The sequence below is a fragment of the Condylostylus longicornis genome, unplaced genomic scaffold, assembly GCF_029603195.1.
Source record: "Condylostylus longicornis isolate FDR11 unplaced genomic scaffold, ASM2960319v2 ptg000055l, whole genome shotgun sequence".
NCBI lineage: Eukaryota > Metazoa > Arthropoda > Insecta > Diptera > Dolichopodidae > Condylostylus > Condylostylus longicornis.
The window spans coordinates 14,429,439-14,715,934 of NW_026578024.1; the positions used below are offsets into that span (position 1 = coordinate 14,429,439).

Genomic DNA, 286,496 nt, shown 5'->3' on the forward strand with positions numbered 1-286,496 from the left:
TATTGATACATTTTACTTTGTGTCGCATCTAAAATTTTTTGTAACTAATTTTTTGCATATACAATAAAACACATATTTCCAGATACGAAATGGAAACATTGAAAACTTTAAAAAATCATACCGTGACTTTAAAATTGAAGTAATACAGTACTAATACACAATTCACTGAAAATCATGAATTCTCTAGAAATAGGTAAAGTATTATCATAATTTTTAGTCATCAATAAATTGCCCAAATTTTAATAGAAGTGCCGACAGTGTGGTCACCAGTATTTTTAATTTCAGCTAAATTTAAATAGTTAACTGAATCAGTTTGCTGGAAATACTTTTATATACACAGCAGCTAATAATATAATAATTTTATATGGTATTTTTACCTGTAGTGTCTGTTTTTATTTATTTTTTAATTTTGTTATTAATTTCTTTACGGTTAATACATTTAAAACACATTGAACAAAAACTCTGCTACAATACGCCATTTGAAAAAATTTGGTAGACTAATTTAGTAGCGTACTTTCCCACTGAAATACAAAAAAGGCTACTGATTAGTTGAAGAAGTTGAAGGCAGATAATCCAAACTATTACAGAGATATGAAATTTGAAAAAAAAAACATTGAAATTTCATATTTTCCACTCACTTTTTATTAATTTGTAGTTATAAATATTTTAAACAAAATAAGTTTTGCATTTCAAAATTTTTTGTGCAATATATTAATTAAATATCTTGTTTATTTAATTTTTTTTTGTATTTGCTTCTTTTTCATAATTAAACCATTTACATATTAAAAATTATTGTAGCTATTTTTTTTATCCTTTATATTTAACATTTTTGACAAAATATAAGTGTTTTTTTTCACATACACATACATGTACTTGTAATCCATTCAACATTAAGAAGAAAATAAAAAAAAAATACATAAAAAGAAAGAATAAAATGCTCAACAAATTTTGTTTTTCTTTTCACTTTGTTTTTTTTTTTCATTTTAAAATCATATTACAAAAGTTTCATGCATAAATTATTATAAAAAAATTAAATTTATATTTTTATATTTAATTTTTTTTTTTATTAATCAGATTTCGATTAAAATATAGGTATATATAGTATTAAATAGAGGAATTTATATTCTTTTTTTTTATTTTTAATGTTCTACATAATGAAAAGTCTTATATTTTAATTATTTGGATTTAAAATTAAATTACAACTATGACTTAGAAGTTATATTATTATTGTTAAAACTTAATAAAATTTTTATTGTTATATTTATGTAATAATCGCTAAAATATAGTTTTATTTTAAAAATCTAAATGAAGTTAAAGTAATATAATTAAAAACATATTGCGAGAATAGTTTATCATTAATTTTATATTAAAATTTGCGTTATATGTACATACAATTATTTTTATACTTATATGTAGGTATGTACACAATTTATTTTTAAAGTTTAAAGTATAGTTATAAAATTAGGAACAAAAAGTTTAAATTAGTTTTGAAATGATGTCTTATATTAAAAGTTGAAGTTAAAATGGATACGAACTAAAATCAAACAATAAAAATTCTTGATAAAAGCTAAAAATAAAAAACGAAAAAAGCAAATATAGATCAATCAAATAGAAATATGATAGAAACGGAAACGGTGTTAATGCAAAATATAAATTATTTTCTAGTTTTGTGTTATTGACTGGGGACGTATAAGTATTCGAACAATTCGAAAAGAACACCCCTTTTTACAACTTTTTTGATTTAATAAAGTATTATAATTAATTTTTTTTTTATTAAACAATTCTAAATATTAATAAACTAAAAACTATTCATTGGTAGCCACTATTAATTATTTAAAATTCTAAAAGGGAATAAAGATAAAATTTTCCAAAGAAAATTTTGTATAAAATTTTTCGATTTCCAAAATAATTAAAATAGTTTACACATAAGTTATATTATTTGTTAAAATTACATTATGTACAAGCTTCAAATTAAAATACACATATATGTACAAAATGATATTTGCTTTCTATTATAGCGATCATTTAAAATTGTCAAAGAAAATTTTAAACATATTGATAAAATAAAAAAAAAAACTTTATAAAAATTACATTCTGTATGTAATTTAATTTCAACAATTTCTATAGTGTTAAACTATACTTTGATTTTAAATATTGAAAAAATTAATTTTCGAAAATTAAAAAAAAAAAATTATGTATATACAAATCAATTGTTTTAAAAAAATATTTTAATATTTAATTTAAATAAATTGTTACAAAATACGAAGATTCAAAAAAATTTTAAAAATTATATTAAAAAATTTTTGAATATCATTGAGCATAAAATCATTTACTAGGAAGCTTTCTTAGTTACCACTTATTAATTTACTAATATTTCAAAATAGTTGTGCACAGAAAATATAGTTTAAAATATCAAAAAAGTAAAAAAATATTATTCATTATGATGACAAGAAATTAAATATTAAATAATATTTTTAAAACTATTACAAATTGATTAATATTTAATCCTTTTGTTTTGGTGCTGTTCTGGCTTAAAATCCATTGGATAATTGAATTCAAACTCATTGTCTCTTAGCTACAATAAAAATTTATTAAAAAAAAAACAAGAAAAATTTTTTACTACTTTACCAATTTATTGCTCATTACGGCAATAGCTGTAGTATTTTGAGCTTTTGCAACTTTATGTTCTATTAAAAAAAACATGTATTCGTCATACAACAACCGTATTAAATGAAAACTTCCAAAACTTGAGGCTGAACGCAGTGTTAAATCTCTTATAACCATTGAACTATAAAAACTCCATTTAAGTAGAAACTGGCGAGCAGCTTTCGCGTAATTCGGTTTACCGCGATATTCTTCTAAAGCTGAATCAACAACAAGTTGAAGCCAAGATGCCCATTGTTCCAAAGTTTTTTGCTGTTGAAGAGCTGCCTTAAAATCAGTTTCAAGGCGTTTCACAATTGTTGTATCACATTGACAAACCCAGGCAGCTTGTTCCTTTAAATTTATATATACGAACATATTAATATTCGTTTATTAATTTATTTAAAAGCTATAGTTTACCTGTACATTATGAAAATCAACCCGATTTAAATCATTTAACATTTGTGCAATTTGTGACGGATTTTGTAGTACAGCTCTTGCTGCTTGAGCTAAATGGTTTAATGAGGTATATCTTCTAAGTGTTTGACAAAATGCTGATACAGCCGAAGTTTTTATTAACACTATTTTTTCAGGACATCCAGCCATTGCTTCGTTTAACCAAATTTCTAAGTTTTTAGCAAAATTTCTAATAGCTTGTGTCAAGGAATTCGGAATAGAACGAAGCACATCAGGAATTAAAACTTCAACCATATTTTGATAAAATGCATAATCCACCTTAAAAATAAAACGAAATTCACTTTAAGGCACGCAAAAAAAGAAATGGAGACATATTAATTAGCACTACCTCTTTAATAAATTTTTGAACATTTTCTCCTTGACACATTAAATACAATTTCGCTTTACTTAAATATTTTTCTTCCTCACATTCGTCTAAATTGTTATTATCAGCAGAGCGCCAAAAATCTCTCCAAAGTGATTCAATAGTACTAAATTCTAAATTAAGGACTGCTTCTAAAAAGAATTCACAATGCTCACGATACATTGAACGGAATATTTCGAGATCTTCTATAGTAATTTCATTTAAAATAGTGTCGTCGTAATCAATATTAGGTAGAATTGGTATAGCATTAGCTCCGTCACCCAGAAACTAAATAAAACGAAGGTATGTTAAGAACATTTTGTTTTTATTAAATGTGTATTTAGATAGAAATTACCTGCGCACACGCTTCATAAGTTTCAAGTTTCGAACCATTTTTTTTATTTACTTTGTTCATATTCATATTATTGGAATTTCCAGCATAGTTATTAATTGGTTTTTCTTCCATTGCATGTGTTAATGCTGATCCAGGTTTAACACGAATCCCATAATAATGATATTTTGAATTGCCTCTTGTACCCAAACGTCGTGTTCGTAATCCAGTGAATACGGAACGAATTAATTTACCAAAACTTGCTGCATTAACTGCATCCAGCTTGTTTTCCTCACAATGTTGCTTATAGTGATTATAAAGAGTTGATCTAGGTAAACTAACACCTTCAGCGGTTTCATAATTTTCCATAAGCCAAGTTGTCTAATAATTTTAAATGATATAGATGTAAATTATTTAAAATTATATTTTTTAAAAGAAAAAGTTTACCGTTTGAGGAGCAATTCTAGACGCATGATTTAAACATTGACTATTATCAGTTTCAGACATGCTAGCTGTAGTTGAAGTTGGAGTTTGTGGCGCGTTATGATTTTCTTGTATATAAACTTCCTATTATTAAAAAAAAAATTGTGTATAACAGTTTAAGATCAGTTTTAACAAATTTATTTATATTTACTGTTATATTATGTGGTGAATCACGACTAGCAGAAGAAGCTAATAATATGTTTTCATCTACAGGAACAATATAAGGCATTGAAGTATGAGATGTTGAGGTATTTGTTGCTGATGTATAATTCCCAGTAGTTGCATAATACGATTGATTACCCGATTGATAATCTCCAACTGCGCAAAATGGGTAAGATCTAAAATGTAAAAAATTTTATGTAGGAATTTCAATTTTCACAAAATAAATACATTTACATATGTATGTTTTTTTTTACTTTTTTATTTTAAATTTACTTACATTTGTGACTGATTCTGGGAATTATTTTGGTATAGTTCTTGATTCACATATTGAACCTGATATTCCGATCCACCAACGTTATCATGTGTAGAAACTGCAATAAAGTAAATATATTAATAAATAATACAAGGTATTTTGTTTTAATGTGATATTAAAAGTAGTAAATTGGTTTATTTTTGGTTTATTGTAACAATTTAGTGGCTAAAAATGGAAAATTTGTATTTTTCAATGAAATTTTCGTTTGGTTTACTTTTAGATTATTACTAGTCTTATGAAATATTTTAACAATTTTCATTTTTATTATTCTTTGTAATGATTTTACTTTTTAGTACAAACTCTACCGCATTTTAAAAATTTTTAAAACAATTGCTTTCCAAAACTGTTGCAAATACCAAAATATTATATGTACAAGTAAAATACATTTTTACAATGGTGTTACCGTAGGTATTCAAGATATAAAATTTTTTTCAGTCATTTTAGACATATCAACTAACTATATACATATTTACATTTTGATTCATAATTCAAAAGATATTAGAAAATGCCAATATAAGGCAAATAAAAGTAAATGGCAATTTAATGAATAGTTTTTCTATAAATAATTTCCAAATACAAGATTTTTTTAATTGGTCGAAAAAAAAAATTAAATATTTTAGTTGTCTTGAAATAATACAATTCTTGTATTAATTATATTAAAGGCGGTGCGTCGGCATTTACAACATGATGGGTACTTATTAAGAAAACAGATTTATTTAAATTTATACTTCCTTAGAAATAATTTAGGTTTTCAAATTTTGTAAATAATGTTAATTTTTAACTTCCATTAAAATATAAATTACGCCAGAATTTGATCATGAAAATTATCTAGACTAGTAAGATTACCATAACTAATTTTTATACAATACAAAGCCAATAAGATTAATGAAAAAAAAAATATATAAGACGAAAAAAATAAACCCGACGGAATTCAAACTATACATAGAAAGTATATTATGTTCTTTCTAATTTGACATTTTCCGTTATACTTTTGTCACATTAATGCATACTACAATATTATTTAGATTAGTCGATTTTTAGTTTTAAAGCTGCACTGATTACTTTAATCATTTTTATTAATAATTTCTACAAAATAAGATCTAATTTCAACAAGGATTTGTTTTTATTTTCTTTATTTCTTTAAATTCCATAATATCTAGTGCACAACTATTAAAGTTGAAGTAATACAATACGACCAAATAATGTTAGGGCTCCATTAATCACATAAAAAAGAATTTATTGTAGATTACGTTCGAATGCAAGAAAAAATTTCAAATTTACTGATATAAGATCTTTCAATTATTTTTAATTAATATTTTGAGCACTATACTGTAAAATTAATTGTCATAATTTCAATGTGTTATAAAGAGAATTTTTAAAAGCCGTCATCGCATATGCAATTTTAGCTTTAATAAATTCTGACAGAAGTTGAATTACACGGACTATATTCATAAACATTTAAATTTTTAACAAATTTTTATTAAATCAAATATGCCAAATTTCTGACGTTTAAATTGTATAAAGAACACAAACAGTAAATGCGAAATAGATTTATTTTAGTAGATTTTTTAATTATTGAAAACAATTGATTCGCCAATGTGTACATATAAAGATATTTCAATAAATGTATGTATATATTTCAAAATTTTGTGTACTTGTACCTTAGAACAGAAGAAACGGAAATGCAATTATTATAAATAACTTCATACTAAACTGAAGTATATTGGATAAACTGAAATAATAGCGGTGCGTTGTTCAATTAGAAAAATATGACCAATTTGAATTAAAAATTAAATTAAAATTTGATTCAATCAAAAAATTAAAATAATATTTTTTTTTTCAATTTTAACTCCTTTACAAAAGATTGTCGGATTGTAAAGCAGTTAATTGAAATGAAAAATTAAATTACCATTACAATAGGGTAAATGATTTTGCCTTCGATACATATCCAAAAAATTTAGTATTCCAAATTGTCCAAAAAATAAATTTGGTCTGCTTAAGAATTCATTTAAAATTTTTATGTTCTTATTTCTTTTTTAATTTTGTTTTCTTTTTTTTCTATTTTTTGTAATTTTAAAATTTATTATTAATTATTTTATTAATTTAATCAAATTTATTGATTTCATATATATATTAACACATTTTATAAGTTGTTTTTTAAATATTATAAATTTATGCTAAAATAATAATTTAAAAACATCAGGAAATCCAGCGGTCAAAGATTCATTTTTATACTCTGATTTATTTAATTAATTTCTTATAATTATATTTTTATTAACTTAATTCGTAAATACAACTGTAAATTATTTACAGTTTTTATTTTAATATTATCCAAATTATTATGCCTTGCTAAAATTTTAGTTTTTGTTTTAGCAATATTTCATAATTTGCTAATTATGCGTTTAGTAAACACAAATTTTTATTGAAATATTGTAAAAATCATTTAAATAAATACAATTAAAATTGTAATTGTAACAAAAAATGTTATAAATTTATGATTTACACAAAAAAAAAATTAGAAATAAATTAAAAATAATTGAAAATTGTACAATATACGTGTTTATTAAAAATGATATTTGATTTCTCTATTTTTAGGTTAAGGTATTATAAAATTTCATTTGCTGCCATTTTAAATAATCAGTAACTGCAAATTTTTGAAAAGTTAGTTTTGAAAGCATTTTTGGTTTGAAAATTTGGGGAAACCAAAAAATAGCTATAAATGAAAACTCTATTACACAAAAAATAAGTGTTATCGTATGCAACAAGAAAAATAACTAAAAACGAGTTTCATAAAAAATGTCGAATTAATGAGACGAGAATTTTGTTACTTATTTTTAAATTTTCCCAATTAATGTTGTAATTTAATTAAGAGCCTAATAAATATGATGCAAGGCTAAAATTCAAATAATTTCTGTCCATTTCTGTTAAAATTGAGATTTTAACAAATTAATTTTGCATAAATGCAATAAATAAAGTAAGAATTATTATTTTGTGTATTTAATTTATTTAATACTCAAATATTTTCAAAAGTCGAAATTTCTACATTACGACGGTATTACAATTTTGAAATTAGTTGTTAAGGGCCTAAGTTAGAAGAAAGTGAGTAACTATCATATATTTGCATAATGCAATTTTCGAGTGAGAAGAATATTATTCCGTATATTGTGTATCTCATTTCTTCTAAAATCTATACAAAATTTATTCATTTCGTTTTGTAAAGTGAGACGTTCAGTCGATAATTTGAGAAAAAATGCAAAAATCCAATTGAAAAAAATGAGTAATTCTGATTTGAAATTGAATAAAATGTGATTTAAAAAGCAAAATACACAATTAGACTGTAAATTTTTTTATTTAATTGTATGTATATAAAAATGAAATTTTTTGACGAAAAAATTTCTTGCTTATCTAAATTATTAACAAATTATTTGTTTAGATTTATAGAAAAATATTTTTAATCAAATAAAATTTAAAATACGACTGCCTTTGAAATTATATACGCATAACAAATATGACGAATAATTAACATTTGCCGAAATATTACATTGTTTTGATGAAATATTACATTGTTATTACATATAATGTAATGCGCTCGTAAAAAAAGAGGACCTCCGGAAAATGTTTATAATTTTTTAGGAACAAACTATATATAAATATATAAAAGCACTGTGGTATATACATAAATGCATTTAATTACATATTATTCTCAATAAAATCTCAGTTTCTTCATCTAAATAACTCTTTTACAAAATGATTCTCAATTATTATTTTTATACACTCAATTATATTTAGATTTAATTATAGAGTATTAAAGTTGTATTTATTATTTTTCCTTATAGAAAATTTTACTGTACCTAACCATTATAACAATTTGTGATATAAGATACTATTATATATTATTATGTGTAAGTATACTAAAATGTACTTCATATTATGTACGCACATATAAAAATTTACTAAGTACTTTTTATTATAAATATATATTAAATTAAATTTAATTTACTAGTACAATTATATACATATGTACTATATTATACTAATATATATTATTTAGAATTTTAGGATTTCATTTAGATAAATAAATTGTACAAATACAAAAAGAAACTATATTCTTTTATTTAAGTAATCAATTTGATATAACAGTTTTCAAAAAAATATAGAATATTAATTTTTTAAGGTTATGTCAAATTCATATACAAGTTTAATTTAAAAAAAATGTATAATACATTAATTCAATAATATTATTTGGCAATATGAAGAGAAAATACACTTTTTCAAAATAATTTGCATGTTCGCTTTCTAATATAACAGCAATACAACAAAATTAATTGTATTATAGCATTCAGAAACAGAAAATCTAAAGAAGAGCCTAGCTACACAACAAAATTTCAAATTGTCGATAATTATTATATATTAAATTTTTGATAATTTTAAAAATTAATTCAGATTTAAATTAAATGATTTTTATCTGTTGGTTTTTAGGTTAAATTGCATTTAGATATTTAATTTACAAATGACATTTCCGAGGACAGTCTTTTAATTACATAATATTCTTACAGTAGGTGGTCGGTTAATTTCTGTTAGTTTTTATTCAAAATTTTTCTTCCACATAAATTATTTAAATATGACTTAATATGATGCTGAATAAGAAAATTAAAATTTTTATAACAAATTTGTTCGGATCACAAATAAATAGGTTTTTAGTTGTTAAAAAAATAAAAGTTTAAGGTGCCAATAATGAAAAACATAAAATAAATTACTTGGAAAATTAACTTAATAGAATGAATAGAAATTACGAGTAAGTTGTATTAAGTATTATAATTTACCACTAATATTCTGTTAGTCGCATCACTTGATGGGTTGTTAATCAAAAATCTTCTAATTTTCTGAATAAAATAAATTCCGAAATTCTATACTAGAAAACAAAATTTTTTTCAACAATAACCAGTCATGTGAAGCAACTAACCGAATATGGGTTAGGATTTAAATATAGTATTCAAAATAATAATAATATTATATTCCTATTTCATTGTATTCTTATATCATAATGTTATAGTAGCGTATTTATTAAAATATTTTTATATTTTTATAATAATAAATAATCCTGATAATTTTTTTAATTTTCAAATTAACACTATATGCGTATAGTGCATTTTATACGTAATTTATTTTAAATAAATAAAAAAAAATATTTTTCTATATTTAAAATTATACTTTTAAAAATTTATACTTTTATTTTATTTATTATAATTATTATTATTTATGGTATTCTTATTTCACTTTCTTTGTTATCTTTTTTTAAAAAATAATAATAATAATAATAATAACTTAGCAACGAGAATACGCGAAGACGGTAGAATTACAACTGAATTTGAAAATGAAAATTATCCTAGCAATACACCTTCACATGGTATATATGTACATACATATATATGGTATATATATATTAACTTTGATGATGCTCTAAAGATGTTGGTTATTTATTATAAAATATCCTGTTGCCTTATACTCGTATAATTCTCTATATCATCTATACTTCTATGCATATATTTTGTGTACAATATCATGTAACGCGTTTATAATAAAGCGTAAACATAGAAGAAAAAAAAAATAAAAGAGAATAAAAACTTCTTGTAACGAAAAATATTTCCAAATAAGTGTATACGAACAAAATATACAAACAAACAAATATTTTTGTAACAGATTTTTTGTTTGTATGTTTTTTTTTCTCATTTATAATCGAAAAAAATCTCGTTTATTATCGTTTAGTTATAACGGTAGATATGTAGACATTAAGATAGAAAAAAAATTATAATAACGGTTTATTAAGGTTTTTCTTTTTGTTTTTATGCTCATAGAGATTTTTCCATTTTTTTTTTTTGTTTGTATTTCTCATTGTTTTTCTTTTTCCTTTGATTTTCGTAAATTTTCTCAATTTTTTTTGTTTCTATTGTGTGTACGTATACGTTATGTGTTATGTGTATATGTCATGTTGGTACAGATTGGATTTGTAAAAAAAAAGTGTTTTATTATCACAAATTTTATTTTTTGTTAAAGGATGTTCTATGATAACAGAATACAGAGATACGCATGCATACATAAGTATACATGCATGTATACGTTATTCAAATATTAAGAAAACGAGCATTGAGAATAAAAATATGAAATAATATTTTGTTTTTTTGTGTTTTTCTTTTAATTTTATATAATTACTATTTTCATTTCCTATGAAAGAATTTGTGGAATATTTTTTGTCAAAAAAAAAAAAAAAAGCAAAAATTTGTATAGAAATATTGTCAATATGAAAATTCAAAATTCATTTCATGTAATTTTAGGAAATCAGAGCATTTCCGAATTCGATTAAATTTGAGTTGTCCGAAAAAAAATCTGATGTGATCAGCAAGCACATAATCGACCGCAATGTATTTTACCTAAATTACTAAAAGTTTTCTAGAAGAAAACTTTTATGAAAATGCGCTTTAAGCACTTTATAATTTTAAGGTCATTAATAAGCTTTTAGTTAACATATACTTAGAAAAATTTGAATTTGACTCTTATAGTAGAGTTTAATTTTGTGGTGGCCGAATTATACGAAAAGTTCATCACCAACTTCTGGTAACAACCAGAACTCAAATATTAAATTTCAAGAAATTCCATCAATTCGTTTCGTATAAATGGTATATGTAAAATCGGTCCCCAAATCAATTAAATATAAAATTTCATCAAAATCGGTTCAGCCGAACTTGAGATATACATATCTGTGCACACAAAGACCGACATACCGACAGATTGCTAAAAATAGTTTATTTATACTTCCCTACCACGGAGAAGTGCATTCTCACCGAAAAATTGACATCCAAAATTTGCATGTATATACAATGCGGTCGGTAAAAAAGAGTACAAATTATAAAACAAATAATAAGCAATAATTTTTTCTTTAAAAAAGTTAATTTATAATGAATGACGTTCTATTTGATGATGGTTCTGCCATCTTTCTGGCAGCTAGCTAAGTTCGGGATTATGACGTTATGTATAGGAATTTTACTCTTTAGTGACAAATATTTGAATCGAGTTTTATTATTAGCATTAAAGTGACAAATTTAAATGTCTTATATATTGTGTAACCGCTTAGAACCCCCTCTCAAAGATTTTTTGCCTTCCAAATTACTGAAAATGCCATGTTTAACTTTTTATTTTATCGAAACCATAAACATTTTTCAAATTTTGCGGACACAGAAAAGTAGTAGCTGACTTTTTATACCGCGGTAAGCTTATGAAATATAATTAATTTTCTTAACTTACTGAATTAACCCTTGAAATCGAGCATTATGTAAACGCATCTTTAATTTTTTTTTTTGCCTCATCCTGAATGTATGCAATCTTTGAGTTGGAAAATATCAGTTTTTAATTCAAATTATCCACATTAATAATTAGATACCTTAAAAGCCATCGGCTTGATCGAAAATATTTTTTATACGGTATTAATTATAAATGTATCTCATTTCTCATAAATATTAACATTATTTCATACGAATATTAAGGAGGATTAACCCTATAAAAATTAAACGATATCAAACATTTGAAATTCGAAATGAAATCTAACAAAAAAAAATTCAATTCATTTCACTCAATTTCATTTTGCATATTGTTCATATGTATCTCCTATAAATTTATTTAAATGAAAATCTGCCAGAAAAAAAGTATGTTGTTTGATCACAAAAAATATGATGAACTTTTCATAATAGCTTTCTAACTACAGTTTTAGTGACAAACTGACATTACTACCATTGGTTTTAAATTTTTTCGTATTTATTTTTCTGATAATCATATACGATTACTATAATTCGCACCCATATAAATTTGAACGAGTAAAATTTTGGAAATTCGAAAAACAATGAGATAGTATAGAAAAATCATTTCGGAAATTATACATCCCTTATCCAAAACAATAAAAATCAATAGAATCATAATATTCTATAATATATAAAATGAGCTTGTATGGTTTTGAATATTAAATCACTTGTTGTGAGAACTCATTTATAATTATTGAATTAATTGCACAATCTATAACTAAAGCTTCTTCCTTTCATTGTTAAAAGTTCTAGGGCATTGTTGATTAAATTCCTAAATATCAATCATCTCTAAATTGCAGATTTTGTAAATATCAATTATGTCTTTTAGGTTTTAATTATTTTTTCATTATTTATAGGTGGCACAACATAAAATTCATTCAATTCTATTGTAATGCTATACGGGTAATTTTAAGATCAACAAATTATTAATAATATAGAGTTTATAATTCATATATGAAAACATGTAGATAATTTCTAGAAATAAAAATAAAAAAAAATAAAAAAAATTTAGGTATATTTATTAAGCAAGGAATTTTTCATAAGGCATTATTTTTTTTAACTTATTTGTTGCTTCTCCAAATTTTTCCCAGTTTAAATAACAAAAACAGAAAAATTATAAAAACAGAACAAATACATATATGTTTATATATATATATATATATAATTTTCTATATGCTTACATATTTAAGTACGTACATATGTATACGTAAATAAAAATTATGATTTATTATTTAATTGTTTTTTTTTAAGTTCAGGTGAAAGTGATCCACCTACGATTTATTTTTTTCATTTTTCATACATATACAAATATAAAATATTTTTATTATTATTTATTATTAAAATTACATTTATAGTGAGCACAAATCTCTCTTTAAATTAGATATATATTAAAATATATAGGGTATATCGAAAAATAAAATTATATAACAAAAATATGAAATTTTCAAATACCTTTTATTCTTACAAAAAAAAACGCACTTATATAATATTTTCATGAATCCTTATAACACACATCCTTATAACAAATTCAAATTTTGAAGATTTTCATCTCGAAAATTTGCATATATTTACTGTATAAATATCATGTATAAAATCAAAATTATTCTTATATACATATACATATTTATGTACATATAGCTATGAAGCTGTATTATGTGAGATACGTAAATAAAAGCAGAGAAAAAAAGTATACATAAATACTACACTCGTATATGGAAAAAAAATAACAGAAATAAAAAAAAAAGAAAAGAGACAGCAATATATAGAATAAATCAGAGATGAAAAAAAAAAAAATAGCAAGAAAAAAAAAACTTAAAATCATTTTGAAAATGGGGTGAAATTTAACCAATGATTATTGTTTCTGGTATATCAAAAAAGGACCTCCCATTTTTTAAGAATTTCTTATATTTACAGATACGTACATACATATAATCATTTTATGATTTTTCATATTAAAATGGTACATGATGTTGTTATATAACCATGTATACACACATAAATATCATCCTCGCGCATTAAATTTTATAAAACAACAACAAAAAAAATTGAATTAAAGTATGTATGTATGTATTGAAAATATGAAAAAAAAATTTTTTTTTTTAGATTGGAATTTTTAGGATGAAATCACGCTTAAACTTTTTAAAGTATCCCAAAAAAACAAAAAAATATGAAAATACGAAAATAAAAGGAAAAATTTAATTCGTAGAAAAATCATAAAAATATAACAGTAAAAAAAAACAAAAATTATAAATTGATGTTTCATAAATATTTTCTTTTATGCATCAATCACTTTAAATATACAAAATTCCAATGTTTTTATTGCATTTTATATATAAAATGAAAATACCTTGTGTGTATACATATATAATATCTTCAACATAATCATAATTAATAATTATTTTCTATACATATACAAAGGTATACAGGATAGACGGAAAGATAAAGGGGTGGTATGAGCAGATAAGCTTTATTTATTATATTAGTATAGGCAATTATTTAGTTCATATATTAATTAAAGTACTCCACACTATATGTTATTATACAATTGAATATAAAAACGTATATACAATTAATTGAAAAATAAATTATAGTTTGGCATTTTGTTATTCGCACTAGCTGACAACTAACCAAAAAACTCTAAAGTATACTGTTTACATATTCGAAAAAATCTAAGATTTAATCTGAGTTTGATGAACGTCATATTTAACTGGGTTTATAAGACGATTTTTACATGAATGTTTGAAATCTCATTCCCTTTGCTAACAAAACTCGTGAGCAAACGCAATATCATGTATATCAACCATTGATGCAAAAATCGTTGTGTGAACACAGGTTTTAATACCAGATTTTGTGTGACAACAAATAATAGAAATTATTCTATTCTCATTATTGTAAAATTGACAATTATTGAAAATTAATTTTTTACTAATTTACGAGAACTAATTTTAAGAATTAAATTTTCGAAAAATTTTCGTCTTTTGCTAATATGATTGTAAATTTTTGTTATCGACTCTAGGTAAAACATTGAATTTGTTCGAATATTGCATATATTTAGGAGACATAAAAGCTTTGACAATTATATACATCAAATTTATAATAATGCTGCTAGTGAAATAATTTGATTAGTAAAAAGTTAATTTACTTTAAAAATTAATAAAAAATAAAATAAGAATTAAGATTTTAAATTGGATTTTATGTACTCGTACTTTGATTATTGTTTGTACTGCTGCTTAGTTTGTACTGCTGCTGTTTGTACTGCTCCTGCTAAGTTTGTTTTAAATAGAACAATAAATTTTCCATAGAATGATGTTCTTTAAATTAATTCCCTATTTATTATTTAATCACAATGACTTCATAAATGAGGTTAACGAGAATTAACGAGGTTCTTATACAAATTTTAGCTTACTAGAACGAAACTAAACACACAATCATAATTGAATGTTGAAATTAATAATATTTTAATACTTTCTACATTCGGTAAAGAAAGTCTAATTGTACAAAAGATTAGTAAGAATTTATAAATCTATATTCTAAAACAAAATTCTTAATTTAAATTTTTTTTACTCATAATTAATTAATTTCGAACTGATATTTTTTATTGAAATTACTCTCTTGCTACTGCACACTTTACAAAAATTTAAGGGAATTTGAAACCGAAAATTGTTATTTTACAAAATTTGATATGTGATAACGTTCGAGATGAAAGAGGCACAAAGAAATTTTCTTCTATTAAAATTTGAGAGCAATCCAAACTGCCATACAGAAAAAAATAATGCGGTTAGCTTTATAATAGTAAATTCGACAAGTTGTCATTAGTTAATATACATATATAGTTTCTTATAATAGAAGTAATAAATCATTTTTCATTTACAGATATTAACAAATATAATATTTTAATTGTCTTCTGTTTGGATATCGTTTAACTTATCATACTGTACAATGTATGATAAATGTATGAATGTGCAATATAAATTAGAAGTAAATTATCCAAAATATTCAAAATTAAGTCAAATTAAGCACAAAATTTAATATATTTTAGCTTTTACACCGAACGGTGTTAGCAGTGTGACAGATCGTTGTTATGTAACAGACGGGCAAATGAACTGACAGGGCAGAACTAATAGCTAGATTTTTATAAAATTTTTTTAAGATATATGTGATAATCTTGAATCAATCGCGTATATATTGCAGAAGTGTTAAAGAACTTTTAAAATATCGGAATAAACTCATAATATGATAAATTTTTACATAATTACATAATTTATAAATATATGTAATTATGTTTACAAAAAAAAAAAACAAATTTTTAATATTGATAACTATTTTCATTTCTTTCTCTTATTTACGCACCAATTGAACATTTTCCCAGCTTTGATCTACAAAAATAAGATTCTTTTGAAAATGAAATTTTAAGAAAAAAAAAAATAAAATTTTTTTTTTCCATAAAACCTTAAACCTTATCTTTTGTTGAATTTCTTTTTTCCTATATTCATTTTATTCAATTGATCAATATATGATTAGATGTTTACATTAGATGCTTATATACATAGTAATATAGGGTAAAAAGGATCTATAAAGGATTTACAAATAAATGGAATATTAGAACCACAATTTTTAAATGCAAACATTTTTTTTTTATTTTTTGTTTTCTTCTTTTTTATCTTCATCATCATTATTATCTCTTTCATATTTTTCCAATCTTTTTTATTTATTTGTTGTTCTTCGTAATTCTTCTGGATTCTAAGGACGACAATAATTCTTATAAGGACTTTAAATAAAAACTATTGGAATAATTTTGTAAATGATTTTTATTTATTGATAGCTATATGTGAATTATTTAATGTAATTTTTATTCCTTTATTAAATAACTCTTTAGTATAAGGTTAAGTAATATAAGTATATATGCAATACATGCACATGTGTCAAGAGAATATGTGACAATAATAAATATTGGGAAGAAAACCATTATGGTGTTTTGTACAATTAATCAGTGCCTGAATTTAATAGTAATTTAGTGGTCAATAACATATTGAAATCTTCTATTACATTTAATAGCTTTAAAATTTTTTATGTCAATTTAGTGTCTAAGAGTTCAAAATTAACAAAAATTCATACATAATTAATTTTAGACTTTATTATTTTAAAATTAAATTTTTTTTGAAGAGTTTGTTGAACAGTTTGTTGTTTGCTTAACAAAAAATCATATTAGTATAATAGTTTTGCCTTATTAATTATTTTGGAGTATTTCAAATTTTAAAAATTTTAACAAATTCTATAATTTTATAAAGTATGTATGTTCTTTACAAAATTATATAAGAAAGTGACTCCAAGTTCATATCGTTGACTGCCACATTGTAATCATATTAGTTTTTGAACCACCTTTGATCACTCAACATATATTTTTAATCAATGGTGTAAATTTGCTCTGCAAACTGTAAAAAATTTTTGTGTAAAAATATTTTTAAGCATGTTTCTAAGTTACGTTAGAATTTCAGTGGCAGTCCTTTTTTGTTACTGTATATATTGCAAAAACTAGTTCGGTTTAGTTTTATAGTTTTGCCATACAGAATTTGCCCCAAAAAAAAAATTAATACTACTTTAATTTAACTATTTATTTATTTTTAATTTGACAATGTTTTGACATTTATTGCAAGTGGGTGTTTTTGTTGATAGAACTGCCTTTTTTATCGCACTGTAGTTCTAACTGCATAATAGGTGATTACTGTATGGGTAAGAGCAGCAAACATAAGTTCAATCTATATTGTGTTTATATTATTAAACGTATACATATTTCAAATTTAAATTCTTATTTTGACATTTGCATAAATGATTTAATTTTTTTTCATATACGATTAATAATTTACCTCTTAAAGCTTATAGAAAGTTTGTTGAAATTTGAGCAAAAAATATCAAAACAAATTAAAAAGACGGAATTTATGGTTGAAAAATTAAAAGTACACTTGTGAAACAAATTTGTAACACTCTACTTTTGACAATTTATTAAAAGCTTCCCGATTTAAATTTCAATTTTTGGAATCAAGATTTTATTCGAAGGCGTTTTTTTTCTGTGTGTTAGGAATTGTATAAAATATGCTTCGTCAAAATGTCTGTGACAGCAATAGAAAGCGATGATTCGCCAAAATTTATACAGTACAATTTTACAATATGGAAGTCACTCTATATTTATTATACGGAATAATTAAATAAAAAATTATAACATTCCCAAATACAAAACATAATAGAAATCATTAAATTAAAAATTTAAAGTAATAATTAATTAAGGATGCTTATACACTGATGTAGTGCCGGTTGCATAATATTTCTCCCTTATATTCTCTTACCATTTATTTTATATTAAAAGAGATGTGAAAATCTAAATGCAAACTTTTGAATAAATGAAAATAACAAAATAAATGAGTTTTCTTTTACATTTTAAAAAATTTTACTTGTTGAGCTCTCAAGTGTTGCGGATGAAATTTAATAGAGTCTATTATTATACGCTCCTTCTCAAAATATTTGCATTTCTGGTTGAAAAATATTGTGTGCGTAAAATTCATTAACCAGAAAATACTAATTTAAAATCTATATAGATAAAATATAGATATCGAATCTTAATTAGTAACTTTAATTTTATACTTGTTTCTAAAAAAAAATTTGTAATTAATTTCAATTGACTTAAAACATTTAAAATCAATTATTAAATCAATCGATTTAAAAAAGACAAAAAGTTTAACTGCATACTACTTAGTTCTGCTGATCAAGTAGTCAGATTTCCAAATTGTCCAATACTCTACTTACATCATATTAAAATAATTAAGAAGACTTAAATGCTACGCCGTTTTATATTTTTGATTTCAATTATTTTTTCACAAAAAGTTTTTTAAAAATACGAGTACAATAATCAAAAAAAATTTTTTTTTCATTTGCATATGCTCTTCCATTGTATTAAAAATGTAATACTATTGAAAAACCAAAAAGGATAAATTCTGCAGCCACCCGTTGTGTTTTTATTTTTATACCTTGTTATACATACAAAATTGATAAGTAATTTTGATAACGGAAAACAGCAATTTTTTTTTATTCATTTTAATCCGGATTTAATCACTGATGACTCTAATATTTTATTATGAACTAATTCACGTACACACCCATACACAATTTATAATACAGAAGCAAAAATATTTTTTCGTGTTGAAAGAGGAAATTTGTGTTGATTGGATTTGGTTCCGGTTTTAGTGTTATAAAAATGTGCCCATATAGTTTTTTAGATCATCTTATATGGAACCATAAAATATTAAGCATGTAATTATTAAAAAAGAACTCATGAAGTTAAATTACAAATTTAATTATTTTAGAGTATTCAAAGAGCTTTATAAATTCGGAATATTGAAATTTTATTGTTGCCATCCGGACGAACTCTTGATTTAATGGTTAGACTGCGTATACATATATACATTTATATAATATCAAATAAATTTTTATTTTGTTACATGATCTTAAATTATTGTATAATTTATTTTTTAAAGTTTTGCACCAATTTTAGTAAGTGATGTCCTTTTCAGCATATATGACGTTCAGAACAATTCTCAGGGAGTAAATAGTTGGGCGATTACTTCGCAAATAGAATATTTTTTCGTATAGAAATTCTATGTTACACAGACGTCAAAAACTATATTAGAGATACCACTTTTAATTTCTATAACACAATACGAGTATAAATGCATCCACTGCAATTTAGTGTGTAACTTAACTTGTTTCAATAACTTCTTTTTATAGGTTTGTGTAGCATGAAGTATTTCGCGTCCATTTGGATTGTTATATTCGTTTAATTGTTAACAATAATTGTAACTTGTGTTTCTTTCATGGATTCATGGATTTTCAAAAAAATATTAAGTTTAATTTTAAGTTTCAAATTTTTTAGTTAGAATTTTCAATTTTATTCATATACGATCCTGTGATACTTTCAGTTCATTTTGGCTTTTACACCGTAGTTAGTTAAATTAAATTTAAATCGAGCTAATTATTGAGATCAGAATGTAAGACCAAATCATCAGTTTGTTGTAAAAGTCATTTAAATTCGAAATTATAAAAATTTCAAACAAAAATTTTATTATATCAAAAATGTACCCAATTCCGTAAACACAAATTGACAATTATTTTGGCAAATAACCAAAATAAATACTTTCACATCTTTATAGTTGTGCTTGTCAAAACTTTTAAATTATTAAAATTTTGATTTTAATTTCATTAAAAGTTAAAACCTGAAATATAAAACTTGAAGTACCGATAAGTTGGGTTAAAAAATATTTTCAAGTAATTGACGACTTTCATATCACTTTTATTGTTCATATAATTAGGAGAAAAGCATGTGTTTCATGAATTTAAACCATAAAGGATATCTTTTTTTTTTATCTATTACCAGTAAGTATGCGACTAAGAAGAAAGCATCTTCTTTTTTTAAATTAATTGTTGTATTTTGATAAATTTTTTCTAAAAATAATCTGAACAAAAAATTTTCAATTTTGATTTGCGAAAATTGCGAGTCATGAACCCTTCATTAAAATTTTATTTTACTATTATTTTCAATATTTCAATTTTGAAACGAAAACTACAAAAGAAATACAAGAATTTTATAATCTTATTTTAATCATAATAATTGAAATAAATACTTTTAATAAAATAATGAATCTCTTGAAATGGATATAAGCAAAAAGGTGAAAAAGTGTACTTAGGGAAAAAAAGTATGTACCTATTGTAGTAAAATAGAAAATTTCCTAAAAATACAAAATATAAAGTAGCGGTAAAAATAATAACATCACCCCTCTCCTTTTGTACCTTAAATATCGTTTTATATTGTTATAAAAATGTTATATTATATATATATATATATATATATATATATTCTTTTATTAAATTAATTTATACGCTAAAGATAAATCAAGCGTAATTACAAAATTACAATTATAACAACGTGTAGAACACCTTGTTTTCCGATTTAAATTTTGTGTTTTCATCATAATATATATAGATATATAGGTAAACATGTAAGCGAGTCAAATATAAAAAGTATAAAGAAATTGTGTGTTTTTTATATATTTATACATACTTATGTCAGCACGTGTACGGATCTTTTTAAAACAGGTATTCATTTATATAGGAAACAAACAAAAATAAAAAAAAAAATAAAATTGAAAATTTTTCTCATTTTAATCCCAAGTTATTGTAACAAAATAGTTTTTCATATTTTCACATTTTTCGTATTTTTTTTTGATGAAAAATCAAAAAATTCAAAGATAAATAGCATTGACAGCGTATATAACCGTATATAAGAATTGATCCTTGGGGGGTGGTAGCGACCGATGCTCATAATAATAATAATAATAATAATAAAAACATAATATAAATATACGTATAAATATTTTATATTATTATGACATAAATTTTATTTATTTCTTGATAAATATTATTAATTAAAATTTTTTCCATTCATAATACAAAAAAAAAATTTCGATTTGCTTCGATTTGCTCCCCCATCCACCGTATTCTCCGGACCTTGCCCCAAGCGACTTTTTCCTCTTCTCGGACCTTAAGAGAATGCTCGCTGGAAAAAAATTTCACACCAATGAAGAAATCATCGCCGAAACTGAAGCCTATTTTGAGGACAAGCCGAAGGATTACTACCGGAATGGTATCGAAAAATTTGAAGACCGTTATAATCGCTGTATCGCTCTTGAAGGCAACTATGTTGAATAATAAAAGCGAAATTTGTCAAAAAAAATATTTTTTCATTGAAACGATACGGACTTTTCAGCCCACCTGTTATTGCTGTTCATTTAATATACTACGCTAATGAAAAGACCTATACAATTTGATATGATATGAGAAAGAATCGGCCGAAAGATTAATGATATAGCTGCAGAATTTGCTGCGACAAAAAGGAATATTTGACAATCAATAGTTTTCTTTATAATAGTATTTGATTTTTATTCGGAGGCGATAGAAATAATTTTTTCTGCTGATAGACTTATGAGCTTAGACAGTAGACATTAAAAATTTATTAACTTTTTACAATAAAAGGGGTAATACAATTTTAAACGGTATAAGAAGGCATTACTTCATCTTTAAGAAACATCTTATGTTTCTTATTAAGAACGAAAGATAGGCACAATGGTTAATAAATATATAGACATAATTAAAATTATTTTGGATTATTATATGATATGTTAGATTTTAGGATAAAAGAGGATTTGTAACAATTAGCCGCCCTTCAAAAATTATCCTGGTTTCAACACAATTTTGTTAAAATTGAGCAAAACTTACAAAATTCTAAGGAAGTAACATAGGTGGAAACAATTGAAGATATCAAAATTAATTTCAAAAATTAATCGAACACTTAAAACTGAAACTGGTATATGTATAACAATTTAAAATAAAATACTAGCAATTAACTTTTATAAAATTAATAGATATATTACTAATGCAATGCAATATATTAATAAAAATATTTCTAAAAATTGTTCCCATAAATTTATAGCACTTCATATCACCTTAAATCACCTTAAATTTTCTTATTAAATATCTTATGATTGAATGAACAATTTATTTGTCAATCTTTTCTCAATTAAATACTCATATCTATTGCATGTATCTATTTTGTATTTTGAAATAAAGATACATACATATATGTACAGTACATGTGTTGTATTATCATATTGATGTTTGCACTAATGGTTTTGTTTGTTGATTCCATATAAATTCATTATAAACGAACAATATTTTTCCGCTTGAAAGTTCAATTTAATAATATAAAATATACAGCACACTTAATAAAAATGAAATTTTCATATGTTTCATAGGTATTAAATTGACGTTCTGAAGACAGGTATGTATTAAAAATAAAAAATAAAAAAAAAATTTTTATTAAAAATACAATATATTTAAAATTTATATTGATATATTTTTAAATATACAAGACAAATACAGAGTGTTTTAGGAAACAGCTTGAAAATATGCTCAAATGAACGGATTAATGTACCTTATATATAATACAAAACGGATTTGTTCATTCAGTGGATTCATCAATGATTCAGTTGATAAAAAATGATTTTTAACTGAACCAATTTTGCTTTTAGATGCTTAAAGCTCTTCGTAAACTATTTAGAACGAAAAATATGAATGCGGTAATCATGTGACAGTTTTCATTTTGAGGTTTAACAAGAAGGATATGAAAAATACATACATTATCTGTCACTTCACGAGATATCATATTTACGACATAAAATTTCATGTAAACCGAATCAGCGAATATTTACATCAAAAATACTATGCTTCAATATACCAATGCGCTGCAATAAACTGAACATATGCATCATGATTATTATGTATAAAGAACTCTATTAAATATATTTCCAGTTTTTCTTGTTTCTGTGTGTATATACACCCTGTACGCACCAAGCATTCAATGATTTCATAATACACAATATTTTAAAAGGACTCTAAGGACTATTTAAATGAATGATATATACAATAAAAGATGAACAAAAAAAAAAAAATCGGAATATTAAGAGGGAATCATGAATCACTGCAAGTGTATTTGAGTATATAAAAAAGGTTCTTTTCCTTTTTTATAGTAAGTAAATAAAAATTTTCCGATATAATGGACAATTATATTTAGAGGTATTTATAGGATAATCATGTTTAATTATTATATTTTGAATTGTTAAAGAAAAATATTTGTAAAATTAAAAGTTCCATATCTAAATACACATAATTGTGAGGGAAAGTAAAATTTTTGAAAAAGAAATGTACAATTTTGTAATTAGGTATACAAATTGGATTTAATTTCTAAAAAACTATGAAATAATTATGAAAAAATTATGAAAAAATTAAATTTTTAAAACAATTTCATTTAAAAGACTTGTAGATAAAAATAGATTTCTTGATCTTAATCATTAAAAATATAAGAATTGGTTATTCTTGTTCGGTTTTAATGTAACCACAATTTATATCTTTTCAATTTTTCAATGTAAATTTACTATAATTAAGATTATAGATTCTAAATAAGTTTAAATTTAGAATGATCCTTAAAATTTTCGAAAAAATTAATAGCTTCCATTTTATAGTAAACAAAAAGTAGAATAGCCCAGGCACGCAATAATCTTTATTTCAATAAGCAAAAGCATTTAATAAAAACGTATTGTTACTGATTCTCATACAGAGTGATAAAAGCAAAATGGCACTTTTGTGCTAATTGAGGAGCAGCCAACTTACCGGTCAACGGCCATGTAAACAAAACAACATCTTTTTAAATAATAAGACTGAAAAAAAATTATTGACTTACCCGTTACTGTAATATATTGAGGACTTTCATTGCCATCAGAGTGTTGTACAACAGCTACCTGTGCACTTAGTTGTGATGCCAATGATTCATGATCTGGTGAAGTTTTTAATGTTGTAACAGTTTCTTCATTACTTGAATCGGATGCTTCAATAGGGACAACATCGATAACAGCTACACCTCCATCATCGATTTTATTTGTTTGTAAAATAATTTTTTTCTAGAAATAACAAATATATTTCATTACTGTTATTTTAATTAATGCCTATTTTAAATAATGACTATTAAAAAAAAATTTAGAATATGTTGAAACAGAGAAAGCAATACGGTTCACCATTATGGTGAAGAACTAAGAACTAAATTAATGGATAATATTTTTAATTAAAAAAAAAAAGCACGTGAATTAATTTCTCATTTGAATCAAATACGATGTACTAATATATTTTGTTAACTCCTATATGAAATTTTTAAGATTCAATGTAAGGTTTAATGTGATCTTATGGAATTTATACGAGAAAAGTTGTTTTTTATTTTAAATAATACCAGTAAAATGACTTCAAGGCGGAAAAATTTAACTGTAAGCACTATGGTAGAAAAACATATGAATTCTGAACTTTTCAATCTCAAATAATATTGAATCTTAAAACATTCATTGCTCTAAGAAGCAAGACTTTTTGTCAAATTCACAAAATTTGGTATGAATTTTCTTGAAAATTTTTAATGACACCATTAAAATTTTGTGCATATTAATTTTCTTTCCAATTTTTGGTTTCATTGTTCATCCTAAACTTATGCAAAACGGTAATAATTGTGAGAGAATAATAATTTTAGTATAACACACACCGCTTTAATCACATTTTCCAAATTTCAAACTAAATAAATTGCTATTTAGCTTTATTTCGTCTACCTTAAAGAGTAAATATAAAATGTTTTTAAAAATATTTTTATTTAAAATTACTTACTGGAGTTATCACCTCACTAATAGTAATACCATTTGCAGTTGCAACATGTTCCGCAAGTGGATCGACTGTTGCTGCAATTGCAATTGGAACAATTTGACTAGTCTCTCTATTCTCATGATTATTATTATTGTTATTATTATTATTACTGTTATTACTATTATTATTTTGATTATTGCTATTGTTGATACTGTTGTTATTTAAATTATGTGATTTTTCATTGTCTTTTTTGATAGTTCCATTTGTTATAGCTATTAAATTTCTAGCTGTAGCTATCCTTGCGGCCATTTTCTTTTAATTTTTTATTTATCATGTAAAATTATTTTTTTTTTATCCTGCGATGTTCATGTGAAAGAAAGAAAAAATAAACAATTAAAAAAATAATCAATTTAATATAAAATATTATGATTAAAATGTTTTTCAAAAAATTTTAAATACCCTAGTTAGCTTAGAAAACTTTCAAATGTCAATATTTTGTCAATTTGAAATTTTTCTAGCCATGAATGGAATTTGAAATATGAAACAATTCCAGTAAACTGGTAGACTTTTTATTTCAGTTAGAATAAAAATTAATTGCATTAGAAATCATTAATTATTAGTCATTGTCATTATATACTTTAAATGTTATTTTTGAAATTTCCGTAATAATGTGGGTCAAAAAAAAGTATCGTATTCTCTCATATGCGTTAATTATTGTATTCATATAGCGCGTAATATCAAAAGCTTAATACACAACTTAAGTACACAACTTGCATAGTTTGCAGATTTTTCTATTTAACACAATTCATTTTTTACAATTAACGTAAAAGTAAATTTATCATAATTAATTTTTTCTAATTAATATAATAATAGAAAGTATAGGTTATGAATAAAATATAGCTCAAATTAAGTACTCAATCAAAGCGTTTTATTTTGGAGAATAAGACAGGTAATAAATATACAATTGGACTACTGCATATCGGAGGCCACCCTGTGTTGTATTGACTTGCCTTACTGCAGATTTGAGATAGACAATACAGTTTTAATTCAAATTCTATTTTAGTACAGCTAAACTTCAATCTTGAAGGACAACCAAGAGCGTATACAAATATCTTTAATTTCGAAAAAAAAACTAAATTATTAATATTACATGAGCCTAATTTAACAAAATTGTTTTTCTTATGAAAAATGAAACAACGGACCAGTGATAAGCAACCTTTTTTTAAATTGGGTTAAATGAGAAAAAGCAATCGTTTTCCGGGCCGCAGTTATAGCAGATTTATTTTCTAGTTTCAGTAATAAGTAAGTTTAAGTAATATAAGTTTCAGTAATAAGTAAAAGCTATAATGTGGAGTTTGAGGGCGGCTCGGCTTGCTGAGCATTATATAAGCGTGGTTTTTTAATTTTTTAAAATTTTATCAAACTTATTTTATTATTTTTTTGTATTGATGAAAATTAACCGATTCAAACCATGCTAAAGTTAAAAGTTCGTATAAGAAATAGATATGTATGTATGTATATTGAATTAAATTTTTTAGACTGTTTTAAAACAAAACGGCGTGCAAAAGATCTGAGTACGCATTAAGCATACTGCGAAAAGCCAACATTTAACCAAAAAAAAATATTGTCTTTGGGAAATCAATAAGTAAATAAGTGAGTAAGTGAAACAAACTTAATTTTTTTTTAAGTCGCAAAAAAACATCAGTCGAATCCTGGTTGCTCATCACTGGTATAGACTTTTAAAATTACACATCATGCCATCTGGTTGGACACATTTGAAAATACCTTTGACAAGTAAATATTTACTAATCAAATCATCATTATAAATAAAATTTTCATTATTTTCCAACATCAAAATTAAAATAAAAGAAATATTTAATTAAAGAATGTGAACAAAATTTTCATCAAATTTAAAGAAAATTATTTATTTTTTTATTTACAAATTAAAATATTTTTTGTTTTAAAATAATTAAGACAGTAAATAAAATTGACAATTTTCAAGAAAATTCTTTAGTTTTCTATTGCTTCCGGAAGGATCAAATAATCAGATGAATACATGCGTGTATACTTACAAAAAATGTAAAACATCAAATAAAATTAAAAATTTTAAGAATTGATTTTGCTTATACATATACATAGAGCACTTGGGGGTATATACTTGAAATTTAGGGCACTTTTAAATCTCAACAAAATATTTTAAATAATAAGAAAATTTTTGTATTTAAAAAAAAAAAATTAAATTAAATACATTTTTGAAATGAAAATAAAGTGTACAAACATAATGTATGTATACAAATATTAAGTTCATCGCTTTGTAAATATGTATAGTACACAAATATACGTACAAATATACATGTGTATAATTTTTATTATTAAAAAAAAATTTTTTTTTTCATAATGGTTTTTGATGTTTTTTACAACTTTTGGCAAAAAAAAAAGCTCATCAAATGGTTTCATAAATTTGTATAAGGTAAAAATGTTTGTATATATATATATATATATTTTGGGGACAAAAAAACAAAAACAAAAAGTAAAATCTTATCATATACCTAGGGTGTTGCTATGAAATTAACTCTAGAATATTTGAGAGTTCCTATGGTAAAATTTAGCAAGAATATAAGAATAAAAAAAAAACAAGGACTCTCACTTTCTAATATTTATTTACTTTTATACATACATACACTTTTATACACATATTTGTAATATATTATTTTATTATTTAATTTTTTTTTCTAAAAATACATGAATATTTTTTCACTTCAATTATTCTATATAGACAGTTAAAGCAAATTGCAATTCATTTTCTGTACAATCAATGTGTAAATTAAATTTGATTTAGAATCGAGATTTTGTGCTAATCAAACAAACACCGCTATATTTGGCTTAAAGAAATTGTTGATAAAAATTTGAATATTCCAAGAAGGTTTGAAATAAGTGTCTTATAATTAAAATTAAAACATATTTTTTAATAAATTTGTCATTTAAAAATTTTTGGTTTTTTCTTATTGCTACTCACTGTTACACTAGTACATATTTAATTTATTTTGCATACTATATGCATTATTGATTGTTTGTCAAAAAAAACTAGTAGTGCCATCTATAAATATACATATGAATGCGATGACATTTAATATTGGAATTGTATTTTTCTTTTCGGAAACGATTTTCTTTTTAAGTCTTTAAGCTCAGTTTAAAATAAATATTTCAAAGACCAAAAATTTTAACTTATTTTGAGAGTTTTAAAAAAATTTTCTATTTTCTCATTTTTTAAAGTTCTTTGCATCAAACATTTATGCTGTTTTTGTTTTATTTTAATTTTTCTAATTAATTTTCTTAATTTTCTTAATTAGTCCATTTTTCTGAAATAATTTTCATTTTGTTTCATTGTGCTGTTAGGATTTATGCGCCTCTTTGAAACATTAATTTTTAAAGTAAAAAATTTTGAAAGTTTTCTTTATTTGATAAAATTGACTTTATTTATTGTCTAGAGAAATTAACCATATATATTTGAATATGTGAGGGTTTATATACAATACTGTTACGAGTATAAATATCTTAAGTCAACAAGTTTCCACTATTTTTTTTTCGAAGTTTTCTGAGAGAAAGAGTTAAATATACATATAGTTTTTATGTGAAATTGAGCTTGGTTTAATCTAAAATATTTTTCATGTACATATACTGTACTTATAAGTGTAGCATAATTTACAAATCTTCTTTGTGGAAAATTCAGTTCAAATTGTAATAGGGCCAAAATTTTTGTGCTCATGTATATTCTTTAATAAAATTAATAGCGCTTCAATAATATTATGCACACACCTACATATTAAAAATAATGTTATACATATAACAAATAAATCATAGAATGACTTTACGACAAATTATGCATTTTTTTTATAATATCACGAATTTTAACGACTTTCTTAAGGTAAGATGATTACGTAAGGAGATAAATTCCGACATTTATTTAAATTTTATTTATTATTTTATTAAAAAAAAAAAACAATTCTTTTAAGACTTTCAACAACCCTGCAGTATATGTGAACTCGAAGCTTTTTTTTTTTTATATTCCTTATGAAATTGTCACAAGTTATCCAAAGATAACTATAATCTTATCTAAATAGTGATTAACTAATTAAATATACTGATAATAAATAGTGATTGTATTAATATGTTTTTTTGTTATTAAAGATTTTTTATCAAATCACATATATATACGGCTATAGTTCCAATATATGTATAAAATTTAAATGATGTAATTTGTAAATTCATGAACTATATAATGGAAATTAAAGGATTGATCTGTTATACAGTACAGTATAACGGAACAGTATATTTTTTTATATTATTTGCGTAAAATTCGAGAAATTTGCAAAATTTGACAAATGCAAAAAAAGTTCATTTAAAAAGGTTATATACAGTGGAATCCGCTTAAAATCACATCGGATAGCATCACCCGTTTATTTTAATTTAAATGTCGTGACACAAAAATTTCTATTGTATTTGTAATAAAATAATGGAACCACTTTTAATTTCATTTAAGGTAGTAAATTGTTTCAAAACTCATTTACCAAAAATTGTATTAAATTAAAAATGAACAAAATTTATCTACTATATACTAATAGTATAAATATCGTAAGTCAGTCAACACAGAAAAATTTGTCAATAGATGGAACATAAAAAATTTCACTTATAATTTTGTTTTTCATATAATCTCAATTTTAATCTATTGTCAAATTTAATTAAGTAAATGTCAATTTATGTTGTGTGTAGTAGATTTCAAAAAGTTCATAAAGTTTAATTGTGATATTAAATTGATCTTATTTTTTATCTGACAACTCAGTTAATGTCATTAAATTCTGTGCATTTTTTGATGTGATAACAACCGGACTTTACTGTATTTTCCGTTCTAGTCACTTATTATTGATATTGTTTAATAAATATATCAATAATAAGTGAATATATTTCAAATAATTTTTGTTTCAAAAATGATTTGAAATATATCTCTATTGAACAATTTAAACTTTTTTTTTGAAATAAAGTTAAAATATATGAATTTTTTTGTAACACAAATAAATTTTTATTAAATTTGAAAAATTTTTGGAGTACAAATTTCGAAAAAAAAAATTTAAATTAATTGTATGTATGTATTATAATTATAAAAATTGTATATACATATATAATTCACTGATATGTATATATTTTTACAATATGTCCGTCTATTCATACAATAACAATATTTCAGCAAAAATTTTAATTTTTATATTGGTAACAACTTTCATGTCAATTGCATTTGATTAAAATATTTCATTCAAAATTCACTTTTTTCTATTTATCTTTCGTATATATAATCTATGTATGTATGTATATTAATGCATTATAAAAAAGTCAATAATTTAAATCAAATTTTAAATGTATGTATGTATGAATATACCGAAATATATTATGAATTTACATAATAATGCAGTATTTATTCTGTAATGAATTTTTGTTTTTTTCATTTTATGTAAGAGAATAAATTCTGGAAATTTCTTTTTGCACTTATTTACTTGGCTCACTTATTTAATTTATTTTTTAAAAAATATTTATGTATAAGAAATTTAAAAAATGAATTTCTTATTATTCAAAATTTTCAAATTTCTCTTACGTTTTCTCTTTTTTTTTTTATTAATTTATTTTAAATTCATTTTATTTAAAAAAGAACCCGAAATTTACATTTTTTTTGACAAATCTAAAATTGAATTTTTTTTCATTAATTAATTTTGGTTATAAAAACTATTTAATTTAAAATTTGAATTTTTTTTTTTAATAAATTAAAAAGCACAGATCATTTGAAATTTTTTTTCAATAATAAATAAACAAAAAGGAATTCAAACACAAATTATAAAAAGAAAAAAAAAAGAGAACAAAAAAAAAACAATTTTTTTTTAGGCATTGTTTTTTTTACGTTTTCCTTTCATTTTATTAAATGAATTTTTTGTTTTTTTTTTTTTGTACCTTGTCTATAATTTTCCAAAGATAACAACAAATTATTGATCAAATATTCGTAATAATTTTACTATAACTACATAAGAATAAATTCAAAACCATTTTACTCCCGCGCATTATTAGATAGTAACTAAAAAAAAAAAAAAAAACAAGAACAAAAACAAAAATTTACTTTAAAATAAAACAAAGAAAAAAACAAACGCTAATAACAAACAACAAAGAAAGGATAACTACTACTAAAAAAAAAACTAAAATAAAAAAAAATATTGTGCATTCAGGAAGAAAAACCAAGAACAAAAAAAAAAAAAAACAAAAAATGTTTTTGTTTTCATTGTTTTTTAGCACTTTTTCAAAAAAAAATTTAAAAAGAAGCTCTTATTAGTTTCACTTTGTCCATTCGTCACTACATCTGTCTGTTTACATATTTTACAGCCTTGAAATTTCATATAGAAATAGATGTTCAGTAGCAACTTATTTTCGCAAAACGAAATTTTTACCTATCTCCCCCTATCTAAAAATTACAAACCCTCAAAATCCTAAAAATTTCATTTTTTTTGACTATTTATACGATCAATGAAACCATAAACATTTTTTAAATTGCAAAAACGCGGAAAAGGAGAAACATGGTTCTATTCTACAACGGCAAAGCATAAATGAGCAATGAAATGACACCGTTAAAATTAACTGTTATCTAAAATCCGCTTTTTTTTCAAATTATCGTTTCTCTTCTCGAAATTTTGTAAAATTTAAATTGTTTGCACCTTAAATTTTCAAGATTGCACACTTTAGCAAATAAATTCAAAAAACTAACTGTAATAAATGCATAAATTAAATAACTTTTTTATTATCCTAAATATATGCAGTCATTTGTAATATTTTCGTATATGAATTAAAATAAATTAAATAATGTGGTTTTTTTTTTTTTTTTTTATTGGTATGAAAAGAAAACTTCCTTTTATTCGGAATAAAATACTTTTTTTTTTTTATTTTTTGCTTATATATTTCGTGCGCTACATACGCACTTTATCAAAGCTGATTTTCTTCTCTATTTTGTATTAAAAAGATGTATTTTCACTTTTTTAAGGGAAAAGTGCTACTTTACAAATCATTGGTTTGAGCCAACTCTATTTCCTATTAAAAAATTAGTTGTAATGCACATATAGTCGCATTTAAATGTTGATAATGTTATATGGTTTTTTTCTTTAAATGTGTATATGAAAAGGTGATTTTTTTTTTCTTGTAAATTTTTTCTAATTTTAAATAAACACCAGAATTTATAAGAACCGGTGTGCTAACACTATTATGTTTATACATATAAGTATACAAAATACAGGTATAAATATCCAACTTTTTTAATTTTTGATATCATTAAAATATAATAAAAAAAAAAAAGAAATAATAAATAAAAACAAGAATATTACTTTGTTTCGTTTATTCTCATTTTGCTTTTAAAGAAATGTGTATACATATAAAAGGGGTTGATTTAGTTTACACTCTTTTATACGTGCAATTAGTACAGGAAATTTATAGAAAGTAAAAAATTGTTATGGTATTATTCAAAATTGGCCTGTTACTGTTATATAAATTGCTTAAGTTATTTAAAAATTTTCTCAAATTTAAAGGGAATGACAGATAGCAGGCATTGAATTAGTAAATTGATAAATGAAAACAGAATAATTTAACAAGTTGCATAAGAGTAGCATTACATGAGATTCCGACCTTAATTTTACCAGCGCTGTGACTAAACACACCTCTGAACGCTAAGGGAAGCTGACAATTCAAAGCAAATGAAATGTATTTAAAGTTTTCAAAGGGAAAAAGGAGCATGATAATTTAAGATTTGAAAAAATTTAAACGTTTTCTTGTAAATTAGAAAATGTTATTTTCCACATCAGTAATATTCAGTAAAATTTTACATTTATTTAAAAATTGCAGTTAGATTCTCTTACTACACAACAAAAATTATAATTTTTAGATGACATCAATAGAAAACTTGAAAAAAACTTTTTATCTGTGTAAAACATATTAAAAAACATTTGCATACGGTTTTACAGTAATTAACAATTAAATGAAATATTACCCAATATGAAAATTTCCCAATATGTATTTTTTAGTTTTATTTAAGAATATATTTGTGTAGATTATTTTTGAAAACAGACCACATATTTTTTAAATGACTACGTCGCATTCAATATTATTCTTTCTTCACAGGCACAAATAAGTTTGAAATATAAACGCCAGCCGTCGGACAAGTGCGCCCCCTTTTTAACTTCAAAATGTGGTCCATCATACTACTTGCAAGAAAAAAAAAAATTTTGAGAATTCAATTATAGATAATAGATATATAGGAACATAAAATTCCAACAAATTTGTTATTTGTCAAAACAAAACAATCAGTTGAAAATTTCCTTGGAAGTATAGGTAATGGAAACTCAAGTGGCCTATACTCATACTCACATAGTATATATTTATATGGCGTATACATACATAGTGCTCCATAAATTGGATATAAGAAGTTTGTTTAAAAATCTTGTATGCTATCTTACTCAATTTAAATAATGGAATAAAAATTGAGTATTTATTTAACTATTAGACAATTGACAAAATATCTATTATTGTAAATTAATAATATTTAATAATAATTTTTATATATTCATTAATTACCAATTATAATTGTACAATTATAACACTTTTTAAAAATTTCTTTTTTTTTTAACAATATTATCGAATTTTTCAATTTTCCTGTACTATCAAATTTACTGTACTTATAATAATAACTGCGTACATATTACAATTATGTGTATATGAAAAATTTTGGATTTTTATTTAGATATGAATAAGATGTAATATAGAGGGTGCAAAAAGTAATAAAATAGTTGGTATATAAAAAATTAAATGAAATTGGTAAAATGTTAGTGGTGTAGACGATAAGTGAAATTAAAATAATCATTGACAGTTACCTTAGGGACAGGTGGTACACTATAAAAAAAATCATCGAAAAAAAAAACAAAATAAATAAATAAATATTATACACGTATATATACTACAGTGTTATATGGTATATAATTTTCAAAATGAGAAGAATATAATAAACTTTGTTTTGTTTTATTTTGTAAATACGGATAATACTTTCATATATTCTAAAACAATTAAAATTAGGGATGCATGATATTGAAATTAATTTTTCTAAACTATTTAAACTTTTTCGAATAAACTTGAATACAAGGAATACAAAATAAAGTTTTAACTATGATTTTGATTAGAGAAAAATTATATTTCATGAGTATACTATAATTAAATTCTGATGTTGAAAATTTATGTACACACACGTATATAACAAATTTATAATACATAATACTCAAGAAATAAATAATATTTTACGTAGAGCAATAATAATTCAATATTAACTTTTGGACAATATTTTTTTATTCTGTTATGAAATTTAATTTGAAGAGTTTTCTTAAATTTTTTTAATTATCAGTAAAATTTTTGAAAATTTTTTGAAAATTTTTGAATTTTTTTTTTTTGTTATTTTCTACATTTTCTACATTCTATTTAATTTGGAAGAGTGGAATAACTTTAATAAAATAATTTAATTTTTACATTTTAATTAATATTATCATAATCACCTTCTTTTACTGAAATTTGATTTCCGAAAATTCGTTGGGTACACTAATTTCATAAGAAGTGTTTTATATTAGAGTTAATTTGAATTTTACCTTATAATTGTAGTTTTCTGATATAGATATTCCGAATATTCTTAAATATTGATCACAATTAAAATACTTTAACGCTAATCTGATTTTGATATTTGGTTTATCAAGCTAAAAACTATATAATCTTTCAACAAATAACCGTATACTCTTATAAAGATTTTGTCAAAAATAACTTCTTTTACAGTTTAAGCTTCTCAGAAAAATTAAACTATTCTATATTAAACTGAATATATTGAACAGAAACAAATGTCGCTGTTGTAGCTATAATTATATTAAAATTTAATTATAAATCGACTGTTGTTTCTCATTATATGTATTTAGGGGTTTTGAGACTCCGGTGCAAGTCTCGCAGCTAGTGATTACTTTAATATTGCAATTTGTTCAAAAGTATAGCACTAACGTAGACGAGAATGAGAATCACAAAAGATTCTATGGGACGACGTGAGAAGGTTCAAAGAGCTTCAACCCCCTACATTAAAAAAATATTTATGTATATCATCATAATAGTTTGTCTTCCAAAAATTCTTAATAATTTTTCGAGTAATCGTCTCTATACTTAAAATGATTTTTTAGTGTGCAGATATGCTAATATTGTCAGATTGCAATTAATCAAATTTTATATATCTTAAGAGATGTAGATTCTCTGCAAATTTGTAAATATTTCATTATTGGCTGTCAGACGTTTTAATTTAAAAATACATTTAGAATTTAGAGAAAATATATTTTTATGGTGCTGCCAGTTAATTAGATCTTAATAAAATATAAATTTCAATATACTATATAACACAAAAGCAAATGTACATAGGTATAGAAGATTTCACATTATCAAAAATTAAATTTTAATTAAAAAATCATAATTAACATCAAAGTAAAAATTGTTTCAAATTTTTGTAATTCTTCAAATTTTTTTTTGCTATTTTTTTATGGTTTTTGACAAGATTTTTAAAATTTTTATTTCTTTTTTTTTTATCATTTTAATTTGATATCATCGTCATTAAACATCTTTATAATACTAAGCTAATTTAAGGATTATTTAAAGCGTAAAATTTTTAGTAGAAAGTTTATTAAAAGTTGGGAAAAAGAAGTAAAATAGTAAGCTGTGTGTACGCAAAAAAAAAAAAAATAAACTTATTCAAAGCAAATATCAAAACAAATTTTTTTTTATCTCCCTCTAATGAAGTCTTAATTTTTTTTTTCTTCCGCATTTATTTTCTCATTATACAAATATTAAATCCACCCCACCGAAAAAAAAGTATTAGTTCATTCAAGCATTACATAATAAAATAAGGAAATATGAACATTGCAATGGCAGCAGGTAAATTGCACCTGGTTTATAAAAAGAAAACAATATTTATTTGTATTAAGTTGAAGTAACAGTATATTCATGTACTTGATTTTTTTCTATTATATGTATTTAGAATTATAACAAAATATAAACATATTTCGAATAATTTGTTCAAATCTAGTTGCATTCTACGTTGGTTAAACATGCTATTTGGTTAAATGTAACCAATTAGAAATATCTTGGAGTAGTATTCGATGAAGACTTGAAATGGAATGCACATTTAATGGATGTCCACGCATACCCCTATACAACAAAACATCACTTTACTATAGTCTTTTTAATAGCATTGTTACAAATGGAATCGCAAAATAGGATTCTTTCAACTTATGAAAAGAATTTGAATACCATTCAAATTATAAAAAATAAAGCGATAAAATAAATTTATTCGTAATGCATAAGACAACTTCCACAAACCTAATACAAAGCAAGCTTAATATACTAAAATTGAGAGATTACAGAGAAATTATGAAAGTAGTGCATGTGCATAATATTGTAAAATTTGCAGCTAAAACTAATTTAATATTAGACAAAAATGAAGACTTCCATAACTACAATCCAAAGAACGGCCACACACATATGATCACATCCAAGTGACAATTTAAATTAACTCAAATCGACTTACAACTCCAGTACCAAATTATACAAAGGGTTACCAGTTGGCCTAAAAAACTGACCTGCAGCGAATTTTAAAAAAGAATATAGGAAATTAAAGATGGACAAATACAAAGCAATACAATATAATTAGATATATGAACGTACATATAATATTGTGTATATAATATTATATTTTTTTTTTCATTTATTTGTGTCTCTTTTTATATTCTCTTTCTTCAATGTATCACTTAAAATTTTATTCTATTTCATAAGCATAACTAATTTTTCTAACTTTCTTTTTCCTTCGCTTTCATTTCAAAAATTAGAATTATTTAATATTAGATAATAATTGTTTTAAATTCTTTGTTTGACATTAAGGATCTCACTGAAGTATTAGTTGATTGTTTTTCTTGTTTTTATATCTTTTCTTGTTAAATCTTTTGTATTAAATTTTTGTAATTTTACAAAAAAAAAAAACACGTACTTTGTAAAATTAATTGCAAATGTATTTGTACCCTTTTTGTTACACTCTACACGAGCTCATTTCAGATAATTGAAAAAAAAATTAAATAAATAAAATGAGTATTCAAATTTTAACCGATTCTTACAATATTTAAGATTGTTGTTGTAGAAGACTAATAAATTAGAAAATAAACGCTTGAATATTCTGAAGAATATTAATATTATTATTTCCAGTATTATTTTATGAAATAAATCACTAATTGTCATGGATATTACATTTTATGTTCTTTATGTAATTAGATTACTTTGGTTAGAACATCTTCTGGATTTATCTCATTTCTAAACATATATTGTTTACTAAATATGGATTTTATAATAGAAACAAAAAAAATATTAAAATATAACAAAATGGTATGATGAGTTTTTATAAAATTTATTTATTTAATTAATTAATAGTTAATAATACTACATTGAAACTGCTGGCTTTAAAATGAAATGAGTCTATGTACAAAAATTATGTGGATGCTGACAAATAATAATTAAAATCTGCTTCTTATCGGTTATTCATCATTTGCTTAATAAAATTTATGTCCTCGGTAGTATAGTGGTCAGTATCCCCGCCTGTCACGCGGGAGACCGGGGTTCGATTCCCCGCCGGGGAGGATGCTTTTTTTTCGAAATTTTTCAAATATTTGAATTTATTTTTAAAACCATTACATTTTTTCAACTTTCAAATTTCATTTTTCAATATTTTTTATGCAATATAGTAATCACCATAAATATCATACATAAAATATAAAAAATTATCAATGCGTTAACATTATTTGTAACTTTTAAAATAAAGTACAGAAAAATTGTATTTTCATTAAAAATTTACACTGTCCATTACGTAATGTAACTAAACACGTCACAAAATTAAATTACGTATTAAAAAAAAATATTAAAAGTAAATTTTGCTAAAAAAAAAAAAATTAAAAAAAACACTTTTGTGGTTCCATCCAGGATCGAACTGGAGACCTTCTGCGTGTAAAGCAGACGTGATAACCGCTACACTATGGAACCCCTTGTAAGTTCCTTTATCATTTTCTATTAAGAATAATCTACTAAAAGTTTTATATGCTTTTGTATAATTCAATATTTAACAAATATTACTACATAATTCCTTTCCTCTTCATTTCTAATATGAATTCATTAAACAAGTATCTTAATATTAAAATATAATTAAAATATGTTAAATATTAATATTATAAAAAGGAATTCGACATATTAATTTTCTTCGCATATTTAAATATACATAAATAGTACAGATGCACAGATAACCTTATAAACAAATAAAATAAAAGTTACATTATATGATTTGACTATCAATATTTAAATATTTTTAAGCTAAAAATATTATTTCTATTCTGGATATAGCCTTTTAGAGTTTTCCACCTAGGAATACATGTAAATATGTATAGTTTAAATCAATCTGAAGAAAATAATATTATAATGAAATTAGAAATTTAATAGAATACTGGAAAAATGTAGTAACATGTACGCGTTATAGGTTGAAACTAGCTCTAAAGACTATACTCGCAAGCATAAAAATAAAATAATTTATGAACCTTTTCAATGGTGCATGAACATTTCCAACTGCATTGTTAATTATGTACAAAAACATTCAGTCTTTGACATAATATTGTAAATATACAATAACATGAAAATAGTTTATCCTTTATAATTCTTAGTCTATCAACAGAAATAAATTTATCATAAATTCTTACCTATTTTGAGCCGATTTTAATATGCCGGGAACTAATTCCTTTTCATTTTTACAATTGATTTTATTTACATTTACTCTAAAAACTAAAAAAAAAATAAAATTTTTAAAACTTTATTTTGAATTCAAAATGTAAATTATTCATAATGTGCCAGTTACCAATTTTGAAAAATTGTGTTGTATTTTCGTTGTTTGGAATTTTGTTACCGAGGAAACCACCATTTCTCAAAGAAACACATGCGCAACAATAGGAAAAAAGTAAAATTTTAACAAATCATCAAAAGAAATTATAATGCAACATGCATAACAAATAACATATTTTCTGTTTTATTATAAAATAATATTATAATAAACTAAAGTTTAGAATTTCTTTAGGAAACAGTTGATAAATATATCGAGTAATATGGCAGATCGTACTATATTTACAAATTTTAACTAAAATGCTTTTACTTCTATAAAAATACTGCAATATTTATCACAGCCCATGCCAGCTGATACTGACGTTTTCGATTCTTACAAGTGACGTTCTAAATTTTTATAAGGTTGAGTACTAAAAAACTTTTTTTGACAGAACGTAATAGCAAAAACAGTTCTCAGGGTGATGCGATAGATGACACAATGCTCAAGTTTTGCCTCAGCGTCACTTTGTCGCTTATGTAAAACAATTGATTTGGTACGCCAAAGTAGAACAATTTTTTAAAAATTTAGAAAATATTACTTTATATCTATTAACAAAATATTTAAATTTGAAAGATAACGAAGCGACGCTATTATATGAACAAAAACTGCGAACATCATCAAAATCTTCAAAACTTGATTAAACAAAATAAAAGAAGTTTAACAAAGCGTTCGAAAATGATTTTTCTTTGTGTTGTTCATGAGTTTAAATTTCAATAGTTCGCTTGCATTTAGTAAATGAACTTTATTCCGAAAATTACATACATACATACATATATGTATACATATTTCAAATTACTAAGATGATATTATAATAAATTTTTTTTTGTATTTAAAAATTCATGAACGTGACGCTGTAACGCAGGTATTCTTAATTACTATTGAGTCTTTAAGTAAATATAAGTATGTATATGTATGTAAACCAAATAATAAATTATCAATTAACACCGAATTGGAAACAAAAAATCTATCCTTTAAAAAAGTAGTAATTGGTATACCTCCGAAAAACACAATATTTTACTTTTTTTCCCATTGCTTTTAAATTTTAAACCTTGAATGTATTACAAAACTCAAACCTTGTACGTTAATATTACTGTAATATTGTAAATAGATATGTACATATGTTAATGTAAATATGCTATGGTTTTTAAAATGCAGGCAGAAATTTTCACTGCAGTCCTCTTCAATTCAACCTCAGCCAATTTAAAACAAAAATTATTTTGCATCAAGTCAAAAATTCAAGTTTGTGATAAAAAAATTATAAAATATTCAATATTTTTTTAAAAATTTTATATTTCAAGTTTATTGAACAAAAATTACTGCTTTCTCTGCTTTTCCCTACGTATGTAATGATTCCCCTTAATAATTATTCATGTTATGCGTTTTAGGACATGCTGCAACGTAAATTTTTTAATGCATTTTGCTGTTGGGATATTTCATTTGTCTTTCAAATTACACAAAGCAATAGATTAACGCCATTAAAAAAAATTTATTTATGTTTGTATGAGAAATTGTTTTTGTACCATAAAGTGATTTATCAAAAAATGTACGAAATTTAGCCACCATTCAGTAACTTTATTTTTGAAATTTTCAACTCTTGCAAGTTTCCAAAAGAAAATGCATACATTATAGATTTGTTTGTATATATTTATGTATTTTTGAAAATACTTAGATTAGTTTTATTAGAAAAATAATTTTTGTTTGAAAAGAAAAAAGGGTTATATGCAGAATTCGACGCTGCATCTATAACTTGAATAGCTAAAAACTTTAGTGAATAGACAGTAATTTTGAATATGTTTAATTTATTATATTGAACACGTTTTAATTCCATAACTTCTGCAATTTTATATTGGAGATAAGCAAAAAATAATAAAAAATAATTTAATAACCTTGCGTGTTAAAGCAATAACTATTTCTGTTTTAACTTTTATTGGATATAGTCATATCTTCATATATAATTACACATATTGATTTGATGTTTTTGTACAGTCTACAAATTGTTTCTTGTTTTTTTTTTTTTTTAATTTTTTTTAAATAATTTTTAAATATCTAATAATCTTGATTTTATTTTTCATTTTCTTTATACTATATATGCACTTGTTTTATTATCTAAATTTATTACAATTTCATTTAATTTTCAGCAAATTTCTTATTTTAATTCATTAATTAATAACACATTTATTTTTAATTCAAATTGAATAATTTATGAATTTCTTTTTATACAACTTAAAATTATCAAAATTAAAATCTTTAGGACTAATAAATTTTTTCTGTATCATAAACGAAAAAAGAAGTGTCAGTTGAATGTTATTTATAAAAAGACTACAAATATTATATACGTATATAATATATATTGTAAAAAGAAAAAGAAAATTCTAGGGTCACAAATTCTGAAATAAATACATTTTAAGAGAATTAACGTATTCCAATAAAAAAATAAAAAAAATTATCTTTAGTCACTCCACAATGAAAAATTATATTTTTCATAATTAATTAAATATTTCACTTAAGTCTTAAATTTGATCCTTTTATCAGTTTAATAATTTTATTTAAATAAATAATTCATTTTGCTTTATCCGTGAAAATAATACATTGTACATATATAAATTACCGATCAAGTTGATAAATAAATTACAAACAAAATCTCCTTTTTATTGCAATAGGAAGTGCAATATTTTATCAATGCAAGCTAGTTTGCTCTACATATTATATTTTTGAATATTTTAGGAAAATTTCATAAAGATTTTAGTTTCTTTTTTCTTTAAGAATTTGCGTACTATAAAATTGCTTTTATTTTTCAATTATTTTAAAATAAAATCACACAATAAAAACTAAAATTAAAGAATTTTCTAAAACAAATAGCAATTATTGAGTTATTGACTATTGACTTATATTTAATTCATTTTACGCAATATTAAAGTGCAAATTACAAACTTTAATTCTAGTATTTTGGCTTATTTCAGAATTTATAACAAAATTAATGATTTGTTTTTTTTTTTTTTCATTTTTATATCCTATTAATTTGTTTGTCACGCACACATTTACTATTATGCTAAAAATAATAACTAAAAATAATTTTTCATATTATAAATTTTAACAAATTTTTTAATACAATTAATTCTTTTAATAAAAAAATAACTAAATACAAGACCTAGATTATAACTGAATTTGCTTGAGATTGTTGCATCTTATTATCTTGTTGGTTTTGATCTAATCGCCGATAGTTTTGGAATGTTTTCCATTCGCCAGTATTATAATCTAAACGAATTAATGATTCTACTAAACATGATGCTGATGTTCCATCATCTTGACTAACTTTTTCCTAAAATTTAAATTAAAATTTTCTAAATTATTTCAATATTGTACACTAAAACATAGGATTCTTATCATGTTAAACATTTGATAATTTTAAGCTAGTTTTGAATTCGTGATGTAAAAATAAAAAACTAACTTTGCTAACTATGTATATAATCAACTAATTTAACACCAATACGAACAACATGATAGAATGCACATTGTTTTTTACCTCTGTTTCTCCTAATTTGATAACAATAACGTTTTCTGCATTAGGTCTAGGATTATCCCTCATACCAGCCATAAAACCAAGTATAAGAGCTTTATCGGGTCTAGAAACTTTATTCGCCTTTCTAAACATTTCATGGGCTTTGGTAACGTGTTCATTCTAAGAACAATGAAAATTATTAAATCGTTATAAATTGAAAAAATTCTTATTTTACCGATAAAGCAAGGCCTCTTCGAACTGGTTGTTGTTGAACTTGAACCTGTTGTTGAACAATTTGGGTTGGTTGTTGGCGTTGAACTTGAACTTGCCTTTGCTGAGGTTGTTGTTGAGTCTGTTGTTGCGGTTGAGTAGATATAATCGTTTGCGGTCTTTGTTGAAATATAATTTGTTGGGGTCTATTAATAGCTTGCTGTGTTTGTTGAGGCTGTGTCGTTGTTATGATCCTTTGAATTTGTTGTGTTTGAGGCTGCTGTTGGTTTGTTTGCTGAACCTGAACTAATTGAGGTTGTTGTCCTGGTCTTTGAATTAAAGTAATGCCCTGCGGAAGAGTTGTGATATTACCTTGAACATTTGATAGAACAGGTCTTATAATGGTTTGTTGAGGAGGCTAAAATTATAAAAAAAAGATTATTATTAAGAATGATTTTTTAATGCCAAAAGAAACCCTACATTTCCTATTATCGTTTGAACCGTCTGTGTTTGTTGAGGCTGGGGTTGTTGTGAGGCTATTACAACCGGAACCGTACTCTGGGTTAGATTGTTTGTCGGTATTAAGGCAGGTATTTGAGTTGCTTGCTTGGCAGGTTGTTGAATGGTATTTGTCGTTTTTACAAGTCCAGGAGGGCCACCTGTATTAGTTGTCACAAGGGTGGCGCCACTTAAATTATTAAGGCCAGATACACTACTAATCGGAATATGTTGATACATATCTCCACCTATATTTCTTAATATAACACCTTTTTGAGCTAAATAAATGGTTTTCCCAGGTGAGTTGATATTTTTTGAAGACATTATGGTGAATTTAGGCTGCTGTGTAGCATTAGTATTTGAAACAACAGTATGAGTCTGAATAGGTTGTGTTTGCTGTATTTGCACTTGCTGCGCTTGTTGTTGTTGTTGCTGTTGTTGTTGGGCTTGTAATTGAGCTTGAATGTGCTGAACTTGTGCAGCTTGACTTGCTGGTTGTATAGTTACTGCTCGATTAGGTAAATTTACATTCTGAATATTTAATATAGTAGGTTGTTGTGTCGATATTAATGGTGGCGGTTGCGACTGCACATTATTTGATCTAGATGTGGAAGTCATCATAACTGTTGGTAGCGTAGGCGCAGTTTTCAACAAAATTTTGGTAGGTTGGGAGGCGCCACTTGCCTGTAAGGCTGGTGTTTGGATTATTGTATGAGAAGGACGCGCCTGCGCGAATGATGTTAACGAAGGCATCGTTGTTGTTGTGGAAGTTAATATATATTGCGTTTGCTGTTGTTGTGGAGGCTGTGCTTGACTTCCTCCTAATGTTATTTGTTGAGTTTGTAGCGGTTGATTTGAAGATACTATAATTTGTTGACCGCTTGAATTTCTTAAAATTTGTTGTGTTTGCTGTGGTTGTTGTATCTGTTGCGTCGACTGTTGCAATGTTTGTTGTTGCGGCTGCTGCTGTGTCGATGCCGGCGCCCTGGGTTTAATGATAGTTTGTGAAATTATTAAAGGAGCTCCGCCAGGCTTTGGAAGCTGAGATAGAGGAATAGTTCTTGTTTGTGGTGTAGTTTGAGTTTGAGCCGCAGTGCTTGATACTATTGTTTGCTTCCGCACTTGGGAGGGTTGTGTAACCTTAACTGAATTATTATTATTAACAGCCTTATTTGAAGGGGACTGCGTTATTTTAACAGATATATTATTAGGTATAGTAACAATGTTATTAAGAGTTCTCATAACTTGCGGTGGTGACTTTATTGCTGGCACCTCAATTTTCGGCTCAATTTTTTCAATCTTTTCTATTTTTATAATGCTATCGTTTGTCATTACTTGTTGTTCAGGTTCAGTTTTTATTATTATTTCTTCTTCCTTAAACTTCCGTTTGTTTGTATTTACAGTTACAGCTGTTGTTGTGTTCGTCGTTTGAATTTGCTGTTGTGGAGAACTATTAAGTTGAGTTGTAGATAAAATGGGAATATTATTTTGGCTGGAAACAATAATAAGTGGTTTTTTATCTATTGGTTCTTCTTTAATAATTGTTGTTGTAACAGCAGGAGTCGGAGGCTGCGCATATATCGATGTGGAAGCTAAACCTGCTGCGTAATCTGGAGTCGATGAGGTAGGAGTTGTTGGAGTTACAACAGCTGATGCTGCTGGAGATAGCTCGCTCGCTGCAGATGCAACCGCTGCAGCAGCTTGCTTTTGTTCAGCCGCTTTCTTTTGTTGTTCTTCCAATTCCAATTGACGTTTTCTTTTTTTCTGTGCAGCATAACCTAATGGTTGTTCTGTTATATCAATCACCTTGATGCCACCGTCTTTTCTTCCAGCTGGAGTTCTACTCATGTTTGGCCTGTGTTGATTTGCAGTACTTGTAGGAGAACGGAATCCAGTTGTTGGTACTCTTGATGGAATGCCTTTAAGAGGAGTTGTGTCAGTCATTTTCCTTGGCATTCCTCGTGATCTAAGTGGTATTGTAGGAGCTGAAGCCTTTTTTAAACTCGATTGAGCATCAGCAGACTTTTGTAAAAGCTCTGTTCGTAAATTTACACTTTTGGGCTTCCGCTTTAATGTGAAATGTTTAACAGGATTTTGTTGCTGACCAACCTAAAATTATGAAATATTTCGACGATATTTAAAGAAAATATTCGATGTAGCTACTTACCACCGAAATTAAGGCATTTTTATTGAGATATTGACATTCAAGTGGCAACATTCCTAAATCACTATGTTTACTAACTAATTTTCTTAATTCGTTGACCATATCTGTAAAAATAGGTCTTGTTTCTTCGTAATCCGATATCTCTGTATTTAAAGACCCCGTAGCAGCGAAAGTCTTCATAGTTTCGGATAGCATTGATACCCATAATTCAGAATCTAAACCAGCTACTTCTATAATTTCCTCTAACTCTGTTTTCCACTGTCAAAAAAGTTCGTATTTATACAAATATAAAATGTTTGTTTGGAAAAGGCGCGAGATGCTCCTCAACCTCAAGTTTATGTTCATTTGGTTTGGTTAAGTACTTGCGAGATAAAAAAAAAAATTACCCAACCACGATTTTGTTCCCCGGAGTAAATAGTAAATAAATTTGTAAACATTATTATAATTTGGAAACCACAAAACCAACACAAATACACATATTTAGAAGTTGAAGAAACAATACGAAAAATTTAACGAAAAATAAAATTTAATATACCTCTTCAACAAGACGTCGCGGGATGTGAAAAAAACTTAACAATAACTTTAATTTAACTTGGGTTTGGAGATCTGGAAAACATTCCTTTATGTTTCTTAAAACTTCCTTATTAAGTTGTGAAACAATAGACCCGCTTATCCAAGAATCATTTGAAGTTCCTAATTTATTATGAAGCCACAAAGACGTATCATGATCTCTAATCGCCATCTTGAACTTAACTAAAAACTTTTCGTCAATTCTGATTATAGTTTGTTGCAAGCACAAGCAGTTGGCGCTTTTGTCATTAAAATTATTTTTATGTGGCATAACCCAACAAGCCTAATATAGTGCTGAATTCAACATGTGACAAATTTTCTCATGCAATTAAAGCGATGGTAATTCTAAATGAAGGTAATAATTTTGGCAGTTTTTGCTTTTGTTTGATGTTTATATTTTATCATTTTCATAATTTTTTTTATATTATATAAATAACATATCTTTGAAATGAAAGATATTGCTTGGATAACAAATTTTTTAAAAGTTATATGACAACACATATAGCAGTTTCTATAGAAATATTCCTGAGATTTTTTAGTTAAAAAAAAGCAATTTACAAAACTAATTCGAATTTAACTTATCTGCTTTGATTCAATGCTACTTGTTCTAAAAATAGAATTGTATACTATTTCTTCTTTAACATACTTGAAGATTTAATGTGATTTAAGACCAGAAATCAAATCTTGCTATCCAAAGTAAAATCAATTACTATCGTAGACCTGATACTGAAGCAACACGAAACGTCAATGTCAACAAACTTTATTGATATGCAATATTATATACAATTAATAATCCAGATAGAGATAATTTTAAAAACAATTAAGATAATTGAAATAATTACAATTATTGCTTTTTAACTAGAATTATAAATGTAGTCATTCAATTTTGTCTCCTTAAATAATATTTCGCTGAACGCGTTTTCCCCTCTTTTATAATTTTAACTTAATAGGATTATGTATGAAACATATCAAAAATAAAAAAAACATGTCAAAATATTGCAATAAGAAAAAATGGACAGAAGTTCAATTAACATACCAGACGAGCCAGAGACCTATTATAAACCGAAAATAGAGCCCATCTTTCTATTTTTGTAAGAATATTTATACTTTAGAAACGAGTATGATTTTAACAATCCATTATTTTATCAATAAATATAAATCACCTACTCTTTCTTCAAGAAAATTTCAAGTAAAACCCATATTTTATTTTCAGAAAACTGTTAATTATCTAATTAACCACAAAAATATAAAATTCACCCCATTTTTCTTTCTATAAGAAAAAATTCAGCTAAAAAGAATTCTTTTGACAATCTGTATTTCACACGTCTAATAATTTGGCATGTACCATTTCATTACAAACCATTACAGTTCTGCCTCACGACGATAAAATATGAAATTTGTTTTATATGTTATACCTGTGTTTTCTAAACTATTTTAGTTAATGTCTGCCAAAATGTTTCTCCGATTCAATTGGAACGTCAGTTTCAGTTCATAATTGTGATCCTATCATACAAAGGTGAATAATTCCTACATTTTGACATTCGCAAACAAGCCTCAGAATTTTATAAAATGTCAAAATATTAGAAAATTTTTAAAAATTATCAGGTTAAATTTAGTAGTTGGAAAACATACTTTTTTTTTAAATTTTCTCTGACTTGAAATCTATAAATATGGCTTCCAATTCTGATCAAAAGAATGGAAATTTTATTTGTGGAGTGGTTGAAGGTATGTTCTAAAAAGTTCATAGTTGCAATTTGTTTTCACGGTATTGAACTTTAAAATATTTTGCAGGATTTTATGGTCGTCCTTGGACTACTGAACAAAGAAAGGATCTTTTTAGAAAGTGAGTTTAATTAAAAGAATTGTTTTTTAAAGTGTCTAAAACTGAATGAAACAAATTAATTGACGGGATTTTTTTTAAAGATTAAAAAAATGGGGAATGTGTTCCTATGTTTATGCCCCTAAAGACGATTACAAACATCGTGCCTACTGGAGAGAACTATATACAGTTGAGGAAGCGGAAAATTTGTTGGGTAAAAAAATATAATAAAAATAAATTATATATAAGTATCATTATTTAATTTAGGATTAATAACTGCGGCTAAAGAGCAGGGTATTGCATTTTATTATGCCCTTTCGCCGGGCTTAGATATGTCATATAGTTCAGCAAAAGAAGTTCAAACACTGAAAAGAAAATTGGAACAAGTTTCGCAATTTGGCTGTGAAGCATTTGCTCTATTATTTGATGATATAGAATCAGAATTATCGAAAGCGGACAAGGAAATTTTTCAGACTTTTGCAAATGCACAAGTAAATATGTTAACTGGTATTTGTGTAGTTACGTTAATAACTTTGAAATATTTTAGGTTTCTGTAACAAATGAAATTTTTTCACATTTAAATAGTCCACGCTTTTTATTTTGCCCAACCCAGTATTGTAGTTCTAGAGCAGTTCCCACAGTGGCGGACTCCGAGTATTTAAATACTATAGGTTCCAAACTTTATCCAGAAATAGATATTTTGTGGACCGGAAACAAAGTTATTTCAAAAACTTTTAGCGTTCAAGAAATTCAAGAAATTACAGAAGTACTGAGGCGCCCGCCAGTTATATGGGATAATTTACATGCAAACGATTACGATCAGAAACGAGTTTTCTTAGGTCCATATTCGGGAAGATCACCGGAACTGATTCCACTTTTACGAGGAGTTCTAACAAACCCAAATTGCGAATTTCATGCCAATACCATCGCAATTCATACCTTGGCTTCGTGGTCAAAATGTAGTGCAGATACAAAAATAAATAGTAAGCATTCTCAAAACTTAAAAATAAGTGTATTTCCTATTTAATATAAAAATGTTAGATTCTATCTCTGCAGACATTAAACTTGAAACTGAAAACGATGACGGAGTAAATAATGGAGACATACCCAGTTGCTTATCGGAGAATATTTATCATCCAAGAGTTGCGTTAAAGTAAATTTTCATTTTAATCCATTCTTATACTTTCATGTCAAAGAATTTGTTTATTTTAGAAATGCAATTCTAGAATGGTTACCAGAATTTTCAGTTCAAAAAGATGCTTGGGGACCTATTACAAAGCCCCAGCCACCAGTGACAAGTAATCTTGATTCTCTATTTATTCAATAATTTTATTTTACAAAAAAATATAATATTTTTTAGTGGTTATGCCGATTTTACCCATAATACCATCTATAAATACCTGTATGAGTTTAACTACAACTACAACAACTACTGCGACTTCTAATTCATCTAAAGTCCCGGAAGTTAATACAACACAATTGCAAGCTTTGGCAGATGTGTGCTGTAATACTGCAACTGTAACAAATGTGCCCTCAATATCAAATACAGTAATGAATTCATTAGTTTCTGCGACAAAAATAGTAACGAATGATGATATTCCAAACCATATTGCTGCGTCAACTGTTACTCATATGGAAATCCCAAAAAAAATGCCCATATCAAGTATTCCAGTTCCAATAATGTCTTTAAAAAATCATGATGAAAAATCAAATGATTCTACAAAGTCAGAAAATGATGTCGAATTAGAAGAAGTAGACGAGGAAAAAAAAATTAATGAAAAAAATAATGAAAATAATGCTAATGAAGAAGAAACAATAGAAAATTCTGAACTAGAAAAGTCTAACATAGAAGAAGATGTACCAATTGTGGAAATCACTAATACTATAAATCTGAAAAACGAAATTGTAGAAGAAAAATCAGATGCTGGAGAAAGACTAATACCCAAGAATGACAACAATATGGTCGACGAGAATTTGTCACCCATTAGCGTTGCAGAACCTATGGAATGTGGTTCAAGCTTAGCTTCACAAATATCTCCTAAAGATTCTGGTAAACCTGCTTCCGATGACGTGGTAATGTCCGAAACCGTTTCGGTAAGAAATTTTAATTTTTTAATCAATGTTTTTGTTATAATGATTATGATTTTAGACAAATTCAGCTGGAAGCATGCAAGTTGAAAGTACGGAATCTTTGATTTTTTCTCACACTGAAGTTTCGGATGATATCGGTTCCAAAAATATATCTATTGAAGATATCTACCTGCTCTGCGATTTATTTTACTTACCATTTGAACATGGGGGTAGAGGTCTTCAAATTTTAAATGAATTTAATTGGCTAAAAACCCATGCCCATGTTCTATTACATTCCAGTAAAAAAAATCAAGACAATTCAAAACCTGAAGTCCAAGAATGGATGGAGCGTTCTGAGAAATTTTACGATACTTCCAAAACAGTTATGGACCTGTTAAAAAAAATTGCCAAATGTCCCAACAAGGAATTATCTTACGATTTATATTCTTATGTATGGGATATGGCTTGTGTCACAACCCTTTTGAATGCTTTTATAAAATGGATAGGTACTATGAAATTTATAAAATAAAATTCAAAAATTTTAATTTTAAAATTTTTTTAAGCATTGGGCCATTTTCCAGCCAATATAAACTCATACATCACCGGAAGCTACACGTGTACGTATTCTTTAATTGAATACCGCAATATTAAAAAAGACTATATATTTTCGCCATTTTAGGGTTCAGTAAAGGCTGGAAAGAAGCTTTTATGTCTGGAGATCAGGAACCATGGGTTTTTCGAGGTGGCTTAACTGCCGATTTACAAGTATGAAGTTTAAATAGTGAAATAACGTTATTTACATCAATTATTCTTTATCGTTAATGTCTATACTTTTTAGCGTTTGATTCCAATTGATGGTGGTAATGATTTATTTATATATAAATTACCAGATGTGCCCCTCTCGACTATATATACCATACGACCATATACGCCAATGGATGAAGGTCAGATTTATGACGTTTATAAAAAGCTATCTTTTGATTCGTCTATTACACTGCCTGGTAACGTTAGCAATACTTTATATGTGCCGTTTTATATACTATAATTTTCTCATTTTAGAAAATCTTTCTGATATATTCGTTGATCGAGAAATAGGAGCATTCCTTACATTAAATCCAGAATTATGTATGGTTGTACAAAATTCTGAGAATGAAATCATAGGTTTCGCTTGTGCCACGTTAGACTCACGTATATTTTATCGTAACCAAGAGATATGTTGGATTCCAGAAATGCGGGAAAAGTATCCTTTGAATTTATTGGAAAACGAAGATTTGCACGAAAATATCAAAGATGTTATAAATTATTTTCATAATTATAAACACAATTGTCCGCAAGATGTTCTCAATTCTCATCCATCCATTTTAAGGTGTTGTTTACAACGCGATGATCTATTGATTGATCAATCAATTGCTAAACGGGTAATAACGGTATTATTAGCTGCATTACGATCAAATGGTTCATTTGGCGTCCATATTTGTTTAAATACGAGCACTCTCAATAGTATCAATCAAGCATCAACGAAATTCAACAATAGTGATAGTAATAATGATGATATTACTGACGGAAACAGTTCATGCCGTGTTGCTAATATATCTGATAATAGTACAGATACTACATCAATTAATTTAACTGGACATAACAAAATTGGATTTTATACGAGATTAGGTTTTACAGAAATCTACCGTGATACTATTAACTCATGTTTGTATTTGGGTAGAAATTTTTAGCATAAAAATAATAACATATTAGTTCTTAAGTGTAAAATCGGATAAAAGGATTATTTAAAAGTTTTTTTTTTTAATTTAAAAAAATTATTTAAAGTAGTTATCATCACTATCAATAAGTTCATAGTTCTTATTTTCTTTTATCTATAAACATATACATACTTGAGAGATTTTTCGCATAGATTTCAAATTTGCAGAATAGTTACTTACATAAAAATACAAAAAAAAAAATAAATAATTAAATAATTTACGAAGTGATTGCGTTTTGTTTATTTTTCAAACAAAACTCGAATATAACTATCTATTTCTTTTTTAATATAAGACTTTGGCAATAATTAACGAAAGATCAAAAATAATAGAATTAAATCAAACGAATTCTAATATTAACTAATTTAAATGCATGCTTTTGCACTTTTTATTTTAAATAGTCCTAAATGCTATAAGAACAGTTAAGTAAAATAAAACCATAATTTAAAAATAACTTAGTATTGAATTTTGTATTATTTTAATCTTTAAAAGTAAATTTTGCAAGTTTGGCAACACCTGATTGCTTTTCAATCGTATCATCGTTCAATTTCCTTTTGCCTACGTTTGTGAAAATATTGTTGCTTTTCTGGTTATTATTGTTTAATTTATCATTTTGTTCACCATTATTATCATTATTATTTTTACTATTAACAATATTATTATTATTGCAACTTGATTTTTTATATTCCTTCATTCCTAATTTAGTTAATTCGGCATTCGTTAATTCTGGATTTGAATTTTTCAATTTTTCCTTATTAATATTGAACCAAGTCATAAAATTTGTCTGTCCATTCTTAGATATATTTTCGTTATTTGGTGTAGGTGGAATTTCCTCAATTTCAGTATCAACACTTTGTTGAGTGGAAGTTGTTTGCTCCAATTGGCTTTTGTTCATTTCTAATCCTAATGCTTTCTCTACCAAATGACTTAAAGGATTTTCTGCACTATTACTTATTTTTTTTGATTCAAAATTAGCAGATCTTTTAAATGGGTTTCTTTTTGAACCAAGAACCATTGGTTTAGGTGATATAACTGATTTTGGTGTAATTGTTGCTTTATTTATTGATGTTAGAAGATTTGGGGTATAATTTTGTAACACGCTAAAAGCACCAGTTTCGTTATCAACTTCCTCCTTTTCTATTTGTTTTTCCTGTTCCTCAACTGTTTCTCTCATTTCAGATAATCTATCCGCCAAGTGAATACGACCAATGCTTGCCGCATATTTTATAGCCATAGGTAATATTGCGGTAGAGCCTATCATTTCTATTAGCTCTTTAGCTCGTCTTTCCAACTCTGCATGGCAAGCCAATGCGAATAATTTCAAAGCAATTTCTTTAACTAGTCTTTCAGAATTTTCAACGTTGAATGTATGAAGTCTTATTAAATTTTCTTCGAATTTTGATTTCTGGGAGTCGTCTGCGCAAAGCGGAACCTCCATTTGGAGTTCTGACACCATAGGTCTTGGAGTTGTAGGTGGATAGGTTGATCCTCTACAAAGAACTGCTTGAATTTGTTGGGTACTTTCGAGTATTTCGATTAAATAGAAATTGTTTGAAATACTCTGAGTGTGTTTCATTGTATCACATATTGGATACCAGCAACCAGTTTTAGAAGAGTACATTTGAACCAGTCCCATGGTATCACTACTAACTGGAGATCCTCTGTCAGAAAATCCAATCCAAGTGAGTTTTTTCTCTGGCGTTAAAGGAACTCTTATGTCTTTTGTTCTTAATGTGGGACCAAATACTTGAATAAATAAAGCAGAAATATGTTGGTCTTCAGTTGCTGGAGCAAAATGATAAGTTACAAAAAGTTTATTGTCCCTTCCGCATATAGATAGTACAGGACCAGGTACTGATATAACTTCTCGTTGAGTTCCCATTGCAGTAAATATTCGAAGAAATCTATTATCTGTAGCGACCGCAACTATATTATCTGTAGCTGTAATAGCTTGAATCCCTGTAAAGTTTGATATTAGCATTACATTAATATTATAAAAAATGTTTTACCTTCGCAATTCGGCAATTCTGCAGACCATTCACGACTCCCTATGCCACCAAGTAATATGCATACAAATTTACTACAATTATAGCTGCTTAGTGCTAAAACTGTTGAGCTTAGAGCAGCCATATTATGATTCCAATAATTGTTAATATGGAGAGCATGGTGAGTTGTAACATCGTGAAATTCTATGTGTATTGAATTTTCATCATCCGAATTGATGGAGCGTACAATTCCTATATTATTCCAAACCAAATAACGATCATCCAAATCATCTGGTGCCGCTCCTGGTTGAAATGGCTCTTGTTGTTTAAATTTTTTGGTGAAGATCCTATGATCTGTGTCACTTATTGATGGAATACTTTTTGTTTCAAAATCTTTATCATCGTTATCGTTAATATCAAGACCGTTAGCCTTTAAAGTATCATTTTTTAATTTTTCTAGAGAAATTCCGTCATCATTTTCTTCTGGGAACTCACCTCCAGGAAGCCCATCATCTTCAATTTCAAAATTATTCATTACATTGTCCTCTAAATTTTCTAAATATTCTTTAGCTCTTTCTTTTTTGGATAAGCTTTCAGTGCAATCAGTCGAAATAATTCCTAATTGACCTGTAGAGTCGCAATATGCAATTTCACCATTATTCTTAGGATTCCAACAAATAGATGTTATGCTTTGACATTCTGAATTTGCAGTTTCTCCTTGTACTAACTGCCTTTTTGCAAAATTCCACATAGAAATTTCACCGCCCCGGGTTCCAGCTACTATGAAATCTCCGTTGCTTGAAAATTTACAATGAGAATAATCAGAAGTGATTTTGTCATCTGACAAGGTGAACTGAATTTCAAAAGTGGCCGTATTAACAATTATTATTTCCTTTCCTTTACAAAAAGCCAATGAATCACCTTTTAATGGTTCAAATGATGGGCTTCCATAGCATTTAACTTCTTCAAGACTTCGTACTTTAGGAAACCCATCAAAAGTTTTAATTTCAATTTTTTCATTTAAATCCCATAATTTCAAAGTACCATCGCCAGAAACAGAAGCTAAAATATTTTGGATACTTAAATCTAGCGAAAGGATGGGTCCACTGTGCCCTTGAAAAATAATCTCACTGTCAGATTTATCTCTCCTTAAAACTTTAATATCAGTATCTTCTGATCCAGCTGCTATATAATCTTTATTAAGAGCAATACAATTAGCTGGAGCTGTAAAACGAAATTCTGTGCCATCTCTTGTAATATCTGGGTAGTTATAAGCTTGTACTGTATTTAAATCTGTCGATACCAATATTCTGTTTTCATAATGAAGAATACAAACAATAAATTCTCCCAAACATTTTGAACTGGGATCATCATCATCAATACCTTCCCATGTTCTCATGTCACCGTCAGATCCACAGGTGATTATCGTGCTTAATTATAAATGCAATTTCAGAAATTTGTATACATATGTACATATGTAGGTACGAATTTAATAATAAAACTTTCTTACATACCTTCCATCGTCCGTGTAAGTGCAATGAGTATGACCATTTGTATGAGCATAACGCAATGTTGAACGTTTAAAAAACATTTCTATAATTTATTTAATATTTTTATATAATTCTAATTTTTAAACACCAAAATTTCCTTATTATTATATTCTATTAACAATTATTTTTAACTTCATTTGTTTTAAATTGCGCCAATTTAAATTACATATCGCAGGCAATTGACATAAAAAAACCGGGAAACCGTGATGTAAAAACAGAGTTACCATTAATAAAATGGCTATTGTAGATATCAATCATCACTAAAAATTAATACGCCAAAAAATTAGTAGAAATTCCAACAAATTCTTAAACGAAACTGAAAATAGTTCGTGAATTCTTGAAAGTTAATTGCATTACTTTTGAAATATGTGCACGAAATGAAAAACTGGTATTTCAAGATATTTCATTGTTAGGCACTTATTAATAATAGCTACCATCAAGACCAACATGGATTTTTTTTTATTTTATGCAAATTTTAGAGAGAATTCATGAGCGTTTTGGCTCATAAATATTCAAATAAATTATCATAATAATCCTAATTAAAAGAAAACTTCCTTTTATTCGGAATAAAATATTTTTTTTCATCTTTGGAGAAGAAAATCAGCTTTGATAAAGTGCGTATGTAGCGCACGAAATATATTAGCAAATAAAAAAAAGTATTTTATTCCGAACAAAAGGAAGTTTTCTTTTCATACCAATAAAAAATAAAAAATTATAATTCTTTATTATATATTTCGGAAAAATTAACAACCATTGAAAAAAATGTTTTGAATCCTAATTAAATTTTGATTGACCTAAATGGTGTCAAACATTTCAAATTATTGATATATTTTTAATTAAAAATTTTACAATTACGTTTTATCGTAAAATGAAAAAGTATTTTTCATTTTACGATAAAATGCACCATATTAATTTCATATTGAATGTTGATGAAATTTTTTTGGAGAAGAAAAAAAATAATGTTATTAAATTAGAAAAATTAAAAAAAAAATTGGTAGAATTTCTATAAAACAACGCTGCTTGACTTAAACCTCCTATATAAATGTTACTTCACTTGAAGAAACTAATTGAAGAAGGCTTTCCTTAAGTCGAACAATTCATTTGGCTTTTTTGGCTTAAAATGTAAATAATAACTTATAATAGTTAAACATCATTGGCTCTCAATCAGTCAAGTATTCAAGCTGTCATATAAACAAAGTAAGTGTTATTTTTTAGTAAAGTATAGATTAAATTCAAACTAATATGACTTGTCAAAAACTCAAATATGCAAAAATTCTTGGATGAAAAGAAACACGCTCATAAACAAATCTTATTAGTTTTTATAAAGTTAACTAGCCTAAAATTTAATATGGTTTCGAAATTTAAATAAAATTCGAGATCAGTTTTAATATAATTTGATTAAAAAATAATTAAGAAATGAATGACGTATTTCAATTTAACCATGAAATATTTTCCATTTTACATCTTTATAAGTATTTATATTGTGAATAGTAAAGCAAGCATACCAACTTAAAAAATAATATTAAATAAACAAGTGAAACAACAATATTAAAAATAAAATTGTGAATTATGTTTGTTGAACTTTCTTGAGTTTTTTTTTTCAACAGTATTGAGTTGAAGTGTTGAACTAATCGGCGGATTGAAGTTTAAGCGGTATCGTAAAATATTGCGGTTTTCGATTCAATTGGTACATTTGTATATAAAAAAAAAAAATTTTGTATATTAGATTTCAGTAATTTATTTGAATATTTTCTTTTCAAAAAAAAAACATGTTTAAGCTAAAATAAGTAATATTAAATAAAGGATTACCAATATTTTACAAATAATTATAAATTTTTTCGAAAAAGAATTCGATAACAATTTCAGTGTTAAATTAGTGAACTGAATTTTTGAAAGTGAGAATTAAATTAGCAAAAAAAAAAAAGAAAATAATATGGGTAAGGAAAAAAGTTTCAATGTACACTCCCTTGTTCCTTTTAAAGGGCAAGGTATTCTATACTAAAAAAATACAAAAAATAAAACAAAAAAAGAATTAAGAACGTTTTAAGTGAAGGAAATATTTATAAATGGAGTCTTCTTCCTGGTCTATATTTTTTGGCATGTTCAATTTGAAAAAAAACAAAAAATAAAGATGGATGCTTTTTATTAAAAATTTTTTAAATAGATTAATATTTTTTTTTACTAAATTAGTAGGTTAAATTAAATATTTATAATTAACTTAATTGTATTATGATGACGTATCTAATAATTTTTTTTTTCTTTTTTGACACGCATAAAGTATAAAATTTTGACCTTTTCATTTATAGATTTTTCAAATAAGAATAAAAAAAGGCTACTTTTCCAATTGGAAGTTTGTTTATTTCCTATAACATGTAGATACCTTTTATCTACATAAATAGTTTATCGTCTAATTTTTTGTTAACTGCTAACAAAACTTTTTTAATTACATTTAAAAGGTGGTTGATTTTATTTTTATACTAATGGACCTACCTAGTACCTATCTAGTATGTTTAGATATTTGTACATATGTAATTGTATGTATGTACTTCTAACTAGAAATATTTAGCTTGGTTTTTTTCTTTTGACAAATTTTAGTTGCTAGTCTCAGTGATATTTTCGAAAAAAAATGTTTTTGACTTGAAAAACTTGTATATATTCTTAATATTTTGTGCCTATAGATTATAAATCTATTGAAGTAAATTAATTTTAATAAAATATTTGACACATAATGTAGGAACTTACCCGCTTAATATTAACATTAAAATTATTTTAAATTACAAAATGTGGTGTAGTAGAGAAAATACATGTATTTAGGAACCTACCTACATACATATGTATATGATAATATAAAAATTCTGATTATTATCCCCTAAAGAATTTCTCTGACTCAATTATTTTAAAAATAGAAAAGAACATTTTTATGTACACACGTTTAAATTTATATGTATAAGAAAATTTATAGGCATCAATCTATATAATACAATATTTATAATATATACATGTGTATCCATTATATATATTTTTAATACAGGTACTATATATATATATCTATCTCTATATCTTTAATAGTATGGTTATACATATGTAATATAATGTAAATAAAAAAATTAAATAGAAATTAAAATGTAAGAAAAAAACTAATTAAGCTAGAAAAACTATTGAATCAATTACATTTGGACCGAGTATAAATTGCTATTTATTTTCAGTTATATTAGTAATTATGTATATTGTTATAGATGTTTTTGCGGCTAACACATTTTAAAATTAAATTTTACATTTTAAAATTGAATCTTGAAAGTTTATTGACTTCAATTAATAATGATGATATTTTTCTAAAAACTATTTTAAAATTATTTTAAAGGTACCAATATATTTCAAATGCATACCTACGTACCTACTGTATATATTTAATAAAGTAGGTAACCTGTACAAACATACACACATTTGTTTATGGGATGAAAGCTTACGATTTTCCTCAAGTACATTTTGTTCATTATTTTTTTTTTTATAAAAATTATGAAGCTTTGCAATTTTAACATTCTAGTTTTTTCAATTTTAAAAACTTTATTTTTTAACTTAAATTGTTACAGGTAATTGGGTACATAGGTACATCAAGAATGTTCTAAATGTAAAAGTCTAATTTCTAAACCTATTTAGGATGATTTAATTAAGTTGGTCAATTGGAAAATTATTTTTAATTATTATGCAAAATTTCTTTAATAATTATACAAAAAAAATCACTATCTACCTACCCAATGTTCTGTAATAATTTTAACATATATTTGCATAACCAGTTGGTAGGAGTCAACTTGCTCACCTAACCAACAATAATTCAAATTTTATGAAATTTAATAAAGTTACGTTCTCTAGGTAGCTTAATAGGAGTAATTTCCTTTTTAGTTATATTGAAATTTTTGAATAAGAAAAAATGCGATAAACTTTAAATTAATTAAATGTTAGCTACAATTTTACCTAGATAATTTAAGTCTTAAAAAAAATATTTATAGACTGATAACAATAAATCAGTTGTACACATGTACGAATCTACCTACCTACCTATTTACATATAATTTTTAAAAACCACGACATAAATTAATGAATGAACCTACAAATTTAATATCTTTTTAAATAGGTATACTCGTACCTACATACTAATTCATGTATACTTAAATTATACATTTAAATATGTTGCTCGTGTATATTTTAAACAATCATAATTTTCTTATAAATGACCAAAATTGAACAATCAATCAGTCAGCAGCGGTCGTCATTCATACAAAATATGAATGAATGATTACTGTAAATTTTATTTTCTTTTTTTATTATTTTTCTCTTGTATTTTAAAATTGTACTAAATTTTAATATGAAATGACATAAGGTACCTATATTTTTTTATTTTAATATGTGGTATAACTATGGACACATAAATATTTTAAATTAAAAATCTCAATTCCAAAAGAGAAGAAATTAAAATAGGAATATGTATGTACGCAAATGTATGTATGCAAATGTATGTACATATGTAATAACAAAATGAAAAAATCATTCATAGCGGAACAAAACAACAACAAATTCAACCACAAAACTTGTAATTTATTTTAACAAAAAAAATAATACATGTAAATTGCTGGTTGACTATTAATAAATGTAAATATAAAAATTATTATTGTTATTATGATTATTATTATGATATCCATATAGATGTTTGGACTCCAATACCTAGATACATTTTAGATTAGGTAAATTCAAATTTATAATATAGTATTAAATGATGATTATTATGAATATCAGTGACTGTACAATATGCTTGTGATAATAATATCACAACAGTAATAGTAAAAGTAATAATAAAAATACAAAAAAATAAGTGGTCACAAGGATAGCCACTAAAATCCGGTCAATAAAAATATTTAAAATTCTACGTTATATGCCGTTTACTTTTGGGTCAGGTTTTTTTCTTTTTTTTTTTAAAATTCACACACCGTAGGTATAAAATCAAAAATGAAAACAGAAAGTATTTTAAATAATTTCTTATTTTGTAGCGACTATAGGCACATTTATTACAATATTTTGTACGTATTAATAATAAAATTTAAATAAAAAGATTTGACGAAAAAAATTTCTACTTGCAAATAAGTTTTATAAAAGAAGTGGTTTTTTACATTATAATAAATTTAAATAAATTTTAATTTTGCTAGAAATTTTGATTTAAGATAGTAAATACAAAGGAATTTTTAGTTTAAGCTCTTACATTTGAATATTTACATATATATTATCCTTCCTCCATTTGCATCCTCTTTTATCGAAATTAGGCAGTTTCTGTTAAATAAATTGATTTACTTATTTGAACTGTTTAATATTTTTGATTTATTTTTAAAATATGAAATTTTGATTACTTCTGCCCGGAAACCTTGAAGAGATGGAGCGAAATATTTATACAAAAAATTTAGGCAAAAACAAAATTTTAAAAAATAAAATTTATTAGATTAAAAAGAAATTCCAATAAAACTTACTTTTTGTTATGTGCACAGTTCAGAATTAATTTAAACAGGGTTAGAGCCTAATTTTGTACAATATATAGTTAATGAGTTATTTAGAAAATTAACAAATTGATTAATGTTCAATTTTCAGAACTAGTCGTTTCATTTTCAAATTGAAATTTCTAACTGGTAATCAAATCCAAAGTGTAATTTTTTTTTTACCAACAGAAAAAATTAATATTTTATAATTAAAATATTAATAAATTTTTAATCTAATTAAAAAAATTCAAATAAAATATTGGGTTTAATTTTGTAAACTTACTCAGAATTTCATTTACTCGTAAAACATAAAACCACCTGTCCAATTTGAATTGGAATAAAAGAAAATTTTGCAATTATCCGGATGTATAATAAAAAGAAATAATAAATAATAGAAAATATGCTAATTAAAATCAATTTTGCTTATTTAAACATTTTGTTTGTAATTATTATTAAATTTTGAAATTCAATATCCATATATCCATTTTGCTACAAAATTATAATTACATATATACATATTTATAACTACTTAATATTTGATATCATTGTATATTAGTTACACCGTTACCATATTAACTTACATAATTTTTACTGTTTTTCTTTTTTAATACGCACGTTTAAGTAAGTATGACTGTATTAGAAAAACAAGTTGAAGACATTCCGCTAATATTTTCCATATCGATTATCGATTATTTAATTATGGGTTAATGTATTTTTTATTATAAAATTTAATATGTATATAAGATAGTAAAATATATATATAAATTAAGAGACATAAACTGATCTCAGGTTCACAAAAACGTAATGAAAAATGAAATGAAATGTGAACTAAAATAAGTAAAACTACATACTGAAGTGGGATAAAATTTATGTACAAAAATAAATTGCTGTGTACATATGTTTAATGTATTTAAATACAAAAGTTTATTAAGTAATACAAGTTCAAAATAATTTATGATAATATTATTTTTTCATATATGTATATGTACATAATGTATATAAGTAGGTATTAACTATGAATTGTACATATAATATTTAATTTAACCAACGAGAATTGAATAACTGAATTAAACCGCGCACTCATCTCTTTTTCATTTTACTTTACAGTAGAACACAATTATAAAAGATCTTGTTGTGAATTTTATTGAGTGTCATATTTTATGCCAGTTTTTGCTCCATAACTTATTTAATTCATTTGATTATTAAATAAAATTTTGACAAGTAATGTCATTTAATGGACTACCAGCACTGTGTAGATATGTATTTAAAGAACGCATTTGGATTTAAATATTTATTTTAAGAATTTTTGTAAAAAAAAGGAATATTCTTGATAAACTTTATCATTATATTAAGCATTCTCGCTGCGAAACCCATTTAAATTATAGCAGTGTTGACATATTTTATTTTACACATTATAAATACTTCAGTTTAACAAAATGCATTGAAAAAAGTTTTACTACAATTCAACTACTACAATTATATTAATAATTCAACTACTACAATTATATTAATAATTCAATTACTACAGTTAAATGGTTAAATCTGGAGCAAAAGTGCTAAACAAATTTGTTTGGCCTGCCCAAATATTTTAATTGAATAATTTTAGTAACACTGTTTCCACATAATATATGTATTTAAAAAATATTCTCAATTTTCTGCGTAGTTTTAAAACCCATTTTTAGCAATTTGAACCTTGTTACATGTCATAAATTTTTTATTCTGCAATGTGGATACAGTACAGATACAATTTATTACTACATTTTGGATATCAGTGTTATATTAAGTAGTAACAATTTTCAAAACAAATATTAAAATGACTAAAATTTGTATAAAATTACCCTACTGTTTAATCTCATAAATTTTATTTATTTTCGTGTTTTCGTTTTATATAATATACATATGAAATAACATATGTAAGTAGGCATACACAAATTTCATTTTTATCTTATGTGGATAACTTATACGGCATATGACTACAAGTATTTGTATATACATATTATTGTACATATATTTTGTATCTATATGATTTAAATTGAAAGAGTTAACAATATTATGTAATCGTGTTTTACACTATGCTTATTGAGTTTATTTTTAACTTATTCTGAATCGTCATTTCTCTATAAAAAAAAATAAGAGGAAAAAATTTTTTTTTTTTTTAATTTCAGAGCTTTTCTATGGTAAAATTGGAAGTATAGACACTTAAAAACTAAATTTTTTCTGTTTTTTTTTGTGTTTTTAGAACCAATGTGAAATTGGGGATGAATGGAGGGAGAAATATAAATACATTTACATTTCAATATTAAGATGATTTATTTGCAAAAATAAAAGTCAATTTCAATTGGGATGCTAAAGTTTTTTTTAACATAGAAAAATATTAAGATATGAAAAAATTGAATTAAAAATTGGAAAATTTTTAATTGATTTAGAAATATCAATTTAATTCCACTCTTATGAATCATGAATTTAATTATGTACATATGTATGTATGAATATAAATGGGTAGTGATTCTTAGACTGTCTTTATAATTTAAACGCTACTAACTGGTATTCATGATGATGGTGTAAAATTTGATTTTGAAAAATATTTTGTTAATTAAGGAAACAGTTTTAATTTAGTGTGATACTCTGTATAATATGCTACGTGTCATACGTCAGATTGTGTTCCCACGTAACGTATGATCGTAAGTCGTGTTGATAATTCAATTTCAGTATGTTTTAATAATGCAGGTGTATCGTATTTATTGAAAAAGAAAAAAATCGTGTACGGCAACATTGTTGTTAACAAAAAGCTTTAATGTCAAATAGAAGTTGTCAAGTTTAAATTCGCATCTGAAATATAATTAAAATTTACTTAATATAAACAATGTATGTATGTGAGCATATTTAGCACTTTTAAAGTAGCACATTTTAAAACACGCAGTATTGTATTACATGTAAGTGAGCTAAATTATGCGTTCTGTGTTCTAATAGTTGTTAATAGGCATTAATAATAATAAAATTCACTGTCTTACCCTATTAAGATTTCTAATTCCTTTATAAGATTTTTATGTAAAGAGAAATCTGAATTAATTAATTTTAAAAAGTTCATGAATCTAATGACAAAATGTGTCATGCATATTTATATCAAATTTGTATGAAATGTTTTTATAATACATCGCGCATTGACATTAAAATATGCTGCTGTCTAAAAGAAGATTCTAGAAGAAGCTTACAGTTTTAGTACAAAAATATGTAATTCAAAAAAATATACATACATATAAATTATTGGAATATACACTGATATCTAAAACTATAAATGTGTAAAAATTTCAAAAATTATTACAAGTGAAATGCAATCAAACATAATTTTTTCACCCACATAAAACTTTAATGAAAAATAAGATTTTTTTTTCAAAATCTCTACTTTTTTTCTTTTAAGATTTATAACATTTTATTTTTATTTTGATTATTGGACCTCTGAACTGTTTACTGTATTAATTATAAAAAAAAACTATAAATGTTTCAAATTTCTTTCAGAAATGTGCTACTAAATCATGTCTTCTATACTCTATTAATTAAAGGGAATATGATAAAGGGATTGGCAATAAATTCAGAAAAAAAAGATAAAATTTTATTAACAAAAATTAAAAAATATTGTTTTAAATAGGAAATTTTTTGTGAATTAATGAAAAAGCAAAAAGATATCGGTAAACTTCAAAACTGAAATTATAAGAATTTCTTTTGCATAATGTACGAAACTTTTGTAATTAATTAGAATAAATTCCTTTATTTTCCCGAAAAATATTTTAATTAATGAAATTATTACAAAAATGTGACAATTTTTTTTTTCTTTTCTTTTCTGTTCTTGGAAATTTAAGGGTATAAATTTTAATTTCCCAATACTAAATTATAAATTATGTTTGTATTGTAGGCGCTGCGCTGCTATGCATTTAAATTTCCTATGAATTTACTTTATATAACATAAGTATTACGTAATATACATACATAATTATGTGAATGTATTTTCCATAAAAGTATTTGTGAAATTTAAGAAAAAAAATTTTTATTGTAGCATGGTGTATAAAGGATGGCATCAGAATATATAGGGCAACATATAAATAACCAAAAAAAATATTGTTTCTAATCCAATGATAAATGAAGAAATCACATTATGTACTTAAGCGCCAACATTGTTTTGATAATACAACCTATTCTGTTTTGATTCCCAATCACTCTTAACATTTATTTCCGCATATTCTTCACAATCAAAAATGTCAAATAGAATAATTTGTCAAATGTCATTCCGATTGTAAATTTTCTGTTACGTGAAAAGAATTCCTGAATTATGTTAATAATTTTGTTAAAGCTCGATACTTAAAGTTTGAATTTCGAAGCTTTAAAAAGTTTGGAATCGTAATTTTAAGAAGTTATGAAAAACTCCTTAAATGTATGTAATCCAGATTCAATATATGTATATACATAGGTATTTATTTATGTAAGTATATTTTATATTCAAAATGTTTTATCGTATTTGTAGCACACAAATTTATATTATTTTTACAATTTTTATTAATAAAACTTTATTCGATTTACTGAACCATTTTCTAACTGTTCTACTTCCATAAATTTAAATTTTTATTGTTCTTTAAAATATTTTTAAAATTTTTTATTTTAATTTTGTTCAGTAAACTTCTAACGAGATAAAAAAAAGAAAGTAGATAAATTTTGAAATTATTCGCTTGATCGCTTAATTAAATTCATTTAAAACAAAAACAAAAGTACTTTAAAATGTCATTGATCCCTGGTTTACACTTGGTAAAAAAACAACATTTTGATTTTGCTTATATGGGAGAGAGGGAATTTAAGGTATTCATATACGTATGTATGTAGACTATTTATGTTTGATTTTATTATTAAATTCTACATGAGTAGATTTTGTAGAATTTTAATTATTTTCAAAGTAAGAAAATGTTATAATGATTTTTTCGAATAAGAGTCAAATCGATTTAAATCGATAGTGGTTATTAATCGCAATTACAATTTCATCTAACGTATGTATATTGCTAACTTTAGAAGTCTACTACATTGTAGTGTTAGAATTTAAAATCTATTGAAATGGATTAGTGAAATCACCTTCAGTAATAATATAATTTTTTTGAATCGAATAATGAAAGGGTAAAAGCCGATTTAAATTCAGTCGATTTTCGACTAAACCTTTTTCGACCTTTAAAAATAAAATTTTGACTAAAAAAATTAGGCCTATTTGAGATGAATTTTCAAAAATATTCATAAATTTATATTATTCTCATTCTCTACTGACATTGTAAATTTTTATCAATTTTAGGTTTTCTTTCAATATTTCATTAGTATGTTTATTAACTGGTATGAATACTTAATAAAAATTTACTATGTATTTTGAAGCGAACTACAAGCATTAACTTGTTGTGACTCGTTGTTGTGTTGTGGTTCCAAGTGCATTGTATTTTTACAGTTGTGAATGACATTTTCTAGCAACATTGATTAATAACTTTGTAAATATCACGTTTACGTCAATTAATGTTACTGCAATTATAATGTAATGTAATACATAGTATTATATTTATAATGTAATACATAGTAAATACTTTGTGTATAAAATATTTTTATAATGACTGACATAATGTTAATATGGCGCTAACAATTAATTTATTTTTGTTATAACATGAAATCGTTAAAAATAAAATAATTAAAGTCGATAATTATATAATTATACAATAAAATTTTTATAGTAATTTTTAATATACTTACATAAATGTAGCTATATCTGTATTTATCTTGCATTTTATTGACTTAATACTCTATAATTTTGATGCTTTGTAAATTACGAAAATTCATTGTACATTTTATATACAATTTTTTAATGATAAGTGTATAAAAAAATTTTCTGGGTTAGATACTATTAATAAATAAGTGTGTCTTAATTAAAAGAAAATGTAAAAAATTTATAAAAAATTTTTAATAAATATTTATTAAGTGTGAAATTTTATAATTTTTTTTCAAAGGTATAAATAATTTTGTTATACAAATTACTGTATTTCATGAAACGAAAAGAGTTGCATAAGTATTATCCAAAATTAAGCATTTGAATTAGTAATTAAAATTGACGGATATTTAAATGTAAAAGTAGTATTATAGCACTGAACGACAACAGCGGATGACTTTCCTTGAAAAAGAACTTTTTAGGAAGAAATTGATTTTTGTAATTGTCAAAACTTTCGCATAAATGTTTTTTTTTTTTTAAATTGGCAATATACTTTAATTCAATATCACAACATACAGTAGAATTTCAACATAGTGTGATTTTTTGGATTTTTAAAATGCTATTCCACTTGTGTTTTCAAATTCAATATTCAAAACTAATAGACTTTTTGAACAAGTAGTCAAATAATTACACAATGCTATAAATATGATTAATAATTTGAGATCTGATGAATTTTACTTTTCAAACAAAAATTAAAAGAATGTTATTATACCCTATTTTTTTAATTTAAATGCAAGTATGTATTACAGTTTTCGAAAAAAATAAATTTTAAGGGTGAATAACCTTATTATTTTTGCTCTTAAGTTTTTGTTTCTATTTTAAGATTTTTTTTCAAAAATTTTCTTTTTTTTTTTTTAATTTAACTTAATACAACATTTTGTATTTATTGTTTATTTTAAGTTATTCACCATGTCCTTAACAATTTTCTTCTATTTTAAATGTATTTGAAAGTTTTAAAAAGAATTTATAGAAATTTGGATTTTGTCTCTACTTTGATATAGTCAATTTCATGTAATTTTTTATTTTTATTTTGGTATGTTGTCATGTCATGGTTTCTTTTATATTATAGTTTTCTTTAATAAAAAGAAAAAAACGATGTTTGTTTCTGTGGTTGGCAATTCAAAGCTAATGATAATGTCAATTTCATGCTAATTGTGTGACAAATTTTCAGTTTTTTACTATAATTTTTTTTTCTGTTTTTATTTCATGTGTTCTAGTTGTTTCAGACTTTTAATATTATGTGTTACATGATGGTAAACATGTGTGTATGTATAAAATGTTAAAAATATATTTAGTATGTATAAATATTAAAAATTTTCTGTCAATGTTTTTTTTAATGATACTAGTACCGGAGAAGTGTTGAATATGGTAGTTTCCAAGAATTTAAAATAATTTTATGCAAAAAATAAATTTATTTTGGTTTGGTTATTTTTGCAAATTTTGAAATTTCTAAATTTCATGTGGATTCCTCATGGGGTACATTTTGTATATCTACTCTTCATTTTATACTTTTCGTTTTTGGGGAAATTCTATAAGTAAGATTATTTTTTATTTATGAGTTTTGTAGGCAGAACAGAATATTTTGAAATTAAAAGAAAAACTTTACATAATAAGAAGAATGATTTAGACTGGCTTATAAAGTTCAAATTATTTGTTATTTACTTAATAAATAAAGTTAAAATTTTTACAACACGAAGATTTTTAAAAAACCAAACTAATTTATTAAGTTTTAACATTTAAATGTAAAATACAGAACTGTTATACTACTTTTATTAAGTAAGTAAAATTGCACTAAATAAGTTCATTCAAGGATTTCATGATTAAAAACTTTTTTTTTCCAACAATACTCTTGTTTCCTTATATCTCATACCAACACACGAATATAAATAGTAAGTATATATGTATGTATGTAGATTTTTTTTTTTAGTTTTCCTTCATATTTTCATGGTATTTATTATTTTGAATTAAGCAAAAAATTTGTTGTAACTTCCTTGAATGAAGTTACAAGAGTATTGAAATTGTACATATATATACTTAACTACACTTGTATATAATTATGTACATATATTTATGTGTGTACATATATTTTTATATTAATACTACTTATATATGTATATGTATGTATTTCTTATATTTCATTTACAAGTTAAAGAAAAAGCAGCAAAATGAAAAAACATTGTCTTTTCCCTATTTCCTATTTTAGCATTTCATTTATTTTTTTTTTTATTCGTGTCAGCTTAAACTATATACAATTGGTATTCAAAAATATAAAAACACAGACATAATAAATTACAAAACTTTAATATAATTTCTTCATGAAAGCTAAAAAAAAAAAACAAAAAAAAAAATCACGAAACCTAAAAATTTCAAACTATAGAAAAAGGAAAACTAAAATTGTTAAAAGTATGGCGAGGCGATATTAAATAGAACTTTTATGGAAAATAAATGAAAAAAAAAAAAAAAAATGAAATATAAAAATTTACCAAAAACGTGTCAATAACTCCGAGAAATATCGTTGTAGAATATTAACCATTCTAAATGTACATATTATGTAATGTGTGTATACCAATTTTTATACAAAGTTGTTGGGGTCCAAGAGAATGTACTTCAACTCAAACATGAAATTTTCCAAACAGTTTTTGAATGCATATTTAAATCATTGTGGAAAAACTGATAAATATTAGGTATTGCATATGACAAAACCTAAGATTAAATCTACGATAAAAGTGTGATGATTGTTTATATATTAGATTGAAATTATCTGATACAGTTCAGATTTTACGTCAAAGTTCAGCTGTTTAAAACATTCACAAAAAACTAATGGTCGTCATTTTACTTTTTAAAAAATATGTCAGTAAAATCGCATAAGAATAGGGTAATTTTTATTATTACGAGTATTTTCCATCAGACAAAGTGTAACGTCCAAGAGTGTTTACATATACAACTTTCGGCAGACTTAGATTAAATTTTAGATTTTATCGTGTATGTAAACAGTGCCTCATATTTTTGTATGCATTCTCAAAAACATAAATCATATTGTCAATTTGTTGTAAGGTCATCCAAGACTTAGAAAATATTAAGCGTTTTCGAAAATTCGAAAATTTTTCATGGCAAACCATTTTTTATTGAATAGCAATACCAAAAAAAAAAGGAAATTTTAAATATAATGTAGTGTTACTTGTGGGTACCGATACTTAATGCTTGATTACATATATGCCTATACATGAATGTACGTTACTTGTGTTTGTATGTGCTTAAAAGTTAAACAAAAAAAAATTAAATAAAATTTCTAAAAAAGTGGAGAAATGAATCAACAATAACCTTAAATTAAAGTTGTGATTTAGTAAAAATTATTGCGGTATCAAAACCAAAAATTTGGGAAAGTATACTCAAAAATTTGGTGGTATGCCAGTTTTTTTTATTTTTGTTATTCTCTTAAATTTCTCAAGGTTAATTTAATATGTTATTTTTTTAAGATTGGGTTTTTGCCGAATTTCTAATATCCATAAATAAATAAGTTCTCCTACTTTAAGTGTTTTCAATAATTTTTAAGTTAAAATTTAAATCAGATTTTTAATAATATTTGGAATAGTTTTCAATTGAAATCTTCTGACTTAAACTAAATTTTTCAATCAAAAGTTAATTAACTGGAATGGTGGAAATACCTTATACTACTTAGTCTTCATAGTATGACAGCAATAAAAGTAATCAGTTCCATTTCTCTATTTATATTTTTTGTATCGATTTTTTTTTCATCAAAATCAGAATAAAATAAAAAAAAAGTATCAATTTTACTCCTTGAATATTCAAAAATTTCAACTCCTTTATTTTATGTATACACAATTTGTTTATTGATTTTTTTGTGTTGTTTTTATGTCTCTAAAGGAGGATGAGTTGGAAGGCGACTTAATGACATTTAACTGGCTCCAGCTAGACTATTAGGTTTGCGCACGGCAATTTTTTTTATTTCGTTTTTTTTTTTTGTTTTTTTGAACATAAAGTGAAAATAGAGAACAATAAAAATCTCAAACTCTTTTATTTATTGGATTAATATTAAAGGATTTTTTAAATTTATCTTTTAAAGAATTAATATAAAATGTAAAAACAACAATTATAATAAGTACCTACATACTTTAAAATTTTTTAAAAAATAATTGAAATTTTTTAATTTTAATTCTAAAGAAATTTATTTTGAAATTTTCTTCTTTACTTATTAGTTTTAAAAGAACATAATTCATGTTAGCGTTGGAGAACTATCGGTAAAATTTACTTATTTAACAATCGATATTTTCGATATATCGCGACATTTTGATAGTTAAGTTATACCGTGCATTTCATAAGTGTCATACCATATTCAAATTAGAGCGAAATAAAATATCCAAGTACTAAAACGTAAATTGACTTTTCTGAAATTTATAGTTTTACAGGCCAAAATCAGATTAGACTTACAATTTTGAAGAGATTATTTTAGTGATTAATAGTTGACATTTAACTACAATATTAAAATACACGTGTATTGAGTTAATTTCAATTAAATTTTAATATGCAAGGACAACATTTTAATTTGCCAATTTTCAAATTTCTTTTTCAAATATATTTAAAATAAAGTGTTTAGAAGCGGAATGTAAAATCATATTAACGTAAATATGGGAACAGAAATAATAATTCAAAAATTATGTTTGCCGGCTTGACTATTTAAAAGCTTTAAATAATAATTTTTTTTTTCAAAGACGAAAATTTTTAATAATTTTATAATCTTAAATAAAACACAAAATTAGGTCAAAAGTGTAAAAAACACATTAACATTAACCAAAAATTGATTAATATTAAGACATTATCATCAAAAATTCTAACTTCAAGGTAATATTAATACAATAACATTTGAAATGTGAAAGTAACATGGTACCATCCCATATTTACTTAAAACCTCCTAAAATTCTTATTAACATTTTGAAAATTGGTAAAAAAATACCAAATGCTGCTTATTTAATTTATGTTGGGGTTATAAACACATTAATATTTTTTATAAACTTACCTAACGTACTTAGTAGAATTAAGTATTCGCAATACACATTTCTTATGTTTGAATATAACAGTTACTATGTGTATTAAGATTTTGTTATCATTTTTAAGATTATTAATACAGGGTTAAATTGAAATCATAAAAAAAATTATATTTAAAATAAAAATATTGTAAAAAATTCTTTATCACTTAGTCATTTAAGTTCAAAAGTTCTAAAATTTTAATTATAAAGCACGATCTAAATAATAAGAAAAAAAAAATGTAGAAAAATTTTTTCTTTTTTCTTAAGCCAATTTACACTAAAATAAAAATAAAAAATAATTGAATTTCAATTATTATTGGCCATCATGATTTTTAATTTATTTCTTCTTTAATAGATCAAAAAGTTGAAGCAAAAAACAAAAATCGATGTGAGATTTTTAATCGATTGTCTCATCTATAATTTTTAGCTTGTCATGATTTGGGTACAAAAATTCAATCTGATTAATTAAGATATTTTATTTGTATAAAAATTTCAATGGATTTTTTTTACCCCTTCTTCTCTCTTAAATTTTTTTTTAGATATCGATTTTTAATTTCAATTTTTGTGTTTTTTCTTTTGTGAAGCTTTATTTATTAATAAATTCAATTTTAGGCAGAGAAATGAGAGTAGGAAATTAAGTATTGTACTTAGAATTTTTATATTATAATGTTATACTCGTATAAGCTAGTTTAATACTGTATCTACTGATTCATTTCTACAATAACAAAGATTATTAATTCCCGAATTATTCGTAAGTGAAAGCACTAAATCTATTTTGATTAAACGCATGATTTATTTAGTAAAATGTTCCAAGCAGAAATTACATAAATTGCATGAGTATATGTATGTATGTATTGGTTACGTCCATCTTTCAAATAAAACATAAAACTATAGCAAAGTCAGATGATTCAAATTGCAAATCAGAAATTTTTGATAATGTCATTCATAGCGGAAATAAATTTTTTGTGTTTTGTATTTGGTTTGAATTACCAAAAAAATATATCTTCTACTAAAATAGAAGTTCAAATTAATTAAAAAATTCAAAGCATAGAACTAACTGTTCAAGTTCTATTCAAAAACAAAAGTTCAAAATTATAATCCAAAACTCAAATTGTAAGCAGTGCATTATTGTTGCTTTGTAAGTAAGTGCTTTATTTGAGGAAAATTTGCAAATTGGATATCACTCATATATTTTAAGTATTTTTTAATAACATTTATAATATAAATTATTTAAAATAAAAATTTTTAAATTTAAAGCTTAAGAACCTCAAAAATTTTCATTTACGAATTCTCCTAATTTAAATTTTGTAATGGCACCTTAGTTTTAACACTACATAACCGATGTTGCTCAAACATGTATACGAGTACTACTTAACCACCATAATCACAATATTTACACGTTCTGCATAATAATCTATTAGTATAGCAACAAATAATGAATATAAATAATGTTGCAAGTTCTATTATTATTTCGTACACAAATTAATGAAAAACTTCATCAGCGACATTAAAATGATAAAAAAAATTGTTAAATCAAAATATTTACAAATGAAATCAAGTAAAAAATAATTAAAAAAAAATAAACCGCCATAATATTTGATTTATATGAAAAATAATAGAATAAAATAAAACAAGAAAAAAAAAATTGTTGATGGCACCACCAAATTGTATGAGTTTCAGTTTCTTTAATGTTACTTAAATCCCCCCAAAATCCCAAAAAAAAAAAAGTGTTTTTTTTTTTTTTTTTATATAAGACTTAAAATCAATAGATGCAGTGATAAACAAACAAATACATATATTTAGCAATGTTCATATGTATGTATGTATGCATGTATATGAGTGCAATGGACTTAAAAATACATAATAATTATTTTTGTTTCAAAGGATTATTATTTTTTTTTTTATTTATATGTCAAAGTACCTACAAATTACATAGTATACAACATGGTAAATGAGCACATAAATAAGCGAATAAGTACATATATATGTACATATATATGTATTTATATGTTCTTTTATTCTTTTTACGTAAACATTAGAATCTATTTAAAAAATCCATGACCTTTTCTGATGTTTAAATTCATATACAACCAAATATATATATACATATGTATGTATGTATATATAGGAATGTTTATTTATGTTTTGTTTATTGTAATTTTATACTTTCTTTTTATATAACAATGTTTGCCTTTTCTACTTAATACATTTTTTAGTGTAGAATTGAATGTATGCCTGTAAGTTTATATAATAAGAAAATTATAATCAAATCACATTATTATATCAATTGAGTTTATTGGAAATGGTGGTAATGTCATACATAGAGTAAAGAAAAAAATTGAAAAATTCAATAATGTCCTAGAAAACTTTACACAATTTAATTATTCTTGTGCAATACAAAAAAAAAAAATTGTATTTTTTGAATTTCTTATACCGTTATAGAAAAACTGGTAATTATTTATTTTATGTACGCTTCTATGTATATGCGTATGTATAAGTATACACGCAATGATTTTATTACAATTCTATTTTTTTTCCTATTTTTTCTTATTACCTACATTGTTTAAACAAATAAATTGTTGAAGAAAATTTCTCAACATTTTATACTTAAATACTCATTCAATTATTTTGAATCATTTTTAATTATTTTTCCTTTTGTATTATACACAAGGAAGACTTTTTATTATATTGTATGCATTTATATGTGTATAAATGTACATATGTTCATGCATATTAATGTAATTTTTTTTTTAAATAGTATTTCTATTCCTAATATTGCATTGAGAAAGAGGAAAGAAAAAATAAAAGAGCGTGCCGCAACCAACAATACATGATTTTTGTTTTACCACTCCTGTTATGTTAAATAATAATAAAATGTTATTATATGCATGGATTATACATAAAAATCATATATACATACATATATTTAATATAAACAATAATGCATAATTCTATATTAAAGATAGTGTTGCCATTTCCCAAAAGAAAATTAAGTAAAATTTTCATTTTGTTTAGGAAAATGTTTTCGGCAGAAAACTTAAATGTACGCATGTTTGTGTTGTAAATTAGAAAATAAATTCGAGTTATGAACTACAATAGATTTGCCTTTGAGCTGATTTCTATTCGTATTCCTTAAATTAAGGGTCTAATTGTCTATCTCGCTATTTTGCTCTGTCATATATTTGTATAATGTAATTATCGAGTAATGTAGGTTGAAATTTATAGAAAATGCAGTCCTTCATATAGAAAATAGAACAACAGAAAAAAAATATCATTTGCAAGAAGAAGGATGCCTGTATCTCTTTGAATTTTCGGTATATATATCTCAGTTTGAGTCCGATTTGTGTAAAAAAATCACATCTGAATTTACTTTGTGTAAATTTACTTTTTTTGATATACATTTTGGGTACGTAAGATTAAATCCAATGGATATACGTAAATATTAAAGAAATTTATAATATTGTCAGCTATCTGCTCATCATAACTGATTTCCAAATCAAATATTTTAGTGTTTCTTCATTAGTTTGTTTTGTTTTTAATTTTTTGTAGCAATTATAAATTCTGTGGCATATTTACTCTTCTTTACAGATTAAAAATAATAATAAAATGGCAACTCTATATTTGTATGTATGAATAAAAAAAAAAAATTTAGCCATATTTAAATGAGTTTTATTATAGTGGAAATTTAATATTTTTTTTTTTATTTTTCTTTGTATAACGTTTTCATAATACAATGTAAAAGTTTTTCTCGCTTTTCGAAATAATAGCGTACCCAAACTATAATTGAAGGGTTAATAAAAGGAAAGCAAATTTTTTACAAGTTTTTTTTTCTCTCTTTTTATGTTGTTGTTTTATAAAATCGGATATGATGATGACGATGATATGATGTGTGATGATGATGTTGTGTGTTGGATGTTGCATGATGTCATTTAATTTTTATTGTTGTTGTGTTTTTTTCTATTATAATTTTTAATTTTTTTTTTATATTCTCATAAGTTTTTACCACTTGTACCAATTTTTCCTGCTGATTTGTTATTTTTATTTTTAATTTTTTTTTTTTTGTTGTTTCTTGTTACATTAAAAGTTTGAAATTATAAAAAGAAACTATTTATACTATACTTATATACATACATATGTATTTACTTACTTATTGTATGTATACTATACTCTTGTGTTTAATTAAAAGCTATGAATTTAAATGAGATAGAAATAGCTATATGATTTTCTTTGTTTTTGTTGGACAAATGTTTTTTTGTGTTTAATTTTTTTTTTTTGCATTTCCAACATTGTTATTTCAATTGGTTCAGTGAAACTCTATTCTAAACATAGTTAAATACATAGTTTATTTTGATCATAACATAAGATTTAGACTGGTCATAAATCATGACATAAATTTATTTTATAATGTCATGTAATCAGTTGAAAAAAAAAACAATAAAATAGAAAAATTAAAGAGTAAATATAAAGAACTCTTCTTCATTAAGTATACTATGAGAAGAGAATATGTGACACTTGTATGCGCGTTGTAAATTAAATTTTTTTTTTTAATCATAAAAATTACAGTTAAGTTAGTATTGTCTGTACATAAATTTTTATAATAATTATATAAAAAAATATCATATTGTGACTGAGAATATACATACATAGGTGCTTAAATATAAAATATGTAATATTATGTTTTCTACAATTAGCACAATATTTATTACATTAAAAAAAATATTTAATGCCTTTTGTTTATTTGAAATTTATCCGCTTCTGTGAGAACGTAAAATTTCTACAGTAATTAATAAAATATATACATATATACATATATACACATGTACATAATATTTATGTAATTATTTTCTTAAACATATATGCACATATATATTCATATAGATATTAAATAATTTATTTAAGTAGGTAGATGTAAATAGTATAGAATTTTTATGTTACATTTCAGCCTACATGGACAATAACTCAATATGTCAACATAATATATAATTAATATTATTGATTAATTGACATAAAGAAAGACATCCGCAGCCATTGAACTTACATACATGAATTTATAGAAATGTAAAAAATATGTGCAATACCGTAATAATTGTGTATCTTATAAAAATCACAATTAATTAAAGGAATTTTTATATGATTGGATTCGATTTTAATTGCATATACATATACGTGTATGTATTTATCAATGTACTAATTCAATAATTGTTATACACATTAATTTTGTGTGACCTATATAACCATAGTTTTTGTAGCACATTGTAAAACTATCAAATACTGTTTAAAAATTGTGCGAATTTAAAAATACTATAGAGAAAGTTTCCTTTCATCTGTAAATTATAGATTTTAAGCAAGAATTTATACAACACAAAATTTATAGTTAATCATTTTCTATTTAAAAATTTTTGATTCGAAAATAAGAATCTGTGGGATTCGGTTCTTATTTTCATCATAAGAATTAGTTATTTTCGATTCAAATTCTTAATATTTTTTCAGATTTTCTCAATATTGAATTTTTTCAATGTGGAATTCATTAATTAGTATTCAATTTTATTTGTATAATTTTCTAATAAATAAAAAAAAATATAGAGGGGAAAAAAATAGAAAATTAAAATTCACGAAATTTTGGCATAATCTCAACAGTTTGGTTCATTTTTTTTTTCCTTATGTTGAGCATTATTAATTTCGCTTTTTTAATAGCTTAAAAGAAACAACGAACATTGACCTGCAACCAATAATTCAAAATAATTTTTTTTACAAAAAAAAATTTGCATGTTAATAAATTTGTAAAAAAAAATGTGTGGATAGAAAAAATTTCTTTAAAGTAAAATTTTTTTTCAGAATTTGTGAATGTAATAGATGAGTGACCATTTTTTTCGATTTAATTAACTATTTGAGAAAGCAGAAAAATTCTCAAATTTCGCATATTTTAAAGTACATGCTTATTTATTTTTTTGGATGTCACATTTTTACATAACCATAAGTTATGAATTCATACATAGCTATGTGTCAGTAATATTATGTTCAAATGTCTAGCAGAAAAAATATTAATTTTTATCCCATGTAGAATAAACTAGCAAATTGTAAACTTATACATAAGCACATAAGTAAAATATGTAGCTCAGTTTCTGTTAAAAACAGGCATTTTCAATAAAATTTATTACATAAATTATTTTTACATTATAGCTATTATATATGTGTGTGTAGGTGCTGTGTTATTTATGCGGTTTGTTATTTAACACACAGATTCACATCAAATTTAATTAGTTTCCGTACTATTTAAATTATGTGAAATGTAGTGACATCACCACAATTTTTTTCGTTCTTGAAAGAAATTATTTTTAAAACCAAAAGCAATTTTATTATAGAATATTTAAAAATTTTAATAGTAGCTATATTTAAAATAAATGAATATTATATTATTAAGTTTAATAGACATTAAAATTAAAATTAAATTTTATTACTCTTTAGATAAGAAATTTCTAATTTATTTATATTATAATATAGAATTTGCACGAAAACTAATTTGAAATTAGTTTTCTTTTAAAAATTAATAGTTCAAAATATTTCATATGAATTACTTTATAAATAAAGTAAGTTGAAATCTTTTGTCTAAGTATAACTACTGCCATCTTTTGAAAACTTTATGGTTTAAACACTGAAATTATAGAGAATTTGCCTACCATGTTTTTGGTTGATTGCTATTATATTTTAATTTTAATAAATTAATGGCACTCTATTATTATATTTATGTACGCGTAAATGATATTCTATAAACCTACTTTAAATAAATTGTTAAAAAATGTGGAACACTTACATACATTAAATTATAGAATTATTAAACTATAAATTAAAGATAATATGAAAATTATTATTTTAACACATAATATTTTTTATTATTATTTTATGCATGTATGCCATTAAAATTTTTATATTATTAAAAGTAATAATATTTGTGGCAGTTCAGAATAACTGTCTAAGTCAGAATTGGTGGTTTCGAATTAATTGAATGAAATAATTTTGAAAAAAATTTTAAAATTTAAAAAAAAAATTGAATTTTATGGGTTATTGAATTGAATATGCTTTTAGGCAGTGTTTTACAAAATAGTAGTATTACTTTTTTCAATTTTTTTCAAATTTTTTTGCCTAATTTAGTTTGACAACAAAGGGGAATAAATTTAATTATATATGTGCTTACAGACATACATACATAAATGTGTATGACGAATTCTAATAACAAAATATTTCGATTTTGTGCTGAATTGTCCGAATTATATCAAATTCTACTAGAATATAGATTTGAATTCGAAGAATTCAAATACCCTAATATTTAAATTTTTGTACTAATTCGACTTAATCAGTTTCGACTTATTGTAACAGATATCATTTAGGATTTTCTGGGTATGCGGGGAAGTTATAAATACAGACGAATGTATTTAAAAATAAATGTGCCACAAAAATCTTATAATAATAATATGCATGTGTGTATGTACTTATGTAAAAATATTTTTATTGTCTGTTGTTTAAAAATTTCATGTTCGCAATTTTGTAAATTATAGTTTTAAAATATGCAATGTAAATATGAAAACATAATTTTTCCGACAGTTTTTTTTTATTATTGCTGTTTTTTCGATTGTTTTTACATGTTGCCTGAAAAACGCCATTATTTTAATTCTTTTTTTATATTTACAATTTTGTTTACTCTCCTGCTTACAATAAAAAAGTTTTCAATTTTTTTTTTTCTTGTTTCGCCGCGCCACAAGCATAATAAAAAAGGAATGAAAAAATATGAAACAATTACACCCCAAATTCAATACCACATCAAGAAAAAATAAAAAATTAAACCATTATTTTTAATATTTACTTACATACATACTTTTATTTTCTATTCTATATTTTGTTGTCGTTCATGCACTTTCTTTTATTGTTTTTCAATAAAAATGTGACCTATGGATTATTCTTCAATATCTTAATACATAATTACAGTGAAACACGTTTATTTATACACTTTTTTACAGAATTTTTTGTGCAAGAATCCGTGTTGTGCAGTTATCCATTTTCTATTTGCAACAATAAATTTTTATGTCAATTTTGTACATAAATAGGAATGATAATGTGTACATTTTATAGGATGTGTTATTTTATTGAACATAAATTAAAACTTCCTACATTTAGCGCCAGATGGCTCACCAGTCTTTTGTTAATAATTTTATTGGAAAAAGAACATGCTTATACCATGCAAGAGTAAGTCTTATTGTTCTTATACACAAAACAAAAATTTTTTTTTAAAAGTAAATACTCTGTATGAGACAATAATAATGTCCCTATTAAATACTGCGCTATTAAACGAGTTGCTACCCTTAGGGTTCAAATAACATGTGAACAAAATTCATATAAACGAGCTCTGCTTATATATGTGCGTGTTGAAATTAATGGTGTTCTACTGCATATTCCATTTAATGTTCTATTTTTATTTCGAAAATGTTATTAATTTTAATTCGAATTGAAATTAATAACTTTGAAGAATAATAATATTTTCTTCATTATATTTAATTTTATTTTTTGTACACCCTTTCGATAGATACAACAAAATTTCAAAATAAGCGGCAAATAGACTATCGTAATCAGATTTAATTCAATTAATAGTTAACATGCTATTTTTAAAAAGAATAGTGCGGGAAAATTACCTTTGTACTTTCAAATCTTAAATGTGTTATAGTTTAATAGGAATCATACACATTTTATATGTATATATGCATATATTACGGGTATTTTTATATTCTCTAACAATAAAAATTTCAGAAAACATTAAATTGTCATCAAAGAAAATAAATCAAATTTTAATTTCTATTGTGTGAATTTTTTTCTAATTTAAATTTTAAAATTTCTTTTGTTTATTTTTATATTTTATAGATTTTTTCATTTAATATCATATGACATGTTTAGGTTTTAACTCAGCGGTGTAACATTCTATATGTCTAACATTTAAAAAAAAAATTTTTTTTTACTTCCTATATTATAAATTTTAGTTTATTACTTTTACAAATGGTGCCTATGGGGTCTTTGTGGGTTTAAAATTAATTTTCAACTGATTTTTGTTTAATTTTAGGTCGCCAATCGTAAGGAATAAAATTTTTTAATCTAAATTCCGACACATATCGTCATTTACATTCTCAAATGGCAGGAACTAATTTTATATCGTGATACATTTAAATTGTACGTATGTATATGCATATACGTGAATGTATTAATTAATTCTTAATTGGATTAGAAATAATATTGTGTGCGGTTTCTAATAAACAAAATGAATTAATTTAATGTTTTTGGAAAAATAAATGAAAAATTGTATTTGCATATAAGTAAAGTTTGGTTTGTTACAACACTGACATTACTCATAAACAGCACATTTGAGAAAACTCAATTTTAAGGTTTTAACTTAACATACTCTTCTATTTTTAGCATTATTTTATAATCTGTTATAAGCTTCAATTTTCAAGAGAAAGAAATGATAAGACGGAAATTGGATTTTTTCAGTTACGTAACTGTTGCAGCAAATGAACGAAATTATGCATTTGAACATGAATTTCGATATTGTGGCATTGCACGTGACCATAAAATTTTCATTGTTCTATTATTGCTGTAATATTTACATAAATTTTCTAATGTTTCTTTAAATTCAACAAATAAGCATACTTTTAGGCGCTTTAATTAATTTTTAAATCAATATTATATATGTATATGTACATACATTTCTAATATAATCTAAAGTAATTGTGACTAATTATAATTAAATTATACCGAAACATTAATAAAGTTAATGATATTTTTTAATTTAAATTTTAACTTTGTAATAAAATATTTATTTCAAATATTAAGTATTCCTTTTTTGTTAATCTCACAAAACTTTTATTTATAAATCATTTCAGTTTATTTCTTTTCTCATGCTTGCTCATGCTCCCTTATTTTTCAATGTAGTATGCAATATGGCTAGTCGTCGCAACATACATAAACAAAATATAATAATATAACAACACTAGCATGAAAAATTTAAAACTATTTATGAAAAAATAAGCAAGGCTATGAATGTGAAATTATCCTGATGGAATGAGTTGGAATTTTTATTATTTAAGAATAATTAAGTATAAAAGATTTTTAACTATAAATTTAAATAAAAAAAGGAAAAGAAAAACTTAAAGAAAAAAATTATATAAATTAAATTAGTTCCGTTTATGCCATTGTTATTTAAGTATAATATTTTTTTATTATTATTATATTTGTGTCAAAAAAAAATTTATAATGATTATATTAAAGTATGTACACACATATTTGCATTTAATATATATATATATAGTACTGCTCTAGCCAGTTATACTAGCCAGGATAGTGTACATACCATAAATAATATAATATATATACGTATATGTGTATATGTACAGAAATATAAAGATGAGGGAGTAATATGAATTTATTGCATCTAAAGTTAATTTCAAATCTGCTTTTGTTTTATTTATTTATGAATTACAGTAAAGTTTCGAATAATTTTTACTTAATATTTTTTTTGCATTAGTTTGTTTTCTAAAATTATTATGAATTTTTCTAATTGAGAGCAGTTATTTTTTTTAAATGTTATTAATTTTAATAGTTAAAAAGCTTTGAAATTAAAAATATTCTATAAGTATTTTTTAACCCATGCCGGTTTAAATTAAAGCAAAATGGAAAAAAAATTTCTTTATACTTAGTATTTTATTTTTAAAAAACAACTCGAATCAAAAAATTTTATAAGGACTAAGTTTCAAAACATTTTCTATTTTATTTTATTTATTTAAGTATTTTGTTTTATTTTTTTTGAGAAAATAGGGCAAAGAACTTTAAGGATATTTTTAAAATCAAATTGTACCTGTTTAGTTATATATTTCAGTATTTTATAATTGAAGTGCCTTAGTAGACATAAAAATGAAATTTTTGTAAAAAAAATAAACTGCTAGGAATAATTCTGATCTTGTTTTTTTTTGGAATATGGCAGACATTTCTAATTCTTTAAAGAAATTATTAATTTTTTTTTACAATTTCAAGTATTTTGCAACATTGCACAAAGCAATTAAAATATTTATTTATTATAGAAAATTGTTCTCATATAATTTAGAATTTAAAAGAATAATTTAACAATAATTAACAAATATGTTAAAAATGAAAATGAATTTTGACTTAAATTATTTTAGTTAAAGAAAATAGGTACTCAAAATATTATTGAATATAATTGACAAACAAGATATTCACAAAAGTAATACTTACTGCGAAATAACAACTGCGAAACGCAATACAGCGAAAAAATGGTACGTAATGAATGTACAATAAATTTTAAACTATCCTATAAAATCAAAACATTTCATAAGATTTAACAGCGCTATTCATACTAATTTCGCTATATTTCGAAAATTTAGCGAAATATAGCGAAATCAGTATAAGAATAAAATTTTATAAATATTGAGTATGAAAATTTAAAAATATTTTGTTATATTCCGAACAAACTAAATTAGAAATATTTGTTTATGACCGCAAATATAGTGCGATTTACTGCATCTATGAAAAGACCTAATAATTTAATGTACGTACATTATATAATTATGTATTTAAATAAAGGAAAAAAAATCCGCCTGCTCTTGTGAATTCATGCCATCAGTATTAATGATAACTAGTGTCAATCTCTTTTAAGTATTCACTGTTAAAATTTATTGTTGTAAAAAAAAAAAATTTTGTATTCTTGTCGTGTATACTCATTTTTGTACATCTATTATCTCTATGCCTTAAAACTAAAATTATTACTCATTTATTATTTATTTTTTTCCCCAATTTCAATAATACTCATCTATTTAAATATACATACATACATATATGTATTGATATAACTAAATAATATATGTAAATATGTATTTAAATTATCGTACGACTGAACTTCAAATCACAATTCACAATAATATGTAAATGGTGAGAAAATTCTTGTATTTTTCGACCTCTATTTCTATATTATACCTACATAAATGTATATATACTTACATATATGCTTATAATTTATAAATATAATACATATTAAAATATAATATAAGACTAACCGTACGAAAATTAGAGAATATTTTTATTATATTAAAGCTAATAAAAATGCTGATGTAATCACTTAAGTTTTTATTCATAATATTTTAACTAAAAAAAAACAAAACGAAGAAAATAAAATATATTAGTATTTTTCGATTTTCTTCTCTGATATACATACATAAAATATAAAATAAAATTAAGTAAATAAAAACAGCACATCTTATGTATGTACATATATTTTTTTTTTGTTCTATATTGTCTTATTCAATATTATTATTATAAACACAATACAAACACGTATACCAGAATTAAACATATATATATGTATACATACGTATGCTTATATTTGTTTAATTGTATGTGCATCTACATACATATAATATGGATTTGTATATATACGAACTTACACACATATATTATCATTCACCTACTACACAAATTTTCTTATTTCATTTTCTTCGGATAAATTGAAAAAAAAAAAAATTATAGTCAGTCAATATTTGGAACAAGTGGATTTTTTATTTTTTCTTTATTAAAACGATGATGATGACTCAATAATTATTGTAGGTCAGGTCAGTTACACTGGGTGTAGTATTGGGACATTCGTGTATACCCATGTTAATTTATATGGGTATATGCACGTATATATGTCAATTAATTTGCCACTTCATTGACAATATACATATATATATATATATATATATAACACGTATATATATTCATATTTATTTAGTTTTTTTATATGTTTACCATCCCAATATACTGTTAATGTACTGTAAATGCAAAATAACTAATGTGTGTATGCAATACATAATTATATAATTATGTTTGCTGCTGCAAGTGAGTGTTCCTTAAAATTGTAAGAATAAGAAATAAACAAAAGTCCTTTCATTTCATTAAGTACTACTAAGTTGTAAACAAGGTCGAACGTATACATACTCACCTACATACATTTAAGTAAGTAAATATTTTTCTTATTGGGGATCACTTATTTTGAGGAGAATATCGTTTTAAGTAAAAGTATACAATATAGTGACCATAAGTATTTTATCTAAATAAATATTAATTAAGATATTAATTTCAAACTTTTTTTTAGATATTTACCTATTATACATGTATGTATTTAGTTATATTTTTTCTATATTTTATCACATTTCCACTAGAAAAATAAAAGTTCCTTCGAAAATATTTTTAATGATATTTTTGCATGTTTTTCACGTTAACACATTTTTTTTTCATTCATGTTAATGAAATTTACAAATAAATATTTGGGTAAATTAAATGAAGTAATAAATAAAAAATCTGGGATAAACATAAATGTGTATGTACCTATGAAAGTAAGAATATGTACAAGAAAATTATTTTGTGTGTCGGTATTTAAATTTCTAATATTATAGTATTTTTGAGACAAAATATATAACCACTAATCATGCAATACCCTATATTAATGAAATGCGGTCAAAAATACATATGTACATATATTATTTAAATAGGAAAATTAATCGAATTAATAAGTTAATTTAAAATTAATTTTGACATGTTTCGTTTTGAAAAATTTTTCATTCAGTTGAATAACTCAGGTTTTTGAAATTTTAAATTTTTTTATAAAAAATTTCTTGTTATTAAAAAAAAGTGTTATATGGGTTTGTAATCGGATAGAAGCAAATCGATTAATGTCACCAATTTCTGTGCATTTTTCAATGTTATATTAAACAGGTTCTACTGTTCCGCAATTTATAGGAATTGAGAGAAACCATATGTAATTTGTCATTTGATTTTTGAATAATAATTCAATATTTGAATAAGTTTGTCTATCAATATCAAAGAGCCGGCTGGCTAAAATTCTTATGATTCCACACAATAATTGCTATACTAATATTAAAAACAATAATTTCTAACTGAAATTAGAAAATTTAAAATTATAATATAATAATTTGCAATGAAATTAATTTAGTAATTAATTTGAAATTTTAGTGAATCCGATTACAATACAGTAGATTCCATATAAAAATATGAAATCAAGCAATCGTAAAAATTTTTGTTAACAATTTATTGAAAATTAATTTATTTTAGATATTTTCAATAGTAGATTAATTAATTAGCTTAGAAATAGACCACAATATTTGATTGATAATCCAAAATTCTAAAATGATTTTTATTATGAAAATTTTTAGTAAAAAATAAAATGTCCTTTATTTTCTGAAAGAAATACGGTTTCAATTTTATAGGATTTTTATATAAAATACAATACAATACTTCCACACTAATAAGCATACATACATACATACATTTTATATAACCTAATTATTACGTAATTAATTGGGTGATTGTTTTTCCTTTTTATAAATTGGAATACCTGCCCTTGTTCCAACAATCAAATTTTGAAAAAAAAAATTTTTTTTTTTTTGGTTATGGTTGAAACCGAAAATTATACGATTCTAAACTTCCGCGATGATATCGCTATGTGTACAAATAATGTGTGTGTGTATTTTTTTTGTTTTAATGAAGAATATTGTAATGTGATGACATAATTATTGCGTAAATATATTTGGACTTTGAAAATAATAATGTTGATAATTCCGAAGATTTTGTTTTTTTCTTTTTTTTTTTTTTGATATCTTTTTTTACTTTTAAATATATTTCATGACATAATTATTTAGAACAGGGAATAAAAGGTGGTGTGTGTCCATGTACATGTGTATGTATGCGTAAATAAGAACAATTGTAAAATTAATGGAACAAAAATTCAAGTATGCGTCATTTTCTTTTAATTTAATTAAAAATTTAAATTACCTTATTTTCAGCCTATTTTTTTATTATTTTTTATTTATTTGAATTTAAATTTTTATTTTTATTACTTAAAGTCTGGTTTGAAATCATGGCTATCTAAGGTGGGAGTCTGTTTTGTTTTTTTAAGATCTTGGTGTTAGTAATGAAATGTGTGAAAAAATTTAATTATTTTATTCTTATGAATATTGTATTTATTTAATTTAGTTTGCTATAAAAGCATAAGAATTTTTCGTTTATAATATTTGATATATTAAAAAATTTTCAAGAACAAATTTATTAGCAGAATATTCTGATCCCTTTAAAAAGTATTCCAATAATAAAAATTTCTGTTTGTTCTCTATAAGATTCTTGATTTAATTTTGTATGCACTTTGCTTTTCTAGTAGTCTATTCGAGGGCTTTAATTTAGACCTATGCCTTAATTTAGGAGTGCCAAATTCCATAATTTCTTAACATTCAACTTATTAAATTTTGCAATTGGTTTAACACTAGAAAATATGAGTAGCAAAGTATTTAATCATGTAATTAATGTCTCATATTTAGAGTACATATGTTATAAAATATACATATGTACATACATAGATATACATAAAATGAAATCAGTTTTTAAAATAAAAATTAACCAATCAATTATGCATTGAATTTGAAATAAAAAATTGTTTAACAGAATTTTTGTATAGAACAATCAAAACTGATAATGGTTGATAATGATAAAATTGATAAGATCAATGAAGTGATATTTTTTTTATTGTTATTGATGAAACCTATTTTTGAGTAAATTTAAAGAACTAAGTTCAAGATAGTATATAAAATAATTATTGTTTAAATAATAAAGAAGAAAATTTATTGCTGGAAGTTTATTATTGTTGCAATAATTTTAATTAATTAATTATTTAATTTTTTAAAGTTGTTTAATTAATTTAATCATTCGATACTATAATATTTGATATAATTTTAGTTCACTGATACATGACAATAATCTCTTCAAATACATAAAATACGAAAATTCAGTAGTTCTCTGCGCATTGTATCAGGGAATTTTCTTGTTCATTTTACTAAAAATTTTCAAAAAATAATATAATCAAATAGGAGCACTCTGTTATTGTTTATTTTTATTGCATAATATTTAGGTACACTTAAAAGAAATCTTATGGTCATACGAAATGACGCCTTTACGGTAATCAAGGCGAGTAATAATTTATGAAATTCCCATGGTATAAATATAATATGGTATAAATATAATAATACATGCAAGTATGGGAAATTTAGGAAAAATGGGACATTTTGCATTTTGAAATTGAATCGAAATGTACGTTCATTTTACTATTTTTGAAAACAGTCCAATTGTCTTATTTATTATAAATTTACCTTATACTTTACTTGACCAACGACATTTTCGATTTATTTTCAATTTTTCATTTTAATTTTCAAAAATAATAAATTAAATTTTGTTTTTTTTTTCTTGAATTGATTAACGCTTATGTGGTCGCAGTTTTTTTTTTTTTGAGCACACTATTTTTGCCTTATGGTACATACACATTTATCTCTATCATTCTCAAACATAACATGTGTATGTTTATGTACAACCATGTTTCATATCTATATTTAACAACATAATACTACCTTGAATAGTGCACATACATACATTCATATGTAGAAAATTATAAACGTGTTTTTAATGTTAATTCGAATAAAAATAAACCGGTAACCGGTTAATGTCTTACATAAGACGTAACTCACCAATTTTTTTTTATTCTTTTAGAACTAGCTAATATAAAAATACTTTGACGTGCTAAGTAGAAAAATAAATTTATTTTAATAATATTGTGAGCACAAATTGTAATGCAAATAATCTTATCATAATTAATAAAAAATAAAAAAAAAAAATAAAAAATGTTGATAAATAAAAAAAAAATAAGAAAAAAATATTTGACCCGGTTTTTATTCTGTTATTTTTTATTTTTTTTCTTTTTCTCTGTTAATTTATGTACATATGCGCGTAACGTGTTTTGTTTGTACACATAACATATTAAAATGTTATTTGTTGCATGATGTCATGCAATTTTTTATTATTCAATTAAAGAATTTTTTCACTACAAATAAAATTGTAAAGTTTAATTGCATTTGATTGTGTGTTAAAGGAAAAATGTGCACATGATGAAATCATATTGTACTAAAGATGATATGTGTATGTAATCAGAAGAAAACGAAAAATTTAAATAAGTAAACTTTAAGGCAAGGTTGTTACGTTTTCTTACAAGACGTCTAGTGTACCTGCCTAAAATTATTAATTGAAGAACGAAGTAGAAAAATTATGTTAAAAATTTGAAACAGTTGGTTCTAATTTTTATACAGTTTAATTTTAAATATGTTCATACATATAAGTATATATTATGTACATGGGTACAATGGTATTTTTATTTCATTATAAACTTTAAACAAATAAAATAATAATTAGTTATGCAAATGTTTATTAGATGCAATACCCGATTATTTAAAATGGATCACCTAGAAAGTTTGAATTAAATTTTTTAAGTTCTATTGTTTTTGGTTTTTATTGAATGAAACAATTTTCTGCATGGGCCCATTCAAAATGTATGGGCCCAACAGAAGCTTCAATAGTTAAATCAATAGTTGGAATTGAAACTTATGTAAATAAATATTCTATATAACAAATAATCACTTAAGCGAATTTTTGGTTACTTTAACTCCAAAACATCCGAAATACTTATTTATGAATTAAAATAAACTATCCGAATAATTATGAAGCAAACACTTAAGGGTTAATAGTTGATTGCTAAAGAAATCATCTGAATAATCATGTTGAATTCGATTCAAAGATATTGCTATACTTACATACTAAAAAAAAAAATACAATTTCAAAATTAGATTTTTATCTTTAGACAACTACAATTAATCATAATTTTTATTATTATTTTAGAAAAATTACTAGAAAATTACTGGTTTTGGCTTCTGTCAACATTAAAATATGAAATAAATTTATTATTTTATGAATTTCAATAAAAATCCATGTAAATAATTTGCATATAAATGTATGTACATATGTACATATATTTTAAAGTGATAAGTACACTTAACCTTCAAATTATATTTTTTACATTTATGATTATTACATTATTGTATTTTACATAAATTTACTACTAAATTTGCTTAATAATATTGATTTTTAATTAACATAAACCTAAACAAATATACCTTAAAAACTTTTTATACAAAATCAATTTGTATGTATTTATTTACTTATGTATGTATATTTGTAGTATAAGATACGATTTTTGATATTGACTTTGAAATTTAAAACTTGAATTTGATTATTCCGGTTTTTCTTATATTCTACTTTGAATTTAAAGAATTTTATTCAATTTTTATAAAAAAAAAACCATCTATCATACACCGATTTTATTTTATTTCTCTTTGTTTTTTCTTGAATTTAAATATTTTTGTAGTGTATTGTACTTATTGAGAAAAAGTGACAAGAAGAGAGAAGAAGAAAAAACAAAATCAAAGTTTTTGACCTATAAGTAACTTAAATTTAAAGTGACAAAAGCTTTTGACATTTTTTTTGTGCGTTAGTTTTTATTTGAAACTTGACAAAATTTAAATAATTTAATAAAAACCAAAATTTAATTAAAAAAAAAAGCAAAATTTAAAAATAAATTTGTTTTATGTTGTCGTTAATTTTTAATATTATTTTTTTTTATTCAATCAATTTTACTTTCAATATTGCCTTGATAATATAGGCAATGAGCATTAAGTTTTTATTGTTGAAAATTTAAAATAGTAGGAATTAAAAATAAAATTAACAAAATTTTACTCAAATTCAAATACACACTCATAAAATTTGTTAAGGGGTTTTCGCTCATTAATTTGTGCAAAGAAAAAGAACAAAAAAAGATAATTTTCTTCCCTCTGGTGAACTACCGAAGAAAATTTTTAATGAAATTGTAAAAAAATTAACAATCACATGTTTTTTATTTTTTAATTCGTAAATATTGGAATATCATTGTTTTTAAATGACATTTTTAAAAATTTGTTCGAGGAATAAATATTATACAACCACGTTTTATGGAGCACATATGTATATACACTACCGAACGAGATTTTTTTACATATGAATTGTTGTTGTAGAAAGCGCACAGTTTTCCTTTGATAGTTTGATACATCGACACATCGATTTTTTGAACTAAACAGTGAAGACACATGAGGTTGTATTTTTTAATATGCTCAAATTTTTAATTTTTAAAAAGTCAATTTCTATATGTACGAGATTAAATTGAAATCAAAAATTTATCAAAAAATATTATAATTGTTTTTTAAATTGAGATCAAAACGGGTAATAATGATGCTTATAGATTTTTATGTACAAAATCTGTTAGTTATTCTACATAAAATTTTAATTCCCAGTTGAATGCTACTGAATTAAGTGTTAGTTAGTTGTACAGTAATATAAAAAATTATCATAATAATTTTACAACTACTACATGTATACTTACGCGTTTAAACGCAATATTGAAACGTACTTTATATGTTCGTAATTTAATTTTTGTTTTTCAAGAAGTCCATAACAATTTTTGACAGAACCATACATCAATATTACTGGCCTTGAGCAAAAAAAAATGTTTTATTATAAATTTTATTGCTTTGATATTTTAACCTGTTGTTTCCACTTACTTATATAGAAAAAAGAAACCAAGAGAAGCAAAAAAAAAAAACGCTATAATAATATTTTAAAAATTTTTATTTGAAATGAGCATGTGCACATTATGGAAAAAACAAGGTTAAAAATAACTGAAAATAATAAAAAAAAATAAGTTATTAAAAAAAAATACATAAAATTTATATGTCAAAATTAACAATAAGAACAAAAATATAAAAAGAAAGAAAAAACTACTTATTCAACGTTTGCAATTTTGTTGCAAATCATTATTGCAACTTAACACACCTTACCCATCTAATAAAAAAGTCTATTAAAAAAAAATTAAAAAAAAAAATATTAGTTTGCTAAGGCACATGTTTTTCCTTAAGTGCTCAATATTGATGATTTTCTTTTTTAAATGAGAATTTGAATTCTTTTTTTTAAAAAAATTAAAAATAAAAATTAATTTTTATTATTCTCTTTAAACCCCTACATACTAACGTTTTATACAATTTTTTATATTGTGATAGATGCACAACATTCATACATACTTTTTCTACAAGTTCGATATTTTCTTTTATTAAATTTCAAAACATTTGATACGAAAATAGATTCTTGTTGTAAAGAACAGAGCAAAGCACTCCTTATTGTTTATATTGCATTTTTTTGTTTTTGTAAAAAGAAACCAATTTTTAATTAAAATGAAAGGAATGAAAATTTAAAATAAAATTAAAAAAAAAATTTTTTTTTTCTTCATTCTTCACTCTTGTTTTTATAATTTAAAAGTAAAATTCATTTTCATTTCTATTTTAGAATAGGTTAAACATTCTTTAAAACATTCTTTGATTTTTAAATGTCCTTGTACATTCTTGTTTTCTCTTTTATTAGTTTTGTATTTTGAAATTATTTTGAAAATATCAACATTTTTTTTATTTTTATTTATAAAATAATTAATTAAGATGTAATCGATAATGTCAATTGCCGGTCGACAACAAATGCATCTGACAGTGACCAACAATTGATTGATAAAAAAATTTTTGCATATCAACTTTCGCTTACAACTTTTGCATTTGCAGCCGGTTAAGCAACAACTGCTTTAGCAACAAATTATTTTTGATTTGAATATTTTTAAAACTAAATTCCATTAAATAAAATTTCTTATTCCCTTTAAAATTGTTCATTTTTGTACAAAAGAAAAAATGGTTGTAGCAAAATGTCAAAAAATATTAACAATATGATCGGTAATTGACATTTAAATGACGTGAAATTTGTTTTAGAAATCTGTTGTCAACATCGGAAGTTGCAATGCTTTTGTTAACTGCACTGCAACTAAATATGATTACTTTTTTTTATGAAGAAATATCAAGATTATTTACTTACTTATTTGTTTTTTTAATTTATAATTTTTATTCGCAATTAAAATAAGATTTAATTATGAAAAAAAGATCTTTTTTTCGAAAATAAAATAATTTTTGTTTTGTAAATTTTTAATTACTTTTCCTTTAGTGCGAGTTATTTCTTGTTAATTACCTACAATTAATTGCTTTAACCTTAATTTTAAAATTTGTTTTTAATACTGAGCAAGTGAAAGATTATAAAATGACTTAAAAATAAAAAAAAAAAATTTTTTATATGAAATTTTTATGAATTAAAACTTAACCATCCCGTTTTAAATGAAAAAAACAATGAAGAACAAGCTTAAAAATTTTTGAATTAACTGTACTTATTTAAATAAAAATCTGATCTTTGAGCTTAAACTGGTTCTTCAAATATATACATTATGATGATATAATATATACATACATAATACATAAATTGAAATAAAAGTATGAAATTTAAAGTTGAATAGCTTTTTAATGTTTTTGAACCACACAAGTTTAACACATGGCTACAAAATAGTCAGTTATTTATTATGATCTTATGATGTACTATTTTTACGTAGTTATGAAGTACATATATGTATACAAAAGATAAAATTTATGTATACCTAACCTGATTTATAACCTGGGCTTTTCGCATTTTCTTTTATTTGAAATTCACAAATTGTCAAAATGTAAAATTGTTTAAAAATTTAAAATTTTTAAATTGTCAAAATTTAATTCTTTAAATGCATCCATGTCAAAGCGAAAGTTAAATGTGTATTATGATAGCTATGTTCACAACAATATGGAATACATGAAGCTACATATTACTTGATATATTAAAATAAAAAAGGTTATGCAATTATATGCTCCTGTCAATCAAATCAAACAAAGTTCCAAATTAGGAATATAAAATAAATCCGTCAATAATTAAATTCACTGACTTATATGTACATTAAACATACAATATAAATGTACATATATAATAGTGTAATAAATATCGCAATAAATTCAGTCTAATTGTAAATTTTAAAATGAATTTTAAATTTGCTACAAAATAAATAATAATTATTTGAAATGCTAAGTCAAGATTTTGATTCTGAACGCAATTTTAAATACACCTTACATATTTACATGTACAATTATACACACTAGTCGTATATTTACAAAATAGTCAATTTTATATCTTTGTATATGTAAACTAAAGTGTAATATCTATAATTAAATTCTAAATGTTCCAGCTATCACTTGAATTTTTAACTTTTTTTTCTATTTTTGTAGATATTCAAGCATTCTCCATGTGTTTTTCACTAAATCATATCTATTTCCATATACATACGCATATATGTATATGTATATATGCTTATACGGTATGTCGGCAATAATATAAAGTGTTTTTTTTTTGAGCACCTCACTGATTTAAAAATTAACTTTATTTTAAATATAGAATGTTTATTTAATGATATTGATTCTCTGTACATAATATTAAAGTGGAATTAAATAAATAAGTCTATGATTGTATGTATGTACGTAAGTTATAAAAAAAAAAACATTATTGACACTTCAATTCATGGGTATTAAAATAGGATAGTTTATATTTATAAAAAAATATATTTTTGTTATTTGTAATAACATTATACAGTGTGACACTTCCACACATGGATAAATAGATACTATGTATACATTTAATGCTTATCATTGTCACAAAGCTATATAAAAAATAACTTTTTTTCCTATCATTTGATGGACAATTAAATGCTTTAATATTACAAAATTTTATGCCTTACAAATGTTATAGCACATGTGTGATAATGTGTGGGCAAGTCCTTGAAAATTTTGATTTTCGTGTGACAACCTGTAGATGTGCTCATGGTGGATATTTAAATGTTGTAATTTTTCACATATAATATAGTAATAAGAGTTATATTTTTTTTAATAAAAATAGTGAAAAATTAAATAAATCTGAGTTTGTTTATGTTTTATTTTTAGACGACATCTCCGCATAACTTTTAAAAGGTTCTATATTTTATTCAAATTTTTATAATAAAGCGAGAAAGCCCCGTAGTCACATGAGATATTGTTACTCTTATACCACAACATATTTCGAACTGTTAATATGAGATTTTAAATTTCTCATCATGTCAATTTCTTAACTTCAAATAAATAAAAAGAATTATGAAAAAAATTTAAATGTCAATTTATTTTCTTCTGTCAAATTTTGTGATTACGTTAATTTATCGAAAATTTTTTTTTGCCAAATACCAGGATAGTTTCGAATAAGGCTTAAAACATTAATACATACCTATATATGTATGTAAGTTATGATATATAAAAAAATACTATTATGTAATATATTTATAAATGTTAACAAATTCAAAATATAAAAAAATTTCCGGAGAAATTCCTACATGCAGACATACGAGTACACGAGTCAACAAAAGATATTAACAAATAATTTTTTATTTTTTTGTCACATAAATTTCATTCTATTATTTAACACAATATTTATAATTTATTGTGGGGTCTTTCCAATTTAAAAATAAAAATGAAAAAAATTAATTAATTTTTATAAAAATATAATTTAATTTTACACAAATTTAGTCAAACAAGTGCATACATACATACATACGTACATAATTCATTCTAAATACATACCTAATTTTTAGCACTTTGTATTCTATATAAGCACATGCAGGGTAAATAAATTAAATAATAAAAAACAACAATATTCACAAAACAAATTTTCACTTTCATCATCATAAAAATAATTTGTATTTTAAATAAAAAAAAAAGAAAAAATAAAAAAAAATTACTTAACCTAACAAAATTTACTTAACGCTCAACTAAACAAATTTAATATACACAATTATTTTGCAAGCAAATATACTCTTATATGTATATGTTTGTGTGTATAGTGTGTATATTTCATAAATACTTTTTTTTCGCAATGAAAATAACGAAAATTAAATTATTCAATGGTGACTAATTTTTTCGTTAAATATGACAGCGTATTATATTTTTTTTCTCGTTTTGTTTTAAACTTTATCACATTTTAATATGAAAATATATGATATCGAGGACAATATGGTTAACATCATCATTATCATCATAAGTTTTTATAAGCCGGAGGTCACTAATTAATGAATTGATGTGAATAGTCTTTGCTGAATTGGTTCAGTTTTTTTTTTTGCAATAACAATATTAAAAAAAAGGAAAGAGAAAGAAAATAAAAATTAAAAAAGTCGGTAAAAGAATGAACAATAAAAATAGCAACCATTAACAAAAAAAAAAAAAACTGACTGACACACAATAAAACAAGGAAAATTACAAAACTACACATTTACAATTTAATTGAAAAATTACATTATGACATAAAAGAGAACGTTTTTTATTTTGTTATACATATGAAATAAATATGCCTCTGAAATCTTAACACATTGTAAAAATGTGTGTTTGAATTTATATTATTAATTTTTTTTTATTATGTTTTATTTATTTTTTTAAATTAATGTTAAAGTATTTTTAACGATGAAATTGTTTCAAATAAAAAATTATGATTTTTTTTTGTATAACATTTAATATTGTTGCTCTTTTTGACTAGACTTCAGATTTGTGTTAATTTCCTACTAACCTATAATAGGGAAATCTTTTTTCTTATTTAGAAACAATAGGAAATTTATTATTAAAATAGAAGTAACGCGTCTATTGATTTGAATACTTACATAAAAATTTTTATATGTGTGTATGTATGTATATAATTTTCATATTTAAAATCATTTTAAATTATTATTCAGATTATGAAAAATATTAAAAAAGATATTTTATGTTTTAAATTTTTAAGAAGAACAGATGACAAAATCTACTATTGTTTATCATTTTTAATGACCGTGTGATATGTCAAAGTTGTTTGACATTAGACTTTATTTGACAGTGCAAAAGATATAGAACTTACTTCTTTCTAATCTAATTTTAAAGGCTGATTTTGAATAAATAAAATGGCGACAATTAAGTTTACTAGTACACTAGTATTGAAGAATATTTCCTATTATTTAAATATAAAATAAATCAAAAATTATAAATTTTCGTTCGATATATAATTACAATGATATGTCAATAATGTCAGATATGTTACCATCGATCTTGTTGTACATGCATACATATTTGTAATTAGCCATTTTTAATTGAATTACTTTTTTAACTTTTTAAAAAAATTACATATATTAAACGCAACCACAAAATTTGTGTCAGTGTTGGCACACTGCAAATAGATATAAATTAATTTCAAGTAATTACTTTTCCTATTGATTTGAGTTTGAAATGTACATAATTAAATATTAGTTATATCAAATAAATATTAGTTATATTCCATGTATCTGTATGTAAATGTATAACATTTATTTATTACCTTTTAGACAAATTTCTCTTAACCATACATACATATGTATGTATATTAAATAATCAATTTTTCTTTTTAACAATGGCATTGAAACTCATTCAATCGTTAAATTTTCATTGAAATTAAAATTACATATAATTAGTATGAATTGTATGTATGTACATATATGTGTAGATATACACTTATCGAAAAATTAAATTAAAAAAACTTTCATTGAATCATAATAATCACGTGTTAAAAATTATTCTACTGTCACATACATACACACACTTTAAAATTATTTTCTTATCAATTTTTGTTTTATTTTCAATTCAAATTAAATTAATTTTTATTTTATCAAGTGTGTACTTGAAAAGTTAGCGATTTTTTTTTAATGTTAATTTTTGTATTTTTTTAAATTTATTGCAATTTTCCAAATAAAAATTAACACGTTTTTGATTGTGTATTGTTTAAGTATTAGTATAGGTAGACACCTGCCATATTCAATTTTTATATTTATTCACTTTAAAAAAAAGTTGACAAACACAAAATATAAAAGAAGTAGAATTCCTTAATGTTCAAAACTTCAACCAGTAAATTAGAATGCATAATAATTGTTATTATAAGTAAATGGTTAATTGATTGTATTAAAATTTTTGTTAAATTTTATTAAATGAATTTGCAAATGTCAAATTTTCGTCTGCTTGTGGTACCTTTATTGTAATATTATGGCAATGGTCACATTGAAATAAAAAAAATCACTATATAAAAGTGTATTTGATAGGGAATGACATTCACAACAGGTTGTAAATTTATTTTATTTTCATACTTATGTACGTCATGTGTCAGAACTAACATATTAAAATAAATAGATCATTTGCGAATAATTTATAATTTTATTCCAATTATGTACATACATACATATATGTATATCTAATTTATATTAAACTAATTAATATAATTTTGTTGGCATTCATGAAAAATATTTAAAAATATTTTGTTTATACAAAGGTAATAATGTCGGAAAAATTTTTCATTTTGACAAAGTATTTAATTTTTTTCTAAAATTCCTTTCTACAAATAAAATAATACGTATACATATATATATATGTATGCGTATTTTGCCTAGATAATCAAATAAACACAATTGTGCATTCAAAACTATTATACTTTCTTAATTAAAACTTTCTAAGAATTTATTAGTCTATGATGTGATAAAAATGGAGAAAAAATATTAATTTAAGAATATTTTTCTTGCTGACTTCAATGTCCATCTGTAATTTGAAATATTAAAAGAAAAATTAGAAATTTTTGTAAGAATTTGAAAATTGTATAAAAAAAAAGCAAAAAAAATATTGAAAATAATTTAGGAATTTCTGTTGCTTGGGTCTCCGTATATTGTATAAATTAAGTTCGAAGTTCTAAAGAGGTTACAGATACTATACAGATAAAGAGAAAAAGTAAACCGCACAAGAATTTATTTACAAACAAAAATTGCTTAATTTAAAATGAAATTTAAAATAATTATTGAAGACAGAAAGAAAGAGCAATAATAAAAAAAAATTCTTTATTTTACTTTTTAAATACAACCGAATTTTTCTGAAATGACGTAAGCTGTTATTTTATTTACAAGTTAAGCTAATTTTGCTGTTACAAAAAGTAAAATAATACAATGTGCACGTACATATGGTTGTAATTTTTGGAAATAAGCAAATGACCATTTCTTAACAAATTAAATTTAGCATGGTACAAGCATTCATGATTACTTGTGTAATGAATAATGCGTTAGTGTTTATTATAATTCACATACTATCTATAGAATTAGAATTGTAATGTTAATATTTAAGTAACTTAATGTACATGTAGAATTTATTCAGAGAATTTAATGCACTATAGATATAACATGTACTTATATATAAATTTTTGTTTAAAATTTAACATTAATAAAAAGGTTTTTTAAATTGTTAAATGAGCCGATAATCATGCTGTGTTTTTTTATGTTATTCTCTTCCTAGTTGAATTCAATAATAAATGGTAAACAAATCGTGTTGAAATCTTAGTTGAATACTTTTTAATTTTAAGTTGGTTCTTAGAAAATTGCTGATACACTTATCCAAAAATACCTAAAAAATTTAAATTTAAACTAAAAATGCGGAATATTTTTTTCTTCTACATTCAATTTGATTTTGAAATTATAAATTATGTATAAGAGAAATCAAAATATTTGAAACGTTGCGCAAGTCCTATCGTCGATAATAAAGTTTTGTGTCAAAATTAAATATTAACCCTGATCAGGATCTTGATTTTTATACTCCAGAAAATTTCCTAATGTTTATAAAATTTTAATTTAATTTACACCTTTTAATATTATTCTCCTTTGTATTATTTTTGGTGAATTACATAACATAATAAGCAATATTATGATAACTTGACCTTAAAATTTAAAATGCGCATATTACATAATTCTTATAATTTATTACAATTAAATTAAAATTAGTTAAAAAAAAAATTTTTTAACTTTAATTATTCCACTATATACTCGTAAAAGCATTTGTTTTATTAATTAATAAATTTTAAAATTTTTCTCTTTTTTCGTTACGCATGATGTCACACGACTTACTAGGAAGTTTTTTTTTTTATTATCTTTTTTTTCGATTACCAGAATAACAAAACTACTTTCCACCTCGCCTTATTTCCCGGATATATTCAATATAATACACATACATTCCAATGTATGTACATATTGTAATTAACATGTGCGCTTACACATACAATCATATTATTTCTGGTGCTATCGTTTTTAACTTCATAGTGTGACAGTGATGTTCTTGAAAAGAAACACAAAAGAAAAAGAAGAAAAATAAAAAAAAAAAACAAAGACAAAAAGGAAATGAAAATTAATTTTCGGCATTATACAAAAACAATTTTCATTGATAAAAGTTCAAATTTTGACACTATTATACACCTAAATTTTATAAAACACATTTACATTTTTATTTTCATGAAATTAGGGTAAGTAAATACAAAAAACGTCAAAGTGTTTATTTCATGTATTTTTGATTGTGGTTTAATTTTGAGGTGGTAATAAAAAATTTATTTAAATTTTTAAAAAAAAAAAAAAAAAATAATAATTCCTGTTTAATTACACTTAAATTTGTAATTTTTTTTTTAATTCATGCACATTTTTAATTCGTAAAAGAAAGTGTATTGTAAAATGTTTACAGAGTATTACGTTTCGTTGTGTAAAGAATTTGACATTTAAATTTTTAAAATCGTATGTTTTTGACATTTGATTTAAATGTTTGACAATTAGTCAAATGCATTACCAAATTTTATTTTTGCCTTCTGAACATTCTACGCATTCAAAACTATTTCAAATGCTACGCCAATATTTCTGCATAAACAAAATTGAAGGCGATACTTCGATTAAATAAACACTGTTTTTACAACAGTTTTGCAATACTAAGATTCTGAAGATTCCAACAAAATAAACAGCTGCTTTATCTTGAAATTCCTACAAAAAATTTAAAAATCTCATAAATGATCTCACAGTCACCAAACACAAATATAAACAGGAGAATTTTAAAGTGATATGCAAAAAAATTATATGCAAAAAATCATCGTATAAGTAAGACGATTCTATACATAATCAAATAAAATTGACAATCAAAGTAATTCTAAGAAGAAAAGTGAATAAATTCTGCATCTTTACGGTAAACTCCCATATAATTCGTTTAATTTCCTTTTCCAGTTTTTAACTTTTTCTTTATTGATGAAAATGGGAAAAATCCCTTAATATTGCAACACTGACAGAAATCATTACATCATTCGCAACGTTTTGATTTATTTAAAGAAAAGTCTTAATAATAATTCTTACCTAATATGCATGCTGTTGCTTACGTGTAAAGCTCAAATTTATTACATGTATAGAGTTTGGTTGAAGTACATCTATGATGATTAATATTTTTTATAGCAGCTCTTATCTATGCTTATGTGTGTACATACATACATACAAAATAAATATTTATGTTACATATTGCGATATGAACTTTTATTACATTTAATTCAGGAAATATTGTAAATTTTATAAAAGTTTTTCAAAATTTTAAAAATTTTAAAGCGAAAAAAATTTTTTTTTCTCTAATCAAAATTTAGATAAAAAAATATTCTTATCGGTTACCAATTAATCTTATCAATATTATCACAATTCAAATTCTCAAGGCAATAAATTTTATGTATTTTTGAAACTGATGTCTATTTCATATTAATTTTTAATAGCTGACGTAATATTTTTTGTAATTCTTTTCTTGAAGAATTGCAAAATTAATTAAAACGTAATTTAATTACTACAAATGAACTTTTATTCAAAATATTATTACAAATTTAATTTCCTACATTCTAAAATTTCATATTAACGTTATTGAAATATTTTATATAATTAGAATAAAATAAAATTTTAATAAATAATTAATTAAAAAGTACAATTCACGTAGGAAAATTTTCATATGTTCATATTATTTCGTTTTTCTTTTAATTTTTTAGCAGCTAATATTGTGTTATGCATTAACATTGCAACAGTCATTGGTCCAACACCACCTGGTACTGGTGTTATCCAACCAGCAATTTCTTTACAATTTTCAAAATCAACATCACCAACTAATTTTGTTTTACCAGTTACTGGACATGTTATTCTTGTAATACCAACATCAATAATACATGCACCTGGTTTAATCATATCAGATTTTATTAAATTTGGTACACCAGTTGCTGTTATTATAATATCAGCTTGTTTACAATACATTTTTAAATCTTCTGGTGGTGTAAATCTATGGCATATTGTTACTGTTGCATCCATACCATCAGTATCATTACGTCCATCAACATGTAATAACATTGATATTGGCATACCAACATTTTTAGAACGACCAACAACAACAGCTTTTTTACCAAATGTTTCAATATTACTACGTTTTAATAATTCTTGTACACCTAATGGTGTACATGGTATTAATGCATTCATATCAAGACAAAGTCTACCAACATTTTTTTCATTAAATCCATCAACATCTTTATCACATGATACTGCATTACATATTGTCCTTTCATTAATATGTTCGGGTAATGGTAATTGAACTAAAATACCATCAACATTATTATCATTATTTAATTCTTCTATAAATTCTAATAATTGTTTTTCGGTTATATCTGATGGTAAATTTTTTGTTATACTATCGATACCGACATCAGCTGCTGCTCTCATTTTATTACGTACATAAACACAACTTGCTGGATCCGAACCAACTAATACTGCTGTTAATTGTGGTCGACGATTACCTTTTTCAATCCATTGATTAACTTCTTCTTTCATCTCTTTACGAATTTCTTCGGCAATTTTCTTGCCATCAATTATTTTTGCCATTTTACGAATTTTTTTCGAACAATTTTCGATTTTACAATCGGCTTCCGATCTTTCACAATCATTAATTTTTGTCATTTTTCTTATTTTATTTTTTTTTTATATATAAAATGATGTTTTTTATAAATTTTTGTTTAATATTAATTTTTTTAATTAAATAGCGTCTTCCCGAATTAAGAACAATTAGCTTGATTCGATTTTATTGTAGAATTGCAACTAAATTACATTTTAAAAGCGATACTCCTTTTTATATACAAATTATTTGAGAAAAAAAACAACAAAAAAAAAAACATTTTCGTCTTATAGAATCTAGAGGGGAAACAAATATTGAATAAAATCTTCATTGGGGGCTTCTCTGAAATTGATTGAGATTCTTATCATTAAAACAAAATAAACATGACAAAATATATTTTGTATTTTGATTTGTCGCTGAGGTAATTTATAAGTGAAATTACAAAAAAACAATGAGTGTTTACACTATAAACATTAAACTATGTAAATATATGTATACGTCAATTAAAAAAAAAACACTTCGAATAATTTAAATTCTTCAAAATAAGAACATTTTTATAAATTGATAACGGATTAACAATCATATGAAAATTTTTTTATATAAATAAATTTCAATATTATTTTTTTTATTAATTATTTCGTCATGTCTCATTAATTATCGCTCTATTTAAAAAATAAAAAACAATAATATATAAATTCATACTTAATAAAAATGAAAAATAGCTACAGTAAAGAACTGTTTTTTTTTAAGTATTGCAAATTTTGACATATACTGCATAATTTGACAAATATTGTAAAGTTTCCGTGACATAACTTTTGCAAAACTAGCAAAACTAGCAATGTCACATGATTCAAGTTCCAAACCAAAAATTTTTGCAAATATCATATGATTCAAGTTGTAAAGCTTATGTTTTGTAGGCTTCTCTAAAGTAGCTCTTCTACTAAATACTAAAATAGATGCTTTTATTTTTCATAATTATATATTTAAAATTTTCTATATAAATTATTTAAAAATTTCGAAGAATAGAATTTACAAAACCTAATGACGTCTAATAAAAGTTCAGAATGACGTGTCAAAACGCAAATATTCAGCAATGCATTATTGCCAAAATCTTTAAAAAAAAAAAAGCAAGAAAACTGTTTAATAAACATTTATTGTAAGGGCTTTATTTGCGGAACATTTGCAATTACATTTACAAAATGGATGTTGCTTAATTTTGTTTTAAACAATTCCCAATTGAACTTAATGGCATATATTTGAATGATTTCACCTATGCTTTTGAGCAACTTCATTACAACTTTTGACTGACATACATAATAAGAATGTAATTTATGTAAAAATAAAGGTGCAACTTTAGAAATGTAAGATCCCCCCTTTTTTGCCATTAATTATAATTTAAAATTTATGTTATTGAAATAAAAAAAAAGTATAGTTTTGGTCCTATATTTGTATATAAATTGCAACATTGCTATGCCATCCAAAAGTAAAAATAAAAATAACTCAATAATTATCCGCTAGATGTCATATTCGATTTTTCTGAGTAGTACTGTATATTTTTTTTCTTAAATTTTGTTTTTTATAAAGATTTTCATATTCTATTATACTTAAAATATTTGTAATTCAGAATCACAATAAAAAAATATTTTATTTTGCTAAAATAATAAATTATGAAAATGATAAGTACAAAAAAATAAAAGGAAAAAATCAAAAAGTTCAATTCAGATTTCTGACGCGTATTTATTTAAGAGAAGTCAAGGCTTTAAATCAATAAAGATTTTGTATTCATTTTCGTTATCATTACAAATTGTTATGCAAAACGAGTTAAATTGTACAATATTATGTATTAAAAAATTGAAATTAGGAAAAAAAATACGAATTAATCATAAACTCTTACAGTTTTCATATAGAATCAATTTTTAGTATACAAAAAAATATTCCCCACATGTCAAACATTTGTTGCAGGAAATTAAGAGTTGTGTACTTTTTTATATAAGGCGTTATGATTATCTCCCGTTAACCAGGTTATTGAGTTTAATTTGTTTTTTTTTTTTTTAAATCATGGCAATTCTTTTTTTGACTTATTTTTGGAATAAATGATAACCAAAATTTTGAACTTTTGATTTAAAGCAAGATTTTTCTGGTTTTCCAGACAAATAATTTTTTTTTCTTTTTTTAATTTAATAATTAAAACCATATATGATAGGTTCATCTTTAGAGTCAAAATATTCAAATTACCAGATTTTAAAACTGGCTTGAAATCTAGTTATAACAAGTTAAGTCGAGACTTGAAAATAATTAATTTAAGGAAATTAATTGCTCCTTGAACTTTCATTGCAAAAACAAAAAGAAAAAAGAGGGTGGAAATAATTATTTGTGTCAATTGAGTGGGGAGAAATAATTTACATACTAAAGTACATACTAGAAATTTTTCTTAATTCTTAAATATTAAATTCATTTTAAAATCTTTGCTGTTCATTAACTATTGTTTGTTCTTGCATATTTAATTAATGTAATTTAAAGTAAAGTTTTCTTTTTAATTTCTAAGTAATTAGCTAAGTAACATTTACCGAAAAGTGGTTAGTATTGCTGTCATTTAATGCTGTCAAATAATATTTATTAATTTTTTGAATTGTGTAATAGAAGTTGTAATAGTAAAACAATATAATTTTGCTTTAAATATTTGCATTAATAAAATTATTTAATTATTTTCTTAGATTTACCGGGAATGCATACTGTATTTAAATTTTATTTAAAGTGAAAATAGGATGAAGTATTTTGGATTTTTTGCAAAAATTTCATTAAATTTAATTAACGACGAACAAGATTGCATACAGTTTGAATACAGACTCAATTGAGCGTTTTTTGTTTCACATTTAATTTTGTGATACCTACAAAATAATTCCCGTATTGAACTCTCTGTATAAAAAGTTATAATGTTAATATTAAGTCCATTTATCAAACTTACATTCTATTTGCATTAATTTGATAAATCTTCAAATATTTTCGGTCAATTAAAAAGCATAAAATTTCAATCTAAAAATTCTTGTTTAATTGATTGCTTTTCTAAATTTCATATTAGAAATATTTAAAATGACATCTGTTGAAAGTACAAGAAAACTCAATTTAAAAAAAAATTTCCACTAAGGGAATTTTATTGAGAAAATTTTTTTCTTATTTACTTTAATTAATGATTTATTTTTCGTTTTTCTCAACTTTATTATGAAGGTTGGGCATCATGAATATTTTCGACTTATTTCTTTATTAGCATATTTTTTTATAACATAATTGATTAGTGGTTAACCTAGGAAATTTAGAGCACAATTAAAATAGAAATTTATAATAAAATTAAGTTCTACCTTTGCCGTAAGGTTGTATTAAAAATTTATTATTAATAAATTAATAAATATTTTATTTATAACATGAAAATGCACTAGATTTTTGTTATAGGCTCAGATTTCTTTAAAATTTCTATTCCCATTTAAATCTAATATGTACGTAATTTTGTACCTTATTTTCTAGAATAATTGATTGAAGATTTTTAGGTACTTATGTATATGTGTGTATGAAATATTGTGAATAAATTTAAAGTCATTAATTTTATGTATTGTATATACATATGTGTAAATACGTACATACAAACTGTATATAATAGATTTTTTTCTTATTTTTCCAAGTTCATGTGTACAGTAACATTCTATCGTCGTTATTTATTGAGATTAAATCAAAGAAGATTTTGAAAACTTTTTTTAAGTGTTGAAAAGAAATTTAAAAAAGAGAATTAAATCAAAAATAAGGTAGTACATACACACACACAATTTTAAAGAGCTTTTTTTTTCTTTTAATCTTTTTCATTTTATTGGACCTAAATAAGAAGTTAACTGTATTTCAGAATCTTAATTTTTTTAAAGATAGGGAGAAGATCGAGAGCAAGTTATACCTATTAAGGGGATTTAAAATTTTTGTTGTAATTTTTAAAAATTAAAAATTTTTGTTCTGAAAATTTATTCTCTCTCAACATAATATTCAAATACCATGATCAACTGTAATATTAATTATCTATGCATGCGTAATCTTAATGTAACTCATAAATATGGCATAATTGTACTATTATGAATAATCTCGTATGTTGGAACATTATTGTCATAATATCATACATAGTATTAAATAAGGTAAACATTCTCTCTCACTTCTCATATTTTACTGATACAATTTAAAAACATTAATAGCATTCAATAATAAGTGATGAGGTGACAATCTTATTTCGATGTTACGACAGTAAATGACAATAACATTATCAAAGCATAAAAGTATATTGAAATTTTATAATAAAAACTTAAATTTTTTGTTTTTTTTTTCTACTTATTTCATTCTCTATGTCATCTTATATAATATTTGTATATAAATCAAAATATCATGTATAGAGAAAATTCAGTTTTTGACTTTGATAAATCATTTTTTGACCTTTCTAATACCCATTAAACTCTGTACACATATTATGTATGTAAATAAATGTATGAATGTATGTATGAAAATGGTACATAAGAAATAAAAATAGTAAAATTAAAAAAATAAAATATTTTTAGGGTTTTTGTTGTTTCATTAAAGTTTAAAAGTTTTGAAGATTTTTTTGAGGTTAACAACATTTTTTATTAATGTTTTTGTTTTTTTTTTCCTTATTTTTATTTAGAAGATTAATTGAAATATAGAAGGTAATTATGTTTTTCTTTAAGAGCTTCATTTGTGGTTTATGTTATGTTTTAAGCCTTTTTTTATTGTTATGCAGACAAACTGATTTTGCTGTAAATTTTTGTTCTTTTTCAAATTAATAAATTTATTAAAATTTTCTATGGAATTTAAGGTTAAAATGAAAAATTAGATCATATTTTTTTATTTTAATCAGATTTAATACTTAAACCGTTCTCTAAAATTGTAAAAACGGAACCAAAGCGGTGAATGGCAAAGACGGACGATTCCCGTTAATAACCCAGAACAACAGCGTAACGACAAAATCAATCAAAATCAGTCAAAATAATCTTTCACCGGTAAATAGGATTTTAGACTATTTTATTGTCCTAATTTAAATTCGCAATGGTAATTTCATTTCATCCGGACATTCATATATATACATATGTGAATTTTATATGAATTTGGAGATATTGCAAAATATATAGACCGGTATAACTGGACTAAATATTCTTAAAATTGTGATGAGTAATTTTTTTTTATTTTCATTACTTATGTAATTATTTTAGCTATTTGTACATACATATACAAATACATATGTGTACATATATGCAAATTATTTATTAGCACATTTATTTTCATCTAATTAGAGGTATATACACTCATATATGTATGTATATGTAAGTATGTCCAAACACATAAAATCTTATAAACTGCAAAGATATTTTAATATAATATGTAAAATAATTCCATATTTTGTGTACAATAATTATTATTACGATAATGTTCTGAAACTTAAAATTTAAAGTATCATGCCATCGTTTGTAAGCTGCTATATTTTCAGTGTACGCACATAAAAGTATACATATGTACATATGGATATACTTGAATAACATTAATGTAATGTTATTTAGTGGAAATGTAACAACCATGACAAGACGAAATTTTAATGATCTGACCATAATTAAATATGTAAGTTTGTATCATAAATTATGTGTGTATAACACTATTAATACAATGTAATTGTTATTCTGTCTCATTTAATAAAAGTAATGAGTGATTTTTTTTTTTTGTAAAAATTATAAGTTATGAAAAAAATTTTTAAATTTTTTTGTTTTAATTTTAAAATATAGTATACGAAGAATAGGCAGCAACTTTTACAAAATTATATATGTATTTAAACATAAAATTTTTTTTTCGTTTTATAATATAAAGTCAAAATTACGCATTGAATTTGCATTGTCTGAAGAAATTTCTTAAAATCACTAATAAATTTATAGTGTATGTGTTAATATAATAAAATATTTGTAGTAATATTAACGTAATTTATTTACGATAAATACCAGAGACCATTGAATCTTATCATTTTATTAAAATACATTTATTTTTTTGTTTACAGTATAAGCCCTAAAAAATTACAATAAAGAAGCGTTGATTAATTGTATACAATGCTAATTATATAAAAAAAATCTCTAGTTTTTTATTATAAAAGTAGTGGCCTAAAATTTTTGATTAATACTGTATCTTTTTATATAATTTGAAAAAAAAAATAAAATTTATACAACTTTTTTATTACCTTATTAGAAAACACAAAAAAAAAACCAAAAAAGCTTGGAATTTTTTTTATTGTAACTGTTGTGCACATAAAACTATTAATAAAACGCGCTTTTTATTTATACATGTATGTATATATATTTAAACATAAATCTAATTATCTCATATAGAAAATTACAAGCCAAATAAATATAATTACAAAAAAAAGCATCTAAGATGAAGAAAATTTGAATTCAATCCAAGTAATTTTAGGATACAGAAACAAAAATTTTTGTAATTATAAAACATGCTCACTTTAATACATAGAAACAGTACTGTTTCGAATCAAGTGCGAATAGAGTCACATTAAAATTTTATGCACAGGAAGAGAAAAAAACTACAGACATTCTCTCTGGTAGTAGCAGTAAAATATTTCCGAGGTAGAGTAAGTAGAATAATAGAACATTACAAATGGAGTTGCAAAATTGAATAATACTCTGCGAATTCCATTTTTGTTTAGTTTATTAATGTGTACATAAATATATTCATAATGAAAAACGAGAGGAGAAAGAGAGGAGTGATATAAAAAATGTAAACTATAAAATCATTGATTCTCAAGTTCTTGTACCTACATATGTAAGTACTTAGAAAAGCAATGTCGTTATGCTTATAACAATGATAATAAAAAAATGCCCATAAAAAAGAAAAGAGTTTCAATGAAAATTAAAATCATCATAAGCATTAAAAAATTCTTTTTATTTTTTTCTTATGTATTTTCTAAGAAAAAAGTTGTAATTTATATAAGGTGCTAGAAAATAGAATATGATTTCTTAGGATGATATCTATCTATTACTGATACTTTACATATTACATTATTATGAAAATAAAGAAGATTTATAAATGCTTATTTACTGTGTGTGATTTCCCACGATCATTCAACTGGAACTACAAACTTATATTATTTTTTTTTTATATAAGCATTATACTTAATAATCGCGTACATGTACTAATAAAAGTTAATAGTACTCAAGAACTTAAATAAAGAAAAACAAGACAGGAAAAAGTAGAGTTGGTCATATGAACTTTGTGATACCAATACTAACTTGTTATCTTATATAGGCGAATAAATATGCATTAGGAGACTATGGGACAGACTACCTTTTGTGTCCGACTGTGTTCGAACATTTGCTCGGGAAGTATAAAAATATTTTGTGAAGCAGAACGGTTGCGTTTCAGCTTAAAACTTGTTTACGCAAAATTCAAAGACTGCAGCACAAGAATACTTCAGAGCAGGGTTTAATAATTTCTGAACTCATTAGGTAGCTACCATAAGTACCTGTGCAATCGGAACTGATTTTTCTAGAAATATCAATTTGTGTGAAATTTTAGCATCATATAACCTAAATAGTCTTTTTGTTAGGTTACAGTCAAATTATTTTCAACATTATAAAACAGCTAATTTAAAAAATTATACACTTTTACTTATAGGTAATTTTTACGGAAATGGTATACCGGTTACTTTTGAAGTTGTAGGACATCTTGTTAATCTACAACTTCGATTTAGTCTGTATTAAATAAGGTTCTTGTTTTTAATATCATAAACTTTTGCAAAAATATTTGTATAAATCTTAGTCCTATATCGACTTTCAAGTTATCACTATTGCCGAACGAAATTGCTTCTAAATTCGACATTGAAAAACAATATACTCGTATATTATGTACTTTTATTTTTTAACATACTAACAATAAGGCAAATTTATAATACCCTTACAAAAAACGTTCGTATTGGTATTAAAATGAAAGTATTCTTATGGTCATTTCTATTTTGAAATATTTTTTGTTCTTATAGAAATGCTTAGTAATTTTTATTTCCACGTTTGATAACTTCTTTATGTTGCAGAAGTCATCAACCGATTTTTTGTACCTTTCTTTTTTTTTTTTTCGTTGTTGTCATTTTGCTCTTATACTTCTGTTTCTTACCTTTTCTGTTATAATTTAATGCTTTTTTTATGTACATTTGTATCAAGTACACTTTTTTACAATTCAACTATGCAATTAATAATTTCAATGTTTCTATAGAAAAAACAAAACAAACATAGATAAAAATAAAAAAGAATTATGATGATCCCAAGACGTACGTGGTGGTTGTATGATAAATTCCCGGGAATTCTAGAAATAAGAATTCAGTTTTTAAAGTGTTCTCGTTTTTTTTTGTACTCTCAATGACAACGGGCTGGGGCAATGCTTAAATTAAATATTTTATTTTAGTTTTTCTATCAAGATTTTTTATTTTTATTTAACGACTTTTCAAACTTTTTTTTCATATATTTAAATTAGAATTAATATTAAATTTCAAGCAATAATTTTGAAGGAGAAGACTAGCTGTGTAAAAACATACAAATATCCAGTTTGTATATGTATGTACATATATAGTATACACTTTCAACACTCTGCATATTCTCTCCACATTCTAAAGAAAAGATATCCGATTTGATGATTATCAAATGTCAAAAACAAAATGACAAAAAATCAAAAGAGGAAGAGGAATTTTTGCAATGAAAAAAATGGCACTGAAAATTCATACTTCAATGGCAAAAAAATTTGAGTTTATTTTATTTTGAAATTTAAGCATAAATGTATATACATACATACATATTATAAAAATTATAACAAATACAAGGAAAATTCAAATCAAGAAGAAAATGAAAATTCACAATAGATATTTGAAATAGAAAATTTTTTAATTTAAAAAATATTTTCTAAAATATTAACATAAATGGAAACTTTAATATTTAAGAGAAATAAAGTTTAATTTTTTCAAAATATTCAAATAATTCAAAAGGCAATTCCGATGGGAAATATTACGGATATGGTGAATAAAAATGTTTGAGAGAAGGTGATCCAATGAGCACTAAGGAAATTTGAGAGTTACCAAAACTCTTCTCAAAGTAAAATTATTGCGACGTATTAACCAATGTGGAAATGTTGTATTCTTACAAACCTGCGCAAGACATTATTGATAAATTTATCTCTTTAAGAACAGAATTCAGAATTTAGTTTCCGCTTGATTACTTTAGATACGTAAATAGTTCCCAATTCAGTATTCAATTCACAAGCTATAGTCATATATTTTTACAAAAATTTCATGATACGCATGATTTCACATTTTTTAATTTATTTTAAAATGTCAATCAACTTCAATTTTATAAAAATAAATAAAATTTGTTATTTTTGCTCTCCATCACTCAATCTTCATACGCTATAATATGTTATTAAAGGTTTTTTTGTCAATATTCTTAAAATTTTCTTAAATTGAATATTTTATAGGACTAAATATATTTTGCGAATTCAATTAGAATAATTAGATAAAATAAAATATTTCTACATACATACATACATATTTTTTAATTTTATGACTATATTAAATTATTACAGTCATTTTTGAATCATAATTTTACCAAATTCTTGTTGAAAAGCAAAAAAAAAACACAAGAGAGAATTTAGAGCATAAAAGAATGTTAACCGTAATAATATTCTCATTTAAAATTAAATTTTGAACATAACACCACAACAAAGCAAGAAGTGGCAAAAAATAAAAGGAAATTTTATTTATTTTTTCTCTTAATACTTTTGTAATAATAAAAAAATATTGTATTACAAGTGGAATGCCAATGAACCAAAAAAATAAAATTGTGTGTATGTGTGTATGTATGTATATTCATTTCTTGTTTTTTAATAAAATCAATAAATTCTTTTTTAATATTAAATTGTAGAACATAAAATGAAATTATGTGTGTATGTTTGTGCATACTAGAACTTTTCAAATGAAGTAAAAGTACAAAGTAAGTAAGTAGCAAAAATGAAAAGCATATTTTAAATAGTAATCTTTACTTCCGACTCAAAGTAAATTGAAAGCAAAAATAACAAAAAAAAAAATAGAATGGAATGAAATCATAAATTTTAAAAACAAGAACCCTCTTAGCCCTTTTTTTTTTTAGTTGTATTCTACGGCATTAAAAAAGATTGTCTATCTACATATGTAATATTATGTATGTATGTATGTATAAACTTGCAAAATATAAGGATTGTTATCGTTATGTAGGCGATACGATAACAATCTTTATGATTGTGCATGAAGCATTTCAAAAATTTTCTACACTGCTTCCTTTCAACAGTGGGTATCAAATTTCTGGATCAGTATCATTTTCACAGGAATTTCAAAATTTTGATATGTATAAATTTACAGTTTACTTAAAGGAATGAGAATTTATTTACGTAAGTAAGTAAATATGGGTGTGTAATACATACATGTATACATATGTATGTAAGTTTTTTTGCAAACTTAGATCATATTTTTGGTTTTCATAAGGTCGTTTATTTAGATTCTATATTGATTACGTTTTATGAATTTTGTGTTATACATACATATATACATATGTATATATACCAAAGGGGATGTTTGTATTTAAAAATAAAACATGTTGTTTTAATTATAATATTTTGAATAAATATGGGTAATTTTCCTTTCCTTTTTTGACCATCTGTTTTTAAAAGCAGCGGTCAGTATTAGTACACTCTTAAAAATTAGTAACCTTAAATTTTACTTCGATATTATTTAAAATTCGGAAAAGTAATTTGAAATTTCTGATTTTCTATTTTTTATTATACCGTTATTTTAAGAGCATAACAAGTAAGAAGAGTGTTATTAAAACTGCTTTGTACAATGTTATCAAATATATTTTGAATTAGAATTAAAGAATAAAGAAAATTTATATAATTTTTGAGTTCAGGCATTGATTGGGGTGTTAAACTTAATTTTTACATTTAACATTTTCTGTACTAAAGCACCATTTATAATTTCCTTTTAAAGATCAGTCAATTTGTCTAAATAAAAAATATAGAGCATTCTGTTACACGTAGCACCAAAAAAAAAGAAGTTTAATATTTTAAATTAAATAAAAATGTAACAAATTCCATTGTAAATTTATGATTTCAAGCACGTACTCCACAGTTACACTACTCTTTTAAAATAACTGCACGAAATGTGTGTGTGTGTGTGTGCCTCTTTTCTTAGTAATTATTTCTTTTTCATATAAATTTCTTTTGAGTTAAACTATTAAAATTCTTTTAAGAGTTTAACTCAAAAGAATAAAGTACTTGAATTTTGTTAGCTATATAATACACACATATTATGTTTGTGTGAGCATGTATAGAAATTTCTTATTGGTATTGAAATTCTGAATGAACTCTGAGAGCATCATTGAATTCGAGGAATACTCGTATTATGTACTTATGAAAATAACGTGTAGTATTTAAAAACCATACTGATCGATTTAAAATTAGAAAATATTAAATATTTGCTATTTCGTTAACAATAGATAAATGATTTTAAAATTTATATATTGTAAAGAATCTACTGTTCAAAGTTGTCCTGAACATTTTCATGATCAAGAAAAATATTCGAAGGATTTGATAGTGATGATTACAAAGATATACCTTTAGACTAAAAAAAACAGGGTTGGATGGAGAGTTTAAGAGTAAGAGACATTCATATTGAATGTAAATGCTGATGATCACTGGTAAAAAGGCGGTTTTTGCAAGAAAATTAAACTATTTAATATGTAGAATGCAAAGAATTGTGCTGATATTTATTTTATTTTCTTGAAATCAAAATCAATTTTCAAAAATTTTGACATTTCATGATGTCATCAGCGTAAACTATTGGTCAATAAAGGCTAAATATAATTGTCTATTGCAGTTGGTATAAAAATATGGTAATTATTTTCATTACAGCAGCAGAAGAGATTGCACACTATCTGAAAAACAAGCTAGTTGTCATAAAGTTTTTATTAATGACATTTAAAAGATGGCGTTGCATACATGTCATGTGAATTAGTATTAAGAGTTTTTATTAATATTTATTTTATATTGCTCTGTGAATGTCAGTAACTATACAATTTTCAACTTTTTCGTAAATTTAATTTTAAATTATTAAACGTATTATACAATATATTTGCGAGTACATACATATATTTATAATATACAAACATGTATACGAGTATAACCCATGTGATAAAAAAACATTTTGTTAAATTATGAGGGTTACTATACATGTATATATATCCAATGTAGAAAGGAAAAAGGTCCAATAACATAACAGCGAAAATTACAAGGATTATTAATTAATTATTTGAAGGCAAAAGAAAATGAAGAGAGAAAAAAAAATGAGCTGATATTCGGGCGTGGATTTTTTTTAAATACAGGCTGAAATTTATTGGGTCAATTTTTTTTTTTAACTTTTCTTTCTGAATAAGTTTTTTTTTTAATGAATTTGTTTTTGTTAATTATTGTGAAAAATGAAACTAAATTTTAACCCTTTTTTCTTTCTTTTTTTTTTTGAAGAACACAAGCGCATCCCATTACTTAGTCGAATTTTAAATGTATTCAATTACAAATTTTAATTATTTTCAAAATATTGTGTTTTTTTTTAACTCTTTTTTTTTGGCAATTCATGTATAGTTGATATGCAAAATAGTAACCTTGGAAGTTGTTTAAGTAATATCAAAATTTCTTCATTTGTATCATCACTATCAGGAAAATTCATCTGTGATTAGAACATAATGAAGGTCTTTTATGCAACTTTAACCAAAACTTACTTTAATTATACTACAGTTAATTCAGTTTTAAATAAAATTTTGCGCAAAATCTAGATAATTAAGCCAATAAAATTTTGTTTTAGATTTAGTCGACGCTTACTTGAAGAAGCTTACTCTATTACAAGCATTGCATATTTTGCCCAAATATAATTTTTCTAATATTTCCTACTAAATTAACACTAATTTACCACTAGCTTAACTGCGACCAGTGTTTCATATAAACAGAACACAAGCGTTTATTTTGTTTATGAGCGCAAAGATTTTCTATTAGTAACAATTTCTTTTTAGTGAGTCATCTGGCGTGAAATATAGGAATTATTATTACTAATTTATTTTCAATATTCATTTGAATAATTGAATATTAATTAATAATGTATAACTGGGCACTACTGATCTATGCACAAAAAATTCTGTTCGAAAAAAGGTGTGCATTTTAGCCTGTTCGACTATATAATATAGCATTAAATAATACCATTAGTTCGACTTTGTATACAAGTTCGAAGAGACTTCTACAATATTTTTACCAATATATTAATGTATATCGACTTTAAATTAAATATTATTAAATGAAAACATTAATAATACAAAATTGCTTTGTTGTACATTTGTAAAACACTTTCTTCACTATTATTATCATAGTGCTCATGTTAGTTATTTAAGTTCACGTGTACTTAAAATAAATATTTTAAAAAATTTTTTGAAATTCATTTTTATAATTCAATAGCAAGATATAAGATAAAATTTTCCTTTTTGTATTGTCATAATAAATTTTCTTTTGTTTTTTTTTTTTTCTGAAATATAATTTTAAATCTTTAACTAGGTGCACGAAATATGTCCTTATGCATGCACAAATTTACAAAAAAGTACAAATTGTATGTTTGTATGTATGTAAGTTGAAGTCTACATGAAAAGAGAAAAATGGAATAAGGATAAATTTTTTTTTTAACCTTGTAAAAAAGGAAGTTAATAAATGTCTCATTCTTCTTATTAAAAATAATATTTATAAACAAATAGAAAATTTATGTGGCCATATAAAAGAATAAAAGTGTTGCCATATAAAAAAAATTTTTAAGGAATTTTATTTTGCAATTTTTTTCCCCTTTTTTCTATAGTTATGAAAGGTGGTGTAATGGATAATGCAATATGAGCGTTAAATTCTTTTCAGTCGAATTTTTATTGCTCAAATCAAATTGCTGTGGGCCGACATATGTCATTCACGATTGCATTTTAATGTTACTTGATTATTTATTTTAACAAAAAATTTTTCAAAATCAAAATAAAAATTTTTTATTACAATTTGTCAAAATGAGAATTTTCGCGCTTATACTTTTCAACTAAGGTGGTATTCATTTTAAGTTCTTGAATTTAGTTCGAAATGTTGATCGTTTTACTAAAAAATATTAAAGAATTCTTTCTCTTAAACATGAGAATAGAAAAATTAAAAAATATTTTCATTAAAACCAAAAAAAAAGGAAGAAATACAAAATTTTTAAAATGACTTCATCAAAATGTTTTTATATTTTTTTTTTATTTGAATGCCGAATTATATAGATTATTTTTTTATGTATAAAGTATATAAAGTTTAATTTACATAATTATATATATTAAGAATTATATACTGGACTAAATTCTATATACAATATTATTAGTATGTATTAAATAATATGAAAATTAAATTGCCAGAAAAAATCACTTTTTTATGATTTTTTTTGCTTACTTAATCTTTTATTGTATTTTTACCGACTGAATGGCATACTGTTTATGGGGAAGGTATTGTGATCATACCAAATTTGTATTTATAGAGTTTTAAAATGAATTAATACTTTTTTATGGCTCCCTTAAAGAGACATAAACAGATTTCTATGTTTAGTGATTTGACTATTTAATTAAGTGTTCTTTACTGTTCTTTACATGTGATTAAAATTAATCAGCTTTTGGAATATAATGACGTCTGAAGAACTTGAATGTGCGTATAGGTAAAATTAATTTATAAAAACGTTAGTGTAATGGGTAGTATATCCTATTAATATGATGTGATCCTGTGATTATGTGTTACAAAGACGATCGAATTGATCGCATGAAAACTGTACAAGGAAATCGTAACTATTACTGTAGAAAGCAATGCAGAGAACAATTTACCGATAATTTATTCATACCGCTAGTAGCTCTCAGTTGGAAGAGATTCCGCGTTAGTGCGCTGGTTCGAATTCATTGCAAGGAAAATTTTTTTTCTTAATTTTTCTGCCTTGACTCGCTCCTTTCGAATTTTAATTATTTATTTCCATAAGAACTTGAATTTTTGTACTAAAGCAATAATTATCCTATTAGGTATTATATTCTTGAAATATAATATCTCAGTCATGTTATTTGGAGTTTTTTTCGGGACAGTTAATAATCTAGAAAATATACAATGTGGAGGTTTCAGTCATGTGCTGTTCACATTTAAATAGATTATTTCTTTTTTTCAATTTTTTGTTTAAATCTGAGAGTATATAAGTATAGTATTATAAGTAGCAGATGATAACAAATACATTCAACACTATGTATATAAAAGTATATAATATCAACAATTGAATAAAAAAGCTTTTCGTACTATAATAAAAAAAATTTAGTATTTTAGTTTTGCAAAAAAAAAATTACCAAAACATAATTTGTATGCGAATTTTTTTATTTATTTCATGTACATAAATTAAAGTTATACATAAATTATTATATAGGTATATGTATATGTAAATGTATGTTTTATATATTTGTGTTATTATAAAGATTTTGCAAATTTTTTGTTACAAATTTAATGTGTTTAAACAAAATGAATCTGTATAGAAAAGAATGTAAGTGTTATATCGACTACGTACCTATGTATGTATATAAAAGGTGAAAATAATTGATTTGTAAGAAATTGCGATATAATTTTGTTGAATTTTAAGTTTATTTTTTTGTTGTGTAAAAATCTATAAATTGTATTTATTTACAAAGTCACGCTCATGAAAGTTAATAATATTTGAGTAAGATTTTGACACATCTATGACATACAATAATTAATCAAAGATTGTCAAATTGTAGTGCGAAAAACGCTCACCAAGAACAATTCTGTTTGTTTTTTTGTGAAATTTTGAAAATTTTGTGAGATTGCAAATAATGTGATTAGAAAATTGGTAGTAGGTCTCTTACCAAATTCTATATTAACTCAATTTTAGTTAGAATTTTGAAGTTTTCCCGAAAATCACCTTATAAAGCTTTAATCTTCAATTAATTGAAAGCTAATTATTCTGACTCAAGCAACTGTTTTTGAATTGGTTACAGGAATAATAAAATATTCAACATTTTTAACATTCATATTTTACATTTATTTTTAAAATATGGAATTCCACCCCTAAAAATATGCAATTTGCAAATGTGTATTATACATATTAGATAAAACCATGTTTTAAATTTCTTGTCATGATTTAAAAACAAGCAAAAAAATATACTATCTTTATACAGCCGTAATTTTATGTCTCTACACAAATACATATATAGAAGCAACATATAAACAAACAACAAAAAAAAAATTGGCAACTATTCAATTAGTAAAATGTCTGGAATTTTAGAAAATTTTCATTATTGTTGAATTTTAGTACAAATTTTATTACATTTTTTAAAATGAAATAATCGAAAAAATCTACATGAATTAGTATAAATTTTAAAGATTATATAACAGAAATGCCCCATAAATCTCTTTATACATATATGATTCTTTATAATATATAGTCATATTACTCATACATTTATAATTTCTGTGCAATTCTATTGTAGCTACAGTTCAACTGATGCACGCTCTAAACATACCTATGTATTAAATTCTACAATTAAAGGCATTTAATATTATAATGTACATTCAATGTACATACTTACATTTTTATTCTTTTTAAGTAAATACATAAAATGTTTTAATTTATCTACATTTGTGTAGATAAAATTAATATTTACGTGCAAACACTTTAATATATGTCAAAACAAAATATGCATACGTATGTGTTTTAAAGTCGATCTTAGAATAAAATATAAAATAAAAATGAAAAATAATTAATATTCAAATATAATATGAATTATATATATACATATATATATATATACAAAACACTTATTACAATAGCTTAGATAAGAAAAATATACATATGAGCTAAAAGATTGAGTGAAATATTTTTTGAAATTATATTTTAAAATTAAAATAAATAAATTAGTTACTAAAATTTGCATTATCTTATAAATTTTAGATGAGCGCATGGTACATATTGTAAATTTTTTATTAGTAATGGAAAATTAAAATTATTTTATTTTAAAAACGGGTAATTAGACTTTTTATTAACACTACTATTTTTAAAAATAATATGAGTGGTCTGTAAAATTTCAGAATTTCATTTGTTTTTAAAAAATTTAAAAGTATTTAAATGTTGTTTCAGATTGGTTTAACAACTAGAATAAAATGATTTAGAAAATTAATTTTTATTTAAGAAAATTATCTTATTTAAATATTTGCTTTACTAACAATTTTAACAATAATTAAAATTAATTAGTGTAAAAGAATTATGTAATAAAGTCAAAATTTATTTAATTTCTGTGCTCTTTGACATTCACTTCTTCAATGATTTTTCGATAATTGAGTAAGGTAATTAACAAATTAAAAATTATTAGTAATTCTTCACGTATTAAATTAAGTTTAAAAAAGTGAGATTTTAAAAATTTAAATTATATGGTTTGTTTTTTGGGCATTGGAAGTTGATTACAATGGTAACCTTGGAAAATTATAGAGTTTTTATATGATTACAAAAAAAAATTCATAACAAAACGAGTTTTAATCTACTGAAAATTTTTAATTTTATTTAAAAAATTTTAATGTATGTATGTATGTAATAATGTATGTAAGTGTAAATAACACAATGTATGTAAGTGTAAATAAAACGTACGTATGTATATATGTATGTACATTGTTAAGTAGGACTAGGATGTCTTACTTCCTGAGGTTTGCTTTATTAATTTGTAAATTAAATAATAAAGTGAAATTGATTAATATAAAATTAAAGTGACTATAAAATTTAAGACTACAAATATAAGTTTTGAAATTCGAAATGAAATTTTTAAATTAATATTAAAATAATAAAATGATATTGTGTTCCAAAATGGATACCTCATGTTCTTAAAATTCACAATTTCTTATAATATTTCAAACATGCTTATATGTATTGTATTTTTTTATAAATTTAAATAAATCCCTACAAACTTAGATTGATTAGTCAGAGCCGTATTATACCGAAAAATTATCAACAGTACTGTATGTATGTAATTTATAGTTGCCACCTTATTCACAAAAATGTAATCACAACCTTATTCACAATATAAAGAATCAAAACTTTTCTGTAAAAAATAAAACAATTTCACAAAAATTTTTCTTAAATATTATTTTTGGGCCTTGAAATAGAAAAGAATCGCTCCCTATAAAAATCTTGTATATATGTATGTATATCTACATATATCCGCTTGTAAAATTTTAAAATTAAAAAGGCTTATGCTACACAAATTTTTCATTAAATATTTCAATGTTTTGTATTCCACCTGTTTTAAAATTTCATTTGCCCATAATATTATCAAATTAATTTAAAGTATAAAAATTATTTTATCATTTTAATATATAGAGATGTCTAAGTACGTATTTTATATATGTATACATATAAATACACAGTTTATAAACATTGATATTTTTGTGAATATTTTAAATAATTTAAAAAATTCTTTTAAAATTTTGTAAAATATTCAATAGGTGGTAAAAACAAAAAAAAAAATATCAAATATTAAATAGAAATTTTATTTTAAAATAATAAATTTAATTTATTATTTCTCTTTTATTGTAAGATTTAATTTCCAAGTTCTACATTTATACAGACAGCATAGTATCATTTATGTACAGTACAAACTGTCTAATGCGAAACCTTAAGAAGACGGAAATTTGTCTGTAACGAAACATTTGAAAAGAAAAACCATGTGAAAATCACCCTTTCAGACCTGTTAACTTGTCAAAAACAGAAACAGACGTACTTTAGTACAATTTTTACTAATATCACATATGCCTAGAACGGAGAGTTTTTTTTAAGAAATGGATTCATTTTCTAGAGATGAATAGTATTCTAAACCTTACGATTCAGTCTGTCATAATGAATTTTTTGAAGATATTTATGATATTCGTGGCCTCCTTGTCTTAGACAGGTTTTACTGTAATATTATGTAATATAAATGCACATATGAACGTACATATTTATGTTTGTATATTTATGTATTTTTAAAATGTGTTTATATTATAATTTATAGATTTTTATTTACTTTTAAACATACACGCTTTGTATACATATTTTTAAGTTAAAAATTTTTTAATTGATTTTATCGGTAATTTTTCTTTTTTTTTTTTTTGAAATATATAAAAATAAAACATTCATGTTTGTTTTTAAATTTCTTTGATAATCTTTGACGTATTTATGGTTTTTGCATTAAAACTCATTCTTTTTTACATAAGTAAATATTTCTTTTTCTTTATGAATTTTTCTAAAAATAAAATTTAAAAGAAAAAAGAAATATGAAAGTAAGAAAGTAGAAAAAAGAAAAAATTTTGTTTTGTAAGTGAAAAAAAATTTTTGAAATAAAAAAAACTCACAATGATATTGAAATAATTTTTGAATTCATTGAAAAACGAAGAAATTTCAAAATACACACATATTAAATTTGAGTAAGTAAAAATGATTTTAAATTTTTTCAATAACATCTAAAATTAAAATATTCAATAACATTATTATTGTGAATCAAATTTTTTGTGGGAATTTCATCCAAAAAAATTAATTTCTTCTACAATGAAATTATGATAAATGTTTCAATAATAAAATTTATTGTACATTTGCGGCAATTAAGATAATTTTATAAATAGTTCTTAATCTTAGATTAAGAGATTCAATAAAGTACATATTTCATAGGCAGTAAACACCGTTATATTGAGAATATTTTTCATAGAGATTGAGTAACACTCTCAATTATTAATTATATGAATGTTCATTATTCAGGATTGTTTATCAAACAAATTAAATTTTTATAAATTATATTATTTAAAAATTAAATTTCAAAACAAGGTCCTCACTACGTATATCGCCTCATTGATTAAAATCTGTTTGTTCTGTTTTATTGCGTTAATGCACCCATTATAATTGATAACAATTTGAAAATTTCCTGTACTAAAGTATTAAATTAATATTTCATTTAACATTTTTGCTAAAATTTCTAAAATATTATACAGAAAATAATTATAATATATTATTGTATTAGGCTATATTGCAAAATATCTTTAACACATAAAATACATAATTATCTAATCAATAAATTGATTATTTATCATAAAGTGTATAACAATTAATAATTAATACACTTAATTGATTCTTAATGTTATTTAATTTTTTGAAATTTAATGATGTTTTATTAAGTGTAGAAGATATTTATAACACTTTTGTAATCTGAATTAGTTTATACGTGGTGTAGTTAAAAAATTCTCAAATTTGTTTTCTCACAATGTTTTCTATATTCACATTTGTTAGAAAAATTTCATTTAATATGAAAGTTTTATTGAAAAATGCAGTTTGGGTTTCTGAATGAAAAATTTTATGGTTGACCAAGTGTTATATAATAAATATTTATGTTAATAATATTAACATAAATAATAGCTGTGAATTTTTCAAAAATATTTAAAGAAATTTCATTAATATTTGTTTTGAAGTTCCCAAATTATTTACATATGTATTTAAGTGTAGCAACAAATTTTATTAGGTACCTATACCCTTTGTATATTAATAAAAGAAATTCATCTATACAGTCGAACTCGCTTAATTGCAACACGCATATAAGCAAAACTCCTTTATGCGCACAGCATATTTTGCCCACATGCAATTTCTATAATTCTTCATACTATTTATAACGCTTAACTGCAACTCGCTTAATAACACAAAACTCTTATAAGCATACAATTTTTTGACAGTTTTGTAATTTTTTCATACAAAAGTTTTCGCTTATAAGCACAAAATTTTTTTTTACAATTAAATAATAAAAAAATGTTGGTGTGAGCCATCTGGTGTAAGACATAGAAAATAAAGTTTAGTATTCAATATATCCCTAATACACTGTCATCCCTAGTACAAACTTGACATAAAAATTTAACTTTGAAATTTATTGAAGTGTCAAAAAGGCGGGTGAATACGGACGTAATATTTAAAATTTGTACGGATTGAATTACATTTATGCAATGTAAATAAATTTTATAAAACCCTATGTAAGTAAACTATTCTAAACAGATTTATTATTTCTAATATATCTATATGTATTAGCATGGCGTCGTATCAACTTAAAAAAAGAACCAGCTTGAACGTAAAAGAAAAACTTAAAATTGTAGAAGAAATAAAAGAAGGCAAAGCGAGCAGAAAAGAATTGTCTATTAAATATAATGTAAATTTATCTACAATTACACGTATTCTGCAAAATGAAAGTAACTGGAATAGTATTGTTCATCAAAACAAAAATTTAAACAGAAAAAGGTTGAGAAAAGGAAGTCATCATGATGTAGATCAAGCAATGACAAAATGGTTTACCGAAAAAAGGATGCAAAATGCTAATATAACCGGTCCAATGTTATTGGAGCAGGCAAAAAAATTTGCTGAAATTTTAGGTGTGAATAATTTTGAACCAAATAATGGGTGGCTTCATAGATGGAAAAATAGAGAAAACATTAATTTTCATCGGATAATGGGCGAAAAAAATGATGCGAACTTAGACGCTGCAAGAACGTGGACCAGTACAACTCTTAAAACAATGCTAAAAGATTATTCACCCGATTGCGTGTTTAACGCCGATGAAACGGGGTTATTTTATAAGGCTCTTCCACAAGGTACGTTAGCTTTTACAGGAGAAAAGGTTTTTGGGGGCAAAATGCAAAAAAATCGTCTCACTATTTTATTTGTATGCAACATGGATGGTACTCAGAAATACGCTTTTGTGATTGGAACTCCGAAAAACCCACGTGCTTTTAGAAATAAAGAAGTGCCCCTACCTTATTTTTCTCAAAAGAAAGCGTGGATGGTTTCTGAAATATGGAATCAAATTATGATTGACCTAAATAATAAAATGAAGAAACAACAGAAAAATATTTTGCTTTTGGTTGATAATGCGGCATGTCACAGAATTGATGTTGAATTAAGTAATATAAAAATAGAATTTTTACCAGCCAACACTACTTCAATTATACAGCCTTTAGATCAAGGAATTATCAGATCTTTTAAAGCTCAGTACAAGACGTGTTTGGTAAGGAAGCAACTTTTTGCATTAGATAATGGTCAAACTCTAAAGGATTTTTATAAAGAAATTGACATTTTAAAAGCAATTCACATGATTAAGAGAGCATGGGGGTTGGTTCAATCTGACACTATTAAATCTTGTTTTAGAAAAGCTGAATTTGTAAAGGACCATGAAAGTGTTGACGATATTACTTTAGACAATTGTGAGGTAGAATCTGATAATTTATGTATGAGTGAAGAGGAGTTCCAAGAGTATGTTGAGCTTGATTCAAATATTCAATGTTATGGTGAAATGACAGATTCCGAAATAATTGAAGAACTATTGGAGGAACCTGAAGCTGTAAAAGTAGATGATCCTATTGAAAATGAAGAAATTTGTAAAAACTCTATTGCCACCAAAATGTATACAATGAAAGAAGTTGTAAACTCATTCAAAATCATTCAAAGTTATTTTAAAAACTGTAAAAATATTGTAACATGCGAAGGTATAGAAAATTTAGAAGATATTATTATTACAGAATATTTAAAAGGCAAAGAATTGAAACAGAAAAAAATATCTGATTATTGTTTAAGCCAAAATAATTAAAGAATTATTTTTATAAAATAATTGTGATATGTACATACTATACATGCACATGTGTACATGTATGTCTAAAGTAGTTCCAATGCAATTCTGTACGTACAATTCTGTTAGTCATTTTTACTTTTTTTTTATAACACGTACAAAACGTAAACAGATCTATATGTTAACTATGCAATTCCTTAAAATGTTTTTTTTTACAAACAAATTTAATTTTTATTTTGTTTTATATTCAAACTAATGAATTGTTAACCATTATAATTTTATTTTTTAATAAAACTTACAAATAGATTTACATAATACATACGTGTATTAATATGAATAAACAATTTTTATGTGGGACTAACAATTTTCGAAAAAAGGTTTAACGCATAATTGCAATTTTTTTGCATATAGCCGTCAAACGCATATATGCAATTTTTTTGCAATTAAGCGTGAAGTGGATAATTGCACAATATGGATATATGCACAAAAAAGTTTGCCAAAATGGGTGTGCATATAAGCGAGTTCGACTGTACCTACATTCATACTTGATATCTGCATAATATCGGTATAATTTTCAAGTACATATTTCCATATATAATAAAGAATAATAAAAGTAATCATTACATAATTATTAAACAATATACACAAAAATAAAATTTATTTGAATTTTATATTTTTTATTGTCTAATATAATTTAATTTTTATTTTTATTCTCATAACATAATTACCATATATTATCATATTTATTATAGGGATATACAGTCAAATACGCTTAGCTGCAACACTTCTTTACATAAAATAAATATTTTGCGCATATGTAATTTCTCTAATCCTTCATATTTGTGACGCTACACTGCAACTTACTTGTAATAACACAAAACTTTTATAAGCACAAAACAATTTTTTCACAGTTTTGTCTTTGATTCATACAAAAGTTTTGATTTATAAACACAAATTTTTTCACAATTAAATCAAAAATTTGGTGAGCCATCTAGCGAAAAATATAGAAAATATAAATCAAAATCCAATTTTTTAAGACATCTGTATTATATACACATTATAATTTGACGTAAAAATTTAATTTTTAAACTAGGAATTGGATAAGTACACGAAAAATTTCATCAAAATCGTATACATATAAGAGTGTTCGACTGTATATACAAAAAAATTACAAAATTATTCGATTACAATATAAATACATATGTGTATATATAGTCAAATTATTTCCATTTATAATAAATGCGTTTTTCAAATTCCTTAAAGGTATTATAGCGGTTAATACCTTAAGCGCTATTGTGATTTTGCCTCTTATTGTTTTCGAATCTTTTTTATATTCCATAATTTCAAGTTCATGTCTATTTCTATAAAAAGAATTTACAAACGAAGAAAAAACAAATTAAGCTTTAACTGATTTATAATTTGATTTTTTTTTTATTCAGAAACTTATACAAGATTTTGTAAGAGATTTTCTTTTAGGTTAAATGACAATTGATTATTGTGATCTATTGAATTTAATATTAATAATTATTACCGTTATTTCTTCATCTACTATGTACAATATACATACATACAATTTCATTTCCGCTAAATTTTTGAACTTCTAATACCTTAAAATAAATGAATTCAATAAATTTTGTAAAAAATAAAAATGGTATTAAATTTTGAAAAATTTTCAATAACTCATTTTGAAAATTCTATGGTATTTAAAAATGACAATAGAAAATATTGCCATAATAGATTTACAATTGAATAAAATATTTTGGGCTAAAAATTGAATAATGATGAAATGCAGGCATGTGTACATACATGTGTAGATATATATAACGCTGTAGGGTGTTGAAAATATTCATTTTTATAAGTATTAGAAAACTATAATTATAAAAATGTTTGTTTGTATAATTACGTTTTTCTTGTTTTATTGTGTGAATTTTGCTTTCAAATCTTTTAAATCAAAATTCACAATTTTTTTTCTTTTTTTTTTTCAATTTCATGTCGTGTTAAATGATTTCTAATTACCTTTAACCTTGAGGTGGAGCAATTTTATTTTATATATGTATGTATATGCTCGTATATACTTATGTATAGTTGGAAAAGAAATATGATACAAAAAAAAAATCAATTCTAAAAGTTGGACCAAATGGTTTTTAAAGTAGCACTTTTTCCTTGTTAAAAACATACCGTTGTTAAAAACAGTCTACGACATCATATATAAATAAATATTATTCATATATTAAAATATGACGATTTATTGCATAGATTTAGGGTGACCAAAAGGAAATATTTGAATAATGGTGGAATTTCACACATTTAAGAAAATAATTATTGGTTTTGATGACATGGCATTTACCGTTACCTTTTCGTTTTTATAGAAATTTGGAAAAGTTTGTAGTTTCGGAAATAACTTGGGAGAGAGTAGAGTTTGAAAAAAATTCTTCGAAAAATAACAAAAATTTCAACGAAAGACGTGTCCTGTCTTTTCAATAATCAATAGGGCTTTGCCACGGTAAAAGAAGAATGTCGCTACTTTTATACTTTTACTACTTTTATGTCGCTACTTTTATACGCTGTAAAAGAAGAATGTCGCTACTTTTATACTTTTTTGAGGAATTTAAAAAATGTTTGTCGTTTCTTTGAAAGAAATAGTTCAAAAATGGGGCATTTTTAGGACTTTGTAGAAAAATAACTTTTAGAGAGGGATAACTTGAGAGGGGAGGGGAGATAGGTAAAAATATTATTTTTTTTTCCACAGGAATTAATTGCATAAAATTTGAGCTTTCTTTCTTAAAGAGTCCAGAAGTTTTGTAAACTGATTCCCGGACAAATGGAGTGAAACTAATAAGCACTATTTTCCAATTTTTTTTGTGGAAAAGTACTAAGAATTGATTTTAATGAGATTTTTTTTAGTGATAATTATTTTCAATCTCATATATGTAAGTATATGGTAATTATTTTTTCTCTAAACATTAATTTTTAAACAAAAAATATTTTTTTTAATATAAATTTCCAATGGGTAGTTATAAAATTTTTAAACATCCTTTTTTTTTTTTTAATGGACCGAATTGATTTTATTTTATTATTTAAAAAGTGTGGCGGAATCATTGTTTTTCGCAATTGTATATTTTATATTGTCTCACTCGATTCCATTATTTTTTTGTTTGCAGTTTCCAATGATTTTTTTTTTGGTTTTATGGAAAATTTCAACAATAATTTGCTAATTAAAGGAAAGCAAAATAAAATTTTTGTCTAGTGAATTTGTTATACGTATGTAGATGTATTATATAAATATTATTTTATTTTAATTTTTAAATAACTTTTAAACATTTTCTTAAACTAGTAAACAAAATTTGTATATATTTGAAAATAAATAAGATGAGAATTTTAATGAAAATAATAAATTTAATCATAATTAATTATAAATTTTTCCAATATTAAATTTCAATGTATATAAACTAATATAACGTAAGTAGTATAACTTTCATCAATAAATTAAGCTAACTAATAAATTTTATTAAATCTACACAAATTTTAAATTAATATAGAATTTATAATTAATTTACTATTTTGAATAAATTTTTAAAAATTTTATGATTTTCTATTTTTAACTCGATAATTAATATTTGATAAATGATATTTTATAAGTAAAATAAATTGATCATAAAATATTAAGAACAGAAACACAAATTACTGTCATTATAAATAACAGAAATTATAAAATTTTCAACTGAATTAATGAAAGAACTAAAAAAAAAGAAATTTTCTAAAAGAGTATGTAATTTTACTTTTATGGAGTAATCACTTTTTCACTCACATGATGTGCATAATAAATAGACTTATACAAATTAGTACTCAAATGAAGAAAGTAATCAAATATTATACAAATAAAATTTTAACCTCTTAAAACATTAGTAAATTTCAAAATTACTGTGTTAATACTCTTGTATATACTTATATTTAAATGTTGTTTTCGCAGTAAATTAAAAAAAAAACGACGATTTTATAAAACAAAATATTTGTATTAGTCAAAGAAACCTTGACATCCGAATCGAAATAATTTGTTTTTCTAGAATGTATATATAGTTCACCTCAAAAATGAAGATGTGGTAAATAACTGAATTATGGGGCGGTACAATGTCACTGCAATACTGATTTTATATAAAATTCTTTTATTTAATTTTGAAAATATTAATGTATAAGTGATTTGAAATGCGATTTATTGCGACAAATCATTATAATTTTCAAACAATAGGAAGCTTATTTAAATTTGTTATACAACCAAATAAATATTGTTTGCTTATTATATTTTAAATTTTAATAATAAAATATATATTTAATTTAAAATAAAATTTCGTCATATTTAGAATTATAAATAAGTATTGAACAATGAAAAATATAACAGAAAACACTTAACAATTGCAAGATTTCTACAAATTATTTTAAAAATAGAAAATACATACAGTCTACTTGATGGCTTTCTAACGGAAAAATGCAATGGCCAAAAAAATTATTAAAATTAAAAATATTGATACCAATGTCACCATGCTAATATTCAATGGCAACACTTAAATTTTAATATAGATTATTTTGTACGGAATAAAAGAAATTGTTAATGACTTCGACACAGACCAGAAATGTTTTTTTTTTTAAATCATTTTTAATTAATTTCGTTACACAGAATAAAAATATCGATGAATATATACAATGTACCTTGTTAATTAAATAACATTTTATAAGAAATGAATTTATTGTTTTTTATATGAAAAATGAAATTAAAATATACAAACTAAATAGCCAATACTAATTGTTAAATCCGCTTTACTAATTGGTACTCGTATTATAATACCAATAATGGTATAGGTACATTGTTTTGAGGTATTGTTTTTCATAATTTTTGATTTATAAAAGTAGGAGTAGGATAAAATCCACCTATAATATTTCTTTTAATTTATTTTCATTTTTATTATTTTAAGGTAAATTACATAATTGTTTTTGTAATTTACAAATTTTCAGATACATTTTCTTGTTTTTTTTTTTATTATTAATTACTTTTTACATTTATTGATTTCCATTTGAAGAAAAAATAATGAAACAATTTCAAATTGTCTACATTCAAAAACATTAAAAATAATTTTATTAGAAGGCGGAATATTATGCATGCATTAAAGGGTTAAGTTTTGGTTTTTTTACAAATATTATATATAGATACATATGTACATACATCTATATATAGATGGTATGTATATAAAATTGAACTTTAATTCAATAAAGGTTTAGTTCAATGTACACATAATAAGCATTGGAGCGTAGATAAATTAAAAATGAGAAATGGAAATGAAAAAAAATATATTTTTCTTAATATTACGTATATTATACGTTATAATGGTATATATACTCGTATGTATACGAAAAATGTAGGTAATATTTAGAGCAAAAACAGAAATTGAAAAAATTTTTAAATATTTGTAAAATTAGTAAAACAAAATGATTTCTGTTATATTAAAAGTTAGAAAATTTAAATGAATTTAAAAAATCGAAGGAATGTTCAACTTTTCACTATACCTACAGCGTAACGTACACATGTTTAATGCAAGTGAACGAAGAAAAAAAGAGAAAATCTTAATTTCAACAATTATTCAATGAATTCACTAACCATATTTCTGTTATACATGCTTTAAAAATAATTGCAGAATAAAGATATTTAAGAGTTAGATTTTATTAATAAATCGACAATTTTATAATCTATGTACATTATGTAAAAAATGTGTCAAAAACAAAACGCCTGAATAACATAACCATGAATTGTTGATGACTTTTTCAAGTTATTTATAGTTTTAGGTTATTTATAGCTATCTATTATTTAATGATTGTAAACTGTAATAAAAGTTTTCCAAGGTCAATTTATTAAATTAAATCGAAATTAATAACAGCTATTGTTTTTCATAAACGGACAATCAAAGTTTTATTCATGATTCATCAATTTCTTATATAAAAAGCTTAAAGTTATTTAGAACCTTTTTATCATGCATTTTTATCTCTAAACTGATAAATATTAGATTTCAATTTAAGTAAGTACTTGTATTTATTAGTTAAGAAACTGTTAAATGACATTATATACTTGTTATTATATATACTTACGCATAACATAGCAGGTGCACATGATAGTGCATTTAATTTACAGTGGTAACGTCATAATTTCTGTCACTTACTGTTATATAAATATTATACAGCAGTAGTATTATAGTATTATATAAATATTATACTACTAGTTCTGACTAAAACTTCAACAAACGAAAATGAACCCGTAAGATATTACGTGTATGAGATGAAATGACATTTTTTGCTTAATTTTTAACAAAATTATGTACATACATATGTATGTTCGTATGTTTTAAAGTGTACTGTATACGTTTCTGCATTTCTCACATACTTTTGAATTCGGAATTTTGTCATTAATATTTTAAGCAAATAATTTAATCTAAAATAAAATAAAATAATAAATTGTCAATTATGCGTCAAAAATGGAAAGTAAATGTCAAATTCTTGATATACATATTTTGTATAAATTTATAATTTAAGTTATTTGTAACTTTAATTTTCTTGCCATGTTTTAATAAATTGAGAATTATTTAGATTTTAAAGAATTAGATAACTAATGTACACTATTTTATAAATTACTGCTTATACCTATGTATATATGCAATAAATTAATGCGTATGTTATTAAATATCGCTGTAAATGTAATAAATTCATATAAATAGCAATTTAAACAAATCATATGAAGATATTAAATTAATAAAACAACCTTTTTGCCATAATCATATTTCAAATTATATTATATTTTATTTTCATAGGTTTTAATAATCATGTATATACATACATACATACATAATGTACGTTCGTAAGTCGAATACGTACATAATATGTCGAATTGATTCTAATAAAATCATATAAATGTGTGTACCTACTATATTTACTTATTTATGAGGAAAGGGAGGGGAAAATATGAGCATTATACTTAAAAATTTATTAGATTTTCTTTTATCGTTTCAAAACTATGTGCACAATAATTTAGCCTTCTTTCTTTCTAATACATTTTTTTTTTGCCTTCATTTTGCTTTTTGATGATTTTCTTTCAAAGTAATCAAACATTAATAGTGATCCAACAAAAAATAAAAAATCACTGATTATGTGCGTATACCTACATATTTCAAATACATATGTATACGCACATATATACATATGTACATATATATATGTACATATACATTTATGTACGTAAATGGAATTTAAGTCTGTTTATGTAATTTTTTGTTTTCTTATTTTTATTTCTTAAAAAAGAAGAATTCTTTTTTTGGAAAATTCTAATATCGGACATACGTCCATACATACATCATATGTGTATCTCCTTATAAAACGTGAATAAATTTTTAAAATTTTCTTTTTTTTTTTTACTCTTCAATTATAAAAACATCACATTATATATGTAAGTAAATTTGTATGTAGTGCATAGAGTTGGGTCTGTTTAAAATCAAGGAAAGTCGAAAAAAATACATAGTTGTATACTTTAATGTGTTATACATTTTTCAGTATACCAGGTATTCTCAAATAATTATAATGAGTTGCATTCTAAGGGTATACAAATACACTCATAAGCATAAGTATAATTATTATCTTATGGTACATTACGAAAGTTTATGTTATAAACAAATATTTTGTAGAAGAAAGTAGTTTTGTGCATTAATTCCGATAAATGGCGGCCGGCAAAAATAAAAATTGTGTGAAAATTTGAATTGAATGTTATGAAATAACATTTAGGTTAATATTTTTGTTAATGTCATTCGCATATTTTTCTAAAATTTTTAAAATAATTACATATAAGCTAAAAATGGTTAATTATACTCTAAATTTTATTTTTTAATATTGGTGAAAGCTTTTATTGGAATAATTGAAGGTTTTTTTTATTTATTAAATTCCTAATAATTTTATATTTCAATGAAGAATTACTCGTGAAACGTATTTGCACTCATAATCTTTACAAGACTTAAAATATCTTGAGGCCATTCAAAGCAAAGTGGTCTAACCCCAAGAATGACATTTCAAAATAAATTTCAATTTTTTTGTATGTAACTTGTTAACCTTTTTTATTGTTGACAATAGTGTTTATCACTTTTGCCGCTTTTCGCTTATATGTCAAAAAAAAAAAAAAATTGATTGAATAATTCAAAGCTTGAAAATCACTTTTATATTATTCTATTATTAAATTAAATGAAAGGAAAAGATAAAAACAAAGAAATAAAAATGAATAAAATGAAAAGAAAACAAAATACATTTGGGAATGCGAAACATTCTTTATTTTGTAACGGTAAACTTTAAATAAAAAAAGAAGAAGAAAGAACTCAATCTGAATCTTGTTCTTCTTCTTGTTTTTCTTTTTTTTTTCAAACAAAAATCAAACAATTTTGTCATATCATTGTGTAATATTTCTATTTTTGGTTAGTTTAAAAGAATAAAAAGAGCAAAATATAAGCTACTAAAAAACATACATAACTCTGTGGAAGACCATTACATTTTTATTCCCGGTTTGTATGTTTTCTTTCTGTTTTTTTTTTTTATATGAAATTTTAGTGTAATATAAATTGTTTGTACTTGCTGACATTATTAATTCTTTCTTACAGAAAAAAAACAAATAAACACCAAAAAAAAAAAAATTCCAAAATTTATTTAGGTAAATTCACAATAAATTTGAAAGTACAATACGAGTATAAAAGAAGAAAAAAATTTCTATACCCAATTTACAGCTGATTTTCAAAGCAACTATGTGGTCTGAATATGAATCGTACATATTTAGTCAATGGTTGATAGATATCATTCTATTGGAGATATTTTCTTATGTCATGTCAATTGAGTTTTGATCTGTTAAATAAATTTCGTTTCTTGATTATATTTAATTATTAATTCCTGATTTTTTGACTCAGGAATCTTTGCCAACTCTATAATTTAGTTGATTTGGTTTAGAAGAGTTGAAAGTTTAATGTTTTTAACACTCAGAATATGCCTATTACAAACAATAATTAATTCTTTAAGTATAATGTTAAAAAATTAAATTTTTAACTACATAATTTATTTGAGTACAGTAGTGTATGGGTCGTCTAATGCACACTCATTTCACTTAATAATTAGTATATGAGTGCTAGTATATAGACGAAAATCAAAAAGTTATCATTTTTTATAATGACGTGAATATTGTTTATTTAATATTTTCACGTGAAAAAATAATCTTACATGAATACATGCTTACATATTCTTAATTTATGTATAAAAATAAAACAAGAGAATTTTCAAGATATTTGAAATAATGTCTTTATCAGCGTTCCCACTTGGATACAATTGTATCCATTTGGATACATTTTTGCTTTAAAATTTAGCTTGGATACAAAGATACTCAAATCTGCTAAAATGTCGAAATTGGCTACATTTTAAAATTTTGCTGAAATATGGATACATTTCTTTCTCGAACACTAAATAAATGTTAGAAAACTTTTAAAGTGCTGTAACTTTTAAGTGCATTATCTTCCAAAAAATGTTATTTGCTGACTAAATAAAATTTGCCCGTTTTCGTGCTGAATAGTTTTTACCGCATAGTTCAACAGCTACAGAACATATATTTTCTGACCTTAAATTTTAAAATGTAATAGAAATTGCGTGTGATTTCTAAAAGAATTTACTATAAATAACGAAACTTACATTGTTGAATAAAGCAAATTAATATTATTTAAGAGTTTATTGGTATAAAATAAGGCGATTTAGTATAATAATTCTACTTTAGGAGGCTGGATACATTTTGGATACATTTTGTTCTTGAAATTGGATACATTTTGTTTTTATTGAGTGGGAACACTGGTCTTTATATCTTACAAGTCCCAATACTCAATTTTTTTTACGAAATGTTACGAATTTTTGGCCTCGTTGTTGGTTTTTTCTTTAAATGCCACTGATCGTGTCATATTTTTTATTATTTTTTTCTTTTTTTTTACGTAAAAAAGAGATTAATATTTTAAAAAATCTCAGGATATTATACACATTTTTTAAAAAGCTTCCCATTTAAATTCTATTGCACGAAAAAGAAAGAAAGGTAGGAGGAAAGAAAAAATGAAAAAAAATTTCAAATTCATATTTCAGTATGGTTTCAAATGTTAATGAGGAAGGATGTATGATTTTTTATGCACATTTTGTATTTCCCAATAAGGTAAGTTGAGTAGTGTCGGCTAACAAAAATGTTATTAAAAGTAATATAGGTTGACACATTTCAACAATTTGAATTATCTCATTTCGATTATTCATACGTTACTTATAAAATTGTTTCAAATAATTTCAGTTAGTTTTTAAATTATTAAAAATAAATATGTATGTACCCACTTCCAATAAATTTTTTTTTAAATAATTATTTTAAAACTATTTCAAACATGTTATATTGAGTGCTTCAAAAATTTTGCTGTGCTCTTTTTTCATATTTTATTAGCAGGTAAACAAGAGCAATCTATTTATAAAATGTCCCTGCATGTGTATGTATGACCTATCTTAATTCTAAACGGAAAGAATTTTAAAATACCTGAACAAAAATTTTAAAATACCTGTTATTTTACAGTCGGAATTTTCGAGTCATTTGGTAAAATACCATTTATTTCAAAAATAGAAAAATATTCAAATCCGGTCATAAAAATATATGATTGTTTTTTCCAAACATTTTAAATATTTTTTTTTCTTAGGTAATTGATATAAATGATAGTAAGTTTTTAATATTTTTTCAAATAAAAATAGAGGTAAAATTTTGAAGTTTATATAAAATTTGTATTTAACAAATAATATTTGATTGTATTTTAGATATTATTTTCTAATTCCCTCTTCAAATTTTTTCTTTACTATGTATCTTTCATTAATTATATTTTCAACTTGACACCACAGGTACTTCCCATATCTTGCGTTAACTTACCCTATGAGAAAAAAAAGCTGTTCACTTAAAAATAATGAAATGCTTTCAGTAACAAATAAAACGTTGAAGGCGAAGGTTGTGTTTGTTGTTTTTCCGCTTTTTTTTAAATTTTAAAATAATTATCAATGAAAATATTAATATATTTTTTTGATTTTTCAAATATATGTTCTAAATTTTACCTGCTTTATAATAAGTGTGAATTTATTTTAATATTTCTTCTCAAAAAATAGCCACTTCGATTTAAAAAAGGCCATATAAAATAAGGTGTGCTTTCAAGTTTCTCTCTGAGCATTGGGACTTGTTAGATATAAAGACATTATTTGAAAATTAACGAGTGTAACAAATTACATACATATATAAAAATTACCTTGCTGTACTCTTAAATCTTATAATATTTTAAATTATTGTTTTTCTCATTCTTGCAACAAAATTTTTAGTTATCTTATTACTATTTGATTAGAACTTAAGTGCTAAATGCAAAATTAACAAATAATTTTATTATTTAAATGATTTAATTCAAGGAAAATCACGATTACATGTTTGAATTGTTCTAAATAGAAATTGAAATTTATAATATTAAATATTTATTTGCTTAAACATGTGTGTATATTACAAAATACAATATGTTTAAATATAAGAGGAAATTACAGGAAAAATTTAGAGCAATTTCTTTTCTTCTCTATATTCTTTTTATTAAAAATTAAAGTAATTTTTTTCCTAAATTGTTAGTACGAGGGTCACTATTTATATTTCGGGTCCTGGCAATACTAATGCTGCCAGGTGCAATCTGACACTTCCATTGGAAAGTTTGACATTTTTTAGGACAACTTCACTCAGAACGTTTTGTCATTCGAGCGCGAATTGTTTTGTTTACAGTGACTTGAAAAATTCATCTCGGTCAAAAAATGGAATTGTCCCGTGAAAATTTTCGTGCGATGATTTTTTACGATTTTCGGCGCGGATTATCGAGACAAGAGTGTCTCGATCAACTTGTTTCGACTTTTGGTGATGAAGCACCATCAAAAACCACTGTAAATCGCTGGTACCAAGAGTTTGGTTTCGGACGCCGTTCGCTCCAGGATGAATTTCGTGAAGGTCGGCCAATTTCGGTCGTTTTGCCGGAAACCATCGATGCTGTGCGCGAAATGATAATGATGGACTGGCATGTGACATACTGTGAGATTGAGGCATCCTTGGGCATTAGTTCCACCAGCGTACATAAGATATTGCATGAACATCTTGCCGTGAAAAAGGTGTGTTGTCGATGGATCCCAAAAAATTTGACGATTGCACAAAAGAAGGCTCGTGTCGATTGGAGCAAAGAAATGTTGAAAAAATTCAATCGCGGTGCGTCAAAAGACGTTTATAAGATAGTCACAGGTGATAAATCATGGATCTATGCATATGAGCCCGAAACGAAACAGCAATCGACCGTATGGGTGTTGCAAGACGAGCCAAATCCAACAAAAGTTGTTCGTGGAAGAAGCACATCGAAGCAAATGATCGCGTTTTTTTTTGGTATAACCGGTCATGTGGCCACAGTACCTTTAGTGGAACGTAGGACGGTCAATTCTGAATGGTACACCACCATCTGTTTGCCGAAAGTTTTCGAAGAAATAAGGAAAACAAACAAGCGCCGGCGAATCATTCTTCATCATGACAATGCAAGCTTTCACAAATCAGCTGAAACAATGGACTATTTGAGCACTCAAAATGTCGAATTGATGGGTCATCCGCCGTACAGTCCTGATTTAGCACCCAATGACTTCTTCTTATTCCCTCACATCAAAAAAAAAATGCGTGGACAACGATTTTCAACACCTGAAGAAGCAGTCGATGCGTTCAAAAACCATGTTTTGGAGGTGTCTCAATCGGAGTGGAAAAAGTGCTACGAAAATTGGTTTCAGCGCATGCAAAAGTGTATTGATCTTCATGGGGAATATTTTGAAAAACAATAACATCATTTCCAATGATAAATGTTTGTTTTTTATTGCTAGACCCGAAATATAAATAGTGACCCTCGTAATATTCTTTTATAAGACAAAAAAAAAACATAAAAAAATTGATAAAAAACTTAAGAATTTATAAAATAAAAGCAAAGTAAATGAGCCTGTTATATTGTGTGTACACGGCAAATGTAGCAATCATGCCATATGCTAAGAAATAAAAGAGGATGAAATATTGAAAAACGGAATTATTTGACATTTTAATGTCAAAATTGAATAAGAGTTATTAATACTAAGTTACATTGTTATGCCACAACATTTTTATCGCGTGTTAATGAGTGCAGGAACAAAAAGATGTACATAATATGTACATGTCTACAAATATAGGAATGAAATAAATCTGAAGGAATATGCAAATGTAAGAATGTGTTTAAGAAATAAAATTTTTTTAGTAAACAAGTGAATAAAAGATTCAAACGAACAATTTGTTCGGAAATTAAATTAAGAGTTAGAAAACCAAATTAGTTAGAAATCTTGAATGAATATTTAAAATAATAAAAAAAAGGTGTTCATTCCAAAATTCAACAAACAATGGTAACACTAACAAGGGGAAACAACGATTCTCATTCATGTAAAAAGTAAAAACAAACATTAAAATAAAATGAATGCAAACTTTTTTTTATATAGGTTCATAATTTTTCAAAAAGAATTACGGCTAAAATGTGCCTTATACACTGCGGATAAATTTTTGTTCTTCTTCTCCTAGTTCTTGGTTTTGACTTTATTTCGTAATAATTCTGTTCTATAACAATTTTCTAATTTTATCATGAAAAGAGAGCCAAAGAGTTTTTCTTTTCTTTCTTAGAGTTACCAAGAACTTTTACTAAAATAAGGAAAATTAAAAAAGATAAATTTTCCTTTTTCATATTTTTCTTGTTTATGTTGATGCTTGGCTGATGATGATTACTGATTACCATTACTTTATATGATGATCATGATGAGTTTTTCATTTCTTTTTCTTTTAAAAATGGATAGATTTATTGAATGAATGAGACATTCTTGTTCCACCTACATTGGATATTTATTTTACTTATAGTTTTGTTATTAAAGAGCATAATAAAGTCTGGGATGATCCAATATGAATGACAAGTATTGTATACAGCATACATATATTCATAATGTGCATAGGGATAAAGTATATAGATAGAGATATGCAGTTTTGTTCAACAAGTTCATATCTAAAATGAGCGAGAAATAATAAATGGAATAGGATCCATCGTTTGTAAAAGTTAATTAAAAAAAAGAAGGAAAATGAAAAATAATGAATAAAAAGTTTGTGTAAAATTTCTAAAGGCCTTCCGCGTCTAAAAATACAAAAAAGTTATTTATTAACTTTTTGTAAAGAAGAGAAAAAACTACAAAATTTTAAATTTATTTTTATGAAAATCGATTTCAGTTTTTAACACAAAACTGCATAATATGGTTTTGATAATTTTTAACGTCTAATGCACACTCATTTTACTATTTCATCGTATTTTGAGTGCTAGGTAGACGAAAATCAACATTATTAAATAAGAAGAGTATGATAAAAGTACTTATCATTTTTATTGTCAAAATATTTGATAATTACAAAATAACATAAATGTAATCATTTCATTTTTTTATAGTTACATTCACAATAATCTTTTGGAAGATACTTATTATATTAGTGAGGCCATTGTTAACATTTCAAGTTTCTTCTAGTTCTACCGTCTAATGCACACTCGTTCTACTATTTCATCGTATTTTGAGTGCTAGATAGACGAAAATCAATATTATTAAATAAGAAGAGTATGATAAAAGTATCATTTTTACTGTCAAAATATTTGATAATTACAAAATAACATAAATGTAATCATTTCATTTTTTTATAGTTACATTCACAATAATCTTTTGGAAGATACTTATTATATTAGTGAGGCCATTGTTAACATTTCAAGTTTCTTCTAGTTCTACCGTCTAATGCACACTCGTTCTACTATTTCATCGTATTTTGAGTGCTAGATAGACGAAAATCGATATTATTAAATAAAAAGAGTATGATAAAAGTACCATTTTTACTGTCAAAATATTTGATAATTACAAAATAACATAAATGTAATCATTTCATTTTTTTATAGTTACATTCACAATAATCTTTTGGAAGATACTTATTATATTAGTGAGGCCATTGTTAAAATTTCAAGTTTCTTCTAGTTCTACCGTCTAATGCACACTCGTTCTACTATTTCATCGTATTTTGAGTGCTAGATAGACGAAAATCAATATTATTAAATAAGAAGAGTATGATAAAAGTATCATTTTTACTGTCAAAATATTTGATAATTACAAAATAACAGAAATGTAATCATTTCATTTTTTTATAGTTACATTAACAATAATCTTTTGGAAGATACTTATTATATTAGTGAGGCCATTGTTAACATTTCAAGTTTCTTCTAGTTCTACCGTCTAATGCACACTCGTTCTACTATTTCATCGTATTTTGAGTGCTAGATAGACGAAAATCAATATTATTAAATAAGAAGAGTATGATAAAAGTATCATTTTTACTGTCAAAATATTTGATAATTACAAAATAACATAAATGTAATCATTTCATTTTTTTATAGTTACATTCACAATAATCTTTTGGAAGATACTTATTATATTAGTAAGGCCATTGTTAACATTTCAAGTTTCTTCTAGTTCTACCGTCTAATGCACACTCGTTCTACTATTTCATCGTATTTTGAGTGCTAGATAGACGAAAATCGATATTATTAAATAAAAAGAGTATGATAAAAGTATCATTTTTACTGTCAAAATATTTGATAATTACAAAATAACATAAATGTAATCATTTCATTTTTTTATAGTTACATTCACAATAATCTTTTGGAAGATACTTATTATATTAGTGAGGCCATTGTTAACATTTCAAGTTTCTTCTAGTTCTACCGTCTAATGCACACTCGTTCTACTATTTCATCGTATTTTGAGTGCTAGATAGACGAAAATCGATATTATTAAATAAAAAGAGTATGATAAAAGTACCATTTTTACTGTCAAAATATTTGATAATTACAAAATAACATAAATGTAATCATTTCATTTTTTTATAGTTACATTCACAATAATCTTTTGGAAGATACTTATTATATTAGTGAGGCCATTGTTAAAATTTCAAGTTTCTTCTAGTTCTACCGTCTAATGCACACTCGTTCTACTATTTCATCGTATTTTGAGTGCTAGATAGACGAAAATCAATATTATTAAATAAGAAGAGTATGATAAAAGTATCATTTTTATAGTCAAAATATTTGATAATTACAAAATAACAGAAATGTAATCATTTCATTTTTTTATAGTTACATTAACAATAATCTTTTGGAAGATACTTATTATATTAGTGAGGCCATTGTTAACATTTCAAGTTTCTTCTAGTTCTACCGTCTAATGCACACTCGTTCTACTATTTCATCGTATTTTGAGTGCTAGATAGACGAAAATCAATATTATTAAATAAGAAGAGTATCATAAAAGTATCGTTTTTATTGTCAAAATATTTGATAATTACAAAATAACTTGAATGTAATCATTTCATCTTTTACAGTTACATTCACAATAATCTTTTGGAAAATACTTATTATATTAGTGAGGCCATTGTTAAAATTTCAAGTTTCTTCTAGTTCTACCGTCTAATGCACACTCGTTCTACTATTTCATCGTATTTTGAGTGCTAGATAGACGAAAATCAATATTATTAAATAAGAAGAGTATGATAAAAGTATCGTTTTTATTGTCAAAATATTTGATAATTACAAAATAACTTGAATGTAATCATTTCATCTTTTACAGTTACATTCACAATAATCTTTTGGAAAATACTTATTATATTAGTGAGGCCATTGTTAAAATTTCAAGTTTCTTCTAGTTCTACCGTCTAATGCACACTCGTTCTACTATTTCATCGTATTTTGAGTGCTAGATAGACGAAAATCAATATTATTAAATAAGAAGAGTATGATAAAAGTATCGTTTTTATTGTCAAAATATTTGATAATTACAAAATAACATGAATGTAATCATTTCATTTTTTATAGTTACATTCACAATAATCTCTTGGAAGATCCTTATTATTATTATATCATTGTTAAAATTTCAAATTTCTTCTAGTTCCACCGTCTAATGCACACTCATTTTACTATTTCATCGTATTTTGAGTGCTAGGTAGACGAAAATCAATATTATTTAATAAAAGTGTGATAAAAATTTTAATTTTACTGCCGTATTATTTTATAATAACAAAATAAAATAAAAAAATTATTATCTAATTATAAAAGTAAAAGCTTATTTATTATAATTTATTTTTATCTTTATAAAATAAACTGTATTTTGTATAGTTGACATGATCAACGATAAAATGTCATATCATTTATGAACTTTGTTGGCGCTGTTGCATTATTACTCAAATATAATCATAATGATGACTTGATGACATAACTATCTAAAGAACTTTTTTTTTAACTGTTAATATTTTCCAATTAAATTTTTTCTGCCTTTTGTTGTCTTTTGTATGTCATTTATTCTTTTAGTTTTTCTTTTTTCTCATAATTTATTATTGTTTTTCTTTTTCTTTTTAAGTACATATTCATACAATGAATTTTTAATATGGATGTTTGTTTTTGTTCACTCTTTGACATTGATAATAAAGATATTTAAAAATGTAAAGAGAAGTTTATCATTTTGTTAAAATTCAAATTAAGTTTAGGTTAGACGTCCGGTAGCACAGAAGTTTATTTTTATAATAACCATTAGTGCATATACGTACTTGGTTATTAATGGTCGTTAATGTTATTATACATACGATTATTATATATTTATTTGGAAGTACTATTTATTATGAATTTATAATTTTATACACAGTATTGACGAAAAATAAAGAGCCCAACTACTTATAAACATGTACTAGAATTTATGGCTTTTAGTTTTATTTTAGTTAACATAAGTAACTTTTTTCATGTCGTGACACCTTTCAATTTTAATAACATCTGTGTGTACTCGAATACATTATCCTACACTACATGTGCCCTAGCATCTAATTAAATATGTGCATAACATAAACTGGGTATTTAAAATATACAAAACTGTATTAGATATACATTCATATTTATATTATGTTTACATGCACAATACATATGTATAATTGATAGCGGCTTTACTTCACATATGGATATACATATGGGTCTATCGTGCATACATTTTATGTCATTCGTGTCATATAAGTTATCAATTCGAATTTGTTTTTGTTGCTCTACTGGATTTCTGTTTTACAATTTTTTGTTTTAATTTTTAAATTCATAAAATTGACTTAATTTTTCAATTAAAACAATAATATATTGTAAATTAGGAGTAATGCTATTGTTTGTAGTCGATGTTATTTTTTAACTAAAACATTGGTATGCGCTACGAGAAGAAGGGAAAAAATTGAAACAAATTTAATTTATACAAAAAAATAAAATGATATGCACAAATTGTAAATTGTGTTCAGTTTTATAAAATGTTAGACCATATTAAGAAAAATTTAAATTTAATTGGTAGAAAAAAAATAATAAAATTAAATTTTTGTTATTTATAACTTAGAATTTGAGTAAAAAGGGTGTGAAATTTTTTTTATTATTAGTTAAAAATTTTTAAAATTGTTTGGTATTTTTAACATTTTGGTTTGGTATTTGAAAGAAAAATTTGTATTGTGCTGGTATTGTTATTTAAATATTAATAATAATTGTTATTATTTGAGTGCAGTGAAAATTTTCTATACCGTTATATTAAAATAAATGACTTGGAAATTATTATTTTAAATTATTCAATAAATATTTTCCAATATCATCTTGTAATACTTAAGTAATCAATTATAAGCAATTTTTGACCATGAAATAATATAAAAGAGAAAAGCTTAAGTGTACGAAAAAATTTGTTTATAGCATCTTAATTGCATAAATATATTTACATACATATTGTGCACTAATATTATGTCTGTCATATTATTTGACACAAAATTTTAATGTCAAAATTTATTTATTTAGTCAAGTTCTTTATGTTCCCGCAGTTGTTTAAGTAGAATGAATAAACGAAGTGATAATTAAAAAAAGTAATCGCATCTTAATTACATATAGGAAATCATTTATGAAAAATAAAGATTTGAGTACAAGAATTATGTAAAATAGTTATATACCAAACATTGTTTTTGTTTTTTCAATTAAAATTTTATGTATAGTAACGATCAGATTTTAAAAATAAAATTATTTGAAAATTTTGAAATTTCAGTACATTTTTGAATTTTTTAACTCAATAATATTATTAATTTTTCCCAAAAATGTTTTTTATTTTTGAATTCAAATAAATATAAGTATATATTATTTTTCTACAAACTTTATATTAAGAGGTAATGAGTAATCTCAATGGAAAAGTAGAAAAAATAAGAAATTATGTGAGCATATTAAAAATTTATTCAGCTGTTGTAAGTGTTGACATTCGTAAAAAATTTCACAGACAAAAAATGTAGTCAACTGCATTTGAAATGAACTTGCAAACTTTATTTTCGGTTACTGACATATAATTTTTTAATATAATTTTTAATAATTAATTAAGATGCATACATAATTTTACAATATGTAATTATGTATATATAAAGTTATACAATACAAAGGTAAATAATTTTTTAAAAAGGTCTTCAAAATTTCTTTTAAGAATTCAAAAATATTGTTGTGATATATTTCGTCTTCACTTTACAAGACTTGAATATTGTGTATTTTATTCTTATACTTGAAATTTTGTGACAATCATCGTAAATGTGTTGGATGGTTAAGGTATTATCACATTCACAAACAGGTGAAGAAATTTTTTAAAAAAGAAATTTATTTGGAATGCTTAATTCCAATTCTAATTAACGGGTTTTGCCTCTATAAATAAAATAATAAATAGTATAAAAAAATTAAAAAAAAAATTTAAATATGGATATGGCTGATATAGCCAAAATATTTATATCAAATCACAGAGTATGAATTTTATAATAATTATTAAAAAATAAGAAAAATCTAACTTACTTTTAGGTAAAATTGAGAATCTATTATGTAGAAAAAAGTAGAAATTTTATATTTGTAGAAATGTAGGTATTTTATCTAAATTATTTATTTGATTTTAGTAAAAGTCACAATTTTTTTTTTCAGTTAAAACTTCTTTGCTAAAGCACTTTTTGATTATTATTGGAGTAGTTGAAAATATTGGATTATTTTCGTATAATTAAAATTTTCTAAGAATCTTCTTTTATACTATCTATGTATATATACTAATTAAAATGAATTCTTAATTTTCTTCTATATACCTATTCTATTATTAGATACAAAAAAATGTTAAACTATCTAAGTAATTTGTGTAAAAAAATGAGAAATTCTTAAAAAACCAAAAGCATTTTTTTTTCATATATGTAAGAAATTTCATAAATAATGTAAAATATCTATTATAAAAACCAACATTTTTTTTTATTTTATAGTTCAACATAATTTTTAAATAGAATGACCGAGGTGGTATTCTTGTACTATGAACTAAGAGAAATTTTTGGATATTATTGTTTCGGCTATGGTAAGGAGGGATTCAAAACTATAGAAGCAAAGAAATTATTCTTTTTTTTTTATATTTTTTTTTTTTTGTTTCTTAAATAAGTAATTATTGAATTGTACGTACATACATACATATATATCATCAAGAGAATTCATGAAACGAAAATAATTTTTTTTGTTAATGTTAAACTTTATGTGACAATATGATAATTTTAAATTTTCAAATTATAACTAAGGAAATCATATATAAAAAGATTTAAATTGATATTATTCTAAAATTACGAGTATAGAAAGAAAAAAAAAAGAATAAAAAATTTTTTTTGGAATTTTATTTTTATTACAATTACTTAATAAAAATTTATGGTTTCAAGTCACTTAAAGGTTAACTAATCTTCATACATAATATTGAACTAATTTAGTCATTAAAATTATTTAAAAACTCATATGATGTATACGCATAGATATTTTCTAAACTAAATATTTAATTACTCCAATTGTTTCATTAATTCATAATTATATATGTGTCTTGAATTGTACATTGATTGCGTATGTATTTAAGAAGGGATTTTCAAAGTAAATTTTGAGTTTTTTAATTAGAGAAAATTTATAAAATATTTTTGTATATGCAAGGTAATATTAACGTGCTATTAAAAAAAATTATAAGTAGATATTTTTAATTTTATGTAGATTTGTTCTTATTTAAAAAAAAAAAGCGCGATGGTAAGTCTTTTTTTTTTTGAAGTTTGTATTAAAATGGTTGTCATTATGAATTGGTTTAGTCAAATATGGGTATTAAACAATTTAAATCAGTTAAATCTCAGTAATAATTTAGTGAATTTTAAAAGAACGATAATGTTATATTTTCGCATATTAAGATTGAAAATGAAATTTTAAAATTTTAATTAATTTAAATTTTAATACAATTACGAGTAATTTTTAAAAGTATTTTTCTTAGCGTCTAATACACACTTTTTACTCTTAATTTTCGTATAATAAAGTGCTATTTAGGAGAAAATCAATTTTATTTAATTAAATTGCTTTGGTAATAAATCAATAAAAGTAGTAAAATTAATTTATGAACTTGGATAATTTTATAGGAAACTTTAGTTTTAATAAGACATTTAATGCTTTTCCGTACATTTATATAACAAGCTAGTTTTTTTCATTATACAATTACATATTTAAATTTCATCAATTAAGGTGTAATCGATAATGCCAAATTCCGCTCGACAATAGTTGCATCTAAGGGTTACCAAGCGTCTATCAATCAATTTATGCTAAAAATATTTGATATCAACTTCTTTATACAACTTTTGCATACAATCAGTTGCCAACAGTTCCCTTTTTCAAAAAAAAACAAAATAAGCAGTTGAAATTTTTTTATAACAATAATGGCAAAAAAATTGTAAGGTGACATTTGTTTTTTGCATTAAAGGTTATACTGCAAAAACTCTGTTGACAACATCAAAAGTTACAATATTTTTGTTAACTGCAATATCGAATAAGATGCAAAAGAAATCAACGCGCATTTTATGTTGTAATTTGTCGATTACACATTTAGTCTTCACGGTAGATATTTTTTCGCTAACTTATTCATTATTTTCAATTGTTAGTTGGGTAATCATTATAATTTAAAAACGTGCTTGGATTTTCATCAACTTTTTGACAAATTTGTTTCTAATTAAAGAAATATTGTTGCAAAATAATAATTTAATTTTAATTTAGAAATATTAATGTTAATATGATAATTCATAGAGTTAAATATATTATATAATGACGGAAAATTTTAATTTTTATTTTTAAAATGCAAACATTTGATGTACTACATTCAATATACATACATATACAGGCAACATACATACCTGAATAAATTAAGCAAATATACCAGATGGATGAAAGTATGTATAATATGTAAATTTTATAATATTATTAAAATAAAATTTATAATATTATTAATAGAATTTGTGAATAATTAAAATTTATTATGAAAATAAAATAAATAAAACTATACGAGTATTTGAATTTAAATAAATAAATACAAAAAGGGGAAATCTTTAATTAATTAAAAATTTAATTCTAGTATTTAAATTTTTATTTATACATTCAATTTTCAATAAAATTGTAATTAATTTTATTGCAATATAATAAATTTCATTTTAAATGTCTTTTTTGTTTTGTGTAAGGCTGGTTAGTTTCTCTGTTATTTCTTTTCAAATTATTTTTAAAATAAACATTGTGAAATTTTAATATTGATGTTCAAAAGAGTCTTCAACAATTTGTTTATAGCAAATAATCAAAGTGGAAAGTATGTGTCTAACATATTATGTTTAGTATTCAAGAAAAGTAGTTTATGATTTCATGTAACTTGATAATTGGTTTAAAGTTAATTGTGTTCTTCAAAATTCAAAGGAAATAGAGTAATGAACATAATAAATTAATTGGAGCATGTATTAAAATTTTAATGATTGGTTCTGTTAAGAATTGATTTTATAATTCGTATCTAACTGCTTAGTTTCAATTGTCTTTGATTTAAGTGTTACAAAGTGTGTAACAATTTTGTTAATGTTAGATTATATGTTGTAAATATATGAAATACAAAGTTTTTTGTTATTTACGTCAAGTTTGTGCTTTCAAATATATTGCAATGTTCATAATTATATAGTTTAGGTTTTGTCTCTTGATGAAAGAAGTTGCTCCAACATGTTTTTAAATTTTGCTGAAAATTATTAAAGGGATAGTTAATCTTTCTTTATTAAGTGATTCTAAGTATGTTATTGTTTCGTTTTATATGAGATGGTTCTTTAAGAGTTCATTAAATTGTGTTTTTCAGAAAGCTAAGTATTCAATAAATACATAATTTCTAAATAAAATCTCTAATGTGTTAAATAATATTGTAAATATTAAATTAATATCAAAACAAGCATGAAAAGAGCTAAAAGATATGATTTCCATTTATAAATGAAAACTATAATGTTCTAATACGTATTTGTATAATTGTTTTTTTTTTTTAATTTAAGATATTTATAAACTAAAATTATTTTATTTTATATTTTCAGGCAAAAACAAAGTTTATTGTGCTAAATGCCAAAAGAAATGCACCGGTGAAGTTTTACGTGTTGCCGACAAACATTTTCATAAGAGTTGCTTTCAATGTTGTAAATGTAAAAAATCTTTAGCAACTGGTGGTTTTTTCACCAAAGATTCTTCATATTATTGTATACCAGATTACCAAAAACTTTATGGTACTAAATGTGCTGCCTGCAATCAATATGTTGAAGGTGAAGTTGTGTCAACGATGGGAAATACCTATCATCAGAAATGTTTTACATGCACAAAATGTAAACATCCATTTCAATCTGGAAGTAAAGTAAGCCAATAAGTTTTCCTTTTCATATGTTCTATCTCATTCTAATATAAAAAAAAATTATTTTAGGTAACAAATATTGGTAAAGATGTTCTGTGTGAAAATTGTGTCGCGCAATCTTCAACTACAGCATCACCAGCGAAATCATTATTATCTAATAAAATAGAAACTCAACCTGAAATACATAATCAGCATAATAATCAAATTCAACTAAAACAACAACAGCAATTACAACAACAACCACCGCAAGAACAAGAAAAAATTAAACGTGAAGTGTCATCAATGAGCCCAACACGTGCTACTGCCCATCAACAAAATCAATCAGGTGTTATATCAGATCGTGCTAGCTTAAGAAAAGATTATGATCCAAATGAATGTGCCGGTTGTGGGGAATTATTAAAAGAAGGGCAAGCATTAATAGCATTGGATCGCCAATGGCATATATGGTGCTTTCGTTGTAAATCATGTAGTGCTGTATTAAATGGCGAATATATGGGAAAAGATAGTGTACCATATTGTGAGAAATGTTACCAAAAATCTTTTGGAGTTAAATGTGCTTATTGCAATCGATATATTAGTGGTAAAGTCCTGCAGGCAGGCGATAATCATCATTTTCATCCGACTTGTGCTAGGTGTACCAAATGTGGTGATCCATTTGGTGATGGTGAAGAAATGTATTTACAAGGTAGTGCTATATGGCATCCACGTTGTGGACCTGGTCCATCAGAAACAGGTGCTTTATTAAATGGGGGTCCAATATCTGTTGGACAAAATGGAAACTTTACAGATGGTGAATGTGATCATGTTAGTTCTAGTGCGATAAGTGAAATGGTAATTAATTTTGGTTATTGAACGTTTTCATTTTAAGAAATATTTTCTAAAATTATCACGATTTTAAGCAATGAGCAAATAATAGTAATAAAATAAACTCACTCAATTGCTTTTTTTTATTTTTTGTTGGGCTTTTTAATTTAAAACTTTGTAAAACCATGCATGTAGCTTTTTCTTTTTTTTTCTTTAATTTAACATTATTTTGGCTTGCATTTTTGCAGTTTTTACGTTCGAGAACACCAAGCATTAATGGTTCTATTTATTCTAGCCGAAAGGTTTGTAATTTTAATTTTTATTTACTTTTATTTAATTTTTTATTTTATTAATTCATTTTTTAATTTTTAAAAACACCGCCAAAATTTTTAATACTTTTCGCTTTAAGTGTTTGCTATTGTCATGTTTTGAAACATATTGTTGGAAGCACAACTAAAATAAAGCACCAACATTTTAATCGCTAAATTTTTAAAACACAATAGCAAATTTGTATTTTAATAGTGATTGCATTCGTTTTCAATATTGAAATTAATTATTGCTTTTAATTTTAGTATCGCACTGTAAGTCCAGGATTAATTTTACGTGAATATGGTCGACATGGTTATGAGGACATTTCCAGGATATACACTTATAGTTACTTAACCGATGAACCACATTACTTACGTCGTCCAATTGAACCATATGACAAAGCCCCAGTTTCACCTCACTTTCATAGACCATCTAATTTTGGTAGTACAACAAGCAGTCGACCTTCATCTAGACCACATTCTCGTAGTGCTATGAAAGTTTTAGTTGATACAATACGTTCGGAAACACCGAGACCAAAAAGTCCACATATGAATAACGAAGAACCAATAGAATTATCACATTATCCAGGAGCAAAAAAACCGCCACCTGGCGAAAAACCAAAAATAGAACGTGATGATTTTCCTGCCCCTCCTTATCCATACACAGATCCCGAACGAAGACGCAGATATTCCGATACATATAGAGGTGTACCAAATTCTGATGAAGACGAAGTAGACAATGAAGAAAATGAGGAACCAGAAACCGAGTAAATATTTTTTTATTTTTAAAATTATTTTAAATTAGTAATTAGTTAATGTTTCTTTCAGACGTTTAAAAAAAGAAGCCGAAGAATTAGAAAAATTAAATTCAAATATGGGTTCTGTAATAGCAAGGGATCTCAAGGAAGCTGTTAGATATAGAAAATGGAAGCAACAAAATTTGGATCCGAGAAATGCGTCACGAACACCATCTGCATCAAAAGAGCCTGTTTATAAATTACGGTAGAGCTAACTATTAAAACGAACATTTTGTTTTTTTTTTTTTCATAAAGTTTTTATTATCAACATATATTTTTGTAGTTATGAATCACCTGTAGGAGCTTCACCATCTAGAAATGCAGATCACCAAAAACCATTTTATGATGACGAAATATTTGATAGATCAACTAGCTATAGAGGATCCGTTGGAAAATCACTTGGTAATGCACCCAGTTATAATGGTATGCCTCCCTAATTAACAATTGGCTTTCAGTTTTTCTTAAATTAAAATTTATTTATAATTTTAATAATGTTTTATTTTAAATTATAATCAATAAATATGAAGAAAAGAATTACTAAAAGATAATTTCGGTATCAATTTAAAAACAATAAATTGATTTTATTTAAAATCAAATTGTCAATTAAAAATTTTAAATTTTTATTACGTATTTTTAAATGAATTGTAATATTCTGTAGTGAACTATGTTCTGGGCAAACATGTTGATTGAAAATTTTCATCATTAATTTTTTACGATTTATTGTTTTTAAAAACTTTTTCGATTAAATTTTTATAAAAATCATAACGAATTTATGTAAATCTAATGTTTGTATAAAGAGCAGAACTCATTTCAAGTAAAAAAATATGTAGCTAAATATTAAAATAGTTAAATGTTATATGTTGCTAATTAAAATAATTTAAAATGAAAATGTACGATTTTTACGTACTTACACGGTTTTGAAGGATTTGACAACTTTTCTTCATATTTGTACTATAAATTATATAAAAAATTTTTATTACATAATATAATTATATCCTTTTTTATTTCCGCTTTGTTAAAATTACTTTTTTTTACTAAAATCAAAATTACAATAAATAATATTTGCTGCAAAAATGAAACTTTTACCTTCATAGCGAACAATTTCAGATAATAAAATTAAAATAATAAAAACAAATTTTGAATAACATTCTAACAAATTTAATATACAAAAAGATCAGAAAAGCAATATTAAATTTTAATACTATTTTTTCCAAAATTGTATAAAAATAGCAATACATTCCTATCGATCGCCACCAAAACCAGGATACGGCTTTAAAACTTCCACATTACCGCCTTCAATTAGAAATGGTTATAGTTCAGTAAGTGCAAATTAATTAAACAAAAAATCAAATGCAACTATAAAATTTAAAAAAAAAAATCTTCATTAAACAACATTTTTTTTATTAACACACTCTGTTCTTTTCACATTTATACAAAATTTAACAAAATAAGAATATAAAATTAAATAAAAATGGGATGCATTTTTCTGTACTTTTTTTAGTAAAGGTTTTTTCTTTAGTAAAAATAACAATGAATAATTGTAATTACAATTAAAATAAATGAATAACAAAAATCACATTGCTTTTATAGTTTTCTTGTATTAACAAAATCGTGTGGTTTTGCCCTTTCATCATAGGAATGACTAGCTGTTAATTACTCTTGTCATTAGAAGTTTCATTAATTGCGACAAAGTCAAATAAGAAGAATACCAAAATGATTACCGATAAAAAAATTTTTATTTCATTTACTTTTTTTTCTAAGTGATCAGGAAAAAGTAAAAGTAAGATTTTCTTGAATGAAATCTATTATTGAAAAAGAATCAGATAATTTTTTTTACCCAAATTTTACTCTGTATATAGGTTTAAATATCTTTAAAATAAAAAAAAATGAAAATACATTGTTAAAGTTTAATTAAAATTTTGCTTAAATTTTTGTTATATCAAAATGTACTATAGCTAATTTCGAAAGAAAATCTTACTTCAAAATATTAGGTTTTAATAATAGTTAATAAAAAATATGATTACATTGAAATATAGTTATTTTTTTAAACATGGCAGAATATTTATGAGAAATATTTTTTTCTTTCTATTTTAAATGCTGCTTTTGAATAAATTAAAAAACAAAAAATATCATTATATAAAATTCAATATTGAATCTAACAAATTTTTATGCGCCTGGGAAATTATAATATTGTTTTGCTATTAATTTATGAAATATTGCAAAACTGTTTTAAATATTGAAAAATTTACAACATCTTTAAAAAAAAAAAAATTATCAAAAGTGGTGAGTTCGCGACGTCATGTTCCTAAACCTGGATACACTTTGGCTCCTCGCTCGCATACTTTCAGTTCTGCTACAACTACTGGTTCTGTTGCACAACCTACCGCTACCGTAAGCTTTTAAATAAATGTCGATGTGTTTTCTTTCTAAAAGCATTTCCTAAACTAAAAAATTTAATTTAATTATTAATAATTTACAATTAGTAATATTACAGTTTTAATTTTTTTTTTATTCAAAGTTCAAATCTAATATCTAAATTATTTAGAAATAATACTTAGGTTAAATAAGATCTTATCTATTAAAGTTCGGTGAATTTAATGAAATAAAAAATTTCATTTTTCAAATTTCATATACTATTGTTCTTACATAGGTTTATTCATATAAATATGTAATAAATTAATGATTTTTTTTTAATTTAATTTCATTTTCGCTAAAAATGAATATTACACATTTAATTTCTTAAAGATACTTTAAATATTTTCTTAAGAATTCGGAAACATTTCAATTAACACAACACGGTTTCTTTATATTACTTCTACGTTATTATTTTAAATTATTCATTTTAATCTACATGTTTCGTATATAATTTTAATATAAGTAAATATTCTAATTATAACCAACTTTTAAAACAATATTTTAAGCTATAATTAATTTATTCTGTAATTCAAAATAAAAATCAAAACAAATCGACAATTAGGAAATGCTTAAAAATTTTCGCAATAAAGTTTGTTTTTCACAATATTTTCCTTTTATATTTTCCGTTTTAGTCAAAGTTCCTTTTTTTGAATTAATTTTATTTTTAAATTTTATTTTACATTTTCTATTTTTGTGTATATACAAAATATATTCAAAAGGTTGTGCATTTTTCTTTTCTTAATTTTCTCAATTTAATGTATTAAGGTTTGTTTTATATTTATTCTAATTTTAAGATGTTAATATTTTGTTATTATAGTGTATGCTGTTGTAGGTTTAATATTTTTTATGAATGTTATTGAATTAATTCGCATTAATTTAAATTTTTTTTTGACACAAATTATAATTTACATTCTGAATGTTTTTTATGTTTCTACATATTTTTAATTTTGTATCCTAAGTTTTAAATTATTTAGAAATAGTAATTCGGTTTGAATAAGTTTTAGAATATAAAAAATTAAAATAGTTTAGATATGATTTTTTTTTTCAAGATTAAAATATATTAATTGCCTTTGTCAGTAAAAAATTTTTGATCAATTATTCAAATAAAAAAAAAAATGAATATTGGTTTTTAAAAGTGAAAAATATTTTTGAAACTTAATTTTTCTTTGTAGCTTTATATACATAATTTTTTTGTACTTTTAAGTTTTTAATTGATTCTATCTATGGTATATTAGATGAATTTAGGTTTTTTGAAAATGCATTCATAAATTCAAAATTCTTTTGAAAATAAGAATGTATATTCTTATGCAAGTTTGTTACCATTCGCATATTCTTATTTGTTTATTCCATTAAGTTTTATTGAATTTTTTTATTTTTTTTTTTATTCTTATTTATTTAAATTAAAATCATAAAAAATATTTTTGATTTTGCACATTGAAAAATTGTAAATTTTTTACTTGTTTGTTTTAAATACATTTGTAATTAAATTACACAAAGAATTCCTCTTTGTTTTATAAGAACAATGAGATTTATATTATTCATAAAAATTTTAATAATACAGATTTATGCTTTACATCAATTTAATAATATTGACAATTTTTAATTAACTTTTATTTGTATAAATAAAATTATAATTATAAAAAAAGAAAATATTTAAGATTTTATTGAATAAGAAAATGAAAACTGATTTTTTCTCATGTGTTCTTTAATTGCAAAATGTATATTAATATTATTTTTGGTGTTGTAAAAATTTTATAAAATTTTTCTTTAGTTCACATATTTCCAAATAATGATTAAATTGCACTTTTTATTATATTGCCAATTACATTTTCTTAAAAACTGTTTTGCTTGATGCTTTGACTTACAATCCAAAATTCCCTTTTCATAGCACACATTCATTTTATATTCATATATATATATATATTTATATTTTTAAATTTCAACACAATGTTCGCATTCACTTTAACTTAACAATAAGAAAACTAAAAATTTTAAATAATGCAAGTATTAAAATTTAGTGCATCTATATTTACTTGAAATATATATAATTTATATATAATTTTTATTTCTGTATCATTTAAAAAAGTAATTAAAAAGTAAAGAAAACTTTTAAAATAATTTACAAAGTTGAAGAATAAATTAATTTTGTTTCATTGTTGATGCATGTATGAATAATTTTTAAGTAAAACTCAAAGAAATATTTTTATTAAAAGTTATTGTTAATAAAATAAGTTATTAGGATGGCATTGAGTTGAAATTTAAGTTCATTAAAATATTTTTATTTTAAAAGCATGAACCCATCTTTACATCAAGACCTAACATAATAAATATAAAAAATATATAAATATATATCTTATAGGATTTCTCATATGGCGGACTAGTTGATAAAACCCACAGTACTGATTTTAGTTGTGGGAAATCCGATGGAGGTGAATTTCACAAATTAATCTGTTTTTTTTTTTTTATTTTAATATAAAAAAAAGGGAAATAAAATTTTGATGAACTTTTCTTTTTTTTTTTTTGTAATAATATAGCTTCAGTGGATTCAATAACAGAAGGTGATAGAAGGGCATTGGTAAGTTTTTTTGAAATACATATACGTGATGAATTTATTTTATAAATACATCTTTTAATTTATTTTTAGATGGGAGGTGAATTGCCTGCCTCAAGTACCTATTCGGGCGTATTATCTTATCATTATCCACAAACTGGTTTAATTCGAAGAAGCTTACCAAATATGGCACATTCAATGCTTGTACATGAACCAGCTAAAATATATCCTTATCACTTGCTTATTATTACAAACTATCGATTACCATCTGATGTTGATCGCTGTAATTTAGAGGTACGTTTTCTTAATTTTTTTTTTATCTATACAAAAATGTGTAATAGAATTGTCATATATTTTGTATCATAACAAAATTTTTATTGATTGTAACAAAATTTTTATTTTATGTGTATGATAAATTTTTATTTTCAAATATTTAATTGTATTTTTTTTTTAAATTTTAGCGTCATCTTTCTGATGTTGAATTTGAACATGTATTACAATTTACAAGATCCGAATTTTATCGTTTACCTCAATGGCGGCGTAATGAAATCAAAAGACGAGCAAGATTATTTTAAAATAATAATGTATTATGTAATAATTTAATATTAACAGAATATGAAATATTATTTATAAAAATTATATATGTATGCAATATATATATACATATATATATATGTATACCCAAATGCATAATATAAAAAAAATTCTATTCACAAATTTAAAAATTGAAGTAAAAACAAAAAATAATATGATAAAAGCAATCAAAAAAAAAAATAACTAAAAACAGAATTTTAAAAATTCTATTCTAATGAATAGTAATAGGAAAACAAATAAAAATATTACAGCCTAAAATTTTGTAAAGCTTAAAAATTTTAAGAACACGTGAAGTAGAATATTTAAAAATATTTTTTATCATTTCTTTTCCGCTAAGAATTTCTTCAAAATCGATAATATTGAGAATTTATGTTATCTACAAAAATAAGGCTTTCAAAACTGAAAGAAATTTTATTTTTAAATTTATTTTAAGGAATTAATTTTATTTTCATTGACGACATAGGAAAATCTAGGATCCTATAAAAGCAATTTATAAATTTGTGGTTTTAATGGAACTTTTTTGCATTCAGCTGCTCTTGTCCTTTTAGTTTCCTAAAAAATCTTGAAATATTTAATATTTTTTAAGCTATTTAATTGTTTAAGGAAAACAATTTTCTGGTTTTTTAGATTAGTTTTTTTTTCTATTTTCTTGGGTATACCTTTATGTGAACTGAAACTTTAGTTTAAAAATTTTCAAGGAGCTTGCGATTACTTTTATTTTGATATTTCGTTGCGGAACCACATAATTTTAAATTTTTATCTATTTCTAGTTTAATTTTTATAACCAAAAATTTAATGCCAGAGTAGCACTTTCTATAATTTGTATGTGTATATTATTTGAAGATAATATCGCATAATTAATTATACTTTTTTAAACTGTTTTTAATTTTTTTTTAATTTGTTTGTTTTTTTTAATGACTATTTTAATAAGAAATGGTGAAATTCAGATATATATTTAGAGCTGTAGGTTAAAATTTATATATTTTTGATTTAAACAACACATGAAAACAGAAAGAATACATTTTTTTTATATTAGAATAGTTTAAATCAAAAAATTAGAATATGAAATTTGATAGGAATTTATGAATATATATATATAAATATAAATACATAAATATATTAATTCATTTTTAGAATGTTTTATTCAAATATACGTTAGTTATCACCATATAGTTTTCTATCAATGCGTACATATAGATTTAATTGATGTTTACTGTAAAAATTTAGCCATTTATTTAATTATTTATTGTATTAGCTTACTTGAAAATTTTTCAAAAAAAATTTGATAAACTTTTTTTTTGCTTTAAAATTTCATTAAATTTTTATTATTATTTTGTATTTTAAAGAATTTATAATAAAAGTTTTTGGCTTGTGTAGAATAAGATAGTATGAATTTATGTTAAATATTACATAATTCTGATAAATTGGGAAACAACATAAGCATAATTAAATTTAATACGATAGTTTAGGAAAAAAAATTTATAACACATTTTATACTTTGAATCCTAAGTTAATTTAGCATTCTAAAATTTCAACAATAAATTAAAATATTCTAAGTAGTATTTTTATAAAATTTTGTTAATATTGTATTATAAATTTTTAGTTTCAGTAAGAAGATGTGTACATTTTTTAAGTTCATCAAAGAAATAAATAAAAAAGAAAACTTATTAATATAAAATTAAAAGCTATTATAACAAAAACTATTATATAAATAAATTATAAAACATGATTTTAGAATGCTATATTACAATGTATTACAACAAAATTGATGGCAAATTATATTATATGGTAATATTGACTTGAATAAACATAAATTTATAACTACATTAATAAAATATACATAGTAATATAATGACATAATTGATATTTATTGGTATTTAAAAAATTTTGCATTATTAAAAATATAGCAGAATTCGTAAGGATTTAAGCTTTAAAAAAAGATAAATAATAGCTCCTAGAAAGTAAAGACGAAAAAGAAAAGAAAATGAAATGAAATGAATTTTTCAATAATTAAATTTAAAACTACATTAACTGTATTTTGCAGTGTTTAAAAATTAAAGTTTTTACTATTTAATTTGCTTTATACTTTTGCCTCTGCAATTGTTTTCAAAAATATTTTGGTTTTGAAAAGCAATGCATTTTAAGTACAGATATTTTAAGATTTGGAGATACAAGAAATTAGGAAATTTTTTCAATATAAATGAAAAATTATCCAGACAAAGAATTTTATTTGAACTCATACCTATTCGTATACAAAATTTTTAATTAGAAAATCAATATTATATAGTCATTGTCCTGTTTATTTAGAATTATTTTTGTTTAAAACTAATGATAATATAATTTTTTATATAAAACATTAGTTATAATATAAAAGATTGTGTTATCGTATGTTCCAAACAAAAATAATAATAATTAGCATATTATTATTTTTAAGTGTTTCTTTTATTTTCGCGATATTTACACATAATTCCTTTGTGGTGCTTAGATTTTTTAAATTCTAAATATTTGATTTTATTTATTATAATGAATACAAAGATAAAAAAAAAATACCAAACCCATCACAAACATTGATTTAATATAAAAATGAAATAATTAATAATTTTCCTTTTATAACATAGAAATGATAGAATTTTTAATTGGTTAAATTATAATGAAAAATGTGTGTAATTTTGAGGCAAATAAAATATAAATATAAGTGAATATATAAAAATTTGTGAATTTTTAAAACAACATACATAACATAAATTAAAATGAAATTAATATAAAACAAAAAGCATTTATAAAAAATTTGTCGTCAGAAATAATTTTTGATTTCCTCTTTTTTTAAAAATTAATTTTAATTAAAAATAATTCTAACTAAATATGCTTGATTTGAATTATTTTGAATTTAAATTTTTTTATTTAGATATTTAAAAATTAGTTAATTAAAGTAAATTTATGCTGTTAAATGAAATTGTTTAAAAATATTATATCCCAAATATATTTTGTAATTTTTATTACTTTAATAAAGTTAAAAAAGTTAATATATGTATATATATGAAAAATATATTTGTATGTATATAATAAATAAGCATATTGAGAGAAATATATAATAATAACTTTTAATTAACTAATATGTCAAAATTTACTACAAACACAATTTGAACCCTCCTTATGAAAATATCGTATTCAATAAGAATTCTGTAGATAAGCATAATATTTATTATATTAGTAAAATTTATATTGAAACTTATTAAAATATTACTTCATAGAGTACAAAATTAATTAGAAAATGAAATTAACTTATTCAATTATGATAAAGATGAATTATTAAATAGATTACAGAAATTTAAATAAATCAAAATAATTTAAATCAAGCATTGAATTTTTTTATGTTATTAAAATTATTTCAAAAGAATAGAGATTAATTTATAATCTAAATAGTAATAAAATGAATTGAAATTGAAATGTTTTAATTTTACCATTTTTATACTTAAAAAAATTTAATACGGAATAATTTTGAAAAATTATTATTGAAAATTAAAAAAAAGAAAATATCATAAATCTTAAGAATTTGAGCTTTTATTTTAGAATATTTAAGTATGTACACTTCAATTTTTACATTAATTTTTTTTTTATATTTTTATTGTAATTTAACTAAAATTACAACTATAAAAATACAAATTTTTAATCTGTTCCGTTTTTATTTATTTATTTTATTTAAATTTTTATTTATATAATGTGTACATATTATATAGTTTTAAAAATTTATTAAAAAAAAATTAATTCTTTAAATATATAAATTATTAAGAATATTATATTTTAATTGTAAACTGAAATTTCTATTCAGAAAATTTATTTCTTAATATTCTAGAGAAACATCACTACTTAAATACAGAAAAATTAATAAAAACATAAAACAAAAACTTAATTTAAATAAATTACATAAAGCACATTTATATACATACATATATACATATTTAAATACATAGTTTCAAATTCAATATCGATATTAAAAATAAATAAGAAAACAAAATAGCAAAAAAAAAATATATTAAATTTTCAAATAAATAAAAAAATAAGAAGCAATTTTTCCACGAAAAAAGCAGCACTTTTTGCTAATAAAAAGTAACAATTAAATCAAACTAATAATATTCTATAAATTTTCATTTAAAAATCAGAACAAATAGCATAATATGTAAATCAATAAAAATAAAATTCATATATTTATAATTATTAATCCCGATTGAAAAATGAATTAAATTTAATTAAAAAATTTCTATGAAAAAAAAAAATTATATGTTTTTATTTTATTTTTTTTTTATTTTATAATGAAATTATATTACAAAATAAAAAAAAAAAAAACAGTAATTCAAAGGAAATCAAAGAATATATTATTTATTAAAAATTATAAATTAAAAAATAAAACAAATTGAAATAATTAAATATAGAAATAAAAGGAAACTATATAAAATACTATGCATTTTTAGATTAATAATAAAATGTTTTGAGCTGCTAAATATATTTAATGTGTTGTTTTATTTAATATGTTTAACAATTTTAAAACATTTTTTCAATATGATACCTTAATTTTCAAAATTTAATAATGATTAAAGATCAAAGATATTTTCGATTTCAAAAATTCGAGTTAAAAACCAATAAAAAACGTTATTCTTACCATTGCTTTTTAAAATCTTAGTTCCCTTGATTAATTAGTTAGTTTCTTTGAATAAGTTAATTGGACTTGAATAATTCCTCCAAAAAAATGTAGTTTTTTTAATTTAGATATATTAATGTTTTTAATTTTGTATTGAGTTCAAAATGGTACATATATTTTAAGGGCGTTGTCATGTATTTCGCTCACTTTTAGTCGCAAAGTGAGAAGAAGTTCAAAAACTATCATATACATATTTGTTTAATGTAATTTTTAACTGAGAAATTTCTCATATCTCGTTTTTGCTTATCGTATCTCGTGTATAGAAAACTTAATCATTATTTATTCACTTTATTTTTGAAGTTAATGGGCTGAGTCGATAATAAATTAAGTTGGGACAAAATGCAAACATCCAATTGATAAAATGAGATTGCATATTATTGGAAAAATGAAATATCCACTAGAAATAAGAATTTGGATATGTGAAAAATGAATTTTGATATGTGAAAAAAGTGAGATGAAATAGTGAAATTAGGCTGTAACACGATTAGACTGTAAGAAATGCAAAATTTTGTCTATGTTTATTAAATATATTACAACATGTTATCTATAACTTTAACAGCCTCTTATATTAAAACAGAAACGGCCAGTATTATTCCTAAATAAAAGTTAAGACTTAAATTTTTTGCATTCAATTTAATCTTATTTAGAAGACGCAATCACATTTTAAGTATGCAATTCATTTCTTAGTGTCCATGTTTATATATAAGTTTGTTAACTTATAAAAACTGTATTCAGTTAAGTATCTGATGTTCCTTGTATATAAAAAACGTAATAATTGAGTAAAATTAACTACTTTATTTATAAAAATCACATAATAAATACTTTAAATTAAATTATAAAAATATTTGAATTAACATACATATTATTATTAACATAACATATTTATATTAAAATTATTTTTTTTTTATAAATTTATTCTAACTTCTTGTTTAAATAATAAATATTAAATAATTTTTTTTTACAAATTATAAAATCATTTTCGTCAATTTGAATGAAAAAAATCTAGATATTTTGTTATACTTGACAACTTAAGGCTACATACATTTAATTTATATTTAATAAATTTTTTGTTTTTATTGTATTTTAATATTATTGTTTTGATGCTTTATTTTATTAAATATGAAATTTTATTATAAAATTAGTGATTGATTAGTGATTTGTATAAATTCGTTAATATTTTATTTTGTGATGAGATCAAATGTTAAATTGAAGCTGTGATATGGGTGAGATTATAATATTATAATAGCTAATAAAATATTATTATGACGAATGTGTATTGATTGATTTTAAATATCCGCATATATATATATATAGATCTATAAAAATATGTGAAGTCTAGGTGAATATCTCTTTTTAGTCTTATATGTTACTATAAAATTAAATATATTTATTAATATGTAAGTATGTTATTAAGAAAAGTGTGTGAATTTTCCCGGCAAAGAACTATTTACGATAGACGACCGAGTGATACCAAGTGGTTTTGTATTATTCGATCAGCTTTCTTGCTTATACTATTTGAATTAATTTTTTTTTTTCGATTTCGGTTTATTTACAAACTTTCCTGATATATGTATTTGTTACACTGTAATATAAATGTATAAAAATGTACATAATATACTAAATTATATTTTTATATTATATTTAAATATAAAAATGATAAAATTGTATAAAAAAGAGAAATCAATTTAAACTTTTATTTATTTTTTTTTTTTCATTTGGATTTTTAAATCGACTACTAAAGCTTTTCTTCATAGAAGATAAAATCGGATTTTCTTTTTTTGAAAAAGTTGCTAATGTTTTTGACACAACTAACAAATAAAAAATTTGATTAAAGTTTCAAAATAAGACTGAAACTTATTGAGGATTTTATATTCATTTTTGTTTCTTAATATATTAAATTAAAATCTCATATAATAAAGAAGGATAATCTATTGCCAATTATTTCATTAATTTCAATTAAAGGAGACTTTGATTATATTTAAGTAATACAAAATATTATCAATAAAAATTAATGCCTGATCTAGCACACAGTATTCGAGGAAATTATAAAAGAAAAAAAATTTAATTTAATCTAATATTTTTACAATATCTGTTAGATATGTGTAATTAATACTGAATTTAGTATTGGGTCAAAGCTTTTTATTTCAATATATATTTTATTTTATATAAGCTAAATTAAAAAAAAAATATTACTCGGTTATTTGGAGTGCGTTTATAGTCTGTGTAGATAATAATTTGAAAAACAAATTTAATAAGTATTAGGAATGGAAATTAATTAATGATATTGAATTACTAAAATGCTAATATAAAAGTTATTGATATATAAATTTTGCCTTAGAAATTGAATATCATATTTTTTGTTGTTTAGAATGATATGAGTTTTAAGATTACACTTTTCTAATTTAATGGAACTATTATTCAACTTTGTTTTGAATATGTAGCTACTTCCCGGTGTAAATCGAAAGAAAGTTGAGATTTCATCAATGTTAAATTATTTCCAATTATTTGCTTATGATATATTTGACGAGTTTCAAACCTGTAAAATTAAATTATTAGTAAATCATTAAATTTGCATAATATATGTATGTAAGTAATTAATAAATACCCCATGCAATCATAAAAATCCCTTTCATCTTCTTGGAATTCGCTTATAGCAACTTCTAGACTACTGTAGCCATTTTCATGACAATTTTTTGTTATTAAATTAAGCATTGGTTCAGCAATTTTATGAAATGAATAATTTGGGTCAATAGCAAATCTATAAATCCATCCAGCATTGTATAAAGCCGAGTGGTTTTTTAAACTGACTGTTCCAATAATCTAAAAAAAAACAAGGATTAATTATTGTGGAAGAATTAAAAATATATATAAAATAAGTAGGTACATATACGTGTAAAATTGTAAATTTTTTTTTACCTTCCTACGAAATTTGTTTTTATACGATTGCTCAAATGGTGCTTCATTAATATAAATTCGATAATTAGAAATTTTGCCACGTGAAATGAATGGCTCATAAGCTTCAGCTACTAAACATTGGTTAGGTTTAGTTTGCATAAGTTCCACTGCTTTAGCATAACAGGAGCAATAAGTAGCTTCATGAAAATGAACCAAGATATAAAAATAAATATATATACATAATAAATTATGATTATGTTTTTATTTACCAATAAATATAAAGAAAATGCAACCGGGAACTGTGAGTGAACAAAAAGTTAATGGGACTCCCAAAAATATAAATAATATTGCCCAGGTAATTACAATAAATTGCAAAGTAATCTAAAAATATGATGGGTTATTTTAAAAATATATTTGGATAAGAGATATTTATTTACCTCACGAAAACAGAATGCATAAAAAGACTTTTTTGCAAAATGCATTACATAGTCGCGTACTAGTTCTTGACATTTAAGTTCATCTTGTTCTGAATAGTTTCTGATTATTACAAAAGACTCCATAATTTTTATAAAAATTATAAATTATTAAATTTAGCAAAATTTTACATATCTTCCGACTTAATCAATCATAACAAAATTGCTAATATCCTGAAATTTGAAAGGTTGAATTGAAACTTCAAAGTTAATAGTGTTCCAAAACTCAATATTCCATATCTGACAGCATAATGTCAAATGCTATCAATATTGCCAGAAATCGCATAAATATGCCTCGGTTCGGTATAATAAATCTGACTACATTGTATCTACCTTTTTTTTCAAGGAATTAATAAATATTTTCTCATTTTAATCTTGTAAAATAATTAACAAAAGTAAACTATTATTTTCAAAATTAACATTTGAATTATTTTTTAAATTGTATGTTAAATAGATTTATAACCATTTTAATTAATTGCTTATATATCTATTTATTTATGACGACATAATCCGGGATATTTGGCAGTAATCTAGTGGTTAATAATATGCACATCTGTTATCATCAAATTTTCTCGTCTCGCATATTTCTGTTTTATAAACAAGAGATATGGATGCTTTAAATGCTATTATTGATACAAATTCTAAAAATGAAGTGTCGAAAAGAAAAATATCATTTTCCGGTAAGGCATTAATAACGGTAACTGGTGGAATTGGTGTAACAATAAGCTTGGTTGCTGTCGCATTTGTAGGTAAGTTACCTTCGCACTTGTATATGCAGTTTTTGACATTGGTCATTTCTTTTCGATGATTATAAAATAAAATTCTTCATTTTACTGAAAATATTTATAATATAATTAGTAATTTTAGTATGTATGTATATACGATCTCATAATTTGGTCCTTGTGCATTTTAATTTGACGCTATTGTTATACATACCTGCCTACCTAAATATTTATTTATTAAAATCACTGAACTTCACAAGAATGTTCTTTTTATATTTATTTTAGCTCCAGCATTTAGAAGGTATTGTCTACCATATGTTCCAGCTACAACTGAACAAATTAAAAATGTGCTATCCATCCTGCCAACTAAAGAAGATACACAGAAAATTTCTAAGGTTCTTTTAGATATTGGGTCTGGAGATGGCAGAATAGTTTTTGGTAAAAAAATGTTGATGTGTTTCAAACTTTAATATCTGAGCTAAAATAATTTCAGCAACGGCGAATAAAGGATTGACATCACATGGTGTTGAATTAAATCGATGGTTAGTTTATTACTCTAGACTGAAAGCTTTGAAAAACGGTATAAAAAATGCGAAATTCTTTCAAAAAGATTTGTGGAAATATAACATTTCTACATACGATTATATAGTAATATTTGGAGTTGGGCAGATGGTCAGTAATAAAATTAATTTATCCTTATTGATTTACATATGTAGTATCTAAAACAATTTTTTATTGGTATCTTTAGATGTCGGATTTAGAAAAAAAATTAGTTAAAGAGGCAAAAGACTCAAGTAAAATAATAGCATGCAGATTTCCTTTTCCAAATTTAACTCCTATTAAAATAATTGGAACAGGTGTGGACACAGTTTGGTTATACGAAATCAAAAGATTTTAATAAATTTTAGTTTATATTCAAGAAATAAGATGTTTTATAACTTATTAAATAAATGAAATATTATATTGTGTACAATATTTTTGTTAAATAAAAATCATAATGCAAAAATTTTAATTTACAATTCGTTTGTTTATTTCAGAATTAAACATTTCATAATTAAAATTTAAAACAGTTTTTGAAAAACTGAAATTTTTTAGAATTTTCAAATATACCTATTCAATATATATCTTTTTTCATATAATAAATTAACACTAGATATTTTGCATCTTTTTTTTTTTTTGTTTTTATAAATTTTTAATTATTTTTTTTTTTTATTTCTTTGTACAAATAAAAACAGATTGTTGTAGTTTTAATTTTATATTCAATAAATATATATACGCATATATATATTTTATTGGACAAGTTGTAAGAGAAATTTTAACAAGATAAAATTTTATTAAATAACTAAAATTGATTTAAAATTTTTTTTTTTAAATTTGATAAGAAGAAAATAATTTGCCCTCTTTTTTTTAATACAGGTTAATGATTGTGTAAATTACATGATTTCTAATTATTTTTTCTTAAAGTGTAAATTTGTGTAGTGTTGATATTCTTCCAATATACATATGTATATACATATATATATACGTACATATGTATATATATGTATATCTATATTTAAACAAATATGTATAATACATATATAAACCTTTTCATTTACAATATTTATTTTTGTAGTATTAAAATTGTTGGAAAAAAATGTGGAAAATGAATAATTAAATAAAATATATAAAACACCCTTTTTAAATAATTAATCATATTTGGTTTTTCGTTTTTCTTTTACCAGAAAAATGTGAAATAATAATTTTACTTATCTACAATTATTTTTAAAATAGTTCCTTGTTTATTTTTTTTTTTTTCATTCTTTTGTGAGTTTTTTTAGGGTTTTTCAATCAATTAGAAAACAGGTAAAATTTATTTGCTTTTCTTCCTAATAACTAAATACTTCTTTCATTCTTCATCTGAATCTCCGTCACTAGAATATCCAGTTATTGGTCTTCTTCCAAAAGGTGCAGCAATAACTTGTCTAAAATAAACAAAAATTAATTATTGTGATGTTTTAACAATTTCAATAAATTTATTTACGCAATTCTCCTATAATGATTTAACCATTCTTCTAGCATTTGTGCAACTAGTAGTGGACGTTTACGCAATGTTTGTTGGGCAACTAAAATTCCTCCTTCTGTACAGCAAACATCTAACCATTGACGCATTATTGTCTCTTCTCTTCCCATCTAAAGAAAAATATTTATTTTAATTTCATTTCAATATAAATAGTATTTTTAATAAGTATATGTACTTCTGATTGAGTTAAAAAATGGATGGGTAAAAGTTTCATTTCACAATCCATTAGAGGTAAAAATGTAACATCTTCTGGTTCATCACGACTTGCTTCTATTCTAGCATAAGGTTCCATTGGAACTAATGCACTAAAATGACCACGAGTATATCCTAAAGCAATTGGAGACTTTATGCAAAAACTTTGCTCCCATAACAAGGGCAAATATAAACCTGTGAAATATATCATTTAGGTTTTTTTTTTTTTAAATTCAAAATTATTTACCTTCAAACCTAGCATAACCTATATCTTCTCCCCTAAAACTCTTTACATATTTAACTCCATAAACTATAATTGGTCGCCTTAAGATATGCGCTAATGCAAATATATGCAATTGTTCCAAGGAAGACCCTGGTTGGCTAGCTAATGATAATAAGGATGCCCAGTCTTCTTCCCATTGCGTTTCTTCCAAAGTAAAATGTAATATAGCAGCTTGAAACATTTCATATTCCTTCCATCTTGGGTAAAATCTATAATTACGGAAAAATTTTAATTAATTACGATTAAATTAATTTTTCCATTATTATTTTACATATGTCCACATTGATGTAAGCTATCTGCCAAAGCTCTGCGAAGAACATTATCACGGTCAAATACACCCCAAGTGGCTTGCATTGCAGAATCTAATAGGCAATCACCAGCACTACGATTCCACAGAACTAACAAACGAGAACCAAGTCGCGCCGTTATTTCTAGAGACCAATTTAATGCAGGTGGGGGATTTTCTAACTGTTTTTGAGCATCGCGATCTAATAATTCATCATAAAGCTGTTCTTGAATAGGTATCGGTAACTCTTCAATATCAGCGGGCAAGGCAAAAGTTGCATGCTCATGTACATAATGACAATTAAAAGGAGATTTACGTATTCTTAACGAATTTGCAAAATGACGGCGAATGTCTGATGCTAAGTCTGGTGCTATAAACGAAGGAACTCTTTTTATACCTGGTCCTCCAGATATTTGAGCTAATAACATTGGTAACATTTCCTCACGATGAAAACGTATAGCTAAGTGTATCAGTGTATGTCCTACATCGAAAGCTGAATTACGGTTTAATATTGCTATTTCATTACTAGTTAATGAGCGCGCGGGATTTCCACCACATGATAAATATGCCTCTACAGCGCTATAATTATTTTCAACAACACCTTATAAAGCAAAAATAGACAAACATAAATTTTTTGTTATTAATTATAAAATGCATTTTTATTACCTAAACAAGCATTTAACCATTGCCAATCTACTTGACGTCTAATTTGTCTTTGACGACGCTCTTGCCTCTCTTGTATATTATCACAGTTGTTAATTGTTTCTGAAGATCCTGTTATACAATAATTTTTATTTCAAAAATGTTTAAAAATAATATAATTTATTTTGCTAGCTACCTAGTTGGTACCTATGTTTGTTATTTACTGTATTGTTTGACATGGTATTTCGTCCGATCGAATCGTTATTTTCTTCATTTTCAACCGGAAATCTATTATTTAGGAAGTTACAACGTTCGTTAATATCACTATTATTTTCTTTTGAATGACCACACATAGAACATTTTAAACTTTTTGGCCAATTTTCATAAGTACACATCTAAAAATAAAAATCGTTTACTTTCAAATTTATAACAAAGTCACAATATTTTTAGTACATTTTTACATACCGTGCAAGCCCATTTATTAGTATATGTACGAGTTTCAACTGGACTTATACGATTACTAACCGCTCCTATTGATGGTGGTAAATTAGATGTATTTCTAGAACTGGCTAAATTGGTTATAGAACCAATTGGACTATTCATTTGAGATGATATTGAATATTTGTTGCTTGAAGCTAAATTTAAATTATTACTAGCGACTAAATCTGGATCAGAGCCTACATTATTCTCTGATATATTTAAATTTTTCAATTGTTCATGTATGTTTGTATAATGACCATTCTTGTTAGTTGATGATATATTTTTGGGTGATAATGATAGTTCATCAGATTGACAAATTTTTGAGGAAATTTGATTTTCCTGTTGATAATTTTGTTGTTGTTTGGATATTGTTGTTGTCGTTATAGTATTGGAAACAGTTTGCAATGTTGATGACGAAGTCATAGTTAAATTAACGTTTTCGATATTATTTACAGTTTCATCTGAATTAGAATTTTGAATTGAAGTGATAGGTGGACGACGTGTATTACATTGTACACAACGTTGGCTACGTGGCCAATTAAGATATGTACATGATGGACATGACCATTTATTTTTCATTGCATCCGGGTTTGTAGATTGACCACATGCGTTAATATTTGTTTGGGATAAACTTAAACTAGAAGCTTCAACTAAACCTGAATAATTTTGTTGAATTTTTGGCTGGGGTGGGCTTAATCTAAAAATCAAAGATTAAAATTTATAAATGAAAAAAATTTTTAAAACAAAATAATTTGTAGGTACTTACCGAAATATGTCTTCATTAAGTAGTGGTTTCAGGCCTTTGCACATCGTACATTTCAATGATTGAGGGAAATTTTCGTACGTACAATATTCACAAACCCATTTTTGGACTGCGTTTGAATCGCACATTTTATTTTAAAAATTCTTTGAATAGTTGTTAATCCGGTTGACGATATCTAATATTTATTTTATATTTCAAATAAAAAATGTGACAAAATAAAATTATAACTAACTTTTATTTTATTTTTTGTTGGGTGATTTTATTTTATTATTTATAGCTGCTTTGCATAAATTGGAAACATGGATAATCATACTCTCTTACTTTACTCAGAAAACAATAAACAATTTTATCTGGAATCAGAAAATGTAATTAAATATATTAGTTTTAATTTTAAAAATGTTTATAATGAGTTTTTTTTATTGAATAACAAATAGAACTACATCCTACCTAGTATGTATGAAGAACAAATTAAAGAAATGATTTGTATAAGATAATTTTTAATAAATTTAAATAGAATAAAATTTAACTTTTGTATATATTTTTTTTTTAAATATATAAATTTGACTTAATTATGGACAATGAATTTTAATAGGTAAGAAATTGAACTAGGATTTTCTCGACTTCATTTTTAATATATAAGAATGGGTTTTAATTTTCATTTCAAAAATATTTAAATATTAAGATAAGCCAAAAATTCATCTATTAAATGCATATATTAATTTAAAAAGTGTTACTAATTTTATTTAAAATAGGTCAGAACACAAAAACAAATATGGTATAATTGGCATATATGGCAAGCTAATATATGCATAAAAATACATATTGTACAAATATTTACAGTTTACATAAACATCTTTTATTTTGCAAATTTGAAGGGCAATATTTAGTTTATTTTTAATTTGTTTCTTTTTTAAGATTTAGTTTTTTCTTTTGCTTATGTTTAAATTTCAAAATATTATGCTACAATGAAAAAAAGCTTTAAAAATACAAATTTTGTTATTTTGGCGAAAAAAATTACTTTACCACAACTACATTCACGTCGTCATATAAAATTTTTTTTACTGAAATAAAATCTGTATTGAACAATTATCAAGTTTTATTTTTCGCATGATAAATGATCTATTTTAATAAATTTCCAACAATTTCAATACATTATCACTAAATAAAAACAATTATTATAATTCGAACATATTTTTTAAATTAAAATAATATTTTTTCAAGTAGAAATTATATATTTATTTTCACTAAAATTGGATAAAATCGAACAGTAAAAAAATAATTTGACAATTGAGATGTCGAAAAAGAGAAAAGTTTTTTGGCATGTTTATTTATTGAGACAGTTCAGAAATTCATTTTAAAGTGTTTAGAAAATGACAATGTTTGCAAAAATTCCACATAGGGAAAGTGGATCTTATAAAAAAGGAATCTGTGATTGGAAATAAAAGTATAGGTGCAAGGTTTGGAGGTCAATAAACAATAAAGTTGTTTTTGTATATAACATTTTTTTCCCAATCCATTTCAATTCTAAGATGCTCTTTATATATACGATAAAATCTAAGATTAAATCTATGATAAAGTATGATGGCTGTTTACATTTCAGACTGAAACTATCTTAGAATTTACAAAAATTTTTAACAGTTTACTACGAAAATGATTACTATAATGAAAATCAGCTTTTCGCCATTTAAAAAAAAAAAATTACAGTTAATCTGATAAGAATAAAGTAAATTTTACTTTTCGCCGTTACAAAAAGTCTAATGTTAAACAGGCTTTACATATTATGTATATGAGTTTTATCAGACTCAGATAAAATCGTAGCCTTTGTCGTATATGTATGTTAAAAGTAATTAACTTAATTTCATTTATTCACTTCTGATCCTTCTAATATACTTGTTATGTAGTGAATCTCACATAAGAAAAGTGAATGCTTTAATTTCGTTCAATGCCTGAATTGGTACAGATAGAAAATGTATTGTTTTTTTGTATAAAAAATATATTTGATTTGTCCTCGTAGCTGTTGTCATTATTCCCAGTGGTTGTTAAAGTGCTTATGTTTCAAAATCTGACGTTTTAATTTTGACGTTTCAATTTCGTTTTGATGGTGAAAGTGATTCTACTTTGTTTTTTATTTTAAATCCAGTTCTTTATTCTTTACACAAATTGGTTAAATTTAACAAAACAAAATTTATTATTACACTTTAATATATTATTTGGTTTTATAAATATAATTGACACATATTTTATTTTGGACAAGTTACTTAAAAGTTCTATTTTTTCTTTGTCATTTTATAAGATCGCTTTGTTATGCACAAAATAAAAACTTAATTTTTCCATTATTTGGACCTTTTATTTAACATCAATTGCAACTTTAAATTTTATATAACACCCTTGATAAATTTGGATTTAATTTTAAATCAATAGAAGTAAAGTATTAAGCAGTTTAATGTTTTGTTAGCAACTTGTACTAGTAACGAAATGTCGAATTTCAAATCAAGAGTCCTAGTTTTTGCAACATTTTTTGGTAGTCTGCTTGCAATAGGTTTGTTGTTAGTTAGTCTAACAACAAACCATTGGGTAAGATCATCAGCAAAAAGGGTCAGCATTCCGGTAAGACAAATAAATATCCTTCAATCAAGTTGTTAATATCAAATAAATATATTCTAATGGTAATTTAATAGGAATCCCATGGTGAAATTTATTATGGTCTCTTCAACGGAATAAAAGACTTAAACGTTGGATATGGTTTACGAACGCAATCAGTACACAGTAAGATTAAAATTATAAATTTCGTGGAATTATAAATAACTAATCAGAAAAATTTTAGTGCTATCATTTATACAAAATGAGCCGGATGTAATGAGTTTTTGGCTTTGGTTGTTTACAGCCTTAGGTGTTGGCTTTGCATTACTTGCCAGTGCTATTGCAGCAATCGCTTCGATTATAAAAACAGCTTCTGCAGCAAAAAAGAAAGGGACTATGATTTTATTATTTGTATCAAATATTTCTTCCGCTATGGGCCAAATAATAGCTTTTGTTTGTTGGGCTGTCCAATTTTATCAACATTTAATACATAATGTTTTGGCTGCCGAAGATCGTAATCTATTTTGGTATACTCATGGATTAGCTTATTTTGGTTATAGCTTTTGGTTAGTTGTATTGTCGACCATTATAGTCATAGTGAATCTAGTATTACTATATATCGCACATAAACATGAACAATCTTTTAAGAGATTCATAGAGCCAATTTGTGAAGATAAAAACCAAACTGCTATAATGTTGTATTGAGAATTAATTTTTATTTTTTACTACAATGTGTTTATAGTATTTTAGCATTTAAATGAAATCAGTAATAAGACAAAATGCCGTAATATTTTTAAGTAAATATTTAATTACTTATTTAACATAAAATTATGAAAACATATTTTTTAATTATGTATATTTTCTATATCTAAAGCTTTTCAATATTTACTCGAATTACTTGAATACTTAATCGACTGTTGAAATATTTAATACTCTATTATTAAATTTAAGATCGAATAAAAATGAAATGTATTTTTATACCTTTTTTATATTTTTCCAGTTTTATATTATAATAATAAAAGCCATTTTATATTTATAAATTGAATTGTATTTTTTGCTTTTATAAAATTCTACTATTATCACGAATAATGAATTTAATAACTAAAAGTAATATAAAATTTTGTTTGTTATAATAGAAGAAAATTCTTGTAAAATAATTTTAGCTTCCATAATTACACGGTAGACTTGTAAATACACAAAAAAACTAGCAATCTTAAAATATAGATTATTTGTAAAAAATTATTTGTCTATTCAGATATTCATATACAAAAAGAGTTTAAATGGTTTTTAATGTTTTCTTATATATACATACATTATAACGTAATATGTAGATATTTAGGCAAATTTCATGTAGAACAACTTCCCCAATTATGAAACGTGAAAATTTTTGCAGTGAAATATGTACAGCGAATCTTTATATAATAAAAACATTTTAACTAAATACTCGTACTGTTCCAATAATAGTTCTAACCAAAAAGTATGCGTTCATTCAACTACTAGATCAGCATCCATAACACCATACACACTTTTTTACATGGTATGAAATTGGAATTTGATGAAAATACAAATATTAAATGCAACAGGTAAAAAGGTAAAATATTTTTTTTGTTGCTAAAATTACATTAGGTTTCTTTGTATTCCTCGTTACATTGATTCATTGCCCAGTATGTACATAAATATGTATGTTTGCATGTATGTATATTGAAAAGAAAAACAAAATCATTTAGGAGTACTTTTCAGGTCCATGAGAACCTTTTTGTGTACAATTTCTTTAAATATTTTTGTATACTGATTTATTTTTTAAAACCAGACATTAAGACGACATTAAATGATTTATATTATGTAATTTTTGTTGGAATTTTGTTATTTTTGTATTCCAATACTTTTTTTTTATTTTTCAGTTAAATATTACATTTTATTGTTATGTAGGGAGGTGTTTTTTACTAATTTATTTTATTCGTAGTGTTAATAATTGTATTATTTGAGATCTAACAACAAATTTTGTCTACTAGATAGGTTACAGAAATTTTTAAATTTTTTTTAAGTTATGTTCAACTGTTTATCGATCATATGGGTAACACAATTTTTAAGTCATCCAAGACGAGACGGATAATCTATAATATGGTTATTATATTAACAGGTATATTAAATGTCAGCTACTGTATTAAATTTATTATATAATTAGATTAGAACTCTAATACGTAATGTATGTGCATACATAAGAAGCTATATTTAATAAAATCCGGAAATATTTATAATTTTTTTAGAATTCCCATTTAACTCATATTCTCATTTTTAATTTTGAATATTTAAGTTTTAATATTGAATATGCAACTACATTTAGTATGTGTCTATGTATTTTACTATTGATTCGAAAATATACATAGGTTTACCTACAATTTTTTGTATACAATCACCATTGTATAACACATACACACCATATGCATTCGACTGGGTCATTTAAAATTTTAGAGTCCTTAATAAATATATGTATTGGTCTCCTTTGTTAATCCATTTTCAATTTCCATATTCACATTGCACATTCAATTTGTAATTTGCATTTTATTATAGATTTCAATAGTAATTGAATTACATATCTATACATTTTTTTTTAATATTTTTTTTATACCAAAATATTTCGAAAAATTAATTTACTAAATAAATCTACTTTCCACATACTTATGTGCATATACACACACTGCATATACTTACTATACTATTATTGTTATAGATATTATCGTAATCAATTATATGAAACCACCTATGGTGCGAGAAACAAAATAAAAGCTGACCTTTTGAATTTTATTCTTTCTTTTTTTTTGCAAATTATTTTGTACAAAAAAAAATTCTATTTACCCATGCAGTTATATACTCGTAACAAAATTATTAGATGAATTGTATAAGATTAGTGCAAAAAGATACAATGGTAATGTTGCTGCAATGATTATAAAAATAGGAAATTTACTATTATAATTATAAAAACTATAGCCATTAAATTATAATATCAACCCTACTAACTCTAAGATCCGTTCAAGCAATGTATGTTTAGCAAACACTTCAGTTAGGTTTTAAAATTTTACAGTGCTGAAACAAAGAAAATCAATTAGTTCGGCTCAAAATTATGATTTTAATTAGTTCGGCTCAAGTTATGATTTTTTTTGTTCCATGATGTAAAAATGTTATTTAGCAATATAGTAATTGTGTAATATTCAAAACGAATAGACATAATCATAATACGTTGCTAGATCTACACATATTACAAATAAAAATTTCTATTAAATAATCTACTTGAGGAGAAATTTCATTCCTTAAAACCGCAGAAAAAGTACATACAAAAAAATTTCTATCCTTAGTGCTATTGTAATAATAAATATATTTATCAATTATTTTATTATATTTTAAAATTATACTAATAAATTTCTCATCAATAATGAATAAGATGACATTTTTGCGTAAACAAAGTTTTATTGAATACAAAAGAAGAAAATTTGTTCAATTCAATATTGTTTGAATTGTTGCAATTCTTTACAAAGAATTTAAGAAAAAGAGAGTTAAGAATGAAATCATAAAATAGTATTCCATTCATATTTAAGTAATAATTAAATAAGGTATTTTCTGGCGATACAATGTCTACTATATTATACTTTTGTCTGACTTGAAAGAATTGAATTTTCGAATACCTATATTTTGAAAATGTTATAAAATTGATCGATCGATAAGAAAGAAATTATTAAATTGAGATATATCATTTCATTAGAAATTTAATAAAATTATTTTTCTTTTCTTATAAATCGTAAATTAATATATAAATTTCTTTCCTTAACATTGTGTGTGGTATTTAAGAGCTTAGCTTTAGATTAACATTTATATTTTAGTTATGAAAGAAATTCATAATAAAAAATTATTCTTGAATTTGAAGGAATTTTACATTTTCATAATTGCAATCCATATGAAACTAAATATTACAGAGAAGTATATGTATAATATATTCCTACCTATTTTGCTTATCACCTAGGCTAATTATTCATTTCCATTAATGGAAAAATTATGAATTCACAAATTAATTGAATAAAATCAATATTTTATATTCGGTTTAAATATTAATTTACTAGATAAAATTTTAAAAAAGAATTGGATATTATTTAATATGCATTTCTCTAACGCAATTAAAAAAAATATTATATTTAATTTATTTTATAAGATTTTATATTTATTAAAATTTAATTTAATAAAATGTTAACATTGTATCAACACCTGTATCAATAATAACTGGTGGTGGTATTTTACTTAATAGATAATTTCTCAAAACTAATAAACCAATATTAATTAAACTAAATGAAATTTCAGCCAATAATATAAAATATGAATATCCTAAGTTTGATAAACCATCTGAAGAATATGGATCTGGATATCTTAGTGTATCGGTTATTGCAACATTATATTTTAATGTTGTTTCATATAATATTCCCCAAATGATCATTGTTAAAAATCCAAAACCAGCTGCTATTCCATTCCATATGAATAATCCAAAAATATTTAGTATAGGTTCAACTGGACTCCAAAAGCAATTTATAATTGAGAAAATACATCCAGTTGTTGAAAATATTAATGTTATTATGAGACAAGTTACAGTGCATACCCAATAACCGGAACCAATAAAATGATTATCATTTAATAAATCTTTTTTATTAGCTTTTTCTTTAATATTTCCTAAAATGAAAATTGTCATAATTTATTAAATACATATACATATTTAAATTTATTTTATATTTTTGTAACTCATATTTAAGTTAGTATGTAACGCACACTCAAAATTATTTAAATAAAATTACCATTTTTTAATTGGAAATGGAAAAATGAGTTTTCGGTGTTCGGATCACAAGGTTCTAAATTTTCATGATTTATTATTTTTATTATTTCTTCTTGTCGTTTTTCTGATGTTTTATGACAACTGTACATACATTTTCCTTCGCTATAATTGCAAGTTGCTGAAAAATAATATTGAATTTTATTAAAAAAAAATTTATACCTTAAATGTCATTTGAATAAATAATTTTTCCTTAAATTTTTTAATCAAACAAAATTAATAAAAATTTAACAAGATTTTTGAAATAATTTTGCCAATTGTATTTGTATTAATAATTTGTAATGTTATTATTTTGTTTTTTATAAGTTTTTTTATATTTTCTCCATCTTTTTACACTAAATTAACTAATTAAATGATTAATTATTTTATCTACTGTCAATTATGTACATATGTCTACATAATTAGTAAATTCAATACAATTAGTAAACAAAATTTTTTGACAGAATTGATAATTTTATTAACTGTATTTATCACATACGTTGAACACTTGTTTATAAGTGCCACTATGATATAATATGTATATGTTTTATAGTGAATCACAGAATGCTTATAACAGAGTGTACGTCAATAATCGACATTATTTAAAATATTTTCATATTCATACATAATAAATGTATGTATGTGCATAATATGTACATATATCTTTAATTTTCTCTAGTATTTTAAAAAAGATTTTTACAAACAATAATTTAAAGCAATTTAAATACCTACTTTTTAAAATATGCTTTGGAAGATAACATTATTTTTATCTTAATTGACATTTTCACTTAAGTTTACAAATAATAAGTACCTTTTATAAGAAATTTTTTATCTAACAAAATATTTGTGGTAAATTTATAATTAGTAAATAAATCATAAAAATCTAATTGAGCATTATTCTTTTCTTTATTATTTCTAGTTTAACACAATTATTTGTTTAAACCCCCCTATAATTTAAAACATTTACCTGTAAGTAAATATTTAAAAGGATTTGAAATTAAATAATTTTCCAAAAAACCTGCAAACAAACCATAATTAATAAGACTAGGTTTGGAAGCGAGTGAATATGTTGCAGTTGATATTATCTAAAAATGATAAAAAAAATATCATTTTCATGTTTTTAAAATGAAATTCTTTTTAAAATTACCCATTCATCAGTGGCAATACTTGTCACATTTATTGCTAATGCAATACTTGAAAGTATAAAAATTACAATTAAAATAGGTTCAGGTTTTCTCATTATATTTAATTGCTAAATTAAAATTTTTAAACTGATTATATTTTTAAATTCTTTTTCAATTATCACTAAACATATGTAATTTTAATTTTATACACTTTTGTTTTAACAGTAAATTTTGTAAATTTTCAATTCGATGTTGTTATCATTGTCATTGAGTCACTAAGAAATTCATAGTGTGTATGTATTTTTTTTTTAGAATGAATCTTAATTTTTAGTAAACATTTATGAAAATTTGATAAGTTAGTTCCTCTAACAATAATAGTTAAGAAATTACTAACTTTATAATTAGATAATATTATTTCTTTAAGGTTTCTTTTTTCTCATAATCATTTATTTTATCGATTTGAATTTATGATAAAATATTTTATCGTAGAATTGCGAGTGATTAATTAGAGTGGTTCAATTTCATTATTTTGTATAAAATGTGATGAATTTTATTTATATTTTTTTTAATAGAAAATAATTGGTTTTCTTTTTTGGAAAATTTATAAAGATTTGTTTGGAAAATTCAATTAATTTTGTAACTAAAAAGTATCAAGTACCTAAAATATGAATTGGTTAACAAATTTTACAGACAATCATTTTTTTTGTATAATTAGCTTCTTTATTTTTTATTTCAGAAGCAAAAAAAAATTTTTTTGCAGAAATACAATAAAATTTCCAAATAAATATTCATAATCGACTTCTAATAATCGAATATTATTAATCGAATAAGAAAAAATTTGACAATTACTATTTTTCTCTTACACGTTCTATACGTAAACTTCATAAACTACTCGTAAAATTCAATTTAAGTCGACCGTAAAAGTTTCCAGGCTCTGGTATTCAAAATAAAATTTGCACTACTGATCTGCTATTATAGTTTTTTATATCTACGAGTATAAATTTTTTTTTAAAGATAAAAACAAATTTTACAAACCTTATCTATTTTTGTTTTTTTTTAAATTAAATATAAAACAATTGATAAAAAAAAATTAGTTTGCTTAAGTTTTTATACAAGTTTATACTAACTCTACTAGGAATAAATCAAATAAAATTGAATAATTATAAAGTTCAAGAGTAAATTAATTGAGTTATTAATTAATTTGATAAATTATAGTTATTATTCAAAATTAATAAATTAAGGAATTCATATATAGGTGATATTCAATATAACTATTGTTTATCGAATTCAATTTAAGCTTTAAATCACTAAAAATAATAATTATGCGAGATAAGGCCGAAATATGAATGAATTAATACTTATAACATTCATGGAAATAAGTCTGATGAATTAAGAAGTGTGAATATATCTTGAATCGGAACACAAAAATTCGTAACCACTAGAACTCGAAATTATATATTTTTGCTTAATAATCTAAAAATAAATGAATTGAGATGTTTAATAATTAGTTCTATTGAATAAGGCTAAAGCCAATTCCCACGAGTTTTATTCAACTTTTGTGTAATGATGATTTCAAATACGAAATTGCTGTTGTCAAAAAATTTTACATTAAAAACCTTAAATTACAATAATATTGCAATGAAAATTTATTTGCTTCGAATTCTATATAATAAAATATATTTTAAAAATTGTTAACTATTTTCACTTCAATTCATATAAAATAAAATTTAACAACTCAAAATAAATATTATTTTATTTACATTAAATATTTATTTATAAAATCAAGAAAATAATAAAATCTTTTTTTTTAAATTGCTCGAAAAATTTGAACAATTAGAATTGCCCAATTTAACCTATAATGTATGAATAGTTATTTAGTTCTTCCGGATTTTATTGTTTAATTTACTAAACAAAATTATCACATCACAGCTGGAGATTAAACTATTGAAAACATATTATACTTAAATGATATTTAATATCAAATTGAAATTTATATAGTAACCAATATTATATTGGAAAAATTGAAGTTCAACTACATTTTTCATCATTTATTTTGGTATATAGATAATTATCAGGAAGTTATGATGAAAAAAAAGGAACTAAGTCATCAATGGTTTGAAAGACAAAAATTTTATATTTTGTGAACAAAGTGGTAAAATATAAATTTAAAAAATTCCTTAAATTTTAAACTTCTTGTACACAAACAATGTATTTTGAAAATCGTAATGGTAGGTCCTGTATTATTTATGCTTTGTATTTATGTAACTTCTACATAATATAAATGTAAAAATAATATCAAAAAAATTCAAATTTCAGTAGATTTTTGAATGAGCATGCAGGAGTTCTATTCAATTGAAAATAAATTTTTTTTGATTTTGAAAATGTTTTGTGCGCAAGTAGTGTCTTTCTGTATTTGAAATAAATAAAAGATTTTTTATATACAACAAAATTTTAACAAATTGATTTTCAATTTTAATTATTGTTCAAGTTCATATGTGTATATTTGTTCATTCATTTAACAAAATAAACAAAAAATATAAGGACTTTAAAAGTACAAATTTAAAAATTAAGCAATTAAAGTGCTAAACAGAAAAAGATTGAAATATAAAATGTATAAGAAGCGGAAGAAGTTGTCACTCTGAATGGGTGTAAAAAAATAAAAGGCAATATACTGGTAGAACCTTTGAAATAAAATTTGCTGTTGTATAATTGTAACTTCTTTAATTTTTATTGATTCCATAAATCTTAATTTATTGAATGATTGCTTTTATTTATAAATGAATATATTTTTCGTTTCGCAAATTTTCAAAAGGTTACTGAACTATTGTTGATTGTAATGAATATGAAATTGAAAGTCAAATATTCGGAATACGGTAAAGTAATGTGAAGTCAAGATATTGAGGAAATTTCGTCTTAATTTGGAATATCTAATAGAATTTACTTCAATTTATATAACTATGTAATTCTTATTTCTTGACAATTGTATAAAATCATTGTAAAAGCATTGGTTAACTATTTTATTTGCATATTATACGAACAAAATAGCTGCTTTGAAAACAAATACCTATAGACTTCATCATAATTCAAGACCTGTTTAATTGTAAGGTAATTTAATATATTTGGATTATTGAGTATACGTGCATATCATTAGTATTCTAGTTTTTGTTTCATTTTACTTTTTGATTAAACTACACATGTTGTTGTTATAAAAATGAGGCTTTCTATACATCATAGTTTAGCTTTTAGCATATGTCCAGAAAAATGTTTAGTTTTTAGAAATATGTCCAGACTGTCTTTTAATTCGTTTACCAAAAATTATTCATTTAACATAAAAAATATGTGATTCTGTTTATAAATAAAATGTTCCAACACTAAAATTTAATCATCACAATTTACTACTTGAATAAAATTTTTCTTTACCTTCTTGCCCTCCGATAAATTTTGCCAAATTTTGCAAAATATCCTTTATTAATGATAAATCTCTTATGCGTTGCATTGTAGAGAAACCAACTAAAATAAATATATTTCTCCCAAATTTATGCAAATTATAAAAATTTTCAATTCCTTAAAAACTTTTCATTTAGTTTTTCTTTTCAGGAACTTTTTGTAGGGTTTTATAATAATAAATTAGTGTAGGGTAATAATAAATTAAACTAATTTCAAAACAATTTAATTTAATTTTGAGCATAATAAAAATTAAAGAAGGAAACTATATCAAATAGCTGGTTTGAATTAAACAGAGAAAAAATTTAATTGACAAAACTGTTTGAAGTAGAAAACAAATTTTTAATATTAAAATTTTTTTTTCTTAGCATGCGAAAGCTAAGAAATTTCCGTTAATTTAGATATGCACTTAAAGTTCTAAGTTAAACTTCAAAAACCTCTCTTTGTATCCATAATTGAGTTATTAATGAGCTTTTAAAAAAATCTTTAAAAATGATTTAGAACTTTAAGCACGCTACGATTTTCGAACGTACTTCTTTTGTGGTATAGTTGCGTTACATTTCAAATATGATTGGCGGCAAACTGGTCAAATATTTTAAATATTAATTAATACTTACTCACTCTTTCAGTGTTCTATTGCACCACAAAATATGCAAATTTTTTAAACAGGCTTATTATTCTTCATTATAGAACTTCAATTTGTAATTATAAAAAACTTGCTTGGCTTTCAGCAACAACAAACAAAAAAAATAACTTTTTAATTTTTAATATTTTCTTCTTTTTATAAAAATATTTTTAAAATTTGTACAAAAATATTTTATGACAATGTTATAAAACTAATGACATACACATTATTTTCTTATATAAATTTTTTTTTAAAAAATAATTAATTCTATATTTTATACATGTAAAAAAAATTTATTTACAATTCTAACAAATTCTATATTATGGAATTTCTCTTAATTTTTATTAAATATCTAAAATCACTTTACTTGCAGTTCTTTAAATAAATTTCATATAATATGGTGTCCAACTTTTGTTGAATAAAATTTCATTTTCCAAAAATTTCTTTATTTTTGTAACGCATGAACTTGTTCTTGATTCTAGCCGATTTATAGTTTTATTTTATATATTTACTAATAGCCATATAAATATGGGTACATAGGCACATAAATTGCATGTCCTAAATGTCTTTCTTGTGGCATATGAGTTTTCATATGTTTTTTTAAATGATCTCGTCTACCAAATTTTTTACCACAATTTGAACAACCATAGGGTCGTAATCCTGTATGAATTCTTTTATGACGTGTTAATTCTTCATTTCTTGTAAAAGTTTTCCCGCATGTTTCAAGGTCGCATTTAAATGGTCTTTCACCTGGAAAATAAAAAATTGGAAATTAATTTTATTTTGTTAAAATTTTTTTAATTTAAATTTAATTTTGAAATTTCAAAAAAATAATTTAATTTGAACTTAAAATATTTGTATTTTACCTGTATGAATTCTAATATGCCCTTTAAGTTGTCCATTATTCGAGAAAGCTACATTACAATGTGGACATTTGAATTTTTTAGGTCTCTGTTTACGTGCATTTAATGCTTTTAAATGTGCATCTTCAGCCATAACTCGAGCATATTCATGTTCCATAAAACTAATTGCTAATGGATCAATTATTGTTGAAACAGATTGTTGTTGTAATTCATTATTATTAATTATTGATGATTGAGATGAATTAATTAATTGTGTTGTTGATAGCAAAGATGATGATGATGATGATGATGGTGATAATATATTTGTATTACCAAAATAATATTCAGATGCTGTTACTGCTATTGCTGTTGATGATAATCCTAATGGATCGATTAATGCATTTTGTAATGCAAATGGTGCAGTTATTGCAGCCAATGCTGTTGTATTATTTAATTCATCTATATTTAATTTAGATTTTAACATATTATCATAGTTATCATTTAACATAATATTATTAATATTAGAAATTTTGAATTCATTTTGTACAAAAATTTCTCCGGTATCTTTACGATTTGTTAATTTTGTATTATCCCATGGACGAAATAGGCGCGAATATGTTTGAGGCGGTGACATATCAATTTTAGACATTTTATATATTGTTATTTTTTTCTTCCTCACAAATTATACAAGATTTTCACAAATATATTTAAAAATAAAAGAACAAAAATCACTGGTTTTAAAATTCTTGTATAATATTTTTGTTTTTTTAATTTTCAGTGTACATTAAAAAGGTAAATTTGAATTTAAAACTTAAAAATAGTTAAAAATTTAAAAAAAAATAAAAAAAAAAAATTATAAAATAATTTTTTTTCTTTCTCTTCACACAAATAAACTGTGATCTTCACTAACTGAGATCCTTTAATAAACTGAAATCTTTTTAATATCCTTGTAGTGTTTATATTTTGGTTGTCAAAATTCTTGTTCACCTTACACATATGTACACACATATATTCATTAAATTTTTGTTTATTCCCCGTGCTTAGAGAAGGAATATAAAAGGGAGCGAGTATAATATACAAATGGTGGTTGAAAATCTTCATTTTGCTTTATTTTTATTCTGATTATTTTCTCCATTCTATTCGTTTTTTTATTATTGGTATTATTGTTTGGATTGAGTGCAACAGCATTATATATACGATTACAAATATTTAATATTTTAAGGATCTTTATGTATACTCCTCCTTTAAGAGTGTATATTGTTTGTATATATATGTATGTGATTACACTTTCCCTTTTATACCCAAATTGTATACAATTTATACTCGTAAGTGCTGCTTTGGATTTAAAGAAGAACATTATGATTTTGCCTTTACTATCATTTGTGCTGACATGTTTTCAACCCTCTTTTTGTGTTTTTTTTTGTTTTTATTCTGCTTTTAAGTGTGTTTTATATATTTTAGGGGTGATTTTTATGCCACTTATGTATAAATGATGAATTTATATAATTATATATTTTAAATTTGTATATACATATGTATGTAGTGAAATTGTGCATTTGTTGAATTTTATATATAGATTGTATAATAATATGTAAAGCTCTCTGACATTTGCTGTTTAATTGTATTTAAAATGCATATTTGTATTTACAAATGTTTGTATGTGTTTATAATATTACAGTGAATTTTTTGTTGTGCGGTTTTCACAATTTCTCTATCTTTTGGCTTTGCATACTTACATAATTATTGTGAATCGGTATTATATATTTCATACAGGGTTCTTTATATATATATATATATACATATTTATATGAAATGAAATTTATTTTACAACTCGGATGAGATTTGATCTCTCCCTTTTTTAGTGGGTTTATTTTTTCACGGTTTTAAGGTTTTTGCAATTTTATATTTTTAGTTTGAACGTATGTATGTGGGAATGATATTCGAGTATTCCTATAAAAAATATCGTATATATATTTTTTGGGAGAAATGAAAAGGCAAAAATTTATAAGTAATGAATATAACATCCAGAATAAGGCAAATATGGGAGATTAGATTGGTAAGGGCTAAAATATATATATTATAAGTGTGTGTATATATATAGAATGATTGCAATAGAAACTCTTCGAAATTAAATAAAAAATTCTATCCTCTTTCATATTTGTTATTTTTGAGGCAGTTTTCTTTTTTGAATTTCTATTAGTCTGTATGTATAAATATCATAAAAATCATTCACGTGTATGCTTATGTATGCATGTTTATAATATTAAAGTATTAAAAATTGTTAAATTTGTGGTCGCGTTAAGCATTTTTTTTTCATTATTAGATTTTGTTAATTTTACATTGTGCATATTGTAATATGAAAATTTTTTCTGATAAAATTTTTTGAAGGTTTTTTGGGGGGGTTTTTTAATTTTTGAACTGATGCGTTTGAAATTTTGCTTTGTTTTTTTTTTTTTGTTGTAAGTCGTTGGTTAAATGACATTAGGGAGGTTTGGTATAAAAATTGCTGATTTGGAAAATAATTTATTATTGTAGTATTTTTTTTGTCTATATTGTTTTGTATATACATATATTGAAACGTTTTTCAGGACTTTGGTTTTTGGGGTTGGAAAAAAATTTAATACATTTTTGGATTGTGTTGTTCTATATGTGGTTACGGTGATGAAGATGATGAGTTACTTTAATGGGAATATGAGAAAAATTTGAAATTGAAACTTATTTTAGGGTTTCGTTTTCAATATGGAAGATTTGTTTTTGTTTATTTGAATTGTAGCTCATGTGATATACATGTTTATATTAAAATGAATGCAAGTATGTGTGAATGTATATCGACGGTTAAACGCAAAGATAAGCTAAATAGCAAATTTAATATTTTACAAGAGAGCATTTTAAAAGTTTTCAAATTTTAGAAAAGAGGCCAGTTAATTGGAATAGCGCTGTATAATCTAATTTTCTAATTAAATTACTTAAATTAATTTTTGTCTTTAAATAAGTTTTTTTAATAAAATTTGAGTTTTTTGCATAAATGGTCGTGCATTTGACCAACTGATATGCTTAATGTTTATCATTATACCATTTTTTGTAATGGATCTTATGGACTTTTCAACCATACCGATTTTTATTCCCGGTATGTCTTGTAAAAAAATAAAAGTTTCGAAAAATCAAACTTTTGACACGAAATACCTAGGAAAAATCCCGAAGCCCGAATTAGCGCACAAATAGTCTGGAATAGATTTTTTCTGTTCGGAATTTAGTGAATGCACAGAAAAGCTCAAAATTCGTCAACTCGAAAACGTGACTGTAATTTAAATGCCTTTATAAACCCGTCGACGAATTCAACTTACAATTATGCGTGTGTCTGTACTTAGTGTTATACTTTGAAATGGATTAAAAATTGTTTATTTCCTTATTATAAGGCTCTGATCTTCCAGAATGGTTAAGCCAGAAAAAGCGTATAAAAAACATAATGCTTGAGAAGTAGGTAGTCTACTTATTTTAAAAATGGAATTTTCAAAAATCAATTTAAAAAGCTGGTAAACATAGCAGAAATATAATATGCGTTTTATTTGAATGATTTAGGATAAATTTTAAAGAATTTTTTTCAAAATGTAATTTTGGAAAAAGTTTGTTTTTCAATTTCTAGAAATATTAAATTATTTTTTGAATTCAGTTCAATTTGTGTTCTTAAAGAACTTCATATTTTTATTAAATCAGAAGAAAAATAAAAAATAAATTCCAACTACTCTTAAAAATCACCTCAATTTACAGAACAGGCGTGGTTAAAAAAGAACCCTTCATAGAAGAATATGAAATGTAATTGTTCGCGTATATTTTAAATGCTTACAATATGTGCGTAAAAATACACATGATAAAGCCTTCATATTTTTTTTTGTGCCCCCATTTGATTTTAATGTTTTAGCTTTGACTATGAACAGTTATATAAATGCATATACATTAATACATACATAGATCTTGTATATGATTTTTATATATGGAGAAAAATTTATTCCCATAAAGTTATATGAAATTTAAACGGGCATGGTTAAGGCTTGTAATGAGGGCTTTTTGAATTCACATTTCATTTAACCGCAATATACAGAAATATTGCAATATATATGAACTTAAAAATGTATGTGTGTTATTTTACAAAACTGGTTGGAAAATTCAATTGCCATATACAAAAATTGTGAACATTTGCACTTATATATTGTATATAAGTTTATTGTTATTGTTTGAATTAAAAAAAAAAATCATTATCTTTAACAGATGATAAAGGACGATTTTATATTGTTTGTTATATAAAATTTTGTTGCCTTATACTATTTGCTCTTATAAAATTAGCGTTTAAGAAAATTTCTTAGAATAAATTTTTATAAATTCAAAAACATTTTATAGAATAGAAAAGAAAGATTTTCATTGTCTTTTTCACATAAACGATATAGGTACATAATATGGGGATCTTTTATTAAAGATCTAATAAAATGTTAAATGAATAAATAAAACCGCAAAGGATATTGAAAACAAAAATATTCTAGTCCTCTTTTTATTAACATTTGTTTTTAGTTTCTGATTTTTATATCTGCGTACGAGTATATGTGTGTGTGTTTTATAATTTTCAACTTTGGTTTAGATTAAGGAATCATTTATAATTTTGCTATAGTTTAACAATATTTTTGTAGGACATTCAATGAAATGTTCGATTTTTGTATTTTTGTTTTTTAGTGAATCCATTAATATTCGTCCTGTCTTTGTTATTTATTCTATTGTGACTTTACTTACTTTTGAAAAGATATTGAATGTATTGAAAAGCGCGTTCGTGTGTAATGATGACGGTGTTATCATTTTGCCACGAGATTCTTTTCTTTTGTATTATGAATTGTATAGAAAGTTTTATTTTTTAAATGTTTGGTCAAAATGTCTGGTTTTATGTCATTATTCATACTATATACATATGTGTAATCTTGTAAGTATCAATTTTTAGGCTAATATATTCTAGTTGAAAATTGTAACGCGCCGACTTTCCGATCTTTCCAATAATTTTCGTTTCGCATCTTTGTGTTTAATTTCTCTCGTTTCTACATTAAAATTTGAAATCAACAACGATTTATAAACATTTTCTTATATTAACATTTTTTACTATAAATAATTATAATTTTAATATATATATCTATATGTATATGTATGTATAATAACTTCAAAATGTCAGCGGATCTTTTTTTTTTACTGAAATATTTTAGCCTAAAAATATTTTACCAGTTTTCATAATAATTTATTAGAATTAATTTAAATTTTGGAAATTTCACACCTTCTTAATATTATTTCCAGGTTATGTTCTTTGAATATAATTCCAAGAATTTAAGCTGAGCTTATTGGCTAATATTTAATTTTAAAAAATACTTCGTTTTCTTCGTTAAAATTTCATTCACTTCTCTGAGAGTTGTGATCTAAAATTAATTTTTTCGAATTATTTGCGATAATTTCAGTTTATAAAATTTACTTGTTTGAACATAAGATTACTAGAATTATCTAAAATAATAGTTCCATAGTATAAAATTAAGAATAAATTTTTTAGGTTAGGCACTTACTTTTTCTTTTTATTTCCAAATTTAAAAACACAATTATAATATGTCACTTTTTTTAAATTATGGACTGACGTTTTCAAAAATCTCCGCTTAAACTTTTTCAGAGAGAAAAAATGAACTGATAATGAAAATAAATACAAAAAAAAAAATGAAAATAAGAGTGATTTAATTATCATACAAAATATACAACATAGATATGTGCAGACCGTGTACGCATTAAACTATGTGGCTCATTTAAGCAGTGTGTATAAAAGCTCTTAATTTTATTCAATTTTAAATAAATTATATTTAAAAATTTCTCAAAAATGAAAAATTGAGAAACATTTTGTTTGTTAATTTGTTCATGATTGCTTATATCGATTGATTCATCGATTCATTTTAAATTGTTCATTCCTATATAGAAAGAAGCCGAGACATATTTTGATTGTTCATTCGTGTTCATTAGCATATTGGTTGTTAATTATATAAACGTATTCCAAAAAGTATAACATTTTCATATTTCCATATGCGTACGTAATAGGGATTTTCATAAACGCATTACTGTAATTTAATAACTGCGAAACGAAATTCTGCAAAAGCATAAATCAAAACAATTCACATGATTTAAATGCACTACTTATTATACCTGTTCGCTAACTAAATTGTAAAAATTTTGTAATGTTTATGAGCAAACTAGGTTAGCAACATTTGTTTATCAACATAAATATAGTATAGTTTTCACTATATAACGCGATATACGGCGTTTAAGAAAAGGCCGTTTCAATTATTTGAAATTGAAATTTCATTTATAGAAGGCAATTCGGTTGACGGTGCCACCATTATATTTTTATCTTTATGTACTTAAAACGATTACAACCAACAAATTTGATTTATCATAAAACCACAATAAAGAAATAATAAAAAAAAACATATTATTAATCTTTTTATATTAAATTAAACTTGAAAAAAAAAAAATAGTGTCCTTGTGTCGAGTGCTGTTATGTAAGTATATATGGATCCATACATATAGTAGATTTACTATTTGTGATTTTTTTAAAAGAGGGTTATTTACCGCTTTCCTATGGTTTATACGACATATCATAAATAATATTTATATAAAAGTGGTATGACTTCTAAAGCCGCATCAACAGCATAATTTCCTTGAAATAAAAAAAATAAAAGACAATCAAAGAATAAAAAATAAAACGGCTACCCTTGGAAAATTATTTAAAATAGGAGGGAAGTGATTTTCTAGTTTGTCTTTCGTTTTTTTTTTTTCCAAAATATTCCTTGTTTTGTATGTATGGAGTGCACTTTTCTAAATTTTAAATGGGGAAAAAAAATAATTAAATATTGTGGTTTTGTGCATGGCGAATAATATTGAGCATTTTTTTAATCATCATTATATTTCAAGTTTCGTGTAAATTTATAACAATATAGTGACTTGTTGCCGAATTTTCCAAATTAAAAAGTTTTGATAATTTACAAATTCATGATTTAGATTTCTAGCTTCTGTTGCAATATTTGATGCTCCATTTTACTTAAAATTTTGGATAAATTTATGTAAAAGATTTTCGTTCTAGCAGTATACCAGCAAAACGAAAGATAAAACGACGGCAGTCATGGCTCAACTGAAAAGATTATTGCAGTAAGTAAAAGAGCGGCTTTTAATTTTTTAAGAGACTTCTTCAATTATTTTCGATCTTCTGAACAGTGTTATATGCGACAGAGGTTTAAGCAGATGCTCTTAATAAGGAATATTGCAGGAAAGTTTTAGCACCAATTCAATGCGTATAGAAGTTTACTTGATTGCAACTATCACATCATATAGTTTTTGTATTGGACAATGAACACTTTTATAACTTCTGAAGATAAAAAAAATATTCAGGTTATAAGTAACGTCGTAAATGGGAAAGAACTTTTTTCCGTACATATTTCAAATGAAATAGAAGACTCCAATTTCAAGGCAGCAGTTACCATCCTATTACATAGAAACATCGTTTAAATAATAAACTGTTATAAAACGTAGGTATATTTAATATAGTGATGTTGTTTTTTAGTTTAAACAATAAAATTTTAAAAGCTATTTTTGCATGACAAAAACAGTTTGAAATTTTTAAGGTATTATTTCCGCATTGCTTGAATAACAGAAATGCTTATTTGAAGTGACTTGATTTTAAGGTCTACTTTGATTTTAATTTTTGCACTACTTATTGAAGTTGCAATGTTATTTTCTACTGTACACAATGTTTCAAGCTCGTGTAATGCAAAAAATTTTTTTTTCTCAATGGTTGATAATTTTTCCGAAATATAATTCTTTTTTTTTTTATTCTTTTTAAAATTTAATTTAAAATCGAATTTTATAAAAAAAGGTTGCTATTATTTACGGTAACACATACTGAGTATGGAAATTGTAATAAGCATTATCTAAATGTCACACCTTAATTGAAATTGTATTTAGTATTAGAAGAAAATTTTAAAATTGATTGCAAATCACGCCAATACAACAAAATTTTTAAATTTTACAATTGTAATTTTTCCATTTTAAATTTAATGCTTAACTATAAAATAAAAAAGAAAGTGTGCTATTTTGAAAGCAATTGAAAACGAGCCTTTCTATTCGCCTATTCCATAAAAAATTGAATTGAATCTTTTTTCTAAAAAGACTGTCACAAAACCGAAGATGGATGTGCAATTAGGTAAAAATTGTAATATAGATAATGCATTTCTTTAATATTTTACCAAATAATTCAATAATTTTTTGTTATTTTAGGTAAAATATGATTTTTTGGACATTTTTAATGAATTTTGAAAGAAATTTTTTGATTGATCATCAATTTTTTTTATATTACCTAATATGTGGATTATGATTTTATTGTTGTAATCTGCAAGGTAATCTGAATTCAGTACACTAAGTTGTAGACCTAGTAGACAATAAATTTTTAATTTTTGTTTGTTTTGATAGAAAATAATTTCAAAGTAAAACTCATGGTTATTATTATGTAAGAATACCGAAAGTAAATACCAAAAGCAATACTAAAGATTACGAATATTAAAAATAAAGTTGAAAGAAAATTAAAATTAAATATGAATGATGGGGAGAGAGAAAACACAAGTTTATTTAAAACAATGAACTAGTGCAGACGTCGATTTTTAAATTTTTATAACAGCCTTCACCAAGACTCCCAGAGATTGCATTACACAGCCTAAAAGCGTCACTAAAAATCTTACATATTTCTAGTTCTAGAGCTCTATATACATTAGCGTTTTAACGTCTATCACGTTGATGTACAGTACTTCCAAGTGTAAGAACAGTGTTCGATATTAAGAGATCATGATAATTTGATGTACACTATGTGCAATTTGCATTTAGTTGTAGTGTTATTCATTTTATTTTATATTAAAGACTGTCAGTGGGTGTTTTTATATCCAGTTGGTATAAACTTTTGATGGCTTTAATTTATAACGTTTTTGTTCTAATGAAATCCTATATAAGTAACTTGAAATAATGACGTCCTAACTCGGCCCTATGGCATCAATCACTTTCAACTTTTTTTTCGTTAAGTTTATTAATACAACGAAGTTTTGGAAATTTTTTTTAAAAATAATTGAAAATGAGTAAAAAGAAGTCGACATAATTGGACTCTGTTTCAGTTTTCTTACAATAATTTTAAGCCCTGGAAAAATGAAAATTTTAGTAAAATAAAACTCTGCAATACATTGAAAAAACATAAAAAAAATCACTTATGATTACCCAACATTATACAAAGTTTTTTTACTCTTTCCGAGTTTTAACACATATTAAATTTAACACATATGATATTGTTAAGTTAATTAATAAAAAAATATTTTTGAATTTACCCTTTATATTTTACAATCTAAAATTCTAAAATATTTCTGAACCTTTCTGATTTTCTAAAATGTTTCCAATTTCGCCATCCTTAAAAAAGAAAGGAAAAATTCTAGATATTATTGAATCCAAATATAGATATTGATTTTTTTTAATCCGGTTGAATATTTCTAAATAAAATCCAAAATCTGAAATATAAAAAGATTTTAATTAAATGATTTTATATTCAATAATTTCAAAATAATTAAAAACATAAAACCTATATATTTACGAAACAACTACGAGCCGTTCCGCATGTAATTGATTACAATTGATTTTCGCATGTAATAGGGGTGCATGTATACTCTCAAGCGCACTAAATTTTTGGATGCATGAAGCTTCACTTTTATTTGATTTTGAATAGGCTACTGGTTTGATGGATGCGGTTTAATTTAATCGGGTACTTCAACAACTCTTAAGAGCGGCGAATGATCGGCTTCCACATTTTTCACTCTAATTGTCTATATATTAAACTTTTAATTAAATTCAGCTCAACTAATTCAATTGTTACTCTCAATCAATTTTTTATTTATCAATCAATAATCTCAAGCAGCGCCTAATTTGTTTTCTTTTTGTTACTATTTCTGAGCAAAGAGAATAAAGAATAGAACAGTTTTCCCCGCATAGACATCTTAAGTACCGTCAGATTTCTTTAACTATATGGTTAAAATTTTGTACATATTTTTTTAACGAAGAGAAAATTATTTAAATAATCTTTGAAAAAAATAAGAGTTTTAATTATAGCGTATATGTTATACATTAATTTTTTTTTAATTTTGAAATAAAATAAAGTTTAATAATCCGATTGGAAAATACAAATTTAAATTCTATTCAAAGGAGAATCCTCAGTTGAACAATCTATTCAATTCACAAAATATTTCATGGGAAGTTCTGAAAAAAAATTTATTAATTAAAAATTTTTCTGCACAATTACACAATACGATTCCAACAAAAAAAAAAAAACAAAATTATTCAAATTTTTAATAGTAAGGCCTTCTGATTTTTTTTTTTTAATCTTTCTTAAGTCGTCTTGCTTTTATGTTCTCATTAAAGTGAAGAATTCAATTTACCTTTCACACCTTAAGTTCATGTTATTGTTATGTATATAGTGCTAGCCACTCTATTTTTGCATAGACTTTGTGTTTGTTTATCCTTTTTTTCCTTTCCGTATTATTCTGATTGCCCATTCCATATCATTCTCATTTAAATCATCAAAAAAAGAACAATTTAAGAGAAATTGATGAATGAAAAACACTTAAAATTCGTATATCCCACATTTATCTATGTAATGTATGTATATGTAATGTATCTCAAATTGGTTCAACTTTTTGAAAGAAAAAAAAAACACAAGTCTATACACATAATAAAATTTTAAGTGTGCTCGTATTATTAAAAAAAATGTGTAACAAAAGAATTCCTTTAATCCGATCTTGGCAATTATTCTTTAAAAACTATTTTAATCTTCACTATTATTGAGTTAATAAAAATTTTTTTTTGTTCCTTTATATTTTGGTTAGGTTCGGTGTTTTCCACCTATTTATATTTTGTAATGTACATAGTTACAAACATGTTTAATTAAAATATTAAGTATAAGCTTCCTATGATAATTTTTAACACTTTAAAAAATATTTTCAAAATTAAAAGAGAATAGAAAAAGAGGACAATAAACTGTACCTACGTATATTACCTATATCTTTTATTCCTTTGACTCAATGAAATCCTGAAGACCAATAAGGAGATTAAAAACGATATGAAAAATGTATATGTATATATATAAATTAGATGCGAGAAAATTGCAAAAATAAAACACAGAAAATACAGAGAAGTGATAAAATTATTTTAAACTTTTACAAGGATAATATGCATTTCTGAATATTATTTTACATACTAATATAATATGTAGGTAAGTATGTATATTATAAAACAAACATGGCCAACCTGCGGCTGGCGAGCCGCAATTTCAACCAATTTCATGCGGCTCTCGAAGAAAAAATTAACAAATATTTTTAGTGCAGCTCAAGTCGAAAAAAAATATTCCCAAAAAAAATTTTTTTATAGAAATTTGACTGAAAGTAAAAACGCAGTAGAGTATAGCTTTTCCCACACTTTTTAATTTTGTCAACGCTTACTTAACGTATGGAAAAATAATTTGTATATATTGGTAAATTCTTAAACGTCAAATTTTACAAAATCTGAGTTGTCTGAGTTTCTGAATACTCTACGTTTTTATATTACAAATTATAAGCCAGATTTCCAGAAATTTACAATACAAACCAAGCCACATGCATCAACCAGTAAAGTATAAAAATATCATATTTTTTTTCTTTAATTCTAACTCTTTTTTATTTGTAGGACTAAGACATTTTCAGCCAGATATTACATAATTTATAATTTATATCATTGCGACTCGCAAATATTCAAGATTTTGAGTTTTGGCTCTTACCATGACCAAGTCTGGCCACCCCTGTTATAGAATAAAAAAAGTGTTATATATTCTGTATAACTGTATAAATATAATACTATATACATTCATATAATAAGAATTAAGTCGTCAGAAAGTCTAGAAAATCTTTTTATTTTTTGCCTATTTTTTTTTCGTTAAAGTATACAGCCTATTAGGGTATCCTTTGTGCATATATATATATATATATATATATGTATATATACAATATCTGCATATATTTATATATTAAGTTAAGCAAATTAAGTGAATAAAGAGTAAAGTATCCTATAGAGAGAAAATATAGAATATAATGCTACCGTACCGTTGTATTGTGTATTTTGTATATAGATATGTGCGTGTACATAGACAGCAGGGCTATTATAATGCAACACAATCAATTTGAAAGAGGAAAACAAAAAGAACAGCAGTTTGTTCTTCATATAATAGTGTTATATGTACAATTATCCTTTTTTTTTCTGTGATCCTTTTCTTTTATTTTAGTTTTTATTATTGTATTATTCATGTATTTTTAAATAGTTATAGTTATAGTCTTTATGCATAAATATAATAGTTTGTATATAATGATAAAATATACAGAGGAAAATATTGAAAGATTTCAAGTATGAATAAAATGAAACCGATGAATTTCATAATATAGTAGCTTTCTTTCATGTCCAGTATCATTTATAATCATCATAATCAACAAAACTAATCATCAGCATCAAAATGTTAAAATTTTATCATTAGCATGATATCCTTAATGGTGTATTTTGTTTTTTAACAAATCAAGCAAAACGCAAAATGTATAATATAGAGTTCTTTAGTATAAACATACATACATACATACATACATACGTAGACGAGAAGAGAAAAAAAAACAAATATTAAAAGAATAGAACAACAAAGAGCTATGATGCTCTTAATGTACATAAGTATGTGCATGTATAGAGAAGATCCTTCAGAACATCTCTTTTGTGTATGATTGTTGAAAATTATTTAGGTTCTTTCCCAAATGAAAAAAAACAACAGAAATGAGTGTTTTTTTTTATTTAACTATTTCTTTTATTCAATTTGTCGAACAACACACTTTTCGGATAATCATCATTTTTAGATTTCCAAATTTTTTGTTTTTTTTTGGAAAAGAAATTGTATTATTTATTATTCTGTTTAACTATGTTAAGAGAAAAAATGATTTATTTGTAAATTGTTTATTTGAAAATTTGAAGTATGGCAATACTTGGCTAAAAAAAATTAGGTATTTTTCATTATATTAAATTTTTGGAATTTGACATTCTATGTACATATATCTAGTGAAATAAATAGTGAGAGCAAGCATTTGACTGTCATTTAATAATTTTATGAGAAGTGTCAAAACTATCAAAAATGACAATCAAATATGAGCTTTGTAAAATATGAAAATATTTTTCGGGCACGTAGACTACCGATCTACACGGGTTAATTGTAAAAACAGAATCAGAGCAGTGAACGCATACGGTGAACGATTGCCATTATCCGTTTTCCGAAGCCAGAAAAACAGCGGAAAGGTAAAATCAGCTGTTCAGTATTTTGCATATAATGTTACACCACATGGGAAAATATGTTGTCAAAAAATACCGCTAGTGACAAAATAGGGTTTTAGACTATTTAATCGCCACCAGTTCAATTTACGTTGGCAATTTTGCTTTATTCCGGTCAATCTCATTTATATATGCGCATTCTATAAGAATTTTGAAATTCCTAATTTCGCCGAAATTCGCCAAAAATTGCTCTTGTTCTATATCTCCTTAGGGTATATTTGCAACAAAAACAAATCTTATTGGAGTTATTGATCTCTAAATTTATTTGATTACTAAAAAGTTATTTGGCGTAACTCCATTTCATTTTAAATTTATGTTTCTTTAATAAAAATTTAAATATAATGACGACTTTACCACACCACAAGTTAGTTTGCAAAAAGATAAAATTGTATAAAAATATCATAATTTTGTTTTAGTGCGGTTTAATAAATAAATTTATGAATTCTAAAAGAATGCATAAGCATAAATGTTTTTCATAGTTTTTATGTTCTAAAATATATTTTTTAATCAAAGAAAATTAATTATTTAATCGCGAAAATTAGTTACTTATTCTAGTAGTCAGTAGCAATTTATACGACGGCATTAACTAGAATATAATTTTTCTTGACATTTAATTTATTTGACAAATTTATGGTTGTATAGTAATCAATCATCTTTTTAATTTGAAATCAGAACAAAAGCGACTTGCCGCGGCGTAATGTCAAAATTCATATATCATGCACTTATTTAAATGGGAATATCCACAGTCAAGCGAAATTATTGCCGATTTTTTTTTTGACAGATGTGCTTCCAGGAGTGTGTTAAATTATATACAAAATACTGAACAGTTAATTTTGTTGCTCCGCTGTTGTTCTGAGCTATCAGAACTTTGTTTTTGGATTACGCTTTGTTTTTGGTTTTACAATTAAGAAGTGTTTTCCGTATGCATACATATACCAGCTTTTAATCACAAAAATTAAAATCAAAATATTTCTTGTAAAAATAATATTGTTGGCAATTGAAACTTTCAGCAATTTAAATTTTGAAATCTTTAAATGAATACATCTCTAAATCTCGAAGAACAGACTGGAAATAAACAAACAGACGAAAGCGATTTTTGTTGAACCACTCTAATTTTAAATGCAATCAAAAAATAACCCAAATATTTTTTTTCAAAACAAATCTGAGTAGTGTAAATAGTAGAGCTTGTATGCAAAAATGAAAATTTTGTTGTTTTTAAACATGTTGTTCTTTAAAATTCAAAAATTTCAAAGTCAAAATTCTACATTAAAGTATTCGGTATAATTCATTTTTGTATAAGTATGTGATTAAATCAATTTTAGTGTAAAATTCAATATTTTCTATTGATAATTTAAATTTTTTTTTATATATTTTTGTTGATAAATTTTTTGTACTCAATTTTCTTCGGTGAAAGTGAATATTAATTACACATAGGCTTTAAGTGAAATGAAATTAATAGGCAGCTCTGGATTACCTTAAAAAAAAAGAGTAATGTCATTTAAAGGGCTAAACATATTTCAGTTAATGATTATTTGAATATTATGATGAAGGTATGTACGTACAGTACAAATGAAGATTCATTTTTGCAATAAAATGTGTATAATGAGTGTAAAAAGGTGTGCAAAATCCGTTTAATTTTTATTTACCTGAAAATTTAATTGTTATAAGTATAAAAGTTTACAATACGTTTCCATTGAATTCAGGAAGGCATTCATTCATTGACCATTAATGCTTTAAGTTGATGAAATTGAACAGAAGAAAGAAAGGAAGAAACAAGAAGTAAGTTACTCAATAGTCGCATGACAATTTAATAAATTTGTTGTTTTACATGTAAGTATGAACGTACAATATAAATACAAGCAACAATTTGAAGTTATTTGAAGAGATTAACAAGAGATTAAAGAATTTAATTGGAAAATTTATATTACGAAATTCTCATTGAATTAATCTTGAATGGATTATGTAAAAATAATTTCTATATTTCATTTAACAATAAAAAGTAAAGCAAATTTTTTTTAATAATTTTACTTACATTATGGCTCAGAAGTTCGGCTAACTTAATCATAAAGATCGACATTTATTAAGTGTGATATTTTAAAAGAGCCCGTACTACAGTTATTGCAAGCATTCCTCGTATAATTCTTGGATTTAGTCTTATTTTTTGATTGCCTTAACTAAATAATTCGTACCTTTATTAAAACAAAGATCTTAAATTTTTTTAAGCTTTAATAATAATTTATATACATACGTTATAAACATACAAACAGGGCGATTTTTGATAATTCAGTTCCAAGTATAAAATCTTTATGTAAATCACTTTCGATAAAATCAAACTACAAAAGTTTGCAAACGAAACATGTTTGTACTTAAAGTTTTTTATAGGAATTTTTAAGTTTTTTTTTATAACTACCGCAAACATACTTCTTATATATGTATGTATTAGAGCAAGAGTGTAATATAATAGAAAAATACTGTTTATTGAAAGATTACTGGAACATGTTACAAATCTGCAAGTAAAATATTCAGTTTATAGAGATTTATAAGTATGTATGTATGTGTGAAAAAAGTTTTAAGATTTCATTTTGAACTTTCAGTGCGTTTCTGAATTATTGAGAAATCCCCTCATTTACAAAACAATGTTAAAGTGATATTAAACTGAATTTGTCAATATTTTTAAAAATATAAAACTTTCTTTTTTAGTTATATTATATTGCATTTACATCAATTTTGATAGTAGCTTAAAATATCGAATAGACAAAATTTAAAAACAAATTTTTGCACTCCCGTCGGAAATTGATAAATATTTTTATATTTGATGTCACAATATTTGGTATTTTAAAAAATTATTGTTGAAAACTTTTTGACTTAAAACTCCACAATTTACGAATTCCATAAATATAATCGAGATTTTATATGAGTTCACACGCTAAACATGCTAAATGTTGAAAAGAAGTCATTTTTGATATCTCGATTCTTAAATTGAAATATTTCTTTAATTTTTCTGCCTGCAGCAGTATGAAGAAATATTTCTCCCATCTGTTCTGCAGTTGTATGAAGAAATTTCTATTGTGTTAATATTATTAGTGTAATGGGCACATAACTTATTAATATGTTCTTGTGATTAGGTGTTTCAAATAGAAGATCGCATGTGGAATCTCAATGTAAACAATACTTGGTTATCATGTGGATTACAGTATGAATCATTTTGAAGAACAATTCGTCGGCAATTTCGTCATACCTCTGTAGCTGAGTTACCGCTTAAAAAGCGGTAGGTCACCGGTTCGAATTCAGTTCGAGGAGAAAAATTTTTTAATTTTCCTGCCTAGAACCTGTTTCTTTGAATACGTCATTCATCTATTCTGCAATTGTATGAAAAAATTTCCATTAAGTTAATATTGATTAATAACACCGTTTCCTAATTTAATTGCCGAATTTTTCAAAATCGTTTCGATATAATAATCTTAAAATCAATATAAAAATTTTAGTAATAAATGAAATACATAAAAATTTATTTAAATTTAATTTTCAAAAATTTTTGCTTTACAAATTAAGGTCCTTTATAATTTTTAATGTCCTTCGTATATAGCTATTTTCTTTTCATCTCGAATCTAATTTACCATTTCAATATTTCTATACATTTAAATTTTTATTTAATTTATTTTATAATATTATCAACTATCTTTTTGATATTGTATAAATAAACTACCGTTAAAAATGCGAATTAGTAATGGTTATTTTATATTTTAAAATAAATATGAAAAGAAGAACAAGGATTTTATTCGGTTTAAATTTGGTTTGGCTTTATTCCTTGTAAACAATTTTTATTGAATTAAATTGAAGAATCACAATTTCTTATAATGCAATTTTTCATTTATATCTACATATATTTCTTTTCGAGAGCAAAATAATAGGAAATCTTTAAAAGGATTCTATATAAAAAGGATATTATTATACAAAACAATAGAATTACTGCATTTAGACTGAAATATTTGTGCTCGTTTTTATGTAAGAAGAAAATTTTTCATCGAATTTCTTATAAATGAATTAGATGACAAAAAAAAAAAGCCGAAGACAATAATTTTGAGAATGAAAATTAATTTTTATATGTTTGATATTTTTTTGTTTAAATTTAATTGTGTAAGTGTTATAAAGATAGGAGTGGAAAGAGAGGAGTTTGAATCCTTGAGGTTTCTTTTAATTTGTATATGATGGTATAATGTTAAAGAATTAAAGGTAGTGAAATGTTTGTTATGCAATTTTATACGTGTGTATATTAGTACTCTTAAGATAAAATAATAGATATAAGGTATTTTTTTTTCAGCTTATCTATGGTATACTTACATTACATCAAATTTTGTCAGGTATATTAATTTTGAAATAATAATAAAAACGATCCAGATGGTCCTTGAATCTTTTATTTTTTTTTTTCATCTTTTATTGTTATTATTTAACATTATAACAATTTATTATATCTAAAAAGTTAATGAGGTTAAAAATAATAATTTTTATAATATGTAGTTTAGTTTCCGTTCATATTATTTTTTTTTTGATTATGAAACCTATAAGGAAATTTGAAAGTCTCTTTGAACTAAAGAGAACGTTAGATATATTAGAACAGTTTAATGTAATTCTTATTTGCAAATAACTTTCAATAGATGAGAATTTTAAGCACTGTCTACACTATAGTTATTGTTCCCCAATATGAAACTGAGAAATATTGTGAACTTCTATTCGTGGAATAAGGCGGACCATTCTGTTTAGTACAAAATCAATATAATAAAATAATTATTTCAATTCTCTGTTGTCAAATCTATGTTCACGCTTGATTCACCGTTTTCCGAAAAGTTCGCTCCCTAACCTCCACGCTTTCAAAGCAATAAGCAATATGGAATAAAAATTGCAAATTGCGCACTATAAATCACTTTCTTTTAGCTTAACCATCCCTCAACTGATTTTTGTGGTTTTTAATTTTATCATTTAAAACATTTGCTGTAAAACATGTGACATAAAGATATAAAATGAATTCTTGTATAAACGCACATCAGATACTATCTCAGATTGTCACAGATTTAATCTAATGTATACCTAGATAATTGATGGATAATTGATACCTAGAAAAATTAATAAAATTTCAACGAACTGCAACGAAATTTGCATATATTTTGAATGAATTTTTGAATAAATTCTTTGGCATTTGTTAAAAATAATTTAATCACAATGCAATTTTGTGATTAAATAATAATTTTAATTTAAATTTAAATTTCTAAGTGCAAATCTTTTATTGTAAAATAAAAGATAACTCATCTCATATATTTTGTTAATTTTTAAATTTATAAACTTTTAATTAAATTTTCTTCTTATAAATTATAAACTTTTTGACAACAACATATTGTTGTAAAAACACGTATACTTAAATACTTTTTTTATAATAAGTAGATGAAGAGAAAATAAAAACTATTTCTCGTTATCCTTCTTGACATTGAATTAAAAATGCAATACAATATAACTGTTCCCTTCATATACAAACAACAGAAAATGGAAACAAAAATGAAAAATAAACAAACAACCATTCGAGACATTCTGACGCTTACACGCGATTTATTTTATTATCTATACTGTTAAGTGGTTTCTGAAATCAAAATTAGAAAAAAAAACAACAACAAATAATAATAATAAACAAGTAAAAATATAAAACTAAACTGTGTATGCACGTTTGTAGTAGGTATACACAATACATTTACAAAAAGATTCTGTCTGTTATATAAGTTGATCATGAATAAAAATAGCAAAAATATTATTTAATATAAATGATAATGTTGTAAGTATGTATACATGTATGTGAACATCTTTATAAAAATTTTAATACAATATACAACTGCATGATTATAAAAGTGAACAACGCGTTATAAAATATTATAAAAGAAGAAATTGAAAATATGTATACAAAAAAAATATCCATTATAATAAAAGGACATCATAGTATGAAAATTGAGACAATGAAGGAGCAAAAAAACAAGAAAGGAAGAAAAAATATTTTTGCGTTTTACGAACCCTCTTTTAAAGTGATAAAAATTGTATGTGAAAACTAAAAACTTTAATATAAAAAAATTGTGCAGTCGCAAGATATAGAGAAGAAGAACAAGCAGAGAAGAATATACGAAGAGAACAAAAGATGCAGAAGGGTGGAATTTATCAAATAATTTATGGTTTTTCTTTCAAATATTATCTTTTTTGATTTGATTTTGAAATTCATCTATGTATATATTATATACTTACATATACATACATCTTCACATATTTTTCTCTATACATTCAAGTAATACAATGCGATTTATACTTGCATTTTCGTTCTTTTAAGTCAAATTTTTAAACCGCATTTTATTAAGCATGCTAGAGGTATACACAAAAATAATTTCAAGTTATAAATTTTTTGCAAAAAAATTTAATTAAGAAAACAAATTCAAAATAAAAAAAAAAATTATTTTTGATCTCAGAATTTTAGATCTTAATTTGCCTTAAAGTCAATTGACCGCAAGAATAATAATGTCTGAAATGGCAAAAACCAAAAAATAAAAAAAAATGCCGCAAGAGGGAAAAAATTGAATTATACGAAAGAATAAAAATAAAAAAAAATTACCTCAAGAAGGGTGTTTACACATATTTGTACATTAGGAAAATAATCTCGTTAAACCAGGGGGAATTTTAACCAATAAAAATTTATTTTCAACTATTCGACAATAAATTCACAATTGTTTTAGATTTTGAATTTAATATGGCGAAATATGAATTTTTTTATATGAAAATTAAATAAAAAATTTTATATGAATTTTTTGTTAGTTATTAAATTTGAATTTAATTAAATTTATAAGAATGAAGACTTTTTGCTTTTTTAAAATAAAATAAATTAAGGTTAAGTTACGGTGTTTGTTTAATTATGATCAATCGCGAATATAAACTTGTTTAAAAATTTAATAAATCCCACGATTGAGCTAAAATATTCAATTAGCATTTGATCTCCTAATAATAAGTTTAGAATTAAGATGTTAAATCAATTAATTTTATAATTAAGAATAAATGACAATAAAACGGACATTTGTCCAAAAAAAATATTTTCTTATAAGAAATTTAGTTAAAATTTCCTGACTTTTATAATAAAGTAAAATGATAAAGAGATGTCACATATATACATATGTGCTTCAAATGGTGATTAAAAGATATTTTTTAGAATTTCGATTAAAAAACAAAATTTTATTGGTGCTGCTTGGAATAGCTTTTTGCCAGTTTTTTTGAAAATAAAAAATAAATTTCTTTAAAATTATATTTAATAATATTATCGTAAAATATACAAAACATAAATTCTTTTTAATAATGAGTGTGTCATATTTAAATTTGAATTTAAAACAGAAAAGCATATTATCTGTAATTGTTTTCTAAAATTCTTGCCGTAAATTTGAAAAATATTGTGATATATTGTGCTATCATACACTCTGACATTAAGGGGTATTAGTTTTATAATTATCTTAAGTTAACTGTCAAATAATTCCTAAATTAACTCTAGTTTTCATTAAAAGTTTCGAAACTTAAGGTGAACAATAACGGACTTAAATAAACAATGAGTGAAGCTTGTGTGTTTTTCTGAGTGAAGCTTGTGTTTTTTTAAAGCTGCATAACCTTTTTTCTTTGTTATTTTTTATTTTAAATTGAGTGCATCCACCAAATATATTCCAGGTATTTCAGAATTATTTTTCGTTTAATAGTTTAAAAATAAATGTAAGGAATATTGCCAATGAAATTTACAATTATACATCGCCATAATTCTTAAGGATTCCGATCGGCGGACACTTATTTTAAGTAATTGTCTTTTTAATTTTTTTTCGACATCAAATTTTTATTAAAATTTTTTATTAAACTTCTATTTATCAAATTGAATTTCATAAATTTTTATAAATTTTTTTTTAAACTTACTGCTGCGTTTTGTTTCAGCCTTAGCACATGCTGTTTGAGTCTTCTAAGTTCTGTAGAAAAGTCAACTTCTTACATAAAATCCATAGTGAAGTGTAAAATAGATTGCTTTCAGGGAATTATTAAAATAAATAACTTTATAATTAATGTTTTTTAATTCTCGTCTATAATTTTTTCCGAAATTTAAAATATAAATTTTTTGGACTGAAAAAATCCTGATGAATTCTTTTATTGGTCGTTCTTCGCCTGTTCCTCACAATTTTTTAGGGCAGTCTTCCCTTGTCACTTAAAAAGATTGCTCCGGTTTAATGAAAGAAGTTGCCGCTCCCCTCCGAGCTACACTATTAACTTTTCATTAACGTCTAATCCGTAATGTCCCGGCAATCACATTAAAGAAAAATTGTCTCTTGGCGTTACTAAACATTCCAAATCACTACTATATCTGTGCGTAAATACTTTTAGCATGTAAATGGTTTCATTTATTTTTTGAATTAGGAAAAATTCCTTTCTTCAAATGTTAACCAACTTAATAAATATTAATTTTTTGTTCAAAAGTGTTACAAATAAGTAACCGTGTGTATAAAATAGTCGGAATGCCATTTTTTCTGCAAATTTTTTAAAGTTTTTCTTTACGCTATATGAACTGTTAATTGTGAACTGAAAATTTTTTGGTAGGGTTTATTTTCTTAAGTTAAAGCTACCTCAGACATGTAATAGCTATAATAATAGATTTGTCTTGAAAATCTCGTATACCTTGAAATATTCTTCGGGAATCACATATGCACATATTTGATTTTCCAAATTTAATTCGGAAAAGAAATATAAACTTAAATTTAGCAAGTGCGGATTAATCACTTTTATAAAGTTGCTTGTACTTATAAAACATTTCGGTATTCTTTTCTATGTAAAATTACAAAAGAAAAAACCTGTTAAATTCCGCTCCCTTACTGTCCTGTAAAAAACAGTAACATATATAGAACAAACTTTTAATCACTTTAAAAGTATTGTTGATAAAAAACAAAAATAGAAAGGAAATTTTACTGTTACAGTTTTATAGTGTTATAGTTAGCAAAATGTCGGTAACAAAAAGTCAAAAGGCAATATTAAAAAAAATATAGACATCAATATCAAAGTATACATACGTACATAAGCAAATATATAAAACAATAAATATTATCCTTCAGAAGTTACCGCATTTTAAAAGGTAACAATAGATTTTTTTTCTATTTTCTATTTATATGTAAAAAGAAAAACAAAGCAAAACAATAGATTAGAAAAAAAAGAGCATACCGAATTCAAAGGATACGCCACATTCCAGCTATTGTTTATTTTGTGGGAGCAATTTTTTTCCACATTTTTTTTTTCTTTCGGTTTAAACAATTGAAAATATAGAAGTCAATAAGGATGACAGCATAAATATTTCGTCCTTAAGTGTTGACAACTTACTGTGTACCTTTATATTTACTTTTTTTCTTCTTCTGATTTTCTGCTTTTGTTTTCATAAATTTCTATGATTTCGGCAAAATGTTTTAAAAAGATTTTTTTTTAATTTTAATATTTTTCATATAAACGTTCATAAATGTAGATGTAATTTTAGCACAAAAAAAAAGGAACGAAACGAGAAAGAAGAGAAAGAAATCCTTTCGCAAAAATCAATGAAAATGTATTTTGCTTGTTTTTTTTTTACAATTAATCATTAGAATTTGTCTATTTTGTGTTAAATAAAGGATTTTCTAAGAATGGTGATGAGAAAATGAATAGAAAACTGAAAAAGACTATAAAGGTAACTGAGATTATTTCAAAAGAAACAGAAAAAAATTAATTGAAAAATCTCGTCACCTGTACAATTTCATTTTTATCAAAGGTAATTTGATTTCTTATTTAAGGATTTTTTTGTGTTTTAAATCCGATTTTATAGTTTTTTTAGTCGGAGACATACAGTCTACTTTTCCTATTATAGTTATTGCAGTCTAGAATTGTGTATTGGGAGTTAATTTTTTTGGTGTAATCTAAAAGACTACTGGTTCCATTAAGGTTTGTGGCAGAATTAAGATTATTTAATTAAAATGAATTTTAGAATATTTAATAAGCCTGGTGTTATTGATATGCATATGCCGTCGTTACAATACGTTAATTTTCGTTTCTTATATAATGTATGTATAAATAATTACAGAATATACAAGGTGGACCTTCCTGTACCTTGTGGGATTGCCTGTGATCTCTTCGATAATTTATATTCGTAAACGGTGAATCAAACCTGAAACGACTCTTTGAATTACTTCAGGTTATATTGTGACGCTCTAATTTATTATAAAACTTTTCTTGTATTTATTCCGGATTTTTTTTTAAATATTTTGGCCGTCTCTTCGTGCTTAATAATACTCTGTCAGTACGTAATTCATTATCATATTCGAGTTATGTTTTTTTTCTAGTATTTTGATTCTTCCTGTTATCTTCAAACCTGTCAGATAGAAGGTGGTACCTTCCAATTCACAGTAACACTTGAATTAGGGACTACTCTCATGACCCATATGAAAATATTCATAATGATATAAAAACTATTTGATGTGGTAGCCATGTTTACACTTGACTCGAATATTAAGCTCAGTTATTAATTTTCCCTTTCCATTTGATTCTGCGATAATTGCTTTAACGCTTCTTAATGTTTGTATTTTTCCCTTCTGTTTCTTTCTTCTGATGTCTAAATTTTTCATTCTCTTTCTCTACAGTGTCAGCAATAAGTTAAATGGTATGACGTTCAGAACGACCAAAATCGTTTACCAAAACCGGAATGCAATGGTGCCATGGGAACATTTAATTTTCAATCTTCTTTTGTGCTATACGGACGCTGTGTTATAAATATCTCCTAATATTTGCTATAATATTTCGTGATTCCAAATTTTTGATTATTTCAAGTGAATTTCTGTATGTATAATAAGAACAAGTTCAAATTCTGAAATAAATAAAAATTTAAAGTAAAAACTATTAATAAAAGTTTATTATGATGTTGATATTTTCATAAAACCTGCATAATCTTGCGGCATTTATCAAGATGTTATTAAGCAAAACACTTATAAATATTTGACCGCCCTTATATAAATATTGCAAAGCATATATAAAGTATAATATAAGAAGCCAATGCTCTTAAACACAACAAACAAGTGCTTATATGAATGTGCCTTGCCGTTTCCTTCAAAAACAAATAATAATAATACTTTGTAAAAGGAATTTTTTTATATTAGACTTTGGGTATTTTACAAAAAATGGAAAAAAGCAAACTCTTTTTCTTTGAAAACGTCATGTCAATCTTTGAGATAAACACAAATAAACAGCTTGGTTATATGAGCGCCTCATAAACAGATTATTATGTTTTACTCTCAAAATTACTATAGAAAGTAAATATACATTTTGTGTTCAAAATAAATGGATTTCTATAACAATTTAAAGGGCTTAAAGGTGAAAAATATATTTTACAGGTAATAATGTGCAAAATTTATTAAATAAATAATGTTCGAGATATTTTACTTAATATTTATTCATTTTTTTAATTTTTATTAATACCTATGCGTGTATGTATATCAGTAAATGACGTAAGACAAAACGTCATGCATAATGTGTTTTTCTTAAAATTGCTTTATATGACTAAGATTTAAATTTATATGGGCATCGGGGCACAGGGGACACAGTGACAACATCCGCTTCTATGGACAATCAATGTCTGCCATTAGGGGTAAACTTGGCGTTCTACATGAGGGATAACCGAATCTTCACTTTCGCAAACTGAGAAAATCGGACTCCTTTTTCTGTACGGCCATACATATCTTGTATGACTGTCCCACTCTGGCCGTTGGGAAGCACATATTTTTCTGGCGGGGCTTTCTCAGGGTTTTTCAGGAACTGGGGTAGCACAAGGAAGGGCTGCTATAAACCATAGCTGGCTGCGGTAGTCGAAGGGAGGAATTCCTTTGTCCATATCCCTCTTCAGTAATCTACAATATGCAAATTATACATTTTAGTAATTAGGTTATTTCGATTACAAATTTTGAATTTTTTTTAAGATTATTCAGATATTACTAGAATTCAGAAGTGATATTACTAGAATGAATGCCGGGGAGCAGAATCAAAAACCAATAAAAAGTAGAAGTAATATCACTTTATTTTTCAAGAAGCTTTTCTTATACAAAATAGGATACACATATAAAAACGCTACGCATGGCTTAGTAAATATTTATAGGAAGAGAAATAATAAATTCATATGTGATTTTTTGATTACTAAATTCTGTTATGTATGCGTACGAAGTAGCACAATTACATATTGTATAACTTATTTACTATAAACTCGTTACCGAAACTGCATTCTTAGTAACACATTTTATGGCAAATTTTTAAGCTCATTCTCGGCTCCTAAAGTATAGATGCGGTATTTAAAAATTTAATTAAATTATGGCATTCTTCAATCACAGACAATTTAAGTGCACATATATTAATTTCCAATGCTTTATATAGAAAAATTTAATTGACAAAACAAAAATTTCGAAAATCTTTAAAAATTGTATTCCCCCCCCCCTATATTTTGGTAATAAGCTTAAATTAAAAAGCATATTTTAGAATTTTTACCGGTGACAAAAATATAGTGAAAAGATTTGTAAAATGTGACAGCTTTTTTTAAACGAATATTCGTTAAAAATAAATAATTGAGAAAATGAATGTATGTTTGTATAGAGAAAACAGATGTAAAAGGAGAGAGAAAAGAAAAAAAATTATATATAGAAATTTAAAATGGAAAAGGAAAACGAAAATTATTGCGCTTGCTCGCCTTTTAATATAAAAAGAAAAAAAAATATATAGACAATTTACAGCATGTTTTTCTTTTGACTCTTATATCCTCGTTAATTTTACATCACACCATGCTATATATATGTATATCATAAGAATAATAACATAGGCATACAAAAACACAAATAATATGTATATGTATACTACGTTTATTATACATTTTGACATTTACTATCTCTCTATATTTTTATGTGTGTATGTATATAAACAATCAACTTTCTATTTTGCTAATATTTGAACTTTGCTGTTTATATAGAACGAGTATTAGTTGTTGTTACCCTTTATGTACGTATGGTATTAAGCGATAAGTATTACCGTTTTGGTTTTTCTACTCCATTATCATTTTTTCTTTCTTTACCTTACTCTCTTTGTTTGATTTAATCGTATTTTGTTTTCTTTTTTTTGAATTTAAAAGAGAAAGCATGATGGAATGTGACGAAAACTTGACGAAATTAAAACTTTCCGTTTACTATTGTAATGATTATTTTCTTTAATAAATGATTTTGAAAACAAAATTTCTGTTATATTTTAACTGTTTTCATTGCGTATTGTATATACACTTATACATAAAATAATAATTGTGTTGAAATGTGATATAAAGTGAAAGAATGAAAGTTAAAATGAAAATGAATCAAAAGAAACAAAAAATATGTAAAACATTGGAGCACTTCCCCTTTAGCCCCCTATAACGAAAAAAGAGAATTTTGATTTTCCTTTGTGTTTTTTATAGATTTTGACCGAATTTGAGTGTCTATTTTTCTTTACTTTTGTGCTTTTCTTACCTATATTATTTTTTTCTTGTACTTTTACCAAATTCAAATTCTTAATAGTATTAGTATCACTTCTCGGTTTTAAAGTTTCAATTCGCCTTCGCTTCTAGGTAAAAATTAAAAAAAAATTTTTAAAAAAAAATTCTGAAAAAAAAAAAATTTTTAGTTTTAATATTATTGAAAAAAAAAATTAAAATATAAGAGAAACACACCCAAAATTTTAAAATATTTAAGGAAAAATTTCTTTAATTTTTCAACAAAAAAAAAAATAAAAAAAAATTTTTTTTTTTAGATCAAAAAAAAATTTATTATTAAATAACAAAAAAAAAAGCAAAAATATAGAAGAAGGAAAAATTTTTTTTTTTGAAAATTTCTTTAAAGAATAAAAAAATCCAAAAGAGGAAAAAAAATGTCTACATTTAAATTAAATAAAATTAAAAATTATAATTTTAACCTTTATAAAAATCGAAATTTTAAATTATTTTCTTTTTAAATCAAAATTTTAAAAAATTTATTTTTCTTATAAAAGGTACGTATGTATGTATATGTATGTACATATTTATATAATATTATTATTTATATGTATATGTGTAGTGTAGCAGAAAAATAAGTAGTAGAAGCGACCCCTATACAATAAAACCGAAAAAAAAGAAATTAGCTTAAAAAATAAATAAAAATCAGAAAATTTTAAATTAAAAAAATATATAGTTAAAAATAAATACATAAAATATATACATATATATATATAAATATGTATATATGTATATAAATATATATTTAAAAAAATATAAGTGTATAATATATATATGTATGTAAAAAAGTGTTATTTTTAAAAAATTTATAATAAATTTTTGGAAAAAAAAAATTTTAATTTACAAAGTGAAATTTAAAAATAAAAATTTTAATTTTTAAAAAAAATATTATTTTAAATTAAGTGATTTTTTTCCGAAAAATATAAATTAAATAAAAATGCTATTAATAAATTAAAAATATAGAGAAAATTGAAAAAAACCACTAATGCAGCAATTTTATTTTTATATTAACAAAACAACAACAACAATAACAGTAGCAGTAACAGTAACAGCATTTGGCAACAATAATTTGGAATTTACTTATAAAAAATAAAATTTTCTTTAATTTTTTCGTATATTTTTTTCTCTCTAATCTCTTTTGTTTTTCCATATTTAATAAAATATAATACATAAATATACAAAACCAATTTAATTAATTATTATTATATACCAATATAATAATTATTATTTTTATTATTAATAATTTAATAATAAAAATTATTTAATGAAAAAATATTCAACTTTTTGAAAAGAATATACAAAACAACAGAAAAAAAAAATATATAAATATATTAAAACTTATTAGCTAATTTTATAAATTATAATAATTATAACAAAAAAAAAAAAGAAAAGAAAAATTAATTGGAAAAATAATATAGAAAAAAAAATATACAATTTATAAGCACACACAGAAATATATGTACATATAATATATATATATATATCCATACATTATGTGTACATATACATATATCGAAAAAATTGAATAAATTATATATACATATATAGAAATATGTATGTATATATAATCGTATAATAGAAAAATAATCAAACTAAACCAAAAAAAAAAAAACAACACACAAAAAAACAAGGATCAGGATCATAGGAGAAAAGCAGAACAAGAAAAAGAAGGAAAATAGAATAAATTCAAAAGAAATTATTGAGTGACAAAAATCAGAAATAAAAGGATAAACATAAAAAGGAAATCTACATATATATACAAAGTTATATACAAACGTATACATAATAATAAAATAGAAGAAAAAAAGGAAATAAAATAGCAAAAATGGTAAATTGGCTAAAAATATTTTTGTTCTTCAATCTTATATATATATACCAAAATACATATATATATAATATAGAAGATATATATTATATAGTATACAAATATATGTTTATATGCTCGTATTTATATAACAGTTTATACTTTTTAAAAAAAAAAGGCATTAAAAGGAATGAAAATAAGAAAATTTAATGCGTCCATGAAAAAAAATCGTATATAAAGTATAGCATAAATATATAATAAATTCATTTATATAGATATGTATATATAATGTACATAATATACGGTTAATGTATTCTACTGTATAGAAAAAAAAAAATTCTCTATAACGATTGTCTCATATACGAGTATTTACACAAACATTTTGTCTCCGAAAAATAAGTATGGAAAAAAAAAAAAAATAAAAGTGTATAGATAAAATGTTTATTTATTTTTTCCTTTTCCTTTTTTTTTCTTTCCTTTATGAAGGTTTGAAAATAAAAAATAAAATTGGTTAAATTCACATTTATTTATACATACTCATATACATACTATGCATATACGAGTATGTTTATATATTTGAATTAATATAAAAATGTGTAATATTATAACAAGAGTGTTTCAGTTTTAATAGTTCTTAAGGGAATCTCGTATAATATTAAAATAAATTATATACAAGTACTATATAATATATTATGTTCATATATGTACTCGTATGTTTATGAATCATATTATATATGATTCATATTCTTGTATATATTTGTGTGTTATGTATAAAATTAATTTTTTTTTGTATTTTCTTATGAGATTTTTGTTTTTTATAGATGAAATTTAATTTTTTGTTTTTTTTTGCTTATTCTTTAACTACCACTTTATTATTATATAAGTTGATTTTTATATAAATTAATGAATATACTATTGTATATATATGCATATATAATTGAATAAGAATTTTGAAATATACCAATTATTGAAATTTTGAATTTTTATATAAATTGAATTTAGAAATTTTTTATTATTCATATGAAATAATTTTGCTGTAATTAAATATTCATTTTGTTATACTACAGGAAAATTTTATTTAAATTTTCTTTTTTATAATATGCATTCATTATTAATAAAAATTTAAGAAAATTATTGATTGTAGAAAATGAAAATTATTTACAAAATCAATATTCAAATATATACATAGAGTTATGTAAAATGTTTAACATTATCTATGTATGTATACATAAATTGCATATACAAAAAATGTTTTAAAATATTAGAGATTTCCATAATTGCAATTAAATACAAAATAATAACTGCGAAGCAGAACGCTGCATAAAACAACACGATAAATATACTATTCTTTACAAACAAAACAGTTCATATGATTATACTGCGGTATTCATACTAATTTCGAAATATTGCAAAAATTTAGCAATAATTATGATTGTGAACAAACTCGTTTAGCAACATTTGTTTATGAACACAAATATACCGTAGTTTTTCGATATATATCACGATAATTTGCGTTTATAAGAGAACTTATTAAATTTGATATGAAATTTTGATGCAAAACAATGGCATTTTCATACTGACTTAAATAAAAAAAAATCTTCAAATGTCATCATAAGCGATGATACTTCAAATGTACCTCATTATATTGAGTAAAACATTTTAATTTTATTTTAGTTAATTTTATTTGTTCAATTCATTTCCATACCGTACTATTTAAATACCGCATTATATTAAATATCGTAAATTGCATTATTTGAATCTTATAAAATTTTCTGTGTTTGTATCTTCATATAATATGTATACGTAAATGAATGAATAATGCACGATCAGCATAATTTTTCTATTTATGCAAATTTTATTTGTGATTTTTATGTACCAAATGAGATTTACAATAAAAAAAATTTTGATTTGGTTTTTCTTTTTTGTTAAGTAAAACTTGAATTAGAACAATTTTTTCATTTGAGTGAAACTTCATATTATGTATGTATGTATATATATGAAATTTATAAAATATTTTCTTGTTATTAGTTAATAATAAAAATGTATTTGAATATCAAAGAAAATTGTGCTGACAAAGCACAGAGTTTTCTATGAAATTGCAATATTAAAAAATATGATTAAATATAGAAAAATCATGTACTAGAGCTTAGCAACAAATTTGCAATTTTATGCTATTAAGAAAATTATTAATCAAAGGGTATATTAAGATAATTAAAATGTTGAAGAGTCTAAAATCGATTAAGAAAAAAAAAATCAATAGTTAAAACATGTAAGAAAATAAGGAAAAAGTCAAAGTTGAACGAAAAATTGCAAACAGGCAAATTTCATATTACTTATGCAAATTTCTAATAAATTAAAATTATTTTAAAACATTATTTATAAAAATTAATTTACAAATAATTGTATGTTTTTCTAATAATGAAGAATTTCAAAATTTATCAAAATTTATTATGAAAATCTCGGATTACAAACTGAATTTAGGGCAATTTAGCCGATTTCTATGTATGCAACAGTTTTTTTTAACCTTTCATAATTTTTTTTTTTTTGTATAAACCATAGTTACATCATATTTTAATCTATGAACATAAAATATACAAAGAGATTTTCTAGTGCATGCAGACATTATTTCTTTGTGCTAGATTAACAAAATGTATACTTAGATCACATACATATACAAATAGACAAAAGACATTATATAAAATATGTATATATGTATGTATATTAAAATGTATTTAAAGTAAATATGTACATTACATATTTAGATATATAATGCTCACCCTTTTTATGAAGGCGAGAAAAGAAAGCAAACAAAAAATAGAACTATCATGATTTTGTTCTACCGAAAAATAAAATTACTATAAAGAGGAAAAGAGTGTAATTTTGTACATTAATATAGATTAATATGTATATTATATAAGTATTTAAATAATATTTCCATATTCAATATAATATATTTACATTATGTAAAATTATACATATAATATATTAATATTTCATAACAGTTATTTATGTAATATTATAGAGGGTATTATTAATATTGAATGAATCATTAAAATGTGTTTTTACTTATATACTTGAGATTATCGTACACATAATGTTGCTGTATTCGAATATATACATATGTACATATTAAATGTATGTACATATTATGTACTTATAATTAAATAATTTTTTTTTATAAAAATATTAATTTATGTAGAATGTGTGTATGTATGATTAAGGGTAAATTTTTGAACAAGAATATGTCTACACATAAATATTTTTAAAAATTTCTGCAAATTAATTAAAAAATAATAGAATTAAAATCTTCTTCTTGAATTCCATCTCCTTTTTTTAGCTCCAAAAATATTTGAAATTGTGTAATATAAAATTTAATTAATTTTTTTTTCCTGTTTTATTTTTCATTAGGTTTTGTTTATAATTTGACAAATCGTGATTGTCAAATTTATTATTATTAAAATAATTATGTTCTCAGAATTCCATGGAATAACCAAAAAAAAAAAATATAATTAAATTTAATTAGAATAAATTAAAATAAATTATTGAATTTTTTATTTTGTTTTTTACATTATTATTTTTATATGCGAATACATAATTATGAAAGTATAAAATTATAATCAGTACTTATATTCAGTATGCTACGAGTATATTCAATGGATTCTTTTATTACAAGGTGTTTAATAAAATTTAATTGAATTGTGTACATAATGGATGGCTGTAACATGCTAGTGTACATTAGAAAAATCAATAATTTTCTCGATCAGGCCACAATAAAATTCAAGAGCACTAATATTTTATTAAGAGTCAGATATTAAAATAAAATTTAACATTAAGTCTTGACGTGAATAATTCAATAATGAAAACTGTTTGCGTCGAAATGTTGACAGATTATGACATTTATTTGTTTTTGTGATATGACTGTATGTTGTTTTGTAAGTTTATTTAATTTTGTTTGTTACCTACAGATATTTTAAAAAATATTGTTTAAATTTTTATTTTTAATAGTTAATAATTATAGCCAATATTTATACAAGTTAATTTATTGCTATGTCTTGTATAGTAAATTATTGTTTGAAATTGAAGGTGTTAATTAAAATTTCAGAGTTTATGAACAGAATATCCTTAAATAACTAGTCAATGAACTTAAGTAACTAGTCAATGAGCAATAATTAAGTCAAAGTCTGTTAAAAATTTTAAATTGTGAAAAATTTATAAGCACTAACAGAGTGTTTTTTTTTTTAAATTATGATTCAATTGAGGCAAATCGGCATCGATATATGATTTAGTCTATATACACATTTTAGCGTACAACACAGAAATAAAAGAGTGCTGATAATATTTCATAATTTTCTTATAATAACTCAATATTAAAAAAATTTGGATTTCCGTGTCACATACTTACTGATACTGTATTAGCTTTATTTTATTCTTCAGCAACACGTCACCCGAATATTGTATATTACTAGTATTATATTCCAATTTTATTTTTTTAAATTCACTAACATTTTTGATATTATAAATTTTTATTTTAATTCAAAAAATTTTTTCAATTGTTTAATAAAATATATCTTTCAAACAAAATACATATATATATATACATATATTTGATCATATTTATTATATATAATGTTAGTATAACTACATTTTTTAAATGTTATGTACGCATTCAATTATGTATAATTTACATAATATATAAATAGTCATAAATTCAACATATATACGAGTAGATATAATATTGTATAACATTATGTCATACAATAACTGTTTAATATAATAGTATATACAAACATATATTGAAATATACGAAAATATTGTATACCCACAAGTTAATATATTTGTATATATAAGCAAATAATATGAATTCTATTATACATACATACATTTCAAGATATAAAGAAAATTCATAATAATAATTTTTTTTCTTTTTGGGAAAAATGAAAATCATTTTTATATGAAAATTTTCGTGTAGGAAGCATAGGAATTATAAAGTTGTAAGAAAATTTAACCTTAAATAGAATATTGTATGAAAAGAAAATTGAGGGGAAAGAAAAGTCGGAATTTAAGAAGTCTATGGAGAATAATAAAATAAGGAACACAAAAATAAAGAAAATGTATTCTATATACTTATTTTTTTTGTTTATATGTACATATTTTAAATATATATTTATATTTACGAGAGTACTTATTTTTCAACTCAGATTTAAATAAAGAGTGTAGTAGAAACAATAAAAATGCGTGTATGAACAGTGGTGAATATACATGAGAGCCGTTTAATAATAAAATATTTTTAATAATATTCATTGTTATATTCTATAATCTATTAGTATAAGTTACAATCTCCTTTTAACAAGAAATTATGTAACACAATTGCTAGAGAAGATTTTAAAAAGAACTTTTAAGAAAGAAATCAACTTAAAATTAATGTACACAACTCTTAATTTCAATTTAAATAGTACAATTTCAACTCTTAATTTTCTAAAGAAGCCGTTTGAATTAAAGTTTTATACTTCTTTCTAATGATATACATATTAGGTAAATTTTTTAATAAATACTTTAAATTGTGTTATTCCAATTGCCAAAGGCCCAATGTTTAAAATTGATTCATGTATTGGTACCATAACTTAACATGTATGAAGAGTTTTAACCGGTTCAATTGGTAACCAAATCACTGAAATGCAAATTTAAAAAATTTTAAGTCAAAATATAGAGAAAAACGAGAACAAACAAGTTAGAAAATATTTATTAATTTAATTTTATAAAAAATAATACGTTAACTAATGGAGCAGTTATCAGTTTGTAAGTACACAGTTTTAACACTGGAAATAATTCTATGATATTACCAGAGTGTAATAATATATTATTCTAACTAAACTCTAGAATTCAACTCAAATGTCGCCTTTGATATTCAGCAATTAAAACTATATTATTGAATAAATCATTTTTACGTAATAAACGCAATCCGTTTTATACTTAAAGCTATTCACCATTTTTTATTTTCAATTTGGTTTTTTGAAAAGAATTTCATTTAAAGAAAATTTAATAAATTCCAAAATAATTATTGGTAATTTTTGTACGAACTTTTTCTATTTCACCACTGCGTGAATATTGCAGTTAGTTCATGTATTATTTTAAACATACATAAATTTCTACATATTGTTATGTATGTACATAGATATGTCACACATATAAGTACATTATATAAATAATACATGCATAATATTATATTTATATTTCATGTACACCATATACAAGTATAATGATAGTTGAATAATAATAACAGACGTGTGGTGTATTCAATTATTTAATAAATAAAAAAATAAATAGAAAGTATATATACATAAGTATATATACATATGTACATACATGCACATATCTTATATTATATTTCTGTAGAAATTTGTACTAAAAAAAATATTCTTGCAAGAAAATTTCATTCAAATGTACTAAACGATCAATAACTTGTTACTAAAAATAAGTGAAAAGTTTTTTTTTTGTTGTTTTGAAATTGTTTTTCTTTTGTATGCATTTTACATAGAAATTTTTTGAAATAATTTGAGATTTTGTTGTTTTTTATATAAAAAACCCAAATTCTTTTAATGCTTTCGTTTTCTCAAAATTTTAAACCTACGCTTAGTTTAAAATTTCAATGAACTTTTTTTTTGTTACGAGAAAGACTGTTACGAAAATAATAATAAAAATTTTCCTTTGTTTTTGTTATTGAAAAATGATGAAAAAATATTAAAATTTTTATGCTTACACAAAAAATAAAATAAAATTGTAATAAGGAGATAAAATTTTTAATTGAAATTTTTTTGTTGAAAGGAAGAGAAGATTTTCTGTAAATCTTTTTGTAAATTTTTGAATTTATAGTAGGTTTTTTTCATATAAAATTGAAATGATACCTTGAAATGACAAAATGATATACCTGGACCCTATAGGAGGAGATGATATAACAGTTATCAAGATAAGAAAAAATGGTGTATTCTTATGAAATGCGTGGTCTTATATTGACCAACGAAGGGAAGAATACACCTCAAAACTCAAAAATTTGTACAACGATCAATTTTCCCTAAGTTTTTTACTAGAAAATATTAAAATTGTCAAATTTATTAATGGAAACATTATGTTATGTTTTAAAAACATTTGAAAAATCAATTTTTTAAACAGCATTCCAAACTTTGTTTTCGTTTTTTGTAAAATATCAATGAAATTTTTTAGTTTTCAATTCTCATTTCAAAATTATGACTATATTTTGGTTATAATTGTTAAAGAGTAATTTGCCAACTTTATGCTATCAATCCATTATTAAACTTGGTTTCTCAACACATTGAAAATTTTATAGTGGAAACTTAGTTAAAGAAAATATTAAAAAATTTTAATTTTTGTGGGCGTAAATTTGTATGTTATATACATTACACCTCTTTAGTTTTCAAAAGACTGAAATATGGTTGATGTGGCTTTGTTGATTAACGTGTTTTTCAATGTGTTGAAGGACCAATTTATAAATGTCAAAATATCACAATATTTTTAATTTTTGTCTTCGGTTTTAAAAACGAATACGATAGAGCTTATTCTGCTATTTAATAATTTTTCAAATTTGAAATGTCTAAATAGTATATGAGTTCTGTAAAATATGAAGATTTTTTCAAGTTAAAAGATGGCGATCCAGGCCATGATCGTAAGAAGTAACACAAATTTTCAGTTCTGATCGTTCAGTGTTAAAAAACGAATACGGATATATTTTTTGACAAATCTGATTCTGCTATGATTTTGACAAATCTGATTCTGCTATGAAAAAACAAAAACGCTCGAAATGAGTGGCTTCTTACAATTATTCACAAACTACTAACATTGAGTGATATTTGTTTTTGAATAACTGCAAAATACTGTCAAACATGACATTGCGAATTGTACAAACATACATTAATTTGTAATGTGATTGGAATGCTTTGAGAAAAATTGTTAAAATAACTAAAAATATTTCTGAAATATTTTTTAGTATTCATTTGTGTGGCATAAATACATACATACAATGAAAACTAATATGCAAATTTATAATTTGTTTTGTAATAAAAGGTTTTTTTTTTCGGGTTTTCAAAATTTTCATAATTTCATTCTTTTAATAAATATAAGGAATTTTCTAAATATAAAATATTCAAAAAAAAATTATATTAAGCTTAAATTTTTCTTTTAATTTTTAAAAAAATAAATAAAATAATAATAAATTTTCCTTTATTTCAATAAATTTTCATTTCAGTAAATTTCAATTCATTCATTCTTCCAAAATAAATTTTTTGTATGTTTCGTACATTATTTATTTTTTTACATTTAATTCTATTTTTATATAAAGATAAAAAGTACCAAGTCATATTCAAGGTTTTTTCGTAAACTAAAATATTATGGAAAAGCACTGAATAATCATTTTTAATTCCAAAACCATCTGCTTTTCCGAATATATGAGTAAAAAAAAATTTTCTTTCTTGTATTTTAAAATTTATTACGAAAATAATATATTTGCCATAAACATAAATACAAATACGAATATATATGTATAATTACATATATTCCACATATTTTACTAATTTTAATCATTAGATTACAAATTTATTCATGATATTTAAGTGTGTAATGTTATTTTACAAAATTCATACACACATACATACATACACACACATTTATAGAAATTGGTTTAATCAACAAAGTTGAAACGATCAACATAAACGCAAGTATTACAGAAGGAAGAAGAAAAAAAAAGCAAATTTATAGAAAAGTTGTGGAAAAATATTTTTAGAAAAATTTTTTTTTTTTGGTCAAATCCTTGAAAATTTTTGTATACAGTTAACCTAACAGTAATATTATGTTTATTTAGAAAAAATTCATGTTTCGTTTTTTATTTTAGATTGTGGACGTTAATGGAAGAATTGTAAATTTTGTAGAAATGTGAAATAAAATTTGTCCGGTCCAACGCATAATTTTGTTGTATTAACGAAAAATATTAAGGTTTTATTTTATTAACGCTTTAAACCTTTATCGGTTAATTATCGGATATACATATAGCAGACTTTTTTCCAAAAATTTGCTGAACATTAGTGTGCACGAAATATTGCTTATATTATTTATCCCCTTGCTTATATTATTTTTGCTCTCAGTCTTCAGATATTTGGGTAAGATTAAGAGCGATTATAAACAATAGTCTTAAAAACTATTTTCCCATTTAGTTTTTACTTAAATACGGTGGTTTGAAAAACAAATTTACAAAGTTTAAAAATTAATTTAAATTTTATTTTTTAAAAAAAAAACTTGAAAATTTCTTGTAAAGCCCAGTCTCCATAATTGAGTTTAATGTTTTTATTCGAGAATTTCATTTTTTGAGTAATTTAAGAATTACTTTTACCGGTACTTCTATCAATCGAATCAGATGTTCGAGATAAAAGAATGATTTTCGAAAAAACAATTTAGTAAAATTGATTGGGGACACATTTTTTTTGTTTGTTCAACCTATTTAGAGTTGTTGAAATTAAATCAAATTTTGCTGGGTTGTAGATTTAAATACGAGTAGCTGAAATAATGCTATGTTTTACAGATTTTATAATATTTTCTTTTATTGTCAACAATTTTCAGTAAATTTCCAAAAAAAAGTTTTAAAATTGGTTTATAAAATTAAAATTGAAATTTAATTTTTGAGAAAAATTTTCATATTTCTGAACGTAATTTGGAATTGAATTTGAAGACCACTGATAGTTTTTTGATATTTAAATTTATTTCGAAGTGAAGAGTAGAGAGAATAAGTGTTTCTGGGAACTATTCGACTAAAGGGTTTTTTATTAGTAAATTTGTAAATTTGTACAACCGGGGTAACAGTACACCGCCACCAGGCGTAAGAATCTATTGTACTCCTCTCTAATTGCTACAACACCCTCGTGAGACCCATCCTCCGGATAAACTCGAGAGCCGTGTGAGGTCCGCAAACCGCAACTTCACTCTTTTATCATAATTACAACCGAATATATTTTTAGAATTGAATTTTATATGTCGATTTAATTTTCTAACATTAATGTTAATAAAGTTCGTAATTATGTAAATAAATATCGGAAAATAGTTACATTAATTATTTCACGAATAAGAAATAAAGAATTTTTGCTAGCATGATAAAGGTTAATAATGTATAAAAAACGATATTATTTTCCGTCCACCAACCATTAATTTGAATTAATTTTAATTAAAGTATTTAAGATAAAGGATTAGGTGCTTTTATATTTAAAATAAAATTATTTCCTCATTGTTCAGGTATTTGAAGAAGGTAAATTTTATAAGAAATAGGTTTTTGGTTGCTTAAAACTCACTTTAAAATTGAATGACAAAGGAAATAAGATTATTTTCAATATTTGCTTTAAAAACTTTCTGGGAATTTTTTAATTAAAACCCTTTTATATTTTGTAAATTTTAAAAATTTAAATATTTCTTTTTTAATTATAAAAATTTTCAAAAATTAATAAAATAATATCAATTAATTTTATTGAAAGTATAACGTACATACTTGTATATTTCAAAGTTTTAATTAAAACAATTCATTATAAAGAAATCAAAAAGTTTTCTATAGCTTTGCTATTCTATATATAGATTCGTATTTGCTTTTAAAAAATTTTAATTTCTCGTTCTTAAAGTATTATATTTGCTATAACCATTTATATGACAAGAAGTACATGTGGGTGTGTTAAATAGCTTATTGAATTTCCAAAATAAGCATACAAAACTTTCTTAATAAATCTGTATAGATATTAAGTAAATTTATTGTTCAATTAATATACAATATTATTAAAAGTACCTTGACAATCGGCCTTCTTGCCTTAAAGGTATGTAGGTAGATTGAAAGGAATTTAAAACATCAAAAGCAATATTATTTTTAATCACAATAAAAATAATGAGTTATTTTGAATTTAATTAATTAAATTTTATTTACAAAAGACTAAAGAAACAATATATACATAAAACTTCCTATGGGGTTGTGTTACCTAAATTTGAGTTATATATTATATGACATTTTGTTTTTACTCATTAAAAAATTTATTTGAAATATGAAAGCTGAACGACAATTTCGGAATTTCAAGTTGATGTAGTAAAATCGCAGCTTGAGTTTCAAGATGATTTTAAGTCGAGTACCGAAGTTACCATATAACCGAAGTAAATATCATATGTTAACTGTCAAACGGTGTGTTAGACTATGCTGACTTTTTGGCATTTATGATTCCATCGAGTTTTTTTTGTGATTTTTTGAACTCGTTTCTAGCTAAATGCTTTTGAAAGCCAAACAGCCTGAAAAGTCTTATTGATTATTTGCTAAACGTCTATATAAAATCATTAAAATCATTGATGATAAATTGATTCTGATGATAAAGTATCAGGCCATAAAAGTAGTCAAAAATAAAACGTCTTGAATGCTGTACGAGAATAACCACGGTAGTCATATACTCACAATAATTTTCAAATGTTAATGCCATGTTAATTAATTTTTCAATATTTTGATATAAATAAAGAAAAAAGTGCTTAACGCAATTGTATCAGGATAATTGGATAACTTGAGTAAAAAAACATCTCCTAAGGTAGAAAAATGCCCGAATTCGTACCATTAACTTGCCAAATTTCATTCGATTTATTGTAACTTGTTAGTGATAGATAAGTAATTTTACCAATCAGAGGTACAAAAATTAAATTAATTGATTATTTGTGATTGAAGATATTTGTTGTAAGTTGTTTAAATCAAATGAATCCACAAAAGGTAACAACAAACGTTGAGTTTTACAAATGTACAAAATACCGAAAGCAGTAGCTGTTTGTGACTAACTGCTATTGTTAGCTCTTTGATGTGCTTCTTTATTGAGTTCCAATTATTCAATTTAATTTGTTTTCAATTTTGAATGAAGAAAAAAATATTTTTATAAAGAAACCAATTATAATATCCTTCTTTACCTTCTCCTCAAAAAGATTAAAATTTAAATAAATTTTTCCAAATTTTCTATATTTTTCTAACTAAAACAAGCAAAATTTTTTCAAATAATTTAATTTCAATAATCGCATTATGCTCCTAGATATATGAGAATGGCACTTTATTTTAAAATTTCCAAATTTTTTTCAATTGCTAAATAAATAGTTTTAGGAAACTTTATAATTAAATTTTATAGAGTTAACAAATTATTTGATTTTCGTAAAAGAATTTTCACTTATTCATTCAATTAATTAAAACAATTATAAATTTTATTTGCTTTTGGTAAACAAAAAAAAAATAGAGAAAAGAAAATAAAGCATAATTGCTTTAAGTATTTTAAAATAATCCCATTTTGATGAACAAAAATTTTTGAATGCCACTAAAAAACTATTATCATCTTCCTTATTTATTAATTTAAAAAGGATTTTCATCTTTCATCTAAAATTTCTTTTGTTTTTGTTTTCTCGTTATTAAGGCTATGGAAATTGTATTATTCTGTTTTCCTTTAAGTTTTATGATTCAGTTGCTAGTGCATACCTTTAAAATAGAATGTGAATGAAAAATTTTTTGAAAGAGATCTCAGTTTTCCAGGTATATTTTTTAATATTGTTTTTTTTTTTTTTTAATTTAAATTAAATCCTTCCTTACAATTGTAATATTTTAATTTGATTTTTCCTCTTTATTTTTTGTATACTGTTATACAATTTAGAGAGATGAACTATGTATACATACAAGATTATTAAAAATTATTTCATGTACAACAAGTATCCGCGCGTCATTAAAAAAAATAATTATAAAAATTTTTATTATAAAATTTATTTTGTTATCCTTGCTGTCATTAATATCTCCCCCCTTCCCCTCTCTACTATACCCCATTTATTAAATTCAAATAGAAAATAATCTTGTAAAGAAATCAAATTAAAATAGAAAAATGAAAATGGTTTTAGTTTACTTGTGTCAACCGACAAGTTTTTTGTTTTTTGAATTTTTAGCACTTTTCCAAATAATTTTTGAAAAAAAGTGCTTATTAATTTCACTCTGTCCGTCCGTCCGTCCGAAATTTTAGGGGCTTTTAGATATTAACAAATTGTTCATTTCGTTAGAAGAAAATTTTTTTTCCAACTCCACCCCCTCTCAAGTTATCGCCTCTTGAAATTTGTAAACTTTGAATTTTTGACACCTTATATTTCCGAAACCGCAAGCTTTTTCAAATTTCTATAAACACAAAAAGCTAACGGTAAATTACATGACATTAAAAAAATATAATTATTTTTCTTAACTCACACAATTAAACCTTAAAATCGAGCATTATGTTAACTCCTCTTTATATTAATTTTTGCTTTATTTCAAAGACTGCATATATGCCACATCCTAAATATATGCAATCCTAGAAATAGTTTCATTTATGAATGAAAATAATTTTAATAGTGTGATAGGTATACATAGACTGTATTTAAAAGCAGTATTTTCACTTGTTGAAGGGAAAAGTGCTACAATACAAACCATTGGTTTGACCAAACTTTATTACCGACCGTATTGTGTAAACAATAGGTAGGTTATGTGATGGCAACAAATTTTGCATATCGAGTTTTCGGTGGGAACGTACTTCTCCATAGTAGGGAAGTGTAAATAAACTATTTTTAGCAACCTGTCGGTCTGTCGGTCTGTCGGTCTGTCGGTCTGTCGGTCTGTCCGTCTGTCGGTCTGTGTGTGCACGCGTGTATCTCAAGTTCGGCTGAACCGATTTTGATGAAATTTTATATGTAAGTTTGTTTCCACCGTGGCACGGATCGATCAACTTTTGGTGTATATCAGGCCTCGGGAAATGCACTTTTTAGCGGGCCTGTTTTACATTTTTGAACATTTTGAAGAAAGTATTCAACCGATTTACTTGAAATTTTATATATAAGCTCAGCTCGACCGTCCGCAAAAATTCGTATGTTTTGGAAGAAATCAGGCATCGGCAACTAGACGTTTACTACGTTCCAAATATACATTTTTGTGTATATAAAGAGAAATAATCAACCGATTTCATTGAAATTTAATATATGAACTCCTCGTATTAAAACAATGAACATATGAATTTTTTGGAAAGATCAGGGCTCGAAAACGGATTTGCGGGCCGATTTTACATTTTTCACCATTTTGAAGAAAGTATTCAACCGATTTACTTGAAATTTCATATATAAGCTTTGCTCGATCATACGCAAAAATTCCTAACTTTTGGAAGAAATCAGGCATCAGCAACTGGGCGTTTACTACGGGCCAAATATACATTTTTGTGTATATAAAGAGAAATAATCAACCGATTTCATTGAAATTTAATATATAAATTCCCCGTATTAAAATAATGAACATGTAAATTTTTTGGAAAGATCAGGGCTCGAGAACTGATTTGCGGGCCGATTTTACATTTTTCACCATATCCACAGAACAAATTGATGGAATTTCTTGAAATTTGATATTTGAGTTCTGGTTGTTACCCAAACTAACTGGCGAGCATTTCAGGGAATTCGAGTAGCACAAAGCGAAACTCTACTAAGAGCCAAATTTACATTTTTCTAAGTATGTTAACTATAAGCTTACTAATGTCCTAAAAATTGGAAAGAAGTATTTAACAGACATTTTTATAATATTCTGTAACACTTTCATTTAACTAGACAATACACAATGCGGTCGGTTATGTGCTGACCACATCAGATTTTTTTTTACTGTCAAGGCTTAAAAAACAAACACAATACGTAATTTTTTATTATTTTTTAGTTTTTTTGTTTTAAATATTCCAAATAGTAGAACACAATGTTGTGTATCTTTTGTACATTTGTATTCAATATTTGCTTATTCCTACATGAGTTCGTGTATTAACAGTGGGTATACAATGGAAAATAATGAACGTTGAACTACACTGTTTAAATAAATAGAAAGTGCACTTTCATAAGCACATATTTATAAATTTTGTTAAGTTATTTGCATTTTATTAAAATAAATATTGTGATACGAGAATTTTTCTCAATGGGATTGACAATTATTATTGTGAATATATTTAAATTGCAATATTAAACAAAAAAATTTAAAGAAAGAATTGTGAATATATTGGAATTGCTCTCGATATTTATCGAAATAAATTTGTCATTTTCGATTCAGAAATGAGAGAAAAAAAAATGTGTTATATCAGAAAACTTTTCATTGGGCGCTATTTTCGCATAAACAATTTTTTCTTGAAAAGTGTAATTTATTAAAAAATAAGAAAAAAATTTCTTGAACCTATCGGAATTGTATAATATTTCCAGTTTTTCCATTTTCAGAGAAAATTAGAAGTTTAGAGAATGTGCGACGAAATTTACATTGCATCGACATCATATGTTTTGTTGAGATAGAGGCGATTAGTGCATTTGCAGACATTGTGTTATCTAGTCTTCTGATTTCTGGAATTTGAATTTTTGGCAAATTCAAGAATTAATTAATTAATCTTATTGTTATTTTATCTTTATCGATATTTTTTATATTAAATATAAAGCATAAAAAATCTTAAGGAATTTATTATAATTCGAATCAAGAGGAAATCATGAAAATTATTAGAATTTTAAATCTTCACAGCGACTTCCAATCTTCAAATGAAAAAAAAGGTTGTGAATTCATTCGTAAATATTTAAAATGTTTTTCCCTATATAAAACTGTGTCTACATCATGCCTATATACAGTGATTAACAATGTAGTACACTGAAATACATAAATGTTTATCCTAATGACCTCATTTGATATATTTGACATGTATAAAAATTTTGTTCATATGTTTGTGTACATGTTTTTTTTTCAGCATAAAAACAATTTTTTATGTACATATATTCTGTTGATTTCACTTTTTAATTTATTTTTTTAATTGTTATATAGACACTTTTTTTAATTTTTTAATAGCTTTTCATTGTAAATTTGCTTTATATAAATTTTAAACTGATATACTTATAAATTTTATGAGTTTTGTTTGTATTTTTAAGTATATTTATACTTAAAAATTTTAAAAGTTATGTTTGGCATAACATAAAGTTATATTTTGCATACGAATTTGAAAAAGCTGAAAAGTATGTAGTACCTTTTATGGCAATCCAATATTGAAAACGGCCATTTCGCAGTATGTCAAATACGTGAATTCTAACGCGACATGACGTACTCATCATAAATTCCAATATACATTGCCAAGGAGACTGATTATTATTTTAGTTTTTTTTTAAAGACTGGCTCATAATTGATTTTTATATGTGGATAAAGTGAATGACAAAGAAAACATTTTCATTTTTGGCTTATTAAAAAAAAAATTTAAAATGTCACTTTTTAAAATTTCTAAATTGCAGGTGATTGTCATTTGCAAAATTAAGTGAATGACGTAATTTATATGATCGTAAAATCTTTTGGGAAACGTGCACGTTATCATTACGTTAATTATTCAAATTGTTAATTTTTTCTGTCATAATTTCAAAATTAAGATAAATTAAAGAAATTTCAACAGAATTTCAAATTTTATAAAAATTGATTTCGAAACTAAATTCTAGACTGCGAAATTATAAGTTTCTGAGCAGAATAATAATATATTTTTTTTTTGTATTTCAAAAATTTACTCTTTAAAAATTTTTTTTATTCATGATTTAATTTTTTACCACGCTTAATTGAAATTTGTAAGACCAATTTCCTATAGCTATGCTACTTTAATATTTGATTTCAATTTTAACACAATGGTTAATGACGTTTAAAGTATCGAATATGATTGATATACACTATGCGCACACTTTCCGTTTCGTAGAGAATACAAGGCCATTTTTTACGTAAAATATGTATTATAAAGAATTCGAAAAATTATTAAAACATATAAATTAATTCGAAAGAATGGAAATTGGAAAATTTTTTTTTCGTTATTATATTAAATGTGAAATTAATGTGAAATGAGAAAAGTTTTTGATAGCTTTTCTCATGCACTATGTTATACACGCAATATTACGCGACGCGCGTATACACATACAGTTTTCAACATAATTTGTATTTGTTTTTCTTTCTGTTTTTATTTATTTTCGCGACATTTCAACAATAGAAATACATAATTTTTTTAGCTTTTTTAAAACATAATTTTTACTTTGTTTTTTTTTTTTGGTGCTCAACATAAAGTTTATGAAGAATGCGATTATATAACGTGTACATTTATTTGTATATTATGTGTGTGTTATACATATATTAAATAAAAGGAAAACAAAAAGAAGAACCATAGAATAAAAAACACGCGACATGTTTTCGTAAATAAGTTGTGTTTGCTGAATATAAAAAATTTCTCTTATATAACATGAAAATTTCATGTTTTGTTTCAAATTTATTAAAGTGTTTAAGCTAAAAGCATTATTTTTTTTTTGTATTTCAAAAATTGAGAGGAAAAAGGATATTTTTGTATTTGTTTTTTAACTTTGTTGTTTATTTTATCCACTTTCAGAATTAAAAATATTTGAAAAAGTTTTCCTATATTGCATGTATTATAATAGTTGTATACTATACTACTATAGGATAAAAATCAAATATTTATTTTGATTACATAATATTTTGTATATGGCTTATGTATCTTACTCGTGTTAGATTGAAAAAATTATTTTAATAAAATTTCTATAATTTTATAGCAGTTTGATTAAATTCGTATAACGCTTAACAGTATAACAGACTATGTGTATAACAGTATAATAATTCCGACTGGATAAACTTGAACAAACAAAATAATTGAAAAATCAGTTGTGTGCAAGTTAATTCCAATAGATGGTTTCGCTTCATATTCTGATATACATATATGAAAATAAATGTCTTACCTTCAATATTAAAGTTTATAGATTAGAACTTTCACTCGCATATAAGAGGTTTTCCATATAAAACAGGAATATTTTGAAGCGTTAAATATTCCTGTACAGAGAACATACAAAATATGGTATATTCTTATTTTCAATTATAATTTAAAAGTTGGCCAAATGCCCAGCAATTAATAAAAACTTAGATAGATTATCTACTAGAGGAATTAGTTTTAGCAATTTTGTGACGGATTCCCCTTTATCTTATTTCATACCTTCATAATTAATTAATTTTAAAGTTTGTTTTGGTTCACAAAATGTACATACATACATTTTTGGAAACCTCACTTCATTTAAAAAAGAATTAATAGTAAATTGCCTTGATATGAATATGACGTTCATAATGTCAGTTTTTTGACAAGACAAATTGTCACTTATGTGGTCTTGTGTGCAAATGTACCAACATTGGAAAAAAAGAATAATTTTTTTCTCAACGACTTATATCCAATTCGAAAAGTCGTATATGAAGAACGAGGAGCAAAAATGTCACCGACATACATTAAATCTCATAAGAATCTCATAAAAAGTAATGACTTTAGCGGTTCAGAATTAATATAAAAACGAAAATAATGATTTTCATCTTTTCATCAAAATTAATTCGTTTTTCAGGATAATTATTTTTGTCTTTTCGCTTTATTTTAATTCATTTAATCATCATCGAAAATGTAAAAATAAATTATTTTTTCTTTTTTTCACAAATAATATCTTGAATAAATAAAAGATGAATTCATAAAAATAAATTGTAATATTGATTATTTGAAAAATAAAATATAAAAATATGAAACAACAATAAAAAGCTAGAGAAGACTTAAATCTTCATATCTATGCCAAACTTAATCTTGATGGCCTCTTCCCTTGACTTAAATTTTAAATAGAAAAGAATAGAAGAAGATCATAAATTTTCTTTTCTTTTTAAGATAATTGACTTTTTCCTTGAATAATTTTTCTCAATTTGACCTCTAAATTATAATTGCGCTCTCAAAAATTCTTACTTTTATGACGACACTATAATAAATTATTCTTTTTTTTCATTGATACTTTGTATGTATACATACATATATGCATATAGTCACATATATTAAATTAAAACATGTTTCATATAGATTAACGATACTAGTATTTAAATTTTGGCTCTAATAAAAGAATTGGAGACTCAGTTTTTAACAACAAAAATCGAAACCAAAATTGTTGAAGTTAATTTGGACCCAATTATTGTTGTTCATGATTTTAATAATTCGAGTATACAATTTTGTTTTAGAAATATCAAGGAATTTCATAGCCAATTTATAAAAGCCCCTTGAGAAGTATAAGAAAATTTTGGTTATTTATTCAGGAAATTGCAAGCTAAACGGGTTTTAATTAAACTCTTCTATATTATTTTAAATAAATTAGTCTTCATCTATAAATACATCGCGGCTTAAACTAACCCTAATTAGTTTCATAAAATTATGTATGTGCTGTGTGACGAGCAACATTAGCGGACCCGCGTATAAGTGTTGCGTTATAACTATAAGGTTAATGCAATAAAATATATGATACAAGTAAAAGTGGCAATTCTCATTTATTAAATTCAATATGAGGTTTTGATTTTATATTACAAATATTTTAAGATGTTTAATCTTTTGACAGTCCAAAATGAAGAGAAACATAAAATTTCTAAACTTCATAAGTGTAGCGATACCACATTCACTACTTTTATCTTCAATACCAAATTTAATTTTGTTAATGAAAATTGTATCATTTATGTGCATTCATTATTCTCTAAAAACATATTTACTTACACTTGATTTCTCTTTCTCTCATATGTTCACAAAAGAAAAGAAAAATCTATTATTTTTAACAAACGGCTAATTTGAGTTGATTGCTGAAAATTATTTAAGAGAGCAGGAAATTTCTTATAAATAGAAAATTGATTGCAAACTTCTCTTTGTTTTTACTTCAGAACTTGAAATAATTTTATTATGTTCTGTCTCTATGTGCATCGAATAATTTCTTAAGAAATTTAAGATACCTGATAAAACTTTTAATTGAATTCTTTCTCTTTTCTTATGCAATATCGTCTAAGAATTGAAATATCCTTGGTGTTTTTCACACTTGATTTAAAATTTTTTTCAACTTTATAGTTGAATCAGTTTTGTAATATAAATATTATAAAGTTTAAATATTTTGTATGTGTACGTACCTATACACGCGAAATATATAGTTATATATATAGGTCAGGCACCATAAAATATATAGGAAATTTCTTTTACTTTTAACATTTTGTTCCACATTCTTATTCGATAATTTTTCATCATAAATTTTCTTTTTATTTATTATTGTATAGGCAAATGAATCAACACTTGTATTAAATTGGAAAACAAAAAACAAAGTCCTACGCCAACTCTTAGCATTCAATTAACCCTCACATTTTATTTTCGTTTTCATTTTTTTTTTTTTGTATTTCTGTACAATACTTTTCGTATTTTTCTTCTTGAACCTCATTTTTCTACTTCTATTCATACCACCCTTTAATTTTTAATCCGTACAAATGAATTGGTGTATAACATCACATATTTTATAACATACATAAATATTTATTCACAAAACTTAAAAAATAATTCTTGAAAACTATGAGATTTCATATGAAAAGTTTTTCTTGGAATCAAATTTATGGTAATTTTTATGTTTCACCTGTTTACATATGCATTTGAATTGTGTTTCTTAAAAATTAATAAAAAATTATTATGGGCAGTAAAATGAAGCTATTGACATATAAATTTTGTGTGGGTACTCGTATTTTATGTTTGTCTTTGACAAAAGGTGAGTAATAAAAACTGTAAATTGGTAGCAATTTTCAAGAAAAATGTTTATGCGAGTAAAAACTAACCTAAAAATTTTAAATTAACATTAATTGAGTTTAACGTATATTTTTATTATAAATGCTTATTACTGACATTTGTCGTAATTCTTTCTCAATAATTATCTTAATGCGGCTGAGGCATACGATAAAGAGAGCATTAAAACATAACCCACACGGGAAAACATAAAGTAGAGACGTCGAATATGATTTATAGAGGAAAATGACAAGGAAATTCCCGAAAGCGGCAATATCTAGCAAACAACAGAGTGGTTATGTGGTTAATAAAAAGGTTATGTGGAAGCCCTATCCCACCAAAGGTAGTGAACAAAGGGGCGAAAATGAACACATTATAAAAGTTTCTAGACTTTACTTTTCCATTAAAACATAAATTGCTTAAAAATAACTGACTTTTTATATATACATATTTATGTAGAAAAAAAAAATTTGCGGAATATATTTAGTATAAGTATACAAGAATCCGTTAAGACTTGTAAAGGGGTGTACGACGACTTAAAAAAAATTTTTCTTTTCTCTTTAAACATTTGAAAAGTTCTCAAATATTTCCTTGTAATATGTGCTACACATTATTCTATATGTTATTATATACTATGTATGTATAATACTTGCATGATTATACAAACACATGTACTTTATAATCGTATTTTCTGTTTATTAATATAAGTACGTCCTAGATGAAACAAGGCCAACTATATTTTTCCTGATTCTTTTATACCTTGTTCTTTTGTTTTTGTTCTTTCTTTTTTTATTTTCTTTATATATTTTGTATAATATTCAAAACTTATTGTAATATTGGAAAAGCTCGATCCCCTTAAGCGTCTCATTTGTTCTTTTGCCACTTTCGCATATTATAATGTGTATAGTTTTTAAAAATATTTTAATTGTGCAGCGGGGTTATACATGCATAGTCATGGATAGAAGTGTAGAGGGGACAGGGAATACACTATATTATATGTTTGTATAAACTGTTATACATATAATATTTAACTATAGTCGTACATTATTATTATGTTCATGTTTAAATATATATGTTTTTGAATTCGCGTATAATACCATGTATATATAGGTGTATGTAGACACCAGTAGTATACAATAGGTAAATAGGACTAAAAAAAAAATTATTTTGTATATTGTGATATTTTTATGCCATTTTCTTTGCCAAGTTTTTACAAAATCGATACAAAAAAAAAAAGCAATTTTTTTTCTTGGTATTTATAATGATACGGTTGAACAGCGATTGAAATATGAACAGAACAGAATATAGAGAATGAAAAAAGCATGCAATGTACACTACAAAACTTAGAAACCCCTAGAAATAGGAAGTTTTTTTTTTATTATATACTTATAATATTTTTTGATTGTATTTTATTATAATTATTTTGTTTTTTTTTTGTTTTCTATTGTTATTTATGAAGTGAGGGTGAAGGAAATTTGTTTTTCTGATTTATATAGTAGAAAATCGTATAACAACTTAAGAATATTATGCGGTAGCATAGAGAATAAACTAAATTTAATGTAAATTGAGAATTGTAATTTTATTTTATTATTTTTTGATAAATCATTTCAAACTGTCATTGCAATATTAAGAAATTTGGAGATATTTTGAAATTACAAATGACATTTCTGTAGCTGATTTTTATTCTCTTTTATTGTCAGTTTTTTCGGTTTTTACTTTCAAATAAATAACTGAAGTCCACTCTAAATTTGATTTTTACATTTGAAAAGCAGTCAATTCGTCACTAGTGAGCCATTGGGTGTTAGAAAGCTCAAATTCAATTTCTCAAAACTGAAAATTTTGACATAAGAATTGACATTTTGACATGACGTGAAACATTAAGATCGTAACAAATTGAAATTTTTAAGACATCTTCCATGTTTTCTTTAATATTTAAAAAATTTTCATTTTAATAACTGAAAAACAAGGAAATTTTTCTCGAAGTTCAAAATTGTCTTTTCCATTTTGAAAAATTAAATTCCTAATTTCGAGTTCTTGTATGTCAAATTTTCTATTTGACATTTGAATATAAACGACGCAACATCGATTTATAAATTTGGATTTAGTGGATTAGAGAATGGTCAATGAACTATGAAACTAAAACGATATTGAAATTATTTTTATCGATTTTTTTTGCAAGTATGAAATTTTTAATATTATTAAGCTTAAATTGTTATACAGATGGCAATTGTGACAAGAAAATAATTTTTTACATTATTTTTGTTTTTTGTATTATGAATTCTTGTATACATACATACGTACAAACGTTTATGAGAATAATTTTTTATTGTCAGTGGTAATGTAAAATCATTATTTTTCCATCAACAATTTTTGTATTTTTTTTGTTTTTTCAACGAACAAGAGGACTTTCGTGGTTTTTGAATGAAAAACAAAAATAAAAAATTTTTAAAAGCGGGGAGGGGGAGGATTTGTGAATTTTCTACCGTTGAACCACATAATTTTTCATTTCTAAATAAATACATACATACATACATACATAATTATGTACATTGTGTGTCATTATTGTTACACAAATATACCCTAAAAAAGTACATATACAAATACACCGAGAGTTATTTTAAATGAAAAGAAAATTCCCTACTGATTTCTTTTTTTTTTTTTTAGAGGAAATAAAATTTTCTTTGCTTTCTATTCAATTGATTTGAGTGCTTTCATTATACTATCGTTATTTATAAAACCATTGAAAATACTAAAAGTCTAAAGTGGATATTATGCCATTATAGATTTTAATAGCTATATTTTTGTTTTATTTTTTTTTTTATTTAAACCATAAAAAATTAAATTGAACTCATGCTTGATTATATTGTTAAAATGACAAATTAATTATTTTTTTATTTACATATATAATGTATTGGTGTACTATTTATAAATAATGGCATATATATTGTAAATATTTTATTTATATATAAAAATGAATAATAATTTGAGGTTAAATAAAGAAAATTGAAAATTTATTAGGATATTGACATATTTAGTTTGTGTTTTATTGTAATTATGTGTGATAAATGCATTTAAATACGGGAAATAATTATTTTTTATGTTCCTATATGCATAATATATGAATGAATTTTGAATTTTTTCAAAATTAATGAATTTAATCAGAATTTTTCAGTTATCCAAATAAACAAACATAAGTATACCTTACTATACTTAGTCTTATAGCTCTTGATAAACTATTTCCCGTCCAATTAGTTCAGTCGATTTTATTCTTTGCATTCCTAGACCCCTGTAACTTGCAACATTCATTTGGACTTATATATTGCGTCTATAACTTTTGTATGCACATAATTTAAAATTTTTGAAGATAGTATGTTTGATTTGAACAGCTTGTTATGTTTATAAATTATTTTTTGTTGGCTATTTGTATTTCATCTTCATTTACGCAAATGTCAAGTAAATTACATTTCTATATGCATTTGAATTAATAAACATATTTAATAAAATATTTTCTTAAGTAATATCTAAATAATATTTTATTTTAATTTAATTAAATTAAACATCAACATGAATAGAAAAGAGTGAACATTACTGTCATATAACAGGCATCGACAACACAACTATTAAATGCGTACATATTCTTAAAATAAATTTCCTAAAAAAGGAAATATTTTCTTGACATTTTTCTCATTAAATAATTTTATAAAATTAAAATAAGAAAATTTGTTAAAACTAAAAGTTTAAATAAAATGTAAAAAAATTGCATATTTAGTGGGGCTTTACAATTGTAACAATGAATATAAAAAAATTTTTTAATTTTTTAAAAATTGAAAGTTTTTCATGCAATTCGCTAGAATGAACTTTTTCCATTAAAAATAATAAATGTTTTTTGAATAATAATTATTTTCAAAATTGCAATAAATTGCGCTGTTTTATGAATTTCCCTCATGTATAAAAGCATAATACGAGTATGTATATTTCAAAAGAGTCACCCCCTGCAGGCCCAAAATCTCAAATGCAATTAATTTCTTTGAAAAAATTTTAAAATCATTTCGGGAATTCCTAAATTATATCATTTGATTTCTTTTCTTCTACATCTTGTTTTTTTTTTAATTATTTTAAGTACCTTACATTTTAATTATTTAAAAGATACAAGAATAAAAATTAAAAAATAAAATATAAATAAAATATTTTTTAAACACACACACCCACAAACATATTTAACATGTATAGAGATAGTATAAAAATTTATGTGTCACTCACCTCAGAAAATTAACGGTACATATAGACTTTACGTTTTCGTATTCTAAATGAAGATTTTTAATGGAAAAGGAAGGTAAAAATAGCGTTTGTATACTCGTATAGCATAAGTAAAAAGGAAGAATGTTGAAAATAAAATTATTATTGTTTTTGTAAGTGTTATAATTGTTTTTTATGTCGAGAATTTTTTAAAATAGATAAAATTATAATTTTTTAAAAGGAGTGTAATTTGGTATATGAAAATATATGTAATTAAATATGAAAGAAAAATATTTACATATATATTTTAGTGTTAATTATTTTACAACTGTTCTTGCTAATTTATTTTATGATTTTTGTAAAAAAATATATATAAAATGAAATAGAATTCATTCATATTTTAAAATAATTTTACATATACAGTGATCCTCGAATAAATGCGTCATTTGATTTTTTAAAATTTTAGAGCAATTAAAGCAGGGAAATGTGCCTGTTTTTGATTTTACCAAATATGTTAGTAATAATACTAATTATATTATTTTATATTTTTTTTATATATTATTTTAAATTTTGATGATTGTAGAAATAGAATATTTTAACAAGCAAATTAATTGTATTTCGGGCACGCCTTAGAGTACATGAATGAAAATCATTCACAACATAAATTATTTAAAAAAAAAGGACAAGTTTTACATTGGTTATATAGCAACATCTGGAGTGTTCTTGAAAGCATTTTTAATGTCCCTGTAAATATTACTTGACTTAAGTTAATAAAAAAATTTACTTGACTTGAAATGCAATAGCTTAATATCATTTTCGGGCTTTCAAACTGACATAGTAAAAATGTAGTTTGTGTTTCAATATGATTTTAATATACATTCCATACAGGTGAAAATTGGGTCTACTTTTCGCAGTTGTGAAATAAGAAAAGCATTTAAACATAGGGCAAATGTTATGGGATGACTCTAACATGAATATATGTGTATATAGTGTGAGAAAATTACCTAATTATTTCTCACGCTAATCTGTTTATTTGAATAGAAGACATAGTTGTGAGGTGCAATCGCTTTCTTGTTTGAATTAAAAAAAAATGTGAAAAATATTTCATTTATTACCATATCCCTTATACGTTAACGTCGATACGGTTTTGTATCCTCAACCATAACGTTCACATTACCGCTAATAGTGTCCACTGATTTTTTTTCATGCTACAATATAACAATAACTTTTTGATATTCATTCACAATTGGCATTGTTTCATTCGCAATAAGCATTTTAAAAATTTGGTTTCGCCATATTTTGTATATATTAAAATAGCGATTTTATTTGACATTACTTCTATGTCAAATATAACAAGTAGGACCGTGTTTTCTTCAAACACTTGTCAAATTACGCACCTATTAATCGAATAATGTAGGGTTAAGTACGATGTTTTTGACTAATTGTAATTTCATTGTCATTTCACTTGTAGAGAACCTGTAAATTTTTTCGGATCACAAATAATTGGTTATTGTTTTCTTATATATTCCTTTGTGTATTGAGTTACACGATTTTAATTTTCAATAAAATTAATTTCAAGTCAAAAATCAAGATATCTTTTATATACATAAACGTTCCTTATCACAAATATCTTTGAATTAAAACACCTCCGTTCCAAATAAAGAAAATTTTGTAGAAGACCTATAATATAAAATATAAGACAGTTTAAGCACCTTGGGTCTAATCTTATTATACAAAGAAATAGGGCATTTACAAAATATATTTTTGTACAAAAATTCAAACATACCATACATACATGTATACAAATGTATAATATTTGGTATAGAAAGAGAAGAGATTCTTTGTCACTTTAAACATAAATTATCTACTTTGTTATAATTAATCTCATTCGCAAACTATTTAGTTGATTGACACTTTGTAAAACTTTTCCTTTACATAATTTTCCTTTTTAGTTTGTTAAAAAAAAATAAAATCTTTTTATAATACTTACTTATTTTATATACATAACTACACACATATATGTCTACATGTTTATTGCAAAGTTTTATGTGCACGTTCATAGTATAATGAAAGCATCTATATTTAGGGTAGGTAGATAAAAGTAAATTGTAGTAATAGGCATATAGATATGGGTTTGTTTGTATAAATAATTTACAATAAGAATAATTGAAATTATTGTTACCAGATCAATATGATCCTGTTGAAGATTGGCATCAAATTTAAATAAATACATTGACTATAACCAAACAAGAGCTTTTACAGTTTATCGTATTCTTTGTTAGTAGGAAATCAGGTGTGTTCTTGAACTTTTTCATATTTCTCATAATAAAAGGAAACTACAAAATGATAATAGAACAAAACCTAACATTACGATTGACGAAATCTTATTAAAAGAATCAGGAAAAATAAAATCAGATTTCATAAGTTGAAAAGTGAATATCACATATGCGACATCAATTTTTTTGCTTAAGGTAGGAAAGTCAATTAATTAAAGCCTGTTTTAATTAGGAAGAAAACAAATAATATCTTCCTAAGGAAGGTAATGAAAGTCAAATCTCAAAAAAATTTTTTGAATCGACTCAAATCTATTAATATGAATATTGTTATAAGATGACCAAATCTGTGAGACATATTCAAGATGGGAACGTACAACAGACGAATGACTTCAAAATGTAGGGCGTTATTAAATTCTTTAGATCGCGTTTAATAAATTCCAACATAGAGTTTGCCTTGGCAGTCATATAGTTGTAGTCATGCGGAAACGACTATATATTGTTTCTTTTAACGATAGCATCAAATGCAAAAAATTTTACCTAAAATTTTCCAAATTTTTGCTGTGTTTCTTTTAAAACGGTTTCACTAACTACATAATACGCTACTGTAATTAAAATTGTATTTTAAAATGCTACTTGAATATTATTGTTCTATATGGTAACACTTTTTTAAAAGTTTATTAAGAGGGAAGAAAAATCTCTGTGTACGTATAGTTACGTAATTGTGAACATTAAAAATAAAAAAAAAAAAAACAAAATACAAAAATATTTTGTTTGAAAATTTTTAATATGATTATGCCTAAAGTTATGCAAATACAACTACATTATACGTGATTCTATTTAAGACTTGCATGTGGTAGTTTCATGTTTATAATACATACGTGCAGTTTGTTGTATAAAGGAAATCACACGTTAAAATTGTCACAAGAAGTAGGTTGTTAAGTATACACGTACATATATATATATATATATATATGTATGTATATATATTTCTCACAAATTTTGTAAATAAATAGGAAAAACTTAAATATTTAAGCTAGTTCTTTACCTCTTAGTAAATTTTGTCTCTGATTATGCTGCATACACCATTATGAAAAATTACATACTATGTTGATATCTATGTATATATGATAATATCATTTTCTTATTATATAACAAAAGTTAATATGTTTCCGGGTGCACTTCATACAATCCTATATTAATGCTGTTAATCCTAAAATATGAAATTTCAGAAAGTCGGTGAAAAGCTCCCGCAACGGTTTTAAAACAAAAAATATTAAAAACCCCGTCAACTCAGAAATTAGGAGAAAAAATTTATTTAATTTGGTTGGAAAGGTTTCGGCGGGATTTACAATTTTTCTTCAAGAGATCTTTGGTAATCTTCCATTCTGAGGCATAGGTTCCGTAAATGGGATTCATAAAAATTTACACAGTGTTAAAAGTGTGTAGTTCTATGGATTTAGTAGATGACTTTTAATAAAGCACAGGAATAAACGTTGCCAATGTGTGGGATAGATTTGGAAAACTATATGCGGCCAGCTCATGGTGTCGGAAAACCTTTTAATTTGCTCATACACACCAACTGCAAAGCGATATTATACATCGAGAATCACTAGAGCAAATAAATAAAAAAGTCATTTTCATTTCTTCTGAGATCGCAGCAAAGCCCAACATTTTAACTAGTGTCTACATATTTTATGTAATATTTCCATTTATGTACTATGGTTATATCTATCACTAAAGTTTACAAGAAGTAGAATTTTTTGAATGCATGATTTGATGCAATTAACGCATAACATTGTTACCGCCTATATTATTTAAAACTTTTAGTAAGATCAAAAGAACTTTTTGGTAGTTTTCTTTTGCATGTTTCAAATTTAATTTCACAACACAAGACTAATCGTATTTTTAAGTGCTTATAATTAATAAATAAATCATTGATAAAGAAGAAACATTGAAGAATGTCACCAAATCAATATTTGAATGAAACAAAACCTTTCTCAACAAAAACAAATTATTAAAAATTTTTATATCTTTATTTAAAATTTCCGAAAGGGTCTATTTATTATTTTTTTTTTTTTTTTCCTTCTTCACTCCTATAAGGAGCATAGGGCTAGTTCATGATATCTATCATGTCCTAGTTTCTATAGTCATAGAGAGTTAGCTAGGTAGGTGACTAGCCTACCGTAGTTTTTATTTATATTAAATATTTCCGTTTATTAATATTTTACTGCTTATTTTTCTTAGTCTTTTTAGTATCGCATATTATGAATATTTGAAAATTACTTGTATAAATTTATTAATATTGCATATTAAGTTATATAATATTGAATATAATTTTTATAATGACCTGACCGGGGTTTGAACCCGAGACCCTTCGGTTAAAGGGCCGGTGCCATAACCACTGCACCAATGGTCCTATTTATTATAATAGGATCGATTTAAACTGCACTTTTTCCTAACGTATAAATAGCAAAATATTCAATTACAAAACTTATTACACATATACATGTATGTATGTACATGAATGGGACCTTGCAATTTCAATTTATTTTGAATAATCCACGAACACTAAATAAGAAAGCATTCAAAAATGAATTTTTTTAATTAATACAAAAAAGAAATATAAAAATAAAGAAAAAATTGCAAGGGCATAAAGTTCAATATTGCACTGTAAATCAATAGTTTTTGAAATTAACATTGTAAAATTGAAATACAAAATAGTTGAAAAGAAATTCTTAAGACCTTGATTACTTTTCTTTATTTTCTCAAATAAAAAATTGAAAAATAAAATGAATGAGAGTTGACCAGCTCAACTTAAGGATAAAATTGTCAAAAGTATTATTTTTTCCTTTGGTTTATGTGAAAAATGAAGAAATTTTATGAAGCGTTATGAATTTTTCGCAATTCATTGAAAAAATTGACGCTACAAAATTTTGACATCCCAATTTACTCCAAGTAACCAAAAATTAAACCGAATAAAGAACCTATTTTATAATACCAGCTTAATTGTCAGTGTGAATTTGAAAAACTTTTTATAATTTTACAAATTGAGTAATATTTCGAGTAAGTTAATTATTGCTAAGCTGGTTTGACATTATTTTCGTTTTTATGTGGCTTTGGAGAAAGGCGTATATTTTTGAACCAGCCCAAAACTTATAGGAAAAACAATATTAAAAAATTAATGGTATCCTATAGGGCTAAGGCAATAGATATTTTATATTTGTTCAGTTGAATTGAAATTAATAAATTTTCTATAAAACTTTTCAACAATGAAAATTAAAAATAAAGGTTGCAATAATTTCAAAATTTATTGTGAAACTTTTATACGTTAAAATGAAATTGAAACGAAAATGAAAATGAGAAAAAAAAATGAAATAGAGAAAATAAAGCGTTATAAATAATGAAAAACTTTTATAAAAAATTATAAAGTGTAATGTTAAGTGGTACTAAGAATAATTAAAGGGGAATAATGTGTGTAAAAGATTATTGTGAATTTGAAAATTAGAACGCTACAAAATTCCCACTTTGAAAGTTATGATTTAAAAAGGAACACATATTTTTTTATTAGCACAGGATTTGGAGCAAACAATTGGATTTATTTTATTAAAAAAATATTTGTATTGAAAATTTTAAAGGAGTTTTATAAGCAGATTACTTAACAGTAACGTGTGTTCCATAAAATATAGAACTGTAAGTAAAACTAGGGCAAAATTATACTAGAAAACTTACACTGGACTGTATTTCCTTTTTTTCCAATCGCACAGATCCATCATGTCAAAGAAAGCTAATTCTAAAGGGGCTTATTAGAGGAAAATGTAATTTAAATCTTGTAATATTAAATTCATCATAATTGCACCATTGTGCAATTATGATGAATTTAATATTTAATTTATTTAATCATAGATCTAATTAATCTAATTTATGCATTATTAAATAAGTAAGAAGAAACTTTTAAATAAGATACATTTTTTTAAAAGATTTTTCTCTTTCTAGCTTAGAGTTTCATTTTTATGGTCAGCTTTAAAATGATTCACACCAAAAACTGCCAACAAACGAAACTTCATATGGCCACCTGTTAATTTCCAATTCACATTAGCATATTATAGATATGCCACCGTGTGATATTACTTTGAATTGTTGATGTTTGAAAATGTTTGAAAGTACGACTTTTAGAGCTGCGATTGCAAGGTTAAAATGTATAAAAATTATTCGGTATCTATAACACAAAATGGAATGTTAGTATTGTAAATTTAAGAACAGAAACGTATTTTGCTGATTATTTCGTTATTATCGTAGTGCAATATAACCTTCTACTATGAAAAAAATGATCAAGGATCTTGTGGATCTTGTCTCCTCTCCGAGGTTTTTATTTATTTAGGTGCTCTGAACAAACTAACACTTTTTTGACTAAAAATACTATACAATCCTTGGGACCACTATAAAACTTTTTCAAATATAGTATGAAAAATTTCTCTTTTAAAATTTGTTAGCTCGAAACTGAGCCCTAATAGAACTTAAACTAAAAGACTTTTTTAATAAATTATTGAGGATTTCAATAGAACAAGTACTTTTTATATTGTTCATTAATTCTTACGTTTTTTTAATTAACACACTCCAAACCAGTGGTTTTTTATTTTTCACACACACAAAAATTCTTCTTACCCAGTATAACAAAACCAAAATTTAAATAGAGAAAAATTTTTTTCGAATATAATAGAATAATAGCCTATACAGATTAATTCATTAATTTAATATTGAAAAATAATTAAACAATTTTCGAAAATAAAATAAAAATAGGAAAAAAAATACTAATTAATAGAAATTAATTAAATTTTAATTAAATCAAACACTTAAAATTCAATTATTTTAAAAATTCTATCACTGTTTCCCATTAAAATGAAACTCTCTGATCAACACCATTAATAAAATTATCAGGACTTGTTCTCATTGGAAAAAAATAAAAATAAAATAATTTTGTTAAAATAAATTCAATTAAAATACAAAAAAAATTGAAAAACAAATTTTTTATAGTCGAGGAATCGAAATGAATTTTAAAATTATCTAAAATGGAATACGAAAAAAAAATTGATTTTGCAAGAAAATTTAAATTTGGAGAATAAAATTTAAAATATAAATAAATAGATAAAATCTCGAATGTTTTGCTAGTGTGAGTTAAGATAATTGTGACTGTCAACAAGAAAGTGTTTTTTACTTTTGCAGAATCATTAAGTTGATTGAACTAGGAAAAATTCAATACTCTTCATCATAGACAAAAAAATACTCACCCATAATTTTTATTCCATATAGAAGTTAAATATAAAATATACGTTCCTTTAGAGTTTTTAAGGTAAAAAATCCTTTATGAAACAAAATATTTTACAATAAAAATGTTAGTGAGAAGGTAAAATTAATTTGCTCTCAATCATTAAATAACGCCTTTTATTAATTAGGCAAATCAATAATTAGACGCTTGCATATCAAAGGCCAATATGGTATAACATGTATAAAAGTTTAATGGGAACGCCACGAAATGCGCAAAGGTCTGCACCGAAGTATATTTATTATTCCAACAAACATTTGTAGAAGAAAGCAAACACAATTGGAATCGACAATTTTTTTATAAAATTGATTCGATATCATTATGATAAAGCACAAAATACTCCTGAAAATAATCTAATATCACATATATTCTACCACAATGGGGAGTACATTAAAAAGATCTTGCTCACGGAATTTATAGCTTTTGAACATTTCGAGTTTTAAGGCCAAAATTAACGGCAAAGTTATGTTCCTCTATTATATTCAACGACAAAGTCATGTTCCACTATTATTCCACTATAACCGACGGACTTCATGCAAGGCAATTAAATATAACCCAGATGACATGATGTTTGAAAATTTAAAATATGATGGTCAATTTTGAACAAGAAACCTATATACATATATGTAAAATACTGTTCGTTGCGCAATAGTTTTAGTAAAGCGTAATTACAATTGTATTAAAAAAGAATTGTACTTAGTTAGGGTTTAGTTTTATTTTTTCCATGAAATAATTGTTGGTTTTTATATTCAAATTTTCCAATAAATCAATTTATCTCTTTTCGTTGCCAATTTTGACAAATGATGTAGAACAGTCGTTGTGTTTTTTATACGTTTGGTAAATCTAGAAATATTTGTGGGAAATTTTTAATTTTGTTTATGGGAAATTTTAAGGTTTATTTTGTGGGAAATTTAATAATCTTAATATCGTAACGCAAATCAGTATAAATAAAGCACATGATGAAGATAAAAATTTCGAATAACCTTTAACATAAACGTAAAATCGTTCTAAATAAATAAAACCAAAAAAAAAAACTAGCTTTGCTCAATTTTTCTAGATTTATTTTTAGTTTTCAAAAGTTTTTATTTTTTCTGTAAAATCAAAAAAACTTGACTATATTTTAAATTGTCAAGAGTTTTGTAAATCATTTCAGTATTTATTTTTTTTTTTTGAAATAACACCATAAATCAAAAATTTTGTTATATAAGAGCGCCACTTATAGTGATTATGTTATGAAACTTAATTCAATATGATGTATAAGAGTTAAAATCTTCAAGCATATATAAGTGTACATTCGTATATTTATGTATATATATGCATGTATATACATAGGCACATTTAACAAATTTATGAAGGCACTTGTGTAATTTTTATTCCAAATTTCAAGTACACTGTAAGGATTTGAAAATAATAAAAGATGTATGTATGTACGAATGTGTATAACACTTACGTATATTGAGTTTTTATTTTTATATTAAAAGTTATTTATATTTTAAGCATTACTGAGAAACTTTTATACTTTAACACAATTTACATACATGTAAATATTGGTATAGATATGTGATTTTAAACAAACATAATTATCGCGTATACATGTACGTATTTATATTACAGATATGTATATCTAGTTTTTATCACAATGTATAGAAACAAAGTTTATGAATAGAAATTTTTTCTATGTATAAATAACCAGTTTTTATGTATGGTGAAAACATAATTTAAATATAGAAAATGATTATTAACGGTGCCAACCAAACTAAATTTAGAATTATTTATATGGATCTATTATAGGATCTATTTATATATGTTTTTGTCCTCATTAAGGATGAACTCACATAAAAAAAAAATAAAGGAACTTTAAGTATTAAAAAGCCTTCTTTGAAAAAATTTATGTTTTGTGCGGAGGAAGAGTAAAAGAAAACGTCATTATTTTTTAGTACTTTTTTTTCTCACATTTATTTTTTTGTGTGTGCTTTTAAGCATAATGTCATTTTAGTGTTATATATAATATTACATAACAAGATATTTGTACCTTAATGTTTACATAAATGTCACCTTATATTAAAATAATGGCATTGAGAAAATAATGTTCCTATACATTAAGTTTAACCTCAACTTTTATATTTTCTATTAATATAGAAAATTTTTAAATTGAAGCTGGGGGTCAAACTGATTTAACTACATTATTGGAATATTCATGCAGAAGTACCGTTAGTTATGTAAGTTAAAGTTATGTGAAATTTTTAAAGGCAGTTCTCTGAATTTTAATCACACACTTAATACGTTATTGAGGGTTGAAAATGCTTTGTTGAGGGTTTTCAATGTGATATTTGCATTGCTCTATAGTACTCGTATACACATGTAAGATTCGAAGAATCATCATTCAGATTAACAATAATTCATGATTTCTCTTTTAGTCTCTCTTTTTGTTATTTAATGTGGTGTTACTGACTTTTTGTTATTAATAAATTACTATGAGCCTTTCAGGAGTTCCAGGAAAGTCCAATAAATTGTCGAAAGAATAAAAATATGCAAAAAAAAAATCTGTTAGAGTCATTTAACTCAATTTTCTCGAAAAGTGTATTTAAAGAGTTTTACCTTTAAACCGACAAAATATTTATTAATTGATCTCTCTACAGATTTTCTATATTTTTAGCCATATACCTACTAATACTAAATATTATTTGTGAATTTAATTAAATTTAAATTATTTGTTTTAATTTCAAGTATTAATTCAAAATAATGTCGCGTAATGGTATGCAATATTTAGAATTAATGTTTTAATTTATGAATAAGTAATCCTTATTCTCTTCTTACAAAAATAATTGAAATTGGTTGCAAATTTTTTAAAATAAATTAATTTTATTGTTTAAATGTAATTTACTCTTTTTTATTGTCAAAAGTTAAATTTGTTCTAGTTCATTAAAATCTACATTTTAATCCTCTTAATTTTTATATACAGATACAAATATTTACTATTCATATGTTTGCATTTCATGTACATATATGTACATATGTAAATATATGTATGTACATATTTTTATTTGAATTCACATTCTATATAACATTAGTGATTTTATAACATCAAAGTAACCTTCTTCTGCAATAAAATAAATAAATTGAAGGGAAAAAGAAGTTTTATATAAAACGAAAAACTTTTTATAGCGTCAGTCAGGCGAGTGCTTTAAAATTATTATAGAAACTAATTTTTATATTCGTTCTATATATTTTATGAATAAAAAGAAATTATATATGAATCAAAGTTATTACCCACATTATAAGATAATAATTATATAAAATTGAGTAGTTTTTGTCGTTAGACGGCGCTAATATAAAATTAAAAGTAGAAGATATGAAAGTAATTTAAAAATTAGTTCGAATTGATTTTATTAGAATTTTTTCAGTATTTCGAAATTTTTAAATTGACGTTACGTAATTTAGAATTTACAATCAATAATGAGGTATTAAATGGGTTACTTTTAGGGCAAGCTATTTAAGATGGCCATTTTAGATGAATAATATACAAAATAATCAATTTATGAATAAGTCACTGTAGAAAACTTCTTACTCATAATATGATAAATTAAGCACTGCTATGAAATTTTTTCAATTTCGTTAACTTCATATTTTTTCTTCATTTAAAATATAGTAATATTCCAAAGAACACTTTAATAGCTATTAAAGACAAAGTTTCTCAAAAAAAAACTTATTGATTTTTTTATTTGACTTTATTCGAGCTTCTATAACAGATAAAATTTGCATTATGATGTTCTTTCAGTTGTAGCAGCATACAAATACGTACAATAGATGACACTAACAAAAATTAAATTTGATTTCTTTTTTTTTTTCATTTTCATTGCTCCTTGAAAGATAGAGCTTCAAGAAAATTTCTCTGATTTTCTATGTTTGTTGCGCTAGCCTTCTTATTTTCTTTCCATGTTTTGCCTGTTAGTATAATTAATGACATAAACTTTAAAAGTTTATAATGCTTCTTTTCCAAGTTTCAGATTATTTGGACGTTAGCTCTTGGGCTCTCCATGTTTCGCTTCTGTTAAGCATCACTGCGTTGAATATTCTTATTTTGGTACCGCGTGCTATGAGAGTTGATTACCAGGTTGTCCATATTCTGTTGAATGTACACCTTGTCTTCGAAATCAGTCGTTTTATATCTTTAATTATTATCAATTGATATTGTGCTGGCTAGGCACTCGATTAATGCTGGATGAGGTTTATTTCTTTCATGTGACGTAGCCATGTTTATTTAATTTTATATATACAATTTTTTAACCGTGAAATTATTACACTTGTCATAAACGAATTTTATATTAAGAATTTATGATAATAATCTGTATATGACAAAATTTATTTAAAAACTTTTAATTTAATTATTTTTATTTAAAACGTTGTATTTAAGAGGAAAACAAACAAATACACACATGCATAACGAATTTGCCGTTCTTAGATGAAAACAAATTAATAAAAATAAAAGAAAAATACTCTCTCTATAAAAACTCTCTTTAATTATACTCTTAACATATAAAGTAAATCCAAAATTTTATTATTAAGTAGTTAGTACACAATCATATTTTTCAGTGCTAAAAAAAATTGAAATACATTGAAATTATTTTCGATTAACATTATCGCATGTACGTTACTCCATAAACAACGCTCTATAATAACCAAAACTACCGTATAATCTAATTTTAGGAGAGAACATTTTTATTAAAAGCATTCAATTAATTAATATTACTCATATTAGTTGTTCATTTAAAGTATTCATGAAAAATAAATAATCTTATGTTATTGCATATGTATAACTTTTTATGTTTTCTATTAAAAGAGTCATATAGAAATTTTAAATTAAATTAATTCGAGATAATTTTCCTATATAAATTTGCATTAGCTTTTAAAACTAAAGCGAAAATTAAATTTTATTTTCAGTGTTAAAATAGCAATTTAATTAATCAGAAATATGAGATTCCATATACGTGTACGAGTACATCAACGATTCCATTAAGATTTTACATAGCAGAAGGACAATATTAAAAAAAAGTAACTAGATGCGATATCTTTCTATATAAAAAAGAGAAGCTTTAAAATAGAAAATAAATAAGTAAAAAAATTACATTATATCAGTGTTTATTCAATTTTTATTGTAGGGAAGTGCAATTTCCTCAATTTATATAGCTATCTGCTGTTTATTACCCGAATGCAATTTACTCCAAAGTGAAAGTTAGTTTTACCTTTATTTTTTTTTTAATTAAATTACTAAATATAGAACAGTTACAATATAGAACGGTTTTGTTTTTTTTAATAAATAAATAAGAAAAAAAAAGTAATCAGGTGCATAATAGAATCAGTAACGAAAAGGTATTCGAAAGTGGCACAAAAATTTTATATTACTTTTTATTTTTTTTTTCTGTTGAATTTAGTAAGATTCTAAATTTATATATATAATTTTGTGCACGTATTAAATTACATAGAATCATGAATAATAAAATAAAATTGAAATTTTATTAAAAAAGAGAGAAAATAGTGAAAAGTAAAAGGATTTTTTTTTCTCTGTTTAGGATAAGGAATAAAGAGTAAAGTAATGATGTTATACTTTATAGCGCATTTGTTTAAAAGCGGGTAACACTATATGTCAAACGAATTGTTGTTCTCGGAATTAAATTTACATGACAAATAGTATTGAAATTTAAATTTAAGAATCCCGACACCGATTGCATGCTTATGAATTCTTGATTATTTTCCATGTAAACGGAAATGAATACGTTCAAGAATATATGTGTACAAAATTTATGTTTATCTAAATTATATTAAATTTTATTAAATTTTATTAAAAAAAAATTGGAATTTTTGGAATTTGTGTAAAATTATGATTTAAATACTGTATAAGATAATGGTATCAGAATCAATTCCTAGTTAGATTATGAATTTATGCAATATGAATTACAGTAAAACTTTTATATAAAGAACAACATAAATTTAAAAAAATTTTGTTCGTAATTAAAACGAGTTTGTTATTAAAATGTCTTTTACATACTTCTTTTCAATTCTAAGGAAGTTAATAAGCCTTTGGTTAACATACCTTCTAGGTATGTTATTCTATAGAACTCTAATATCAAATTTTAAGAATTTCCATCAAATCGTTCGGTAGATATGGTAACAAATGTAAAATCGGTCCCTAATTCAATTCCCGAAGTCGGATCTTTCCGAAAAAATTTTATGACTTATTGCTTTAACAACCCGAAATTAAATATTAAATTTCAAGGATACTGGTTGGAAATTGAAAAAAAAAATGTAAAATCGACCCGTAAAAAAATCCAGTTACCGAGATTTGATATACCTTAAAAGCTGATCAATACGTGAAATAGAAAAAATAACCTCATATAAGAAATTTCATCGAAATCGGTTCAGTCGAACTTGAGATACACGCGTGTACACAGACCGGTATCTGTGTAAAAAGAGTTTATTTAAAAATTTTCGCTTTTGAATTTCGAGATTTTTTGAAATTACTCGTAAAGTGGAAACACAATTTGTAAGAAAACAAGAACTAAACCAACAACAAACAGATGTACTCAAAAACGATAAGGAAATTTTAATTAAATTTAATTCAAAAGTGTTTTTATTCAAGAATAGAAATCTCGCTGTATGAATTGTTTATTGTATGAAAGTTTTACTGTTATATTAACATAAATATGTTATATAAATATAAGTTCATAATTTCAGGCTCCCAGATTAATTTTTTAAGAGAAATATCATTACTTTTATTATTTTACTATAGCCAAAGATTAAAAATATTATACTTACGTTATTATTTTGCCGATTTTTACTCAGAATGATGTCAATAGCAACACACTATACTGATATTGCGCTGATTATATGTGCAAACTTGAATGTTTCAAGGCCATAGAAAAAATATTTGGCATTTTGAAATTTTTGAATATTGTTATACTTTTCATTATGTAGACGTATGTACGTATATATGAATTTTATAAATTATAAAATAATTTTAGCAAATAATAATTTTTTTTTGTTATAAATTTTAGAAATTAGCAATTGAGAAAAAAAAAATAAAAGTCTTAATCTTGTTAGTGTTTGTAATGTTGTCGTCTTTTTCAAATGAAAATGAAACAACGAAAAATAATTCTCGTGAAAACCGCATTGTCTTTAAGAAGAATAAAAATTGTAATAAAAGTTTTAAATGCTTGTATAACAGTTTTTGTTAGACTTCACCTATAACCTCACCTTATAAATAATTTCAAATTGTTCTAAACAATTTGTGGATTAAAATGATTATAAATTTTTTTTTTTTAATTTCCTTTTCCAATTCGTATTGGCGGGACACTGTTTTGCTAAATTAAAATGTTGGTTAATTTTTTTTTATGAATTGTTTTGAACAGTACTGAAACCGAGAAAGATGACTAAATTTCGGTTGAGCCGATTCAAATTTGATGATTAATAAGGAAATATTCAATAGATTAGATTAAAATTTAAAATATTAGCCACAATTGACATTGCAACAAAACATCTAAATTTTCGAGAAAATCATATGTTAAGATCTGATATGTTATTAAATTTACCGTAATATTACAGTTAACATAATTATATAACAGCTTTCAATTAAAAATTCTATTTTATATAAGACACGAAATCTAAAAGGATTTTAATAAATTCAATTTCATCAAAAGTGGAAAAAGGATATAAGAATAGCTTATAATAGTGAATATTGTTCTTTTCCAACATCGCACGTATTTATGAAAACGTCGTTTGTTAATTATTGATTTTAGAACATGTAGATTTAATATTTAGAATAATTGCATTTTTATGCTACAATTAATTGAATAATTCTGTTTTTTAACAGTGCCGATTATTTTTTTTCTGTATACATATAAATATATTTAATATGTTTTATGGGATTTCTAATAATAGTGTTGTTATTATTCCAGTTTTAAAAATTACTATATTATTTCTGTGCTTAGTCGAATTCAATAAAGTTTTAATATTTTCAAATAAAGTTTTGATAGTAATATTCAAATTTCTTTAAGAAATTAAAATTTTTTAAATAGTTGACAATATTAATTAGCTCCCATTTTGCAATCATTTTCAAACCCGGTTCTGACTTGTTTTGCGCCCTATGCTGTTTATTGAGAACGGGTGTCGCTGCCTCCGCCCGTATCATAATAAAATTACGCATAATATGTCATTTTCGTATAACATTATCATCCTAGATGCTAGTTTGATCATAAAATTAAGAACCTGGAATTAAACTTCCAGTTTTTTCTTTTATCTACATGTATAATGTTGGTACATATTATCATGTTAATTATGCTGTAAATAGAAAGAAAAAAATTTTGTTTAACACGTAATGTTGGAAAATGTTGAAAAAATTATATATAACAGTAAATAATAAGAATCTTTCAATATTTACTTATTTTTTAATGGCACCCTGTTTTCTGGCGCCCATTGCAAAGGCTTACCTTGCATGTACGAGTACATCATTTATTAGTACATAAACTAAATAATGTTTTTTTTTCTATATTTTAGTTAAACTTCTATTGAATTAATTGGGAAGTGGATTTCAATCAGTAATTTTTCTAACTTGTTTTGTTCTTTTTCAATTTCCCAATCAATTTTTTGGGTTGAAAAATCCACGCCCTTGTCATACACAAAATTAATGTGTCAATTACTTTTCGAAAATAATTATGTATTTTCTAATTTATTATTTAAGAGCATTATGATTTAGTAAATTAAATGAATTCTTTTAAAGATTTTATTTTTTTTTTATATTATGTACAACTAAATTTTTTTCCCTTATTTTATTAAGCTGCTAATCCGATTAATTACATATATGATAATCAATTTGAAACATATTTAATTTATTTACTTTTGAAAATAATAAGATAAAAAATATAATAAAAAATTATGAATATTAATTTCAATTTTCATAATTTTCATTCAATTTCATTTACAAAAATCATAATTATACAATAGCTTCGCTTACAATAACACTCGATTAATTCTATTGATAAATTTTAATATCCATACATTATGCACATATATATTATATATATACTACATATATTGTAAGATAATTTAGTTAATCTCATTTTACAAATTACATATTAATTAATATTATATTTATAATTTTATTATTTGTTAATCATTTATTATGTTAAAAGTTTATATTTGTTATACACCATCAACCTACTTACCGATCAATATATTTTATAATACTATATTATTACAGATATACGCGTGAATACAATAATTACTTATTGTATGTATACATAGAGTATCCGAGACTCTATGGTATTCAGGGTAATACAATGGTTCAAAACTGACAGCAAAGAATTATGGGATATTTTCCTGTTTTTGACCTCTCTTTCGATTTATGGGGTCACAAAGTTAATCTATCTGAAAAGTGTTCAATTTTAGCGAGATATCATTAACTTATGGGACACAACTAGGAGAGCAACTTTATAAATTTCAAAATAATTAAACCAAGTTAACTTTGCATTTTATATCTTCTGATTTATAAGCGAAAATTGTAAAAATGAGACTGTTTTCGGAAATGAAAAGTTTATCCAAGAAATGTCAAACAAAAAAAATCTCCTTATTATTTTTCGCTCGTCTAGATCAATTTTATCACTCTGCTTCGGGAATGCCATCAAATCTCGAACACTCTGTATACTATGTGGAACAATATTTAGATGAATTTTTTATATGAAAATAATTTCTTTCTAACTCCTAACAAAATTCTACAAATTGATTGTATTATGGGAGTGAGAGTAAATTAGCCTTAAGTGTTTACCTAATATTCCAAAAATGAAATATAATTCTCATCACAGTTATACGTTGGTATTTAGTACAATGCACATGTTCAATACTTTATTCTATATTATAAGCAATTATGTGTTAACACATAGATTTAGGTATATGTAATATTAACGTTCATATGTACGTGAATATTAAATATTATACAAACAACATAAAAATGTAATTACGTAATGTAGAGTGAAAATGATGATTTAACCTTTGACTTATCCACATTAAGTTTAGTTTTTTATATTGTATATAGGGGACGGACTTCTTATTTATAAATATTTTCATATATATATATATAAGTATGTATACTTCCCATTATTAGTTATGTATAAAAATAATATTTTGTTTCTGATTTAACCTAAATAAATAAAAAAATTTTATTGATTAATTTTATTTAATTTTTTTTTTGTTTACAATATTATGACACTGACATTTAACGGTATAGACAATATTGGATACAATTTGTTATGAATCAAAGATAATAACTTTGAAATATTTATATTCAAATAATTTAAGGTTCTGTTTACAAAATCCAAAATTTAATTTAAGTTTGCTGAAAGTTGTACATGTAAACACTGTTTAGTCAGACCTTATCTGACGGCAAATAATAGAAGTTACTCTACTCTCATCATCCTTACTGTCAGATTTTTAAAAGTAATATAGCGAAAATAATTTTTTCTTTATAAAAAGCTCATTAATTTTATTATTAATTTCATTCTAGAAGTACATACCATAAAATTTATTCAGCAATTCTCAACAAAACATGTGAGGGACATACATATGATTTCTAAACTCTGGAACTTATTCTAGATATTTAAGAGAAATCAATAAGGGTGAAGAGACATTTCAACCGTGAACATCGCACTTAAACTCGTATCGATTTGTCTCGATGGTATCGATGTTTCATGTTCCAGTAAATCGCTAAGGTTGTATATGCGATCAACTCGTTACTGTCCCAACGGAACGATAGTATAATACTGTTCCCACAGAATTTGCAAAAGATGGAATACAAAAATTCCTCTAAAACAAAATATTCTTGAAACCTCTCAAATTTTTAATTTCATGTCGAATCAATACAGTTTTAAAACCTGATCCAGTTTAAAAGTGAAATAAGGGATTCAACTAAATTATAAATTTCTAAAAATTATGAGTAAATAGAATTCTATAAAATTTGGTCGAAAGTTGAATAATTGCAAAAATACTGTACAATCCGCGACTTCCAAAACGTAGTGAAAAGATAAAAATTTACAATGTATCACATTCCAAAATGTATATTAAAAGCTCTTGACGTTGTACAATATTCTAAAATGTGCAGAATACGCAGTTGAAACATCAAACAAAAGCAGAGCGTGTATCGAAAAAATGCAGCAGCTGCAAAAACTTTATAAAAACATTTTATATTACGTTTTGAATATCACGTAATTCTTTATGCATAATTGAACTCGTAAATTGAATTCTGTATTATTCACTGTAAAAATTTTTTACAATTTTCATGTGTATAAATTTTATTAGTAATTTATTTTAATTAACTCACTTTTTACATACGTGTTTAAAGAAAATATTAATTAAATATAAAAGTACCAAAACATCAAATTCAATACCTTTAAAAATTTTTTATATAGAAAAGTGTCTTTGTCAAAGAAATTGTTCGACATGTTTAATATTAATGCATAAATTTATGTATTAAATATTATAAAGTAAACTCATGAATAACATAGGCCCTTTCAAATTACATTTTGACATTGGATAAAATAAATAAATTATGAGCATTTTCAAAAATAGTTTATTATTTTACAATTCCATTATTTATTAATTAGGTAATTACTAATTAATATTATTATATGAAAGCACTTTGAAATTATAATTTCCATAAATATTTTTATTTAGTTAACATTTCAGTTGTAGAAGCATATACATATTTGCCTATATATGTAAATATTATTACAAACATATTTAATTTTTTATAATGTCAACTTCTGAAATTACTTTTTAATTAACTTTATCGCTGTGATGTATTCAAGGTATAAAAATAAAATATAACGAAGTGAAAATAATAATTAAAAGGTTTTATATAATTTTATACGATATTGTGTATGCATATCGTATGTATTATGAATTATGTACAATTTACTCACCCCCTTTCTTAACTATGCTATGTGATGCGAGTATTTATTTTACGTATATCGTGTAAAATTTATGCTTTCTCAATTTTGGTGAATATTTTTAAAATGGTAAGAACGTAGGAAAATTTCCAAAATAATTATACGAATTCTCGAATTCGTGGAGCAGTAAATTAAACAATGAATTATTTCTGGAAAGCCTTTCCATATATATGAAAGTTGTAACTGTAAGGTTTTTGAACTTTCTCACGGGAGAACAGCTGTTTAATTTAAGTAAAAATTAAGCTACTATAGTCTTGGCCGTTAACTTTTGCACATTTTAAGCCACAAAAAGCAATTTAGTTAAAATTTACCATGAGGAGGATGGGCATATTCCCTGCTGTTGCATTGATATGAAAGGGTTTTTTTAGCGGTAGATAGTTATAATAAGCCTTTAGGACCGGGGTAATTCGGTGTGAAGTCGTCATCTTCCTAAATTCTAATCTAATATAATTTATTCTAATACCGAAATCTGGTTTTTCTATTTATTTTATTATTTACAATGCCTAAAATTATGTATAAATTTGGGCGTATAGAAGCATCACTTAACAATCCCTGGTGTCTGTTATTAAATTAATATAAGTTAAAGGTTTTTGTTCAAATTAATACTAATATACGTTCTATATGTAAATTACAATTGTTGTTTTTAATTTTAAATAAAATATTATTTGAAAAATTTCTAACTGTTAATTCTTATTAATCTGTATTTTTTCTTTTAGGATATGAGGCGGTCGAGACGTCTTCGTATGTGGAATTTGGGAATATTATTTATAATGTACTATTGCATGTCTGCTTATTCTCAATCGGATGTTAGTGATATTCCTGAAGATACATTAGCTCCAAATTTTGGAGAAGATGAATCAACAACAATAGCAGCATCAGAGCTTCCCAAAGTAAGTTACATACTTAAAACATATTGTTATATACAAATTATATTTATACTATACAAATAAGAAAAAATTTAATAAAATATTAAAGTATATATTACAATAATTTTATTAAAATAATAATTACCTTATTAAATGAGTTTTTGTTAGTGACGCTAAATTAGTAAAACACTATACACTTAGTTAAAAATAATATTATAAAATATTATAATAAAATGTCATATATATTAGTAGTATATACTTTTCGAATTGGTTGCCAATTAATACTGCGGCCATTTTAAAATTAATTACGAGTATTAAAAGCATGCACAAATCTAACTCTGCTGGTTGTTTGTTTTATAATGTGTCAAAGAAGACAGCAGCATTTTAATTAATAATCAGTTTTTTTAGAATAAAAATAGGGATGGTACTTTTATATATTTTATTGCATGAATAAACAAACATTGTAACAAACACTTATAAATAACATAGAAATCAAATAGATATTTTGAATGCTGAAGTCTTAATCAGTTTTACAGTTATTAAAATATTAAAATTAGTAAAATTAAAATTGTATATTTTTGAATGCATGCTATAAGTTGACAACCAATTCGGTAGAACTTTTAATGTAGAAAAATTAATCAAAAAAAATATTTAAAATTAAATAATGTGTATGTAATGTTGTGCGAATCGATATTAAATTGTAATTTTTAAATAAGAGTCCTAGGGCTCGTGCATATGTACAGGCAATATTTAGTGCGACCTTTGCTGCAAACTAATGAAATGCAACTAAAAATTGCATGTGTACAGGAGCCCTTATTCTGTTAAATTTTAAAAAGTACTACCAATACAAAATTTAATTTTAAATATTTAATTTTTTTTTTTTAATATTTTTTGTAGTAAATTTAAATACATAGCTAATAAAATTTATTTTTATTTTAATTGTTTTTCCCCGCCTGTGTTACAAATTAAATAACCAATGTATGTATGTGTTTGTATTAAAATATCATATGAAAAAATCACCAAAAAAAAACAAATTTAAACAATATTTACCACCACATATAAATTGTACATAAATGATTGTATAGCTTTCAGATGACGCTACACAAAATTCTACAAATGTAATTAAAGTATAATTTTCTAATATTAATAAATTTTATGAATTTTTTTTTCTATAAAATTTAATTAAATTAATTTTTTATTTTTATTTTCTGTTTTATGATATAACAATAGGTAGTTACAACTCCATCACCTCTAAATAGACATGGTAAACCAACATTAAGGCCACCTAGAATTAATTGTACACCGCCTGCCATCGAACAATTTCCAAGACCATTAATGCCAAGAAAAGCTCGCCTCTATGGTGGTTTAATAATACATTTTGTAGTTGCAATATTTTCATTTCTTGGTTTAGCGATTGTATGTGATGATTATTTTGTTGCCAGTTTGGATAGATTATGCGAAGGTAAATATAAATTTTTAAAATTAATTACTTTAATAAAACGAAATCTTTAATAAAAGGAAAATCCTGTAAGGATACAAAAAAAAAATATATAAAATATTTTTAATATTATTAAATTTAATTAAAAAAAGTTTTCTAATTAAGTATAAAAAAAATATATGAAAAACAATTTTATAGCCAAAGTTTAATTATTAATAAAAAAAATAAAGACGATTAATAATTATTCTTTCTGTATAATGAATGTTAAGAACGTTAAGTTGGTGGAAAATTTGCATTAAATGGCGTCAATTTTTACATGAAAAAAAAAAGTTATTTTACACTTTTACATTTTATGTTTCACAAATATTTCCGAAACTTGACTTTAATCATAAAAATGAAAATATTTCAATAGTCTTCTACAAGATTTTTAATTAAATTTTAAACAAGAATTTTTTCTATTTCATTTTCAAAATTCAGAAACCTTATATTTTCAATTTATGTCGAAAAAAGCAGAAAATTATTTAAAGAATCAATAAAATTTTAATTCAAAATTTGAATTATCCTTTTAAAATCCAAAAAAAAAAATTCATTTTAGTATTGTAATCTGATATATTTCTGAAAAATGCTTAAAAAATAGATTTGTGCAAAATTTTTAATTAATTCAAAAGTATGAAGAGAAGAAAACGAAATTTTTAATTGTGCTGAATTAAATTTATTGATTTATTCAAACCCACATTTTATGATTTAAATTATTAAAATAAATATTATAATACTTATTTATTTTTTAACTGTTACGTAATTTAATTTAAAATTTACCAAAAATTTAATTAATCAACATAAAATGAAATACGTGCGAAGGAATTCAATTTTAAAGCTGAGTTAATAATTTAAACAATTGAATAAAATTGTAATTCTAGTTAAAATTGCATACTTTTAGGATTTTCATTAGTAACATATTAAAATAATACAGTAGATAAAAAGAAATATGGAAGAAATTTCCTAAGAGAAGTTTTCTTTGCCTTTTTGACTAAGTGATGTCATTACCATTGCACCAAATTTCGCATTTTAAATTTTCAGCGGAAATTGTTGTTTTTTTTTCGATGCTATACTATTATGTAGGTGGGGTAAATGAACTATTTTGACAGAAATGTCTGTTGACTCAACTTTTCTCTCAATTGTGCTTTAATTGCAGGCCGATTTTACGATTCCTTCAGAAAATATTGAGTCGATTTTCCTGAAAGTTACATACACGCTCTGGCTAACAATAAAACAATAATTCACCTAAACTTTTTAATTAAACCAAGAATAAGTGAGTGGATTTTTATTGCGGGCGGAATTTCTAACACGAAATAATCAACAACTTACTTTATACATTAAATGTTTCAAAACTGGTTATTAAAATAATAAACCAGTAAATTTATTTCGAGAATATCAGAACTCGGAAACAAAAATTTAAATATAAGGGCCTATTTACACCTTTTATTTTATTTATGGTACTAAGTGACGAAATTTCTCGAAATTTATTATTTAGTTTCAATGAAATCAAATTAAACAGAAAATGATCTTCTACTAAGAGCCAAATTTATATTTTTCTAGGTACAAAAAGTAAAACCTAGGTACAAAAATTAAAGATAGTAAGCAATCTTTCATATAGAATTTGATATCAAAATAAATATATTTTTATAGTCTTATGCAACACTTTAACGATTCGGGTCGAATGCGTGTTGTCCACATCAGATTTTTTTCCCTCAAATTTAATGTTCAATTCAAATTAAATCAATTGTGAATGAGAGTTATTAAAATGACATGAAAAACCATTTAAAATAGTTTTATTATTTTAATCGGTATTTTTATCATTGTTTTATGTATAACTACTTCTAAATTTTAGCAATAAGCTATAATTATTTAAAACATGTTGCTCAGTACTTAATAATTAAAACTGTAAAGAATTAAAATTTTTACAAAAATTGCAATTATTCTATATTGTAAATTATATACAATATACAATATATACATACTTACTTATATTATGAAATAAATGCTGAACACGTATTTTTAATAAATTGTTTCTGTTCTTTTTTTCTGCTCTTGGATTGTTATAATGAAAAATTATAACGATTATCGATCAGAATACCACCATGTGATTTAAGTTTTTTTCTCTCTGTGTCCTATACACATATACAACAATAATAATTCTTCCCAAATCCTTGTACATAAAATATAATATACATATACATTATACATATACATATGCAAAAAAAGAATAATATTTTTGTTTTATGACGATAATAATGTTGAAAAACTTTTTTTAAATTTATTTTTCAATCTGACGTCATTTCTTTTAAATACATACATACAAACAAATTAATTTTTCTCTTTTATTTTCAAAGAATTGTAATGTTTGATGATTTCATTGAATACAAAAACTCAAAAAAAAAAGAAAAGAGCAAAATTCAATATTTTACTTTTTCCAAATCGTTAAAAGGGTATTTCATTCGCTCTTGTTATTTTTGATTTTCGTTTTCGGTTCAATTTTATTTTGTCTTGTCTGTCTATACTTACTCTATGGTATATTTCTGGTGCCATAAAAATGATGTTAAAAAAAAATTCTTCAATGAAATTCTGTTCTACTTGTATTTTTTTTCGACATTCAACTATCAATTTAAGAAAAAAAAAATAAATAATTTTTTATATTTTAATACAATGAAATTATTCAATTTTTTTTTTTTATGTAAATTTTCTTTCTTAATGCTATATAGTTGGGCAAATTTTTGTGATTTTGAAGGTTACATTAAGAAAATTGTAATAATCAGAAAATGATGCAATTCTATGTTTTTTTATAAATATTTACAAAAATTCCCTGATCTACTTTTTAAAGTTTTTTAGGAAAATAAAAAAAGAACCCTGAAAATTACTAAAATGGCTAATGGCAAACAAAAAAAAACAAATCGAAACTATGTTGGTATTTTTATTTATTATTACAAAATGTTATTATTTTGGTCTTCCTTATTATATTTTACAAAGAAAAATTAAAAAATCGGCCGAATTATCGTAAATTTTATTAGAATTTAGAGTCCTTAACTAAACCTATATATCTATATAAATTTTTGTCTTCATGCGTAAAATTCTACCCCATTATTTAAATGTAAATAAAACCTGTTCGAACGCAGATTTCGAACAAACCCTCAAGTAAAGCTTACTCCAATATATTTATTAAACAAAAAAAAGAAAATTTGTTAATTTTAACAGATTTAAGAGCCGAAAACAATATCTGTACAATTTTTGCATCATACTAATTATGACTGATAAAAATTCCTTTTCTATTTCGGAGATATCAGAGCACAAATAGTTATAAAAATTCCAATTAATGTCACACATTACGAGGGTCACTATTTATATTTCGGGTCTAGCAATAAAAAACAAACATTTATCATTGGAAATGGTTTTATTGTTTTTCAAAATATTCCCCATGAAGATCAATACACTTTTGCATGCGCTGAAACCAATTTTCGTAGCACTTTTTCCACTCCGATTGAGACACCTCCAAAACATGGTTTTTGAACGCATCGACTGCTTCTTCAGGTGTTGAAAATCGTTGTCCACGCATTTTTTTTTTGATGTGAGGGAATAAGAAGAAGTCATTGGGTGCTAAATCAGGACTGTACGGCGGATGACCCATCAATTCGACATTTTGAGTGCTCAAATAGTCCATTGTTTCAGCTGATTTGTGAGTTCATCCTGGAGCGAACGGCGTCCGAAACCAAACTCTTGGTACCAGCGATTTACAGTGGTTTTTGATGGTGCTTCATCACCAAAAGTCGAAACAAGTTGATCGAGACACTCTTGTCTCGATAATCCGCGCCGAAAATCGTAAAAAATCATCGCACGAAAATTTTCACGGGACAATTCCATTTTTTGACCGAGATGAATTTTTCAAGTCACTGTAAACAAAACAATTCGCGCTCGAATGACAAAACGTTCTGAGTGAAGTTGTCCTAAAAAATGTCAAACTTTCCAATGGAAGTGTCAGATTGCACCTGGCAGCACTAGTATTGCCAGGACCCGAAATATAAATAGTGACCCTCGTATTTGTTTTCTAACATTTATTAATAAATTCCCATTAGAAACAAAGTATACAGAGTTTTGCTCAAACCTTGAATACCCGTAGAAAATTCTAAATTTGAAGTAAAGTGACCACTTTCATATAGGGAAAATTCTTGATAAACCACTTATGCTTTCCGTCACAGGTACTCGTATTACAAAACGTGGATAATTTTCCAGCGAAAATTATTTTAAGCAGTTGCAAATCTTGTATGAATTAAGACCACTAGCGGTCATTATGTGTATACAACGAAATAGAATTTAAATATATGGATGCGAAGAATTCCATAAAAAGTTTTACTCGAATAAAATTTAATCGATTTTCTAACAAAATATTTTTGATTATGTTAAAGAAATTTTTGTTTAAAACACATTGAAAATGAGTTAACAATTTTTTACATATATACGAAAATATACTTACAAACATTTTGTAGAAAAATTGGGAAATTATGAAAAAATATGTTTTAATATAAATCATAAATTACTTAAAAATCAAGACTTTATTTTATTCAAAATTGTAGAAATAAAAGATCTCTGACGCCTTTTTTATATAATAATTTTTTTTAATTTATTTTGAATACATAATTTTGTTTGTCTGTTTGCATCTCCTCTAAATATACTTGAAACACAAAAATAAAGCAAAATTAAATTTTTCTTTATGGTTTCTTCTTCAATATTACAGATTATAGGGATGTGACCAAATTTTGTACTATAGTAATTAAGTATTTGTTATAGCAACCTGAACAAAAATAAAAATATTTTTTTCGAATATTAAATATAATTTTACTGAATTCTTTTAGTTTTATTAATTACATACATATGTATATACAAGTACATACATAAAATTTAAGCATTGAGTTATTGCAAATTTGTAACTACAAATATTTAACATTTAATTAAGGTTCATAATCGGAAACACATGAGGTACTAATTCTTGTTAAATTAAAACTATTTAAGCTTATTAGTCTCCTAATAAATATTAAAAAATTTAAGGAAAAACAGAAGTTTCTTCAATTGTATATCCAATTATTTGTTCACGAGTTACATAATGCACAATAATTCCAAGAATATAAAAAGTTACACAAATATTTTTAACAAAAATTTTAATAATTTCCTACATAATCTTGAAGTTTATATAAGTTTTTTAAAGTTCAAATGCATATTGTACTTTTAAATTTTTAATGGCAACTCTTTTAAAAAAATTGCAACAATAAATTTTTTTTTTTTACTATTAAAATTGCATATATATAGGAAATAGTAATTTACTATGATTAATGCACAAAATACAAGTAAAACTTTGCATAAGATTGTTGTAATTTACAATTCATTAAGGTCATTAAATTTATAAGTATCAATCTGAATGAAAAGTTTTTTTAAATGGTTACAACTCTAAAAATATTTTATCAAGGACTAAAATAATGTAAAATACACACGTATCTATGTATATGTACTCGTAACAAATTTTTTTTTTGTTTTTTTGAGATTTAGATTTTCATTTTGAATATTTTTTTGTATATACACACATATAAGCGTACTCCCACAAAAAACAACCGAAATTAATGTTGCTTAGTAAGCAATTGTGTAAATGACCTTGGTTCTAAGATCTCACACAACTATTGTGTAAATTTACAAAGCAAAATAAAAAACAAGAAAAGGAAAAAAAAGGATATTGGAAAAGTGTTATTTTTTCTCATAATATTTTGTATAATTTTTATAACATTTTAAGTATATATGCTTTTCAAAGTATTTTAGTATGTATGTAAAATTGCATTATATAATAAAAAACAAAAAATATTAAAAGAGTAAAAGCATAATTACATTTGAATTTGCTCCTAAACGACTCTCTGATTGTTAAATTGTAATTTAAAAAGTCAACAACGTGGAGATTTTTACTCGCATACATGGTATTTTGGTATAGATCACAAGATTCCCAATATAATGATGATATTGAACACTGAATTATAGGTTAATTAATTTGACAGAAAATTTTTGTTTATATGAATATTGTATTTATGCTATTAAATATAATTTTTTAATAATATTCTCTTCTTGCACACAAAAAATATTGAACATTGTGCATATTTACAGATAATATTTTAGCGTTTAAGTACTGACCCTAAATAGACGCGGTATTCGGTAGTCAAAAAAGCAATTGGTTTTATTTATTGAAATGTAATATACATACGTCAAATCACATTTTTATAAAAATAAACTTATGCTGATGCGCGGTAAAATTTCAGGTAGCCGCATGTGACAATACGGAAACTTTGATTACCGCGTACTGGACACCACTTGACAATCTATTTAGGAATAATATTTATATTTTGCATGCAATACATAAAAGTAAAATTAATGACAGTATTTAATTTTAAAGTCCATTACTCTTCATAATTCATATATCTTTTAAATTTTCTTTATAATAATTTTATACAACTAAAATTATCGCAATTCAAATTTGATAATAAATCTAGGTACATGTTATTATAATTGACATTTCATTAAAACTCAACAACATTATACGTGGTGTAGATAGAAAACCCCAATTGAACCGTTTATGCTGTTATAACAATATACATTACAAATTGTATTTCGTTTTACCATAAATCCCAGTTCCCATTTCATTTTCTCGTAAATTAAATTTATTAAATTGAAAACTGAATTATTACTTTCTTTTACTACTTAGAAAACTGTCAAAAATTTTTCATTTTGTATATTTTTCCACTGTTTTGAACTCAAAAAAGTTTAATGTTGTAACACTTATTTCTTTTATATGAATTATTAAGCTTTTTAATGCTAATTAAAAAATAAAGATATTTTCTTTTCAATTCTTATATTCTTATGTTTGAATACAAAAAATGTTAAACTTTGAAATTCCCATCCCGTTTTTATATAAGATCATTTTAAATGTTATACGCTAAAGATGAAACAAAAACAAAATTTTATTTTCTTTTTTAAATTCTTGCATTATACTTAATTATTACGAATAGAGATAATAAACATTTTAAATCATTCAAAAGCATGTCATGTTTTCTTATTTTACCCTTGACAATTTTCTTGTACGACCTTGTTTTTCAATGAATTGTCATACATTTATTTTACATGTATATGTGCATGTACATAAATATGTACATATGTTTGACAGTCATTGTAATTAAAAATGTTTTTGAAACCTTTTCACCTTCACTTTTCATAAAATATGGTCTGGCACTGATATAAGCCAAATTATGGGCACATACACACACACAAATATTTTTTTGAAGTATGTACGTACATTATTTAGTGAAGAATATAGCATACTTATAGGGTTCTTTCGTATTTGAAAATTTTGAATTTTAAACGTCACTATTAAACTGTTAAGAAAGAATATGTTTATATTGTGATTTGTAACAACTATTTGTCAGTTTATAAAACCGATTTTATAAAATTGAATTTAATTTAATTTTTAAATTGAGTTCAAACAAATCACAATTTAATTAAAGCTTAAAATTCCTTCTTTTGTCTAAATTCAGTTTAACTCGAAAACGTGAATGTATGTATTCAAAATTTCTCTTACTATACTTTTTATTTTTGTTATTTTAGAAATATGTACATACACACGTACTTTATGTAAATTATTTTTTTCACAAAATTTATTCTTTTAGCAGATTTATTTAAAAAAAAAACGAAAACATTTTTGCTTTTTATTAAAATTTGTCAATTACTTGTGTCTTAAAAATATTTAATTAGGATAATTTGTAGAAAGAAACGAAATTCTCGTAAATTTTTTTTATCATTATTACAAAAAACTCTTCTCATCCCGAATTAGAAATTTATATTATTATTAATCATTACAAAAATTTTTTCCATAAAATTTAAACTTTTCGATGTGAGGTGAATTTCTATGAGGTATTTTTTGAGAATCAATTTCATGATAATTTTGTTCATATGCTAAATACATCGTATTATACGATTCTCTTCACACAAATAATTTCCAACAGCACTTGCGATTTTCATACAATATTGAGAATTTATTTTCAATTTACTCTCTGAGTTTGGTAATTCGATAACTATATATATTATATAGCATGCCAGTGGTATACTTTGACATCCGTTAACATTATCAATTCTTCGGTCTCGGTCCTATTGTGAATTACACATAAATTCTTAAAATAATTTCAACAAATTTGACAAATGCAAAATAGTTATTTTAAATATTTTATTTTAGATAAAATTATTATGCGGAAGTAATTAATTGTTCTTCGGTATTGTTAAAAATATTTATTTTAACATTTTTCATTATTGAATTTTTATTGCTTCTTTACAAAATTCGTATTATTCTTGACACGCGAAGCCTTAAGTAAATTCGTCTACATCGATAATAAAGAATAAAGAAGATCACTGTTATTCTTTAATACACCCCAATTATTTTTAACTCAAAAATTCTTGTTATTTGCTTTTGTCTTGCAAACTGGTTCACTTTAGAAAACGTAAGAGTCATGCGAGTGTTTAAAGCATAAATGGTCTCTTTACAACAAATATTTAAGAATATACTTTCTCTAGTCTGGTCTTCTTTTTTAATCTATTTCAAACGACATTTCTTTAAAGATTTTACAATAAAAGAAAAGTACAATGTAATTACTACTGATAAGTTTTTAAATACAAAATAATAATAATTAGAATTTTAAATTTGAGTTACTCATCTTCTAATTCTGTTGCTCTCGGCAATAAAAAGAAAATATTTAATATTTTATTTAGCCACAGGATATTTAAAAGAGGGTTATCCTCTTGTAATTAATGTTTTGCGGTTTATGTAAAATTATTACAACAAAAAAAAAATTTTATAATCGATTTTCATCTTTTTCTTTTCTATTTTAATTTTTTCTTAAAGAATTGAAACTTTCACCAGATGTTGCTGGAGCAACATTTATGGCTGCAGGTAGTTCTGCACCAGAATTAGCAACAGTTGTAATTGGCGTATTTTTCGCAAAAGATGATATTGGAATTAGTGGTGTTATTGGATCGGCTGTATTTAATATTATGTTTGTAATATCTGTGTGTGCATTATGTTCTGGTACAGTTTGTCAACTAAATTGGTGGCCATTAGTTCGAGACTGCTTTTTCTATTGCCTTTCAATATTACTAATGTTATTAGTCATCGTTAATGATTATATTTCATGGGTATGTATGTAGACTGTTGTTTTCATAAAAAAATTTTTAAGGAACTGTAATAATTTATTTAATAATTTATTTTTTTTAGTTTGAGTCTGTCATAATGTTAGTTTTCTATGTAATTTACTGTGTAACATTACATTTTAATACGCCACTAGAGAGATGGGCAATGTCACTAAATCTTCCAATTAAACTTCCTACAAAAGAAGAACAATCATCATTAGTTACATATAAAAATGTACCAGATACATCATACACACAAGATAATCAACAACAAGTAACAAGTTTAACAGAAGATCCGTCAAAGCCATCGAATCCATATGAACAATCAAATGATTATCAAAATTATAATGATCCAAATTCAAGTTGGGATCCAAATTCAGCATGGGGTGATGAATCATCAGCGCAACCAGTTAGTAATACAGGTGGAGCCGGTAGAGGAATGGCAGCTGGTAGACAGGATGATTGGGGTACAGGTGCATGGGATCAAGGTGAGGGACAACAGAATTATGCCTATAATCCAGATAATCCAGATCAAGGACAACAAGATTCAACGAAACCACCAGCAGGAAATACAAATGGGGCACCAAAAGTTGGTGAACCAGGTCCACCAGAATATTATAAATCAAAAGATCCAAAAGCACGTGAACCACAACCAAATCCATTAGAAAAGCCAGCAGATGGTGGTCTTCCGAAATTAATATATTGGCATGTTGTTTATCCAATTCACTATGTTTGTATGTATACAATGCCCGATTGTAGAACTGAGAAATTTCGAAATTGGTATCCATTTACATTTGTCATATCAATGGTATGGATATCATTTTTCTCATATTTCATGGTTTGGATGATCACTATAATTGGGTCAACTCTTGGTATTCCTGACACTGTTATGGGGCTGACATTTGTGGCAGCCGGTGTCTCGGTGCCGGATGCTCTTAGCTCAATTGCGGTGATCAAAGAGGGCTATGGTGATATGGCTGTTAGTAATGCAGTAGGTTCAAATGTATTTGATATATTAGTATGCCTTGGCCTACCTTGGTTAATACAAACTGCAATTATTTCACCCGGCTCACATGTAAATGTTATTTCAAAAGGTAATAATATACAATTAAAATTTAATATCATATGAAAGTATAATATTACTGCAAATATTGTTTTCCGCTCGGAGGCATTGCCTTAATGAATTAATTTTAAATGAATATTTTCATATAAATGAACATAAATAATTAGTTTTAATCATTCATATTAACCAATTAACTCAAATTTTAACTGGTTGAGTTAAGAAAAGAATTTTGGTATTTATTTGCAGTGATATTGTACACAATATGTGGTTACTTTTTATTCAATAAAATTTGAACTTACGTCTTCCTTTTTTTTAACAAATTGTCTTTTTATTTCTTTTTTAGGTTTGGCCTATTCTACGCTTTCTTTATTTTCCACAGTTTTATTTTTACTAGTTTCAATACATTTAAATGGATGGAAATTAGATAAACGTTTAGGAATCATACTGATGGTGTGGTATTTATTATTTATTACCCTTGCTTCTTTATATGAATTAAACGTTTTCGGTAACTGGAACCCGCCAGAATGCTCAAGTGAGTATTAAAGTTTCAACGTTCATCATATGGAATATCTCTTCAATATTTTCATTAAAAAAATATTATTAACTTATCTATTCTGAATGTGACTATATTTCAATTTAACTACTTATCTGTCTTTCAAATTTACTTAATTTATTTATTTTTTTGAAAATGATTGACAAATTCTATGATTTTTGAAATTTTTTCCTTATGAATAATGATTTGATAATTATTGATATTTTTAGATGTGGTAAGAAAATAATAACAAATAATATTACTGTGCTTCGAATAATGAACGTATAATTTAGCATTAAATTATTTTGAGATTCTGTTTAAACAAAGCAAATAATTGTCTAGTTACTTGTATCAGTTTTAGAAAGAAAAGAAGAAATTTTATAAAGGTTTTGGTGGCGCTTATTTCATCGCTTGTTTTTGTTGATTTTGTAGCAAGTATTAGCTTTCAATTTGTTCATAGTTCAAAATTACCTTCGTGTTTTCAACAATGCAGTAAAACGCATAGTTCTTGTGTTTTAAATTATCATACTACTACAAAATTCAACAATCAACGCTCAAAAACTGAATTGTGTAGTAGTAACTGTAGTAATTCCTGTAATTCCGATTTCATATAATTCACTTTTAGGATTTGAAAAAAAACGAACTTTACAATATTAGGGCATTTTAGATTGCATTAACCTGAATAAGTCAATTTAACACGTTATTGAATTCTTAGTGGAATTTTTCTTTTATGACGGGAATTTTTAAGTCATTTTTGAATAATAAAATGGAATAATAAATTTGTTGTCATTTTTTAGGGCTTGATTAACAAATATTTTAAGTTTCAAATGTTTTCAGAACTAACAATATTTGCTTTGAAGCGTTTGTATTTGTTTTTTCTATTTTTTTTGTTTGAAAATAATTTACAATTCGTTCCACTTTTACTTTTTTCATTGTTCTTTCTCTTGCTATATTGATTTCACTTCTGTGTTTATAGATGATGTTAACTTTTATGGTACAATGTGTACACATTTTGTATATGCATATATGGTAATAAATCAGTTTAAAACAATGTAACTTCAAAATTACGGCAAATAATATACATATTTACGGTATTGCTATTCAAATCAGGAGTTGTAATTTATATAATGCATTATTACTACAATTTCAAATGAAATTGCCCACCTAAATTAAGAAATCGTTCAATTTTGATAAGTTTGGCGCAAAATTGGTAAAACTATTTTGAATTTAAAACTTATACAAGTTTACGTTAAGAAAAAATTTCGTGATTCTAAAATTACAGTGATACTGTATTAATATAAAATTGAGAATACTTATAAGCTGAATTGTGTATTAGTGCCGTATTTGAATTATAATAGTTAAATATCTATATAATAAAAATAGATTTACATATATGCATATAAGTACATAATTATGTACTATTAATTAAAATAGTGCCGAAAGTTACTTCATCTTAAACACTGTTATATTTCATCGAAAATATATACATTGTTTTTAAAATATTGTTATGAGAGTCAGATTCTTAAGATTTACAAGTTTTTATTCGCATGAAAATCCAAAAAAAAAAAAAAATCAATATAATACTTGCAAGCAACTGCGGACTGCATTCTTATATAGGAAACTCTTTTGTTATTGGTTTGTATATTCAATTTTAAAATAAAACATTTACAATATAACATTTAAAATAATTTTTGTAATGTAATAAAAAGAAACAGTAATTTCCATTTGTACATGTATAATTTAATATACACAAATTATTGTATATATACAAAAGTAAAAACTAACACACTATTTTAATAGGTACACTTTATATTTAAATATTTCTTTTACACTATACACTGTTAACATTATTTTTTTGTTTTTATTCTGATATGTTTTAAAGCGATCTACGGAAATTCATATTATTAAAAGTCTATGGAAAAAAAAGTCCGACAATCACGGGAGTCTTTAAATTCAAGCGACTGAAATCCGAGATGCCATATGAAAAAAAAAAAATTTACTGTCAAATAATTTGACATTTACATAAATAAAAATACAAATTTTTTACTTTGTTTGTAATTTTTTTAGGAAAAATATACACAAATGTTTTCAGTAATAAAATTTAATTTACGATATAATGAAACAAATTTTTTATCGATAAAATATTTGAAAATTTGTCAATATTTCTGTTGGAAATTGAGTTTTTTTTATTCTGGTTAAAAATGTTCGAAAATAAAAATGAAGAAAAAAAGCTTCGGCAAAACTTTTTTTGAGTTCAAGAAGGTTTCTACTATCACATCTCAGCAATTATTGAACATAAATTGAATATAGTAAAAATGCTTTTACCTTTCTTTGCATAGCGCTCTAACAAACTCCGACTTCTTTATACGAAAGAAAAAAAAAAGTCATCATAAAAGCAACTCCCGTGATTGAAGACAATTATTCTTGTGTAGTTTTCATATCATTTTAATTTATTTATGGTGATCCTCATTTAGATATAAATCTTCTGTTATAAAGTACGGATTAATGTACGAACAACTCAAATTACACAAGGGCAAGTAATGTACTAACGCTGCGTCAAAGCATTTTGTAACTGTAAATAACAATCATCGTCAAATCTTCGTTTCATCTCACGATAAAATACATGTATTATTACAAATGATTTAATTTTTTACTATTGCCATTTCCCCTTTTTTTAAATTTCTATTCAAATTAAATAAGATATGTTCAGCGTGTTTGTACATACACAATAATATATAAATGCTTTCCTTTAGAAATTTTTTTTATTATATTACTTACTAAATCTATAATTTCGGCGAAAATATTTAATAAAGAAATAAATATGCCAGAATTTATAACAAGATTGAAGAATCACAAAATATTACTTATAAAAAATGATCAGCTTGAACAATCCTTGATAAAAATAGCCAAAAATTAGAAGTATTCTAGTTCTAACATAATACATAATTTCCAAATTATGTTTGCATGCATAATATTATTCTGATTTCAAAAAATTGAAGATCCAATTTGAAATTTCAAATTTATATTGAACGTGAAAATTCATAAACATTTTTAATGCAATATTTTTAATGTTTCTTAGATAGAAAAATTTTACACAAGTCAGATTACACAAAAACAATATTCAATTCAAACATTACTCTAACACTAATCTCAAGCTATGCATTAGCTCATTTTGCTTTCCAATATTTATAGCATAACGCATTTACATATTGCATAATTTTATGTAAATTTAATGTAAATATATATATGGGCGCAACCATAATTTCATTAAAATTTTATTTTTTCTTTGCAAAAATATTAAATGTTAATTATGCATTTCCTTAACTACTACTTTTACTTTTATAAATATTAAATGTAAGCAATACAATGTAGGTAAATAAGTTTTGATTCGTAATGAAAAGCAGATTCATGATATGATTTGTTGAAATAAAAAGTTAAAAAAATGAAACTATTATTAACAAAAATGGTTTAAAAATATAGGATCGAAATTAGGATTATGTAATAGTTTCAAGATTTTTTAACAATAAATTGTACGTAAACTATATACGTACTAAATAATATTTCACAAAAATGAAACTGATTCATTCGATATGAAACTGCACCAAATTTTTAAAAAATGTGTAAATGATTTTATTCTTTAATTATATTTTATATAATATGTGCCTATATTCATATGTATAGCTTATATAATGTTTTTAAAAAGCACCTTTTATACACAATTGTTTTAAAATGCTTTTTATGTGATTTATAACGATCATTTCTACTCTACATTTTTACATTAAAACTTCACTTTCCTTCACTTGTTTTCATTTTCATTTGAAATTCTAATAAATCCAAATAAAGTAACAATATTCTCTAACTAAAGAACAGGGCAATAATTTAAAATACATGTAATTATATAATCAAAATTTAATAATTTAATATGATTTAATATGACTTTCCTATTTGGCGTAATAAAATATAACGAATACAACTTTAATCACCCTTAATTTTTGGTCTAAATTTTAATATTGAAATTGTTTGAATTGAAAATTTTGATCTGGATATTGAATTTTAAGTTTAGAATTAAACATGGAGTAATAATATGCACTGTGACTCAAAAAATTGATGGATCTATTGTGCCCCTATTCTAGGTTTAAAAATTTATTCTTCATGATTCTTTTTTTCTAATATTCTCTATGATTTCATTGTATGTAAAAATGTTTAAATATTCTTCTTTTGTTATTAAATTTTAAATATATTTTAATTATTAAGTTAACAAATTTTATAATTAAAATATTATAAAGTTAACATTATATTAAAAACTTTACAAGATGGGAAGTATTATTACTGTAAAAGCTTTACTTTCCGACTTGGAAAAATTCATACCTAGTTGATGTTTTTAATATATGATTAAGCAATGATCTGCTTTGATATTTAATATGGAAAATTAAAAAAAAGGAACTATTTTAATTTGCACAAATCAAATGTGCTTCGATTTCATGAACATTTCAATTAGTAAGACGAAATATTAATTAAAATTGAAATTTCAATTTTATATGTTGAATATGAAAATACCGATTTTATATTAATATTTATATTATTATAATTTTCTAAATAAAACAGCTTATTTAAGGCCTTTTCCTTTTAAAACAAATAATTTACCTATCTCATAATAACAAATTACATGTAAATCACAAAAAATTCAACAATATTTTGCTAGTGCTAAAAAAATTATACAATTTGTATTAAATATATTTAGAAAAACACAAAAATTAACAATTCTACTTTCATATAAAAATATTATGCATTAATAATTAATTTTAATATTATTAATCTGTTAATAAATGCACCAATTACACGTTTTTTTGTTACATTGTATTTTTTAATTTTATAAAGATAATAAAAATTTTTAAAATATATTTATCTAATTCAATTTTTATATATTATTTTCAGCTACTTGGTAAAAAGGATAACTATATTTATAATAATAATTATAAAAGTCAATTTATTATATAAAGGAAACAATTTCAATTATTTCATATTCTATAAAATTAAGAGAGAAATATTGTCTTTTTTTTATATTATTTATTATTTATTTTAATTATCATAATTTAGAAAACAAAAAAGAAATTAAATAAAAATTTAAAATAATGTTCTTGTTGAAAATTCATTTCAATTAAATGTACAAAATATTATTCATTTATACATTAAAATTTAAAAAAAATTAAAAAAAAAAAAAATATAAAAAAAAATTTTAATATTTAATATTTTGATCATAATAGTGAAAAGAAAAATTTTTATCGTATTTCTGTTAATTTATTATAATAAAAAGAAAAATATTAAGTAAAAAAAAAAAAATTAAACTAATAAATAGAAATTAAAATAAATTATATAGGTTTACGATTAATTATAAAAATTAAATGTGTATAGAGATTAAAATTATAAAGCAAAGAAATTCATTCGAAAAATAAAAGAGTATTCATAAAAATATTTAACAATTTAATTCGAATTAAATTAAAAATCTTTAAAAAAATATTACAATCTATCAATTTGTTTTAATAAAGCAGTTTGATTTTTTACTTTTCTTAAAAATTTTTGACTTTTTACTTTTCTTAAAAATTTAAGTTAAATCTTATATACTATGCTGAAATTGAGGACAATTTCGAAAACATAAAATTTCCAACTTTATATAATTTAAATTTTAGTTATACTTAAAATAATTTACAATTATTATTCTTCGATATTAAAAATTATAAACAAAATACAAATGGAATTTTAATACATATAAAATTTGTAATTTTTATTCATATTTGTCATTTAATATAAATATAATATGCACGTAAATTAAAAATTATTGACAATTTTTTAAATGGCCTAATGAATTAATGAACGTTGATTGCGAAAAAAGTGTATATTATAAACTTATAAAAATGTTAATTACAAAATAGTTAGTTAATGAATAAAAAAATATATTATATGAATACTTTTTTATATTGAAAATTTGCTTTATATATATAATTGAAATAAAATATTATTGTAAATATATAATTTAACGATGAACACAAAAAAAATAATTATTAACAATAAATTAAAATAAAAATTCATCAATTTAAGGCAGAAAATTTAATTTGTTGAATTTCGAAAACGAAAAAACCAAATAAAAACAAATGGAAAAATGTAAAATAAAAAAGCCAAATTTAGATTATAATTTTAATTTTCAAACTACCGCATTATAAATATAACTAAATAAGAAAAAATACTAAATGCAAAATTTTAATGTAAACTAAATTCATAATACAAAAAAGAAATGCTTTTAAGTAAAAATTGTTCTATATATATATATTACTTAAGTAATATATTTTATTAAATTTTATTTTATTATTTAAATTACTTTTTTTTAATGATTTTTAAGTAGCTCAATATGTACAATGTTTTCTGTACAATAATCCTATATTATATGATCTTTTAATTTTTATATGCATATCTATATAATAAATATATTATATACATAATATACAATAAACAAAAATTTAAAAATTCATTTCTTAATTGATATTAACTCGTTTTTTTTTTCTTATTAAGAAAATTAAGAATTTTAAAACTAATTGTACAATAAACCTATAATAATCGCGAAAATTGCTCTTATATTAAATTATAAATCGAAATAAAAATAACATTTAATAAAAATAATCTCGAATACGTATTAGATAAAAATGTAGATTAAAAATTATAAAGAGATCCAATCCAAATTCAAATAAGCAACTTGTATATTTAACAGATTTGTAAAGAATATTTTCATTTCCATATAGTCAAACTTCTTATTATACGGTTAAAAATCGTGACCTAAAAATAAAAAACAAAGATCTTTTTAATTTAAGTTTTAATTACAAAATAAATTTTAAATGAATATTATATTTTATTTTTTTAACTAAATTAAAACATTTTCAATAAATTAATGAATTTACTCTTATGTAAATTAATTAACTAGAAAATATAATAAATTATACAATGCAAAATGTTAAAAAAATAAAAATTGAAATGTTAAATAGGCCAATCAGATCTACTATATTATAGACCATATTATAGACCCCTTATTTACATTATACATAATAGTTCCCTTATTTAATAGCAATTAATAGATTATAAATTAATTGTAGTGGTTTCATTTTTAAAATCAATATTAAAATAAAAAATAATAATATTAAATACATAGCGGATGTTAAAAAACAAATCAAATTTTTTTCTCTTTTCAATGATTTAGAAATTAATTTTAACAATAATTTTTATAATTATTGAAAAAAAAAACAAATTTACTCAAAACGGGTATAATTTTTTTTTTAAATAAACAAAAGAAAAGTAATCCAGGGTCCAATTTCTAATTTTTTTCGCCCTTTAAATTCTTATCTCCGTATAATAATGTCAATAGAACAAACAGAATATCAGAATTATCGGAATAGTTTTAGAAATATTCTTATTTATATTAGCTATTCTATTTATATTTATTTAAAATTAATTTGCTAAAAAAATGTAATTTTTCAAAATATTTTATTTTGTTATGTCCGTATCAAAACAAGCAAAAAATAGTTAAAGTAAAATTAATATTAAAATTTTTTAAAAACAAAAATAAGTGCAACAAAATGACAGCGAAATATTTTGGTCGCTATATACCGACATATTATATACAAAATATATACATAAAATATTTATATAAATAATAAAATTATTAAATATTAAATAATAATATAGAAAATTTATTGAAAGTCAATGCAAAATATTAGTTGAATAAAATCTTATGATGTAGTAGAAAAACTAAAAAGATTATAGAAAAAAAGACATAATAAAAATAATTGAAATAAAATTTGATATTGAAATTGAAGATAACAAAAAATAAAGAATTAAAATATAGAGTCGATTTTTAAGAAATATAATATTATATAAGTTTATAATTTTAACGTAACCATATTAATTATGGTATATAATGTATTATTTAAAATTTTATCAAAAAATTAATTTTCAAATATGTCAGTTTATAATATTGATTTTAAATAAATATTGATTAATTTCCCAATTATAAGGTGTATTCGATAATGTCAAATGCCGATCGACAGATAATTACGGTCAAATTTGTCGGTCACCAACCGATAATCAACCAATTTATGCTAAAAAAAATTTTTTGGATATCAACATTCGTGTACATTTTCGTATTACATACAACCAGTTGACAGACAACTGCTTTTAGTTGGAAACTACTAGGGGGATAATTTGTTATTCCCATCAAAATATTCCATTTTTGCAAACAAAATTAGCAGTTGAAATTTTTTTATTAAAAAAATCCCAACAAATTTTCCTAATATTATTATTACGTGACATTTGTTTTTTGTCGCCCCCTCTACAATATTGAAATCTGTTGATAATATTAAAAATTACAATGCTTTTGTTAAGCGCAACATTAATTGAAATGCAAAAGAAATCAACGCGCATTTAACATTTTCAATTACACCTATAATTTTAAAATAAAAATAGAAAAAATATAAATATATACACTATTCTTCACGAGAAAGAAGAGCGTTTTTAAAATCGGATTCGTCCATTTTCATAAAATATTTAATTAATATTCATAGCAACAATATTTATAATTGTTTTTAATTCAAAATTTTAATTTATTTAAAAAAAAATTATAATTTTTATTTAAAACTATTATAAATCGAACAAATTTTACCGAAAATAATTTTTATTCTATATTAATATTGATTTACTTATAGTCAAAGGAAATACAGTTTATTGTACAATTTTAATAAAAATATACAAACTATTGTTTGTTAAAAACAAAAATTATAGATAAAAAAATTAATTTAAATAAAAGTTATAAAATACAATGATAGGAAACAAGTAGAAACATTATATATACAATTAAATATCAGTCAAAAAAAATATATTTTTTAATCATAAACTTCATTTATTTAATTAATTTTAGTTTTTCTAAATTAAATTTTAGTTAATTACAGTATTATTATTTCGGAATATTTTTTCTACTTTCATTTACAACAATACTTTCTTGTTTATTTTTAAATAATGAAAACATTTTTAAAATAATTTTGTGAATTATGTAACAAACATTTTAGTAAAATATAAATTATTTAAATTAAATATTATAATGATTTAAATTTTAAAAGTATATTTATAATATATTTAAATTTTATATTTTATATATTTAATTTTCTCTATCAAATAAATATAAACTATATTAATATTTTACTCTTTATACAATAATGTTGATTTAATATTAAAAAAAATATATATATAATAAAAGCGGTCATATAAATTGTATATAAATTAAAAACAAAATATATTATATAAATATAATAATTTATTATTATGTAGAAATATAAAATTATATATTGTTTACAAACAAGAAAAAAAAAATGAAAATATTTTTAATTAATTATTAAAACAATGTCAATTGGATATTCAATTATAAAATATTGTCAATATTCCAAAAATGACTAATAATACCTAACGTTCAATTAAAAAGTATCAATTAATATATACAAAATACAGTAAATATGTATATAAATGTAATTAAAAAATTAAATTAAATTTAAAAATTTATTAACAAACAAAAAAAAATTTAAAAATTTCAATTTATTTTGTAAATAAAAAAACAAATGATTAATGCAATTAAAGAAGAATATTAATTGTCAATTTATGAGTTCAATTAGTAACTATTATATAATAAATATACATAATATAAATAATAAAATAATGAGCATAAGTAGCGTAAAAATATTGTAATTATATTATTGTAAAATTATTAGGAACTTTAAGTAAATACAAGTATATAATAAATATGTTGCTATAATTGTTATTTAGTAATATTATAATTTTAAAACTAATTGTATTTATTTAAAAAAAAAATATATAATATATATATTGTTTATATTTCAATTATTTGAAATTGGCTGGCTAGTGAAAGTCAAAAATATTTTAAAAATTTTATTTAATTACAAATTATAATTAAATACGTATGTATATAAATTAATTTATTATATTAATTTAATTTGATATTGTTTATTTCTTTTTTAATTTTAATTTTATTTAAGCTTAAACAAATAATTTTTAATGTAAGTAATAAATTAAATAAATTAAAACTATATAATTATTGTAGAATATAAAACAAAATTTAGTATATAATATTGAAATTTAGTCGCGATTAAGTTAAGAAAAAAAAAAACAAAACAAAACAAACCTAAACGAATTAAAATTAAAAAACAAAAAAAAAATTTAAAATGTATACAGAAATGTATGCATATATTAATATAAATAAAAAAAAAGTATTATGTAATATATATTTTATTAAAAAGAAAATAAAGAATTACTATAGCTAAAATTTAAGAATTACAAAAAAAAAATCAAAAATTATTCATTAAAATAAATTAAATTAGTTAAAAAGAAAGTAACATTCACTATACTATAACTAAAAATATAAAATGATTAATTAAACGCTTTCTTTTGCATAAAATGTTAATAAAAATAAATGAATGTTTTTTATAAAATTTATTGCAATACTTAAATTTTTAAAATATTATTAAATGTTACTTATATTTTATTTTAATTATTTTAAATTAAATCGTATTTATATGTATATCTAATTGTTACATACTTAATAAGGAATAAATTTTATTTATTTTTGAAATTGTTACAAATTAATATTTCTTTCATGTTATTTCATATAAAATTGATTTATACATTAAAAATATATAAAAAAAAAAAACAAAAGTTTTCATTTCAATTAAATTTATTTATTTTTTTTTTATTTAAAACTGATAATTTTCACATATACTTTAGTGAATAGCATTTTATTATATTTTTCCCACCAAATAAAAAAAAAAATTTCAAAATTCATATTATGTAAAGTAATTGGAACTTTAGAAAATTCTTAAAAATAAATTTAAACTAATTTGTTATATTATTTATTTAAATAATAATTAATATAATGAATATAATACAAAATATTAATTAAATTTTAAATTTATGTTTATTCTTACATTATATTAAAATTATAATTTATTTGATATTATATTTTTAAAGTGTAGGTTGAAATTTTTGATTGAAATTTTTAGTAACATAAAAAATTTAAATTTAAATTAATGAATAAAGCAATTCATTTTAACATAATGTTCAAAAACTATTCATATCTTTATCTAACCGTTCCCAAACACATAATAAAAATTATTACATATTATACCTAAAGTTTCAACATTTTTGTATATAAGAAATTAATTTCTAATAAATACAAAATAAAAACGAATCCAAACCTAAATAAAACCAACAGAAAAAAAAAATTGATTATTTAATAAAATTTTTTCTGATATTTATTAAATAATTTTGGAAAACAATATAAAATACCTTAAGAGAACAAAAACTAAATACAAAGATGCAAATACATACATACAAAATAATTACTAAAATATATAAAAAAAAAATTAAAATATTTTGTTGTTAAATATTTGAACAAAATGAAAAAAAACAAAATACTACTGATTCATGTTTAAATTATAATTACATAAATATATATTTATTTAATTTAATTGCAATTTTTTATCGTTCTATACCTGTAATTTATTGTAATTTAAAATATTATTATTAAAACAAAGAAAAACACAAGGAAAAAGATATTTTGAAAGAAAATAACTTTACTAAAATTTGTAAATTTAATTAAAACATTTCTAAACTAAAGCATTATTATTCCGACAATAAAAATTAATTTTAAATTTAAAAATATCATTATATATAAACGGATATACAACGGAAATTAAAAAAAAAAAAACTTAAAAAAATTAAAATAAATAAAAGCAAATATTAGAAATTATTTAAAATTTCTTCATGTTCAATTATTTTTGTCAATTCTCTATTATATTAAAAATATATTTAAAAATTTAATTAAATGGAAAGTATTCATACTTTGAATATACATATATGTATATGCGTATAAATCGATCAAAAAAAAAAAAACAAATTATGTATTTCAATATTCATTGTTTTCTTTTCCCCCAGCAGTGTGAATTTTTCTCCGTTTTTATTGTACAATTAATTATAATTATCATTATTAAATTGTTACGAAAAATAAGAACTGTACGAATATTATTAATTTTAGTATATGCATAAATTTAAAATTACATTGAAAAGAAACAAAAGTTATTTTCTAGTCAAAAATTAAAAAAAAAAAAACATTGATCATTTATATTATAATAAGTAAATAGCAAGGAAAAAATAAAAAATTTATAAAACAAATTGCACATTAAATTCAAGCATAAAAAATTCACCCATAAATTACATTAAAAAAAACAAATATTAAATGAAAAAAAAAATTAAAAATGTTAAAGCTAATTAATACGAATACACATATTATTATTATTATTTATTATATAAATATATTTTAAGTAAATATATATATAAAATATATAAAGTTTACTTGTACAAATATACAATTTCATATATTTACATATATAGTGTGTAAGTGACCACTTATATAATATATTAAAATATTATTATTATAAAGAATACCGAGACACTATTTTATATAAATGTATAAATATAATTTTAAGGAATTTTAGCTAATTTATATATAAATACATATTATTTTCATTAACGATAAATTAAAACATTTATTGAATATGTTAATATTATATTATGCACCTATATATTTACAATATTTCATTATATTGTATAATATTATAATATTTAAATAAAAATTATTATTAAATTTATAAATTGTTGACATAAAAATTATAAGGGTTATTATAGGCCTATACCAAAAATATTTTACTAAATAATTATTGAAAAAGAATCAACGAAAATTTTATATTTATTTTTTGCAAAAAAAAAAAATGAAATAAATTTTTCTTTTGGTTTTAAAGTAACAATATTAGTTGATTTACCCTATATACATAATTAATATGTAATTTAATTGAGTGTAGCAATTTTGAATAAAAATTATTATTTTGTAATTTTGTAAAGAATTCAAAATTTTTAAAACTATTTTTTGCAATTAATTAATATTTTAAATAAAATCTGTTTAATTAAAAATAGTTTTAATTTTTTGTTAACATAGGAAACAGAACATATTTCATAGAAAATTGCTAAATTTGAATAATTTAAAATTTTCTTCCATAATAAAAATGAAAAATTCAATTACTGCCATAATAAAAATGAAAAATTCAAATTAAATTTTCATAATTATATTCAAGAAACTTCTAAGGATTTTTTCAAAGTATGTATTAGAAAAATCAAGGTGGTATTAGGAAAATTCTTATTGTAAATTAACTACATATGTGGTTAGATTATATTTATTGTTTATTTTTATATGATGCATTTCACAGGGACTAGTATAATTTTACAAAAATATAAATTTTATTGCATTAGGTATGAATATTGGCACAATTTATGTAGAATGTACATATATAACTAGCTACATTTATGTTAATAATAATACTGATTATTGTTTCTTACATAAATGTAGTTTATGATTCCTACCAAATAAAATTAAAAAATAGCTTACAAATCATAACTTAACCAATCAAAACCCTTAATTAAATGTCCCTAAATTTATTTAGAGTTAATATTTTTATGTTTAACTATTACTTTTTTAGTTTATCGTTAATGAACAATAAAATTTAAATTATACAGTATACATGAATACATTTTTAAGTTGTGTATATAATATTATATAATTAATAGCTTAAAATATCAAATACATAATATATAAAAATTCATTCTAATGTATAGCATTCACATTACAAAAAAAAAACAAAAATTAACCACCCAAAATATTTATATAATAAATTTATTTAAGAGAAACAAAAGAAATCGATATTTTTTGCTTTAAAAACAATAAAAATACAAAAACTTAAAAACAAAAAAAAAATAATCACAATTTTCGTTTTACATTATTAAATATACATATATACAAACATATTAAAAAAAAAATAAAAAAAGGCAAAAAATGTGTTTTAATTTTAAATAAGAATCATTTATAAATTATCATCACAAAAATAATTGTATTTATCGGTAAAACAATATAAAAACCAAAAAAAAAAATGAAAATATACATACATTATATTATAAAGCTGTTGTTAAAAGAAAATTTTGTTTTACTTAAATCTTAATTTAAAAAATTGACTCTGTCAGACCACATTTGCATCATAAAAAAGCTCCGATCTTAATCTGATTAAATCTTTTGTCGAAACTTCAGAATTTCTCTTATTGCAACTCGTAGGTATAAATATGTACACGCTTAAGTACAATTACGTTCATACTCCACAATTATGAAATGATGTCTGAAATACTTCCAATTAAATCAGATACGGATTATGTATTATATTTTGAGCCTTATTCTAGTTGTCGAAGTAGAGCGACAATTGTCGTTACGACTTGAATTTGATATTCTAAACGGCGATCGCAGTGACAATCGTCGGGGAATAGCGGGAAAATGTGTCTCAGCCATATTCCAATTGTCGTTCTGATGCGAGATATGTCGTAGTGAAACGACGTTTTTTGTCGAAAAGTATTTACAAGTGACAAGAAAGAAGGATACACCAAAAATGCAAGTTAAAACAAAAGAATTTAACAAAATCATAAAAAAATTAATTTTATACATAAATCAAGTCAGAAAATATATAATTTAATTTTTGTTTTTAGCGTGAACGGGTACTTGTTTTTCCCTCGATTAGAGCTGTCGCTAATCTTAAATCTTTCGATCCTTAATTGTTGTTTTTTTTAATTTCATCACTACCGGAATGAGATGAATTCATAAACCATAATGCAAATGACATTTTTTAGTATTTAAAAATATAAATATATACACTGAAAATTTTTTTTAGTTTGAACTTTACTCGCCGAAATTTCTTTTTAAAATGTATCAATTTCACTTGAAACGTTTCATTTTCGATTATTTCTCGCACTCACGTCACTCGAAAACCAGAATACCACATTTCAAATGATGTGACAGCGACAACGACAAATGTCACGTAAGTGACGCGACAACTAGAATAAGGCTCTTTGTTATCGTAATTTGAAAATTCCATACACAACTTATAAAATCAGCTAGTTTTAGAATTTATCATTTATATAAATTGTAATTATAGCTTACATAGAGCATCTATAAATCATTATTAGAATATTTATAAAATTAGAATATTGGGGTCCCTCTTATGCTAAATATCGTTTTTTTTTTTTAAATCAACTGAAAAGAAACGAGTCAATAAATTTCACAAAGAACCTGTACAAATTATTAATATGACATATTATAATTATGTTACTCGAAAAACAAATGACGGCATTGCCATAACATTTTGAATATTAAAAGATTTGACAAGTATTGTAGCATTTTGTACATGTTGTAACCATTCTAAAATTACAATTTCACTAGACAAAGACACATACACACAAACGTTTGATAGATTTCCGTCAAAAATTTTTGTTTAATAAAAGCAGTAAAATGCATTGGATCTTCAGCGTGAGAATACGAAAACACGAAAATGTGGATGTGAGTAAGATATACTTTATTTAATTACATTGCAATAAATATGCTGCTAACTACATAGTTACTATTTGAAAAAAAATTCATTAGTTTTTTTATTCTATGCCAATATTAAAGTACGAATGGCGGCAACCGCGAAAAGTTTGCTAAAACTTTTGGAAAGAAAGGTAGTTAAAAACTTCAAAATATAAATTTATGTAAAGTTTTCAATTCTTTAAAAATGTAAATGCTATCAAGACCTTTCAAATCTCTAATTAAATTAGATTGTCAAAATTATTCTTGGCCAAATTAATTGAAATATATGTTTCACGAATATATTTAAGGTTATTAAAATATTTATTTTAATAAATTCCAAATTGCTTACTGAACCTATAGTTACAATTTTACGCTTTCCCAAAAACATGCAAAAAAAAATTTAAAATGAGCCCTTTCTAAAAGATTTTCAAGAATATTTGTAGATCACAAAACAAAAATCAAAAAAAATTCAATTAAATTTTGATAAATATTGAGACGCCGTTATTTTAACTTTAAAGTATAAAATGTTAAAACTATGCTACATTGAAATTTTTTTGCAAACGTTTTAAAGGCTGTCAACGCATATGTTTTTCTTTATTATGCCTGAAGGTTTTATTTTCCAAAACTACTTTTTTTCTGGATTTTCATTTTAAAAATAACTTTTTTGCTGGATCAAATGGCAACAATTGCATTTATTCTGGAAATTTATTCTTTGTT

The 286,496-nt window shown here is 23.6% G+C and overlaps 13 protein-coding genes and 2 non-coding genes across 32 annotated transcripts; 6 read left to right on the forward strand and 9 right to left on the reverse strand.

Annotated features, from left to right (window-relative positions):
* Window positions 1-2,332: 2,332 nt before the first annotated feature.
* On the reverse strand, window positions 2,333-39,708 carry LOC129611823 (DNA-binding protein RFX2). The gene is made up of 12 exons (XM_055525197.1): window positions 39,400-39,708; window positions 39,245-39,326; window positions 25,401-25,732; window positions 24,442-24,658; window positions 4,717-4,810; window positions 4,429-4,615; window positions 4,242-4,361; window positions 3,819-4,175; window positions 3,449-3,751; window positions 3,064-3,378; window positions 2,629-2,997; window positions 2,333-2,575 (listed from the first exon to the last, which is right to left on the reverse strand). Exons 3-12 carry the CDS (start codon window positions 25,683-25,685, stop codon window positions 2,495-2,497), a joined length of 2,328 nt encoding a protein of 775 aa, XP_055381172.1. The 5' UTR covers window positions 25,686-25,732; window positions 39,245-39,326; window positions 39,400-39,708; the 3' UTR covers window positions 2,333-2,494.
* Window positions 38,069-38,140, forward strand: Trnad-guc (transfer RNA aspartic acid (anticodon GUC)). The gene has a single exon. It is a non-coding gene; the product is annotated as a tRNA-Asp (tRNA).
* On the reverse strand, window positions 38,468-38,540 carry Trnav-uac (transfer RNA valine (anticodon UAC)). Its single transcript has one exon. It is a non-coding gene; the product is annotated as a tRNA-Val (tRNA).
* A 2,592-nt stretch (window positions 39,709-42,300) lies between the features above and the next one.
* On the reverse strand, window positions 42,301-46,533 carry LOC129611712 (negative elongation factor A). The gene is made up of 6 exons (XM_055524994.1): window positions 46,327-46,533; window positions 45,795-46,049; window positions 43,610-45,736; window positions 43,155-43,547; window positions 42,944-43,099; window positions 42,301-42,739 (listed from the first exon to the last, which is right to left on the reverse strand). Exons 1-6 carry the CDS (start codon window positions 46,531-46,533, stop codon window positions 42,569-42,571), a joined length of 3,309 nt encoding a protein of 1,102 aa, XP_055380969.1. The 3' UTR covers window positions 42,301-42,568.
* A 1,331-nt stretch (window positions 46,534-47,864) lies between these two features.
* Window positions 47,865-51,987, forward strand: LOC129611793 (protein O-GlcNAcase). Its single transcript, XM_055525105.1, has 13 exons — window positions 47,865-48,086; window positions 48,153-48,204; window positions 48,285-48,394; window positions 48,448-48,671; window positions 48,728-49,163; window positions 49,222-49,333; window positions 49,393-49,478; window positions 49,541-50,274; window positions 50,330-50,756; window positions 50,814-50,867; window positions 50,930-51,015; window positions 51,089-51,251; window positions 51,310-51,987. Exons 1-13 carry the CDS (start codon window positions 48,032-48,034, stop codon window positions 51,975-51,977), a joined length of 3,207 nt encoding a protein of 1,068 aa, XP_055381080.1. The 5' UTR covers window positions 47,865-48,031; the 3' UTR covers window positions 51,978-51,987.
* A 458-nt stretch (window positions 51,988-52,445) lies between these two features.
* LOC129611794 (WD repeat and HMG-box DNA-binding protein 1) lies at window positions 52,446-55,703 on the reverse strand. The gene is made up of 3 exons (XM_055525106.1): window positions 55,501-55,703; window positions 54,011-55,416; window positions 52,446-53,960 (listed from the first exon to the last, which is right to left on the reverse strand). Exons 1-3 carry the CDS (start codon window positions 55,575-55,577, stop codon window positions 52,480-52,482), a joined length of 2,964 nt encoding a protein of 987 aa, XP_055381081.1. The 5' UTR covers window positions 55,578-55,703; the 3' UTR covers window positions 52,446-52,479.
* A 1,452-nt stretch (window positions 55,704-57,155) lies between these two features.
* LOC129611976 (actin-binding LIM protein 3) lies at window positions 57,156-160,331 on the forward strand. 9 transcript variants are annotated; one of them, XM_055525412.1, is made up of 14 exons: window positions 57,156-57,473; window positions 145,871-145,959; window positions 147,787-147,835; window positions 148,994-149,304; window positions 149,371-150,132; window positions 150,354-150,407; window positions 150,678-151,180; window positions 151,242-151,415; window positions 151,494-151,633; window positions 153,492-153,601; window positions 155,985-156,054; window positions 156,160-156,200; window positions 156,270-156,470; window positions 156,638-160,330. In XM_055525412.1, the coding sequence occupies exons 3-14, from the start codon at window positions 147,826-147,828 to the stop codon at window positions 156,749-156,751; spliced, it is 2,490 nt and encodes an 829-aa protein (XP_055381387.1). In that variant the 5' UTR covers window positions 57,156-57,473; window positions 145,871-145,959; window positions 147,787-147,825; the 3' UTR covers window positions 156,752-160,330. The 9 variants fall into 9 exon arrangements, 8 of the variants coding, with proteins under 8 accessions (XP_055381387.1, XP_055381384.1, XP_055381382.1 ...); XM_055525409.1 differs by lacking the exon at window positions 147,787-147,835 and having other exon boundaries at window positions 151,494-151,612; window positions 156,638-160,331; XM_055525407.1 differs by lacking the exons at window positions 147,787-147,835; window positions 153,492-153,601 and adding an exon at window positions 152,441-152,529.
* LOC129611977 (bifunctional methylenetetrahydrofolate dehydrogenase/cyclohydrolase, mitochondrial-like) lies at window positions 100,887-102,789 on the reverse strand. Its single transcript, XM_055525415.1, has one exon. The coding sequence runs from the start codon at window positions 102,637-102,639 to the stop codon at window positions 101,647-101,649; it is 993 nt and encodes a 330-aa protein (XP_055381390.1). The 5' UTR covers window positions 102,640-102,789; the 3' UTR covers window positions 100,887-101,646.
* Window positions 160,332-163,669: 3,338 nt separating the features above from the next.
* LOC129612054 (uncharacterized) lies at window positions 163,670-164,996 on the reverse strand. The gene is made up of 5 exons (XM_055525502.1): window positions 164,799-164,996; window positions 164,631-164,742; window positions 164,383-164,558; window positions 164,072-164,286; window positions 163,670-164,002 (listed from the first exon to the last, which is right to left on the reverse strand). The coding sequence occupies exons 1-5, from the start codon at window positions 164,919-164,921 to the stop codon at window positions 163,885-163,887; spliced, it is 744 nt and encodes a 247-aa protein (XP_055381477.1). The 5' UTR covers window positions 164,922-164,996; the 3' UTR covers window positions 163,670-163,884.
* Window positions 164,997-165,271: 275 nt separating this feature from the next.
* On the forward strand, window positions 165,272-166,568 carry LOC129611708 (ATP synthase subunit C lysine N-methyltransferase). Its single transcript, XM_055524987.1, has 4 exons — window positions 165,272-165,583; window positions 165,842-165,994; window positions 166,050-166,228; window positions 166,305-166,568. The coding sequence occupies exons 1-4, from the start codon at window positions 165,442-165,444 to the stop codon at window positions 166,452-166,454; spliced, it is 624 nt and encodes a 207-aa protein (XP_055380962.1). The 5' UTR covers window positions 165,272-165,441; the 3' UTR covers window positions 166,455-166,568.
* A 511-nt stretch (window positions 166,569-167,079) lies between these two features.
* On the reverse strand, window positions 167,080-171,437 carry LOC129611707 (ubiquitin thioesterase trabid). 3 transcript variants are annotated; one of them, XM_055524985.1, is made up of 11 exons: window positions 171,288-171,437; window positions 170,497-170,614; window positions 170,268-170,439; window positions 169,475-170,198; window positions 169,218-169,416; window positions 169,046-169,153; window positions 168,365-168,980; window positions 168,058-168,302; window positions 167,794-168,005; window positions 167,580-167,728; window positions 167,080-167,520 (listed from the first exon to the last, which is right to left on the reverse strand). In XM_055524985.1, exons 3-11 carry the CDS (start codon window positions 170,390-170,392, stop codon window positions 167,445-167,447), a joined length of 2,454 nt encoding a protein of 817 aa, XP_055380960.1. In that variant the 5' UTR covers window positions 170,393-170,439; window positions 170,497-170,614; window positions 171,288-171,437; the 3' UTR covers window positions 167,080-167,444. The 3 variants fall into 3 exon arrangements, with proteins under 3 accessions (XP_055380960.1, XP_055380961.1, XP_055380959.1); XM_055524986.1 differs by having other exon boundaries at window positions 169,487-170,198; window positions 170,268-170,614; XM_055524984.1 differs by having other exon boundaries at window positions 170,268-170,614.
* A 934-nt stretch (window positions 171,438-172,371) lies between these two features.
* On the forward strand, window positions 172,372-173,837 carry LOC129612031 (uncharacterized). The gene is made up of 3 exons (XM_055525471.1): window positions 172,372-172,871; window positions 172,943-173,030; window positions 173,089-173,837. The coding sequence occupies exons 1-3, from the start codon at window positions 172,740-172,742 to the stop codon at window positions 173,547-173,549; spliced, it is 681 nt and encodes a 226-aa protein (XP_055381446.1). The 5' UTR covers window positions 172,372-172,739; the 3' UTR covers window positions 173,550-173,837.
* Window positions 173,838-177,041: 3,204 nt separating this feature from the next.
* Window positions 177,042-179,156, reverse strand: LOC129612062 (uncharacterized). Its single transcript, XM_055525516.1, has 4 exons — window positions 178,838-179,156; window positions 178,658-178,775; window positions 177,677-177,832; window positions 177,042-177,554 (listed from the first exon to the last, which is right to left on the reverse strand). Exons 1-4 carry the CDS (start codon window positions 178,928-178,930, stop codon window positions 177,070-177,072), a joined length of 852 nt encoding a protein of 283 aa, XP_055381491.1. The 5' UTR covers window positions 178,931-179,156; the 3' UTR covers window positions 177,042-177,069.
* A 4,238-nt stretch (window positions 179,157-183,394) lies between these two features.
* Window positions 183,395-184,374, reverse strand: LOC129612023 (zinc finger protein 510). The gene is made up of 4 exons (XM_055525463.1): window positions 184,260-184,374; window positions 184,059-184,184; window positions 183,750-183,980; window positions 183,395-183,633 (listed from the first exon to the last, which is right to left on the reverse strand). The coding sequence occupies exons 1-4, from the start codon at window positions 184,372-184,374 to the stop codon at window positions 183,395-183,397; spliced, it is 711 nt and encodes a 236-aa protein (XP_055381438.1).
* A 26,463-nt stretch (window positions 184,375-210,837) lies between these two features.
* LOC129611825 (probable sodium/potassium/calcium exchanger CG1090) lies at window positions 210,838-275,426 on the forward strand. 8 transcript variants are annotated; one of them, XM_055525201.1, is made up of 9 exons: window positions 210,838-210,873; window positions 211,293-212,623; window positions 257,810-257,983; window positions 259,045-259,077; window positions 259,190-259,421; window positions 268,366-268,655; window positions 268,735-269,743; window positions 270,056-270,244; window positions 275,180-275,426. In XM_055525201.1, exons 2-9 carry the CDS (start codon window positions 212,621-212,623, stop codon window positions 275,188-275,190), a joined length of 1,941 nt encoding a protein of 646 aa, XP_055381176.1. In that variant the 5' UTR covers window positions 210,838-210,873; window positions 211,293-212,620; the 3' UTR covers window positions 275,191-275,426. The 8 variants fall into 8 exon arrangements, with proteins under 8 accessions (XP_055381176.1, XP_055381175.1, XP_055381181.1 ...); XM_055525200.1 differs by lacking the exon at window positions 275,180-275,426 and having other exon boundaries at window positions 270,056-270,499; XM_055525206.1 differs by lacking the exon at window positions 275,180-275,426 and having other exon boundaries at window positions 210,855-210,873; window positions 212,427-212,623; window positions 270,056-270,499.
* The last annotated feature ends 11,070 nt before the right edge of the window (window positions 275,427-286,496 follow it).

Excerpts from the sequence above, each read along its gene's own strand:
- LOC129611823 (XM_055525197.1), bottom strand. The coding sequence starts at position 25,685 with ATGGCCGCAAGGATAGCTACAGCTAGAAATTTAATAGCTATAACAAAT. Across the intron at positions 24,659-25,400 it reads TTAGTGAGGTGATAACTCCA|AAAAAAATTATTTTACAAAC; the intron begins GTAAGTAATTTT and ends TGTTATTTCTAG. Across the intron at positions 3,379-3,448 it reads TTCAAAAATTTATTAAAGAG|GTGGATTATGCATTTTATCA; the intron begins GTAGTGCTAATT and ends TTTATTTTTAAG.
- LOC129611712 (XM_055524994.1), bottom strand. The coding sequence starts at position 46,533 with ATGGCGATTAGAGATCATGATACGTCTTTGTGGCTTCATAATAAATTA. Across the intron at positions 46,050-46,326 it reads CGCGACGTCTTGTTGAAGAG|TGGAAAACAGAGTTAGAGGA; the intron begins GTATATTAAATT and ends CTTTTTTGACAG. Across the intron at positions 45,737-45,794 it reads AAAATGCCTTAATTTCGGTG|GTTGGTCAGCAACAAAATCC; the intron begins GTAAGTAGCTAC and ends TCATAATTTTAG.
- LOC129611793 (XM_055525105.1), top strand. The coding sequence starts at position 48,032 with ATGGCTTCCAATTCTGATCAAAAGAATGGAAATTTTATTTGTGGAGTG. Across the intron at positions 48,672-48,727 it reads AGACTTTTGCAAATGCACAA|GTTTCTGTAACAAATGAAAT; the intron begins GTAAATATGTTA and ends GAAATATTTTAG. Across the intron at positions 50,275-50,329 it reads TAATGTCCGAAACCGTTTCG|ACAAATTCAGCTGGAAGCAT; the intron begins GTAAGAAATTTT and ends TTATGATTTTAG.
- LOC129611794 (XM_055525106.1), bottom strand. The coding sequence starts at position 55,577 with ATGTTTTTTAAACGTTCAACATTGCGTTATGCTCATACAAATGGTCAT. Across the intron at positions 55,417-55,500 it reads ACTTACACGGACGATGGAAG|CACGATAATCACCTGTGGAT; the intron begins GTATGTAAGAAA and ends TTTATAATTAAG. Across the intron at positions 53,961-54,010 it reads AGAATTGCCGAATTGCGAAG|GGATTCAAGCTATTACAGCT; the intron begins GTAAAACATTTT and ends CAAACTTTACAG.
- LOC129611977 (XM_055525415.1), bottom strand. The coding sequence starts at position 102,639 with ATGACAAAAATTAATGATTGTGAAAGATCGGAAGCCGATTGTAAAATC.
- LOC129611976 (XM_055525406.1), top strand. The coding sequence starts at position 145,893 with ATGACCGAGGTGGTATTCTTGTACTATGAACTAAGAGAAATTTTTGGA. Across the intron at positions 151,416-151,493 it reads GAGCCTGTTTATAAATTACG|TTATGAATCACCTGTAGGAG; the intron begins GTAGAGCTAACT and ends ATATTTTTGTAG. Across the intron at positions 151,634-153,491 it reads TAATGCACCCAGTTATAATG|TGGTGAGTTCGCGACGTCAT; the intron begins GTATGCCTCCCT and ends AATTATCAAAAG.
- LOC129612054 (XM_055525502.1), bottom strand. The coding sequence starts at position 164,921 with ATGGAGTCTTTTGTAATAATCAGAAACTATTCAGAACAAGATGAACTT. Across the intron at positions 164,287-164,382 it reads AAAACAAATTTCGTAGGAAG|ATTATTGGAACAGTCAGTTT; the intron begins GTAAAAAAAAAT and ends GTTTTTTTTTAG. Across the intron at positions 164,003-164,071 it reads GATTTTTATGATTGCATGGG|GTTTGAAACTCGTCAAATAT; the intron begins GTATTTATTAAT and ends TTAATTTTACAG.
- LOC129611708 (XM_055524987.1), top strand. The coding sequence starts at position 165,442 with ATGGATGCTTTAAATGCTATTATTGATACAAATTCTAAAAATGAAGTG. Across the intron at positions 165,584-165,841 it reads GGTTGCTGTCGCATTTGTAG|CTCCAGCATTTAGAAGGTAT; the intron begins GTAAGTTACCTT and ends TATTTATTTTAG. Across the intron at positions 165,995-166,049 it reads AGATGGCAGAATAGTTTTTG|CAACGGCGAATAAAGGATTG; the intron begins GTAAAAAAATGT and ends AAATAATTTCAG.
- LOC129611707 (XM_055524985.1), bottom strand. The coding sequence starts at position 170,392 with ATGTGCGATTCAAACGCAGTCCAAAAATGGGTTTGTGAATATTGTACG. Across the intron at positions 170,199-170,267 it reads CTTAATGAAGACATATTTCG|ATTAAGCCCACCCCAGCCAA; the intron begins GTAAGTACCTAC and ends TTTGATTTTTAG. Across the intron at positions 169,154-169,217 it reads CAAACATAGGTACCAACTAG|GATCTTCAGAAACAATTAAC; the intron begins GTAGCTAGCAAA and ends ATTGTATAACAG.
- LOC129612031 (XM_055525471.1), top strand. The coding sequence starts at position 172,740 with ATGTCGAATTTCAAATCAAGAGTCCTAGTTTTTGCAACATTTTTTGGT. Across the intron at positions 172,872-172,942 it reads CAAAAAGGGTCAGCATTCCG|GAATCCCATGGTGAAATTTA; the intron begins GTAAGACAAATA and ends GTAATTTAATAG. Across the intron at positions 173,031-173,088 it reads ACGAACGCAATCAGTACACA|TGCTATCATTTATACAAAAT; the intron begins GTAAGATTAAAA and ends GAAAAATTTTAG.
- LOC129612062 (XM_055525516.1), bottom strand. The coding sequence starts at position 178,930 with ATGAGAAAACCTGAACCTATTTTAATTGTAATTTTTATACTTTCAAGT. Across the intron at positions 178,776-178,837 it reads GTATTGCCACTGATGAATGG|ATAATATCAACTGCAACATA; the intron begins GTAATTTTAAAA and ends TATCATTTTTAG. Across the intron at positions 177,555-177,676 it reads CCATTTCCAATTAAAAAATG|GAAATATTAAAGAAAAAGCT; the intron begins GTAATTTTATTT and ends TTTTCATTTTAG.
- LOC129612023 (XM_055525463.1), bottom strand. The coding sequence starts at position 184,374 with ATGTCTAAAATTGATATGTCACCGCCTCAAACATATTCGCGCCTATTT. Across the intron at positions 183,981-184,058 it reads AGCATCTGAATATTATTTTG|AATCATCAATAATTAATAAT; the intron begins GTAATACAAATA and ends TTAATTCATCTC. Across the intron at positions 183,634-183,749 it reads GCATATTAGAATTCATACAG|GTGAAAGACCATTTAAATGC; the intron begins GTAAAATACAAA and ends TTTATTTTCCAG.
- LOC129611825 (XM_055525201.1), top strand. Across the intron at positions 257,984-259,044 it reads CAGCATCAGAGCTTCCCAAA|CTTTCAGATGACGCTACACA; the intron begins GTAAGTTACATA and ends ATGATTGTATAG. Across the intron at positions 259,422-268,365 it reads TTTGGATAGATTATGCGAAG|AATTGAAACTTTCACCAGAT; the intron begins GTAAATATAAAT and ends TTTTTCTTAAAG.